Source organism: Notamacropus eugenii, chromosome 2 (assembly GCF_028372415.1).
Source record: "Notamacropus eugenii isolate mMacEug1 chromosome 2, mMacEug1.pri_v2, whole genome shotgun sequence".
Taxonomy (NCBI): domain Eukaryota; kingdom Metazoa; phylum Chordata; class Mammalia; order Diprotodontia; family Macropodidae; genus Notamacropus; species Notamacropus eugenii.
In genome coordinates, this window is record NC_092873.1 from 111,278,558 (window position 1) to 111,511,648 (window position 233,091).

A 233,091-nucleotide genomic window follows, 5' to 3' on the forward strand; every position below is an offset into this window, starting at 1 on the left:
TGGACCATCTATTGCTCAACTCTTAGGTACCGTTGGGGGTCAATTTCTGCATTTTTGTGAATGGATAAAAAAGGAGTTCACCTAATACTAAGCAAGCAACCCTCCCTGTTGGAGGAGGGTCTTGGGAGAAAATATACAAATAAAAGAGGAGGAGATAAAAAGACAGGTCAAAATAAAATTAGAAAAGACAGGAAAGTTGAAATGTAAAAAAGAGAACAATCTATGCTTATCTGTCTAGTCTTCTTAGAGGGTGAGGGTAGGGCCTTTACATACTCTATACAGGCACTGTGTCTAGCAAAATGCCAAGAGTGATAATAAATATCTATGGATAATGATAATCATTAAAATGGGGGTTAAACAGGGAGAAGAATATTCCCTAAACCTAAGAAAAGGCTTCATTATCTGTTCACCAAGTAGAAGTGTCATTAGGAGCACAGAGAAGTCAGCTATAAATAAAACCTCTTGTGGAAGATTTTCTAAGGGGTTGAATGTAGTCAGCCCGAACCACATGAAACATCTTAATGGAAACTGGTCTGTGAGAGAGAGGTCTAGGGGAGAGAATATAGAGATGCAGGATGCACCAAGAGAAACAGTTACCCATACCATTCATCATCATCAACATCTAAAGAGTGATAACATATGAAAACCTACCATATAATGCACAGAGAAGTACCTGGCTAAAGCTCTTAAATAATCAGAATATGAATTTATTTCCAGTGCAATAGATATAATTTAGAAATCAGAAAATTCTAGATCATTGGGACACATTTCAAAGAGAGGTCTCAATGAGTTATCTTAACAATCTTAACAACAATTCTATTTCATTTGACCAATAATTAGTTTTTGCTTGGGCTGAGCTATAACTAGTCATTTCTGTACCTGGGACAAGTTGGAAGGGGGTAGGTTCACTTGGAGTACAGCACCCTGAGTGAAGGGAGTTACAAGATTTGTAAGCTGCTGAAATGGGGGGCAGGTCAAGAAACTACAGCCTTGGGATTGGGGTCATGAAGGGAAGAGGGTAGAAAAAAATGCCAGGGGATGCTGTTATAGGTATCGTCTAAATTTCTCTTCTTGGGTCAAAGCTCCAGTCACCGTGTCTTAGTTATAGCTCTGTGCTTGAGTTTACAAAAGAATAATTAATCTCCCGGTTTCCTTGCCCTTTTCTCTTTGTAGCTAAAACATCAAAACATAAGGATAAGGCTATTGAGGAAACCATATTTCTTCTGTTTTTCTGGTGAATTAGATATTCCAAGTGAAAGGATTTTTACAATGTAAATTTCTTTTCTACCTTTCCAGCTTCTTCATATTTTTTTTTAGGCTTTACCCAGATTGCACCAGCAACTGATTTAGGATAGCTTTACTGGGGCTAACTTTCAGTTTTCATTTTCTGGTCTTTCTGTATTTCCACTGTTTGTAGCATATGACTGGCCCACGGTAGACAATTATCACTGGAATATAAAACTGTCCTTTGTGAGTCAAAAAAAAATAGAGCCACAATTGTGTGTGTGTGTGTGTGTGTGTGTGTGTGTGTGTGTGTGTGTGTGTGTGTTAACCCTTTAGTTCCTGTTATTTTAACAAAACTTGGCATTGGATGCAAACTGGGAATCCTGACAATGTCTATGCAAGATCTGAATTCACATTCAAGCCAGAAAAGAAGCTAGGTTTGGGGCAACATTTGAGATCATTTAAATACTGTACACGTTGGGGATCATTTCAAAGAAGAAACAAGTCAAAAGTAAACAATAAAAAACCAGTTGCAGTCAAAGTCTTTAGGCGATTTAGTGTGACCTCTTCCCTAGTGCAAAAGTCTGTGCCATAAGGCCTTGAGGAAGAGGATGCTTTACAGATGGCTGTTTTACAGGTGTCTCCTATTCTGGAGACTGTCAATGAGCAGTTAAGTCCACTGTTCCCAGAAGTCACGAAAATCTGGTTTTCTGTTTTCAGTTAAGCAAAGAATAAGCACTGGATGAGTTTTCCACAGATGAACTGGTCGTTTCTGGGGTCGACACGTTGTATGTTCCTATAAGACAAAGCAAACACAGCAAGTAGAAGCCGTTCTCAAGGTAGAAAGTTGATGCTTCCTATTTCGCCCACCAGGAGAAGCTCTGCTCTAAAGGAGGGGCAAATTCTAACATGCCTTATAAAATAAGTTGGAGGTTCCTGGTCTTCCAACCATCAGAATCCTCCAGACTAGAGCCAAGTTTATTGCTCTCAAGCATGCATGGCAGTAGAAAAAGCCCCAACTACATTTCATGCCACACTAGCAGCCAAAGAGCAGCCAGACTTCTACAAAGCTCTGAGTGTAGCTAGCTACCCCACAAGCTTGATCCAAAGCCACTACATGCACAGGACAGGAGGGACTGGGCTTCCCATGCTTGCACTAAGTGGTAGGCTTGGTCAGAGCTACCCACCCTTTTCCCCTTTTGGTTTTTGTGACTTGGAGAGATATCAAGGAAAGGGACTAGAGAGTGAAGGGGAAGGAGCGGAAAAAAGAGAAGGGAGGGGAGGGGAAAAGAGACATTCGGATAAAGCTGGGAAAGAAGTAGAAGTGTGAAGGAAGGATTCAGAAGAAGGAGTGCTAGGAGAGAGTGAGAACTGAGTGCAGGGACACAAGTGTATGTGCTTGGCGAAGGGAGTGCCCACCCTACCATCAAAATCATGGACTGCAACAGCCAACAAGGCTTCCATCACTGCATGGGTGGGGCTTTGTGACTGCTGACAACATAAACCAAAGTGATAGTCATTACCGAACACCTAAGAACACCAAAACTCCAGTGGAATAAATGATGGAAGAGAGGTCTATACAGATATCCAGAGGACATCAGGCAGTCACTGGGCATTTGAATTTTCCATTAATTCTATCAGCTTCTTGGCTTGTCTTCTCAACTATGGTCAACATTCATAAATTCAGCTTTCAAATTTAGATTTAATCTGGATAATTCTAATAAAAGCTTGTATAATGTTTTGTTGTTTTCTTTTTAGGCAATCAGGGTTAAAAGACTTGCCTAGGGTCACACAGCTAGTCAGTATCTAAGGCTGGATTTGAACTCAGGTCCTCCTGACTTAGGGCCCATGCTTTATCCATGGTGCCACATAGCTGACCTTCTATATCCTTTCTGGTTTATATTGTCTGGATAATTGCAATTGTGCAGACCTGACTTACGGAGTTCCCTGAATTTCATATTTTCCCTAAATTTCACCTTTAATATCAAGTAGGATAATTTACTCATTTTGTTTTCCTTATTCCCAGTGATTGTACTTATTCATATGAATCACTGTCTTTATGCTGGCAAAGTGTTTTATTGGTAACATCTTCAGAGGGTTTAGTCATTTCTATTTCAACATGTAGGGATGGTTTATTTCCAAAGTAGAAGGTAGGTTGTCCTCTTTATTTTTAAAACAAATAATGCACTGAAAATGTAGAAAACACTGTACCCTCTAGAAATATTTGTCAATAAAAGACTTTTCCATGACTTCTTTTCAAACAAAACAACACAGCATGGACACTACTGGCAATTTTTTAGACTCAGACATGTGTAATATGTAGTCAGATGGGAGGATGCTGGGGGATACTAGTGAGTTCTGAGGATGCCCACTACCCCTGCTGCTGAAGTTTATCTTTTGGTTTTTTGAAGAGGACCTCCTTCAGATTAAAACCACTAAACATTTATCTTGCCAGAACGTGTTCTGAATGCCATTATATTCTGTGCAACTCAGATTACTTCATGTAGCTTGAAAAAGTTGAACGTTCAGATCTGTATATTTGCATCCAAACTGCAAGTCTGGACAGAAATAACAAACTCAGATGGATAAATTTCAGTTTTTGAAAGCTGTAGAATCAGAACCTCTTGAGGCAATCATCTAGGTGAGCTTCAAGTGGATGGCACTGAGGCTTACTAAGGTGACTTTCACATAAATATGTAATATATAATGCAAAAGTGCTGATTGGTTTATAAATAGAATCACTTGGGAAGAAACAGTTTTTGTATCTGTATGTGTATGTGTGTGGGGGGGGACTGTGTCCCTAAAGTCACAGCTTTCTTAAATAATGTCTAGAATCCCAAGACATTATTTTATGCCCCCTAGGCATAGGGGTTGCCATATTATAGATAATTGCCTGTTGAAATTTTCCTTCACATTAACTCTTAGATTTTTTTTTAAAGTAGGCATTTATCTGAATTTTTTTTAAAATGAGCCTCCCCCTCCCCTTCCCCTGGCCAAATAAAGTCATCACTCTTTATATATAGGTCCTAAAAATGTCAAGGAAGTTATCACAGGACAAAGAAGTCATCCGCTTAACTAACTTGAGAATACCTATAAGTCACTGCATACCTGTTTTACCAAACAAATTGTTAAATCTTCTTGATATTGGAGAACTCATGGAAAATACAGGAGTGGATGAAGCCAGAGATGTCGACTAGAAGGCAGAAAAAAGCATCATTTAGAAGCTCAGCAATTTTGTTTAGAGCATGCAACTAGTAAGATCAAGGTCCAGAGCTGAATTCTGATGCATTAGTTTTTGTCTGTTCAGCGACCACGGCCGCATCCTTAGACCCAACCACCAATCAAACAAATGTACACTTAGTCACAAGGGGAATTAGCAGACAAAGTGGGGATAGGTAAACATTTCTGTTTGTTTGTTTGTTTGTTTGTTTGGAAGTATAGTATCAGATACCAGGCATTCGTCATGGGACACTAGAAAAATAATTTGTGTTAATAGTGGCCACTGTGAATTTCTTTATGTATGATAAGCACATTATATTAATGTATAATAAGTTTGTGTTTTTCCAGAAAGAACTATAGCTATTAGGAGCCAAATTATTTCTTTGGGTCTTAGATTCCCCTAGTACATTAACTTCTTAATCTTTATCATATTAATTAATTTTGTTTGAAATTCAATTTAATTTTAATTGAAAATCAAATCATTGCCTTAGGCTATCCACATTCACAGCATCCCAGACGAAGGATCTCCTGACTTCATACTAATTAAAACTGTGTCTGTGCTTACACAGGCCAAAGAAATGGGGGTGAGGGTGGCAGGGGAAGGCTAAAGCAATTTCTTTGCAAATTGATTTTAATGTAAGTTCCTTGAGGGCAGAGAGCATTTCCTTTTTGTCTTTGTACCTCTAGTGCTTAGTATAGCATCTGTAACTTAGTAGGTGCTTAATAAAAGCTTGTTCATTGAAAAGATTGGTTTGAGGGATTCTATTTCCATGGATCAAAGCCATTGCTTAGCTCTCTACTTGGCCACTTATCACATGGGGCTACCTGTGAAAGGCAAAGAAAAATCTCCAGAAAGAAAGAATGTACCTTTGTGTGCTGCGAAGACCATCTGGAAAGGGAGAATTTATGCAGCAGAGCTTCCTGTACCTGTATCGTTTGAAAGAAGTCATCAATGAATGAGTCAAGCAAGACAAAGCCTTTAGTATTTCAGGATATCCTAAATTCCTAAATTCAAGGATTTAATTACTAGAGCACTTACCTTCTTGTCCCAGAGGCATCCAAACAACAAAATGAATAATCCCTAGGGGAAAAAAGAGTTGAAAAATAAGTCTGCTTCTCAATAGCAAGGGGATAGCAGTCATAGTCCCCCTCAATAGAAGGAACTGTGAACTTTCTACCAACTGGTAGGCACCCTGGCATTGTGCAGCTTTTTTCAAAGCCTGGAATCAGAGAAAGAATGTAGTGCATAATGATACAAGATATATATAGAAGGATAGACAGACAGAGAGAAAGAGAGAGAGAGAGAGAGAGAGAGATCAATTGATAGATACACATATCTGTTTATCTGTCTGACTGTCTAACTATCTGCCCATCTGCCTGTCCATCTCTCTCTCTCTATCTATAGATACACAATCTATCTATACACAGAATAGAATAGAATAGAATTCAAATACTGCCTCTAACTCGCACTGATTGTGTGGTTCTGGGCAAGTCACAAAACCTTCAGATGTTCCAGGTAGCTCTCTAGAAAAACTCTCTTGATCCATAATTTACATAGAAGATGCCACCCAGTTCTAAACCAAGGAATTTCCTTATCTGGATGGCTCCCCAAATCAATGAAATCGCAGACCTGGTCTCTATTTCAAGGACTGAAGAATTAGAGCTGGAAGAAACCTCAAGGGCCATAAAAATCCAACCTCTTTATTTTACAGATGAGGAAACTGAAGTCAAGCGTTTAAGTGACTAGATCAAAGTCACACAGGGAGTAAATGGTAGAGGCAGAATTTGAACTTGTATCCTCAGACTCCAAATCCAATGCCTGTTAGAGGGGAAATAATACCATTCATTGATTTTCTAAATCCTTGTGATCACCAACCACACTGTAGGAGGGGTCAAGTAAATGCGCCTCCATAAAGAGGATGACACTGGTAAGTGAGGAGGACATTTTTTTTCAACAAAGATAAATTTAACTAAGTAAGGTTTTCTTCAACCTCCTTCAGCCTGTCACCTCCATGCCAACCCTGTCCCTCTGGTGAACTATGTTCTTGCTGGTTAATCTCTCCAATTCTTTCATCACTCAAATGGTTGGGAAGTGAAGCCTGGGTCTGTCTAAGACACAAAGGTATACCAAAGAATCTTATACCAGAATATGCCATGAACTTTTACGTGTGTGTGTGTGTGTGTGTATGTATGTATGTGTGTATAACTGAATGAAAGACGTTGCTGCTTTGGAGCTTGGTCCTGAAGCTGGGGTGACCATAAGTGATGACAGTTCTAGGGTTTGGTCTTGTGGCAGCTTTTCTAGTGCCTGGTTCTATCTGTTGAGCTTTTGCATTGCCTGGAGCCCTGCGCATCCTCCTGATGAGACCATTCACCTCCAGGTTCCATGGTTCTGTCGCATTCCATGGCTTTTGGGGGTATCCTCACTAAGAAGGGGGATAAATGTGGCTTAATTAGTAGAGTGCTGGACTTGGAATCAGTGAGGCCTGGGTTCAAGTTCTGACTCTGACACTTCCTGTTTATGTGATTATGGATAAATCACTTAGCATTTGAGCTTCCATTTCTTCATCTTTAAATTGGGGATGTAGTAACTTATAATAACAGCTCATAATTATACAGTGTTTAAGTTTGCCAAATGACGTGTGAATGCATAAGTGCATATATACACGTATATGTATCCCATATACACATTTATTACCTCATTTAATCTGTAAAGCTTAAATTCCTTACAGCCCTGTGAGGTAATACCATAGGTATTATTTTCCCCATTGTACAGATGAGGCAACTGAGGCATAGCAAAGTTAAAGGATTTGCTTAATATCGTATAGGTGGTATATGTCAGAGGCAGGCCAAATAATGCAATATGGTATACTGGATAGTATACCGGACTTAAAGTCAGGAAGGCCTGAGTTCAAACCTTGTCTCTTATTTTTTTCACCATGTGACCTTGGACCAACCAATTATTTAAACTTTCTGAATTTGGGCCTGTTTGATAGTGTTGTTTAGAGGCTCAAATGAGATAAGGTATATAAAATGCTTCACAAACATAAAAGTGAGATATACACAAATATGTACATATATGTGTGTGTTTGCGCGTATATATGTACATGTACATATAATATATATATACACATCTGTTTTTATCATAAAATTGACCTAGGTGGTATTTGCAATTACACTGACAAGGTAGGCTCCCAGATAAGGGATAGGATTTTTCTTTTCATAATAGGAAGGAAATTTTCTATTGAGCATGCATCTTCACTCTTAGAAGAATTCTTCTGGGCTTCCTGAGTTTGGGGATTCCTGTAGTTTGGGGTAGACAGCTTTCCTGGACTACATTCCTTCCCAATTTCCATTCTTGCTTTGGTTCTGTCATTAATGCATCACAATGGAATGGAGAAAAGAAGGATCTGTGCTCAAAGTAGGCTTTGGTCATTGACTAGCTATATCACTTGGGAATATAACCTCTCCGAACATCAATTTTCTCATCTGTGAAATGGGAATAATAGTTGCATCTACTCAAAGGGTTGCTGTCAGGGTCAAGTAAGGATGTATATAAAATGCTCTGTAGACTTTAAAACATTACATAAATATCTACCATCATTAATAATCACAATAAGTCTTATAATAAAGCAATAACCTACAACAGTAATAAATGGTTCTGCCTCCTCCCACCTCCCCAGCTCCCTTCACCAAAACACTTACTTGGAAGGCATTTAGTAGTGTAAATACAATATGGAACACAGCATTGCTTCCCTGGAACACAGTGGCTAGTCCAAACCCCCAGGTGAGTCCTAGGAGGGGAGTGAGAACACCAATACTCTTGGTAATCTGAAACAGACTGTTCTTCTCCTGAATGCTTGGCTTGTCCCCAATGGAGGGTCTCAGGATTTTGGTGATGACCACAAATGTTATGCTCACATTTATCACCACAATGATCAGTGCAGGAATTACAAAAGCCAGAAGTGCCTTGGTGTCATCCCAGTTGAGCCAGCAGGCATTTTTCCTCATGTACACATCCTTTGGCTGGGTGACCCCCACTGTGATGATGGAAATGACCAATGGGCAGCCATAGCCCAGGGAGAAGGCAATCGCCTTCTGGATAGATTTGCTTGTGTCATGGAGGATGAAGACCAAGCGGTAGAAAAGCATGAGGCCCAGGGCCAACATCCAGAAGAAGACACTGAGATAAAAGAAGTGGATGAAGAAGGTGGCAGCCACACAAGCTGTTTGACTGAATAGGTAGCGCTGGTCATGAATGGCAGAAGATACGATGAACCAGGAGTCAGCAATCAGCAGGGAGGCTGCGATGTTTACAATACAAACATGACGCATGTAAGAGGTCCGGTTTTTGGTCACCGATTTCCAGACAAAAGCTTCAACAACAAGACAGGCTGCTAGACTCAAGATGGAAAAGCCTAAGCCAATATAAGAAATGATATCTAGCAGTACTTTTAGGAGAGTGTTGGGATCAGGAGAATCAGGGGACATTAGAATGGAAAATGAGGTTAAGTGATTACAGCTGCAGAAGACACTGTCTTCTTTTACTTGTTCAACAAAGCACCCACTGTTGTCCCATCCCCCTGTGTAGTTGGAGAGGTGATAGTTCCAGAAAACACACTGGGGTGCCACTAATGACAGGTCATTTTTCTTAAACTTCATTGAAATCTTGAACTGTTTTGTCACTCCCCGGCTCACAGTAGTTGTCATCACCAAACCATTCACAAAGTTCTTGTCCTGAACATTCTGGGGCAGGATAGCTTTTAGGGTTGGGTATGCCAGTGTGATGATGGATGAATTTGGCTCCAAACTTTCTATCTGATGCTTGTCAATGATTACCTGGCCCCAGAGTTTGGAATCGGGAAAGAGAAAGTGCTGGTCATAGTCGGTTACTTGGTCAGCTGTAGTCAGGAGGCCCCTCATTTGCACATTGGGATGGATAATGAAAGGAACATCACTGACTCCCTCGTGCAGCACTCTGGAGAATCTCTCCACAGAATCCAGCAACCGAGAGCTCTCATTGGCCTGTTGCTGATGCAGAACTTGCCAGGTACTCAGTAAGGGTTTGCCAAGAATGATGTTGACTGTAGAGAGCACATGCTGCAAGACAGATAGCCCAACACAATAGATTGTAAGCTCCTTGAGGTCAGGCATTGTTTAGTTTTTGAATTTGTATCCCCAGTGACCAGTGCAGTGCATAGCATATAATAATAACACATATATATACATATACATATGCTCAACAAATACCTCAATTCAAATGAATACACAGAAAGAGTTAGAACATTACTCCAGAATCAGAATTCATGACTTTTTTGTTTGTCATGGACACTTTTGTCAGCCTAGAGAAGCCTATGGACCCCTTTCAAAATGATGTTTTTAAATGCAAAATAAAATGTATAAGATTACATAGAAAATAAATTATTTTGGAATAAAGATTTTTTTTTTCCATTCTAAGTTCACAGCCACCCTGAAATCTATGCACAGATTTTTGGGGGTCCATGAACACCAGCTTAAGAACCTAGAAATTGTTTGAATCAGTGATGGGGGAGAAGAAGAAAATGAACATAGAAGGAATAACGTAGGATCAGAAGACTGGAGTTAAAAGACCCCACAGTGGGCAGCAGGGCTAGCTAGCAAAATCCCTTGATAACTACTCCTCTCCTCTTCTCTTAGGTCTTTCCCTTAACTATGAGGAGAACAAGAAAACCAGATTGCCCCAGTAATGCCATTTGCTCCCCTGCTCATGACCTCTTCCCTTTTCCTTGTGATATTCAAAGGGAACACTTTGTCTTTGCAAAGCCCTCATCATTCACTAAGTACCTAAGACCTTCCACATCTTTGTACCCACTGTCTTGCCAGAGCAGATTACCTGCTTGTAATGTTAATGTCATGTTAATAAGAGTTAAAGATCTTTCTGATCCATAAATAGGCCTCAGGTGGAGCCCATTAAGGGAAGCTTGATGAGGGGACTCCTTAATTGCTAAAGAGGCACTGGGTCACAAGGGTCCTGATACCCTCTGGCTTATATGCACATACTTATACATATTCTGAAGTGAAGTTTTGCTTTGGGGGTTAACTCTTTGGAAGAAGGTTCATGAGCTAGTTGAGACTCTGGGTAGCTGCTGCGAGCTTCCCCCACCCTTTTTGAAAACCTAGATGTCAGTGTTTCTCTCTCTGGTAACTATTGGATCTGATTGTTGATCTGTGATGTATGTACTGCTTATTGTCAGACAGTTAGAAGCTTTGTTTGTTGGTCCTTATTTCTTTGCTTATATTTTCTCTCTTGGTATATGTGATCAAAGAAGATTGTTGGCCCCTCAAAAGTTGCTTTCCTTTTAGAAAAGTAGATCTAAGAACCTGTGTTAGCAGGCTGTCATGTATGTGTCAGGGTGCTTGCTGCTACACTGCTTGCCTCAACTCTGTATCATAGTAGGTGGCACAGCAGCTAGAGGACTGGACTTGGGAGTCAGAAAAACTTGAGTTCAAATCCTGCCTCAGACAATTACTATCTGTGTGCCTCTGGGCAAGTCACAGGGAGTTGGAACAGAGGATGTTTGATATCCTTTCTAGCTCTCCATTTATGATTCTGCAATTAATTCAGCATTCTTTTTTTTTTTTTCATTTCTGTAACAAATCTTCTCTGGAGATACCACCAAAGGACAGTCCTATGCCAGGGCAGTTTCTTGGTCAGTTGGTCACTGCGAAGGTTATGCTACAGGTGATGTTGGCCAAATCCAGTGCATGGACTACCAATTGTGGCTCTACCGTTCCAAGTCTTTTGTGTCTCAGTTTCTTCATTTGTAAAATGGGGAGAACGATAGCATCTACCTCCTAGGGTTGCTGTGAAGGTCATATGAGATAATCATTTTAAAGCACTTAGCACGATGCTTGCCGCATAGTAAGTGCTACATAAATATTAGTTATTATTGCTATTTTTATTTATTTATTACCTCCAGGGTTGTTGTGAGGATCAAATGAGATGATAATTATGAAGCACTTAGCAGAGTTTGTTGCTTGATCATTCCACTCATGTCTGACTCTTCGTGACCCTATTTGGGGTTTTCCTGACAAAGATACTAGAGTAGTTTGCCATTTCCTTCTCCAGCTCACTTTGCAGATGAGGAAACTGAGGCAAACAGGGTTAAGTGACTTGACTGGGTGACACAGTTAGTGTCTGAGGCCATATGTGAACTCAGGAAAATGAGTCTTTCTAACTTCAGGCCCAGTACTCTGTCTAATTACCCTTAGCACAATGTCTGGCATATGGTTAAGTACTAGACAAATTAGTATATTATTAATTATTATGATTTTTATTATAATTTATTATGATATAATATAACTATATAATATATTATATGATTGCATATTATATAATTATATTATAAACATTGATTATATTATTAATTATAACTAATAAATATTAGTTGTTATCACCATCGTTATTATCTCCCAGGGATGGTATGAGGACCAAGTGAGATAACATCAATAAAGTGCTTTACGGACTTTAACTATGTAAATTCTATTATTATAATTATCTTACAATTCTTAGCTTCTTTCAAGACTCAGCCTTAGTGTGCCCCTCCTATCGAAAACCCACCCTGATTCTTAGACATTTGCATTCTCATTAGTCTCAAATTATCTTTTCTTTTCTTCTCTCTTTCTATGTTTTCTCTAATAGAAAGGGAAGCTTCTTGGGAGGAGAAAATTTTTGTTTGTTTACCTTTGTAGCCATCTACAGTATGTAGCATGGTATCTGGCATATAGTAAATGCTTAACAAATGATTGCTGAATTAAATTGCCTCAGAGAAGCTGGCTCATTCAATATGGCTCATGCTCCTGGGAAGTGGTCATGCTTCTACACTGTCTTCTGATACAGATATGGGCAGGTGCCAAAATCAAACTGAGAAAAGTTACCAGAAGTCCAAAAGACTTGGAACACTAGAGCCACAATTGGTGGTCCATGCATTGGATTTGGCCAGCATCACCTATAGCATAACCTTGGTAGTGACCAACTGACCAAGAAACTGCCCTGGCATAGGACTGTCCTTTGGTGGTATCTCCAGAAATGAAAAAAAAAAAAAAGAATGCTGAGTTAATCGCAGAGTCATAAATGGAGAGCTAGAAAGGATATCAGACATCCTCTATTCCAACTCCCTTCCTTTACAGATGGGGAAATTGAAGCACATGGAATAAAATGACTTTTCCAAGATCTCACTGGTAATAAACAGAAAAGACAGGATTTGAACACAGCAACTCGTACTTCATTTCTCTGTACAATCAATCAATAGGAGGAAGCATGCCAGGTGGATAGGAGATATGAAATCCAAACCAAGCTTTTCAAGCTTATAAGTCTAACTTACTGTCATCATATCTGTGTTCACTTGGGTTGGGACTGTTGACAGCAATTCTAGAATGGTAATGATAGCCATCAGGTTTCCAGGTGATGATTTGATCTCATTTTGCACCTTCCCAGTACTACTGGACAGATCCTGAAGGTATATTGATAGCTTCTCCTCTTGTTCGGGACTCATAACCAAAGCCTGTGTGAGGAAGGTCACCAGTTAGTGAACAAGTCCTATTTCTTCACAAAGCCTCTCAAATTCAACTCTTTATCTAATCTTCCAACTGCTACCAACCCTGGCTCAGATCCTTATTCTATCATGTTTGGATTACTGAACTAGTTTCCTAATCGGCTCACTCTGTTTCCAGTTTTACCCTACATCCCTCCAGTATCTCATGCTGGATTAGTCTTCTAAAAGCACTGCTTGGATCATGCCACTTAATGGCTTCCTATTGTCAAAGCAGAGATTCTTAACTTTTTTTGTGTGTTATGAGCCCCTATTGGTAGTCTGGTGAAATCTATGGACCTCTTCTCAAAATAATGTTTTTAAATACCTAAAATAAAATACATAGGACTACAAATGAAACCAATTATATTGAAATACTGTTATGACAATATTTAAAAGAAATCGATTCATGGACTCCAGGTTAGTGGGTTATAGACCATGTGGTCTACAGACTACGTTCCAAGTCCTTATACTGGCATACCTCTACAATCCCTCCTACTAACTTTTCCAGACACATCTTCAATTGCTCTCTCCACATTAACCAAAATGGTACGCTTGTTGTCTAGAAACATTATGTTATATTTTCAATTCTTATTTTACTCATGCCTTGTCTTTGACTGGAATTTCACTCCCTCTTCCACCCATCCAGAGCCTTCGTCTTTTCAAATTCAGCTCAAATCCTTTCTGCTAATGAAGACTGCCCAGATATCTCTTATACAGTGATATTCCTTTTAAAATGAAATTCAATGATGAACTTCTTTATGAGCTTTTTACATTGTTGTACATATTTATTACTCATCTCTGACGGTGTTGAGTGTTTTATGTTTGTTTAACCTTCTCATATAGTCTAAAACCTTCCTGAGGGCAGGTGGAAATAGCTTTCACTTCTTTCCTTCCCCCATGTTACCTAGTAGACTGCCTTACACATAGTTGGAGTTGGTTGACTGACATCTCGTTGGTTGAAAATAATTTTTTTCTTGATATGAAATAATTACTTTAGTAGTATAGGCAACTTCTGATGAGTAAATTTCTTCTACAATTGCAGAACTCTGCTCTAGAATTTAGAGTCTTAGAAAATTTTCTAGGGTCAGAGAGAGATTAAATGACTTGTCAAAGGTCATATAGTCGGCATGTGACAGAGTTGAGTTTGAACAGAATCCAGCTTGGTCCTCTATATACTATGCCACATTGTCTGTCCAGTAACAGCCATAGTAGTGATCAATCAAGAAGCATTTATTAAACCTCTATTATACTCCAAGGGCTGTACTTGAAATACTATACTGAAAATACATAGGCAATAGTTCAAGGAGCTTAGATCTATGGGAGAGACAATATGCATATTTGTAGGGATATATGTACAAGATATTTTTGATGAGGAGCGAGCTGGTGGCTGGGGAGATCAGGAAAGGCCTCATATAGAAGGGCATGCCTGAGCTGATTCTTGAAGATTTGGGATTGTCTGAGATGGAAATGAAGAGGGAGTGTCTTTTAGGCATGGGAGACAGTGGAGATGGGAAATGGAGTGTCACATGTAAGAACCCAAGAAAAGGCCAGTTTGACTAGACTGTAGAGTGCATGAAGGGGATATAAGCTCCTCTGCCCAAAGGAATTTTAATTCTTTTAAGGGAATATTTAAATTCATTTAAGGGAGTATTTTGCACTCTGTGCAAAAACTTTCATTAAACAAACCATTTTTGCATTCATTACAAACTTTGTTTCAGTAGGTAATGTTATCAGTGGCAATATGTCTACAGAATAATGCAGTACTAGTTTGAAGAGGGTGGAAATCACTTCATATTGTGATCTTGAATTTTATATACAGTATCTCCCACCCAAAGTTATCTTATTTTATGATTTGAAAAAATTTTTAAAGTTCTTCAGAGTTATATCCCCAGTACCTAGTATAGCACTGGCACACAGTAGGTGCTTAATAAATGCTTGCTGATTGACTGTTTGGGTTGTGGTTGTTCAGTCGTTTCAGTTGTATCCTACCCTTTGTGATTCTCTCTGGGATTTTCTTGGCAAAGATACTGGAGTGGTTTGTCATTTCCTCCTCTAGCTCATTTTACAGATGAGGAAACTAAAGTAAACAAGGTTAAATGGCTTGCCTAGGGTCACACAGCTACCAAGTGTCTGAGACTGGATTTAAACTCAGGTCTTCCTGATTCTCGACTTGGCACTATTCCCTCTGCCACCTAGTTGCCCATAATTGTTTGGGTGGTGTGTATTTAAGCTGGAAAAGCAGATTGAGAACAGTTCATCAAGGGCTCTACATCTCAGAGGAGTTTATATTTGATCCCAGAAGTAGTAGAGAGCCATTGGAGTTTATCAGGAAGAAGTCGCATGATCATATCTGTGTTTTGGGAAAATTTACTTTGGCAGCTGTGTGGAAGATGTATTAGAGAGGAGAAAGACTCATGACAGAGAGTCCAGGTAGGAGAAGGTTGCAATAGTCTGAGCGAGAAAAGTCAAGGGCCCAAACTAGGGTAATGAATGTGTACATAGGAGGAAGTAGACAGGTACAGCAGCAGCAACTTGTAAGTAGCAGTGGACCAATGTTGGAGTCAGAAATGAAATTAATCTAATTTTATTAAGTGGGTTTAAATTCTACAGACACATACTGGGTGTGTGATCCTATGCAAGTCAATTAATGTAAGTGAAGCAGTGGGTAGCCAGGACTGGCCTCAGGCACTTACTAACTGTGTGACCCTGGGCAAGTCCCTTAACCTTATTTGCCTCAGTTTCCTCTTTGGTAAAATGAGCTGCAGAAGGACATGGAAAACCACTCCAGTTAGTATCTTGGCCAAGAAAACCCCAAATGGGATCATGAAGAGTCAGACACAACTGAAATTACTCAACAGCAACCCAACCCTAGGATACATGAGAATGCCATAAAGTTGCAGAACAGCTGCTGATCTGCATTATTGGAAGGAGTTTCTTCATCTGGAGTTCCTTTTCCTATGGAATTAATATTGATGAGATTATAGCTCTGTTCAAAATAAGTATAATAGCTAGTGTTCATATAGTGCTTTGAGGTTTGCAAAGCACTTAACATATATGATCTCATTCGATCCTCATAAACAGTCCTGAGAGGTACTACGTATCTTACAATAATCCTTATTTTACAAATGAGGAAACTGAGTCTCAGAGGTATTAAGTTACTTTCTAGCAATCATACAACTAATACATAACAGAGGTCAGAGTCCAGCCAATGGCACTCTGTTTCCAAGTACAGCATTCTTTTCACTGTAAAAATTCCTGGTGACACGTCTGTCTATTAGAGTAGTTTTATTAAAATTGTCTCGATCTGTTCTATATAGATGAATTCTGAGAGGCACTTTTCTTTATTTCTCCCTCAAACTGGAAGAAGTAGTAGGTCTAGAGCACATATGTGATAAGAAGATGTTTCCCTGGTCTAGGACTTGTCTTTGGGGGACACAACAGGAATGAATTTTATTCGATTTGAAAGAAGAAGCATTGAGTTAATCTACGTGAGGGATCTTATCCTATGGGATTTGACCATGATGGAAAAGCCACACAGAGAGCCTGAGAAATAGTTCAAGGTCATACCACAAATGAGTCTCTCCTCTCTCAAGCTAGTCCTCTAATGAGTCACATTTATTTATGCTATTACTTTTTTGCATTTTAAATGTTATCTATTCTGCAGATTTTTTTTAAAGGCAAAGTTTTTGAGCCTCATGAACTAAAAGATAATCCATTCTTCGACTGAATGATGAAGACAGAAAGAAAGGTCTTATATACACCAAAATATTTATAGTAGCATATACTGTAATCATAAAGAACTGGAAACAAAGGAGACATCTATAGTCTGAGGAGTAATTATTCACACTATGGTCTATGAATGTCATGGAAATCACTGTGTCATAATGAATGAGGAATATGGAGACATATGAGAAGGCTTATGTAAAACTAATGCAAAGTGAAGTAAGAAGAACCTTGAATATAATACTTCATGACTACCATAATGGAAGCAGAAAAATTTACAAGAACAAAATGAGGTATGTAATTTTAATGATAAAGATTGATCACAAAAAGAGAGAAAAAAATAGACCTCTCTCCCTTTTTGGCTGGGGTGGAGGACTACACAGAGCACTGCATATACTATCAGAATTGGTGGATATGTTGGTTAGTCTTGCTAAATGGCTTTTTTCCCTCTCCCTCCCTTTTATTTCTTATTCCTTGTTATAGTTTACACCTCTGAGTAGAAGAAGGGGAGGGATATAACTCACACTGTAGGTGATATTGAAACAAAAGTTGTCACTAAAAAATTTTTTAAAAGAAGGATGGATCAGTCAGGTTCTCTTTCCTGCAGGAGACTTTTGCCAAGATTCTCCAGATATAGTCAGAAAGTGACTATTATACACACATACACACACACACACACACACACACACACATATGCATATATACACCCATATATAATGATATAATATACAATGTAGCATATATAATACCATGTGTTGAATACATCATATAATGCTACAATATTTCTAAAATATGGGAATTGTATATACATATATGCAAATATTTTGTATGATATGGACATGTTATATATAACATGGGAATATTATATATGAAATGTGGAATTATTATATAATGATTAATGTATAATTGATTAACATTATATAACATGACATGATTATAAATAATTATACACAATTATGTAATTTATGATTATGTAATAGCAAATTAATTATATAACCATAATATAAAAATTACATAGAATTTATTTATAATAGAGGAACATATATTTATATATATTTGGGAATTACCTTTGTCGAGTCAAGCAGATGATTGATTGGTGCAGAAATGCAGTCATTGCTCCTTACTTTCCACTTGGAGCCTTCGCAGATGTACGTGATGGTTCCACCCATTTGATGGCCTGACTTGTTAGGAATGTTTGAAAACTGGCACAATTTCTGAATCATTTTCCCTGACTTCCCATTGCCTATGATGGGATCTTGGCATGTGATGTTTTCCTCTGTAGTGGAAAGAAAATGAAACCACAGGGAGAAAAGGAGTAAACATCAGGAATGGTCTTTGATATAGTGGTGATATTTGTCAGTTCATTTCAATTCCAATCAATAAGTATTTATTAATCTCCCTTTACATGAAAGACACTGTTCTAGGCCCTGCAAACACTCTCTTCTCATCTGTCCCTCTTAGAGCTTCAATTCATTCCAGTGGTGCCAGCCCTGGAGTCAGGGAGACTCATTTTCCTGAGTTCAAATGCTTACTAACTGTGTGACTCTGAACAAGTCACTTAGTCCTTTTAGTCTCAGTTTCCTCATTGGTAAAATGAGTTGGAGAAGGCAATAGAAAACCACTTGAGTAATTTTGCAGGAAAACCCTGGCAAATGGGAGAGTGGAACATGAAGAGATGGACACAACTGATATAACTGAACAACAACAACCAATGTGTAAGACACTGTAATAGGCACTAGGGTCTCATCATTGGAGATTTTAGTATGACAAGGTAAGGTTTGAATGCTCCTTTGGTCTTCCCTTTGTCACAGAGTGGAAGGAGGACCAAGAGCGCAATGCACTCAGAGCTTGCTATGTCATGCCAAAACACAAGTTCTCCTAGGGCTGGACCACTGTATGGATGGAAGCAGTCCCCAAAGTTCTCATGTGGTCCAACAGAAACAAGAAGGATAGCTGGATGGTGCAGTGAACAGAAGACTCAAGTTCAAATTCAACTTCAGAAACTTACTAGCTCTGTGATCCTGGGCAAGTCACTTAACTTTTGTCTGCCTCAGGTTCTTTGACTATATAATGGGGATCATAATAACATCTATCTCCCAGGATTGTTGTGAGGATCAAATGAGATAATATTTATAAAACATTTTGCAAACCTTAAAGTGCTATATGGATTCTAGCTATTATTAACTCTGAATAGCATTCTCAGTACAAAGATAAAACCAAAACAGATCCTAAATTGGCTCAGGTATAACATCTTATGTGAATCTCTTCCTCACCCCTAGACTTGTTAATGCTCTCTGTGTCCCTCTGTGTCCATGTCTGTCTCTCTTTCCTTCCCTACTTCTCTCTCTGTCTTCTTTTGTGTGTGTGTCTCTGTTTCTGTGTGTGTGTGTCTGTCTCTCTGTCTCTCGTTTCTGTCTCTGTCTCCCTCCTTGCCTCCCCTTCATACATTTCTCTCTCTTTCTTTCTTTTTCTCCCTCTCTCTCACTCTCTCTCTCCTAAAATCATACTGCATTTCCTTGTCTAGGCTTTTGTTGTATTTCCAGAGGGACATAGGCCCCTAGACAGCAAGACTTTTAAATTTTCGTCTTTGTATCCTCAGTGTATCACATATAGAAGATACGTCATAAATGCTAAAACTGAGATGAAATGAATAACAAAATCCTTGTCCTCAAGGAAGTGAAATCTAATGGGAGCTGGGATATGTATGCAAAATCAGCATGAGTAGAATGCAAAAAAAAAAAAAAAAGGAAAAAAGAAAGGGTCTAAACAAAGTGTTATAAAAAATATGAAGAGGAATCATTTTCATGTGAACAGATCAAGAGAAGTTGGAATCAGAGCTGGGTATTGAAAACAAGGAATTAAAGGGGAAAAAATGTAGAGGAAAAATCTTCTTCTCATGGGGATAGTCAAGTGGAGACTAAACCATGGTGCAGGAGAGGGCAAGAGGGTAGTAGAGGATGTGTCATGGGACTGTATGGCTGAACTTTGTTGAAATGAAGGAAACTGGAAAGTACACATCAGAGAGGTAGAGGAGAATGAGGAGAGAGTAGAGTGTTCCAGAAACAAAGGGAGAAAAATCATCAAGACAGAATCTGGGTTTAGTCAGCAGTGTCACCTGAAGCAGAAATGTTAAGGTTTGTGAAAAAGCTGTTGAATCTGACAGTTAGGTAATAGGTCATTGGAAGCAGCTTCAGTAACAGGTTGAGAGTCAGACTACAAGGGGTTGCCCAAGTGGATGGTGAGGAAGTGGAAACAATGACTGCAAACTGTTTTTTCTAGAAAATTAGTTTGGAGGAAGAAAGGAAAAATTATGAATCTCTACATATGTGCACATACAATTAAAAACAATGTACCATAAGTTCATAGTTTCTTATTAAAAGTCTCTTTCATGGTCTTCTTTGTGTCTTGAAATGTTTGCATTTGTTGATAATTGTCAAGTTCATAATAAAAGTCATAAAAAGTCAAGTTCATAATAAAAGAAAGTTTAATTTTAAAAGATTTAGGACTCCAGACTTAGAATTGGAAATGACCCTAAGAAGTCATTCCCTTTGATTGCCTCATTTTTAGAAGAGGAAACTGACATCTAGAAAGAAAGGGTTCACCCAACATCATGAAGGGAGTAACTAGTAAATATAGAATTTAATTGTCTATAGAATTTAATAGTTTATTGTCCTTAAGGCAGGTGCTCCTTCTATTACAGAGTGCTTTTGCCCAGAAAAGGATCAACTGGAAACAAAAGAATGAAGACGGAGAAACAGAAGAAATTATCAAAGAAGCAAAGATATAGAGGAGACTGGAGAGGATGAAAGATTTTAACTTTGTCAAGGAGAAAGGTCACTTCATTTTTTTAAGAAAGGAAAGAGGGTTGAGAGGATGGGAAAAGATATGGAGTTAAAGAAATCTTTGGCTCAGAAAAATTCAATGATTTGTCCAAGGTCCCACAGGGAGTAAACTACAGAGGTGAGATCTGAACTCAGAATCTCTAACTTCAAATCTGACATTCTTTCCACCATACCATGTTTTCTACCCTCTACTCCCATCCCAAAAGACTGGAAAAAAAGAGGATAATCCTAAGAAGACCCTGACTTATTAATAACTTTGTGAATAGAGGGTGGAGGGAATGGTTACTCACTAGCTTCAGTTGGGATGGGATTTGGGGGAAAGGTCCTCTATTACTATTTTCTATAGCCCTTTTCTAGTGTCAAAATAATTGGGAAGGTGGTTAGGTTGATTTGTTCACCAAAAATCTTCCATCTATAGAATGCTTCAGCTCAGCACTAACTACATTCATTTATTCATTCATTTATCCATTCATCCATCCATTATTCAATCATTGTATTAATTGCCTGCCACATACCACATACTATCCTGAGCAACGGGGGAATAAAAACCTAGAAAATCAGCCATTGTGCCCTTTGGAATGAAGCTCCAGCAGCATTATGGAAATGACAAGATGTTGGGTCCAGGTGACCTGGCTGCAGGGTGGGGGAAGAAGGAAATGGGCTCTTACCAGGGACCAGGCGAAGAATCACCGGTGCACTCTGGACTGATTTGTTGACTGAGTTGATGAAGATACAAGATGCCTGAACTGTTTTGGAGCACCAGGAAGTTGTGTTTGCCATTAAATGGTATTCATAGCAGACTCGATTTTCTTGAGCTTCTTTTACTAAAGAAAAAGAAATTTACAGAGATTCACAGTGCAGCCTTGAACAGGATGATGTTTGTTCGTCTTTAACACCATGTCTTCCCCCAACGCTCAGCCCCCACTGCAGTTGGATTGGGATTTGGCCAACCAAGTCTCTAATGCAACACCCTTGCTATATCCAGGTCATTTTCTTCACCATCCCAGAAATATGTTGATTATTGACTCCAAATCTTAACTTCCATTATCTCTCCTACTGCAGTTCTCCCCTCTATCCTTTTAACTTAACTGAATCACTTTTTTTTTTTTAAATTGGGTATGGAGTTTTGGACTGATGGTTTCATTGGTGGTGGGAACTCCTGTTGCAGACACTCCTCCAGAAGTGTATCAGCAGTTTATCAGGTAGAGTGGAAAGGGTACTTGCTCTAAAGTTAAAGGATCTGAGTTTGATTTCTGCTTCTGATGCCCATGTAACCTTGGGCAAGTCACATAATGCTGCTGGGCCTCAGTTTTCCTCATCTGTGAAATGAGAGTGCCATTCCAGCTTTAGAGCTGTTATTTGAGAGTCAGAAAGTTGCCTGGAACACTAAGAGATTCAGACAATTGCTTATAATTAAACAGTTACTATGTTTAAGAGGTAGGTCTTAAACTTAGGTCTTCTTGACTCCAAACCTTGCCTATTATTCATGGCACCATATTTAAAGGACCTGTTAACTCCTAGTTTGAAGTCAACATTTATTTTCTATGTTATAGCGAGCTAGGTGGCAAAATGGAAAGAGTACTGGCCTGGAGAAGGGAAGATCCAAGTTCAGATCCAGTTTCAAACATTTACTAACTGTGTGACCCTGGGCAAGTCAGTTAACCACTCTCTGCCTTTCCTCATCTGGAAAATGGGGACAATAACAATACCTAACTCCCAGGGTTACTATGAGGATAAAATGAGATAATATTTGAATCACTTTATTTTTTTTATTTTAATACCATTAGCATAATTATTTATTATAATTTTACTATCATATAGGTATACATTATAATCAATTATTACAATGTTGATTAATAATAATTAGTTGATAATCCTTTTAGTCACATTATTATTAATATAGTTCTTATTCACTTACAGATTTGCATTTTTCTTAACACCTCTATATATGCATATCTTTTTCCCCAAATGGATTTTAAATTGTGAACCTCAGGCTTCTTTATATCCTCTCTCATCAAATGGGGAGAAATGAAAGCTATTTGAAAGTGAGGATTATTTCATTCTTTGACTTTGCATCCCAAGCATCCAGCATTGTCTGGCATATGGTAGGTGCTAAATCAATGCTTGTTGATCGAATGAGAAAAGCATAGTAATTGTTCTACAGATACTTAGCAAATAACTAAATGACCTTCCTAAAAATCTGAGAGACTTTTCCATTAGGAATTTTTAGAAATATGAGACCAGGGGGGTTATCCAGCCCGGTACTCATCATTTTATAGATGGACACACTGACTCACATAAAAGCAATCCCCTAAAATGACTCTTGGGTTAGGTACTTTGCAGGAGAATTGCTCTATGCCCCACAAGCCTCCAACAAGACAAAGATTTGCCTACAGACAATGAAGTGCACACTCAAGCCTTCATTCTGCCTAAGTATGTAGCAAAATATGGCGGCTGCCAAGGATTACGGAACCTGCTGTTGTTGTTCTTATCGTCTACTTTCCCTGGCATCTGGCCATTATCTTTGATTCTTGCTTATATCCACATGCATGAAGCAGTACAATCAGATGATGGAGTAGTAACTCTTACCAGTGGGAAAGGACAAGCCATCAATTTGGAAAGTAACTTTGTAGTCTCCAGCCTCATTGATGCAGCACTGTAAGCGACAGATGTCCTTACAGGGAATGTCAGCTTCCAAGGGATCGAGCAGGATGTGGTGCTTCAGTGGTAGTGGGTAAACAGTAACATCCTTTGTGGCTATGCTGTAGGAGTTCTTATACCTAAATATGCAGTGATAAACCCCTGGATGGAAGGAAGCAGAGATAGGCTATTAAAAAAATCAGCTCCATCATTCTTACCCTGCTGTCATTTCACAATGTTTGTTACCATTGTTGATCACATCCCACCGGATAAATTTAGGAGTAAAGATACGTGTACAATGTACAGTTATCCCCCCACATCATGACTTTCCCCACTGCAGTTTTGATATATCGTTTGTCAGCATAAAAAATTAAATGGGAATTTGGGGGAGTTTTACAGAAGCCGCAGATAACATATGAAGGTCATTAGATAACACAGAAAAAGTTTAGAAACTCAGAAATGCATAAAATATACATATAGTGTTTTAAATATCAACCCAAGTTTTATAATAATATACTGTAAATGCCCTATCAAAGAAAAAAGGAAAACTTCAGACTTCTCTGATACAATGGAAGGACCAAAAAATTTTATGAGGACTTTCTAGATCACAGGGGCACTGTTCCCTTAACCCCCCCAACAATGTGGAAGGAATAATTGTACTATAATGATCATATGACAGTTGACATTTACTGAACAAGTTAAAGTTTATAAATAACTTTACTTATATATGATGTTCCTTAAAGCTTTCATAACTTAAAATTTTAATTAAAACTTCCATAGCTTAAAACTTCACCAAGTCTTTTGAGACATCATGCACTTCCTCATTTGAACCCTGAAGCAACAGTGTAAAGTAAGTACTTACAGGTCTTATTATTACTATTTTACATATGTGGAAACTGAGGCTCAGAGAGGTTAAATGACTGTCCCATGTCCATATAGCTAGAAAGTCAGAGATGAGATTTGAACTCAGGTATCTCCTGACTCCAAGTTCAGCATTCTGTCTCTAATAATAATAAAAATCATCCTAATTCTGACTCTAATATCATGACAAGCTGGTAAAAAATAATCCTAATTGGAAATATGAATCATCCACAGTTTCTGCTCTAGTTACACAAATGTTGGCTTATGTACTAAAATTAGAAAAATCACATTCAACTGAAAAAATTAATTAAAAAACTAAAGTACAATATTTTAATAAATGGCCCCATCCCAAATACTCACACTTTTCAAACTAAATAGAACATAGAACACACAGACCTTTCAATGCACCTAGACTTGACTAAGAGGAATGAAATTCTGTAGGAACTTGATGAAATACATTCCATCCCTATTGTTCTATATGCAAATAGACTGGGACCAGGGATTTTTTCAGAGGATCTTCAGAGGATGAGTTTACATTCTAATATTTTTTCAACTACAAAAAGCAGTTATCCACCTGTGCAATAGTCTGTTGAACATATATATGAATAATAGCAGGATATTGCTGGACTGTTTTCATCTGAACCTCATTGAGAAAGTTAGGTGTTATAGGGCAGCAAGGTAGCGCAGTGGCTAGAGAGCCAGACCTGAAGTCAGGAAGACTGAGTTCAAATCTGACCTCACATACTTCCTGTGTGACCCTGGGCAAATCTCTTAACCCAGTTTGCCTCATCAGTAAAATGAGCTGGAAAAGCGAATGGGAAACCACTCCAGTATCTTTGCCAAGAAAACCTCAGGAAGATTGGACACAATTGAAATGACTGAACATCACTGGAAAGATGGGCAGAATGAGATAATAAAAATAATTACTGCTCACATTACTATAACGCTTTATGGTTTGTAAAGTGGTTATCTCATAACAACCATGAGAGTTTGCTTATTGCCCCATTTTATAAATAAAGAAACTGAGGCTAAGATTTGTTCAGGGTCACAGCTTAAAGAATCAGCCCTGGAACCCACATCTTCTTTTACCTGAGTACAAAATCCAGTTAATTTTTTACTTTCCTGCACTCTTTTTTAAAGTATCTTTCTATAGTGAGTTCAAAGAATTTGCAGTGTAGACATTATAGCCCAAATAACTTTTACCTAATGATGGCTTGACTGTCTTCCACAATCTACAGGCAGGAGGTATGAAACTCTTCTCTGGAGATTTCCTGTCTTTCCTCCTCCCACCAAAGTACCAGGCATAATTTGCAATGGGGAGCAATACACACCATGTTTTATTTTGGGGTGGGGTGGTAAGCTTCTACTCAACCAAGTACTCCATAGGATGACCCAGCTAGAAGAACTGAGTTCCTTGTTAATTCCTTTAGCTTACAAATGAGGGAACTAGTCAAACAAGCATCACACACCAAGCAGCGGAATCATGGTGAGAGCTCAGGGAACGTGATTGCAAGTTTGCTTCAATTACTTCTTCATGAGCAGTAACTGAATGTAGGTGATAGAGCTCTAAGCATGGAGGCAGGATGACCTGAGTTCAAATCCTGGTCTCTACTGCTTATGAAATTTATGACTTTGAGCAAATCCCTTAATTCCCCTGAGCTTCAGTTCCCTTATCAGTAAAATGAAAATAATTATACTTGCTGTATTAACTTTATAGGTCACTGTGGGCTCAAACAAGTTAATGTATGTTAAGCTTTTTGAACATTTATAAATAGCATATAAATATCAGTTATTATATCGACATGATATATTGAAGTGAAAGGAGGTTTTTGAATGTGTCATTCCTTCTGAATCTTTTTTCCAAAAATCACCTCTTTCTCCCAACTTTAATTTGGAAAGATGATTTTTGGCTATGAATGAGTCTGGGTGAGATCATCCTTTCTAAATCCTATCCTCACTTATACCATTGATCCCGTCACCATTACCAGTGCTACCCAAATGAAAAGTTCATTCTCAGTTCCTGTTCTTGAAGAAGTTATCCAGAGCTGTTCTGTGAGGCCCAGAACGGTTGTGGTAGATTATTTTAGGCAGCCAGAGGGCACTTGACACCTGACAATCAGGACACAGAAGTGGCAGGAAATGGGAGAAGACATCAAAGAAATACCTGGGCAGTAATTTTGTCTAAGCTGACCTTGGAACAATCAGAGGAGAACATATCCTAGGTGTGCTCTTCTCTGGTCCAAATGGATTATTTTCCCTCTCCAAGGGTGTTCTGGGGTTCTGTCTCCCTGAAGGGCCTTGTGTCCATAGGTCTTTCCTATAGGTGTCCACCTACCTTGTTAAAAGTTGATTTGAGAGTGTTTTAGTATTACTTGCCTTTTGCAAGACTGTGATGCTCACCCCAGGCATCAGCATCATCACTTGTGGCTCTGATCCATAGTGTCCTTTTATACTTAAGGACTAAAATATCCCTCGATATGATCTATCTATGGGAGTGAAATGTGGACTAATTACAGCATTCTTGTTTTTGGACTTTATTTTATTTTTAACTAATTTATGTATTTGTAATTTATGTAATAAAATGAACATTTAAATAGCATAGTGTAATAAAAATGTGGTTGTGCATGAAACTGCAAATCTATTACGTACAACTTGCAATTCCTCTTAAATATGTAATAAAGTTATTGCTTCTTATTTCTAGCCCAACAGTTCAGTACAGTCTGAAGGACATGAACCCTTTAACCAATTTCTTTACTACAGAGGAGTTAAAACACCAAATGCTCTATTCACATAAAAAGTTATATGTATATATACATACTCAAATATTTCTACATATTTATATAATATATATTATTTTATGTATTATATTTATATAATATATATTATATATATACACATATAAATATCTCACTGGTATCCTAATAGTAGAAGTACAAAGAATTGTTTGTTATGAATATTAATAACAGTACTTTTTATAGTAACTTAAAAAATAGAAATGAAGTATATTCACCTGAATCGGGGAATGATTAAACAAAATGTGTAGTGCATGAACATAACGTAATATCAGTGCTCCATAAAAATGAAGAGTATGCAGAGGAAAGGGAAGACATAAGAACTGATGCAAAGTAAAGCGGAACCTATAATGCAGTATATACAACTACCGTAACGTAAATGGAAAGAACGAGAAAACTGAAGACTGGGTAATTAGAATGAACAAGCTTGGCCATGAAGAAGAGATATAAGAATGAACCTCCTTCCATTTGTTAAGGAGCTAGGTGGTAAAGTGGACAGAATGTTGCACCCGGAGTAAGGAAGACATCAGTTCAAATCTGGCTTTAGATACTTACTAGTTACGTGACCTTGGGTAAGTCACCTTTGTTTGCCTCAGTTTCCTCAACTGAAAAATGGGGATTGTGACAGCACCTACCTCTGAAGGCTGTGAGAATCAAATAGGATAATATTTGAAAGTCACCTGGAACGTAGTAGGCACTTAGTAAATGCTTGTTCCCTTCTCCTTGATTTGTAGAAATGAGGAACTATGGGTATAAAATATTTCATATAATGTTGGACTTGGTGTTAATAAGTTTTGCTGAATTGTGTTTTTCCTTTATTTTCTATATATTTTTTTCATTATATGGGATAGCTCTCTGTATGGTATAAATAAAAAAGATATCAATAAAAGTAAAACAAATTTTTAAAAAACCTTCCACAAAATGATATAATAAAAATATACTTAACATTCACATAGTACTCACTATGTGCCAGGCTCTTTGTTAAGCACTTTATAATCGCACTCACCATTCCATTCTCTTGTTGCAGTCTCTACAGTAAGTACCGATTCGGCTCTATCAGGATATCTCTTGGTGGCATAAAACTTTGGGTTAATTTTGGTTCCAGCTGATGTATTCCAGAATACTGAGTCATAGCTACTCACATCGCTGATGCATTTTATGGAGAAATTCTGACCTTCAGAAATAGCAATCAGGTCTGGAGTTACTGTCAGATTGGCTGAAAAAAGCAAAACACAAACAATGCCAAAAAGATTAGTCTTTTTTGGTAGTGTCCAGAAGGAGAACCTCTTACGATAACTATGGATACAATGGACCATCCTGTCCTTGGTCTGGACAAGATGGTGTTTTCAGTGTTCCGTTGTTTGATTAGTTTCTAGCCTGTTGCTGATGGTGCTTTGAGCCACACATTTCCGCCACATCCCCTCGGAACTTGTTCACTTCCTCTTGTGGCTTAGAATTATATCCTGATAATCAGTAGCGACAAAAGGCTGAAAATTCTCAGGTGTTGACATCTAACCCAAGCCATGCTGCTAACCCGCTCCTTCCTAGCATCCTAACATGGATATGTTAGAGCAGAGAAGAGGGAGACCAAGTTGATGAGGGAATTCTTAACTCTTAGGTTGAGCTAAAAGAATTGGAGGTGTTTAGATTGGAGAAGAGAAAGTTGGGGGGTGAGGTTAAGTGGTAGAGGAGAGATGATCATGGTATTAAAATATTTAAAGAGCTATCATATGGAAGAGAGGTGACCTGTTTGGTCCCAGAATTAGAGTCAGTGAGTGAGCATTATGATTGGGCAGGGAAAGTATATTTGAAGATTTCAGTTCCATATAAGGCTTAATACCCTAATGATTATAGCTGTTCCCAAGTGAAGTAGGATACTTCATCAAGGATTAAGATTTGCTATGTAATTCTAAGTATCCTCCTTTCAATTTATTCCATATAACAAGAAGCCCTTATGGTTTTGTGAGGAATTAGTTTACTTTTATATTTTTAGCTAGACTGGGTTTTAATTTGTTTTAAAAAAAATTTTTTTTTGCTATTTTTTATTTTTACTTCACCTAGATTTGTTTGGTTGTGTGTGTGTGTGTGTGTGTGTGTGTGTGTGTGTGTGTGTGTGTGTGTATGAGGCAATCAGGGTTAAGTGACTTGTTGAGCATCACATAGGTAGTAAGTATCAAGTGTCTGAGGATGAATTTGAATTCAGATCCTCCTGACTCCAGGGCTGGTGCTCTATCCAACCAAGGCACCTAGCCTCTCCTTTCATCTAGGTTTCTACTCATATTGCAACCTATGCTCCCTCCCAGAGAGTCATTCCTTATAATATAGAAAGAGAAGAAAACTTTGGTGGCAAAGAATTGAAAGCTCAGGGGATCCCCATCAATTGAGGAATGGCTGAACAAGTTATGATATATGGATGTAATGGAATACAATTGTGCTGTAGAAATGATGAAGTGAGTGATTTCAGAAAAACCTCTGATGCAGGGACTCTGAATTTAGGGAGGATCATCCATTCAGGGAAGCCAGGTGACTCAGTGGATGTAGCACCAGGCCTTGAGTCAGGAAGACTCATCTTCCTGAGCTCAAATCCAGTCTCATACATTTATTAGCTGTGTGACCCTGCGTAAGTCACTGACTGCTGTTTGCCTCAGTTTCCTCATCTGTAAAATAATGGAGAGTGAAATGGCAAATCATGCAAGTATCTATACCAATAAAACCTTAAATAGGGTCACAGAGAGCCAGACAAGATTAAAAAATGTCTAAACAACAATACCAATTTAGAGGTGAAAGAGGCTTCAGAAGCCATATAGTCAAACCTCCTCATTTTCTGACACATTTTTATACTATCCTCAAAAGGAAGCCTTTCCTGATCCCCCCTTCCCAGACCCTCCCTCCACCCTGGGCCCGATCTCTTCCTATATTGTCTCCCTTCCCTGCCCAAACCCCCTTCACTCCCCCTCAAGGAAAGCTCTTTTGAGAGCCCTGACTTGCTTCATGACTGTTTGCATTCCCTGCACGAAGCACGGTGCCTGGCGCATAGTAGGCTTTAAGAAATGCTCTTTGAAAATGCTGTGAAATTTTAATGATCTTGCTTCAAAGAAGAAAAAATTACCCTCCCTGTCTTCCAACACATGCATGCCTGCACACACACACACACACCCACACCCACACACACACACACACACACACACACACATTCTGTTCTGTGACTATGGAATACTACATATAATGTCAGAATTGTTTTGATACATTTGTTTGTATTATGGAAATTTTTTCTTTTAAAAAAACATTCTTAAAATATAACTTTCTAAGATGGGGTAAAAGAAGGGATGTAGGGGAAGATGTAGGAATTATAAAAATGGAAGCTATCAACAAAAATTATTTTGTAAAAAGATAGACCTAAAGACTGTGAGAATAAATAGTGCTACTGGGAGAACATATTTGTTGATAGATGATTGCTTGATCAAGGCAATGCAGGTTATATAAAAATAAAAGCTATCAATAAAATTATTTTTTCAGAAGACAGGCCTAGAGGTTATGAGAATAAACAAGTCCCTACTAGGGAAAAATGTTTGTTGAAAGATGTTTAATTAATCAAGGTAATGTAGATAGGCTCTAGGTTCTTTGTCTATTGGCAGCCACACACTCTTACTGTCTTCTTTCATTCCACTCTCCTTGTTTTTATTTTAATCAGATTTTACTTTTATAAAAATATTGGAGGCTTCTCTGTACATAGATAATCTGGTCTTCAAATAAAAGCTTTTTTAGCTCAGCAGATTCTTTCAGAGCCAAGGGAACGCAGCCCACCCTTACCTCCAGTCCTACCAGTTCCATAATAGGATTTTTCCCAATTTACCCTTTTTCCCCTTGGATGGGGCCTTGTCTTAATTAGTTGTAGAAATGCATACTTCATATCTACCTAACAACATACCCTAGTATAGGAACACCCCACAAAATGTTGCTTTGACCAATATTGTTTTGCAAGAATGCCATTAATGTAGGATCATAGATTTACAGCTGGAAGTGAATGTAAAGATCATCTAGTCCAATCCCCTCATTTACAAAAGAGGAAACTAAGGCCCTGGGAAAGGAAGCAACTTGTCCAAGGTTATCTTCTAAAAGTAGTTAGGCAACAGAACTGAATTTCAAACCTGAAGTGAAATGAGTAGTATTAAGAGAACTTTGGATACAGTAACAGCAATTGAGTATTACAAATACTCAAATCAATTACTAATGATCCATGAAGGAAGACACTATCCACCTCCAGAGAAAGAACTGATAAATAGAAGTATGTATAGTATGATTTTACATATATATGTATACACACACGTATCTGTGTCTAAGGGTGGCCTTCTCTAGTGTGGGGTGGAGAAGGAAGGAGAAAAATAATGTACAGCAGAAAATAAAAAGCAGAAGGGAGCACAGAAAGGCAGGGTAGCTTTGAAAATAATGTGCAATATTGATTACACATTTTTTCAAAAAAGATAATTTTAATTAACTAATTTAATTAATTTTAATAATTCAAAAAATAAATTGTGAAATGGAGATTCATGGTTTCATATTGAATCTTTTTTGTGTTGTGCAATATACATGGGAATTTGGGGGGGTTGCATTTAAGTTCAAAATGAATAAAAAATTTAAAAAAAGAAATTCAAATCCAATCTGACACCAAACTGATTGTTCTTTCCACTGTCTATGTCAGAACCAAAGACTGGTTGTAAATTTGTGAACTCCACTGTCACATCATCAGGCTCACCATTCAGGTAGCCCTGACTTTCTCTTCCTGCTCCTGAAGCTGTGACTTGATTTCCTTGTCTTCTTTCTTAGAGAAAAAACTCTCCCCTTGAACATTTTTTACCTGACATTGTGGGATATCTTTTTTTTTTTAATGGAATTAATGACATTAGGAAGGATACACTTGACTATTGGCCCAAACCACAGTCATTACAATTGGCACAGAGAGTCTAACATTGAAATTCCCATTATCCCAAAGCACAAATTCTTACCCACAGATGTAAATGTGACTTTTATTTTCCTGCTGCTATTGGCTCCATAGCCACTGTGGAAATTGCATATGTAAAATACTTCTGTTCCAGCTGATCCACTTAGACACTGAGTTCCATCAGCCTTAATGGTATGTTTACTGCACCTGGAATCTGTGGCGCTGATTCCTGCAAAGAAATAATTGCATGACTTGTTACTAACAATGGCCTCGTTGGTTTAGTTTGAATAGGGGATGGGGACTACTCCTGTCAGTTTCATTGGTATAAGGAACTCCCAGAGGAGGAAATTTCCTCTACCAAGGCTGGTCAGCACCATCTCTGTAACTTATACCCTTAAAGAAATGACTAGAATAGTAAGAGAATAAATGCCAGGCCCTGTGCCAAGTGTTTTTTATTTTTTAACAAATATTACCTCATTTGACCCTCACAATTACTATAGATGTTCAGTCATTTCAATTGTGTCCAACTCTTTGTGACTCCATTTGGGCTTTTCTTGGCAGAGATATGGAGTGGTTTGCCATTTCCTTTTTCAGTTCATTTTACAGATGAGGAAACTGAGGCAAACAGGGTTAAATGACTTGCCCATGGTTACATAGCCACTAAGTGTTGAAGACTAAATTTGAACTCAGGAAGATAAGTCTTCTTGACTCCAGGATTAGAATTCTATTCACTGAACCACCTACCTCCCCCCAATAACCTTAAGAGGTAGATATTATTATTATCCCCTTTTACAGATAAGGAAATTAAGGCAAACAGAGTTTAAATACTCAGCTGCTGAACATTTGATGCTAGATTTAAACTCAAGTCTTCTTGATTCCAGGTCTGGTACTCTATCCACTGTGCTACTTGCCTATAACATATAAGAATTCAGCAGCAGAACAAGAATGTGGAGTCAGGAAACCAGTTTTTGAATTGTGGTTGTCTAAATCATTCAGCCTTTTAATCCTTCAGTTTTCCCATCTGTAAAATGGAGTTAATAGCATTTGAACTTTATACATCCCAGGGTTATTGGGTGGAAACCATGTGCTTTTGTAAACTTTGAAATACTATATGCATCTGAATTGTTTGTAGTCTCCTAGAAGAGCAAGTCAAGTTATTTGACAGTTACCCTGGTCATGTCACGTAAAATAATGAAGTTTACTACTTACCTGGAATGCTGATCAGTCCTTCCTGATTCCATTCAATATTACTCAAATTAAAATCTTTTCCAGTGCAACAACTCAAAGATACGGGATTGTTGTCACACATCACCTTCAGGTCTTCTGTTGCTTCAATTTCTGTGGAAATCACATTGATTTTTTTCCGCCCCTCATAATCAAAAATGTCGTACGTTAGAGTACAAACATATTCGCCTGAAAAAAACCCAAAACATTATCTTATTGGCTATTATTATGTGAATACAAGCCTTTAAAGTAACTGTAGTCATTAGTCAGGTTAGATGAAAACTTAAATATTAAAATAATTCTAAACCTTTGGGTATCTTTAAAAAAGAAAATGAAAGAATCAGTTTGGGGAAAATTTTGGATGGCACAGAAGGAAAATTTGGGTCCTTTGCATGTGTAATAGCAAGTAAAATAGAATCTTTTGCTGTTTTCGTTTTACTGAAAGTGCCTCTGATTGAATCGTTGTTGTCCTTCGCACTCAAAGAGGACCAAAATGACATCACCATGATAAAGTAAAATTTCAGTGTGTCTGGCTGTGGCTGATCAGACCAATACAAGCTTGGAATGCTCTACCACAGGTAGGACACAGATAGTTCGTGTGAATATTTGGGGTGGATATCCCAAATTTGGGCATCCTATGTTTACTTTGTGCTGTCTCAATTCTGCTTTGCTCAAAGAGCACAGTACCCTTTCTGATGTGGGCACACCATGCTCAGTGGTCCTGTGCCAGTGTCTCCCATGTTGCACAGTCAAATCCAAAATTCTTGAGAGAGACCTTGAGAGTGTCCTTGTATCTCTTCTTCTGACCACCATGTGATTGTCTGCCCCATGTGAGTTCTCCATAAAATAGTCTTTTTGGCCAGCATATATTTTGCATTCAAACAACGTGACCAGCCCATCAGAGTTGCCCTCTCTGAAGCATAGTTTGAATGCTTGGCAGCTGAGCTAGAGCAAGGACTTCAGCGTCTGGTACCTTATCCTGTCAGGTGATCTTCAGAATCTTCCTAAGACAGTACAAAGGGAATTCTCTGATTGAATAATGTGAATAAGGAGGATCTTTCCCACACACTGATGGGCCTGCCCATTGAGGGAAGCTTGATTAGGGGAGTTGTTTTGTAGGAGGGTTCCAAGTACCTTTTGGTTTTTCTATTGAGGCACTGGGTCAGAGGGCTATGTCCTCTGGCTCTAAAAAGTGTATAAATACTCTGAGGGTGACGTTTTATTGGAAGTGTTTATTTGGCCAGAGATACTCTAGGAAGCCACTAAGGAGATCCCGACCCCGCCAAAACCCGGAAGGTGATGCTTCCCTCTCTGGTAACTGTGTACGTATATAATGGTCAAACATTTTGGAGGCATGTCTGTGAACTTATGATTTTTCTGCATTTTCTTTGAAATTTTGATATTGATTTTCTCTGATACCTGTTCTTGATTCAAGTGATTGTTAATCCCTTGAAAGCTGTTTTCCTTTTATGAATGCAGATCTAAGAATCTGTGATAGCAGGTCCCCCGTGTATGTTGGGTTGTTTACTGATACAGCATGCCAAAAGTGAAAAGGTAGGGAGATGAGAAGGGGAAGGGAGGCAAATCAAGCAAGCAATAAGGATTAATGTTTAATAAATGGGGCAAAGAGGGCCAAGTTGTAAAGCCCTGGAGAAATAATAAACTTTGGATAGAAAGTCTTACATTTATATGGCAGATTCAAGACCCATGTGTCTAAGCTGTACCTAATTACAAATGAGGAGTTAGACCAGAGAAGTGAAATAAAGATTACCATGAAAGGAATTATACAATTGGGGTCAGGGAAGGGGATTGGGTGGGAAAATATTCCAGTCATTTAATAAGACTGAGGGAGAGTTTATTGACAGCTTGTGTGATCCACTGATAAACCCCTTCCCTTGCCCGCCCCCGTCCCATGTCAGGAGAGTATGAGGAAGGACCCTGATATATCAGGTAGAAATCCTGTGGCAGTTTTACCAGAGGACACAGGCAAAAGGCTACATGATAGAGTGGCACAGAAAGTCAGTCTCAAAGCCAGGAAGCCCTGGATTCCAGTCCCAGCTCTGACACATCCTGGATGTGTCACTTGCCAAAGGGGTCCATGAAACACGAAATTGATTAAGGACCCTACCTTAACTTATAATTCTTGGCTCTGGTCACTATATGGCCACTCAAATACCATTTGGGCTCATTGAATTGCAACATACATCATTTGCTACAAGCTTTTTGTTTTGTATTTTAAATTAAGAAATGAAAGGAATACTTCTGGGAGTTAACTTTATAGCTCTATCAAAAAACAAACAAACCATCAACCAACTAACCAAATCAAAACAACCTAACCCATGAAGACTGTCTATGATCTCCAACTTATTTGCTTGATTTCTACAGATTCCAGTTTAGTTTTTCTTCTTTATCAGTTTTTATCACATACTCCCACCCCAATCAGCTTACTGATCAAGAAGATAATGAACATACCAGCATCAATCAGAGAAATATTATGAATAGTGAGGATTGATACTGAAACTTGATGACTCAGATAATTGTAAATGGAGTATTCACTGCTGTTCTGAATATCTATGGCCCTTTCAAAATGGCGCCAGGTTACATTTGTTGATTGAACTTCATTTTCACATTTTAGCGTCACTCTATCGCCTTCATAGATGATTTCTGGGACAATGGAGAACTTTGTTTCATCTGAAAATTCAAAGGAAAGATGTCATAATCAAAACACAAAGAAAAGCAAGGATAATGGATGGATATCTATTGTATGCATGGGATTTCACTGCTGCCATAACTACCAAAAGATCACTCTAGCAATATTGTGACATTTTGCAAATGTAAAAGATGAGACAAATTTGATATACATTCCTCATTTTATCTGCTGTAATTGAAGCTGCAAATGATAATACATATGGTTAAAATTAGTAGTAAGATATATACATCAAAGTAGTCCTTAGATAAAATAAAAGTCACTAATTGATTCATTTTGTTTTTTCCTCCTAGTTATTGTTCCTCTTTTATACTGCATAATTTTCTTTTCAAAAGAAAATTACATTCTGTTCCTGAATTCTGAATTCAGTGGAAGACAAGAAAAGGGTAGGCATAGACCAGGTGATGGATGTCTTTCTCATCCTGACCAGTACTTTACATTAAACTACTCATCATTCATCATCTTGCAAGGATGAAACTCTAAACAAAGTCATTAAAATTAATTTTAAAAAATAATTGAATGTTAGGATAGACTGTTGAATTATTTTAGGTCAATTTCCTATCCAATGTAGGAATCTCTTCCTATAATACCCTTGGATGGACTTCAACCAAACTCTCCTTAAGTACTTCCAGCAATGAAGAGCTTTCTACTTAACTAGGTAGCCCATTCCATTTTTGGATAATTATAATTGTTACAAGATTGATATGTACACATAGACATAGATATGTTTATATATGTATGTATATGTATATATGTATATATTTGTATATACATAGATATCTTTATGTAAGTATATATGTACATATATTATATACATATATGCATATGTATGTATTTCAACATTTTACCTTTGGAGACATTCAAAAGAAGTCTAATCTCTTTTCCACATAAGTCCTTCAAAGCTTTAAGGACTGTTATCTTCTTAATACCATCCCCCATTTTTACCTGACACATTTGCGGCCATGAGTTCTAACATATCTTAAAACAGCTAGATGACCTGCTTTCTAAATATTATTAAATATTCTTTTATAGAGCACTGAAACATACATTTAAAATTAGGCACTTAGTTACTTAAGCATGAGGCTGTCTTTGAACATTACTCACAGTTATTGTTAGTATCATGTTATAGTCAACAAACGATAGCCATTACCATTCTGATTTTAGCAAAAAGTCATTATCAGAAATAATTGAGAGAATAGGTGCTCTGGATAACTGACTTATCACACATGGATTGTCAATTTTAAGAGAATCAGGATATGATCAATATATGTTTAACATAAAATATTTTTCTGAACATAAATTAATCTCTTTTTTAATGATTCAATATGACATTAAGACTTCATAGTGATAAGAAGAAGGGTCATAATTCTGAATATAAATTCTTATCATGTAATGCTGTTGATATGGAAAGCACAGGAGATTGGAATGAATAGGTCTTCCTTTCAGGGTGTGCTTTTGTGAATAAATTCTTTATATTAGCATTAAAAAAAACATGCACTTGACTTTCTCAGGGCAGTAGAACACAGAATGGAGTTCCAAAGATCTAAGTTTAATGGTGATTTGGATTTCAAATCAATGAAAGTTTTTTGTATGGAGGGTGTTTCTACATGAAATCATATTTAGTTTAAATCATTTTTAAGATCAAAGGATCACAGATCAAGAGCTGGATTTGGAATTCAGAGCTCTGTATAAGGAACTTCTCTAGGCCTAGATTTATACAGTTTTGTATTTGGGGCAGAATCGTATTCTGTTTACAAGAAAATGTAAAGAATTAAAGTTCTTACTATCAAGAGTTGCTTCAAAGGAGGGGGGATCCAGTCTATATGTTGAATTGATCAGTGACTTGATTCTGTCATTTGCTTCAGTCATTTGTGTTGGAGTTGGTGTTGTCGTCTGGACATTGTACTTAACAATAATACTTCCAGGCCTGCACAAGTATCAAAATGACAAAAATAATAATAGCTGACATTGACATCGAATTTCAGAGTTAACAAAGCATTTGATATACATCATCCCACCTGACTTTCATAAGTCTGTGGGTCAGGTCATGGAAATATTATTATACTTGTTTAACAAATGTCAACTTACAGTCTTATAGCCCAAAGTCATATAATAAATGACCACTTGGGTGTAGGCCTCAGCTCTTCTCATGTCAAGTCTGTCTATCTATCTATCTATCTATCTATCTATCTATCTATCTATCTATCTATCTATCTATCTATCTATCTATCATCTATCTATCTATCCACCTACCATCTATCTATTTATGTCTGTCTACCTATCTACCTACCTACCTATCTATCTATCTATCTATCTATCTATCTATCTATCTATCTATCTATCTATCTATCTATCTATCTATCTATGTATCTATTCATCCATCTACCTATCTATTCATCTCTCTATTCATCCATCTATTCATCCATCCATCCATCTATGTATCTATCTATGTATGTATTTATGTATCTATGTATCTATCTATGTATCTATGTATGTATGTATGTATGTATGTATCTATCTATCTATCTATCTATCTATCTATCTATCTATCTATCTATCTATCTATCTATCTATCTATCTATTCATCTGTCTATTCACCCATCCATCTATCTACCTATCTATCTATCTATCTATCTATCTATCTATCTATCTATCTATCTATCTAATCTATTTTTCAAATAAGAAAATGGAGATCCAGATGAGAAAAGTCCTCACCCATGGTTACAGAGCCAGGGAGAAGCTGAGCCAAGATTCAAGCTGCAAGCTTCCTAATAAAAGATACAGTGTGCTCTACATTGTACCATGGTTTTCGATTATTGTCCCCATTTTTCCAGATGAGGTTGAAGTTCAGGGAAGTTAAATGCCTTGTCTAGAAACACACACTTAGTCAATTTTGGAGCTAAGATTCAATCCCAGGTGCACTATTTCTAAGTCTAATGTTCTTCTCATTAACAAGGTAATAAATAATATGCTCACCTGAAGCCTGTGATCACCACTGATTTGAAGCCTGGTAAAATACTGTAACCTTTCTGGAACTGAAAAATAAAAGTAATTGGAAGAGATTTCAGAAGAGAAGTTGGATTGCATTTTTTTTTCAACAATGAGACGCTTATAATATAGCAACTTCAAACTGGAGAAATCACACAAAATTTCAAAGCTTAATGTGAGTAATCTCTGATTTTTCAATGTCAGTAGTAAAGGAATGCCTCCCTTTAGTTAGGGTAGCCCTGTTATGAGATCTATAAAGTCTGGTTTAATAACTTCTAGTCTAGAGTTTCCAGCTACCTGGCATCTCATTAGGAGAAGGTCTGAAATTCTGATGGAGCCTGCAAGGTCTCTGCAATGTTGCACATGGCTCTAGAGAGACTTTCTTTCTCTGAATGCCAGCTCTACCTCCTAGAGAAGCTTTAGAAGGCCTGAGCCCATTCATCAGGCTCTGAAAAAGTCTTTTGTTCTATTAATGGAATAACTCTTCACTTGGTTTAAGTGAATATGCCCAAAGACACTGCTCCTAGACATGGATTAGGATGATGTAGTATTAAGATCAATGATGTATGGAGATGATCTGACCAAAAGATTTTGTGAATCCAATTTGCAGGACATGGGAAGGCTAGAACTGTAATTAGGGTGAGGCAATCACAGCCTTGCCCTAGGGCATCAAAATTTAGAGGGTCCTTACAACACATATGTTCCTTCAGCAGACAGGAACAACTGCTTAGCATTTAGTAGTAGTATCTGTTGCGATAACAAGCTACTAGATGGCAGCTATATCCCCAGGTAAGTGCTTGTCCAACTGTGTTCCATCTTCCATCCTCCTCACTGGCTATCTCTCCAGCACCTCTCCAGTATTTCTCTCTCTCTCTCTCTCTCTCTGTCTCTCTCTCTCTGTCTCTCTCTCTCTGCATGCAGTAGCAGGACAGGAGATGGCTGTGTCATAGGACCTTACTTGCCATGGGACCAGTTCATCTCAAAGGGCAAGCTCTTTTCTGAGGTTTCCATCATATTCTTAAGTAAATTGTCCTAAAAAGGTGAATTTGGGTGCCTTCTGTGGTGCTTGCCTTGGGCATTGGACTTAGAATTGCTGGTTCTGGCTCTACTAATGGATGGCATTAGTCATTGGGGTCAGAGGCTGGTGTTTTGGGACAGTCTGCCATTTTGTACCTGCATGTAGCTTGAATGCAGTAAATTAGGACCACCAACTTTACTGTCTCCATCAGTTTTCCTACCACTTGTAGCTCCACTCTTTTCCTATGGCTCTCCCTATGATGAGGGAGAATTTGTGCCTCCTCCTCCTCTAGGATGGCCTGACAGTTCAATCTTAAATTCCTGTATATTGTATGTTCCTGCTACACAGTCAAAAGGAGCTTGCCTCCTGAGCCTCAGTCTTTAAAAGCAATACCTAAGCCTGATCTCTACCTGAGGAGAATTTGAAAATAACCTTAACACATGGTGAGAGGGCAGCCCCAGCTTAAGGCAAAGTCATTGAATATTTGCTTTATAATGTTCACTCAGACTGGAAATTGAGACCAAGAGAGAGAATTTGCTCCTTTACAGACTCCTCTAAATGGGCACATACCGCTCTTTCCAAATCCGTTTTGTATGACCTATACAGGGCAGAGGAGGAGTTCTTGAGGTCATCTTGAAAGTCCATCTTGAGTTTGACTGACATTCTTAGTGTAATATCTTGTTAAATGGAGAAAAAACAGTAAAATAAAAGTTACATTAAAAATGAATAAAGCAAGGATGGGGGATGTGGTGGGCATTTTTAAATCTAAAGAGAATTGTCTGCAGTACCAGAACAGAGAATACTAAGCAGTCTAGAGAGTTCCTGAGGCTAATGCTAGACATTAACCAAAACAAAGAAATAGCAAAAGCACAAGTGGAGTTGTTGCTTACCTTTCAGAATGACTTGCTGACAATAGGGTCCCTTGGTAGGCATTTCTTTGAGGCAGCTACAGTCTTCTGGGGCTGAGCTGTGAGAGCTTTGACAAGTAAGGTTACTGAGGCACACTTCTGGGAGCCACTTATATCCACTTTCACAAGAGCAAAAAGTCTCATTTCCATGAGGCCTGCATACTAGTATCAGCCAAAAAACAGAGGGTAGAAAGTGGTGGGGTTTTTCTTTCAGTAGGTCAGACATTTCAAGTACAAGTACAAATATGTATATCTTATGAAATGTAAGCTCCCTGAGGGCAGGGACTCAATTCCATCCTTCCTCCCTTCCTTCTTTCCTTTCTTCTTTCATTCCTTCCTTTTCTCCTTTCTTTCCTTCCTTCCTTTCTTCTTCTCTTCTTTCTTTCTTTCTCTCTCTCTTTCTCTTTTCTTTCCTTCCTTCTTTCCTTCCTTCCTTTCCTCCTTTCCTTCCTTTCATCTTTTTCCTTCTTCCTCTTCCTTCCCCCTTTCTCTCTTTTCTTTCACTCCTCCCTTTCCTTCCTTTCTTCTTTTCTTCCTTCTCACTTCCTTTCTTTCTCTCTTCCTCTTTATCCCTTTCTCTTTTCCTTCCTTCCTTCTGTCTTTCTTTCATTTCCTCCTTTCCTTCCTTCTTTCTTCTTTTTTCTTTCTTTCTCTCTCTCTTTCTTCCCTTCTTCCTTCCTTCCTTCCTTTCTTTCTCTCTCTTCCCCTTTCTCCCACTTTCTCTCTTTTATTTCCTTCCTCCCCCTTACCTTCCTTCCTCCCTTTCTTCCTAGCCAGCAGCTGGTAAAGTGCTTGGCATATAGCAGATGCTGACTATATGCTTGTTGATTCATTGATTAATTATATACAATTTTCTAGAGTTGTAGGAAATCTAAATTGGACTTTCTCAGAACTTTTCTAATTTGTCTTAATACTATAATTTCTATAGCCACAAACATCACACGCTGGTACAGCATTATGTGCTGGTCGCTAAAAGATCATGCTGTGACCCCTTCCACCAGCTGCCTGTTCTGATTAATATAATAAATGACTTCCTGGCTGTAAATGTAAATAGGTTTGTGCTGTGCACATTTCAAGTCAACCTTGGCCAGTTCCTCAGAACAGGGTTGCACTGTGCTGAAAGAGTCTTGCAAACAAAAGCTGGTTGAAGTTTTCCCAGGTACCTAGCTGATATATTTCCTCAAGACTTTCTGTGAAATAAGAAAAGCCAGGCTCTGACTAGACACTCATTGTGTGGCAGCCTTTTTCAAGAGCAGAAGATGTGTTCAGGCTTTACACAATCACTGAGTAAGCAAAGTCAGGGAAATCAGCTCTTTGTTCTGGAAAGGAAGTGAACAGGGTTGGCTTTATATGTGGGTTGAATAGGGATGCCTGCCTGAAATAACATGAAGGGCATTTCGAAGGTACCTCTTCTTGTATTCAAAAATGCCTCTCCTCTGCCGTGAAATTCCATCGTTAGAAATTGTTACAAACAGCCAAAATGATAACCATGTAGTTAAGAACTTCAAGTTTGGCTCCAAAGAAAAAAAGAGAAAATTCCACTCCTTTTCTTTTTTGCAGCGATAGGGGGACCCTAAGTTCAGACACTGTATATCCTGTCAGACTTGGTTGACGTGTTTATTAGATGTGATGAATTACAAGGGATGAATCTCTGAGGAAGGGGTCAGTAAAGGAACATGCATGCAAATAAGGTGATAAAAAAGCAAAAGAGATAAATTTTTAAAAATATAATTGGATAAAATTTGTTCAGAAACATAGTGATATCTACTGTATATGCAAAGAATGTAGAACTTTGGCAACATCTTGAAACTATATCTACCATCAGAACCCATCTCTGATGTGGTCCATCCATACTTGGGACTTGCCTGAGGCTTATAGAGGTTAAAGTACTCTGACCCTGTATGCCATCCATTACCCACACTACCTCTTTCTCTCTGTGTAAGTGGAGTAATTCTCAGAATGGTAATCTGAAAGAGAATTCCCCAGATGTCTATGAAAATGCCCTATTCCACATTGTTTGTATCTGCTTTAAGGTAATGAAAAGAATGTGTATATGAATGAACTAACTCAGAACAGTAGAAAGTACCCTGAGTGTTCAGAAGAGGACAGAGAAAAGAAGGGAAAAGTTGATATTACCATGTGAAATTTGATGACCATTTAAAAAAATACTTTATTGTTCAAGTATGTCTGACTCTTCATGACCCCTTTTGGGGTTTTCTTGGCAGAGTGGGTTGCCATTTTTTTCTCCAGCTCATTTTACAGATGAGGAAACTGAGGCAAACAGGGTAAATGACTTGCTCAGGGCCACACAAGTGTCTGAGGCCAGATTTGAACTTAGGAAGAGGAGTCTTTCTGACTGCAAGCCTGGTGCTCTAAGTACCACCACCTAGCTGCAGCTCCTCAAAAATATACATTTCTTTTTGTTTATGGAAATACTCATGTGTGTTGATGACATTCAAATTCATAATTATCACATTTTAAAAGGGAAAAAGTACATTAATTCTGAAGTCAGAGGACCTGGGTTAAAATATTGCTTCTAATGTTTTTTGAGCAAGTCACTTAACCTTCCTGCACCTCAGTTTCTTTATGTGTAAAATTAAAGAGTAGGACTATATGAGTCTTTAAGATTCTTTCCAGTTTTACATCTATGAATGTTATAAATGAAAGAAGAGATACCGAAAAGAAAAAAAACTTTGCCTGCAGTTTCCATTGGATGGAGAAATGAAAACTGTCTAGGTATGCATATTAAGCAGATCTAAAGAAAGAATAATTACAAAATGAGGAAATAGCAGCAAAAGATCCTGGAAAATCCCCGCATTGTCCAATAGAGTGAACTTTATGCCAGGGATGCTTGACAGTGTTTAATGAGGAACAAGGTGTCCTTGTGTCACTGTGGTTGTCACCAGTGCCTCACAGTACAGTGCCCTACCCAGACTTCCCTTCCTAGGACAGACCCCTACCATCCATAATCTTCCTTTCACTCTTCTATCACTCCTTCCCCCGAGTTAAAATAATTATTCCCTTAGGATTTCATCTAGGATCTAAAAATTAACTTAAGAGGTACAATTTGAAGGATATGAAGACTTTCTTGGTCAGCCAGGTGGCACAGTGCATAGAGTGTCAGGCCTGGAATCAGGAAGACTCATCTTCTTGAGTTCAAATCTGGCCTCAGATACTTGTTAGATATGAGAGTCTAGGCAAATCACTTAACCTTGTTTGCCTCAGTTTCATCATCTGTAAAATGAGCTGAAGAAGGTAATGGCAAACCACTCCAGAATCTTTGCCAAGAAAACCCCAAATGAGATCACAAAGAGTCAGACATGACTGAAACAATTAAAAAACAACCACTTTAAACTCACTACTATACTTGGTTAGGGAAGGGGTAGAAATAGGGTTTTGGAATTTTGTAGATCCTGACAGCAGTTATCTTGTGATTTCATTGACAGAGGGAATTCCTAATAAGAAACACTTTCTCCCCATGTGGGTTGACACCTGCTTTGAAACTTGGAGTCTAAGAGAATTTCCTAGAACTGAAATGATTTTCCAGGGTTACACAGCCTCTATATGTGAAGGACAAAACTTGAAATCACATCTTATTGATTTCAAGGTGATCTAGCTATACATTAAGGCACAATACCTCTAGGGATCTTACTTAGCCAGAATATTTAATAAAAGTTTAATTTTATTTTTAACATTTTATTAATTTTTTTAAAAATGTATTTTAAAAAGTTAATAAAAATCAGAAGCTACTTTTCTTTATTGGACTCTGAACCCTGGCTAAGTTTATCTCTAGTCTAACCCTCTTTTTTAGTCTTATTCTGAAGTAGAATCCCAGGAAGCAGTCTCATGGCTTCCTGAATTCTCTGTTCCTAGGGACTGATAGCCCAGGGATGGAGTTTTAGGGTCTTTCCCCACATGGTCCCTTGCATTCCCAAATCTCTCCCCCATAGGTTTTTAAAAGTCGATTTGAGGATATGTTTCATGCTGATTGACCTGAGTCCTGAGTTTGCTTCCCATGTCTCTACTCAGTCCTTGGGGGAAATTGCTTATTAAGTCATTTTTTTTTCCTCATTGAAAAGAGCTCTTGAGAATTAGTCTCCTAATGTACACATTCCCTTGAAGGATTCAACAGTGACTTGGTACTTACCTGTTGTAACTTTCATGCTTAAAATGTCAGTGCTCACATTGCCGTCTATCACTTGCATTGGAAAACTGAGGTTTTTTAAGTAAGCCTTGAAAGGTTCCAGGAGGGATACATTTTCAAAACTTATCTCAATATCAATATCATATTCTTCAGGTTCAGGGCTGCTTGTGGCCACTGGAAAAAATATGAGAAAAAAATATATCAGGAGGGGGAGAAGGAATGATGGATGGAATATTATTTATAGTGGGCAAGGAGGTTAGTGGAGTGAGTTAGTAACTATAAATAAGTATTTTTGTTCTCTTGTTTCAGTCACATCCAACTCTTTGTAACCCCATTTTGGGGAGGCAGAGATACTGGAGTGGTTTGCCATTTCCTTCTCCAGCATATTTTACAGATGAGAAAACTAAGGAAACAAGGTTAACTGACTTGCCCAGGGTCTCACACTTAGTACATGTCTGAGGCAAGATCCGAACTCAGGAAGATGAGTCTTTCTGAGTACTGGATCCACTGTGCCACCTAGATGCCCATCACTTTTCCTTTTTCCACATATTAATCACCAAATCTTGCTTTTTCTGCTTCTGAATTTCTCACATCCAACCCCCTCTCTCCATTTATCCAGCTAGCATCTTAATTCGGGTCTTTATCAACGCTCATCTAGATCATTTCAAATACTTCCTAATTGGTCTCCATGACCCAAAGCCCGCCCCCCACCCCGCCCCACATCAATCCATCAGTCCCTCCAGTTGCCAAAGTGATTTTCCTTAAATCCAGGTCTGAGCATGTTACATCCATAGTCAATAAAATTCAATGCTTCCCTATTGCCTCTAAGATAAAATATAAACTTATCTATGTAGCTTTTAAAACCTTTACAACTTTGCCCCTAACTTTCTAGCACTGTTGTACATCATTTTCTTACCCACACTTTTTCTTTTGGAGTGGAGAAGGCACAACAATTGGGTTTAAATGACTTGCCAAAGGTCATACAGCTAGTAAGTGTCAGGCATCTGAGATCACATTTAAACTCAGGTCCTCCTGACTCCCAGGCCAGTGTTTTATTCATTGCGCCATCTAGCTGCCCCACCACACTTGACAATCTAGACAAAATGGTCTCTGTTCCTCACATGTAACATAAAAGTTTCTATCTCTAGGCAATTATATGGACTGTCCCTTATGTCTTGGATTCACTCTTTCTTGACCATTACTTCCCAGAATCCTTCTCTTTCAGCCAGTTGAAGATTCTTTTGGTTCCTGATTCTGACATTAATCATATTACTATAACTATTCCCTCCAGCTTTCTTGTCACCTATGTGCTTTGATAAGTGTCTATTTGTATATATTTGTATATGTATTATATATATGTGTATATTATATATACATATATATATAAACCATGGTTTATACTCTTTTCTTTTGTGCACTAAAAAAACTTTTATTGGTGCTGTTTTGTTTGGCACATCTATAATAACCCACTAATCCCCACCCCACCCGAATCCCTTCTTTGTAATAAATTACCAGCAAAGCAAATCAACTTCATGGTCATGTCTGAGAAAATATATCCTTTGTGCATTTCTAGCCCATTATTTCTCTGTCAAGAAATAAGAAGTGCGTTGTATTATCAGTCATCTGAAGTCATACCTATCTGGCATCATTAAGAAAAATCCTTCCTAGGTGGTACAGTGGCTAGATCACTGGGTTTGACGTCAGGATGACTGATTTTCATGAGTTCAAATCTGACCTCAGACACTTACTGGTTGTGTGTCCCTGGGCAAGTCACTTTCCCTTGTTTGCTTTAGTTTCCTCATCTGTGAAATGAGTTGGAGAAGGAAACTGCAAACCACTCTAGTATCTTTACCAAGAAAAGTCAGACAGGAAGAGTTGGGCTCTGAAATGACTGAACAACAACCTTCTTAAACACTACTTTTCAAGCTAGGGACATTTGGAAGAAGGACAAGATATGTGGCATATACCATCTGTTTTATAATTTTTCAAGCATTTATATCTGAAAAATAGCACAGTGATTTTTCTTCACAGTGCACCCATGATTCGTTGGAACACAGGATCTGAAGTCAAAGGAAATGGGTTCAACAGCCCTGCTTGTGTGACCTGGGACAAAACATGCCCTCTCTTCATGCCCTTTACCAATCTAATAGGAATAGAGAGAACTCAGTTTTTGGAATTATACTAGTGATCACCGGTAAGCAAGGGAAGAACATTTTCATAAGGGCAGGAGAGCCTAGTGCTAAAATGAAAAGTCTTGGTGATAATAACAACTAACATTTATTTATTGTGCTAAGTAAGCCCTTTACAAACATTATCTCACAGCAACCCTGGAAAGTAGGTGCTATCATTATCCCCATTTAACAGATGAGGAAACTGAGGTAAACAGAAGTTAGGTGATTTGAGCAGGGTTGAAGATTTAGGAAGTGTCTGAGGCAGAATTTGAAATGACCCCCGGCCCAGGGCTCTATCCACTGAGGCGCTTAGCTACCCCATTTGCCTCAATCTTGTTACTACTGATGCCACAAGGAAGAGTGTCCTCTTGATTCTCTACCTTTATTTGACCTGGGTGTTTGAAAAATGTTGGCTAGTGAGTTCTCTGGGGGTTGATCAGCATTTGAGAACTGCCTTTCACTTTTCCATACCTGATTTGTAGTTAGCTCTTGCAAGAACACTTTCAGTTAAGTTAGGAATGATTGGATTTCTGACTGTGCATGGTCATTAATATGTCAATTTTAGACCCTAGGAAGCAAAGCTGCCAATAGTTATTCAGTAAATGTTACCCACTTAACTCTTTTATAAATGCTCTATGATCAAGGACAGCTTTACTGAGTGAAGGTAGCCAAGCCAATGTTGTAAGGTCATAGGATTGAGAACTAGAAGAAACCTTAGAAATCTTTTAGTTCAAGTCTCTCATTTTACAGATGAGGAAACTGAGGCTTACTGACTTGCCCAAGAGAACCAGGGCTAGACTTGGGACCATAGGTCCAGAGCTGAAAGGAGATTCAGAAGCTAGCTAGTCAAACCTCCTCATTTTACAGTGGAGGAAAGCAAGATCCAACCAAGGTGAATGACTTACCCAAGGTCACACAAGGAGAAAGCATCACATCTAAGATCAAATCAGAGATTTGAGTCCAGATTCTCAGACTTCAGAGTCAGAGATCTTCCTCTGTACCATATATGGAACCTTTTAGGTATTGCTGTTCCATGAATTTTTCTGACTTTGATGCCCTCTCTGGAATGTGATCTATTCTAAGTGTCATCAGTGCCAAAGAGGGTGGATCTATCATTAGGTCCAGAAGGCATAAGCAAACAATGAATTCCCTTCTTCTTTCCCATGAATCCCTGCAGTACCCCACTTATCTTGAAGGGACATTTCTGGAAAGTTGGCCCCAAACTGTATTAAGTGGTGTGGCTTCTCTGTTGCAAAGGATTAAGCAAACAAAACTATTTTGCCAGGCAGTCCCGACAAGGACCATTGCTTCCAGTCATATCCAGTAAAAGTAGGCATAAATTAAACTTCCACTCCATAACCTAATGAAACATAAACATGTTGACTTCATCAGTAGATGATGTCCTAGTACTTAGGAGGGTGGGGGAGAGGGACTGAGATAATTCTTTATCAGTGTTAGTTCTTTCTTTTCTTTTCTCTCTTTGGTCCCAAAGCAGGTGATTACCCATCCAAACAGCAATGTTTTCATGTTCCCTTCTGGAAACTATTCTCAGTAGAGTGAAATTCTCAATACTGATCTCTTAATTTGATAGAGCCCAGTCCTATCATTGCCTTCACTGATATGATTAAAGGAAGAGAAACAGTGTTAGTTAATGAATAGAAAGTCAGTCTCAGAGCCAGGAAAACCTAGGTCTAAACCCTATCTCTAGCATAAATTTTTTCAAGTCAACAAATCTTTATAAAGCACCTACTATGTGCTCAAAGCTGTTATTTTAGTACCACACTAAGCACTGGGGAAATAAAGTGGAAAAAAAAAACTTCTTTCTTCAAGGAAGCTCACATTCTCTTTTCATCATTCATTTTTCAAAATGTTGGGTTACAAATTTTTCCTCTTTCCAGCCCCTCTCCCACTTGTTGGGAAGGCAAGCAATATTATATCTATATTTCCATATTAGCTATATTGCAAAAAAAGAGGTCAGGCAAGAAAAGCCAAGTGGGAAAAAAGTGCTTCAATTTTCACTCAGAGCTGTCTCTACTGTACATTGGCTGTGTGACCTTGGGCAGGTAATTTTACCTCTCAGTGCCTCAAGCAAATCTCAAAAACTACAAATTGCAGGGCATTTGCAGGTCTGTATTGGTAGAGGGATTTTCCCCAAAAGAAGTTCTCCATGGCAAAAAAATCATGGGTCCAGTCCCACCCCATGCCATGATCAAAGAAACCGACCCAAAGAAACTGTCTGACTGAGGGAGCTCCTCAGCCACCTGGGTTACCTGTGACATCTGGAGGTAGCATGGTAGAGTAGTCAGGGAGCACTGGATGAGAAGTCAGGAGCCTTACATATTAGTCCCAAATCATCTATAAAGTGTGGTAATTAGGCTAAATAACTTCATAGGACTATTTTGACTCCAATGATCAATGGTTAACTATATGACCTGAGAGAAATGATTTTTCTTTCTTGCATTAATAACTAATTACTGAATAAGGACTAAGGTTTTTCTTTCCTTTTTCTACTTCCTCACCCAGAAACCAACCCTTATGGTAAATCTTGGATAAAAGTTATGGATGTCTGATCATTGTGTTTGCTCAGACAGGTCTGGGAGAAATTGATTCTCCCTGGTGTCAGATAGGTGATAAGGAAACTGATAAGTCTCTTTGACCAAGATTTGGGTGACCCAAGTCAAGACCCTCATTGTAATATAGCCCACCTCTCATTGCGCTATTCATTCTCTCATTAACTGTTAAGTAATTAGTCTATTGCCACCCTTCCCACTAAGGGCATACAAACTCTGAGCCCACTGCCATGAGGGTCTTTGGCATTTAAGAGTGTCACTTATCATTTTATTTATTAATAAATATGCTGGCCTTATTAATGAAATGATTAAATTATCCAGAAATTATGTCTCTCCACATAAATTAACCAGAATATTAACAGAAATATTAAAGAAATGAAAAAATGATTAAATTATCCAGAAATTATGTCTCTCCACATAAATTAACCAGAATATTAACAGAAATATTAAAGAAATGAAAAAATGATTGAATTACCCAGAAATTATGTCTCTCCACATAAATTAACCAGAATATTAACAGAAATATTAAAGAAATGAAAAAATGATTGAATTACCCAGAAATTACGTCTCTTGAATTTTTTAAATGTCACCAACCTCTGGAACATCTCACCTAATATCTTTATCTGTTTTATGCATATTTTGAGCTCCAGTTTTCTCCTCTATAAAATTAGGACAATATTCCCTACCTTTCATATGTCATGTGGGAATGTCCTGAGGAAAGAATACTAGATTTGGAGTTGGAGGACCTGGGATCCTTAGTGGTCATTAATCTAACTCCTCTATTTTACAGAGAAGACCAAGGTCCAGAGAGGTACAAAAAAAGTAAAAGTCTCATAGGTAGTAAGTGGCATAATTGGGATTTGAACCCAGGTTTTTGAATTCCAAATACATTGCTCTTTCTGATGGGGTGCTTGGGTTCCTGTGTTTGGACCCCAATTCTAAAATCTCATTTCTCTCTAAAAATCTCATTTCTCCTTAGCCTCAAAACACCATTCCAGGCAGTTTCTCCCCAGTCCAAGAATAGCCTGCCCCAGCAAAAACAGTTTTATCTCCCTTCCTGCTTCAATAGCCCACTGCACCTGCAGAACTTATTAGTCTGATCCAGCTGTGTACTGGCTGAACTAGCTGTGTACTGGGTCATAACAACATTTACCGCTCACTGACCAATCATATGTATCCTAGACTTAGACATACATATACTCCCTTACATTTATCTTGTCTAACAAGACACTGATGAGAGCAGCCTGGTATTACTTAGTCCTGACCAATAGTGGACTTAGTGACTTCAGGCCTAAAACCATACCTCCGTGTAGATCCTCTTTGGCTATTTCCTGATGAACTCTGGGTAAAATACCTGTATAGTAGATACCAAAAGTACATGTTCCTTTAAGAACTAACCACTCCTCAACCACTCTCTAATCCTGCCCTGAATCACCTAGTAATCACACTTGGTACATGTCTTATTACAAAATATCCTTTATAAACTTTACTTGTACCCCATTCAAATCACAGGTTCCCTAAGAACTCTTACCTGCTGAAAAGTATAATAAATCTTTACCACCTTAACCTCAAAAAAGCTTGAGTCCATTAATTCTTTTCCAGTTGGCCCATGTAGGGAATTCTAGTCTTGGGGTTCCTGTACCTCTATCTCTCCAGCCCTCATTATTTCCAATGTATCAAGCTGCCTTTGGCTCTGAGATTTACTATCTGTATAATCCTGGGGAAGTCATTTAACTATTCTGGTTTTCAGTTTCCTCATCTGTGAAATGGGGGGAGGAAGTGGCCAGTGTTAGATGCTCTCTAAGGTTCCTTCCAGAGTTGGACAAACCTGAGGAAAGCCATTTCGTCCAACTTCTTCATTTTAGGGGTAAAGAAATCGAAGACCAAGGATTTGTCCAAGATTCCACAGGTAGAAAGAGTCTAATATGGGATTTGAACCCAGGATCTATGAAGATGAAAGGGGATAGTGACAAGGTGGGTGATTTCTTCTGAAGCATTATTATAACCACCAGGGGGAATGAAAGCTCTCAGTCTTTTCCACTGATACTCAGGTTCTCTTCTTTGGAAAAATAAAGGAAAAAGTGACCACATTATAGACCTGTTCAAACACAGACTACAGGCCTAGAAACAAGCCTAGGGAACAGCAGGTCTTTGACCCTACCTCCCTCCCAGCCCCTATCACCGCCCACAGCCCCAAAGACAACAGCAAGCACTTTGCTTTATTTTAACAAAGATTGGAGCCATGAGAACACAATGATTCCCTTGGCAGCCTCATGAGCAGATCACGTTTCCTGGAAGAGGGTCAGACAGTGCCAGGAAATCACGGTTGCCAGGTTTGCAGAAAGGACTTGGAATGCAGTTTGTGTGGGCCACTTCAAGCTGGTATCAACCTTGTCCTCGTTTCACTAGGTATTTAACAGTCACTCTGTCTAGCACATTTGGGAAGCCCTGAGCTAGATGGAGAGCTGAAAGGGACCCCAGAACCACCTCCCTCATTTTACAGAGGGGGAAACTGAGGCTTAAGGAGGTTAATTAACTGGGCCAAAGTCCCATTGGTAGTATCAGAGGTGGATTTGAACTCAGATTCTCTGACTTCAGAGCAAGTACTTTCTACTACACTATTCTGCTTTCTCTGTTTTATGCATATTTCTGCTGCCAGGCACCCCTTTTTAAAATAACTATTTATAATAATAAGCACAACTATAAGTTACTATAATAATTAGCTATAATAATAATAATCTACAATAATTATCTTTTATAATACTTATACTAGCTATAATACAATATACTATAATAATTATCTTTTCATAATAATAGCTAACACTTATATAGGACTCCAAGATTTGCAAAAACACCTTACAAATATTATGTCCTTTGATCTTCCCTACAACCCTGAGAGGTTGGTGCTATTATTATCCCCATTTTACAGATGAGGAAATTGAAGCAGAAACAGGTTAAGTGATTTGCTAATGTCTGAGGTAGAACTTGAACTCCTAACTCCAGGTCCAGCGCTCTATCCACTATGCAACCTAAAGAAGGTGTTATTCAAAATAGCCTGGCCTAAATGATTATGAGCCTTTGAATAGGGGATTGAAATTCAGGAAGATCTGTATTAGAGTGCTGTCTCAGACACATGCTAGCTGTGCAACTCTGGGCAATTCAAATCCTCTCTCAATGCCCCATGCTATGCTGTTTTTTAATCTTTTGTGTATGTGTGTGTCACAGACCCCACTGACGTTATAGTGAAGCCTCTAGGCTCCTTCTTCGAATGATATTTTTAAATGCATAAAATAAATAAGATTTCAAAAAAGGCAAATATTTTGAAATTAAGACATGATTTTTTCCCATCCAAGTTCACAGACCCCTGAAGCATATCCCTTTAAGGGTCTATGGATTCCAGGTTAAAAACTCTACCTTTAGGACTCTGACTGTTTCCCAATGCCTAGAACTCTCTCTCTTTCTTCAGTTCTACCTACTGACCTCCCTAGCTTCCTTTAAGGTCCAACTAAAATTCCACCTTTTATAGGAAGTCTTTCCCCGACCTCTCTTAATTTTAGTGCTTTTATTCTGTTCATAATTTTTTATTTATCCTGAATATGCCTTGTTTTATATATTTGTTTGCAGGTTGTCTCTTCTATTAGTTAGATCCTTGAGGGTTGGGATTGTCTTTTGTTTCTTTTTGTATCCTTAGCAGTTAGCATGGTGCCTGGTGCATTTGTCATTCAACTATTCAGTCAATTCTGACTGTGTGTGACCCCATGGATTTTTGGCTATGGGTTTTCTTGGCAAACATACTGGAATGGCTTGCCATTCCCTTCTTTAGTGTGTCCCCATTTTACAGAAGATAAACTGAGGTAAATGGGGATTGACTTGCCCAGGATCACACAGATAGTAAGTATCTGAGTCTGGATTCCAACTCAGACTTCCCTGGCTCCAAGTCCAGTATTCTATTCATTGAATCACCTCTCTGCCCCTATGTATTTGGCACATAGTAGGTGTTTAATAAACAATGATTGATTGATTGAACAGCAGCCAATTTGCTTTAGGAGAGAGGGGCTCTCCTTACTAATACAATCACAAGTCTTCCCCCAACACACACACACATAATGAAAAGTTTGTTGGGAATCTTTGTAAACATATTGAACCCATTTAGATCATCCCCACCAATAAGTAACGTCAACTTTCTACATTCCCCTATTAAATTTTCGCTTATTTTGAGACTAAATTTGGAGTTTATCACCTTCCTAATGAGATGATTATAAAATTCTTTGAAACTCTAAAGTCATATATAAATGTGAATTATTATTTAGAACTAGCATTTAAATATCTCTTTAAGTTCTGCCAGTGTGTTTTACATACAGGTTGGCCCCATATAAGGCAGATACAACCAGCAACATTATTCCCATTTTACAGGTGAGGTATAGAGAGGATAAATGACTTGCTTGAGGTCACACAAGGAGTAGGCTGAGTTTAAACCCAAGTCTTCCCAACACCAAGTCCAGCACTCTATGCTCGGTCTCTTATCTAGAATCACCTGTCAAAGAGACCATGATTTTCTCAGTTACTCAGGCTTGAAACCTTGAGCTCTCTTTTATCTGGTTACTTTCCTTCTTGCCCCATTACCTGTCAGCACTGAATCCTGTCCATTATTCTTCAAGATGTCTCATATCCATCCACCTCTTTATTCTCACAGCTATCACCTTAGTCCCTTATTCCACACTGTACTAACCTCGTCCCTGAATTACTACAACATCCTCTTGGCTGATCTCCCAGACTCCAGGATTTTCTCCCTTCCTCTCATCTCTCATCTTCTTCTCTTAAAATCCCCAGTTTCCTTCACAATTTAGCTCTAGTACCATCTTCTATCTGAAATATTTTTTTGATTCCCTTCCCCAGCTAACCTCCCTCAACCACTTCATAATTATTTTGTAGATTTCTGCTGTTGTTCAGTCATCTCTGAATCTGTGACCCCATGGACCGTGGCACGCCAATAATGCCTGTGAGGTTTTCTTGGCAAATTTGCCACGTCTTTCTCCAGTGGACTAAGGCAAACAGGGGTTAAGTGACTTGCCCAGGGTCACACAGCTAATAAGTGTCTGTGGCAGGATTTTGGATTCAGGTCTTCCTGACTCTAGGCCCTGAACTCTATCCACTGTGTGACCTGGCTGCCTCTGTATTTAGCATATGTATATATTCTGTATTTTATATATATGCATGTGTATATGTATATGTGTATAAACATACATACATACATACATTCCTATATATGTATGTGTTTATATGTATGTAGGTTATATGTATATATACACATATACACATCTCTCTTTTCTCTATATACGTATATATACATATATCTGTATATATGTGCATATATATATATGCGCACATATATATGTAAAACATTAGATGGAAACTTCTTTAGAGAAAGAACCCAACCTTTGTTCTTGTATCCCCATGACTTAGCACAGGGCTTGGCAGTAGTACGTATTTAATGTATGATTCCTGACTGATTGATTGATTGGTGTAGTTCAACCTCTTCATTTTTTTGCAGATGAGAAAACCTAAGCCCAGTGTAATAAGTGGCCTAGTAGGGATCCGTACATTTGGCCTCAGATTTAGGGTGCATCAAAATCTTTTGCAAAATTGTAAACAACACAACAAGTTCAGCACCTTAAATCAACCAGAGAAAATTCTTTTTTTCTGGGACCCTGCTAAGTGGAATACCTCTACAATTTTCTCCCATTTTTTTGAAGGTCCACCTTTGCCCCAGGCCCGATTATTTTTGATGTGTTATATCCTTAAGGGAAACATCTGGCCTTCTTCTAACTCCTGTGATCTGGTGAATATACTAAGGCCCAACAAAGATAATTTGTCTTCCTAGAGCCTGTTGTCACCTGTTTTCCATCTAATCCATCCAAAGCCCCAAAAGTAAAATGGACTATGTATATAGTAAATGGAAATAATATTTTTTCATAATGATTTGTCATGACAATTACTTTTTTTTATAAGAATATTCCGGGAAAACTTTGGGGATGTCAACTCCTTAGCTTAAGGAGCTAGTTCCCTTCCATGGGGAGAACTAACTTCTCTCAATGAGTGTCAGTCAGGGGGGAAAAAGAAAAAGAAAAAAAAAAACACTCTCAACAGGAAACTCAGGAAAACATTACTTTCACAGCTGTAAGGTCACCAACTGCTTCAGAGGAAGTAGGGATCCTGAGCCCAAGAAGGCAGGAACTCATCTTCAAATATTTTGATTTGGAAAGCAAAGATGTTTGAAAATACCAGGTTGGCCCCATCTCTTATCCTTTTCCTGTCATGGGATAACCGGGTCGTGGGATGGAGTTGGGAAGGAGAAATTTTATTTTTAAAGGCAGAAGTCTGGACGACAACCCTTGTTGTTTTGATTTGAACGCCACCAGGAGGAAAGACAAGGAGGGAACAAAATGAGAGCTCACAAGGAGGTGTAACTGCTCTGGCTGAACATAATGCATTTAGGCACATGGAAACATTTGAACAGATTTCTACCGTAGTTTCAGGAGCAGCTAGGTAGCATAGTGGATAGAGCACTGGGCTTGAAAACAGGAAAATTCATCTTCCTGAGTTCAGTTCTAGCCTTAGTGGCTGCATGACCCTGGGCAAGTCACTGAACCTTCTTTGCCTCAGTTCCTTATCTGTAAAATGGACTGGAGGAAGAAATGATAAACCACTCTTAAACCCTTGCCAAGAAAACCTCAAATGAAGTCACGAAGAGTAAGATATGCCTGAAATGACTCAACAACAATTACCGTACTCCCTGGAACTCCATGAACTCATTCCAGTCTCCAGGGTCTATGTAGTCTAACTGTCCTTCATTGTGTTTGTCCTTCACTCCCGAAGATGACCATGACATCAAGATGATGACATGACTTGCAGTTGACTTTTGATTTGAGAGAGGGAGGGCTGTGCAAGGTCACCAACCTCACTTTCTTCTCCTGACCCACCTGGGTCCAGTGGCCTGATATTCATCAGGATGACTGGAGATGGCCCAAGATACATTGTGAGACTCTGGCCCTTTCAGGCTAAAGTCTTATCACATTCTCACTTTGAGTGAGATACACCCATTCAATGAATAGGTTTCTTTAAGTAGTTACTCAAGGGATGGCTCTTTCAATAAAAAAAAAAAAAATCAAAATGGGAGGGGAAGACCCTCAGAGTTCCTGGGTAAAAGATAAACAATTACTATTTAGTAATTACATTCACTCTATGCTAGGTGAGTGAGGACCTGTTGTCCAGTCTACAAGTTCCAGAGTGAACTGGGTTTAAGGCTTGATCTTTGAGCAAGAAATTTAGTCAGTAAATCCAAAAGGAAAAAAGGCAGCTTTTGGCCATGAAGTGTAGCTTTCCTATTTCAAGGTTAACTGATATAACAGAAAATGGAAGACCAAACTCTAAAAGCATTGTCTGCTTTTACAAGCTCTGTTGGCTCTTTTAGGTCACTAGACCTGAAATAGTATTGGGTGTAACAAGCCTGGGCAAGTATGGAATATCCTGCTCAGAGTAAGATCTTCTGTAGAATGAGTGGTGGGATAGAAATTGAGAATGAATAGACCTTTGTTGACCTGAAAGGCAGAGTTGTAACTAGGGTGAGGCAACGGGAACTTAGTTCCATGGTGAAAAAAATGTATCAATCACAGAGGACACTTTAGTTGGGGCTTGTCTTCCTTGGCCTACCATCCCTAACAGAAGCAGTGGGATCCTTGACCAAGTTTCTCCATCCATGTTCTTCCACTGGCCCACCTCTGCTCTCCAGTAGCTCAGAAAGAATGCTGACTTAGGAGTCATAGGACCAGAGTTCAAATCTCTTCTTGCATGCTGACTGCTTCTATGACTCTCATACAAAATAGTAAACTTTTGCAGCTTTGGCAGATTTTTTGTTGTTTAGTCAATTTAGTTGTGTCTGATTCTTAGAAACTCCATTTGGGATTTTCTTGGCAAAGATACTGGAATGGTTTGCCATTTCCTTCTCCAGCTCATTTTTACAGATGAGGAAAGTGAGGCACACAGGGTTAAGTGACTTGCCCAAGGTCCCACAGCTAGGCCAGATTTGAACTCAGGAAGGTGAGTCTTTCTGACTCCAGGCCCAACACTCTATCCACCACATCACCTAGCTGCCGATTGGCAGATAACCACAGACAATATTATTCCCAGATGATTTCCAAGGTCTATGATAGCTTTAGACCCATAGTAGCATATGTGATCCTTTGATCCATTGGTGAAAGCACTTGGAGTAGAATAGAAATCTGGATCTGCTCCCAAGTATACTGTCTCCCCCCAGTAGTCTTCCTCTCTTCATTCTTTCCTCCCTTCTCAGCACTAAATGTAAACTTTTCCCTCACCTCATGACCTGCCCCAGGTGAAAGTTTTAGAGTGTCCCATCCCCTGAGAGGGTTCAGAGAGCTCCCCAAGGCATAGGATGTAGCATGGAATACTATGTATTTCAAAGATACTGTGATCCTGTGAGTCTGGGGATCTCCTTATGTGGGAACAGTAGTTATAGCAATGTTTATGCTAATCCTTTATGAATCAGTATATATTACAGAGGTTAAGTGACTTCACAAAGGTCACACAGCTAGTATAAACATCAGAAGAAAAACCTGAACGCTTAGGCAGCTAAGTAAGACAGTGGATTAGTGAGCCTGACCAGGAGTCAGGAAGATTTGAATTCAAATCCAGCCCTCCAAAATTTGCTAGTTGGGCAAGTCACTTAACCTCTATTTGCCTCAGTTTCGTAACCTGTGAAATGGGGATAATATTAGCACTTACTTCCCAGGATTGATGTGAGGATTAGTTGAAATAATATTTGTAAAGTGCTTTGTAAACCTTAAAGTGCTATATAAAGGCTAACTCTAGCGGTTCTAGACTTCAAGCCCAGTCTTCTACCCACTGTGTCATGCTGCTTCTCCACCTATCATCATGGTTGATGAACAAGTATTCACAAATTCCATAAGCTTTATTAGAATTACAGGGAAGTGTATCTTTGCAAAAGAGTTCACTTACCAGCTCGTTTGTGTCTTAGTGACTCTTCTCTAAAGTTCTCACTTTCTTGTCCATTGCCTTGGTGGATCTGAAAGAATGGAGAATTAATAAAGAACCAGGGTCAGAAATTTCTTTTTTCCCAGTGGCTTTCCACCGCCTACTCAAGTGCCAGAGCTCCTACTGTCTGTATTCCTAGGGCACGTCTGGCACTTGGATGAAATTACTAAATGATTACTAAATGATTGATAGATAAATATGAGTTGTAATTACAAAATAATTTTAACTTATTGTTGTTTAGTCATTTCAGTCTAACTTCATGACTCCATTTCGGGTTTTCTTGGCAGAGAAACTGGAGTGGTTTGCCATTTCCTTCTTCAGCTTATTTTACAGATGAAGAAACTGAGGCAAACAGGGTTAAGTGACTTGCCCAGAGTCACAAAAGTAGTAAGTGTTTGAGGACAGATTTTCCATTCATTCAATCATTGTCTCTTAGCTTCTATAAAGGTTTCCTCTTTGTAATCTCCTCCTGTTTCTCTGATTATCCTTTCTGTGACTCTTCCTTCCCTCTCAAGATTCAGTCATCACAAACTCTTCTTTCTTCTCTTTCACTTGTTCAGAAAGCTAATTTACTCTGAGATTTCAACTATAACCTCTATGTAGATGACTCTCAAACCTACATCTCTAGTTCTTCCTTACCTCTTTCCTGAATTCTAGTTTCCTTTCCCCATATATCATTTAAACATATTATTTTATTTTTTACGGAATAAAGCAAGCCTTTCCATTATAATAAAAAAGACAATTGCTCATGAATCTGCAAGTCTACTACATAACTTACTATTCCTTTTAAATATACAACAAAGTAATCAGATACATTTTTTTTCTTTTTTTCTTCCCTCCCCCAACCCTACCCTAGAGATGACTACCATTGGACACAAATTACACACACATACACACACACACACATATGTAAAATGATTCTATACATACTTCCATTTACCACTTCTTTCTCTGGATGCAGATAGTGTTTTTCTTCATATGTACTTTATTGTTAATTTGGGTATTTATAATACTCAGAATAACTTATTCACTCCAAGTCATTCTTAAAACAATGTTTCTGTTGCTGTATACAGTATTCTCTTGCTTCTGCTTATCTCACTCTTCATTATTTCTCCTTATATCTTTAGGCTAGCTAGAAAACTCAATGGATAGAGCATCGACATGAGAGACAGAGACAGGAGGACTTGAGTTCAAATGGAGACTCAGCTGTGACCCAAGGCAAGTCCTTAAACCTCTTGTTTGTCTCAGATTTCCTCATGTGTAAAATGAGTATGGTTGTGAGGACAACATGAGATAATATTTATAAGTATTTATTTATAAAGCACTTTGCAAAGCATTAAAATACTATATAATTGCTAGTTACATATCTCCATTTGAGTGTCATGTGTCCACTCAACATAAAACCACATCGCTGATCTTTAATTTCTCCTTCTCCAAAGTGTTCTTTCCAACTCTGCTTTTTCTATCAGCAGTACAATCAGTTCCCCAAGGTTGGCATCTCAGAGATTCTTTTCTCCTTTCAGCCTCTATAGTCAATCAGTGACCAAGCTCTCTTGATCCATCCTTCAGAATGTCTCTCTGCTGATGCCCTTTATTTTTCTAGCATCACTGCTACCACACCAATGCTTAATCAATAAATATTTTTTGAATGTCTGCCATGTAGGCAGCACAGCAATGGGTATTGGAAACTAGCCCTTATCTCTTTCATCTCACATACAAGTAGCTTCAACAGCCTCCCACTTTTTTGCCCTCTCTTTTACTGGTAGACATCACCCTGAAATCTGCTACTGAATTCATCTTCCTTAAAAACCCTTTTCTCTATGACACTCAGTTTGGTACAGGCTTTCATCAGGTACCAAACTCTACCATATTGGTACAAGCTCTCCTCACCTCTCATCTGGACTACTGATGGCTGGTGAGCCTGCCTCAAGTCTTTCCCCACTCCAATCCATGTTCCCCCCTTCCATCAGTTGCCAAAATGATTACCTATCTAATAACACCAGTTAATTCCCTATTATCTCCAGGAACAAACATTAAATCCACCTTTTTAAAAAAAAACAAAATCTTTTTCCTTTACCCTGAACTTTTCATATATTCATTTCATAACATAATATTTCTCATTTACAAATTACTGGAATTGTTTCCTTTTTGTTTCATTTTGTTTGGGTCTGGTCCTGAGACAAATTGTAAAACTGGATGAGTTTTTGCTTTGGTCTCTCATCTAGCCCTTTCTCTTCCTTTAAATCCTTTTTCCTTCCCTTTCTCCCAGGGAATAATTCCACCTAACATTGTCTTCTCAGTTAAAGAAAGAACCTGATATCTGTCAATTATACCTCAATGTGATTTTTAGGTTATCTCCTCCCTAGGGCATTTCCATTTTAAGGTTGTTCTCACTAAAAATGTGAGGAAATAAAAGAAGAGGGGAACAGAATTATTTTTCATTAACATTATTATAGGAAGGGTCTTTAGCCTTCTTTAGCAGACTGTCAAAGGAATCCATCACATACATGTACACACACACACATACATACAAACAATTAAGAAACATTCTGCATTAAAATGATGTCAGGTACAGGGTGGAAAAGGAATTTTCATTCTATCAGTATCCCTTTGTTCTTTCTTTCTTGGATCTGACATACCTAGGCACACAGTAGGCATAAATACTTTGTGAGTGAGTATGGATGAATGATGGGGAATGATTGAAATCTGAAAGACATGGGACTACAGATCTTTGGAAATCACTTTAATAGATGAGAAAACTGAAACCAGTGTGATTTGCCTAAGGTCACACAGCTGAAGCAAGCCCAAAAGCCATTCCTACCATCCTGGTCCACTTTCCAGAGTACCACATGATCCTCACAACTCTGCTGCTATTCTCATGTTGGATTTTTATTTTTATTCTTAGGAGCCAAGGAGAGTAAAGAGGCAATGTATACTGCTACTAATTTTCTACTTCCTGTCCTCTTTGGCTCCAATTTCCAAGTAGGACAGAAGAACACAGGGCTGCTTTGAATTCTTTCCTCTGATCCTCCCGGGTAAGCAGTGGGAAAAATACAGGAAATGGGAAGCGTTTCTCTCTCTCTCTCTCTCTCTCTCTCTCTCTCTCTCTCTCTCTCTCTCTCTCTCTCTCTCTCTCTCTCTCTCTCTCTCTCTCTCTTTCTTTCTCCCCCTCTCTCTCTTTCTCCCTCTCTCTTTCTCCCTCTTTTTTCTCTCTCTCCCTCTCCCTCTCTTCCTCCTCCTCTCTGTCTCTGTCTCTCTTTCTCTCTCTCTGTCTCTGTCTATCTCTCTCTCTCACACCCCCCCCACACACACACCCCGACCCCCACCCCCACACCCACACCCATACACACAACCCCCCCACACACCCCCCACACACCCATACACACCCCCCCCACACACCCACCCCCCCACCCCCACACATATACACAGTTTTAGGAATGGAAGCAGGTATAATCATGGTCCTTCAGGGTAGAGAGCAGAGACATGATGAAGGAATGTTGCTTCTTCACAATTAACTTTTGATGCTATCCTCCCCGGCAAGAACAAACTTCCTTTCCCCCTTTTAACTTAGATCACTAAAGCTAAAGATCCATTCAATATGCTTCTCTTAATCATAGGTGAAAGTCTGGAGAAGGGCAGGCTAGCAGTGTGGGGGTACATGTTTAAGAACTGACTCTTCAAATGAACAAATAAATAATGTACCCCTATTGTTGTGTTGTTTCAATAGCATCCCACTCTTTGTGACCCCATGTGAAGTTTGCTTGGCAAAGAGACTTGAGCGGCTTGCCATTTCCTTCTCCAGTTCATTTTACAGATGAGCAGACTAAGGCAAACAGGGTTAAGTGACTTGCCCAGGGTCACAGTTAGTAAGCTTCTGAAGGCAGATTTTAACTCAGGTCTCCCTGACTCCAGGTCTGGTACTGTATCCCCTTATAGCTGCTCTGATGTACATCTGACATACTTTTAACTCAATCTAATTACTAACATTTTCTCCATTACTATCTTCTTCTAGACAATCAAAAGAATAATAAATCAAACCTTAACTTGGAGCATTTGGCTATTTCTGAGGTGCAAATGCTCACCCTGAAAATTTAACAATCAGCTACAATGTGGTTCCAGATGGTTGTACAATATCCCTGGAAGGAACCCAAGTTCTACTCCTCATTCTGCAATTCACTAGCTGTGTTTTTATGGTTAAATTGCTTCATAGGTGCACAGTTCTAGAAATGGGAAAGATCTCAGAGGCTATCTCATCTATCCAACCCATCTCCCCATTTTACAGATGAAGAAACCTGAGGTTTAGGTAGATAAAGTAACATGCTGTACGTCACATATAAGTGTTAAAGATGGAATTTTAACTCAGACCCTCAGCTTCAAAGAGTTAGGGTTCTTTCCACCATAGCATATTGTCTCCCCTTTCTGGGAATGGGTTTCTCTATCTGTAAAAGTGAGGGAGGATTATCAAAATTCTTATCATTAAGGATCCTGCAGTTTAGTTATGGAGATAGTACTGACAGATATAAATGGAACAGTATAAAGGTTCTAGCACTTACTATATGTCTGACCTCTCTTTCCCTCTTAAAGACTCGGTTTCCTCGTGTGTAAAATGAGATGGCAGGACTAAATGATCTCTAGGGTCTTTTCTTACTTTAAATTCCATGATTTGATAAGATAATTCCATGATTGTGTATAAGCAGGTGCTGAGTTAAAATAATAAAAATATATGCAATAGGAATTCAGATAAGGAAAAGACAGGTATAAGCTAGAATGTGAGGTGAGTAAAAGATGAAACCTGAAATGTAGATAAAATTTGGAGAGATACAGAAGAAAAGAAGGGCATCTCAGGAAAAGGAAACAGCTGGAGGAGGTGAGCCACGATCCATCCTTCACATCCTTCACTACCAGATAATCTTCCTAAAATTATTGACTGTGTTGCTGACCTACTCAAGAAACTTCAATACTCCCTATTGCCTCTAAAATAAAATATGGACTCTTCAGTTTAGCATCTAATGTAATTTACAATCTGCCTCTGGTGAAAATTTTTGGGGCCAGAAGCTGCCTATTTAAATTGGGGTTTACTGGCTAGATCTTTCTTTGTTTCTTTGTTTTTCTTCCTTCCTTCCTTCCTTCCTTCCTTCCTTCCTTCCTTCCTTCCTTCCTTCCTTCCTTCCTTCCTTCCTTCCTTCCTTCCTTCCTTCCTTCCTTCCTTCCTTCCTTCTTTCTTTCTTTTTTTCCAACTTTGTTTATATCTCCCTCTCTCTCTCTCTGAAGCCCATAGATTAGACCATCATAGGTCCCTGCCCAATTTCCACTTAATGGCTATTTTTTGGGCCGTCCTGGCTCACAGTGAATATCAGTGGTAACTGTTTCTCTTTGGAAAAGCAACCCTGACGGTCTTGCCCTCCCAACTTGACATTTTTTCTAATTAAAGAGGCCATACCTTGATTACTTCTTAAAGAAGCTTATTCACTGAATGGGCATTACCTCACTCTAAGTGAGTACCTGAAAAGGCCTTAGGCTAAAAAGGTCAGGGTCTCCCTTTGCATCCTGGAGTCATCTCCAGTCATCCTGATGAATATCAGATGGCTCTGGAGGAGAAGTGAGGCTGGTGACCTTGCACAGCCCTCTCTCACTCAAATCAAAGTCAACTGCAAGTCATGTCATCATTTCCCTGATGTCATGGTCCTCTTTGAAAATGGAGGGCAAACACAACAATACAATATATACACACACACACATACACACATACACACATGTATATATGTATATAATATATATACATACATATGTGTGTATGTGTAGATATGTATATATAATTACATTATGTTACATTATATTATATTATATTACATTTATTATATTATATTATATTATAATTTCAATCCTCTTTCATACACTCTACATTTCAGACAAACTGACCTATTTGCTACTCTCCTTACTTTACAATTTACCTCTTGCCCCCAAGTTTTTACACAGGCTACTCTTCACTCCTGTAAAGTCCTCCATTCCTCAGTTCCAGTTTCTGTCTGTCAAGGTTCCGCCTATGTGTCCCCTCCTACAGAAAACTTTCCCAGATCTTCCTGCTTGTTAGCATTTTTTTCCTTCTCAAATGATTATGTAGATATATATATATATATATATATATATATATATATATACACACACACATACAAAGCATATACATATATACACATACACATGCATACATACATACACACATATGTGTGTATATGTGTGTGTGTGTGTGTGTGTATATATATATATATATGTACATACTTACCTCTTTACTTGTATTCCCTATCCCCTACCTCCATAGAATATAAACTCATTGAAGCCAGGTAGTTTTCTTCTTGTCTTTTTATCTCCAGTGCCTACTACTTGGTAGTACACTATTTAAAGGATTATGAGTTGATATGCAGGAACATTGCCTTTACTTAAGAACCAAGAGAAGAGTTAGACAAAGTGGGAACCCATAAGATTTAGAAACAACCCATTCCATTTTGTATAGCTCTAACTTCCTAAACCTTAGAACTATTCAGAAATAGAATGTGGGCTGCCTCGGGAGGTAATGGATTGTTTCCCTTGCCCCTACCTTTGGAGGGATTTAAGCACAGAGGATGGATGACTATTTGTTGTCAGCCTCTCAGGCTGAGATGCAACAAAGTATGGATCAATTTTTTTCCACTTGAGCTCGTTTTGATCTAACAATGAATACTAAGAAAACCGAGGTTCTCCACTAGGCAGCACCACACCATCCATATGTAGAACCATCAGATACAGCAAATGGAGAAATTCTGAACCCTATGGATAAGTTCATTTAACTTGGCAGTATACTTTCGAGAGAAGGACACATAGATGATGAGATTCGATGCATATACTGTCAGAGCTAGTGTTCAGCATTTGGGAGTCTCCAAAGAAAATGTGGGAGAGAAGAAGTATTAGACTGCCTACTAAACTGAAGGTATTGTGCTGACTTCAAGCTGTATGCCTGGGAAACCTGAACAATCTACTAACAGCATGCCAGGAAATTAAATCACTTCCATTTGAATTGTCTTAGAAAGATGCTGAACATCACCTGGCAAGATAAGGTACTGGACACTGAGTTCCTTTCTCAAGCTAAACTGCCAAGCCTTCAAACTCTACTGAAGATAGCACAACTCTTACTGGCTGGTCATGTTGTTTGAATGCCAAAAGTTTGTTTGCCTAAAAAACTATTTTAAGGACAACTCAAACAAGGCAAGCCCTCATGCAGAGGTCAGAAGAAGCACTACAGGGATATTCTCCAGGAATTGATTACACTCTGGCACAGGACCACCCCTAGTGATGTGCCTTCATCAATGGAAGTACTGTGCTCTATGACCAAAGCAGACTTGAAGTCATTCAAAAGATATGTGACATGCACAAATTTAGAGTAATCAGTACTTCAAATGCTCATATGAACTATTTGTACCTGACTTGTGGCAGAGCCTTCTGAGCTCATGTTGGTCTGATCAGTCACGGTTGGACACACTATACCTCAACTCCAACATAGTGATGTTGTTTTGCTCCTCTTTGATCACAAAGGACAGCAATCAACCAACCAACCAATAAAGAGGATCCATTTTGTAAATGAGTTGGACTTAGATTCAAATTCTAAGATTCCATTTTCTATGGAAGCCATAAGATGGTACTTTATGAAGCAAGCTGTCAAGAATGGACAGGATCTCTTTCCTACCAAGTGTTCTCAGCTCTTCCCAGTCTTGATACCACTCTGGGTTCCTATCTGAAACTTTATCCTATGGGTTCCCAGACCTTAAGGATGTGATTAAATTGCATCAATAATTCATAATTATTTGAATGACTCTTGCCCCCAGTCCCATAAGGTTTTAATCTCTTCCCTAACTTAGGACTTCAAAAGGATTACTCATTCACATACAACTCTGCATGTTTACTAAAATAGAATCAAAATTAACAATCTACTATCTCACCCAGTCTGGAAGTGCAATGCTCACTCTTGAACCTGATCCCAGTGGGGATTGGAGTGAAAACTTTAGCCCACTGTCTTTTTAATGTGGGCAGGTTCTTCTTAGACCCCCTGTTCCCAAGAACTCACTATAGTAATGTGAAAATGAGTGCACACACTTATTCAGCTTATCCCTACTGCATCTTAGAACACTGGAGCTCAAGAAATCCAACCTCAGTCTCCTTAGCAGCAGGAGATCATAAATGTGAAACCAACATTTATAACACAAAATACTGTTGACAAAAAGTAAATGCTTTGATTGTACTGGGAACACAGGGAGTCAGATGGAACCTCATGGGCATTTGATAAAAGAAATGGGAGTTGGTATGGGGCTGGTAATTATTCTCAGTACAAATGGTTAAGAATGGCCTGCCATGATGCACTTAGCACTGCTCCTGGTAGCCTTAGAGAACATGGGGTGTCAGTACAGTATTCTGGGAATCGGGATGCTTATTCTTCTGGTGGGGTACAACAAGAACTTGTGCCTGGTGTTTTTGAACAGAATTTACAGGGACACACCATTCCTTGCTGGTGAGCTCATAATACTGTTTGGTGCATGGAGTGCAGCCAATAAAGTAGTGCCTCCAGTCTAGGTTTCCCTTCACATGTCTCATGTAGATCGGACTAGATGAATATCTCAAGTGACAATGTCCAGCTTAGGGGTGGGGATTTCCTGATGGCAGAGTATCAGCTGGAAGAGACAAGGTCTTCAATTCCTGGAAATGTCCCACCTATTGGACATTATGGCTTCTACAAATGGTAGGGGGACAAAAGCAGTGAAAGTATGGAGAAAAGTCCCTTAGTTCCACCCCTGAAATGGAGGGATCAGAACAGTGACATCCTCAAATGTGTGATTTCAGTGGGTTATAGCAACAAACCCTATCTACCCCCCAAATATCCTTCTTCTCTATCCCCCCACCTGCTATGGTAGCACCTGTTCCATCTGATTTGAAATTCATTTTTTATTCATCTATAAACATCTCTGTTGGATAACTGGTTCTAGAAGAACATTCCTAGCTGATTTACAGACAAGAATCATAGGTTCTTAAGAATCAGAAAGGTACTATATAGGTGGTCTATTCCAATCCCTGCCCAAAGCAAAGTAGTACATTGGATAGAGCACTATGGTTGGAATCAGGAAGACATGAGTTCAAATCCAGCCCCAGATATATACTATCTATGTGATCCTAAACAAGTTGAAACTGCTGTCTGTCTCAGTTTCTTCAACTGTAAAATGCGGCTCATAATAGCACCTACATCCTAGAATTTTCTATGAGTATTAAATGATGCAATACGTCTATAAAGGGCAGAGCATAGTGCCTGGCATAGACTTTATAAATGCTTGTTCTCTTCCTCTCTTCCCCCCTCTCCTTTTTACAATGACCTGGATAGCTCCAGTAACAGTGAGCTAACTACTACCTGGGACTAGCCCATTTCATGTTGAGTTATTCTAATTCTGGGAGCCAAAATCTTTGTTAGTTGATCACATTAGTTAATTGCCATGGCAAAAGGTACAGAGAGAGCTGGATCCCCAGAGAAAGAAATACAAAGAGAAATTAAATCAGAATTCAGGGAATAAAATAGTAAGCGGGCCAGGAAAATTTGCTTCAGTTGGTAGGATCAAAGGTTTAGATCTTAAGGGACCTTAAAGCATGTCTAGCTCAATCCTATCATTTTAAGAGTGAGAAAACTAAATCTCAGAAAGGTAAAATGATTTGACCAAGTTCACACAAGTAGTAAATTAGAGAAGCAGAATTTGAACTCACATCCTCCAAGGCTTTTCCCACCAAGTTCTACTGTGTGCCAGAAACTGTGTTAGGAACTGAAGCAATGTCCTCAAGGACCTTATATACTACTAAGAAGGGAAGTTCTTCCTGTGGAGACTTTGGACAGAGAGTAGCATGATGGGTCAGAGAGAAATGATTATAGATGATAGATCACCTTGAGAGCAGGAAAAAGTACATTTGGACGAGAGTGGCATATAGACAGGATGGCAAAAACACCCAAGTAGGAATGTTGGGTATTGAGCAAGAAGGGAAAAAGGTCAAAAACAAACATTTCACCATTTTGCATGGTGCCTACTATGCTAGAGATCTCATGAGGAGGCTTTGATAATCAACAGTTAAGGATAGATATTTCCTTTCAGAGTGCAATGAAAGGCCTTGGGATGGTGCTCCTGCAAAGAAGAAATATTCTAAAAAAGCATAGGCACTAACAGAAATGGATACTAAGTAGGGCTGGTTCCACAAGACAGCCCACTTTTACTTAATTCAAAAACGTAGGTGTTTGTGAGATTCTAAATGTCTCTTTATTTTGCATTTGTACATCACTTACATTTCCAGATATAGTAACTCACATGACACTTTTGCCTTTTTGTTGTTCAGTTTTATCTGACTCTTTATGATCCTAGTTGGGATTTTCTTGGCAAAGATACTGGAATGGTTTGCATTTTTTTTCTCCAGCTGATTTTACAGATGAGGAAACTGAGGCAAACAGGGTTAAATGATTTGCTTAGGGTCATACAGTTAGGAAATGTCTGAGACCAGATTTGAACTCATGAAGATGCCTTCTAGATTCCAAGCCCAGTGCTCTACCCACCAGACCACCTAGCTGCCCTCTTCCCTATGTATTTCAATTCCTTGAGGACAGAAACTATTTTTACCTTACTTTTTATCCCCAATGCTAGTTTATTGATGGGCACATAGTTAATGCTGATAAATTGTTTCTTGCTTGATCACCCACATCTGGAAGCTATAAAAAGATGGAAAATGTGGAAATGAGTAGCCTTAGGGAGTTAGAGTAAATGGAAGGAAAAAGATCATACAAGATTTCCTGGGATAGAGAGACTTTTTAAAAAGATGGTGAAAATGCTTTATATCATTCAACCTAGTAGGACAATCTTCCTAGATCTCAGGGACTTTGTGTCTTGCCCTTCCAGGGGTTCCAACTAGCAGCATGCATTCCGAAGGTGGTCACCCTTGCAGACTGATGATAAAGTAGAAAGTTGACTAGCCCATGAAGGCACTGAGCACGGAACTCAGTGCATATGTTTGAGTTTGGTTTACTCAAGGAACCACTTTGAGATCCCTTAAAGAAAGTCAGAGAAAGATATTGCATCTATGTTCCCTGAGGCACTTGGCTTAGATATCCATCAGGTTGGCAGTTAGGAGTAGAAAGCAGTCCTTATGAGAGCTGAGGGCAGTGGGTTGAATTCTCCTTCCAGTTGGGCTGTGATCTTCAATGAATACTTAGAATTTCTCCTCTACCCCTTCCCAGTGGAAGCAACAGAGCAATGCAGCATGTCCTAGAAGAGAGTGGGGGAATCTTGCAGAACTACACTGCCTTCTTGATACTTTTTAAAAAACAACAGTTTGCTGAGTTCAATTTTGCTTCAGTAAATATACACATCTATACTTATATGAGCAAGTAACTCTTTGGAAGTCATGTAAAGTTCTAAAACAAGATGAAAATCTTCTTGGAATGGGGATCAGAACAATTTGATGAATTATTAATTATTGATGGGAATTAATCATACCCTTTCACTAGATAGGAATCCAGAGTGGAACTGAAAGCGGAAAAGCTGAGGTCCTGACCTCAGGCAGTTAAATGAGTTTATAACCCAGACCATGGAAAGCCCCCCCCCCCCCCCCCCCCCCCCCCCCCCCCCCGGTGGCTTGCACAGATATTGTATTACAAGGTAGCTGGCTGATTGGCTGGTTGTTTACTTAGATAGTGTACTACTAAGTAGCTGCTTAGCCATACCTGCCTTTTGTGAGAACATAAAGACAATGGGAACATTAGTATGGGAATATTGTTCTCTATATAGTGTCTTCCATCCATATTCTAATTTATCCGTACAATAACTCTAAAAATAGTAAGCGTTTTAAAAATCACTTACACATTAAGGTAGCATAATAAGATTTAGAGAGATTGAGGGATTTCAATGAAGTCATATTCTCTGGTTGACAAAATGCCTGGACTTAGAACACAGGTCACAGAAATTCCAAAATCCATGCTGAGTAGGTTCCTGAGCAAGAAAGTACTTGTGTTACTTATTGAGCTTGTCCTTTTTTCCTGGCTTGGGAAAGGAAGTAGTCTTGTGGGGAAAGCACCATTTTGAGATTCAAGAATTCTATTTCTGCCTGTATAGGTAACTGACAAGGTGAGTCACTGAGGCTTTCCATAACTTTGTTTACACATTTAAAAAGTAGATGAAACACTAATGACCTTGTTCAGATCCAGGGTTACTAAAAGGAAGAAAAAAATAATATTTGTAAAGTCATTCGGTTGGTTTTTGTTGTTGCTTAGGGAGAAATGCTTCAAATATTTTAAGTAACTTTTTACTTAAGAATTTGACCTACAGCTTTACCTCAAAGGTAATATTATTGGCCTAAGTTCCAGGATTTAGGCACTGTGTAATGTAGATTTTCATTAAACTATAAATTCTTTGAGTACAGGGTCTGTTTTTCATTTTGTCAAATTGGGCCTAGAATTAAACAGGAGGAAAGCAGGTTGGATTGCCTTTGAGAAACTGCAAAGCTCCTTTAATGCCTCCTGTAAACAAAAGCCCATGTTTTCATACTATTCTTTTACCCATGTTATTGTTTGGTCATGAAAAGTGAAATATTCCAGTCTCTGTGGATTTGAGAATGGCAATGGAGAAGTATATTGTATATAAGAATAGATTGAAGTTTGCAAGGAATAAAGGCCAATTAGGTGGGACAGTAGATAGAGTGCCATGCCTAGAATCAGGAAGACTCATCTTTCTGAGTTCAAATCCGGACTCAGACACTAACTAGTTGTGTGATCCTGAGCAAGGCACTTAACCCTTTTTGCCTCAGTTTCCTCATCTGTAAAATGAACTGGAGAAGGAAGTGGCAACCACTCTAGTATCTTTGCCAAGGAAACTCCAAATGGGGTTACCAAAAGTCAGGCATGATTGAAAAACAACTGAAAAAACAGACCAACAGATAAGGAACTTTGAAGAAACACTTGTGTAAAGAACATACTTAGGGAAAGTGAATGAGTGAAGAAAAAGCAGGCAATGTGTGATGAATGAGGGATAATGTGTGTAGCCAGGGTTTCTCAGCATGCTTGTTTCTTTCATGGGGGTGCCCCTGAGGAGCTTTTTAAGTATGCCCAGTTTAGACATGGAGTACACTGTGTCCTCTATCACCTATGTGGGGGTAGCCGCCATTGATTAGCGTCTTTAAAACTGGCACGACTGAACTGTTCACTCTTCTTTTTGGCCATGCTGTTTTCTATCATCTTTCTGCTGTGCTCAGTGGTCATGGACATGAGTGTCATGAATTTCACCAGCAAGAATAGAAGGAAGTTTCCCCATTCCCTCTAAAAATGGGTTTGGAGGTGTTTGTTTCTGCTCTGGGTTGCTTGTCCTTACTTGCAGGTGCTAGAGATGATTGCCATGGGACCAGGAGTTCAAGCCATGGCAAGATGATACATTTAGGAAGGCCCAGCATAGAAACTCTGAACAGCCAGAGAGCCTGGGACTTGAAATTGAGGGGGTTTTGGACTTGGGACTAGTACTGTGTTCTATGAGAACTGAGCTAAACTATGAACTTAAATCTCTTTCTCCTCCCCAGGGACATAGGAGGTACAGGGAAGAAGAAGGGTTATTCCTCCTATGAGTTAGAGGAGTAAATTTGTATATTTGTGGTTACATCTTTTAAATTAAATATTCCTTTTGTAAATACTTCACTGATAAACAGGTAAATAGCTTGACTGTTTCACTGGTATGCTTGTGATATCAGAAGATATTGAGAAAGACTTTCAGAATGTTGGTTTGAGTCTCTATGACAAATTTAGGGGAGATTATGGACAAGAGTTACACAGAATGGGCATAGATGGATTGAGAGTCCTTGGTATTAACACCCGGGACTAGGTTAAAGAGACCATTCTTTACCTCATTTTTTTTTAACCTAGCCTTAATCACTGAATGCGTGTTGCTTCTATCAAACTGAGACCTGCTAAAGACCTTAATTTTAAAAAGCCAAGGTCTTCCATTGTATCTGAGACATCTCCAGTTGTCCTGATGTGTATCAGGCCACTGGACCCAGGTTGCTCTGCAGGAGAAAGTGAGGCTAGTGACTTTGCACAGTCCTCCCTCACTCAAATCCAAATCACTTGCAAGTCATGGCATGACCTCCCTGATGTCCTGGTCCTCTTTGAGAGCGAAGGACAAACAACAATTGACAATCAAAACCGTGAGTTTTAGGATGTGTTAGGTTGTGTTTCAGTATCTTCTGGATCCAGCATGGTACTTAGCACATAGTAGATACATAATAAATCCTTGTAGCATTATGTAATTATGTAGCATTATTCCTCATTCTATAGCCCTTTGAAAATACATTTCAAAGATTTAACCCAAGTATGGAATGCTAGAAAGTACCCCGAGACTCAGAGTCTAGAAAGTAGGGTTCAAGTCACCACTTTGCCATTTATTTGCTAAATGACCTTGGTCACTGCACCCTTCCCTGCATTTCATTTCCCCTTGTATAATTAGCAAGGGGAAGGGGAGGAGTTGGGACTAGATGACTTTCAAGCAGCTCTAATGGTTTATGACTAAGACATTATTTTTAATTTACAGTCAACATAAGACATCAACTTCTAAGAACTTTGATCGTAAGTACATTAATGATGCTGAATCATAGCACAATCATTGGTTCCACAGATTTTAGGGGAAAAGTAATTCACAATAGGTCTGTATTTCAAATAGGAAACCCTGAAAAAAGACATGATGCTCATTTATAAACTATATATCAAGGTTACCATTGTTTATCCAACTGACCCAAGAAGGCCATGTGAAAATTTTGCAGATGATGCGATCATAAAAACATTATTTTAGCCTGAAAGTTATTCCAGAGCAGAACCCTAACAACCACAATAAATGGATGTCCTGTAACGTGAAAGTCTTAGGCCAGTTTTAAGAGGGACACATTATCTCAGGCTGATGTTAGTTAACATAGTGGTTAAAGTGCTAGACTTTATGTCAGGAACATCTGACTTCAAATCCTGCCTCAGAAACTTGCTAGCTGTGTGACCCTGGGCAAGTCATTTACCTCAAAAGGTGGCTATGGTTATCAAATGAAACAAAGCACTTTCAAATCTTAAATGACAGCTATTATCAGATTGTCTCTCATGACTCACACCCCTATAGATGTCACACTATATCTGATTTTACAATCCATCCCCATATGATGTATCTAGAATGTAAATGCCTTGAAGATACAAGAAGTGGATTCAAATCCCAGTTCTTTCATTTGCTATGTGTGACCTCAGGCAGGTCATTCAACACTTCTGGCCTTAGTTCCTTATTACGTTTTCCAGCCTCTAAGGTTAGCTCTCTAATCACTAACTTGGGCTGCCTCTCAGTCAGCAGCTCTATAAACTAAGGATATAGCTAACATTTCAAGCTCTAAAATTCCATTCCATAATTAAAATAACCAACTTTTTATTCTAGAACAGGGATGGGGAAACTGAGGCCTCAAGTTCTCTACTCCTGTTCTAGAATCATCAAATTTTCTACACAAGTCTAAATCTTATATCTTTTCCTCAAGAGTTTTTGGATATGTGTCTTATAGGCAGATATTTCTATTTAATTTTCCAATGAGTAGGGAAAGCATTGGAAAGAGCATTAGATTAGGAGACAAACAATTTGAGCTCAAGAACTGGCCCTATAACATAGATGTCTCAGTACAGTGACTCCTGGTGGCTTAGGGAGCAGCAACTGAAATAAGTGTGGGGAAAGCAGGTTAGGGGCAGAGGGAAAAGGAGCACTTTTATTTCTATTCAACAGACTATTGTTGTGACACTAATTTACATAAGGCACCAGGCTTGCCACTTTAAGGGTCAAGATGGAAAATGAACACAGTCCCTGCCCTCAAGAAGCTTATTGTCTCCTTGGAAGATGAGAGCCATGCACAGAGAGCTATCAATGAAGTGGTTATGAGATGAGGGCATAGGAGGGTTCTCAGTGAGGGGCATGAGAGATTTACCAAAGGATGGAGAGATCAAAGCTGATTGTTGACATAAGGTGAGACATCACAGAGGAAGTAACAATCAGAACTGTATTAAAGGGGAATGAGTTATCTCAGGAGGTAGTGCTCAGCACAGGGCCTGGCACATAGTAGGTCTTTAATAAATATTGTTTGATTGATTGATAACAGGTTCCTCCTCATTGGATGCCTTCTGGGAGACATCCCTATCCCTGCCCCAGCATAATCTGAACTAAAAGGCCACTTCATACGTTGAATTGTGATTTTGAAACAAGTTTAAATTCAGTTTTATTCAATTTGATTTGATTCCATCCCATTCAATTTAATCTGCATTAAGAAGTGCTGGATGAGTCCAATATCTGACTGACTCAAATTTATCAAATACTAAAAACACGTCTAACAGTATCCCACCATTTATCCAATACTGATTGATTTGAAAGGCCTTATGATGGAGTTGAAGGTGCAAAGAGAACAATAAAAAGCAGTCCTTAGTCTCAAGGAGCTTATATCTAATTGAAAGATTGTAGGTTTTAAAGAGCCAGGACCTTTAGAAGTAAAATAGCTGATTCTGCACTCCATTTTGCAGACAGCTAATATATTGGGATGGATGAACCAATGTTTGTTAAAACTCTGAACAACTGATTGCTAAGTTTCTTTGTAATTCTAACAGGTTATGACTTAGCACCTTCTTTAGAGATGCCAAGATCCCCAGCATGAACTGTACAAATATAGGGTCCTCATGTGAGGTGCTAATAATTGCTTAGAGCTTCAGAAGTACCTCCTGTGTCCACGCCCTTAATAGTACAGAGTAGGCGCCTGTAATAATTTGTCCTTTGATGGGGCACTAAGTTCTGTTTTCTTTTTACTCTTGGTGAGTTAAGTTTATAGTGACCACTTTACCCAGTACATTGAATGTGTTCTATTTTTGGTTATTGTTGATATTAAAACACTCCTAACAATATCCCATCTAATGTGCTTATATCACATTCTCCTTATCTCCCTCCTAAGAGCAACAAACTCTACCCTCCCGATGCCCCCTTGGTACCTTTGAAACTTGTTATTTATAATACATGAAGTTCCCAGAAAAAAAAAAACAGGCAAAAACAAAGGAGGGCAAGGACTAGGGTTAGGTTTACTCACCAAAGAATGGGCAATGGATTCAAGATTCAAGTTCAGCGTAGCTTGAGAAGAGTAGGTCACAATCAGGAACACAAAACAGAAAACTGATTTCCCTGGGGAATTCATGTCTTCAGGTTTGTTGTATGGCCTGAAATAAGAATAACATGATTTGTAGAACAATACATTGATAAACTTGCTACTTATTTATAGCATGGAAAAAATTAATAAATCCTATTTTAAAAGCAACAATGGTGAAGGATTTCTTCAAGTGGAATGGAAAAAAGAGAAACCTCAAATAAAATCATATCTCTGCAGGCTCCTAGACTGGGTAAATTCATCTGGTGAGAGAGAGAAAAGTAGACCATTTGGAATGGAACAGGAAGCAGGGGAAGAGGAGGACAGGACACAGTCATAGGTAGATTTAGAGATGGAAGAGTCCTTAGAGAAAATTTAGCTCAAGCACCTTGTTTGACTCATGAAGAACTGAGGCCCATGGTGAGAAAGTGACTTGCTCAATGCCACACAATGCACTCAATGCACAATGATCAAGCAGCATGGGACTGAAACAGACTCTTTAACCTCAAATCCAGAATTCCTTCCACAATTCCACACTGAAAGTCATTAATATTAGGGCAATTTTGGAAACTGACCAAGTCTTTTTTTTGACAGCCTCATGATTTTTGGAAACTCTTTGCAATGCTTGATGGAGGGAACAGATATTTGTGGCCAGATTAATTTCCATTGCATCTAAAAAATGGCAACATCGTGTTTGCTTCTTTGTTAGAGATCAATTTTCTTTCCCCATGAGTCCTTCAGGATGATGTTGCCTGGGAATGAATCAGGAGGTTAGGGTAATAATTTAATTTTTTTTTAATCCTTCAAGTTGGTATCATGACAAGTCAATCTGCAGAACTGAAATGAGACCCAGCTTGACAGAGTGGTGAACCATCCTAAACTCCTGATTTATCACCAAGGAAAGACTTGAGCACAGGGACAAGCTGACCTCACCCCCAACTTTTCATACCTCCTAATGCTCAGTATTGGGGCAGCTATGTGGCATAGTGGATAGAATGCCAGGCCTGGAGTCAGGAAGACAAATTTAAATCGGGCCTCAGACACTAGCTGTGTGACCCTGGGTAAATCACTTAACCCTGTTTGCCTCAGTTTTCTCTTTTGTAAAATGAACTGGAGAAGGAAATAGCAAACGACTCCAATATCCTTGCCAAGAAAACCCCAGAGGGGTCACGGAGAGTCAGACATGACCGAAAAATAACTAAACAACAACAATAATGCTCAGTATGGATTTCTAAAACTCTCAGAATTCTTTCATTAGGCCAGTCAATCAATCAATCAATCAATAAGCTTCTATTAAACTCTTACTATATATACCAGACACTGTGCCAGGTGCTGGGAATATGAACACAGAAATGAAACAATCTCTTCTGAGTTCTAATGAGCTTTTGTTTTGTCCGGGGAAATAAAATATATGTACATCTAAACATGTACATTGATTACCTTGTGCCTTTGACAGAAATAAGGAAGTCTGGAAGAAGGGTGGGTATTTTGAGGATAGAAAATGAGTACTGTTATGGACATGTTGAGTTTAAGATAGTTTCTAGGTAGCCAGTTTTAAATGTCCAATAGGCAGTTGGTGACATGGAGCTCATGAAAGAGATGAGGACCCAGTAAATAAAATCGCACGTCATCTCTGTAAACATGACAGTTGAACGCTTATGAGGTCATCAAAGGAGAGATTACAGAAAGAGGGGCAAAGAGGGACAACCACAGAGCCTTGTAGTACATCCACAGCTGGAGGGTGGGATACAGATGATAACCTAGCAAAGAAGACTGAAAATGAGATGTCAGTCACTCACTTCATCCTGGGCCATTGCCAGTCATCTTGACCTTTATCTTGCTACTGAACTTTGATGACTCTGGAGGAGAGAGTGAAGCTGATGACCTTGTGCAACTCTGCCTCACTTAAACCCAATCCATGGACAAGTCAAGACATCACCCTCACAATGTCATTGGTCCTCTTCAAGAAAAAAGGATGAACAACCACAAAAACATAATCAAAAAGAAGTAGAGTCAAGAACAGGGGTGGGAAACCTGCATCCTTGAGGCCTCAAGGTCACAGGTTCCTCACCGCTGGTCAAGAAGGCCAGAGGGGAAAAAGAATTCAAGAGCTGAAGGTAGCAACAGCAAACATCAAAGTCAAAGGTAACAATAACAAATGTTACTGTGAGTCTAATCGTGGTGGGGACTGAGAAAAGACCATTACATTTGCCAAAGAAGAGATCACTGCTAACTCTAGAAAGAGCTGTTTCAGTTAAATGAGGAGGTCAAAAGACTAGGATATTATGGGGAGGAGAGAAAAAGTGGAGGGAGGCAAGGAGCAAAAAAGCTTTTTTTTCTAAGGGTTCACACTGTGTAGATAGAGAGATTTCGAAACTGCTTTAATAGGTTACAAGCCCAACGCTCTCATTTTATAGATAAGGAAGCTAAGGCATAGAGCAGTTAAATTAAATGCTGAAGGTAACACAATTAATGAGTGACAGAGTTGAAATGTGAACATAGGTCACTTGATTCTAGACCTAGGATTCTTGCTACTTTACCATGCTGGTTTGGTTATTTAAAGGGAAAAAGATAGAAGATGGCAGTTTAAAAGAATAATGGGATCAAGTGAGCATTTTTTAAAGATTGTGAAAACTTAGATCCATTTGTATGTAGCTAGAAATGAAATGTTAGTGAAGGATTGGAAATTAGAGAAGAGGGAAAATTATGGGGGCAAGCTGCAAGAGGAGAAGGGAGAGGAAGGGACTGAGATGCAAGTAGGGGGATTGGCTTTATTGAGGAAAAAGGCCATAATTTCTTCAAAGACTAGAGCAGGGGTAGAGAACCTAAAGCCTCAAGGACAAGTGTGGCCTTCTAAGTTCTTGGGTACCATATCCTGAGTGAGTCCAAGTTCTGTGAAGTTTGCATTCAGTCAAAGGGCCACACTTGAGACCCTAGAAGGTCACATGTGGCCTTGAGGATGTAGGTTCTCTCCCCTGGACCAGAGCAGAGGAAGGAGAATGGGGATAATATCAAGGGGATTTGGGGATGGAAGAGAGAAAAGGTTAGTGGCTTCTGTTTTCTCAGTAAAGTATAAGGAATGGTTTTCTGAGGGGAGGAGGGATGAGGAAGTGGAGTGAGACTTGAGTTTTTGGTACAACTATAAATGGAAATACTATAGGTAGAGAATCAAATAGACAATAAGAATTCATAAATTTCTCTGAAAATATTAATGTATCAATAAATAAACTTGTTTAATTCCTACTTTGTATAACAAGTGCATGGAATGGCCAGCTACACTGTAGAGACATATGTTTCTCTCAGTCATCTTTTAGACTACTCATTACTGGTCAGTACTCATACCTACTCAGTCTCTGAGTTGACTCTGTAACTTTGCCCTACCTCTCAAGTGGCAAGACTAGGTTCTTAGAGAAGGATCACCACTGAGTGGTTATCAGGATTCTCTGAATAACTCTGTTATGAGGGAATATCACTCTTCCTACTCACCATGTTGTTAGTTCTCAAGCCCCCACCAATGTGCTTCCATTTATACAAACCAGTTATTCACAATGATGACACATTTAACTTTTAAACATTACCATTTACTTAGAAATAAGGCAAAAGAATTAATAATAATATTACAGGTGTGTACAGATCAAACAAATGCAAGAATAATAACTACACTACAATCCACATGGATTTAATAGCCAAAAGATGAATTATAACCTTGGGTTACACTCTGTCACTAATGCAACTCAGTATCTGTTAAAGAGAGTGAGTACACACGTACAGAATTCTTCCAAAGAGGTATATGAGTAGAAAAAAATCTCATGTGTTTAGGATAACTCAAAATTCTGAAACCATAAACTTTCATGTCATCTTTCTCAGGAACTGCCCATAAAAATTCTTGGATAAATATAGCTTCTGTGTTAAGCAAATTCTTCCACATCTATGTTGTGCTTGGCCAATAGGTTTGATGTTTCAGCCAAACTAGTCAGTCCCCAGGGTGACTTCTCTAATTCCTCTCTATCAGCCTGCCATGATAAATGACTTCAGAATTATGAGTCCAGTGTCATTTAAAATCCTCATTCATCAAACAATGATTCCATCATGTTCAGGGTATTATATTTACATAGGCAAGAAAGTGAAAAGATTATTTTAGCTTTTCATTTTTAGCACCAAGAGTTAAAACTAAAAGTATTTCTAATTCAAAAACTGAGAACTAACATTTAGATAGCACTTCATGGGTATGAAGCCCTTTCACACTTATTATCTCCTTTGATCTTCTCCCAACACTAGGTGATATCATTAATGTAAACATTATTATTCCTGCTTCACAGAGGAGCAAACTAAGACCCAAAGAAATCAAGTAGCTTCTTAGTAAGTAGTAGAGTCAGAATTCAAGCCTAGATCTTTTGACCCCAAGGTCAGTACTCTTTCTACTGCATCAATTTCAGTTCACCACAAACTCCCAACTAACTAGTATTTCCTCTTCTTTGAGAATCCTAGCTAATAGAGGCTTTACTTTTCCTATGTCATCAGAGAGGAATAGAATAGGAGAAGAAAGATCACAGGTGAAGTTGTTGGCCAGAGATGTCTCATGGCAGCTTTCCCTCACATCAGGAGTATAACAAGGAAATTATTTAAGTGGGGGGTGGGGGGAGGAGAATTGGAGTCAGGGAAACTATCTGTTGGCTTAAAGAAAGAGTTGTATGGGGAGAGCATGGGACCAGGTGGTAAGTATAGGAGTCAGCACATATTTGGTGATTTTTATAGAATCATAAACTCTTAGAACTGAATGAGACCTCATATTCCATTCAGTCCACTCAATACATGAACAAGAAATCCTTCTAACATGTACTAGAGAAGTAATCATGCAATGCTTGCTTAGAGAGAGGGTGTGCTGGTAATTGGCCAGCTAGGTGGTAAAGTGGATAGAGTGCTTACTGGAGTCAGGAAGACTCATCTTTCAAAATTCAAATCCGCCCTCAGACACTGACTGTCTGTATGATTCTGGGCAAGTAATTTAATGCTGTTTGCCTCATTTTCCTCATCTGTAAAATGAGCTGGAGAAGGAAGTAGCCAATCACTCTAGTATCCCAGCCAAGAAAAGCCCAGATGGGGTCATGAAGAGTTGTATATGACTGAAACAATTGAACAAGAGCTAGCTCAGCTTCACTTGTGTGTGCGTGTAGCCAGCCCCTAGGCCCTGGGAAAAGCTTGTCTTCCTTCATTCACAGTTATGTGGTTGTATCGTTTCAGAGTTTGGGTATTGGTGTTATCTAAAGACAAAGCTAAATAGTAAGGCACAATCTGAATGGAGCCTTAGATTTGGCCTAAGAACTGCCTGATTGACTTCACTGGACTCCCGTAACTGGATTCACTGCCTCATTCATAAGAAAGGTGTATACTCTCTTTAGGAAATGAAATATAACCCTTGGGTCATAGAGTGAAAAAAGTAAAGGAATAAGCATTTATTAAGCATCTATTATATGCCAAGCACTCTTCTAAACATTTTACAAATATTATCTCATTTGATCTTCACAACAATCTTACCAGGTAGGTGGTATTCTCATTTTAAAGTTGAGGTAACTGAAGAAAACAGAGGTCAAATGACTTGCCCAGAGTCACATGGCCAACTGTGTCTGAGGTTGGATTTGTCTTTAGGCCCAACACTCTATTCACCTAGGTGCCTAATGCCTTGGGGCATTGACATCACACTAAGTCTTATTTTTATGAGGGCCCCCTTAGTTCTTAACACAGAGTCTTAAAGCATAATTTCAGAGTTGTAGCTTAATGTAAAGAATAGGATCCTAACAAAGACAGCTCTCCAAGAATGGAATGGGGAGTGAACTTCCCTTGCTGGAGGTCTTCAAACTAAATGACCATTTATTATGAATGTTATTGAGAAGATTCCATTCCAGGTCTATGCTGGACTACACTTTGAGGTCCCTTCTAACTGTTTTAAATTTAGTCTTTTTTTTCTGTCATGTGCAACTCTTCATGACCCTATTTGGGGTTTTCTTGGCAGAGATACTGAAGGGGTTTACCATTTCCTTTTCCAGGTCATTATACTGATGTGGAAACTAAGGCAAACAAGGTGAAGTGACTTGCCCAGGGTCACACAGCTAGTAAGTATCTGAGGTCATATTTGAGCTTAGGAAGATGTCTTCCTAAACCATTGTTGGTGGAGCTGTGAGCTGATCCAAACATTCTGGGGAGCAATTTGGAACTATGCCCAAAGGGCTACAAAAATGTGCATATGCTTTGATCCAGCAATACCGCTTCTAGGACTGTATCCCCAAGAGATCATAAAAATGAGAAAGGATCCCACACGCACAAAAATATTTATAGCAGCTCTCTTTGTGGTGGCCAAAAACTGGAAATCAAGGGGATGCCCATCAACTGGGGAATGGCTGAATTAATTGTGGTATATGAATGTAATGGAATACTATTGGGCTATAAGAAATGATGAAGGGGAAGACTTCAGAGAGGCCTGGAAAGACTTACATGAACTGATGCTGAGTGAAAGGAGCAGAACCAGGAGAACTTTGTACACAGCAACAACCACAGTGTGCAAGGAATTTTTCTGGTAGACTTAATACTTCATTGCAATGCAAGGACTTAAAAAATTCCCAGTGGCCTCTTGAGGCAAAATGCCTTCCACATCCAGAGAAAGAAGTATGGAATTCGATTGCAGAATGAAGAAGACCATTTTCTTTTGTATTATATATTGTTTTGTTTAATGATTTCTCTTGTTCATTTTAATTCTTCTGTGCAACATGACTAAGGTGAAAATGTATTTAATAGGAATGTATGTGTAGAACCTATATAAAATTGTATACTGTCTCAGGGAGGAAGGGGAAAAGGAGGGTGAGAGAGAAGAAAAAAATCTAAGATATATGGAAGTGATTGTAGAACACTGAAAACAAATAAAATAATTTAAAAAAAGGAAGATGTCTTCCTGACTCCAGGTCTGGCACTCTATCCACTGTGCCACCTAGCTGCCCTTTCTAACTGTGACTTTCTCCAACCCCAGATCCATAATCAGCAACTTCAGTACCTGAGGCAAGTAGCACAAAATGATGTCCATGCCTTCAAATCAACTGTAGGAGGAGACCCTAATACTGGCATCATATCATGGGCGAGATTCTGGGGCACCACATTGTGAGGGGAAAGACATGCAACATTGGACCCATTGTGAAGAAAGAACACTGATTTAAGGGTAAGGGAAACTACAAAGCTACTTCTCAGGAGACTTCTGCCCTACTAAATGACAACCAGAGTGAAGGTGGAGGGTCAGAAATATAATATCTGGTATTTCCTATTTTAAGTAATTGCTGATGCTAGCTAGTTTCTATAGTTCTGAAAGTTTCTACAAAATATAAATGTAATATAGTAAACATCACTCACTCTTTAAAATCATTGTTTTAGATTTTTGTGCCCTTCGGATTTTGGCAAAGCCCATCACCCAGTCCTAGTTACTGCTTTTTTTCTGATTCTGAGCATAAAAGGCTCTCAGGACATATCTGTTGAATGAAATGGGGTCAATTATGGTGAAATCACTGTGGTCCCACTACTCTGTTTTTCAGATCAACAGGACACATTGTTATCAAAGGCAAGGATCTTTTCAGAGACAATTATCTTCTGAAATTTTCAGCCCTTAGCCATTTTATAAACAGGAAAATGGTGACCCTGAGCCATAGCAGCCTCAAAGTACCAATGACTCCTCAGACAGAGGAGCGAAATAAGATTTCTCATACTTGGTTCAAGAGCTTGTCTGTCTGTGCCTTTGAGTAATTTCCTTATCTTCTCTGATTTCATTTTCCTGTCTGGGAATTAAGAAGGGAAGGAGAGGAAGGTGGAGAATATATTGACATCACAAGCAAGGAATGAGCAGGAATGCTCACAGTCTCACCACATTTTGATGATAAATATTATTGTTCCTTGAGCCATTCAATAATGATACCCATATTTACCCTGTCACTCAAGGTACAGAAAGTGCTATATTTACTTGGGGATAGGCCTTGAAAAGTCATTCTCAAGCACGGATATGGATGGTGTGTCATCATTGTAGTATGTGGAAAAAGTCTAGGTTCCCAAGTTGGAGGGCCTAGATTCAAATACCACTTCTGCTGATTGAGGTGTGATCTTGGTCAAACCCCTTAACCTCCACGGTTCTCAGTTTCTGCATTTGTCAAATAAGGAAGTTGGATTTGATGCTCTCCCAGATCCCTTCCAGGTTTAGACCTATGAATCTAAGATTCCTGAGAAACAGAGGGGATTGAAGAAGAGATGCATTCACTAAAGTACCTGCTATGTATCAGGCACCCTACTAAGCGCTTTATAAATATTACCTCATTTGATCCTCACAATAACCCTTTGAAGTAGCTGCCTATTGTTACGTTTATTTTACAGATGAAGAAACTGAGGCTAACAGAGATTAAACAACTTGCCCTGAGACATCTAGATAATAAATATTTCTGGAGGGTAATCCTGATTCTATCCACTGTCACCCTAATGCTTTGTATATATAGAAATGGGTATGTATCTGGCAGAGGTATAAAAACAAAGGGCTGATCATTTCCCCAAAATAATAGAATAGAAAATAATAGAAGTCCTGCATCAATATTCATCCATGCTCATTCTTCAAAGCAATTTACATGGGAGACAAGATTTATTCCAGTCATGCTGCAGAAAGTACATCAAGATACAATGGAAAGACCTTTGAATCATGTAGAATAATTACTTTTCAATCACTTCTGCCACTTATTTCCTAACTTCCTTATGGAGGAAATCCCTTTCTTTCCCTGGGACTCGTCCATAAAAAAGAGGGGGTTACAGAGAATCGCTCCTGAGTTCCTATCTAGTACTCAATCTATGAGCCATGGATCAGGGAGAAAAATATATCTGGAGTATTAATTGACTCCTTGTCATTCTCCCAGCTTTCCTCTGGGGCACGATGGCTTTTTAGCCTTCAAGAATTTCTCTTTTAAAATGCAATTATCCCTTGGGAAGGGGTCAGTCAATCAATAGGAACCTATTATGGCACTGTGTACCCAACGTCTGATACAATATCTACTCCTACTTATCAGTTAATGTGTTGGAATAGATTAATGTCAACTGAGAATAAGAGTTGGTTCTAGAGTAGAGGACTTGAAGAGCAATGGTCTGAGAATATGGGTGAGAAGAAGAGAAGATTCCAAGGAGACAAGTGGGCTAGAATTCTCTCATTCTGCACAAAGCCTTTCCCTACTCTGACATGTACTGTCTGTGTAACCCTGGGCAAGTCATTTAACCCTGTTTGCCTCTGTTTCTCAATTTGTACAGTAAGCTGAAGAAGAAAATATCAAAACACTAAAAGGTGGCCATCTCTGAAACGATGCAACAAAATGGAGTTGGAAGGCATAGGAATCAAAGGCTGCTGTTCTACTTAGTAACTGTCAAACTAGGGGCAGGATCTGTGTCCTCTCCGTTTCTCAGTTACCTTATCTGTAAAATGGACATAGTAAAGGTGGTACCTATCTCACAGTGTAGTTATAACCTATTCTAAACCTTAAAGTACTTGTAAATATTTGATATGGCTTGTGGCTGTCATTTTCTTGAATATGGAAAGGTCAACTCTCTCTTTGCTGTTGTTCAGTTGTTTCAGTCCAGTCAGGCTCTTCCTGACCCAGTTTTGAGTTTTTCTTAGCAAAGATACTGGAGTGGTTTACCATTTCCTTCTCCTGCTCATTTTACAGATAAGAAAACTGAGGCAAACAAGGTTAAGTGACTTGTCCAGGATCACAAAGCATGTAAGTGTTTGAGGCTACATTTGAACTCAGGTTTTCCTGACTCCAGGTCCTACATTCTTTCCACTGCACCAGCTAGCTGCCCAACTCCCTGTTCCCATTCCCCAGTTTGAGTAATTTAGTGAATTGCCTAGGACACCAACTTGCCTATGGCAATATAATCAGTATGGGTCAGAGTCAGTACCTAGGTCTTCCTGCTCCAAGGCCAACTTTTTATCTTCTATGCCACAGGATTCTTAGCCTAGTGGAATATGGACAGATTTCAGAGGCTTCTGTCAATTTGATTAGGAAAAAAGGACATCTTTAATTTCACTGCTCGCTAACAGAAATTCAGCAAATCCTTCAGTTATGAATTTGAAGAAAAGATTCTGAGAAAAGGTTCATAGGCTTGACCATGACTGTTGCTTTCAGGCTGTCATTTTTCTCTCTCTGCTGAACCTTAATTCCTCCTTTGGGTCCTTAGACTCTGACACCCTAGCTCTTGCCTTGTCTTGCCTTCATATTACTTCCCAGTGGTCTTCTGACCATGAGTGCCCCTTTCCAACATCCACTGACCTATGGTCCTCTCCCTTTAAAATGGAATCTGCTTCAGAGGAGGGCAAGGCTTGCTTGCTTGAATTTTCATCCCCAGCACTTAACACAGAATCTGACACATAGTGAGTGCATCATCATCGTCACCTCATCATCATTGTAACAATAATATTATGTAGCACTTTAAGATCTTCATAGTGCTTCACAAATACCTCTTTTGATCCTCACAACAACCTTGGGAGGTAGGTTATAATAATATCTTCATTTTATAGGTGAAAGGATGTAGAGAAGTTGAGTGACTTGTCTAGAGTCACATGGCTAGTAAGTGTCTGCAGCTGGATTTGAACACAGGTCTTCCTGACTTCAAGTCCTGCACTCTGTCTCCTATACCACCTAACTTAAATGTTTTATCTAAATATCTATCGATCTATCTATCAATCGATCTATCTATCTATCTATCTATCTATCTATCTATCTATCTATCTATCTATCTGTCTATCTTTCTGTCTTTCTGATGTGGATACAAACAGTGCCCTGAGGGTTAAAACCAATAGTAAGGGTCACTTTCCCAGGTCCCCTGAGGGTATCTGAAGCTCATTCTGTAGCCCATCTTGTAATTTGAGATACTGTAACTTAAGGGTGTCTTAATGTCCTTTCCCCCTTATCCTGGACCATAAAATTCCTTGCTTCTCCATCCTGGGTCATAAAAATTTCCCCTGTCTCCATTATCTTGTGTTTCCTGTTCTGTCATCCATCTTCTTCATCCTGTACCTAATCATCACCCTCCATAAAACTTCTAAAAACTACTTCATCATTCTGAAACTTCCATATAAGCATAACTCCCCCAAACACTGGAGTCTCACTTAGCTTTCTTGCTAGTAGACCCATGCTGCTTTTTCATCAGTAAAGCTCCCAATGGCTACAGAGAAGTTCTAAGTAAATTTTTCACATCCGAACCAGCTCTACCCATTCTAAACCTCATTATTTCCATCTATTTGTCTCTGTCTTTCTTTCTTTCTATCTTTCTATCTTTCTATCTATCTATCTATCTATCTATCTATCTATCTATCTATCTATCTATCTATCTATCTATCTACCTACCTATCTATCATCTATTGCTACCTCTCATAATTTATCTTTAGACAGGCAATGGTGGAAAGAAGCACTTTTCTACTCCCTCTCCTTTTGCTGAACACTGATATCTTGACTGACTTTAGACTTCAAACTCTCTCCCCCCTTTTTAGTTCCAGTGAGCCTGGAAATTAGAGAGTAAGATCAAATACTGACCCTGAGAACTAACAACACCATGGATGACAATAACAGATATGAAACTTTTAGCATCACTGTATATGGACCCACATGGACTACAAAGCCCAGGAATGCTACAGCACAGATAAAGTGAAGTTAAATCAAAACATTTATTAGATACCTACTATACACCAGGTGCTGTGCTAAGTACTTAGCATTTAGATTATTTCCTGTAATATTCTTGGGGATTATAGCTGTGTTCTTTCTGTCTTTTTGTCCACCATATTGCATTTTACAGAATCTTACATGTAAGTGCTCAAAATATGGAAGGGAAAGAAATCAGGAAGACAGGAAGGGAAGAATGATGAAAAGAAGGAAGAAAGGAAGGAAAGAAGAAAGGAAGGAAAGAAAGAAAAATGGAAGTAAAGAAGGAAAGGAAGGAGGTAGGGAGGATGAATTGAAGAGTTTAGGTGATTTGTATTGATGGCTTAGAGCTTATGGTTAAGCTTGAATTCAAATTTGGCCTCCTGATTCCCAGTTTAATTGATCACTTCCGGTACATAGAAAAGACAGGACTAGCCCTGTGATTTCACTGATATAGGACATTCCCAAAGAAGAAAACTCCCCATACCAATGCAGGCTAGTGCTTTTTCTGCTGCTTGTAATCTTACAAAGTTACCTAGAGTACTGAGAGAGTTTAGGCAACTTGTCCAGAGTCACACAGCCCATATGTGTCAGATAGGTCTTGAGTTCAAGTCTTCCTGACCCTGAAACCAGCAAAACTTCACTGTGCAGTGCTGCAAATTGTGTATATGGGGCATTAAATGCTGTGGGAGTTTAGAGAAGGGGGATCTACCTATGTGGACTGGAGTGAGTAGGCAAGGCTGCAAGCAGGAGGAGGCATTGGACATTGAAGTACAGGCAGCGTTGGGATAGGCATGAGATGCTTCAGGCAGTTTTCTCTCATTACAAGAGGCTGTGAGGGCAAAGTCAATTTTAACAGTGGAGAAAGGACCTGAAATCCTACTTGCCCCACCAACCCCCACCTGTTGTACAACCTCCAACATTCTCTGTCAGGGAGCAGGCCATGTTTCAGCCATCCCATATAATGGTTCTGGGGATGGGAATTGTTCTCCATGGTATCCTTTGGGACCAGACTGGAAGGAAAACTTCCTTCATATCCTGAAGCCTTTCCTGAGTGCCACCAAAGAAGTCAGAACTATTTTTACCTTGTCTTGGGAAAGAAAAAAATAAAATGACATATGAGGCAGTCCCTGGTTTATATTTTTAGAAAGAAGAATGGGGAAGGTGGGCTGGGTTTTTTTTTTTTTTTAGTCACTCCATTTTATTTAATCCAACTAGTTCATGGGTTCATTGATTTAGAGGTAGAAGGAAGCTTAGAGGCTATCATGACAGACATCCTCCCTACATACACCACCCCCCATTTTATAGATGAAGAAACTGAGGCATAGAGAGTTGAAGTGACTTACCACTAATAAGTACGTGAGTTGAGAATAGAACCCAGGTCTTTCTAAATGAAGGTCCAGTGCTCTATCTACTTTGCCATGATGCTTCTTCAGTTTTTATTGATCATTTGTCATGTAGGTTTATTTTTAGAGAAATGAAAAATGTCTATGTAAGAATGCGAACAGAATGTGAGAGGTGGAAAGGGATTTGGAGATCACAGAGAACACAGAGCCACAGATCTAGCTCTGAAAGAGAAGTCAGAAGTCATTTAGTACAAGCTCTCATTTTACTTCTGGGAAAATTGATACTTAGAATGGGGAAATGCTTGTTTCAAGGTCACAATGAAAGAAAATTGCAAAGTCAAGTCTTGAACCCAGGCTCTGTGACTGACTACAAATTCACTGTTCTCCCCACTCAACTTTTCTCTCCTCTATTTCTGGTACTGATAAATAGCTAATCTGATAAATTAATTTGTGTTAATAATGAAACCATGTCAAGGTCTGCTATCATCTTTCCAATCAATATAGTAATCCGTTAACAGGAGTCTTCAATCTCTTTCCCTAAGAAATGACTCTAGTGATGTCAACTTGAAACACCATGACAGGTGCAAAGAAGGAGGATGGTTGTCTTGTTTTGTTTTTTGTTTTTTTGAAGTCAGGAGGTTATTCAGTGGCACATCTCAAGGCACGCTATTTGGGTCTACCTATGTAGAACAGTCCTCCTTCCTAAACTATTTTTGGATGGATGACTAGACTTGGGAAAACCAGAACACAGTAGTTTAGAAAGACTACTATGAGTGCCAAGGCACAATATAACTTCTTGTACCATGGAAAAGCTTCAGGGAACCACTAGCCATAAATGGACCTGTATATATAACATAGTCATGTTAAATTTGGGTTTTCCTCTCCCTTTTCCTTTTCCTCTCCTCTGCTTTCTTATTCTCCTCTCCCTTTTCCTTCTCTCCTTTCTTCTCCCCTTCCCTTCCTTCATCTTTTCGCTCATCTTCCCTTTTCTCCTCTCCTCTCTTACCTTTTTCCTCTTTCCCTTTCCTTCTCTCCTTTCCCTTCTCTCCTCTCCCCTTCTTTTTTTCACTTTCCCTCCTCTCCTCTTTTCTCCTTTTCCCTCTTCTCTCTTCTTCTCTTTCCTTTTCTCTCCTCAACTTCTCTGCCCTCTCTTCCCCTCTTCTCTCCTCCCTTTCCCTTCTCCAGTTCTCTCCTAGTCCCTCCCTTCCTAGTCTTTTTGTTGTTTTCTTTTGTATTTCCCTCTTCTGTTTCTATCTCTGTCTCTCTCTCTGTCTCTTTCTCCCTTTCTCCCCCTTACCCCTATTTATCTCTCCCTATGACTAGCAAAAAATTCAAGTATTTTTCTGAAAAGAGGCAGAGAGGCACCAAATAATCAGGGTCTCCACAGAAAGTCAGTGGCCTCAGAGAATCAATTTCCTTCTCTGGAAAATGGGATAAAGGCTAAATGGATAAACATAATAGATAAAATGGCTGTTTTAGCTATCTCACAAGATTGTTCTAAGAATCAAATGAGACTACATATGCAAAGGAACTTTGTAGATAACCCCAGAGCAAGAGTGCTATTAGGGAACAGGTGAGAAAGGGAGGTCTTTTGCCTTTCTTTGTTTCCCTAGCACTAGGCACAGTGCCGGGCAAATAATAGGCATTTAGTAAATTGCTTATTGACTAATTAACTGCCAGACTGACTGCAATACCGTGCAGTTCTACATTTGGAAAGTGATTAGACTCATGTTCTATAAGAGATTAGCTTAGAATTCCTTCCAATAAGAACAATGATCTTGTCATTGGGAAATCTTTAATGAAATAAAAAATGAATTTGAAAATAAGAATAATGTCTCTATTTTCCTCTTATCTTGATAAGATAGAATGTTATGTGAGGTGGAGGTGTCATCATTTATAGCATCAAGTCCTGTCTCCCAAATGTGCACCCTGAAAACTTGCGTTGGTGGAATACATAGAGGGAAGCTTAGCTGTGCTGCTCTCAATTAAACAATCTGTCACTTGCACATGTGGCATAACAAGCTTCATGTTTATTTGAAACAAACAAGAAACACAATGCTAGTTTTACAAATTTTCCTTATCCCCGCCTCCCCCCCCCCCCCCTTTAATTTTCATTTTCCTTGCAATAGCGTTCAGATTCAGTATTGTGTCAGGGTATCCCAGTCTTATCAGATTATGGCAGAACATTTGTTTGTATACAATGGGGTCACATTTTCCAAAGCAGATCCAACATGTGTGTTAGTTTGATAACATTTTATCCTTCTTTCTCCCACTGTAATTCACTGGGGACTTTTAACCTTTGAGCAAGAGATTTCTATCTTCATGAAAACAGAAAGTTCCTAAATCTACTCTTATCAATAAATCTCTGTACTTGAATATACCCTTTAGTGGGTTTTCCCTTAATCTTGCCAAAAATGAGGCATATAAATGGATTTCAAAGTTTTTCTTTTAAAGACAGATATGATGGCTTAGTAGGGGATATCAGAGAAATCGTTATTGGCGATATGCCTACTGTCTTCAGTACTCTACTGAAACAGAACTCTCAAAGGATATAAATGGTGATTGGCAAATACAGTGACCTCTTCTCAGTCCTCATTTTTGACCCTCTCCTAAATGTGCAGGGTGAATGGAACTTTGCTCCAGAAATCTAATTTGGGGAGTAAAGGAGAACTGTTCCTCTAGAGGGCTTTATTTCCTTCCCTGGTGACAGGTTCTCAGCTGGTCTGCCCTGCTGCATAGCATGGTTGTCTATCTTCTGGGATACCACTAGGGTCTTAGTACACTCTCCTGGGGTTCACCTTCACCTTCCTCTCTAATCACTATAGCAGCAAGATGACTCACCCTCCCTCAGTACAATTTTCTCTATGACTGCTGCCAGCAAGCACCGTTAGATCCTATGCCACATTTCCACCCCCAGATGAATTTGCCCCAAGAGTCAGGATTCCCAGATGCTGCTTTCCCCTTTCCTTCATGAACTATTTCCACCCTCTGTAATAGCTTGGTTTTCCTCCACTCTTCTAGGACTATCTTTCTATCTCTTTCCATGGCTTAGTCTTGTCCCCAAACTGTGGTCATCTTGTGTTACTATGCTAATATTCTTTCCCTCAAAAAATTCATTTACTCCCATGGTTTCATCCATAACTTTGATGAGAATTATCCCCATATTTACATCTTCATCCATGACCTCTCTTCTAAGTCATAGGCTTGTATATTCAAGGAGGTATTAGTTGTTTCCCTTTGGATATTCCTCCACTAGCCACAGACTCAACATGTCTAAAACTCAAGTCATCTTTTCTCTCAAACTGGTTTCTTCAGATGTCCAAAATCCTGTCAAAAGCAACATCATTTCCCCAGTTATCTAGTTCCTCAATGTCAAGAATTCCTTTTTATTTCTCCCTTTCCCTTGTTCCCTATATCTAATTAGTTGCCCCGTAATTTCAGTTCCTCTTATCTAATATCCCTCCTTCTTTTCATTCTGACTGCTGCCACCCTAGTTTTGATCTTACTCGCTCTTTGTAACATAAAGAGCAACTTCCTGACTGATCTTCCTATTTCCAGTCTCTTTTCTCCTCAAATCCTTCCTGCATATTGCTCAACAGTTAAACTGTCTAAAACATCATTTTTAAAACCTTTTCTCAAAGACCTTCAATGATTCCCTAGTACGTATTGCATAAAATCTAGATTTGCATTTAAGGTATGCCAGATCTGATCCCAACTCCCTTTTTCAAGTTGATCTCCCATTTCTCCCTTGTATACATCTTCAGCCAAATTCATCTACAATCTGTCCCCATGACATAAGACAAGGTATAGAAGAAAGTCCATACTTGGAGTCAGAAGACCTTGGCTTAAGTCCCTGCTCTGATACTTACTAGCTGTTCACCTTGGGCAAATTACCTTCACAAAGGAATTAATCTGGGAGGGGAAGACCCTCAGAATTTCTAGCCAGAACCAAAACAAACCAGTCCATTAAGTATAGATGGGATAAAAAGAGCTACTGGACAAAGGAACCTCCCTTCAAGGGAACTCACCTGAGCTAAGCCATAATCCCCTTTTGATGTGATTTTATCCACTCAATACTACCCAAGGGACTGTGAGACACCCTCGGCTCTTTGGGTCTCAGTTTCTGCATTTGGAAAAAGAAAGGATTAGACCAGATAATGATGTGTAAATGTTCTTTTAGTTCTGAAGGTTTATGATTCTATGCCTTATGTACTCCTCTGTATGGAGTTTTGCAAATAGTAGGCACTCAGTAAGTGCTTATTAAGTGAATGAACAAATCCCCATCTCCAATATTCTTTGCAAGGCCAGGTCTGTGCAGTAGGATGTCAGGTAATGAGCTGCCATTTAGCTAGAGAATTCAAGCTGTGCAGATATACCACTGGGATAATTTACAGTAAAAAAAAAAATGCTTCCATCAACATATATTACTTCCAGGATTAGAAGGATTTGTGACTTATAGAATCATCAACTTACAGCTGGAAGGTATCTCAGAGATCGTCTAATTCAACCTCTTAATTTTGCAGATAAGAAAACCAAAGGTGATGATTTGCCCAAGGTCACAAAGACAGTTCTTGGCAGAACTGAGATTCAAACTCTGGTCCTCTCACTTCAGATTAAAACTTTTTCTGCTTCACTCCATTGCCTTCTCATAGATTAGAGCTTCCCTTTCCCCAGGAAATGGGAAGTAAAGATGTTAAAGATGACCTTGAACTTAATTTGTTATACGAAAATCATTTGGCACTCTTTGATCATATCCTGTTTACAAAGAACATTTAATCTGATTTGGTGAAATCTGCAAGTAGCAGATCCAAAGTCCCAAGGATGAAGTCAGTGCAGGACAGAGGGCTCTCTTTCCTTTTAAAAAACTACCAACAGTGTTAGTCCTGGGTGGGGCTGAAAAGACTTCTTCCTGCTTAGGCTGTCTTCTGCCAAACAGCCCTTGCCTAAGTTTGCAACTGCTGTTGTGGTGGTCCTTGGTAAAAGTATGGAGCAAGTGATCCAGGGTGTTCCACAATCCATTGGATAGTAGTGAGTGGGTAAAATCATATTTAAAAAAAGGGTTATGGCTTAGCTCAAGTGAGTTCCCTTGCAGGCAAGTCCCTCTGTCCAGTAGCTATTTTAATCCCATCTATATCAAGGACTGGTTTGTTTGGGTTCTGCCAGGAACTCTGAGAGTTTTCCCCTCTCAGATTAACTCTTTTGTGAAGGCAAACTAGTCCATCTTTTACCTCAGTTCTTACCTAACCTTTAATCACTGAATAGGTGTTGCCTTAGACAAACTGAGACCTGGGAAAGACCTTAGCTTCAAAAGGCCCAGGTCTCTCACTGCATCCTGGGCCATCTCCAGTTGTCCTGATCTATATTTTGCCAATGGACCTAGATGGCTCTGGAGGAGACAGCGAGGCTGGTGACTTTGCACAGCTCTGCCTCACTTAAATCCCACTCATTTGCAAGTCAAGACATCACTCTCCTAATTTCATTGGTCCTCTTCAAGAAGAAAGGACAAAGAACAATAAATAATATTATAAAGTAGTAGAAAAGGGGCTGAGGCAAAATGTTGCTGACTTTACAAAAATTTAATATTTTATTTTTCCACAATTACATGTAAAAATAACTTTTAACATTCATTTAAATTTTGAGTTTTGAATTCTCTCCCCTTCCTTCCTCTCTTCCCCCCTCACTGAGAATACAATTAATTTGATAGTTACACAAGAGCAGTCATACAAAACATATTTCCATATTAGTGACTGACTTTTTAAAAATCTTTCTTAGCTCTTTGAGATAAGTTTTAAGTTTGGGCTACTGTAATTCTTCCTACCCCTAAGTCAAATAACAAGAGACTCAATTATCTATTTTCCATCCACTTGCTTTACTGGGCTCTTGATTTTCTTTTCTTTTCAAAATAGCATCCAAAAGGTTCACAGTGGAAGGTGATGGCTACAATGAATACATCCCCTCTGGACCCAGTTGGAGTCTTGTCTGTGTCATTTGTTAGTTTCATGACCACAGACAAGTCATCTCATCTCTCTGAACGTCAGTTTCTTTATATGTAAAATAAGGATGATAATATTTGTAGTATCTATCTCATAAGGCTTTTGTGTAAGAAAATACCTTGTAAACTTTAAACCTCTCTATAAAGATGAGCTATTATTCATAATGATGAGGTGGCAATCAATGCAAAATATCATTATCCATGATGATGACAGTGTCTCTCAGTGCAAGATTAAGAGTTACAACCTTCAAAGAGAATTGGTTCAGTAGAAGGTGAAAGCCACTGATATATATAGTGTTGAGTATATATTATTAGATACAGGTATGTGTAGTATTGGGTGTGCCTGCTTTAATGGATAGTGAACCAAAGTCAAGAAAATCTAGGTCCAAATCTCATACTGGAACAATAAAGCTATAAGCATGAATTGTGTGCCTAATCTCAGGATAGGTTTTGTGGAGGATACAAAAATAGTTTATATAAATGCATATGTACATATACATATATGTATATATTAATTATGTATACAAACTGTTTTCATATGTAGGCACACATATTCATATACACACACACATTTATGAATGAGCCAGGATCCAGTGTTGGAAAACACCCTCAAGATCACGTAGTATGCCCTTCTCATTTTACAGATGAGAATGAGACAGAGATTAAGTAATTAACCCAAGTGGCAGAGACAGGAATTGAACTCATGTCTTCTGACTCCAAGTTCAGCATTCCTTCAAAGGACTTAGTCAAGTCTTACAAAGAGCAAGAAAAGGAGGTCAAAATGATCAATATGGAAGTCAGACTAGTTCCACCAGAGGCAATTGTCACAAGTTTCCAAAAATTCCAAGCCTTTTTCTCACTATGATTTACACGTCTTCTCCATTTAGTCAAAGGTGAATAGCTCCAGCCTGCATTTGACATTTTAGACAAGCCACTTCTCTTGAATAGAACTTTTGTCCCAAGTCTCATGCTTTGTCCCAGGACTGAATCCCAGAACTGACTTTGGGTCCTTCTGTTTCTGCAAATACTTCTTCCTCTAAACCCCAGCCAGCAGAATGGTTGTCATGCCACGGACCTACCGAGAAACCCTCAACAGCAGGGTGATACAATAGAAATAGCCCTCGTTCCAGAATCAGGACAAACTGGTTTTCAAATCCTACTCTTGTTACTTAAAACCTGGGTGATCTTGGTCAACTCATTAATCTCCCTAAACCTCGTTTCCTCATCTGTAAAATGAGAGAGTTGAACTAAATTGACGCCTGAAGTTCTTCCCAGTTCTAGGTCTAAAACACTGTGGTCAAAATCCCTTCATAACCTATTCACTTGTGACTATTTAGTCAGTCTGCAGAAAATCCCAAAAGGATAAATCACCACAAGTATAGCCTTACAGACAGGAAATACAACACACTCCAGACCTATGATTTCATCAGTGTAAGGATTCCCCCATGTTAAAACTGCAGACAAGCAAACTTGTCTATAACTAATAGTCCTAGAGAGTTGTTTAACTTCCCTACTAAATAATTTGCCCATGATCTCATAGCCATTATGGGTCTGAAGTAAGATTTGAACTCAACTCCAGGTAGATCACTTTATCCATGACACTGTGTTGCCTGTTATACAGTATATTACGCTATAGAAGGCTCTCATGCCTTCTATAGAAATCATAACAAAATTAAGAAAAATAAACAAATCAAAGGAGAAATATTTCTAAAAGGAGTGACTGCTCAGTTTTCTGCTGAGCTCTCTGTTAATAAGATGATTATGGGGTAAACATTTCCCTCTATCTGCCTCAGTTTCCTCCTCCATAAAATAAAAGCATGGGATGAAATCATCTCTAATAACCATTCTAGCTCTACATCCTGTAATCCACCAAAACTGTGATCCATCTTAGGTTCTCTTGAGAAAAAAAAAAAGCCAAATTCACTTTACCTGTCCAACACTGCCGCTGGGACAAGCGAGTTTCTTAATCTCCACTGATGTTGGTCAGTCTTATTTTCCACTAAGATGTCATTTGCTTTTCTTTGTCCTCGGAGGAAATCACTGACAACAGGAATATTTTATAGGGCTCATGGCTACAACTTTCAGCAATAAAAAGCTTCTTCAGCAAAAAGACCAGTTTGGAACTGGGTGTCTCCCCCGGCTGTGCAGCCACCCGTCCAGCTTTCACAGTGCCATCGAAGTGAGCTCAGGAGCCGTCTGGAAAACAAGAAGCCATTTCCTGGCCCCCTTCTCCGGATGGCATATGCAATTTCCCTCACGCCTATGGGAAGTCCTTTAATTTCTTATCTGCAGCACCTCTTCCACTGAGTGGTTCGACTTGTTCGGCCGATGCCCATTTCTTTACTTTTGCTGTCTCGAAGTAAAATGTCAGAAGAATGTAACCCAGACCAGCCCCCTCAAAAGAAGGCTGGACTATGGCAGAGAAATTCAGTGGGGGATACTTGAAGTCAAGTGATGCCTCCTGACTTTGACTCGGATTTCCAGGAGGTAGAGAGAGGAAAAAACAATGAGAAAGCAAAGCTGGCTGGCTGCCCTAGGCTCACATATAAACTTGTTCCCTCGTCAGGGTCACAGAGAAGGACTGGATAGCAAGATCCATGAGGAAACACTCAGGGATCATTTAGTCCTGTTCCCTTTCTCTAGATAGAGCGGTTCTTAAGCTGAACCAGAGGAGGAGGGCCTTTTCTTTGAGGTCTCCAGAGAAGAGACTGGAAATCATCCTGAATTCAAAAAGACCAATTAATGCTCATCACTGATATTTAAAGATAAGGAAATAGCATAGTAAAGAGTTGGTAAACTTCCATCAATTTGTATACTTTCTGTTGTTTTTAAGGAAGACGAGTCTAAATCATCCCAACACCCTTAATTTATAGAAGAGGAATCCAAGGCCGGAGTTAGGAGGTTACTTGTTCAAAGTCAAGGCCAGGCTGCTGTCTGGGGCATTAGACAGTTTGTAAGATGAGAGATGATTCCAGAAATGACACTCCTACTAACACGGCAGTGTATATATTTGGAAAGGCAGAGCAGTGCCATCTTTCAGTCACAGAGTTCTAGAATTTTAGAAGGCAAAGAGGTCTTAGTGCTTGTCTGTTCCAACCTCCTCATTTTACAGAGGAGGAAGCTGAGGCCAGAAGAGAGGAAGTGACTTGCCTAAGGTTATATGCATTAAGGCTATTACAGCCAGGAAAAGAGTCAGGGGTGTGCTTATAAAAGTTTAACATCAGACTATCTGGGGTGGAAAAATATACACTAGACACATTTTAAAGATTAATTTGTGTAATTAACATTTTCTCTATTAGTTTCTTAAATCTAGATTTGGTGCGGGGTGGGAGTGCATTTCAGGCTCCCATTGTTTACTACCTGTGTTAGTTACTCCAGCCAAGTTGCTTTACCTCTCTGTATTTCAGTTTACCCATCTGTAAAATGGGGATAGTCATATTTACATTTGCCTACCTTACAGGGTTATTGTGAGGAAAATTTATTATTATTATTCTTAAAACATTAAGCAAGCTAATTATAATTAAGTTGAAATAGCTTTAAACTACATTAAGACTTTTGGAACACCATCTATAAAAGAGAATTATTATTATGTGGATACTTTGAAAACAAAATTGTGAATTGTGGAATTTAGGGAAATCGCTCTACCAGGTCTGTGATTTACAGTAGAGGAGTCCTAGGGAGAAGTTAAATGACCTGCCCAGGGTCACACAGAAACTGAATCTGAATTGAGATCTTCTTGACTTCAGAATCAGTATCTTATAAACTACACAACAGCTTCCTTGATGAATTTATTGATTTATGGTAATTACATAAAGAAAGTAAATCGCTGTATAGGAAATAATGCTCTTTATTACAACAGCTTATTGCAAACATTAACCAATATTGTCAGCCTCTATTAAAATACATTTTAAACAGCTTGAGAACACATTGAGAGGCATTTACTGAGTTGCTTTATGCCCAAACCTATGTTTTTTGCCATTCTTTGTTTTACCAGGGCTGGACACAGTGCCGGGCACATTGTGGTGCTTAATAAATGCTTGCTGACGGTGAAAAGAGAGTCTCCACTGATGCTGATAAAATCAAACTTAAAATTAGGTTTAACCAATCAAGTGCCTCTCTTCCTTAGTCTTAACTATTATCAATCACTGTGCAATCTGCATTAGAATTTATCTTCAGAATATGATATGAGATTCACTGGTTTAATTCTTCTTGAATTGTTATATTTCCAGGTGAAAGTCTTTCAAGGGCGTATTTAAAGTCCTTTGCACTTTGCAGACTTAACCAGGTGTCAATGCTATTGCAAAAGGCTTTCATCAACTACTCTGTGGAGTTTTCTTACTTCTGGGCTTCCCCAGTCAGCTGATGATACTTTGGACTTCTCTTCCCCTTTGCCTGCTATCACCGGACTCTAGGCGTGCTCTCCTTCCACGATGTTTTATTGGGAAAAGGAGAGGGGAACACCTTAGTTCTGTGTCTCTCCTCCCTCATCCATTCTCTGGCTCATACTTGGAGAACCTAACCTACTTGGAATTTTCAAAGAGACAGAAAAACAGTATTAGCAGTATCCTTTTCTTTTTCTGTTATTATGAGATTGCTGGTATTGCTTTTATTATTTTAGTCTGGGCGTGGGGAACCTGCAGCCTTGAGGACACATGTGGCACTGTAGGTTCTCAACTGAACCCAAAGTTCACAGAACAAATCCTTTTATTCAATATGGATTTGTTCTGGGAAGTTTGGATTTAGTCTGCTGATATTAGAGACAAGGAGCACAATGGATAGACTGTTGGACCTGGACTCCAGAAGACCTGTATTCACTTATGCCTCAGCCACTTACTAGCTGTGTGATCCTGGGTAAGTCACTTAACCCTGTTTGCCTCAGTTTCCTCAGCAGTAAAATGAAATGGAGAAGGAAATGTCAAACCACTCCAGTGTCTTTGCCAAGAAATCCCAAAGTAGGGACACAACTGGAACATGACTGAATAATAACAATAACAAATAAGTCTTCGCTTCTTCAGGCAAAACTTCCTTAGTTCCTTCAAGTGATTCTTAGGTGGCATGATTTCAAACCCTTTCAACTAACTCCAATTCCTCTGGAAACTTTTCAGTTTGTGGATGTTCTTTCTAAGATGTGGCTACCAGAAACTAATGCAGGATTTCAAATGTGCGCTGACAAAGAAGAGTAAGATATATATGTTGATATCTGTATCAACATATAGATATTGATATATACGTATATGTGTTTATACATACACATATATATACATACATATGTAATGTGCACATACACAAACATACACACATACCACTTTCTTCATTCTTTGTCAATGCAGTCTAAGTTCATGTTAACTTTTGGGCCTACCACGTCCCACTTTGGACTCCTCTGAATTTTTTGTACAACAGGAAAAAATTAGGGGGAGGGGCAAGTTGATATTTGTGAATAGAGCTTTGTGATCACATGATCGTATATTTTTTTAAGCTGAAAGTTCAGAAGACTTAGACATCATTTAGTCCAAATTCCACATTTTACAGATGAAGAGGATAAAGAACTCGTCTGAGAACACACTGGCACTAAATGGCATTGTTGTCCTTTGTTCTTGAAGAGGACCATGACATCAAGAAAGTGATGTCATGCCTTGAAAGAAAATTAGATTACAGTGAATTAGAGCTGTGCAAAAGTCATTAGCCTCACTCCTCTGGAGCCATCTGGGTCCAGTGATAAGACATAGATCAGGATGATTGGAAATGGCCCTAGATGCAGTGGGAGACCTTGGCCTTTTTAAGCTAAGTTCTTTCCCAGGTCTCAGTTTGTCTGAGGCAACTCCCATACATTGATTAAGGTTAGGTTAAGAAATGAAGCAAAGAATGGCCTCTTTTACGTAGTTAAAAAAAAAAATCAATCTGGGAGGGGAAGACCCTCAGCCTTTCTGGCCAAAGACGACACAGTAGTCTAGTCTCCTTGTACCATATAGCGCACACACAAACACACACAAACACACACACCTGACAGATGTTTGATCTGGCTACTAAAGATCATAACAATTAGAAGAATCAGATCAGGTCATTGACTAAACAAAGGACAGAGGCAATCACAAGAGAATTAAATTAATAAATTAAATTAATAAAATTAAATTCAACTAGAATGATAAGAGAAAATTTTAGTGGGGAAAATACTGGTGTCAAATATCTTTGATAGAGATACTATTCCAATGTGTGTATACATATATATATATATATATATATATATATATATATATATATATATATATCACAAATATATAACCAAAATTCATTCCCCAATTGGACAAAAAAGATTAAAGGGCACCAAAAAAGTTCTAAAAAGAATTGTAAGCTAGTAAAAGGCATGTGAAAATGTTGCAAATCATTAATAGTAAGAGATGAATTCAAAACTATTCTGAGGTTATATCTCAGCAAATTGGCAAAGATGTAAAAAAAGATTAATTTTGGAGGAATTGTGGGAAGATAGGCATACCAATACACCCTTGATGGAGCTGTAAATTAGTGTAAGCATTCTGCAGAGCATTTTGACATTATATTAAGAAAATGTCTAAAATGTCCATATTTTTTGAGCCAATGATTGGCATTGCTCAGTTCTCCTTGCTAGGTATATAAACCCATGGTGGTAGATGATGGGAAAAAAAGGTTCATGTATACAAAAATATTTATTTGTACTAGGTTTTCTTGGGTAGTACTGAGGATAGAAACAAAGTAGCTAACTATCATTTAAATGTCATTAAACAAATTGTGGTACATGAATGTAACATAATACTACTGTTCTGTAAGAAATACAAATTTCACAGAATAATTTCAAAATTGAAAAAGAATTCTGTGAAATTATAATGACCAAGGTTGGCCCCAAAGAAGAAAGATGAAAATGTTCCTCACTCTCTTCCCAGCAGGGTTGTGACGTTATGTGTGGAACATTGCGTATAATATTAAACAACTTGGTTTATATGCTGATTAGTTGTGTTGAACTGATTCTCCTCCCCTTACCCTTCCTCTTTTTTATTCTTTATTTATTTGTTCCTTATTTGGGAGGAAATGATTTGACATTATAAAAGAAATTGGTATCATGGTATTTTACTTCTTTTGGGAGAAGCCCTCCGTATTCACTTGTAAAAGAAGGTTTCATGATTATTTTTATCCTCAAACTAAGTTGAAATTAAGGACAAATAATAAGTTGAATAATAAGGTGAAATAATAATATATAATAATAAATGAACAAATAATAAGTTGAAACAAACTAAGTTGAAATAAAGACAAAAGCAATCAGCCTCTAATTCATCACTAAAGTTGGTCCTTAATAGCAACTTCAAACTGATATCCATTTGTGAGATTTCTGTTTCTGTTCCAAGTTTCATTATTTCTCTATTATATAACTATTCTCAGTAAGCATTATTCCTAGATGTTAAAATATATTAAAATCAACTTTCCCCAGAAGGATTAAAAAACAAATAGTTTATTTATCTTGAAGAGCATGAGTGTGATATAAGAGAGTTCAAACATCTAGTATGATTTTTAGAATGCCTTATAAAAAGGGAATGGGCATAGACATTTATTAAGCACCTACTATGTACCAAGAATCGAGCTAAGTACTTCACTTTAGAAATATTATCTTGTGCTGCAAAATTAAATCTGCCTCGTGCTCACATCACATCAGTACCCTCTGTCCCTCTGTTTGGACCAGCCTTTGATTAGAAGGCAACACCATGGGTTCCTGGACCTTCTAAATAAAAGAGGGGGCTTAGCATAACTTTTCTCCTCATTTCCCACCTGCTACATTTCTTTTAGACTTCTGTGATCTCTCCCAAATGTCTCTCTGCAGGGCATCTTCCCTTCCTCCCCGCCTCCTCCTCTCCCTCCCCTTTCAGCTTCCTTTTGTATTTTGTCTTCCCCCATTCAACTGTAAGCTTCTTGAGGACAGGGATTGTTTTGATTTGTGTCCCTAGTGCTTAGCACGGCACCTGGTACAGGTGTTTAATAAATGTTTATTGACTATTATCTCATCTAATCCATTTGATATTTTGATTTTAGATAATATTTTATGGTTGTAAAATACTAAAAATACTGAAATACCAGAGTTTGGCTGCCCATTTGCTTTTCCAGATTGATTATACAGAATACTCCCTCATGTACCCTACATTCCAACCAAAATGGCTTACATATTATTTCCTGTATGTGGCATTCTGTCTCCTGTCTCCATGACTTGGCAAAGGGATGCCTGAATACTCCCCCTCCCTACCTTCTGCAAGCAGGCTTTCTCAGTCCTTCCTAATACTAGTGCCTCATCTCTATAGATTACCTTCAACTTATCCTATATATCGCTCATGTGCACATAGTTATTGCCATCATCCCCATTAGATTATGAGCTCCTTAAAAGCAAAGACTGCATTTTACCTGCCTTTCTTTGTATCCTCAGCTCTTATACAGTACCTGGCATGTAGTAGGTGCTTAATAAATGCTTAACAAATTACTCAACTTCTTTGAACCCCTGGGTCCCTTTAAGGTCTGGATCAAGTACAACATACTTGACCCTTCCAGACCTTTCCAGATGTTTGAGTGCCCTCTACACATCAGAGTTAGTTCATATTTACTTTTTGCTAATTCACATACATGTTTTTTCTTCCGAAGTTTTTAAGAATTTTGGAATTGATTGTGTGACATGAGAGACATTGGCGCAGGACAGCTCAACATCAGAGAAAGTGCTGTGTTCTATGAGCAAAGCACAATGGAAACAGCTCAAAAGAAACATAGGATGTGCAAATGTAGAGTATCCACCTCAAATATTCACATGGACTATCTGTGCCCAACCTGTGGTAGAGCATTCTGAGCTCATATTGGTCTGATCCTCCATAGTTGGACACACTGAAACTTGACTCTAGCATAGTGATGTCATTTTTGGACCTCTTTGAGAATGAAGGACAACAACTAACATGTCATTTCTATTTAGTGCAATGTAATCTCTTTTAGGAAAGAGGTAGCTTTGCTTTTTTGTCTTTATATTTCCACAGTCTGGTTCAGTATGTGGCACGTAGGAATTTAATAAGCATTCATTGACTTGAATTAAATTCCATAGACTTACAAAATTTCAGCTTTGGAAAGGGCTTTAGCAATTCTCTAATCCAATCACCTCATTTTACCAGTAAGTTCCAAAGCAGGGGAAGTGATGTTCTAAAATCACAGTGTTAGTAAGTTGTAGAAATGGGGCTTGAAGCCAGATCTTTGCTTCTGAACTCCAGTGTTCTTTCAATTACACTTTTCTGCTTTTCTCAATATTCTTACACACACACACACACACACACACACACACACACACACACATTTTTTTCAATTACATTTAAAGGTAGCTTTGAACATTTACTTATATATGATTTTGAATTCCAAAAAAAAAATCCCTTCCTCCCTCCCCTGTCCCTTTCCAAGATGGCAGGCAATCTGGTATAGGCTATACATATACAACAGCATTAAACATATTTCCACATTAGTCATGCTTTAAAAGAAGAGTCAGAACAAAAAGGAAAAGCCACACTTTGTTAATATTCCTAATCTTCTGCAATATCTTTTGAGCATTATATATACATACATGTATAGGTATAGTTACAAAACTAATTGTAAGTCTCCATAGATATGAAAGACAACAATAGCCTATGAGGAATGTCCATGCAGAATGTATAGCTCTTTAAAAAGGCTAGATCTCTAATCCTCCCAAACCTCTGCTTGGCCAGTAAGCCAGCTTGACCTGCCTGAGCACAAGGATGGATGCTGATAACCTTTATGGCCCAAAGACCTTTGGTCAACTTTATTTTGACATTGCCATATTGAAGCCGGAAAGCTCTCATCTGGCACTGACCTGACTTTACATGAGGAAGGAACCAGCAAATAATTCAGCAGTTTTTACAGCATCCAGTCTTGTTCTTATCTTTCATGTGTATATCTTGGCAAAAGCCTCTATTAATGGGAATCAGTCATATTTCTGTGAGGCTTCAACAGCCTAGGTTTGACTTGGACGCACCGTTCCTGGACCAGTGCCATTGACACAGGCTGCACATTGTTCTGAGCATGTACTCAGAGATACTCATGTTTCTCCCATTTCTATATGACTGGACACCACTGATTTAGAGAGCAGGGACCATGACTCATCTAAATATTTTAAATCCCCCAAGACCTAGCATAGTGGGCATTTAACAAATACCTGTTGACTCAAATCCTTCTCATCTGATTATCTCGGTTAAGTGATACAGTAAGAGCCCTGGACTTAGAGTCAGAAAGATGAGTTTCAATTTGCCTCAGACAATACTAGCTATATAATTCTAGGAAAATCATTCAAACTCACTCAACCTCAGTTGTATATCATCAGCTAAATGGGAATAATAATCACAGAAACCTCTTAAGGTTGTGGTTAGGATCAAATGATATTATATGAGTACAGTATAAAACTTAAGGAGCTATATATCTGTAATTATTATTAATTGAAAGGAAACTGCTATTCTCTCCACATAATCAATTATTTTCTAAGTGCTTATTATGTACCAGGCACTACAGTGGGTACTACAAACACAAGATGAAACAATCTTTGGTATAAAGAAATTTTACATTGTATAAGAGGATTCCTCTGTTCTTATGTAAGTATATACAGAATAAATCATTGTTATTCAGTCATATCTGACTCTTTCTGATCCCATAGATCATAGCATACTAATATGGTCCATGCTTTTTATCCTTGATAACACAATGCATAGTTTAATTAAGACCAAAAAAAAGTAGTTAAGGAGGGAAATTACTAGCAATTAACACCTCTCCTCCAGAAAGCTTCACACATTGGCCTATTCATTCTTTCTCTTTCTCCTTCCTATCATTATTCTTGTTATACAAAAAACAGTGCTTTTGCTATTACTGCTGCTGAATAACAGGGGGTGTGCACACAAATGCTGATAGGAAAGGCTAGCATGTATCTGACAGATGCTGTTAGTTGCTAGCCATGACCAATCTTGTTGATAGTGGGCAGGTTGCTAGGGATACTACCCACAGGGTCTGCTACTATGGTCTTCTGACCACTTTTTGTCACTATGGAAATATCACTCAACCGAGTTCCCTAAGTATTATTGTCCTGTCCCAGCTTACTTCAAAATATTAATAAAAGCTGACATTTTATAGGCTTTAAAAGCTTGAAAAACACTTTTCATGTATTGTCCCATTTGATCCTCTCAACAACTTGGAGAGGAAGGTGCTATCCTTATTCCCATTTTGCAGACTGAGAAACTGAGATAGAGAGGTTAAAGTGACTTCCGCAGTATCACAAAGTTAGTAAGTATCTCATGTAGGATTTGAATCCAAGTCTCCAACTTAAAAGTCCAGTAGTCTATTCATTGTGATACCTAGCTGATAAGACCATCTAAATTTAGGATCATGGTGTTTAGACAACTACAAAAGATAGTCATCTGTTCAGGAAGAAAATTTAGCAAGAAAGAATATGAGAAGGGACAGAAGATAGATTTGGAGCTGGAAGGGGCCTTGGAGGCCATTTATTGTAACACACTCATTTTATAGATGAAAAAACAAGAAATTCAATGATTTGATTGATTAGCTAGTTAGTGTTAGAGGCAGTATTTGAACCCAGGTCTATCCTTCCTTCAGGTCAACCATTCCATCTTCACGAAGCTATATTGTCTTTCAAATGGAAGCCCCTCCTTTTACAGATAGGGAAACTGAGAAGTGAATGACTGGTCCAAGGCTACACAGTTTGTTAGTGGCAGACAAAAACTAGAAACCAAGTCTATGACTCCAGGTCCAGTGATCTTACCCTTGCATTCATGGGTGTGCACAACAGTTTTCATTAGGAAGTATGCTCTACACATTTTATTTTGTCATATTTTTTAAAGTAAACTTTTTACAATATAAGGAACTATTTAAATAAATATCACCTTTTTGTCCTTTGGTCTGTTGCAGCAGTTTTATTGTCTTTGTGGAATTAAGACTAAATAACCCTGTAATGGATTTCAATTACAATATTGTCATAGTGATGTTTAGCAAATAAACTAAAATACGAATATAAAAAAACAAAGGTAAACATCTATGAATACTAAAGTCATGAAGGACATTATTCTTACTCTGCAGACTAAAGAAATGAAAATTTAACTACAAAATATTTTTAAAGCTTTGAAAATGCAGGCTTTGCAAGGAACTCCTTTTAATTAAACGCTTCCCCTGCTCATATAATACAGGACAACCTTTAAAGCCTTAGCTAAAAGCTTGGCTTTATTCAGAAATTGCAACTGGACCCAGCTTTCTCAGCTCCATATTTACCATAAAGGGCTAGAAATGGAGATTACAGATTGACAACTAGAGGCACATGCCAACTGGAGCTACTGGGCTATATATCATTGGCTGAGTGAAATAAAGTCAAGACACAAGAGGAGCCAAAGAGGTGAGACAGGGGGAGAACATGGGAGAGTGTAGGTATTTTCTTGTCCTTTTTGCAGCTATTTGTGGGCAAGAGTGTAGGTCTTCTGAAAGCAGTAAAGAGAAGGGCAAATAACCAAATTGCTTTTGACTGAAAATGGGCTCCACTAAGCAAAAGTGCCACCAAACCAGTAACGAATTCAATGCCAAGGAGATATTCCGGAAGAGAGTCATAAAAGAGCTGGGACTAGGGGAGCAGGCTAGGCAAAAAGACCAAGGCTCAGGATGCATCTTCTTCAGTCTCTAGCACCAGAACTATCAGAAGCTATAGAGCAGAAATGGCTAGGAAGCCAAGAAAGGAAGCAACCATTGTCCTCAAGGACAGGAAAAGTCTTCTCCAACCCAATAGGACTCTGGATCCTTGGTAGCCCCAGTACAATGAAAGAGATGCTGTGTGTTAGGGTATTCCTGTGCACACTATTACACAGGCTTACTTCCAAGAGAGTGGCTAGAATAATAGAAGGAATAATTCTAATTTGTGCACTTGATATCCATTAATAATAACAATTACTAGCATTTAAATAATACTTTAAGGTTTACAAAGCCCTTTTCATACATTATCTCATTGGAACTTCACAATAACCCTGTGATGTCAGTGCTAATATTCTTCTCATTTACTGATGAGCAAGTTGAGACTGAGAATGGTTAAGCAACTTGCCGATGGTTACACAATTAGTAAGTGGCCAAGGTGGGATTTCAACTTTGTTATTTTTGTTACTGTTGTTCTGTCATGTCCAACTCTTTATGACCCCAATGGGGGCTTTCTTGGCAACAATGCTGGAGTGATTTGCATTTTCTTCTTCAGCTCATTTTACAGATGAGGAAACTGAGGCAAATAGAGTTAAGTGACTTGCCTAGGATTACACAGCTAGTAGGTGGCTGAGGCCAGATTTGAACTCAGGAAGATGAGTCTTCTTGACTCCAGACCTGGTGCTCTATCCACTATACCATCTAACTGTGCCTTCAACTCTAGTATTCCTAAATCCAAGTTCAGCACTTCCAGTATTATATCACCAAGTAGCCTATTGTATTTGACCTTCATAGCAACCATGTGTGATATATAGCATAACCATTATTATTCCCATTTGATAAACCAGAAGGCTGAGTTGAAAAGACATTTGGTGACTTGTTTGAAGTCACATAGCTACTAAGGTATAGATCCAAGCCTCAAATCCAAATTCTGTGCCTTTATAAAGCTCAGGCCCTTCTAGGTCTTTTTTAAATTGAGAATATCATTCAAATATCTGTCAAGTTTAACCTTGTTGTTTTATGGAGGAAGCAGGGTATAAAGGAAAAAGCTCTGACTTTGAGTCCCACAGGATGCAAGGAAGAACTTGACCTAAAAGATCTTAAACATTAGAGTAGTTCATGAGTCAGGGATGGGGGAGAGGGGAGAAATCTGACATAAGAGCCCTTCATAAGATTTTCTAGAAGTCTTAGAGACTCAAAAGCTAAAAGAGACCTTCTGGATCATCATCTTCATTTGCAGATGAGCCCCATTTCTGAAAATTACTGGGTGCTAGTAGTGGACAGAACCCTTAATGGGTCTTTTCCAGCTTCAAATAGATGAGCCTATCAACCTATGATTTCTAAGACTGTTTCCTCATCTATAAAATAAAGATGAAAATACTCATACAGAATTATTATTGTTGTTTGTTCTTTGTTTTCAAACAGGATTGATGACATCAGAGGGTGATGTTTTGACTCTTGTGAATTGGATTTAAGTGAGGCACAGTTGCACAAAATCATCAGCCTCACCCTCTCTTCCAGAGGCATCTCATCCAGTGGCAAGGCAAAAGTCAGGATGACTAGAGATGGCCCAGAATGCAGTGGATGACTGTGGTGCCTTCAATGTCTGACCAAGCTCGAAGTGCTCCACAGTGCCTGCTTCAGCCACCTTCATGGACACTGGAACAAAGTGTACCGAACTATGTACTCAGTCAAGTGCTATGTGAACACAGCTGAGCAGAGTGTCAGACTAGGAGTTAGCAAGTCCTGGGTTTGAATCTTGCCTCAGACACTTACAAACAAGATCAAAGGCAAGTTGTTTAATCACTCTTAGTCTCACTTTTCCTATCTGTGAAATGGGGATAATAATTACACCTACCTCCAGTGAGCTAATGTACGTGAAGTTCTCTGTTGACTTTATATAAATGTGAGCAATTATTAGCTGAGCTAAGAAAGTCTTTATTGTTGGGCTAATTAATTAATCAACAAGTATCTGGTAAGTGCCTACAGTGTTCCAGGCAGTGTGCTAACCTCTAGAGATGGAAGGAAATACATTTACATGAGTTAATGGACAGCCAGATGGGGCAGCGGATAGAGAACAGGTCCTGGAGTCCAGAGGACCTGAATTCAAATCCAGCCTTATACACTTGACACTTACTAGCTATGTACCCTGGGAAACCTTGATTGTCTCCAAATATTAAAATAATCAAGGATTTTTAGACGTCTGTAGTAGACAAATCTTGGTTGTAAGGAAGCCAGAGGTTCTTTTGGCAAGAGCTCTCTTAAGGACACGGCCCCTCCACCATTGGGGTGAACCTGAATGGAATCCCCAGGTCAGCAGAGCCCCACGATGGGTGGTGGTGGTCTGTAGCTTCCTTTTCAAGAGCCTACACCCATAAACAAACTTTAGTCTGCTCCCTCTCAACAAGTCAACAAACACAAGCATTCCCATCACATGTACATGTTCAAGGAGCAAACTCTCCCTTCCCCCTCCTTCTCCTTCCTCTCCATGTTTCCCTTTGGTGTGGGTTTCCTACTCTCCCAGATGGAGTAGCATCATGTGCTATGATGGGAAAAACCTCAGTTCACCATAAGAACAAACAGAAATGAGGACACAAGGTGATGCTGGAGCAGAAGGATGGAGGGTGGGGCAAAGGGAGAGTAGGAAGGAACTGGGCAGGAGACCAGGATTAAACTTAGTATTCAGGGCTCAGAATTCTGAAGAACTCCTAGATCTGCTCAAGCCCACAGAGATCTTGCTTCATCAAAGCTTTTCTCTGTCTATTTCATCTTCAACCCCCTCCTCACCACAGACTGCTTCTACTAAGATTCCCAATGTAATTTTTAAAAAATATCCCTTTTATTGACACCCCTTCAAACCAATGGCCTTTAGCTATCCTTTCTGCCACCATCAAACTTCTAGAAAGAATAGTCTATGCCTTTTGACTCTACTACTCTTTGACCCTCTTTCCTTTGCCTTCCATAGAACCCCAGGTTTAGATCTGGAAAGACACTGGCAAGTTATGTTATTGTTATCCAGAGGAGGAAACTGAAGACTTCTTCAATGTAACCCAGGCAACAGACAGCAGACTCTGACTTTTAATTTTAGGTCTTATTCTTCATGACCTCATTGGGGGTTTGTCAGAGATACTAGAGTGGTTTGCCATTTCCTTCTCCAGCTTATTTTACATGTAAGGAAACTGAGGCAAACAAGGTTAAGTGATTTGCCCAGGGTCACGCAGCTAGTAAGTATATGAAGATAGGCTTGAACTCAGGAAGGTGAGTCTTCCTTACTTTCAGGCCTGGTGCTCTATCCATAGTGCCACCTAAATTCTTTGGGAGCATAATACAGGGCAGAGAATATTGGCTCTGAATCAAAGGTACTGGGTTCAAATCCTTCCTCTGATAGTCAACTTCTGAGTGACCTGGAGCAAGTTATTTAACCTCCTTAAGCCTTAATTTTCTCATTGAATAATGAGGAGGTAAACTATATGGCTTCTGATATCCCTTTCAGCTTTGCAGAGATGGTCCTATGACTTCAAATCCAATACTCCTTTCACTGTCCCATAAAGTGTTGTCCAAATGATGAGGAGAAAAGGGAAGAAATGAGGTTGTGGGAAACATTGAAAGCAAATTTTTACGGCTTTGCCTTTTTTACCTAGTATGAACCTTGAAAACATATAACAATAAGGCAGCTTATCAATGGAGAGAATCTAATAATATTTCCCAGAATCCTTTGACTAATTTATACTAAATGTTCGGTCAGAAAACATCTTTATTGATCTCCATTTTGTATAGGCTATGAATTACATATAGAATCTTGTATTTTAAAAATGAGGCCATTATTGATAATATATTTGTGGCACAGTGGAGAGCATGCTAGATCTGGAGTCACAGTTAAGAGCTTGGGTTAGAATTCAGGCTCTGCTCTTTATGGGTTTAGTGTAGACCTAGGATTCAGTTTAGGTTTCCTCATTCCTAATGCAGTTTCTATTCTATTGATCTATTAGTGTGGTATCATTATCATCAACACACACACACACACACACACACACACACACACACACAAATTCAAAATGGCAACTGGTACAACATTCAATTCTTCAAAAGTTTTTGGATTAAGTATTTTATTATTTTCTCAAAACAGATATCTGTCTCTATTAAAAGCTACTGAGCTGTTTCCTACTTCTTTCCCTATAGAAGTAAAATGTTAGTAATTTCTTATTGATTTTCATTTATTCTGAAATTCTCCCATCCACCAGCCAGGTTTTCATTCAGAATGATTATCATTTGTAACTGCTGAATACATATATTAACACACACACACACACACACACACAAATACATATCCCTTCATTATGGACTAAAGAATTCTAGAAAAACATGACCTTTTAAGAGTACACAATCCATGGAGACAAGGACAATGTTTGTTTCAGAATTAAATTAGCAACCAACTTGATGATGGCGACATCACTGAGAAGGGACAATGTCTTTGCAAGTCCACTGAGAGATTGAACCAATTCTCAGTAGACTCAAAAAAAGATTTATGAGAACATCATAAGGCATGGAGTGTTTGTGGTGGGGGAAAAATTGCAACAGGAATGAAAATTAACCAAAAATCCTAAAATTCAACTGGGGGGTGGGGAAGGAGCGAAAATGCCTTCAGTAATGTAGAGACACAAAGATTTGTCCTGAGAAAATGCATGAATATATTTGAGCTTTTAAAGAATTTTTGAGAGTTTTAAACAATTCTTTTAAAGAATTCAATATTACTGAAGCAGAACCCCCATACTCCTTCTAGATGAACAGCACTGAATTCTCTACTTCTGGCCAAAATGTGTTTGAAACACTTTCTATTACCCACGGCAAGACATCTTCGTATGCCTCATCTGTAAAATGAGGGAATTGGATCAGAAGGCCTCGAAAGTCCTTTCTAGAGATGTGATCCTAGTATTTAACTCCCAAAGCACTAATTATTCTTTTTAAATTTCCAAAAATAATCATTCATTGCTCCCTTCAGCTGACTTGCCCTTGACTTGTTATCATTTTGCATCCCTAAAACTTAGCACATTGCCTTGGCATATAATATACATTTACTAAATACTTATTGGTTGGCTAATTGGTTTTTCACTGAATAAAAGACTTCCCAAAGCAATTTTGTGCTACTGTACAGACTTCTCATGTATTGCATTATCCAGACTACATCTAGTTTAACATAGTGAGTTCAGTGTCAGAACTGGAGTCAGGGAGACTTGGGTTGAGATCCAATATCCAATACTTACTATTGCTAATCTCCCTCAATTTTAGTTTCCTTATCTGTAAATTGGGAATGGTAATAACTTTAGCAATTACCTTCCAGGGTCATTGTGAAGATTAAAACACTCCCATTCGGCCTGAACCAGGTTAAAATGTAATTGTGAAATATTTAACAAAGTAAATTTAAAAAATATAATTAAATGTAAATAACATTAGATTTCAAATCCAAGTCATTATGGGCCCACTAGAATCCTTATATATAGATTTGTTGTTGTTGAGTTGTTTCAGTCTCTCCATGACCCCATTTGGAGTTTTCTTGGCAAAGATACTAGAGTATTTTGCCATTTCCTTCTCTACCTAATTTTATAGAAGAGGAAATGGAGGCAGACAGGGGTAAATGACTTGTCTAGGGTCACACAGCTAGCAAGTATCTGAAGCCAGATTTGAACTCAACTCTTCTGGACTCCAGGTCTGACAATCTACCCACTGCACCACCTAGCTTCCCCTATATGTGGATAGGTGACCTCCATTTCTGTTTGACACCACTGGTGAAAGGTACTTTATAAGCTTTGAATCATTACAGACATGTCTGGTATTATTACTCTAGATCATTACATTGAAATAACCCATTGATCCCATTGGTCATCCAGATAACCTGAAGATAGTGTTGATAATAGAGGGCATGTACCCAGTGGTCTAAATATTTATCTACCTCTTTTTGCATTTTATCAGTGATAGGAAGAGGAGAGGTAATATTATATTAATAGCTAGCAATTATATGGAGTGTTAAGGTTTACAAAACACTTTACAAATATTATGTTATTATTATCCTGACTATAACCCTCAGAGGCAGGTGATATAATTTGCTTCCATTTCACAGATATGGAAACTGAGGCACAGATGGATTAAGAGCTTGCCCAGAATTATGTAATTCTTAAATGTATGTTAGAAAGACCCAAGTTCAAATTCAATCTTGGATACTTGCTAGATGTGTGACCCTGGAAAAGTCACTTAGCTCTGTTTACCTCAGTTTCCTCATCTATAAAATGTCCTGGAGAAGAAAATGACAAACCACTCCAGTATCTCTGCTAAGAAAACCCCCAAAAGGAGTCATGAAGAGTTGCACACAACTGAAACAATGAAATAATAGTAGGAAGTGTGTGAAGTTGAATTTGAACCCAGAACTCCCTAATACCAAGTCAACACTCTATTTAGTGTGCCCCTTAGCTATTAGTAATAGCTGACTGCTTCTGGGCATCCAACTTAGGGTTTAACGCTGTGGAAATTTGCCAGGCTCCTTTATGGAAGTGGCTTCCATAGTTATCTCAACACAATGAGGTGGCACACATTCCAAAGTTCTGGGCCTTTCCCGCATTGCTGCCTATTCATCTGAGGCTCTCTCCAAGGACTATGGGAGCTATTAATAAAATCGACAGGGAGGTTGAGGTTGAGGTCATAAAATTTCTATTTCTTTCAAGTTCAAGGTCCCCATAATTCCCACTGTTGCTTGTATTATTTTAACACTTTAGGAGGAAACGTCAGTTTTTGTTCTTTCTCTTTTGTTCTTTCTCTGAATTACCTAGATATTTGGTGTCGGCAGCTGTGGCCTTCACATTCTAAAGAAGGATGTACAATAGAAATGGAATGAAATGGGAGAAGCATTTACCAAGGGCTCGCTGTATGCCAAGCTTGCACTGAAGATACAAACAGAAAAGTGAGACAGATTTTTGCATTCGAGGAACTCACACTCTAATTGGAGAAATAACATGTAAAGGTGGGGATATAGTCTATCTCTAGAAAGCCCCCTATCTGGGACTTTTTATCTGAACCTTTAGAAAAAGAAGTTATAGCCACCTCAGTAATTATTTTTTAAGCTGTATTTGTGTTGTTTTTTGACTTGTTTTCTGTTGTGTCCAACTGTCCATGACCCCATTTGGGGTTTTCTTAGCAAAGATGCTGGAGTGGTTTGCCATGTCCTTCTCCAACTCATTTTACAGCTGAAGAAACTGAGGCAAACAAGTTTAAATGACTAGCCCAGGGTAACACAGCTAGTGAGCGTCTGAGGCCATATTTGAACACAGGAAGATGAGTCTTCCTAACTCCAGGCCTGGCACTCTAACCACTGTACCACCCAGTTGCCCCCTGGTGTATAGTAAATACTGAATAAATTTTTGTTCACTGATTGATGACTGATTGAAAGGCAATTAACTGATTAACAGTCTCTGTAGAGTCACAGAAAGTTTTTGGAGCCAAGGAGTGACCAAACTACATCTATGCATAAGGAAGATTAACCCAGAGGTTTTATAAGGGATAGATAGTCTAGGAAACATGGCGACAAGATCCTCTACAATGATGGTAGCAATGGGCGAAGAAAGAAAGTGATGTATTTTAGATGTTGTTGATTGTCTGTGTTAGCTAGTGAGAAGGAACTCCAGACTCGGATATTATCCATATTGTTCAGTCGTGTCAGACTCTCCATAATCCCATTAGGGATTTTATTGGCAAAGAAACTGGTGTGGTTGGTCATTTCATTTTCCAGCTCATGTTACAGATGAAAAAACTGAGTCATCCTGGATTTAGTAACTTGCCCAGGGTCGCATAGCTAGAGTCAGAGGTAAGATCTGATCTCAGGAAAATGAGTCTTCTTACCTCTAGGCCCAGCACTCTATCCACTGTGCCACCTAGCTGCCCAATCATGTCTATGTGGCCCACAACAATCAACTCCAGTAAGATTGGTTCACTTCTTTTTAAAATTTAGAACAAAGTTATTGATGAGGGGAAGGGCAAAGAAAGGGAAAGCAATATCTTTTGTTTTTACATAGCCTACATTTCCCTCTCTAACCTTCTCCTTCTTTCTCCCAGAAAGCTATCACTGATAATAATGAACTTTTTCAACAAAAGAAATGAAAAAAGTCAGTAAAATGAATTAACATATTGAAAAAATCTAATGTTATGTGCAGTGTTCCACAGCTACGGATCCCCATCTGTGCAAAGGAATGAGGAGGTGATGCCTTCTTATATCTCTTCTTTGGGGCCAATGTTTGATTTATTTTAAAATCATCTTTATGATCAGTGATATGGCCCATTCAGTTTATAGAGCTGGCTGAAACTAAATTCCCTACCCTACACTGAAGGGTTATTTAAGATGTTGCCATCATGTTTTCTTGAGGTAAGATACAAGGGAGTTGTCATGGATGCTCCCCTAAAGCTGCACACACACATATATGTTCAGCAGGAGCTCCATTTCCTGTGTATAGTTAGACTGGGTAGGTACACATACAGCAAATTACATGGATCCATTAACAATCTCACCAAAGTGGCAACTTTCTACTTATTATAGCTTTGGATAGAAAAAGAAAGCCCTGAGGAAGGTGAGTGTTTCTTCTAAAGGAAAAGAGAAGAAAATCCATGAAACAGGAGTCAAATTCATTCTATGAAATATGGAAATCATTGACTCAATCCTCATTTTCTTTAAAGAAAGCTAAAGCCTCTCTCCTCCTCCCTCCCCCACTTCCCTATGTGGGCTTTTGTCTTCAGCATCTGGGGATACCTCTTCAACTCCAACAAAGGAAGAACTCGTCAAGGTGAAAAGCAAATTCCTTTGCTTCAGCATATTTCAGAGCCCAGAGTCCTCTGTTCCTTACAATGAGCATGTGGTGTGGTGGGCTGACCCTAGGTCACAAGGGAAACGTGCCTTGACTACACTCCACCTTGAAGGAAGGAAGCAGGAAATGCCTGAACTGGGGGAAGCTGCAGTCTGGGACTGGTTTTTTAACAACACCTGTTGGTCTACGCCTTGGCTAGAGAGTTGTATGATAAGGATCCAAGAATGGGAACAAGGTGTTTTGCAAGTAGAACCCTTTTGTAGAGGGGGTCACATAGGAAATGACTTCCTGTAGAAGTCAGGGGTCTTTCTGTTGGGTCCTCACAGGTTTTTCTTTCAATTAATCTATCAGCAAACAGTTCTTGAGGACTGCGACATGCAAAGCATAGTGCAAGGTACTGTGATATTTAAAAAGTTCAAGAGACATAACTTCTGAGTAAATTTAATCATTTTATTTAAAAAGCTAGCATATTCTTAATAAAAGCAGTCAGTGGTACCCTCAAATGCCAAAGACCATCATGATGGTGGGCTCATAGCTTATATGCCTTTAGAAAGTGGGGTGTTCCTGAGGGTGGGCAGTCAATTCAGATTGGTTAACAGTTAATGAGAGAACGAATATTAGAATGGAAGTTGGATCTATTCTAATGAACTTAAATTACCCCCAACTTTGGGCAATCTAATCAAAAAATTTATGTCCATCCAAACTTGGGTAGAGCACAATGGCTTCCCCATGTGAGTGGGATCTGAACAAAATTGTTAAGAAAGTTATTCCAATCTCATTATCAGCAACATTCTTCAGATGCTGAACTTTGAAAATGAGGACTTTAGAAAAGGGGGAACTCTGGATCTCCCCAAAACAATGGTTATTAATAATAATTTCTCTCAGCAGTGTGGAGAAAAACATTAACTTCTTTTAATTTAATTAGAAAATATTTATTAAACAAGTGCTACAAAGACTTTAAAGTGCTATGGCACAGTGCCTGATATATAGAAAACAGTCTAATTGCCAAAATTAAATCTATGAGTGTTATTACAAAAAATTATGGGGGGGTGGAGTCAAGATGGCAGAGTAACAGCATGGACTTTCTAGAGTGCTCCCCCCAAAGCCCAACCAAATACCTGTAAAAAATGGCTCTAAACAAATTCTGGAGCTGCAGAACCCACAGAATGACAGAGTGAAGCAAATCTCCATTCCAAAACAGCCTGGAAAGTTGCTGAGGAGTGTCTATCACTCCATAGTGGGAGCAGAGCACAGTTCAGTGTTGGCCATGCCGGCACAGACAAGACCCAAGCAGGCCTTGGGGGCACAGAATCTTGGGCAACTGTTGTGGTTTCCAGACATCATTAACCCAAAACGTTGAGGACTAGTGGGAAGGTCAGTGGAAAAATCCTGTGAGACCTGTATGAGAGAGCAGAGTGGTCTGGCCCCAGCCCCAGGGTGGCAGAGGGGGAGGGGTAGAGGAACCCAAGATAGACACAGTAGCAGCAAGGGCAGCTGTAGCCACTGTTTCTGGAGCTCTAGGCCCACAGATTGTGGGGAGATAGAGCAGCTGACACCCCACCCTCACTGGAAGCAGAGAACTACCTTGACAAAGAGCTCAAAAGTCAAGTAAATGCCTAGGGAAATGAGCAAAAACTGGGAAAAGAATCGGACTATAGAATCTTACTTTGGTGACAAGGAAGACCAAAGCATGCAAACAGAAGACAACACAGTCAAAGCTCCTCCATCCAAAGTCTTCAAGAAAAACATGAGTTGGTCTGAGACAATAGAAGAACTCAAAAAAGATTTTAAAAATCAAGTAAGAGAGGTAGAGCAAAAATTGGAAAGAGAAATGAAAGTCATGCAAGAAAATCCTGAAAAATGGGTTAACTGCTTACTGAATGGGACCCAAAAAATGCTGAAGAAAATAACACTTTAAAAACGAGACTAAACCACATGACAAAAGAGATTCAAAAAGCCGATGAAGAGAAGAATGCCCTAAAAAGCAGAATTGGCCAGATGGAAAAGGAGATCCAAAAGCTCACTGAAGAAAATAATTCCTTAATGATTAGAATGGAGCAGATGGAAACTAATGACTTTATGAAAAATCAAGAAATCATAAAACAAAAGCAAAGGAATGAAAAAATAGCATACAATGTGAAATATCTCATTGAAAAAACACAGACCTGGAAAATAGATCCAGGAGAGACAATTTAAAACTTACGGGACTACCTGAAAGCCATGATCAAACAAAGAGCCTAGACATCATCTTTCAAAAAATTATCAAGGAAAACTGCCCCAATAGTTTAGAACCAGAGGGTAAAAAAAATATTAAAAGAATTCACTGATTGCCTCCTGAAGGAAACCCTGAAAGGAAAACTTCTAGAAATATTGTAGCCACATTCCAGAACTCAAGGAGAAAATATTACAAGCAACCTGAAAGAAATAACTAGAGTATTATGGCAATACAATCAGGATAACACAAGATCTAGCAACTTTTACACTAAGGGATCAAAGGACTTGGAATCTGATATTCCCGAGGTCAAAGGAGCTAGAATTAAAATCAAGAATCACCTACCCAGCAAAATGGAGTATAATACTTCAGGGGAAAAAATGGTCATTAAATGAAATAGAGGACTTTCAAGCATTCTTGATGAAAAGTCCAGAGCTGAATAGAAAATTTGACTTTCAAACACAAGAATCAAGAGCAGCATGAAAAGATAAAGAGGAAAGAAAAATCATAAGGGACTTACTAAAGTTGAACTGTTTACATTCCTACATGGAAAGATAATATTTGTAACTCTTGAGATTTTTCTCAGTATTTAGGTAGTTGGAGGGATTATATACAAATAGAGAGCACAGGGTGAATTGAATAGGAAGGGAGAATATCTAAAAAAGTAAAATGAAGGGGTGAGAGAGGAAGGTGATGAGGTTCCCTCAAAGGGTGTATTCACAATCTTGTAGGAGAGTTATACCATGACACAAATAACTATAATAAAAGGTAGAATGGTACAAGAGAGGTTCGAAGTACTCTGGAAGTCAAATAATAAAAGTTTTCATTTACATAACAGTTTAATATTTACACAGGGCTTTAAATGGGTTATTTCATTGGATCTCCACATTTTCCTTGTGAGGTGAAAGCTATTTTTTATTCTTATTTTATAGAAGAGGAAGCTGAGTTCAGAAATTTGAACTCAGCTCCTCTTGACTCCAAGCTAAATATGCTCTCCTGGAGTATGGTATGTTGGAATCAACTCTGGCTTGGGAGAAGCCATTGTTAAATTTCCAGCGTGTGCATGAAGACCTCAGAAATTCAATTGCTACAAATCAGGGCTTGATTTATTGTTTTGTTGATTGTCTAGTCTTAAGAAAGTGTAAATAATGCAAACTAAGCTATAAAGGTGTGTGCACGTGCATTTTTTTCCTGGCAATCTTGTTGTTAATTTTTTTTCAGCACACTTCTCTAAGGTTATACAACACATGACTTGAATTCAGCAGGTGTATGGTACAAGGCTCAGGGAAAGAAGTAAACAGCAGCTTGGTCACTATGCAATACATACTCATAATCATGATCATAATCTCATCATCATCCCAACTATTCATATAACACTTTAAAGTTTGCAAACTTTATGTCTATTAACTGATTTGAGCCTCTTCATATCCCTGATGTTGTTCCTTAAGCAGTGCTACTTCTCTATCAAAGTCAGGAGGGAATCACTTTCTAGTGAATGTGGACATGTGAAAGTTTCATGGAGTAGGTGGCATTTCAAGAATACGGAGTCCAAATACTTGGGAAATCTTCCTTGATTTTGTTGGTCTTATTGGCCATACTTGCAAGCCCTATCTCTACTCCAGCATCTATTAGATCTTTCTTTCAGTGTTAAAGCTGAAATGTCAGATTCTCACCCTATACCATTACTGACTCCCCAAGAGTGGTATGGGAGAAAGGAGACTAGAACCTGGGCATGTATATTTAGCCTACTTTTCATTGTTTGGTTTGACCACTTCAACATAACTGAGTTTGTTTATTGCCCTAATGTGCTCATATCCCTCAATCCACTTCCACTGTAACTAAAATAGAAGTGCCTTGCTACCTCACAAAAGGAACCATAGATCAGCATAGCCTCCACATGTGGTTAAACCTTGAGGTGACTCTGGCACTTAAGAGGCACAGGCAGAATCTTTGGCCTTCTAGTTCTTCCAGCCTTTGAGTGAATGCCAAGTTGGAAGAGACTGCAGAAGACAGCTAACAAGATATGTAAGAGTTCATCAAGTTCATTTCCCTCATTTTACAGATGAGGAAACTGAGATATAGGAAAGTTAAGTGCTTCACCTAAGGTCATTCAATTAATCTCCTAAGAGAGTTGGCAATATGAATATGGGCTACTTGATTCCAGATCTCTAGATTTGACTGTCCAATACATCACACTGTTGGAAGGTAGAGAGGAAAGGGAAGAGGAAGAAGAGAAGAGAGGAGGAGGAGGAGGGAAGGAAGGAGAGAGTGAGTGATAGACAGAGACAGAGAGAGACTGAAAGAGGAGAAGAAGGAGGAGGAGAAGAAAAAGAAGGTAGGGGAGGAGGAAGAGAGGGAGAAGGAGGAGGAAGAGGAGGAGAAGAAGGAGGAAGGGGAGAAGAGAGATAGAGACAAAAAAGACAGAAAGAGACAGAGGAGAGAGACAGAGATAAAGAGAGGGGAGAGAGGAAAAGATCTATGGAAGCCTTCATCCTTGGGTTGTATTTAAAACCATAGTGATTTATAGAGCATTGTTTAGAAACTGATGCAATACATCACTTTATGAGTCAGATGTATTTACACAAATGAGAAATCAACATAAGTAGTTTGTACTATAAATGTATGGGTGGCTAAAATGCACTTTCTTCAGTCCCTGGGAAAACCTAAAGAACAAACTGCGGCGCATTATATCTCAGTCCTTTGCCAGGAGATTGGCAGAGTTCAGTTTGCTCTTTGTTTAGAATTATAGAACAATAATAAAGAACAATATTTATATGGAACTTTAAGGCTTGCAAAAGTACTTTATATAGATTGGCTCATTTTACACTCAAAACAACCCTAGGAAGTGAGCCTTATTGTTAATCCCATTTTGCAGATGATGAAACTAAGGCAGACAGAAGCTTTGACTTGCTCGAGTCACCCAGCTAATGTCTGAGGTAATGTTTGAACTCACATCTCCCTGACTCCAGATCCAGCACTCTTTCTATTGAACCACTTGCAAATATAGACTTAAAGCTGAAGGAAATTTAGATATCATCTAGTCTATCCTTTTCATTTTACAGAAGAAACTGAGGCCCAGATGGATTAAGTTACTTATACAAGGTTACATAAGTAGAAAGTAGCAGCTAGGTGGATAGAGTGCCAGGCCTCAAGTCAGGGAGAATCATCCAACCTCAGACGCTTATTAGTTGTGTGATCCTGGGTAAGTCACTTAACTTTCCTTGCCTCGGTTTCCTCATCTGCAAAATGAACTGGAGAATTACAAACCACTCCAGTATCTTTGCCAAGAAAATCCCAAATCGGTCACGAAGAGTTGGATTTAACTGAAACAACTGAATAACAACAAGCAATAGTGATAGTAGTGGTAGTAGCAGTAGTAATAAGTAGTACTAATAATAAGTAGTAGTGGCAGTAGTAGCAGCATCAGCAGCAGAACAGTAGTAATAGGAGTAGTTCAATCAGGACAGTCTACAGTCTACAACTATAGTTACTGCTACAAGTTCCAGTTATTGCTGGAAGATATTTCTCTCTTAGTGAAACCCAAGATCAATGAAGCTCCTTGGCTGCCACATCACAACTGAAAGAGAGCGAGAGAGACAAAGACAGAGGAGATAGACAGAGACAAAAGAAAGAGAGGGGAGAGAGGGAAAGACCTGTGGAAACCTTCATCCTTTGATTGTGTTTAAAACCATAGTGATTTATAGGGCATTGTTTAGAAACTGATGCAATACATCACTTTATGAGTCAGATGTATTTCTGTCTATCAGTCGACTCGTACTTGTGCAATGTATCAAAACCTTTATCTGCTTGGTTGTTCATTACCCCTAAATTTGCCATCCCCTTAAATTCCCCCAAATCACTTTTCATATGATTTATGTTTATATTCAGATTTTTTTTTACTTTTATATAGGTATTTATTTGTTTGCTTGTTTGTGGATTTACTTTTCTGTGACCATTTTGTTTGCCTGATAAGAAGGTAAGATTCTTGAGAGCAGGGACAGGTTGGTTTTTGGTTTTGCATCCATTTATCACAACAAAGAAGGGGTTCAACAAATGCTTGATGAATTAAAAGGACTTATAAATATTGTATGAAGTTTCTTTAGTTCTTGGGTAGAACCCATCTGCTCATTTGCAGATGGACTAGTTTCTGAATATGGACCTGAATATCCAGAAAAACAACTCTAAACTGAGGGAATTTCATAATATGTTAATTAGGCAGAAATAAAATATCCCTCTTTTTCCTCTAATCGATTGTCATTAAAGTATATCTGAAATACCCCTTCTCTGCCATGCCAAATAAAACACAATGAACAAGTTTCAATCTTGTTTTTGTGAATTAAAGATTATGCTGTGCTATGCTATCACTCTGAATGCCAGTACTTTGTGTAGTTATGTGCTGCAGGAGAAGATGTAGAAGATGGTACTACACTAGAAATTCATGTCAGTGAATTTTAAAATAACTAAATAGCTAAATTTTACATAGGATCATGTTTCCTGAAGATATGTTTTATCTTTCCAAAAACGGTGTTTTACAAAGAATTCCAGGCATCTGAAGATTCTATTTCTTAGGTTTCTGATTAACTGAGGCATGACCACACATTCCTGGGTTGTCTTCTTTTAAAAGACGATGGTCCAGTTTTCCTAGCAGGGTTACATGTATGTAATTTTAGTGTGAAAGATAGAGTCAAGAGACAGATGACAATTAGAAGGGTGATTACTGGACCTTGTAAAGAAGCACAGATATGCTACTAGGTCCATCTTTAATTCCTTTTTATCACTCTAATCTAGCGTTGCTCATGGTATGTGAATTTTTTAGCCCCTCATCTACGAAAAAAGGTTCCAAGCTCTGAGGATGTGTATTAGTCTCAACCAATTCGACCATATGTGCGTAGATGGTACCACAGACCCTGTCTTTCCAGATTCCTGGCCCATTTCAAAAGAGAAATGAGATCTAATATGAATCAAAAATCTCCACTCTAAAGTATCCAAAAGGCACAAGCCCTTGACTGGTCAAGTGTGTGTGCTATGGGTAACGTGATTTCCTGCTTCACAAAAGAGCAATTGTAAGAGCTTAAAAGTGCTGATTAAAGGGCTTTCTAGAATACCATGGAATCTATCAAATCAGAGTTAGACCATTGGAAACCTAAAAATGAATTGAAATAGGAAAATTGAAAACAACTTTGCTAAATTTTCTTAAAATATAGGAGTTGAAACTCTAGAAACATAATTTACCTGCTTAAGACTTCTCAGCATCAACCCTAGAGTCAGAAGGATCTGAGTTCAAATCCAGCCTCAGACACTAGCTGTGTGAACCTGGGCAAGTCATTTAATCCCATTACCTTGCAAGAAACAGAAAAGACTTCTTTTTTCAGAATGTATAATCTATTGCATTCTTAGGTAAACTGACTAACCAACTCCACCCCTCATCCCTAGAACAATAGTCTCCAAAGTGAGGATCACTTTGGTGTTCTGTAATTCTTATGGGTCTCTGGAGGTCAATAATATGACCCTAAGAAGCATTTGATCAATTAACCAGAGGGTGGGAGTATAGATTACATTCCATACTACTCACAATATGAGACTTGTCTCCAATACAAACATGCTTATCCTTCTCCCTGCTCTACTTCTTTTCTTTATAAGCCCCTAGCCTCCCCGCATTTGAGCCAGTAGTCAGTTCTCTTTAGGGCAATTCAAACAGCCATAATGGTATCTGCGTAGGTAACACTAAGGAAATCCCCCTCCCCCTGCATACCTACCTCTTACCTCCAAGATCACCTCATAGTTGCAATAGGTAAGAGCTTACTCTCCCCCCCCCCCACCTGGTTTTGCTTTGAGTTGGACAGAGTACACAATATGAAATGAACAGAAATGAATGAATTGAAATCTGCATAATGGATCTCATTACATTATCTTTTCCCCAAAACCTACCCCTCTTCCAAGTTTTCCTATCACTGTTTAGGGCACCACTCTACTACTAGCCACAAGGGTTTGTACAACCTCAATGTCATCTTAGACTTCTCACTCTCCCTCACTGCATGTCTTGTCCTTCATCCTTCATTTCTGAAAAGGATCAATGACATCAAGATTGACTTGGGAGTGAATTGGATTAAAGTGAGTTGGAGAGGCACAAAGTCATTAGCCCCACTCTCTCTTCCAGAGTCATCAATGTCCAGTGGCAAGACAAAAGTTGGTATGACTAGCGATGGCCTGGGATGCCAAAGATTTGGTGTCTTCAGTGCGTGATCAAGCTCTGGATGATCCACAGTGCCTGCTTCAGCTTCCTTCATGGTCATTGGAACAAACTGTTCTCATCCACCCATGACACCAAGGAAAATCTTCACATGCTTGGAATTGACATCTCCCTAACTTAAGTGACTTGCTCAGGGTCACACAGTTAACAAGGATCTGAGATCAGATTTTTAATTCTGGTTTTCCTAACTTCAGGTCTAGCACTTTATTCACTGGGCCACCTAAATAAAATACAGTATAGTAGTATGGTAATTCTAATATTGTTTACAATAAGTAAATCTACATGTATTAGGAACGTAGTCTCAAAAAAACTTTAATGATACATGGGAACTATCAAACTATATGTGAACTATTTGGAGACTGCTGTTTCAGTGGGTATGTATGAATGAGTGAATGAAAAAACATTTATAAGCATTGCCTATTTGTCAAGCATTGTACTAAAGGCTACATATGCAAATTCAAAAGCAACACAGTCCCTGCCCTCAAGGGGCATATATTTCTCATAGGGGTAAACAGCATATGTAGCAGAGTGGTGGTCAAGGAGAAGAGTCTTAGTTTGTGAAGTCAAAGGTGGAAATCAGACTGTGTATATATTGAGGTAATGACAGAACTTGGTCTAACGTTGGTAAACTGACAAATCATTAATTATCTGATTTTTTGAGATACAATGATGTGTCATAAGTAAAACCTCATAACTTAAAATTCACAGAATGAAACTACCCACTGCTACTGTGATCTACATGAGGTGGACCAGCACTGAACACCATCAAATAATCCAAGTTGAATCCTTTACTTTCTTGACACTTACTGTATATGTGTGTGTGTGTGTGTGTGTGTGTGTGTGTGTGTATGAGAGAGAGAGAGAGACAGACAGAGAGAGAGAGAGAGAGAGAGAGAGAGAGCAAAATCATTTAACTTCTCTGAGCTTATTTCCTTACCTGTAAAATTAGAGAGTTGGACTTAAGGACCTATCTACAAAAGACAGGGTCCAAGGGCTAAGCAAGACCAGATTTGTGTAGTTTATACCCATTAGTGAGATTCAAATAAACTAGAGATAGGCAAAATTGACCCAACTGAATTTTAGACATGCTAATCTAAATACATTATTTAAATTGACCTGGGCAGGTAAGTGGTTCCGTGGATAGAATGTCAGGAGTCAGGAAGACTCATCTTCCTAAATTCAAGTCTAGCCTCAGATACTTCCTAGCTGTGTGACCCTGGTCAGGTTACTTAACCATATTTGCCTCAGTTTCCTCATCTGTAAAATGAGTTGGGGAAGGAAATAGCAAAACACTTTGGTATCTTTGCCAAGAAAACCCCAAATGGGGTCATGAAGGGTCAGACATAACTAAAAATGATCGATTAATAACAATTGGCAATGTCCAGATAAATATTTTCCCTATTACAGCATTTTTTAAAGTGAAAATAGAGTTTTAAGAATTAAAAGAGTTTTTTCTTTAGGGAACCATAATCCACAAGGTCTTTAGACAAAATGAGCTCACAGTATGCAATGATCCTTGGTCTAGCTGGTAAAGTATGTGCAATTGTTTGCTTTCTGATAAATAATAACTGGGAATTATTATGATTTATTGTTGCAACAAACATTAATTAAGCGTCTGCTACATTCATAGCTGCTATCAGGAATACAGTCATTTTTAACATAGGATTCTTGCTTGCAAAGAGTTTATTTCCTAATTAGAGAAACAAGAACCATGTACAGAAGATGTTGTGATATCAAAGCCAACAAGCTGTGAGGCAAAATATGATTAAGTACCAAAGACGAAGCAAGAAATGCCAAAAACTCAACAGAAGTACCATGTGCTGATAACTCAGAGACACGTTGATTGCTAAATATATATGTGCATGTGTGTCTATGTATGTATGTGAAGACATATATAGGTGTGTATGTATGTATATGTGTACCCTGCATATATACACATCTGTGTGTATATATGTTTACAGATACACATACACATACATAATGGTTATGAACTGAACATGCTAATATATTGCATTCCAGCTGCTTAATGGAGTACCCCTGGTGTGTTGAATAAAACAAAAATGAAATCCTAGATAGATATTAGTGAACAGCCTAAATGATTTGGAGAACAATTTTCTGATGATGGAGCAGAATTTTTTAAAAAATATTTTAATGCTGCTTTTAGTCATTTTCTTTTAACACAATAGTCATTTTCCAATCCTCATTCCTATCAGAAATTCCTTGACCAACCACAAAAACAGACAAAACTGACAGTGTATGTAACAGTATGCATGGATAGTCTCTCCGATCCTCACCTCCGCCCACTTGTCCACCTAAAGGAGGGAAGTGTGCTTTGTTTCGTCATGGGTTTTCTGGAACCAAAATTGGTCATTGAATTTTAACTGATTTCTGATTCCTTTTAGATGCCACTCTCCAACTCCATAACTCTAGTGACTTTCTATTACTTCAAAGATCAAATATTAAACTCCTCTGTCTGGTATTTGAGATTCTTCATGGTCTGACCCATTCCTTTCTTTCCAGTCTTCTGATGTTACTCCCCTCTGTGCACTAAGGCTCACTTGCTGCATCCTATCTACCACCTTTATGTCTTTCTGTTGGTTATCCACTAACCCCAGAATGTTTTCTCTTATCGCCTTTGCCTCAGACTCTCTGGCTTCCTTTAAGACTTAGTTCAAATAATATCTTCTGAAGGATGGATTTTCTTGGTCCTCCCATCTGCTGGCGCCTTCCTCTCTAAAATTACTTGTACCTATTTTTATATACCTTGTCCATAATTATATATGTGCATGTCGTTTCACACATTAGAATGTAAGTAAGCTCCTTGAGGACAGGGACAGTTTTGCTTTTCCTTTCTCTTTCCTACGTTTAGAACAGTGCTGGACATATAGTAAGCATGTTAATAAATGCCTGTTGACTGTTTTAATTTAGAGTTTTAGAGTCATTGTGTATATTGTTCACCTCGTTGTACTGCAGGATTTAAGAATGCACTGTTTTAAATAGGGAGAAAGGGGCACTTTCTCAGGCTTTGGTAAGACCAAGACCTTGCTAAAGTAAGTAGGCTTCCCTCTACTCCTACTCCTATCAAAGAGCCACAACACAATAGAAAAGAGAAAAAAGAATAAGAATGGCACAGGTAAAATGCAAATAGAAATCCAAAGGTCAAAACAAATGAACCAATGGATATAAAATAAATTCTTCCATATTTGTCGCCCTTTTGTCTTACTTTCTGAAAACTGGCTATAAAATATCAGAAAACTGAATAACTTTCTCATTCTTTATTTCCCCTCCTTTCCTCTCCCTCCATACCACTTCTCCTTATCCCTTCCTATGATGCCATAATACTAGGGGCTGCCCTATTAGGTGGGCTAGGTATGCCCAGATTACAAGATGATGGAAACAATAAGTGTTGGATGGAAAGGGACCTTAAATCTCATTGAATCCAACCTCATTTTTACAGAAGGGGAAAATGAGGCCTATAAAAAGTAGGTCAGTGTCTAGAGGTCACCCCAGCTGTTTAGTGTCAGGGTCAGGAGAAGAGTCTAGCTCTCTTAAAATCCATTCCCAGAGCTCTTCCCACTGCACAACACTGCTTTTTTCTATAAAACTCAGGAAAGAGCTAGGAAGGACAGGTAGAAGTTTGGCTTTCCTTGCTGAAATTACAGACCAGATTCGGAAGGTGGCGACCCTGTTTATTGCCAGGCACTATACAAAGAAATAAGATGGACATAGGTAAAATGCAAATAGAAATCCAATGTTTAAGACAAGAAAAGATGAAAATGTTCCCTGCCCTTGAGAATTTTATATTCTAAAGGGAGATACAGCATTCCATCCCTTGTGATGAAGAACCCTTGTTCCTATTAATAATTTTTGTATTTAGTAGGGTTTTTTTGTCATTCAAATTTAATTTTTTTTTTTAAATAATGTACCACCCTAGTTTTGTATATGTCCAATTAAGCCTCCTGCTGATAAACTGAAAGACTAGCCAACGATAAAGTAAGGTGACACTTCAGGGCTCTTCCAGCTTATAGGGCTTTGTAGAATTCTTCCCCTCCTTCCAATTCTTGCCGTCATTCTTGTAGTGGGAAAGAAAGAGGAGGTTGGAAGAAGGTGCCTTCTAGAGATGCATGTGATTGCTAGTAGGAAATTTTAGTGGGGAGGCTTAGAGGTTGTTTTTTGTCACAATAGATAGAAATATTTCGTATTCCTATTATAGTAATATATATAATTAAGCATATATGCTATTAATGTAGGAGACAACAAGGTAACTCAGTGGATAGAGTGCTAGGTCTGAAGTCAAGAGGATATGAGTTCAAATACAGCTTTAGATACTTACTGTGTAACCCTGAGTAAGTCATTTAACACTTTTTGCTAGGTGGAGCAGTACATAAAATTCAGAACCTAGATTCAGGAAGACTTGCACTCAATTTCAGCCTCAGGCACTAGCTGTGTGACCCTGTACAAGTCACTTAACTCTCTTTGCTTCAGTTTCCTCATCTGTAAAATGAGCTGGAGAAGGACATGGCAAACCATTCCACTATCTTTGCCACGAAAACCCCAAATGAGATCATGGAGAGTTGGACATGACTGAAAAATGACTCCACATCAACAATTATTAATGTAAAATTTCCTAGAAGCAATGAATGTATATTTTGCTTCTGTGTGTTCAATACAATAAACTTCAGGGTTCTTTTTTGCCTTTAGTAGAATCTCTATGAGATTTATTGAGCCCAATCTGCCAACATAAACTTTTGCAAATTCCAAATGATCTCAGTTTTATAAGACTCTTGTTTTTACAAATTTTCACAAGGAAATTTTGTAAGAGAAGTCATTGTAAAATAGGGAACCAATGTTGGCTTACTTAATGAGGAATAAATGCCAGTGGTCCCTAAATTCCATCAATTCACAAACACTTAACACCACAAAATAAAGATTTTTTCAAATTAAATGCCATAGAAATCTGAACTAGTATAATCACGTAGAACTAAATGCTCATCCTTTAGAAAATAGCAATGTCTGACTAGGAAAGCTGAATGTGAAGAATGTACTTAATCTTCCAGTTCCCAGATGGAAGTTACCAAGATGATGATGATGATAACAGCCAGCATTTACATATCAGTGTAAGGTTTGGTAAGCACTTTACGTATATCATCTCATCCTCCCAACAGACCTGGGAGTTAGATGTTATTGCTATTATCCCTATTTTATAGATGAGGAAACTGAGGCAGGCGGAATTCTAAAACTGATCCAGGGATTCAGATCCACTCTTTTAGTGGTTCATTTGTAAACCCTCCTGAGAGTTCAGCAGATTGATGTAAGCAGCACCACAAGGGCCTAAGCAAGTTCTGTGGGTGGAGCAGTGTACAATTTCTATGACCCTGTTCTCCATGGCGAAGGGGTTTCCTTGGTAAAAAATTAATTCTGTTACACCTAGCAATGACATTTCACAGAAGAAAAAAAGAAAACCTGACTCTGGAGAGATTTGAAAAAATCCCTTCTTAAATATTGTTCCAGGCCCAGTACTCTATCCACTTAGCTGTGTAGACGTTAATCTAAATTAACAAGCACTTTTTAAGCACCTACTATGAACCGGGCACTAGGGATAGAGATAAAAATGAAAATAGTTCCTGTCCTCAGGTAGCTTATGTTCTACTTGGGTGGGAAGCATGCACAAAAAAATGAGTAAATACAAGATATATACAAATTAAAGGCAAAATAATCTGGGGTGAGGAAGGAGAACATGAATATAGGGAATGATCAGAAAAGGCCTCATGTAGAAGATGGACTGAAGTCTGTAGGGAGCTGGGGGGTTCCCCAAAGGGGGAAGTAAAGATGGGATGCCCCCAGATCTGGATGCAAAGACAACAAGAATTTGTAAAATGAGGGACCTTGGGCTAGACTCGGAGGTCCAGTCCAACTCTAAATCTATGACCCTGTGATAAAGTGGGTAATTATAAAGAAGCGACAATCAGCCAATAAAAAGCACCAAAAATATTCCAATTTTTAAAAAATTAGAAATGGATGCATTACTTCAAAGTTATAGTCCCCCAAATGCGTTTATGTGTGTGTAAATATACACATAGATACATATGTACACGTGTGTATATATGCATATATTCATGCATATATACATAGATACATATATGTGTGTTTACATAGATGCATACATACATATATGTGTGAATAGATACATATATAAGCGTGCCTATACATGCATGCATATGCTTGTATATATACATGTGTATGTATGTGTGTATGTGTGTATGTATACATACATGTAACATGTCTGTCCAAGTAGATATAGGTCTATATAGACTCACATAGGGATAAAGATATACATCTATGTCAGTCTATCTGTCAGTTTGTCGGTCTATCAATGTCTTTCAGTCTGTCTGTCAGTCAATCTGTCAACCTGCTTACTACTCTAGCAGTCTGTCAATGTTTGTCTACATGTGGATCTGTCTATCTGTCTGTTGACTATCAGTCTGTCTGTCAATGTTTGTCTTCCTGTCAGTCCATCTGTCAAACTGTCTGTTAGTCTGTCTGTGCTAAACTCTTTACATCTTCCTTACTCACGGAAAATGATTTGTTTTAGCTACAGGACAATAGAAACCAACCCTGCTCTGCCAGTGCCACATTCCTAGAAAGGGTTGAAGCCAGGAATGGTGGTTTATTTTTTTTTTTTTACTAGATCTGTGATTTTATCAGTTTTGGGTAACTCCTGATGAGGAAACCCCCTTCTACCAAGGCCTATCTTCTGCAATTTACAGTATTGGAGTTGTCTGGAGCACTGAAAATTCAGGTGACTCGCCTACGGTCACCCAGGCAGTATGTGTCAGGGGAGGAACTTGAACCCAGACCTTCCTGACTCAGACTGGCTCTCTATTTATTAAACCAGGCTACCTCTCATCATGATTTTTCTTTGTATCTTAATGTGCTTCAGAGTCTTCAAAGTGCATTCCCATGTATCATTTCACAGGACATTCACAACTCCTGAGGGCTGTGAAAGGGAGAACAACATCTCTTCCCTCAATTCTTTAAATATATTAAATCCATTTCTTGAGTTAAGAAATGAATTGTCTTAAGGTAACTGCACTCCCCATCTCCATCATCTTGTACTCTATGGCAGAGTTAGAAACACAAGTCAGACCTGCCCAGACCTAACCATCCTTTGCTACACAAACCATCAGATCCAACCTGCCTTTCTTCTCTGATAATTTTTCATACGCTTTATTGTCTCAATCAATCAATTAATAAGCATTCATTAAGTTCCCACTGCATATCAATCACTGATTATATAAAGACAAAAATGAAATGAACCCTCAAACCTCTTACATTTTATTGGGAAAGAAGACATGATTTGGATATATAAATATACACAACACAAAATATATAGAAGATAAACAAGAAAATTTTTGCAGGTAGGTAGATAGAGTGCCAGGCCTGGAATCAGGAAGACTCACCTTCTTGAGTCCAAATCTGGTCTCAGACACTTCCTAGCTAAGTGACCCTGGGCAAGTCACTTAACTCTACTTGCCTCAGTTTTCTCTTCTATAAAACGAACTGGAGAAAGAAAATGGCAAACCACTCCAGCATCATTGCCAAGAAAACCCCAAAAGGGGTCATGAAGATTCAGAAATGCCTGAATAACAAAACTTTTAGGGAAGTGCTATTAGCAAGCAGGGGATCAGGAGAGGGAGGCCTCATGTAGGAGATGGCACTTGAGTTGAATCTGAAGGAAACTAGGGATTTTGAGATGTTGAGTTGGGAGATGAGAAGTGAGAGATGGCTTGTGTAAAAATATAGATGTGGCAGATGTACTTTTAGGCCAGTTCTGTGAAATTGGAGAATGTGTGGATGGGGAGTAATGTATCATAACCCTGGAAAGGTTTGTGAGGAGCTTTAAATGCCAAGCCCAGGAGCCTCCCTACTTTTTCTCATGGCCCTCCCCTTCTTGCCATGGCCTTTCACCATCTACAACTAGGAATGCTCTGCTGCACACCTATGGCATCCTATCCATCATTTAAAACATATTCACATTCCCCTCTTTTATAAAAGTGTTGAAGCCCAGAATGATATCTCTCTCTCTCTCTTGGCAATCAGGATTAAGTGACTTGCCTAGGATCACACAGCTAGTAAGTGTCAAGTGTCTGAGGCTGAATTTAAACTCAGGTTCTCCCTAACTCCAGGGCTCTATTCACTGCACCCCTAGCTGACCACCTTTTTCACTTTCTTTGATGTCTTTTGCATATACTCCATGGAGTCTACAGGATCACCTAGTTGGCCCACATATCTCTTTTTCAGTAGAGAATGCTTGTACATACTATTCAGGGGACATCTATCTTGCTTTGTTTTTGATGGTCCCTAAGAAGACTGTGAACTCTTAGATGACAGGGAGCTCTTAGTAGGTATATAAGCATCTAATAGAGTGTTTGGCACATAGTGGGATCACAGAATTTAGAGCTAAGATAAATTTTGGAGATAATCATCCAGGAAATCCTCCTAATTTTTCAGATGAGGAATCTAGATCAAGGGAAGGGAAATGATTTGCCCAAAGTCACACAGGTAGTAGAATTAATACAGAAGCGGCTTAGATGGGGGAGTAGATGGAGCACTGGACTTAGAGTCAAGAAGTCCTGAGTTCAAATGTGACATCAGATATTTACTTGCTATGTAGCCCTAATCACTTAACTGCTATCTGCCTCAGTTTCCTCACCTATAAAATGGGGGTAATAATAACACTTACCTCCAAAGGCTATTGTGAGGTTCAAATGAGATCATATTTGTAAAACTTTGCAAAATTTTAAAGCGCTATATAAATACTGTCTATCGTTAAACTTCAAACCCAAGTCTTTCAACTCCTAACTCAGTCCTTTTTTTCTCTTCTTTTTTCTCAAGATGACAATGTCCAACCTTGTTTTCTTTTAACCACTTTAGACAGGAAAATTTTTTTAAAGCAGTAAGTTAATGCTTTATTGAACTTCTTGGAAAAAAAATCCCTGTCACTTCCCAATGAATCTTTCTCCCTCTTGCAATAGTCTCCTTTGCAACGAAGAAATTGAGCTAAACAAAATAAATCAATGGACCAGCCCCTTTTGGTAAATGAGAAAACTGAGACAGAAAGAGGGATAGAGAGATAAGTCGGGTAAATAAATGAGCATTTATTAAGTTCTTGCTATGTTTCTGCCATTATACTAAGCCCTAAGAACAGTCTTTGCCTTCAAGAAGTTTACATTTTAATGGGGAAGGAAGATAACACGTTTTTGTTGTCAGGTCATTTCAGTCCTGTCAGACTCTTCACGACCTCACTTAAGGTTTTCTTGGTAAAGATGCTGGAGCGGTTTGCCATTTCCTTCTCCAGCTCATTTTACAGATGAGGAAACTGAGGCAAAGAGAGCTAAATGACTTGTGCAGGGTCACACAGCTAGTGCCTGAGGCTGAAATTGAACATAGGTCTTCCTGACTCCAGGTCCTCTGCTTTATCCACTACTCTACCTAGTTACCCCCAAGATGACATATAAAGGGATTGTGTTTGTCCTTTGGCTGGGAAGTATCTTGGAGAACTCTTTCTTGGCAAGGTAAGGTCAATGCTCTCCTTTCAGAGCCAAGGACAGAGTCCTGGTTTTTGATATGGGAGAGATGAAGACAGTGGCTAGAGCACTGGCAGGGAAAAGGATGTCTCATTCTGGATCTATAACCTGCTCCCTCTGCTGACAGGAGGAAGGTATGCTTCACTGGCAATTTAGTGAAATTTCTATTGGTCAGTCATTGCAATAATCTGAGTTCTGCAGGCTTTCTCCTTGGTTTCCTTTATATTATTGTGATCACAGTGAAAATTTTTCTTGTGCTTCTCTACTCTCCAGGACTGTTTCCTTTACTCCTCATTGGTTCTTGTATGTTCAATAAACCTTTTAAAATTGTCATGTTGATCTCTTAGTTCTTTAGTCAGCCTCCTTGAGCAGTAAGCCATGTCACAATGAGGGTGGTAGTGGTGTGGAATACATCACATCATCTCACTAATGTCTAGGACTTGGGAGTTACTGGTTTTTAATTGGGATGCAATCTTGAAGAGTGCAGCACAGATGTTCTCTCTAACCCATATGGTATGAGCAAGTTAGTTTCCTGTTCTGGAAAAAGCAGAGACTGTCCTCAAAATGAAATGTGGCACTTGGTACACCCATTCACTGACAGAAATCCCCCTTTAGACTCAGTTGGGAGAGAGCCTTGAAACCTGAGAAACGGAATTTTCTCATTTCAGATGCTACCTAGGACTTGAGGGGTGGCAGTGGCAGTGATGGGAGAAAGGGTTAAGGATCTCTAGTAAAGCTTGGGGCTTGTCCTTTGCCTGGTAACAAAGAGAGGAAGCTCTGCCTCTGTGGAAGGAAATTCCCAGGGCCCGACTTTGGACCTTAGAAAAGTGCCCTGTGAACTCCTGCTGGGTGTTTGATAATAAACACTGGGAAACAAAACAATCAATAATGACTCCCCCTCCCCCTGCACTTAGCCTATGATTTCATTTTCACCAGTTAGTTCTCCTTCATCTGTGAATATGAAAGAGAACTTAACATCCTCTTTCTGCAAAAAGAAATTTTCCTCTTCCTCACTCACCCTGCCCAGACCTTTGGGCTTTCATTAGGTTTAGGAAGGGGCTATGGTCAGGTGGGAAGCATGACACTATTCTGGGAATGACCAGTGTGTTTGTATGACTGATGGTAGAGTTAACAGAACACTGGATTCGGAGACTGTAGTTTATTGATGTTCAGTTGTTTTTCAGTTGTGTCTGACTCTGTGTGACCCCATTTGGGATTTTCTTGGCAAAGGTACTGGAGTGGTTTGCCATTTCCTTCTCCAGCTCATTTTACTGAAGAGGAAACTAAGGCCAACAGGGTGAAGTGACTTGCCCAGGGTCACACAGCTAGTAAGTATCTGAGACTAGATTTGAATTCATGAAGAAGAGTTCATGACTCCAGGCCTATACCACCTAGCTGTCTGGAGACTTAGATTTATATCCTGTCTGACCTGGTCAGTGTCATGGAGTGACTATGCTGAATTTATAGTCAACTGCTAGGATTCAGATCATATGTCTGTGACTTATGGCCCATGTGACTGTGGGGAAGTCATTTAAATACTGTGGACCTCAGATTTCTCATCTGCAAAATATGGGACTAAGTCAGAGGTGGGGAACCCATGGCCTCAAGACCACATGTGGCCTTCTAGGTCCTCAAGCGCAGCCCTCTGACTGAATCCAAACGTCACAGAACAAATCCCCTTCGTAAAAAGGATTTTTCTGTAAAACTTGGACTCAGTCAAAAGGCCACACCCAAGGACCTAGGACCAAGGCCTTGAGGCTGCAGATTCCCCATCCCTGGACTAGAGCATCTCTAAGGTACTTTTTAACACCCAAATCTATGTTCTTGTTACTATATCATTTGGCCTCTCTTGAGTTATTTCCTCACCTGAAAGTAAGCTCTGTCTGCATCTACCTAATATAATGGTTATAGACTCTAATCATTGCTTTTGCAATGACCTGTTTGATCATTCCAGGCAGATCTGAGTACTGTCCTGGGAGGTAATAATATCCATTGGCTTTCTGTGAAGCTATGAGGAAACCTGCCAAGTTAAGAAAACTCAGGTATCAATAGTTCACATTTATATTGCACTTTAAAAAACACAAAGCACTTTCTCACAGGAATCCTGTGAGATAGGTCACTCCGGTACTAGTATTCTCATTTTGTAGATGACCTGCACTGCATTCTTGGTCACAATGCTTACCAGACGAGTGCCCATGGACAAATTGCTTAATTTCTTCAAGTCTCGATTTTCTCATTTACAAAATGAGAATAATTTTGCATACATACACACACACACACACACACACACAGACATATGTAGCAAAAAAAGAATTTTGAACTTAGCTGCACATTAAAGAGCCAGTTACTAAGAAATAATGTTCTAGGAAAGTGAGGGTGGTGGGAGGGAAGAGTGACACCTCTCTCTCTCAAAGACTATCTGTATCATGTAAAAGTGAAGTGGCTTGTTCAAGGTACGAGGCAGACCTTGAACTCAAGTCTTCCTGATTCCAAGGTTGATTCTCTATTTACTGTGCCATGCTCTGTCTTTTATTCTTTTATATATTTTTATTTTTTTTTAATTTATGCAGCAAAACAAGAATTTTCATAACATAAGAAAAAAGATGATTGCATATGAAACTGCAAGTCTATTATGAGCAACTTACTATTCCTGTTAAATATATAATAAAGTTAGCATGTAAATTTCTTTTTTTTCCCTCCCCACGCTAGAGACGGCTACCATTAGAGTCAAACAGGTATATGTGTGTGTGCATATATATATATATAAACACATATGTATATACATATAAATATATACATACACATACACATGTGTGTGCTTGTGTGTATATGTATTGTATATATAATATGGGAAATTATTCTATAGATCAATTGCAGCTCATGCCTCCTGGCATGAACTACTCTTGTGGCTCATATGTCCTAATAGTCGTTTGAGAGAGATGAGAGATAGACTAGTGTAATGCCTGGAGAACCGGTCTTGAAGTCAAGAAGGTCTTGGTTCAAGTCCTGCTTCTGATACATGCTAGCCATTTGACAATGGTCAAATTACTTAGCTGTTCAGTGTCTCTCTCCTTCCAGCTACCTATGAATATCTGGTCACTGGATTCAGATGGCTCCGGAGGAGAAGTGAGGCTGCTGACCTGCACACCCCTCCCTCACTCATAACAAAGTCAAGTGCAAGTCATGTCATCATTTCTCTGATGGCATGGTCTTCTTCGGCAATGAAGGACGAATACATACCTTCCAGCTACCTAAGACTATAGAGTGAGAGAGTCCTTTCTCTAGAAGTTCTATATGCTGATAAAATCATAGGCCTGAATGAAAATGAGAAAGAGTGAGAGAAAGATATGTATAGAGCATTCAATCATTCCTGTATGAGTTGATGTAATTCTTGTTTCATGGTATGAGAGCATTCATTAAGCACTTTCTATATGTAAGACAATATGTATTTTTTAATTTTAATTTTCAATTCCAAATTCTTTACTTCCCTCTACTTCCTCCTTAACCTATTGAGAAGGCAAGAAATATATCTGTTATACATAAGGAGTCATGCAAAACATATTTCTGCATTAGTTGTATCCCCTCCCATCCTCACAAAAAAAAAGAAAAGCATGAAAAAATAAACAAAAAGAAAAAAATGATTCAATCTGCACTAAGACTAAGACTTCAGTTCTCTCTCTGGAGGTAGATAGCATTTTTCATCATGAGTCCTTTCGAATTGCCTTGGATCATTATGTTGATCATTGTTACTATGTTGCTGCTACTGTGTACAATGTTTTCTTGGTTCTGCTTACACACTTTGCATCAGTTCATTTAAATTTTTCTATGTTTTTCTGAAACCATTTCCTTCATCATTTCTTATAGCACAATAATATTCTATTATAATCATACATGACAACTTGTTCAGCCATCCTTACAATTCATTGGCATCCCTTCAAGTTTCCAATTTGTTATGCAAAACAATATAATTTATATTTTTAGCCTCAGAGGCTGAGATAGATGGATCCTTAAAGCTTTTCTAGGCTAATCCTTTAATTTTACAGATGAGGAAATTGAGGCTTGGAGAGATTGACCTAAAATGTCATAGCTAGGGCAGCTAGGTGGTATGGTGGATAGAGTGTGGGCTTGAGTCAGGAAGACTCATCTTCCTGAGTTCAAATCTGGCCTCAAACACTTCCTAGCTATGTGACTCTGGGCAAGTTACTTAACCCTGTTTTCCTCAGTTTCCTTGTCTGTGAAATGAGCTGAGGAAGGAAATGGTAAATCATTCCAGTATCTTTCCTAAGAAAACCTCAAATGAGGTCATGGAGAATCAAACACAACTGAAAAAAAAAGACTGAACAATAACGAAGTCCCACAGGTGACATAACTGGGAAATTAATTCAAGTCTTTTGCCTCCAAATACAGTGCTCTTTTCTCTGCAGGGTGAAACTTATTGTTGTCCAATAGGTCCAAACCCAAGTCTCACTTGGTCATTGTTTAGGTTTCAATAGCCAGAGTAAGGGTAAATAGCAATTGTTTCTGTTTTGGTCAGAAATCCTGAGAATCTTCCCCTCCCAGACTGATTTTTTTCTTTTGACTAAAGAGACCATTTCCTGCGTCATTTCTTACCTAGCCTTAATCACCAAATGGGCACTGCCTCAGACAAACTGAGACCTGGGAAGTATCTTAGCTTAAAAAGGCCAGGGTCTCCCATTGTATCCAGTTGTCTTGATCTAGATCTTGCCTCTGGGCCTAGATGGCTCCAGAGAAGACAAGGAGCTAGTGACTTTGCTCAGCCCTCCCTCACTTGAATCCAATTCACTTGCAAGTCAAAACATCACCTTCCTGATGTCATTTGTCCACTTCAAGAATGAAGGACAAACAATAACAATTTTTTCACTGCAACGTAGTGTTTTTCCTGATGCCTAGGCCAGTATGTGTGTGTGTGTGTGTGTGTGTGTGTGTGTGTGTGTGTGTGAGTGTGTGTGTGTGTGTTTATTTTCCTATTAATGACGCTGAATCTCATGCTTTGGAAACAGGGCTAGACTCTCCATTTGAGAGTCATTTAGGGTGGACCTGTTCCAGGGCTATGCAGGAAGTTGCACATATAGCAAAGGGTGAAGGTCAAATGCTTAACTCTGAAAATAGTCAAGCCTTTATTTCTGAAATGCCTTCAGAATTGGCCTTAAGTATATTTTTAGATAAAATCGGCCCCCATTTGCTGCTGGCCAGGGCCATCCCAGGTCGTCCGCAACTTGACCCCTAGCACCTTGATCCTGTGCACACCAGTATGGTGGCAGGTCCCAGATTTCAAGGTGGGAGGGGTTAATCTGAGATCTTCATGAGTTTCAGTATGTCCTTTGTATTTTAACAATGAGAGGAAACTAGACATTGTTGAAGGAAATTCTCAGGGTTGCAGTTAGGACGTTCGACAGTGGTTTTTAGGTGCTGGTTTGGCTGATGGGTGTCTAAAAATAAACTGGTTTTTATGTTTTCCACCTTGTGTGCCCAGTTAAGTTTCAAGGAAATTTGTAGTTTAAAAAAAATGTGGAGGTAAAACCAAAAGGGGAAAAACCGTTATGGACTCAGAATGTTAGAGATAGAAGATGCCTTAGAGAACATTGGGCCTAAGCCTTTCACTTAAAAGACGAAAAAAAAAAAACTTTGAGTGTCAGAGAGGGGTCTTTGTGCTCCAGGTCACACAGCATTTTTTTCATAGAACCAGAACTAACATCTAGGTCTTCAGACACCCCACTGACATCCTACCATGCTGAAAAGGGATGGCCTCACATGCCATAGTGTAGCACTTTCTGCTCACCTGACATCTGCTCAACCCTCAATTAAAAACCCTAAGAATTCTAACTCCTTTGCACCTGGAATCTCCAAGCACATTTTAAATGAATATAGTTGAGCTGATGGTCCAGCTGCCTCTAGGAAGACTCCCATAACTAGAGGTTTATAGATCCCCTAGAATTCAGCCAGTAACCTCTCAATAACTCTGGGACTTCGAGCACATTGTTTATATATTTTTTTCTCCCGTTAGATTCTGAACTCCTTTAAGCAGGGTCTAATATTTGCTTTTCTTTGTAACCCAGAGCTTAGCACAGTACTTGGCACATATTAGGCACTGAATAAATGCTTGTTGACTTTCCCTAATGTAATTTCTAATTTTACCCTTTAAGGCTACTGGGAAACATTGCCCTTTACACAGAAAGAGGACCTATGAATCACCGCCCTCCACATGCACCTCCTTTAACTCAGCCAAGTTAGCAAGAGGGACCTAGGTACAAGGGATCAGGTACTCAGACGGTGGAGAGGTTATTATTTTAGGGCCTCTGTTCTGCTGAAGGGGAGTAGGGAAATACAAAGTAGAAAAGAAGTATGAGCTTCTTTTCTCTCCAAGATCTCAATAGTACTTAAGTAGCCCCACATTGCAAAGTACTAGCCATCTAAATATTGTCCAACTAATGAATGGGAAAGGGTAGCTATCTGAATTTAGTTGCTGGAGGGATAAGTACAAGGATTCCTGCAGGAATATCCACATTTTGAAGAATAAAACATTAGTAGGGGAGAAATGTATGCCTTTCTCTCCAATTCCAACTGTATCACCTCCTCTCTCCACTAAGTTAGGCAGCAAGGGAAGGGAAAGGAGGGCCTGAAAGTGTCAGAGATGCCAAGAGCTCTAAGCCTCTCTGTTAAATTCCTTGCTTCCAGGGCCCCTAGAATGGTTTCCAAATGAGGAAGTGAGCTTGTGCTGGGCAGCAAATCCAGTGACGAGGAATGTGTTTGGGGCATAAGGGGCAATTAATAATCTAGTTAAAGAGTAACCCTAGTAGAGTGTTTAGACTGACCTTTTTCCCCTATAGTTTTTCTCTTCTTTTCTTTCTGGATACAGTATAGAATTAATGCCCTTCTGAAAGTTATATTTATATGTTTACATTATCTAACAATGAGACACATTTACATATATTTTAATTAATAATAGCTAGCATTTGTAAGGTTGACAACATACTGTAAATATATTATCTTATTTGATCTCAACAACCCTATATGAGGTTGTTGCTATTGTCACCCTCATTTTACAGAACAAAAAACTGAAGCAGATGGAGATTAAGTGGCTTAAGGACAGTCACTGAAGCCTCTGAAGCTGGATCTAACTCAAGTCTGCCTGATTCCAAGTTCTGGGCCCTTATTCACTATGCCATCTAGCTACATACACATATGTGCATATATACATACGTATATATGATAAAAGAGATATTAAGATGTATATATGCATAAAGGTATGTGTTATAATGGATAGAGTGATGAATTTTCACTCAGGAAGATCTGAGTTCAAATTCTGCATCAGACTTTTTTTTGATGTGTGACCTTGGGTGAGTCACTATATTTCTTTATCTGTAAAATGAAGAGACAGAACTCAAGAGCCTTTTGGAAGTTTAAATTTAAGATCACACACACTATCATATCATATATATATGTGTGTATATGTGTGTGTATTTGTGTATATGTTGTATCTTTATGACAGCTGACATCTGCTGGAACCTCAATCAAAAGCCTTGAGAATTATAACTCCTTTGCCCCTGGGATCTTCCAGTACATTTTAAGTGAATGCGGGTTGAGCTGATGGTCCAGTTGCCTCTAGGACGACTCCTGTAACTAGAGATTTACAGAACCCCTAGAATCCATCCAGTAACCTCTCAATCCCTGTATACAGGGATACATACATACATACAGGTTCAACATATATATATGTCATATATATATGTTGAACCTGTATGTATGTATGCGTATATATGTGTGTGTGTATTTTAAATCATGAAAAGGACTGAAACTCTTTCTTTTGTCTCACTAGCTATTTTCTAAAGTCACTTTGAGTCTATCTCCATAGGACCAGATAACGTGCTTTATATACTTTTATCATCATTGGTTCACATTTAATGGAATCCTTTGAGCATTTTACAGAATTTATATACTTCAATGGATTCTTGGTCTTATTAATGTGAGTACAGTTATCCTTTCCATATCACAACTTTCTCCATCACAATTTCAATATATTGTGGGTCAGTATAAGAAGTTAAATGGAAATTTGGGGGGAGTTTTGCAGAAGCCACAGATGATACAGAAAAAGTTTAGGAACTCAGAAAAGCATAAAATATATGTAGAGTGTTATACAATATCAAGCCAAATTTTACAATAAGGTACTATAAACACTCCATAAAAGAGAAAGAAAAAATTCAGACTTCTCCAGTATGAAGGGAGGACCAACACACCTCTAATCCCTGCAATATGGAATGGATCACTATACTCCCTTTACTTATTCAAACTGTAACCCATCTACTCCTTTATATCTTGTTTATGTCATCTCACAAATTGTTCCATACAGGATCTACCAAGTGTATTAGAGGGCTTATTTTAGTTTTTTTGTATTCCATGTGTACCAGAGTTGCCTACGGGCTATCACTATGTTGTTTTTTACTCTTATTCCATGACCAACCGATCTTTGTTTTCTCATATATTTCCTGGACAATATTTTTTGCCTCAATTATGAAAAAAGTCATCATTAGTAATATTTGCCTGCCCACTTAAGTCCATCATACATCTCTTTCCATTACCTTTTGGGTCATCTACTATTCTGACTTTTCAGAAATTGTGATGTTTGAGGATTCACAGCCATGTAGCATTAACAGAAGAAAACTAATGGTAAAATATGCTTTGTGTTTGTGTTTGTGTGTGTATGTGTGTGTGTATGTAAAGGAGTATTTTTAAAGTGTTACCCAATTTTTCACATAAAATTCAACCTGTCCTATCGCATTTATCAAGACCTACTTATTCAAGGTCTACCTTCAATGTCTTCCCAAGATATGAGTATTAGTAGATGAACCCAATGGGCTATTTATCCATTTGGATGTCATAATCTAAGTCAAAGAGGTCCATATATCCTCAAAAGGTATGTGGAGAGATTTCAGGGGATCCATGAATTTAAGAACTATTTTCACAACTTTATTTCAATATAACTAGTTTCCTTTCAAATCTTATATATTTCATTTTATGCATTTAAAAACATTATTATGAGAAGGGCCCATAAACTTCACCAGACTGCCCAAGGGGTCTATGACCAGAAAAAAATGTAAGAAAAGTAAAAACCCTTAAGAACTTCTAGTCTAGACAATGAAGGAATTCTTTGTCCAATTGCTTTTTTCTGTCTCTTTTGAATGGCCTTGGATGTCATTTGGGGGTTTCATAGTGTTTGTGATCTTGGTGCAATCACAATATCATCTGCAAAAATAAACATCTTGAGGATGTTTCTTCTATTACAGGGGTTCTTAATCTGGGATCTATGAAGTTTTTTCTAAGTGTTTCAATGACTATGTTTTAACATATTTGATTTCCTTTGCAATCCTATATATTTTATCTTATGAATTTAAAAATATTAATCTGAGAAGGTCTCCATAGGCTTCACCAGATCGCCAATGGGACCTATGATACACACATACACACACACACACACACACACACACACACACACACACAAATGTTAAGGAACTATTTTCTAGAGGTGTAGTACTGCCCTGTGGATTGTACTTCCTTCAAATGGAAAAAAAAGGGTTAAGATCCCTAATCTACAAGGAATTCCTTCTCCATTTGTCTTCTACCCTGGTTGACCTCTAGAATCTCAGCAACTACCCTTTCCTTACTTGGTACTGATAATTAAAGAATTGGTCAACAAAGTTATCTGTGGTTGAATTTATCAAGTTTTTTTTTTATGATTTGTTCCTGTTCATGGAATATACTTTGTTGGAAGAGTGCTTAAGACCGTATTTTACTGAACTGAGACAAGTGCTTTCTATGGGTCAACATATCATAAAGAGTGACCAACTGTAAAATCATCATCCAATGATCCCTTGAGTCTTGCATTGTTCATAACTTTTGGTCAGTTGTATAATTGTGAAGATATTATCTATTATACAGAATTGTTTTGGAAATTCTACTCATTTCCTTCTTGTATTTTTATTAAAGACACTTTTAATATGTATGTAAATTATTTTTTGGGTGCAGTAGAAGTCCTAGCCTGGAAGCCCAAAGACCTGAGTTGGATTTCTATTACAGTTGTCCTTTACATATCACAGGGGTTAGGGGAGTTATATACCCCACAATCTGGAAAATATGCATAAAATTTTTTGTCCCTTCATATCAGGCAAAAAATCTGAATTTTTTCTTTTTTGCTTTTTTGGGGTATTTACAGTACTTTATTGTAAAATTTGGGTTAAGCATTTCTGAGTTTCTAATTTTTTTCTGTGTCATCCACTGGTCTAAGCATATTATTTGTGGCTTCTGCAAAACTCCCCCAAAATTTCCATTTACAGTAATTTCTCAAGCTGACCTGTGATATAGTGAAACCACAATGGGGAAAGTTGTGATGTAGAAGGGATAACTGTATGTAATGTTATTTAGATCTTCCCCACCAATTAATAGGCCTCAAGTACCTTTTGTTAATTTCTATTGAGTCACTGGGTCAGAGGGTCCTGCCCTCTAACTCTGAAAAGTGTATAAATACTCTAAGGTGAGGTTTTACTTTGGCACTTAATTTTTGGAAAAATGTTTGTTTGCTAGATGAGACTCTGGGAAGCTGCTAAGGAACCTCCTGGCTTTGAAAATTCAGATGTTGGTGCTTCTCTCTCTGTAACTATGCATGCATAGTCAGACAGCTGGATCTGTCTATTCATCTGTGATATATGTGTATATATATATTGCTTACAGTCAGACGGATAGTTGGAAGCCCTTTCTGTTGGTTGATCTTTGTTTCTCTATTTGTATTTTCCCTGAAGTTCAGAGTGCTGACCTTATCCCCTGAACTACATAAATGATATATGTGCTTGGTTAAAGTTGTTGATGGCCCCTCAAAAGTTGCTTTCCTTTTAGAAAAGCTTATCTAAGAACCTATACAGCAGCTCCTTCTGAGTATGTAGGGGTCCTTTCTGATAGACTGTACTACCTCTATCACCTGTGTGTCTTTAGCAAGTTGCAACCTCTATGCTCTTGAATCTCCTTATTTGTAAAATGGTGAGTGATCTTTCTGATACTGACTTCACAGAGAAGTACAAATCAAATAAGTAAACAATTTTTAAAAGAGATAATATAATTTCAAACTATAAGAGACTTCAGAGATCATCATGCCTAGTCTTCTCACTTTTTAGAGGAGGAAACTGATTTGAAATCATTCCTTCTCAGAGAGGAGAAGAAACTTACACAGGTTCAAACAAGTAGTGAGGTAACAAAGCCTGGACTCAAGCCTAGGTTCTCTGACTTGAAATATCTCATTGGCTTTCCAGATCTCATGCTCTTCTCCATTGCTACTATGATAATGCTGCATCTTCAATAGTGCTTTGCAAACTATAAGGGGTTAGGCAGATATAAGATGGTTAAGAAAATTATTGATGTGGGCATCATTTCTGAATTATGTGTCTTTGCACTTTCAGATCAGAACTTATCCAAGCAAGGTCAAAGTCAACACAAAATTAGAAGAAAAGATGAGCAGAAAACATGAAAAGCAGTCACAACAAGTTTTTGGACAGTGTCCTTATTACTGTTGTTTTCTATGATAGATCACAGAGATAATATAGTTCACATGATTTTTGTTAACCCTGAAGGAGTACAGAACATTGTTTTTCAGCAATGTATATAAAATGTATCTTTGCATACATCTTTGCTTGAGAGTCTTCAGCCTCACAGTTTTTCATTTCTCTGAAGATCTGAGTTCATATGGTCCATATGGTAAAGTTCATGGGGAATAATAATAATTTACATTTCTAGAGCATGTTATAATTAATAATAACAACATAAATTTCTATGGCACATTAAAGTTTGCAAAGTGCCTTACCTATGTTATCTCATTATATATACACAATATATATGTATATGTGTATGTATGTGGAAGTAAGAGTAGTAGTAGAATGTTGAAAAGACCAGGGCAAGTCAATTCATTTCTGTGGGCCTTGATTTCCTTATATGCAAAATAAGGGTACGAGACAAGATGCTTACTAAGGTCTTCTAGATATTTAAAGTTTTAGAATTCTAAGTATCTTAACAGAATACGGAAAGGTACATTATTTCCAGTTTGGAAATTTCTATCTCTTCCTTCCTTCCCATCAGAAATCTGGCAATTTTTGGAGAAGAACACAGCTATCCTTCCACTCATTCAATTTTGTGCTACTGGAATCAGTCTCCATTTCTCACTCTTTCTCACTCCTATTATTCAATCAGTTCCTAAATCCTATCACTTCTGTCTACAATATTTCTTACAGTTCTCTCTGTTCATACAGCCCCCACCCTAGATCAGTCCTTTATCACTTCTCTCCTGGACTATCCATCAATGGCTTCCTAATTGACTTCCTCCTTTCCACAAGTTTCTCAAACTCTCCAAGCATCCTTCAAATAGCAACCAAAATGTTTTACCTGAAAAGCAAATCTGACTGTTCCTGTTGTTCAGTCATTTCAGTTGTGTTCCACTCTTGGGGACCCCATTTGGGATTTTTTTTGGCAGATTCTGGAGTGGTTTGTCATTTCCTTCTCAGCTCATTTTCCAGATGAGGAAACTGAGGCAAATATGTTTAAGTGACTTGCCCAGGGTCACACAGCTACCTAGTGTTTGAGGTCAGATCTGAATTCCAGAAAATGAATCTTCCTGACTCTAGGCCAAGCACTCTATCTACTGCACCACCTAGTCTGATCATGCTACTCATTTAATCAATAAACTCCCATAGCTCCCTCTCACCTTAGATCAATTACAAGGTTCTGTTTAATTTTTATAGCTCTTCACAATCTAGCCACGCTTACCTTTCTAACCTGATTGTAAATACCTCATCTTCTTACACTATGTAATCCAGTCAAACTATCTTGTTATTCCTTACGTAACTCTCCATTTCCTATCTTCTCACCTTTAACCTGGTTCTCCCCATGCCTAAAATTTATTATCACATCTCCATCTTTTAGAATCTCTAATTTCTTTCAAAACTCTGTTTGATCAATGTCTACCACATGAAGTCTTTCCTGATGTCCCATCACGCTCAAAAAAAAATGTTTTATATCAATTTAGTATATAGATAGGGTTCCAAGTCTTAGCACAGATTTAAAAGCTTAAAACTGTGTTAAGATTTTTGGAACACATTGTGAATATTTTATATGTTCTTATTTATGTATGTTATACCATCTAATGAAATGTAAGCTTCTTGAAGACAAGTTCTATTTTGGCTCTTTCTTTGTATCACTGGAGCTTAGCACAGCGCCTGGCACATGATAGACATTTAATATTTTTCAGTTGATAGATATTAAGATATAGTATCATAAGATTAAAAGTGGTAAGTGTTGTCCTAATTTTCATAAAAGGGAACATAATAATGTTAAAAATGAGTCTGATTTTACTTCCTGGCAAAATTCTATGATATATGACTAAAAGGTGGTTGATGAATGGCTAGAAAGGAAGAGACAGCCACAAAGTACCAAAATTAATTCATCAAGAAAAAGATATAACATTTCTTTCCTTTCAATCTTTTTTTAAAGGGGGTTACCAGGACCTCTTAGGTATTTGCTATAACTATTAACAAACAGTTTACTTAGATTTTAACAAAGTATTTAATAGTCTCATATCATTATGGTGAAGCAGATGGAGAGATATGAATGATCTGATAAATGCATTCATTAATAGATTGAATGATTAGACACAAAGACATCAGTCAACAAACATTTATTGAGTGCCTACTATATACCATGCACTGTGCCAGGTACTAGAGACACAAAGACACAAATAAAACAGTCCCCATACTAAAAGACCTTATATTTGACGTCATTTTGGACGAAGGCCTCCTCCAAGTGGATTGCTACCCCTGAAATCTATTCTTGATCTAATGTTCCATATTTTTTTATCAATGACTTGGATGAAAGCTTGGTCAGAAAGCTTATCAAATTTTCATTGCCTATAGGTAGGACAACTAATGTATATCATGGTGGTCAAGTTGCAAAACATTCTGCAAAAGTTAGAATGTTTGTCTGAATCTGGTAAGATGAAATTTAATCAGGATGAAGGTAAAGTCATATACTTGAATTAAAAATAATAAATCTCATCAGTACAAAGCAGGGGAGGCATTCCTAGATTTTATCTGAAAAACATCTAGTTAGAGGATTACCACCTCAGTTTGGATCAATGTAATGGCAATTTAAATGGGAAGATCTTTCCTATTCATTGATAGGCCCATATGACTTCCTTGTGTCACATGGAAGCCTGAGTCACATGAGTCTATTGTGAGAGGAGCTTGTTGAATGGGCAGAATAGGAAAGATGGAATAGGAAGAGATGGACCTAGAGTAGAACTGGGAGGAAATTGGTCAGATCAGTCAGAACTGAGGGAGAAAGAAGGCAGGCAGCTGGCTAGTATGAGTGGGAGAGCTTGTTTGTGATTTTGTTTAAGGAAGTTTGTTTGTAATTTGTTTAAGGGAGTTGGTTTGTGGGAGGCTTAACAGAAGGAAGGCTTGGGGATGGTATTGCCCTCTGCATTGTTATTGTGTATAGATTTCTTTGTTACTATGGTGGATTTGGCTTTGTGGTGTTTGAATAAATGTCTTGGTTCTATCTTCCATGTGGAGAGTCTGTTGTATTTCACAATTCAGAATTGTGCTTCCATGTACATAGCCATCCATAGGCACTCTGAATATCACATTGGCTCTACAATCAATGGTGTGATACAGCAGCCAAAAAGACAATTCAATATTAAACTATGTGAAGAATGATAATATCTCGGAAGAAGGACATGATAGTGGCATTGTATTTTGCCCTGGTCCAGTCAGGCCATATCTAGAGGGTTGTGTTTCATTCTGGGTGTCATATTTTGGAAAGAAATTATGACAGTCAAATGGAATAATATTTGTAAAGTGTCTGGCACATAGTAGGTGCTTAATAAATATTTCTTTCTTTCATGGATCCCTTTGGCAGTCTATTTTACAGATAATGTTTTTAAATGCATAAAATAAAACAGGATTACAAAAGAAAATGATTAAATTGAAATATAGTTATCAAAATATCTTTGAAAAACTAAGTTCACAGATTCTAAGTCAAGAATCTCCAACTTAGATACAGATATGATAGTTATTTTTTTTCCTTTTAAATAATATTTTGTTTTCCCAATTAGATATAAAGACAATTTTTAACATTCTTTATTTAAATAAAATTTTTGAGTTCCAAATTTTTTCCCTCCTCCCTAAGATGGTAAGAAATCTGATATAGGTTATATATGTGCAATATGATTGCTATCCTGAATCATTTGAAGGACTGTTGCTTGGGAGATGGAGAACCATACCAATAAAAGAACAAGAGGTAGAAGGTGAAAAAAAAGCAAAATGAGGCTTGATTTAAGGGAAAATTTCCTAATAGAGCTGTAGTAACTGTAATGGGCTGCCTTGGGATTGTTATGGAAAGGACAGAGACATGTGGATAAGATGATTGTGTAATAGGTAGATTTAAACAGGTCATGGCTTCCCCCACATTAGAAATCTTCATACTGTTCAATGAAGAGTTGGTCAGGTATCCTGTAACAAGGAACCTCACTGATATGTACCCTGAACTAGATGACCTCTGAGATCCCTTCCAACTCTGAGTTTTTGTGATACTCTCTGGATATCTTTGCCTTAGATTTTTCATGCAGCACCAGATATAGTACTAAGCAAAATACGTTGTTGTTGTTCAGTCACTTTCAATCATATTCAACTCTCCATGACCTTAGTTGGGGTCTTCTTGGCAGATATACTGGAGTGGTTTGCCATTTCTTTCTTCAGCTCATCTTACAGATGAGAAAACTGAGGCAAACAGGGTTAAGTGACTTGCCCAGGGTCACACAGCTAGTGTATCTGAGACAGGATTTAATTCATGAAGATGAGCCTTACTGTCTCCGGGCCCAGCACTCGATTATTTGCCCCACTTAGCTGTCCATAAATAATGCCCTCAATAATAATATTCCCATTTGATCAATAAAATGGGATTTATGATATGTATTTATCTTATAGATAGATAAGATAGAGCTTGGAAATGAGATAAATAAAGCAAGAAGGCTTTGCGAAATCCAGTAGGCAGCAGAGTATGATAGAAAGAGCACTGACTAGGATTTGAATTTAAATCATGACTAATACTATAGATAGTACCAGTGTGACCTGAGACACATCATCTTGGAGCCTTTGTTTCTTAACCTGTAAAATGAGGATGTTGGGCTGTGTAACATCTAAGGTCCTTTCCGACTCCTGATCTATGAACCTGGCATATAGTGCTAGAGTGCCTAATAAATGCTTATTCACTGACTGATTTCACAGATACAAGGAGCTTTTCTCTTGTTCTTAGTTCAGACTCTCAACCTATCAAGCATAATATGATTTAAAACTGGAGAAATGTTAGTAAAAATTTTTATGAAAAAGGAAACCGAGACCTAGGAAAAAGTGTGCTGGCAAATGCTTAACAACTAGCTCTCAAAAAATAATGTATATACAACAAGCTTTCCAGTTGAATCTGCAATGTTAACATTTTCTCCATGACTTTCTTAAGTCAACACCAATAAAGCAAGGCTCATTTGAAGAGTTTGCATCTCCTAATAGGATTGAGCTAGCTCCTGTACACTGCTGTTTGGAGAGATTAAATGAGTGGCCCAAGGTCTCACAAATAGTAACAAAGCAGAATTTAGACCCAGGTCCTCTGATTCCAAAATCAAAGCCCTTCCCACTATATGACATTGGCTTGATCTGAGTAAAGCCCATGAAGACCTACACATAACAAGCGAAGTACTAGCCTTACAGATTAGAACACAGGACAAATCAATGTAAATCCAATCAGTGTTCTTAGCAGTTTACCTACCACAAAGTATCACTGGCCCCCATTGAGACTATACAGAAGACTAGACATTCAATTGCACTGAGGTTTCAGACAACTTCTGTGTTGTAGAAAAGACTTTAGAAATCTCTGTGATCCTTACCCATAGGACCCTCATGCTATTATACTTTAGTTGTCACTCAGTTAACATTCCTGATTTAAAAAATTTCCTAGGCTGCACTTTCTGAATGAAAATGGCCCTAGCACCTTCTCAGCTAAAAGAAAAGTTTACAGGATCAGTCAAAACAAAACAAAAACTTATAGTATGGCCCTGAGGCAGTTAATCCCCAAATGGAGAAAAAAAAACCCAAACCCTTTCTCATATCCAAATAATCTTATCTTAGTCTGATTTCTAGAAAAATAAGACTCAGATTTACTGCTTCTGATCATGTTGGTTGGCATTCTTTTTCAAAGACAGAGATCCAAAAGCAATCTCCTCCCCACTTTCTTTCCTTATAAAACATTTGTAGAATTCAGTGACATCCAGACACATGGACAGAAAAAGGACAGGTAGAAAACTGAATGAATAGGTGAATTGATAGATAAATAGAGAGACAGACAGATAAATAGATGATAGACAGATACATATATACACATAGAAAGATCTCCATCTCAAGATCCATCTCAAAAGTTATTTCCCACAGAACATAAAATTTTTATCTCAAGCTCATCAACAAATGTGTACAAAAAACCAATTCAGCAACTCTCACCTCTCCCAGCTGCGGTTAAGTTCCTGTGATTCCACTCTCTATGGGCCACTCCTCCAAGGTATAACAAGAACCTCTGGACACAGCTTAACTCCCCAGGCAGTTGTCCTGAATGGGTAGGCGGAGCCTCCCAGGAATTCTCTTTAATCTTTCAATGCTTACAGCAGTGAGTTGGGAGAGGTGACCTACCTTCTTTGTCTTCCCTGCTAGACAGAAAAGCTAAGAGACCAGTGTGAGTGCATGTGTGGTCAGAGGGAAGGTGGGGGTGGCAGGAGGGGGAGGGGAAGTAATATGGGAACAGTAATAAATATGAAATCCTCTCCACATGATTTCCTGTATTTGGTGCATGGAGCCTCTCTCACACCTCCCAAGGGAAAAGGCAGATTTAAATTTTTCCTTTAGCTTTTGGAAAGGACTGAATAAACACCAGGAAATATCCTTGATAGCTACAGTAAGCAAAGAGGATGACAGTTCACAGAATAGGGTCTTAACCTTACCTATGATCAAACTCCGTCCTTCCTGAAGGTTCTTCAAATGTTTGGCCAACCCAGACTCAAGAATGTTCCTTGAAACTGAAGGGGATCCTGGCTCAAATCCCAGGTCTGAAATTTCAAAGGGATAGGTCAGTACAGGACTATTGAAAGTTTTTTCCCAGCCCCTGGGAAAAAAAAAGATTGTCCCTACTTCTGTCTTTGCCAACCTCCTGTTTTGTCAGTTTAGAGAAGTCCCTCAAGGTACCACTCACAGGTAATCTTGGGTCTAGCCCATCATAGTTGTATAACTGAGAAAGTCACTCCATCTTCTCACTCCATTTCAGTTTCTTCATCTGCAAAATAGGAATAGGATCTTGACCTTTGATTTCATTGATATAAGGAACTCACTGATGATGAGGAAGTCCCTCTACCAATGTGAACTGGCAGAGTCTCTGAAATGCATAGACTTCCTTCCAGAGAGAGAGAGAGACTTAAACCCAGAAAGGTAGCACTGTATTGATGGGAACAAAGTTTTGGACCTGGTGCCAAGAAGAGCTTACTTTAAATTCTGCCCAAGATACTAAGAATCACCATAAGTCATAGATTTAGAGTTAGAAGGGAGCCCAGAGGTTATCCAGTCTAATCCTTGCATCTAGATTTTAGAGCTGGAAAAAAAATGAATTTTTATAGATGAAATGATTTGTCCAAACTCACACAGAGTAAGGATTTCACTACCAGATCCCTAACTCCAAATCCAGGACTTTCTGCACTACACAATACTGACTTTAATGGCTTATTGATTGTGTGTACATGATAGAGTCAACCCCATGAGCACGTTTCCTCATTTATAGAATGGGAAGATAGGTTCCCATGGTACAGTGGACGGAAGTCTGGCCTCAGGTTAAGGAAGATATAGAATCACGTACCATTGCTGTGTGGACAAGGTGAGTCAGCTCATCCCTCAAAATTCCAGGCTTTAATAGGAACTTTCTCACCAGGAGGTCCTTATACATAGGAGATCACAAAAGAGATTTTTTTTTTCAAATGTTGATAATAAAACCAATAGTATTTACTATTATATAATGTCACCAGGCTCAGATAATATATATAAAGTGCTATGAAACATAAAACTGAGATATATATGCAATAATAATAGCATTTACATTATGCATTAAGGTCTGCTAAACTCTTTCAAATAATATTTCACTTGATCTTGACAACAACCCTGGGAAGTGGGTGTTATTATCATTCCTATTTTACAGATGAGAAAACTGAGGCACACAGAGGTGAAATGACTGCCTTATGATCACACAGCTAGAATCTGAGGCTGGATCGCCACTCAGTTCTTCCTGACTCAAAGTCCAGCGTTCTATCTATTGCAGTCACCAAAATAAATTATCAAGCCCAGGGCGCTTTCCATTACTCTGTACTTCCTCCTCAACTTTTAAACAAAAGTATTTTTTTTTTAATATAGAGAACTCAGTAGACAGAAGGCCTGTATACTTTTTGTGGTCCCTGTAGGGGATTAGTTCATTATCTTTTTTTTTAAATAGTACTCTCCAAATAAATGGACCTAAAAATAAATGCTAGCTGATGGGCACAGTCTTAAGAGGAGGCACAAATAGCAGACGGTTCAAATGAACAAGTCAGCAAGCATTCATTAAGTGCCTACTATGTTTCAGGCTCCTGAAATGCCCCAGAGATATAAAGAAATGCCAAAACTAAAGCCAGAAATAGACCTTGCTCTCAAGGGAGCTCCCAGTCCAATGCGGGTGACAACATGCAAACAGCTATGTACAAACAGGATTGATTCACACAGGCTAAATCAGAGATGATCTCAGAAGGAAGGCACTAGTATTGATAGGGACTAAGAAAAGTTTCTTGTAAAAGATGGAATTTTGGTTGAGATTTGAAAGAAACCAGGGAAGCCAGGAGGTTGAGATGAGAAGGGAAAGAATTCTAGGCCAGTTAAAATGCCTGGAGACAGGAAATGGGATGTCTCTTTCCAGGAACAACAAGCAGGTTAGTGAAGGAGTTGTTATTATTCAGTCATATCTGACTCTTCAGGGTTTTCTTAGCAGAACTACAGGAGTGGTTTGCCATTTCTTTCTCCAGATCATTTTACAGGTGGAGAAACTGAGGCAAATAGGGTTAAGTGACTTGCCCAGGGTCACACAGCTAGCAAATGCTTGAAGGCAAGATTTGAATTCATGAAGATGAGTCTATCCACTGTACCACCTAGCTACCCAGTGGAAGGGATTGTGGTACAAAATAACTAGAAAAAGTAAGAGAGCGCCAACTTATGAAGGGATTTACATGCCAAAAAGAAAAATTAATGTTTGACCTTGAAGGTGACAGGTGGCTACAGTAGGTCATTGAGTAAGGGGTTAGACCTGTGTTTTGGGTAGATTAATTTTACAGCTGAGTGAAAGTAGAACTGAAGTGGAGAGAGATGACACAGGGAGGCCAACCTCAGGCTGTTGCAATAGTTCTGGTGTGAGGTGATGAGGGCCTGCACCAGAGTGGTGGCAGGGTGGAGTTCTGGAGTGGAGGCAGTTTTCTATTGGATAATCTCCCCATTTCTGCAATCAGAGGGGTAGCATGAACAAGAATACCAACCCATTAAACTGAGATAATCGAACTAAATGATTGCTCTAAGGTTCCTGCCAAGTGTAACCACCATTCTAGGATTCCACAATTCTATGATTCTGATATAGGCATCCCTCTTCCTGAGAACTGAAAACATCTAAAGCACATGATAAGACCTTCGTGTGCTTGCAGTTTAAATGAGGAACTTGTCAATTATCAACAGAGAATAGACTAGTTTCCCTGGCTTAGTATATCGTTGTTATTATAGAATATTGATTGCAACAGCTGCAAGTTGGCAAGGTGGTGTTTACAGTGCACATGAAATATGCTGTCTCTGATCTCACAAAGCTTAGATTCAGAAAAAAACTCAAAGGCCAGGAAGCAAAATGTTTGGTATGCATTTAATTATATTTGGCGTTTGATTTAATAACAAAAACTAATGTTTACATAATACACTAGTCCTCAAGATATAATGATCTACAGCCTCCTGGGAACCCCCTTGAGGTCAAAACTATTTTCATAATTATACTAAGGTGACTAAAATACTCCTGTCATTTCCAACTACGTATCTTCACGAGGACAGATTTTCTTCATGTATGTCACCCAAAACAACATATCACAACAGGTTGAATGCAAAAGCAGATAGAAGCTAGCTGTCTTCAATTAAACTAGACATTAAAGAGGTATAAAAATGGATTAACATTCTTCTCATTATGTTTCTTTTTTGTTTTGGAAAAAGCTATTTTTCATTAAAAAAATTTATTGTTTATATAAACACAAGATAGGTTTATTATTATTTTAAATGAATGAACATTTAAAATTATCAGTTTTAATTTATAATATGGCAAATAGCAGCAAATGTTAACAACATTTCAGTAAATATAAACCACTTAGGATCTTTGGTAATTTTTAAGACTATAAAAGGATTTTGAGGCCAAAAACCTGGAAAACCTGTCAAATAATATTTTAAGGCTTGCAAAGCATTTTACCTATATGCCCCTATTTGGTGCACACAAGAGCTCTATGAGGCTAGTGTTATTATTCCCATTTTATATATGGGAGAAACCAAGACTCAGAGAGAATAAGTGACTTGGTAAAGGGTCACAGAATTGTGAAGTGTCTGAGAGAGAATTCAAAGTTAGAACCTCCTCATTCCTAGGTCAGTTCGCTTGCCATAGCGACACTGCTGCCTTCATAAATGATGGGTAAGGACATAGGAAGTAGTGTGCAGGGGTTGCAGGTACAGAAATATACAGTAAGAATAAATAAGGTAATACAGTGAAAGAGAGGGGATGAGTAAATAGATTAGGAGGGCAGAAAAGAGGAAATAGGAGAGGAAAGGGATGAGAAGCAGCAGAATCTGGGAGGAGCAGGGCAAGGACAGGAAGCCATGGGGCGGAAAGAAGGCAGGAAACCATTCAAGGGCCTGTCAATAGTTTATGTGGTGCCAGATACAGCCTGGACCTCTTGGGCCCATGCATACAACTTTCCTAGGCTAGCTTAAGGACATTGGTTTTAAAAGTTAATATGTACGATTTAATATTAAATATGATATGTGAACATGATATATTCATTTATATTTTATATAACTCAACTCTCATCCCAAAGCTAGGCTGATTTTCTGATGACAGCTCTATGGTATTGCTGCATTGGGGGAATGGGTGGGGAAGAGAAAAATGACTCCTGATTGACTGAGGGGCCTGAGATTGTGATGCTATATGCCTGTACAAATGAAGAGACTTCTTCAGATTCAGAGAGACTGCTGGGAGAAAGGAATTCAAGAAAGACAGGCAAGAGACAAACAAATGGGAGATATACCTGGAGATGCAGACATGTGGCCAACTCCCAACACATCACTACATTTGTAGTGTTTGTAACTCCAGAGACTGCTAATAGCAGGCTCCCCAGGGAGAAGGTTTCTCTCTTTTTTGGTGAATTGATATCTTGCCTGTATTCTCTACTGAAGAGTTCATTTATTCTTGTGGATTCTAATTTACTTTTTATTGATGCTAATGTATACACCTTCTCCAAAAATTTCTGTTTACTGTATATTTTGGTAAAGGCATTTATTAGCTATTTGAGATGGATGTGTGTGTGTGTGTGGGTGTGTTTGTGTAACCAGCTTTTAGTGGGAAGGAGCTAACTGATTAGAGTAAGCTAAGTGTTCCTCTATCCTTAAGAATGACAAAGGGAAATTGGCTTGTATCTTGAAAAGAAAAATAACCCTAGACTTTAAATCTTTGATATTTGGTAGGTAGATATAATTCTCTCCTGATACCCCTGTTGGAGATAGACTGATTCAATTCTAGCCAGATACCCTCTTGGAGATGGGAAAAATGAAGGTAAAATTGGTCACTTAATCATGGTAGTCCTGGATTCTGCCTGCTTTTCCCCTGGTTGTCCGCTGGTAGGTGCCAGATACATTGGTCCTCCTCCGCCTCACTCTCCATAAAGGTAAAAATAATATACTCCCTTGGAGATGGAGTAGATCAAATATCTATACATGTCATAAACACTCTTTTTATGCTAGATGAATCTGCAACTATATTACATATAGTTTGGGGGGAAAAGTATGGAATTTGAATATATGTAATAGTTCTTCAGCTGTAAGATGAGAAGGTTGGAGCAGATGACCTCAAACATCATTACTAGCTCTCAATAATATGATGTCTCAGTTCTTAACACTCTATGCCTCTTGAAATCACCTTTTATTCAATCATTTTTTATTCATTTATTTGTTATTCTAGTCATTGATTCATTTGTTTATTCATTCACGCATTCATTTATTTTTGTTTATTTATTTAAGTGTGTACATGTATTTCTCCAGGAGAAAGTAAACTCTGCTTGGTTTTTGTCTTTTCCATGCTTAACTCAGTAAATTGTGTATAGTAGGCATTTCATGAACATCTGCTAAATTGATGACTGTGTATAGTACTATACTAGGCACCTGGGAAGCTTTAATTCTCCAATGTATCTGTGAGCTCTTGAATGTGGCTATTCCTTCCAGTGATGCAAATCCCAACCCAGGCTTGCCTTCTCATCCTGTGAAGTTTATGTCCATATCTTTTATAAATTCACTCTTTCATCCCTTGTGCTGGGGTCCTTCCTCATGTTCTCTTGATAAATTGAAGATACCATGGAACATACAGGCTTTATACTGGGTTATCCCTTATTGTAACCATGTGACCATCCTTCTCTTGTTTTGATCATATGGTTATTTGATGTCCTTCTTTACATCACTTTTCCTGCATAGCTCTTTATTTATAGTGTGTTGTAGTCTATTCATATCTGCCATGTGCATCTCAATTTCCCTTTGGGTGATCATCAACTGCAATTCTTTGGAGACTGCAGCCATACAAACAGTGAAGATACAAAGACAAACATGAGACAGTTTCTGTCCTCAAGGAATGTACATTTTACCAGGAAAGAAACATGTAAACTGATTAGTCAATGCAAAGTAATTTTAAGACAGAGAGCCTCTAATAAGCTCCAGGGATGAAGTGAAGATTGACAGAGATAGGGACAACTAAAGTGAATTCTTTTTATTGGTTTGTTCATTCATTCAGCCCTGGTGAAAGAAAAGCATTATTGAAATTAGAAAAAAGGGGGAAAGTGAATTCCACAGGAAATGATCTTTGAAATTTTTGGAAAGTTGAAAGTGGAATTCAGACTTTTAGGATCAGCTAATCTTCCAGGGTATGAAAATGTACACTAGAATACATGCATGAGATTGTAACAGCAAGGACCCCAGCATACACAGGAGGGCCTGCTGTACCAGTTCTTAAATCTGCTTTTCTAAAAGGAAGGCAACTTTTGAGGGGTCAACAATCTACTTTAATCAAGCACATGTATCATTCACTTAGTTCAGGGGAAAATTCTGAATTCTCTGAATTTCAGAGAAAATATAAACAGAGAAATAAAGACCAACAGACAGGGCTTCCAACTGTCTGACCATTACATACATACCTAGTAACCAGAAAAAGAAGCACCAACATCTGAGTTTTCAAAGCCAGGGACTCCTGAGCAGCTACCAGAATCTCATCTGGCCAAACAATCACTTCCAATGAGTAACCCTCAAAACAAAACCTCATCTCAGACATATACACTTTTCAGAGTGAGAGGGTATCACAACTCTTGAGAACCAGGGCCTCATTAGAAATTAACAAAATGTATGGGCCTTCCTACAAAATAACTCTCCCCTAATCAAACTTCCCTTAATGGTCAGTCCCATTAATAGGTGAGAAAGATCTTTAATTAACATAATTAACATTACAGAGATCCTGAGATCTGTGAGAATGAAAATATATAAATGAGATCAATGATCAATAATATTTGTAACATAGATTGGAGACTGAGAGTTAGGATGCTTTAAACACCAGACAGAGGAGTTTGTATTTCATTCAAAATACAAAGGAGAACTACTGAAGAGTAGTTCTTCAAGACAGCCTGGGTTCAAGTTGTTACCTTAGTAAATAAAAAATCTTATCTTTCTGAGCCTGTTTTGTCTTTTCTAAAATGAGAAGGAAACAATCATTTATTAAGTGCCTACTATGCGCCAGGCACCATGCTAAGTTCTTTACAAATATTACCTCATTTGATTTTCACAATAACCCTGGGTTTTAGGTGCTTATTATCATTTTACAAATAAAGAAACTGAGGCAGACATTTTAGTGACTTGCCTGAGGTCAAGCAGCTAGTGTCTGAAGCCAGATTTTAACTTAGATCTTCTTAACCTCTAAGCCTAACCTTCTAATCTACTGTGCTACCTATCTGGGGATGGTAATGTTGACTTTATCTTTATGAATTTCCAGTGGGGTAGGGATGCACTTTGCCTAGAGATAACTCTAATACCATTTAGACCTGCATCAAGAGTGGGGAGACTGATACTTTGTTCCAGAGCATCAAAACTTAGAAGTTTCTAACAGTACATCTGCTCTGTAAGTAATGAAAAGAAACCTACTCAGCAAAAATAACTAGTTAAAGCAAGAAACTACCAATGATGAGGGGTGGAAAGGGGTCAATGCGTAGCCCAGTGGATAGGGTACCAGACCTGGAGTCAGGAAGATTCACCTTCCTGAGTTCAAATCTGATTGTGGACACTTCCTAGCTGTGTGACCCTGGGCAGGTCATTTAACCCTGTTTGCCTCAGTTTCTTTTTCTAGAAAATGAACTGGAGAAGGATATGGCAAACCACTGCAGTATTTTTGATAAGAAAACACCAAATGGAGTCACAGAAAGTTGGGCTTGACTGAAAAATGACTCAACAAAATCAATCAAACATAATCTGCTTATGGGTAGGGATACGGGGAGAGAAATATTACTTTAATAGAAATGAAGATGAACTACTCAGCCCAATGCTACCTTGCTTTCTCTCCCAAGCAGCAGCTTCTCTAGCAGTATCCTGCAGTATCCCAGGGTCTTCATGCATGGGGACATGGTTCTAGTGCTGTTTACCTCATGGGATAGTGTCCTTAGAACCTCCATCCACCATAGAATCCAGAGGTCAAAGGTGTTTTCTCCCACCCCAACTGAATTTTTCTTAAAAAAAAAAAAAAAGTTGGCAGATTTGTAGTGTTGACTCCATGCATATTTTATGGTCTTCCACACAAGAGTGTGTGATATTTGCCCTGCTAAAAATACTAGTTACAAACTCTGGAACTCTGGACCCACTTTTGATTTTACTTTAGCTGCCAAAGTCAGTCTATATTGTGTACCATATTTCCCAGTATAATCATCACACCCTGTTTTTTCAGTCCAACAATTGATTTATAACCTTTCATTGTATAATCATCACATGCTATAATTCTATTCCTCAAGCAGCAATGTTTTCACCAGTGGCATACGGATATGCATTTTTGTCTCTCATACGTTGTAAGTCATGAGCCTAGAATTCTTAGGGTGTAAGCAGGATATTTCTGACAGTTAACTTGCAGCTGTTTGTTTAGAGCATTTGCAGTAATAACGGTATTGTCACTCAACCCAATGAAGAGCCATAGACACAAGGGGAGTGGGTGTGCAGGTGAAGTTACCATGAGTAAGTGAGGTGATAAGGTAAGGCTTGCATCTTTCCAATTTTAACATATATTCACAAGTATTCCATGCATCCTGTTCTTGTGCCAACAACAATTCATAGTAAATAATTTTTAAGTAACTCCAGTGGAAAAAAATTTAAAGCTTCACATAATGGCCGCACACCACTTCTTTGCACAAATTTCACATAAAATCTGCAATGATTATGAGTGAAAGTTTCAGGGGCATCTTCTCTATCCCAACTTCTTTACCAAAAATACTTTCAAGCTGCTACCTGAAATTTCATAACTGGAGATTAATTTCCTTGGCTTGGAGCTTTTGATATTCAGCAAATATATCTAGGAGATTTATCTGTCATTTATGCCTTAACATGGATGAGTTGATCAGAGGCTTTCCTAAGAGAATATTTCCTGAGTTTTGCATTTACCTTATTAATATATTAATCCTTCCAGTTACTCAGACTCAAAACCTCAGTCATTTTTTTACTCCTTTCTCAGCCCCCTCCCATGTAAAATCAGTCACTTAATCCTATCAATTATTGCTAATTATTGTCTCTAATCCAGTGCTGGCCCTGACTATCACCCATATGACCTTTTGCAACAAATTGGTGTCCTTGACTTCAGGCTTCCCTCACACCCATCATCTCGCACCAAAATTTTTTAAATGGAGGAAGTTAACCCATATCCTCACTGTTGTTTTGAGTGAGACAATATATTGGATTTTGCTGGAAGAGTATGAATAATATCACCTCATAAAATCAGAGGGAATCAATGGAGAACAAAAGCACTTTAAAGAAAACTTGGTGCCACAATTAAGCAAAATTATGTTGAGGACATTTAAAGAAGAAAATAAAACTAACAAGGGAAAAAATGGAAAAATATGCACATGTGTGCACGCATATATTTTTTTATTGTTCATCCTTCATTCTTGAAGAGAATGAGTGACATCACAAGGGCGTTGTCTTTACTTGCTCTTTAATTGGATTTGAGCGAGTCAGAGCTGTGCCAAGTTCTCAGCCTCACTCTCTCTTCCAGAGTCATCAGAATCCAATGGCAGGATAAAGGTCAAAATGACTGGCCAATGGCCCAGAATTTGACCTTTCTAAATCAAGGTCTTTCCTAGGTCTCATAGTCTGAGGCCACACTCATTCAATGACTAAGGACTAAGTAAGAGTTGAGACAAAAGATGACCCAACTTACCATCCCAAAGATATCAATCTGGAATGGGAAGAAAGTATATATGTGTGTGTGTGTGTGTGTGTGTGTGTGTGTGTGTGTGTGTTTATGTGTGTGTGTTTGTAGCATTCCAAAAGTCTTTGTACAGATTTAAGCCTTAATAGCATGTTTATACATATAGCACATCATTTTCACCATTAAGAATACTAGAGTTATCACAACTTGAATTCTGACATCAGAATCCTAGAAATGTTAAAGAGAAGGGGAAAATGGTCCTAAAAGCATCCCTGGTGGGAAAAACTGATAAAATGGACCAATATATATGGTGGAGATTCATTTCAGAAGCAACCCAATCCCAAGGGCATTATGTCATTGATTCATGAGATATCTCTCACTCAAATCCAATTCACTTGCAAATCATGGCACCACCTTGCCAATGTCATGGTCCTATTCAAGAATGAAGGAAAAACAATGAGATATCTGAAGGAGAGGAAGATACCAAAGGTGTGGAAGAAGTCTCAGAGCCTATTAATACAGAAAAAAAATGGTGACAGGGAACATCGACAGGTACTAGTCTTTATGCCTTTTTTCCCATTTACATATAATGTTTTGAGTGTCATCTACATATATATCAAAGACATTCTCAATACAGGTGGCAGGGAACAGACAGGCATTTGAAAGTGATATTGCATAGTAGACCTAATCTCTGCCATCATATAATTGAATGGAAAATGTGGAGAATACAAAAATTCACTCTGATTATTACGTTTGATTATGACAAAATTTATGTGTGTAGGGGGTCTGGTTCTCATCTTAAGGTCTCTTGATTTCTAAGGAGTTAGGTGATGCAGTAGATAGAGCATTGGACCTGGGTCAGTTAGTACAAGTTCCAATTCAGACTCAGACTCTAGCTATGTGACACTGGGCAAGACATTTAACCTCTACCTTGGTTTCCTCATCTGTAAAGTGGGAATACTAACAAATAGCACAGATGTCCCAGGACTCTTGTGAGGATAAAAATGAGAAAATATTTTTATGTAAAGCACTTAGCAAATTCTAAAGAGCTATAGAATTTATTGATATTTTGACATTTTCATGTCTCCTGGTAGAATGAAGCTCCCTTGAAGGCAGAAATTATTTTCATTTTAGTTTTTGTATACCCTGTGTGTAGCCTGGTGCCAGGCTCATAGTAAGTCTTAATAGATGTTTGCTCAATTAATTTGAATTTATTTCATCGGAGTAGATATTCCCTCTGTTGATACAGATCCAAACTTGTCCATGACTTCTAAACCTGTGTGATTCTTGTTTAAGTTTTTCCATACCCTGCCCCTGCCCCCAGATCTATCCATTGTGTTAGAGACCTTTCTTCTCTTGGAAGCCTTCAATTCAATGATTTTTTGTTAGGCACTTACCTGGAAGGCACTGAGCTAGTCTAGAAGGTTACAAAGACAAATAAATCTAACCATCTTGTATTTGAGAAGCTTACGTTGTACTGAAAATAGTACCACACACAGAGAACACTTAAGTAATAGATGGGGAGGGCAACCAAAATGTTGCATGGGAAGTGGCATTTGAGAGGACCCTCAAGTCAAGCTAGGAATTTGGAGAGGCAGAGATGAGGTACACTGCAGGAATGAAGGACAGCTGGTACAAAGACAGGCTCCATCTTCATTTCCCTTCTCCGTACTCTTGCCTTGGTTGTATCCAGTGCCTAATGCCTGGGATGCTCTCCCTCCTCATCTTCACCTCTAACAACCTCTGATTTCCTTTAAGACCCAGCTCAGATGCTACCTGTTCTAAGAGGCTTTCTCCACTCTACTCCACCCCAAGTGCTAGAATTTTCCTCTCTAAGTTTATTTCTATCTGTTCTATAGGTAACTACTATGAACTTATTTACATATTTTCTCCTCTATCAAAATGCAAACTTTCTAAGGGCAAGAACTGGTTTTTGCCTTTCTTTACCCTGTAGCATGGTCCTTGAATGCTTGTTGAATGACTGACTAGCACAGAGAGGGGAGATGGAATAATGAGTTGCTTTATTCTTTTAGCATCTTGTTGAGCGTTCCATTGAACCATTCCAGCTTCCAGTTTGTTGGCTTGCATTACACAAGCACCCTCACTGTCCTTCACATGATGACAACATACTTCAGATTGATTCTGTTTGTCCTTGAGTTTTTACTATGCTTTGGGTTATTTGTAGTTTAATTTTTGATGGCTCAGAGTGATTGTAAGTAGCAATTGTATATGTTTTGGCCAGAAACCCTGAGGGTCTTCCCCTCCCAAATTGAATTTTTTTTTTTGACTAGGTAAAAGAGGCTATTTTTTGCCTTGTTTCTTACCTAGTCTTAATCATTTAACAGGCAGTTACCTCTGACCAACTGAGACCTGGGAAAAGCTTTAGCTTAAAAAGACCAAGGGCCCCAGTACATCCTGGGCCATCTCCAGTCATCCTGATCTATATCTTGCCACTGGACCCAGATTGCTCCAGAGGAGAAAGTGAGGCTGGTGACTTTGCACAGCCGTTACTCAGTTACATCCAATTCACTTGCAAAACCTGATATCACCTTCCTGATGTTATGGTCCTCTTCGAGAATAAAGGACAAACAAGTTTAATTCTTCCAACATCATGATGTTATGTGATTTGAAGCCATAGCCCATCTCCAGTAGATTTTTTTTTAAAACTAAAACTCTGATTTCATTTGCATCTGGAGGAAATAACTCCCACAGACAACAGGGAGTTGTCTGGGATGTTGAGAAGTCTTTGAGTCTGAATCTCTCTCTACCATATAGGCTGCCTTTCCAGTAAGGAAATACAGGTATTCAAGAGATGAGTTTTTAAAGCAGAAAGGAATTTAGGGTCATTAAAAATATTGCAACTTTCCAAATGCATGCTTAATTCTATTTTCTCCTACTCCTCAAGTCCTGCTTACTGATCTTCTGAGGTATTTGTCCAAGAGATCTACGAGGATGAATTAACTCAACAGGCTACTCTGCTAGCTATTTAAATTAACATAATATTTTTGATTTTCCAAAATGGTCACTGAATTCTTACAAAAACCTTATAAAGTTGGCAGGATAATTATTGTTATCTTCTTGTAGAAGAGGAAACTGAAGCACAGGGCTTTACATCAGCTAACACAGCTAGTTTATGGTAGAACTGAGACTCTGGTGCAAATCTAGAACTACTGGTATCTAGGGTAATGTATACATTCAGCAAATATTAAATAGCAAGTAGTCTGTTATTGGAATCCTGATGATGCAATGTAGATATAAGTAATATAATATCATAATATATATAATAATATAATAAATATAAATAAATGATGATACAACATAAAATTTTTGTGGAGGGAGAAGAGAAGAGGAATTCACTGTATTAAGAAATAATGCTTAGGAAATAGATGAAAAATCAGTTTCTACTTAATTCCTAGTGGACCTGTCTTTGTGGCTTTAACTGAAGTCATTTCCTCTGGTTTGGTGTGTTGACATTTGTACTAATGTCCTAGATAAACCACAACTCATTGTGCTAAAGTATCCTTCTGGTGTCTCTTTTATTATAATAATGAAACTGCGATACATCTTGGCCAGTAATCAGTTCTTCAAATTAAAGAGAACTATTTGTTTTTCATTAAAAAAATCAACAGTTCTTTTTTACAATTAAAAAGTAACATTTTTCACCTCCTAATATATCTTCATAAGCAATCTCAGTTCCCAGTAACTCCCTTGTCTTCTACAGCTATTTAGAGAGAAGTTCTACCAGTAATAGCAAGAATACCATTGCTCTTTAGGGACAATCCTTCCTGTAGTTGAGCAAACCACCCCCAAAAGTCACAGAATTAGCCAACTCCCTTTATTTCCCAGGCCTTCTAGATTAGATGGAATCTAGGCTCAGAGTCATCCTTGACACTCCCGTCTCCATCATTCCACATATTGGGGTGTCTTAGATAGCTGCCAAAAGCCCTTTCAATAATCTCAAATTCAGTGATTCTAAGATATCCGATCAGCTGCCAAGACTTGTTGATTCAACCTTCATGGCATCTTTTGCAGGCCCGCCCTCAACATAGTAACTCACATAATTGAGGCTCTTATCACTTCTTGCCTGGATGTCTCTGCAATAATTCTTGTAGCTTTCCACCCTGATTCCAGTCTCCCTCCTCTCCATTCTAACCTGCACACAACCACCAAAGTGATACCTAAAGCATAGGTCTGGCCATGTCATTCCCTTTCCCTAAATCTTCAATGGGTAAAATACAAAACTATCAGCCTGACATATAAAAACCTCCACAATTTGGTGTTTGTCTTTCCATGCTTATTTCCTGTTAATCCCTTTTAAACATTCTCTGTACTAGTTAAACTAGTTTGCTAGCTATTCCCTGCATAGAGTATTTCTACCCTGCCTTTGCACAAACTTCTCCTGCTCCCCCCATTCCCATGCAGGAATCTTCTCAATAGAGAGTTACAACAAGAATCTGTGAAAGGGCAACACCATTAGAAAGATGTAGGGATGTTCAGGATTCTAAGGATAAAGAGCCCAAGTAGAAACATTGTCATTTGTGCTGCACCCTTCAGGCCAGTCCTTGATCAGCCCAGTTGTAAGTGCTCTCTCCTTGAAGCATTTTGTATGTGTAGTACCTTATTTGGTTCTGCTCCCATAATTTATTCACGATTGAGTTCCCAGAGACTGATTACCAGCTCATGTTCTGAGTCCAGAGAGTGAATTGAATCGGGAGTGAAGGAAACATGTTTGAGTTTCTCATAAAATGGTGGTCAGCAATAGGGAGCCATCAATCAGAGAGTGGATAGTAGGATAGAGATTTCTCTATAGTTGGAAAGTAGTTAGCATGGGGGAGGGGAGGTTCGTTGCTAGTCATCTTATGTCTTGCCACTGCCTTGTGATGACTTTAGAGGAGAGAGTGAGGCTGATGACTTTGGACAGCTCTGCCTTGCTTAAATCCAATTCATTTCCAAGTTAAGGCATCACTCTTCTGATGTCTTTGGTCCTCTTCTAGAAAGAAGGATAAACAGTAATCTGTGAGAAGAAGCAGTTGTCCCAGTTCAATTTGGTCAATGCTGCTACTATTTCTTCCTCTTCCCTTTCTTCTTTCCCTTCTTCTTCTTCTCCTCCTCTTCCTCCTTCTTTTCCTTTTCCTTCTTTTCCTTCTCTTTCTTCTCCTTCTCCTTCTTCTTCTTCTTCTCCTTTTTCTCTTTTTTCTCCTTGTTCTCCTCCTCCTCCTCCTCCTTCTTTTCCTTCTCCTTTTCCTTCTTTTTCTTCTCCTTCTCTTTCTTCTTCTTTTTCTTCTTCTCCTTTTTCTTCACTTTCTTCTCCTTGTTCTTCTTCTTCTTCTCCTTTTTCTCTTTCTTCTCCTTGTTCTTCTCCTCCTCTTCTTCTTCTTCTTTTCCTTCTCCTTCTCTTCCTTCTTCTTCTTCTTCTTCTTCTTCTTCTTCTTCTTCTTCTTCTTCTGCTTTTCCTCCTTCTCTTCCTTCTCTTCCTCCTTCTTCTCCTTTTCCTTCTTTTTCTTCTCATTATACTTATCCTTCTTCTCCTCCTCCTCTTCCTTCTTTTTCTTCCTCCTATGTTTCATCTGGTAGTGCTTTCTTTCTTCTTCCCTCTCTCCCTCCCATTCTTCCTTTCTTTTTCCTTTCTTTCTCTTTTTCTTCCCTCCCTCCTCCTCCTTTTCCTCCCCCTCCTCTTCAATTTCTTCTTCTTCTTTATCTTCTCCTCCTCCTCCTCTTCCTCTTCCTCCTCCTTCTGTCCCTTTGTCCATTTAAGGAGTCATACCCTTACATATGGGTCCAAGGGAGTATAATTTTTGATCATTTATACTTTGCATGATATCTTGGGATTTCAGGGCTAGATTTTTTTCTTCCCTATTTATTTATTCTATCACTGCTTTTTTTCTAAGAATTCTAAAAACAATTAGCCAATACTAGGTCCCAGTCTAGTGCAACGTGCCTTACTTGCACATTTTTTGGGTTTTGATGGCTCAGACTACAGTACAGTTGGAGAAACTGCAGTCTTGGGGTCACATATGGCCTTCTAGGTTCCTGGGTGAAGCCTTTTGATTGAGCCCAATTTTATAGAACAAATCCTTTTATTAAGGAGATTTGTTCTGTGAAGTTTGGATTCAGGCAAAGGGCCATACTTGAGGATCTAGAGGGCCATGTGTGGCCTTAGGGCTTCAGGTTCCCCGCTCCTGACTCAGAGTGAGTGGAAATTAGCAATAGTTTTCTGTCATGGCTGGAAACTCTGAGGGTCTTCCATTTCTGATTGAAGGCAAACTAGGCCATCTTCTTTTTCAATTCTAACCTAGTCTTCAATCACTGAATGGTCATTGCCTCAGACCAACTAAGACCTGGGAAATACCTTAATTTAAAAAGACCAAGGTCTCCCACTGCATGCAGGGACATCACCAGTAGTCCTGAACAATGTCTTGCCATTGGACTCAAATTACCCTAGTAGAGAGGGTAAGACTGGTGACTTTGCACAACTCTGCCTCACTATTAAATACAACTCACTTACATGTCAAAGACATCACCTTTCTGATATCTTGGTCCTCTTCCTGAAGGACAAAAAACAAACAAACAAATGACAAAACAAACAGATCTTAGTTGATTATCTCCTCCAGATTCCGTACTTTATAGGGAAGATACCCTTTTCTATCCTAGGATCTTTTAAGCCTTTTTCTTAGCCCTGAAGCTGATCCCTCTTATATAATAATAATAATAAATATTTTATAGCATATGATACATGCCAGATATCATACTAAGAAATTTATAATTATATTTAACAATACAACAACCTTGGGAGGTAGGTACTATAATTATCCCCACTTTACAGATGAACATACTGAGGCCAAAGCAGTTAAGTGACTTACCCAGTGTCACATAGTTAATAAGTGTCTAAGGCCAGACTTCAACTCAAGTCTTCCTGACTCCAGGCCCCAAGAACTCTATCCACTTCTTGTGAGTAGAGTCTTCTTTTTATGTTTTTCATATTTGGTCTGTAGCCCCAGTGTTTAGTATATAATAAAAATATAATAAATTCTTTCTCACTCTTTCTTTTATTTTTCATTCAGGAACAGAAGAGTAGATTAAGCGGTTCAGAAGTAAATAACCAGGAGATATATCTAATAGTTGAAGGTAGAAAGTAGTTTTTCAAAAGTTCAAAGAAACAGTGAGAAAGCAAGAAATCTGGCAATGAGGAAGTAGGGCTCCTTCAAGGACAATAAACAACCAGACTGCTTATCTCTCATCACCTACTTCACATTAGGGGTTAGATAAATATTTATGGGATTTATATGAACTGAGATTAGCCATAGCAATCAACAATAAGGAAAATACCTGGATACCCTTGGTATTCTTTGTTGTTATTCAATCATTTAGTCGTGTCTGATTCTTCATGACCCCATGGACTATATCATTCCAGTGCTGTCCACTTGGCAAAGATAATGTAATAGTTTGCCATTTCCTTTCTACCTTAGCTTTATTTGTTTCTCCTTTTATTCTGATAAGAACTAAACCCAGTTGACACCAACACCATTCTGGAGGTTTGCAGATGACAACAATTGAAAGTGAATATTGGAGAAATGAACCTAGGAGTAGGCAAGATCTGGACAGAGGTATTTCCTTGATCCAAGGAATGATAACAAGAAAATGTGGGGGCAAGGAGAGAGAAAAAGTCATCTAGATTCTGGAGTAATGGGATATAACCCATTTTGAGTGATTCAGTCTTAGCCATCATGATGCTTGGATGCTATTGCTTAATTAACCTGAAGAACAAGCATCTGTCTCTCCCATCTAACTGTGATGGTTAAATTTATGTTTCCTGGTTCCATGCCCATCATACCTTGTTAGGCAATTCAGAGAACATTCTCATTTCAGTGGTGCAGACTACCTAATTGGTGCATGGATAGTCTCCTATTTATACCATGTTACCTTTTTGTCTAAAAAGTCTGTGAGACTGAGCTCTGAGTGGCTCTGGGCATGGGACTAGAGTGCCAGCATCAGAGTATATATCCTGCTGTACACATGAGCTGCCAACCCTGAGGAGCTAGGAACTACAGTGCTTCACACGTCTATGCTGTTCCCAGTTGATATCTGTTCTTCCAACAGACTGTGTGAGCTTCTTGGGAGCAAGGACTGTCTTTTGCCTTTCTTTCCATCTCTAGTACTTAGAACTGTGCCTGGCATCATCATAAGCACTTAATAAATGCTTATTGATTGACTGACAATAAACTGCCATCCCTTTGTTGCAAGGTCACTCTTTGGGAACAGCTCCCTCCCTTTCTACCCTATACTTGGCAAAAATTGAAAGAAGTGATTCCATACCCATGAAAAAGAGACGCCTGACTGAATAATGAGGAGGAGGAAAGTCAGGAGATTGTTACATTCATGATCTGATGTTGAGGAAGAAAAGAGGTGGCAGGGGAGAGGCTCAGTTGTACCTGTAAGTCATTATGCATGAGTGTGTTGTGGCAGAGAGGTAGAGATGAAGGGCATAGAGAAAGGGAGAGTGGGATAGTGATGTAGTTGGCATTTAAAGTCCTTCAAAGTCTGACTTTAACCCTTCTTTCCAGACTGATTTCATATTACTCCCTTACATGTATTTGATTTTCCTACTGAACAGAGCTACTTGCTGCTCCCTGTACACAACATTCCATTTCCCATCCTTACCCCATTAGGTAGGCTGCTTACCATACCCAGTTCTGGTTCTTTACCCATGCCTCTTAGAATCCCCTGCTTGACTCAAGGATCACTCCAGGTGCCACACGAAACCTTTCTTGATCCTCTGAGTTATTAACAATTCTCTCCTCAAAATGACTTTGTATAAATTTTGTGATAACTTGTCTACATGCATATTGTATTTTTTTTTCCTAGTAGAATGTAAGCTCCTAGAGGAAAAGGACTAATTTTGTTTTTGCTTTTGAATTCCCTAGTGTCAAGCCTGGTGCCTGGCTAGGTGGTGCAGTGGATAGAGTGCTGGACTTGGAGACAGGAAGATGAGTCTTCATGACTTCAAATCCAGCCTTAGAGACTTACTAGCTGTGTGATCATGAGAAAGTCACCTGACCCTGTTTGCCTCAGTTTTTTCATCAGTCAAATGAACTAGAAAAGGAAATAGCAAACCACTCCAGTACCTCTGCCAAGAAAACCCCAAGTGGAGTCACCAAGGGTTGGACATATCTGAAACATCTAAACAACAAAAATAATTGAATAGAATTGAGAAATTTGGGGGAACAAAAGCAGTAACTGCCTTTCCTAAATGTATAATACTGATAAATTAATTTATCATTGATAAATAAACTCAGGGATTTCCTGTATTTTACCAGGCAAGGATGATAAAAATAATATGAGGAAAGGACTGTATATTATATGGGAAAATTTTTGGATTGAATTTCACCTTCTCTAGCCCATGAAAGCTGAAGTTTCTTGTTATTTCTTATAACATTATTTACTGTCAATATAGCCCATTTTACAATGTCAGCCTAATTTGTATTTGAAGCATTTCTATATTCTCTTGTCATTCTTATTTCCCCATCCTCAGTGAGTCCATTCAGGAACTATTCTCTCCAAACAGTTTTTCTTCTCTAGTTAAATTTTATCATAACCTTGGAGAATAATTCCTTTGAAAACAAATATGCCGTTCAGGTCTTCTTCCAGTCAGCCTTTTTCCTGTGTCTAGTAAATATTTTTCTTCTCCTCAACAACCACATACAGAATTCTTGAAGTCAAATGGTATGCCTGTTGTGCCTTGGTTTTATCCTCCCCACCTTGTTTTCCAATATAATTATTATCTTCAATTTCTTTTCTACCCAGACTTTACTGCTTCATCCCTGACCTTTCAAGTCTTCCCTCCATTTCTTTGTGCTTTCTTTGAGGGCTTGTTAACAAGTTAAAAATCTTCTTTAGAATGATAGCTTCTGTTTTTCCTACCTCCCCCTACCCTTTCCTTAATGGACAAAAAAAAAAAAATAATCAAATCCAGTCAAATCAACAAGCATTCGATAAGCACTTACGAGGGTCAGGCAAAGTGCTAAGAACTCGCAACATAAAGAAAAGCTAAAAAGTCCCTACCTTTAAAGAACTCACAATCTAATGGGAGAGAGGATACAATGGGAAAAAGGCAAACTATGTACATATGAGTTATACACAGGGTAAATTGAAGAAAATAGCAAAGGGAAGGCACTAAACTGAGGGAGATCTGATGTCTTGCAGAAAGTGGAATTTAAGCTGAGACTTGATGGAATCCAAGGAAGCCAGGAGGTGAAGAGCAATCTAAATGTGGGGGACACCCAGGGAAAAAGTATGGAGTGGGAAGATGGAGTGGTGTGTGTGTGTGTGTGTGTGTGTGTGTGTGTGTGTGTGTATTTGTAGAAAGCAAGGTGGCCAGTGTTGCTGGATCATATAGTAGGGAGAGGAGCAAAATGTCAGGAGACAGTAAAGGTAGGAACGGGACAGATGGTATAGAAGTCAAATTGAAAAATGAGAACCTTAGTAACAAATATTCATGATCAAGTAAAATAAATTTCTAGTCTGTTCATGTCCAAAAATCTGTCTCATTCTGAATCTTGGATCCATCATCTCTCTGTCAAGAGTTTAACCTTCGATTTATAGAATCAAAGACCCTCAGGGCTGGGCGTTCTTAACCTCTCAGTGCCCCAGGCAGTTTTCTAAAATCACAAATTAGAGAGGAATTACCAACCTTCTTCATCAGGGAGTTTCTACAATGGGAATTTCTTGTACTGATGAAATCATAAATTGGGATGGGGGGGAAAGGAAGGGAGGGAGGGAGGGAGAGAGAGACAGAGAGAGACAGAGAGAGAGAGAGATGTAGAGACAGAGAGACAGAGACAGACAGAGAAAAAGACAGAGAGACAGAGAGAGACAGAGACAGAGAGAGATAGACAAGAGAGATTTATTCCTGCAAGGTAATAGTGGTGCTCTAAGAGCACAAAAAGGGAAACACCTATTACACTTCAGTGAGAGCTTTGTGCAATTCTCACTGGTCTTGAAACTACCAGTGGAAAAATCATGGCTCATCTTTGGGGGATGGGGGGAATAAAAAACAAACAGAGACAGCTGTGGTACTGGATGACAGGGAACACCACAAATTTTGGTTGAAAACCACAACTATTTCCATAAGCAATGAAAGAAGTTCCCTCTAAGCATGTGTGTTACTCATCATTCAACCAGTCTGTCTCTCTGTGCTAGGCACCATGTGAGGTACTAGGGATGCAAAAGCAAAAATTAATCAGCCACTGCCCTCTAGGAACCTAAATTCTATTGAGAGAAAACAAAAATATATAAGTAAAAGAAAATACAAAAGCATTTACAAAAGTAAATATAAAATATATCCATGGTAAAACAAGATAAATTCCAGGGATGGCTGAAGGCTCTAACAACTGAAGGTATCCATACAAGCTTCCTTCATTTGGAATATTCTAAATACTCAGTCTGTGTCTGTCTTGAGGAATGCTTTCTTGTATAGGATTGAAAGGAAAAAGAACAAGGTATAAGCCTGGGAAATGTGGAAGTAGTTGTTTTCCCTAAAGCTAATCTGCCTAGTAGAGCCATAAATATAACATGTCACCCAAGAGTGAGAAGTGTTTCTTCTCTTCCATGAATAATAGGTCCTTGCAAATAAGTGTCTAAACTCTTTTAATGCACTCAGGTCTAACTGATGGGCTCATCCTTGAAAGGAACATGGTTTCACCCCAATGGAGTAAAATCATTGAGCATTACTAAGAGGATTAGTTTTTGAATAGAAGGCAAAAAAACTTGTTGAATTCTACACTTCGTTTCCCTCAGAAGCATGAGGTCAAATAGCTACAGTGCCTATTGAGAAATGAGGCTGGGATTAGTACAAAATCAGTTTATTAAACCTGATTTGATATCATGTGAGAAAGCATTCGTTATAAAACTATTGGGTTCAAAGAATACATCAGAGTTTTGGAAGAATGGGAAATGGGAAACATACTTTGTTTAATAACTTAAAGAAAAACAACCCTGTCCTTGTCCAATCAAGCAACATGGGGACTAATTGCAAAGTGCCATTTCTGACTGAGAGAGACAAGGGTGTGTGCTTCCCTCTCCTTATGTAATTTACATGTGACTCAACACAAACTGGTAGTATAACACCAAATATTTACAGAGAAAACAGTGAAACACACCTGGTAAGAGTTAGAGAGCAAAGTGAAGACCTCCTAACTTTGATCTGTATCACTATCTCCTCTTGTCATTTGGGAAGAAACAGAGGAGGTGGAAAGGAGTCCAAAGACCCAAGGGCAAGCCCCAGTTCTGTCATTAGTCACTCCTGTGACTTCAGGAAGATCATATCATCTTTCAGAGACCCAGTTTACTCTTCTATTAAATGAAGGGTTGGGCTGATATTAACAAAATTATACATGCAGAGCATTTCACAAGCCTCAAAGCATTTGTTAATAGTTGAAATTAATTACATCAATTATTTTATAAAAATTAGTATAAATATAAAATTAATAATGCCTAATTATTATTTCAAAGTGCAGAAAGGATACAGAATTTGAAATCAGAGAGCAAAGTAGAAAATTCTGTTATTCCCTTTGTGACCCTGAACAAATCAATTCACCTCCTTGAGGCACCGCAGTTTCTTTACCTGTAAAGTGAAGAGTCAAATAGTCTTTAAGATCCCTTTCAGATATAACCAGCCTCTCTTCTTTGTGTCTTTTCTTCTTCTTCTTTCTTTGGAAACATCCATTTTATCACTTTTTAATTCTCTTTTCTCCCTTAGCAAAACATCTTCTTAGGAAAAGACCTGATATTCTGTGTGTGTGTATACATATATATATGTGTGTATATATATGTGTGTATAATATATACATACACATATATACAAGTATGCATATGTGTACATACATATTTATACATATATGTATATATGGTATATATACTGTATGTATATATATATATATATATATACATATATATATATATATATATATATATATATATATACCCTGTGTGTGTATGTATATAGTTCCTATTCTGCTTCTGTTTCTAAGTTTGCACTCATCAAACTTTCCTCAAGATTATTTGTTTTTTCAATTCAATAAACATTTATTAAGTGCATACTTTATGCTAGGCAAAGTGCCAATCTCTGGGAATATAAATAAGGAAAAGAAAATTTCTGCCTTCAAGAAACTTACAATCTAATGCAGGAAGACAATATACAAAAGCCAGCTGGAAAGGGGTTGGGGAAGACACTAGGGGTATGTGGAGTTGAAACCAAGTTGAAACCAACTATGGAAAGAGGAGAATGAGCACCACAATTGGTATTTAAAGCCCTCTAGGAACAGACCATTTTCAGCCCAACCAGTTTTCTTTTGATCCACTCAGAGAGTGAATGCTTGTACTGTCCCTGGCCACCAGGAGCTCACTTTCCAGTAGAGAAGATAACATGCACCTAACTATGTACAAATAAGATATAAACAAGCCACGTCAGAGATCATCTGAGTCAAAGGACCATCTTGAAGGTGAATTTGGAAAGGCTTCTTGCAGAGGATTAAATTTTTACTGAGACGTAAAGGAATCTAGGAAAGCCATGAGGCAGAGATGAGGAGGGAGAGGATCCAAGCATGGAAGATATTCAGTGAAAATGTCTGCACTTGAGAGATGTAGTGTCTTGTTCCAGAAATGCCAAGGAAGCACTGTCACTGGATTGTAGAGTATATGAAAGGGAATAAGGTATAAGAAGACAGCAAGGCTCAGAAAGGGGGCAAATTCTGAGAGACTTTAAAAGCCAAACAGATGATTTTACATTTGTTCCAAATAAGAGCTTTTCCTGAGAGCAGGTACTGTACCATACCTATTTTTTTCTGGCTAATTTAATCATTTTATTAATAAGACCATCCAGTTATTAATAAAACGATGAGTATTTTGACATTTCTATTAGACCAATCACCCATACACATTTTTATATCCCCAAATGCCTAACAAAGTAACTTGCATATAGTAGAAATAGAGAGATGGATTTCAAGCTGGAAATTTCAGTTCCACTCTCTTCATTTTGCATTAACCTATAGCAGTTAAGAAACTTATTTAAGGTCACACAGGTAGTAAATAATTGAGCCCAATTTGAGTCAAAGTCCTGTGATTCAAAATCCAGGTCACTTTCCACTGTGGTGTATTAACACCTTTAAATGCATAATAAACTTTTGTTGAATGAATTGGCTTAAATATCATTGTAATGTGGATATACAGAAAAGCTGGATTAGCTGAGGATTCCAACAGATAAAGTGCTTTTAAAATCAGATTTCACTCTATATGTAAAAAGTCTGGGAAGAAATGCACATGGAAATAAATCTATGAAACTATGATTGTATGAGAATAGGGATCCAGGGACCTCAAAGCCATCCTCATCCAGGTGAGATATAGGCCCAATAAGTATCAGGGAGTGGAGCATGTCTAAGTGAGGCAACTATGGTTAGAGAAATATAACTTTGAGTTCAAGATCCTGGAAGTAAAAACAGTTCTGTGTAATCTCAAGGTTCAAGGGGTTGATAGTAAGTTGAAAAAATGTGAAGGTGAAAATCAGAGGAGTTGAAGACCATCTAGAAATGTTGAGGTCAAGATATCAGAAAGTTTCCTACTAAAGACAGCTCAAGTTAAACAAAACAAGGTCTGACACTCAAAGGATATACAGATATCCTGGCTATCTGGGAAATTTCCTTACCTGGAATATGTCATTCCTTGATCATGTTGCAATAATGACAATGAGGTTATAACACTGACAAGGCACTCTATAAATTCTTATTGATTGACTGGTGGCATTTCAAAGTTTCAGGCAAAAGTACCTTCTGGCCAAAGCTTTCTGGTCAGGTATCATAGATATATACGAAGTTAGGCAAAACTGAGGTTGGAGGGATATAAATCTCTTGAAATCTTTCACTGGAAAGTTAAAAGAGGTCTAAGACCTTTCTTTTTTCCTTACAAAATGACCAAAACTTGTATTAAAAAATGGCAAGACTGTCCTAGCATTTTCAGATTTATTGTTAGTTTCAGTCATATCAGACTCTTTGTGACCTCATTTTGGGTTGTTTTTTTTTTAGCAAGGATACTGGAGTGGCTTGCCATTTCTTTCTGTGACTCATTTTACAGTTGAAGAAACTGAGACAAATAGGGTTAAGCAACTTATCCAGGGTCACACAGCTAGGAAGTATTTGAGGTCACATTTGAATTTAGATCTTCTTGACTCTAGGGTTGGTGCTCTATCCATTGCACCACCTAGCTGCTCTGAATTTTCAGATGTCATATGGCTAATGGTTATAAGTGCTACCTAGAAACTTGGAAAAAGAGTCCTGACAACTCAGCTGTCTTGGACAATAGGGATTCTAAAGCAGTCAGAGCGAGGTAAACATGTTAGAACAGGTAGGGTCAGAAGTCAGACAGCAGTTAGTATGTAGCTAATAGAGTAGCAATCAATTAGATAGGACTATTTAATTTAACAGACATTTATTAAGGGCAGGTTATACATAAGGTATGCTGATAGGGTCTAGTGGATAGAGCTGCCTTCAAAGTCAAGAAGACTTGGGTTTAAGTCCCACTTGTGATGTATACTGGATATATGACCTTGGTCAAATCATTTAGCCTGACCCAGGCAATTCTTGAAGGCTGTAAGTTACAGAGCACCTTCTGACATGCATGGGTGGAGAGCATTTCCTCCTTGGGAGTTCTCTACATTGACGAAATCATGGAGTCAAACCAGCAACAAAAAAAGAGAAAAAAGAAAGAGAAGGAAGGAAGAAAGGGAGGGAGGAAAGGAGGGAGGGAGGAAGGGAGGAAGGAAAGAAGGAAGGAAGAAAGGGAGGGAGGGAGGAAGGAAGGGAGGGAGGAAGGAAGGAAGGAAGGAAGGAAGGAAGGAAGGAAGGAAGGAAGGAAGGAAGGAAGGGAGAGAAACAGAGAGACAGAGAAAAAGAGAGAGAGAGAGAGAGAGAGAGAGAGAGAGAGAGAGAGAGAGAGAATCAAGGCCCTCTGTTAGGTTCTATATGTACAAAGATAAAAATCAACACAACTCCTGCCCTCATGAGGTTTGCTATTAACTGAGAGGAGCAATGATGTACACAAATGAGTTTTAATGTACAGTTGAGAAAAATTGAATAAGAGTTATGAAGTGAGAAGGATCACTTTCAGTTGGAGGGATTCAAGAGAGCTTCATGGAGGGAGAAGCAACAGAACTTTAAAGGGAGAGAAAAACAAATAGGGGGATGTGTGTGTATGTGTGTGCACACGTGTGCGTGCGAGCATTTCTGTCTGTCGGTCTCTGTCTGTGTGTTATGGGTGTATATATGTAGATAGAGGAAGAACATTCCAGGAATGGGAGATGACTTAGGTCAAAGCATGGAAGTGGAAAAAGGCAAATTGAGCTAGAATTCATCACGATATTCCAGGCGAGGCACCGTGATGGCCTGAATGAGGGTGGTGGTAGGGTGAGTGGAAAGAAAGGGAAGGGTCATGAGACAATATTATGGAGGCTGACTTTGTAATACATGATGACCAAACAGATATTGGGGAGCAGATAAGGGAGGAAGGAGTAAAAACTAAATATGACTGAAATTTTGAGCCTGGGTAATTGGGAAGATGGTGATGCTATCAAGAGACACAGGGAGGAGAAAATTTAGGGGTAGAAACAGCAAGTTCATAATCTGCTGAGTTTGGGATGCAGGTTGGATATATGGGTGGAAATATCCTATGAACAAATGGAAATTTGGAACTGGAGTTTGGAGGAGAGATTGGGGCAGAGATAGATTTGCAAGTTATCTGCTTAGAGAGGACAATTAAATCACAGATATGGATGAGACTGAGAAAAGATAAAGTATAAAGAGAAGAGAAAAGAGGGCCAAGGACAATCATGGGGAGTATCCATTCTTAGGGAGCTGGAGGAGGAAGAAGAATTAGAAAAGGAAACTGAAGATGAAATGTTAGACATATAGAGGGAAGAGTCAGAAGCAAGCAAAGTCATTGCACACAGAAACCAAAGGAGGAAAGTATCAAGAAACAGAGGGCAATCAACTTTAGAAAAAAACATGGCAGAAATGCTAAGAATGAAGAATGAGAGAAATTCTCATTATATATAACACTGTATATAACATTCAAGAAAGCTTCAGTGACCTGGGAAAGGATATTTTCAAAAGCATAGTGGAGACATTTAGACTGTGCTTTAAGGTTTGTAAAGTGCCCAGAGCTAATCACAGTGCCTGACACATAGTAGGTGCCTAGTTCATTGATTGACTAATTGAATTTCTCTATATTACCTTATTTGGCATGGAGGCATGTCATGCATTCAACAAACTTTGATTAGGTGCTGACTGTGTACCCAGGAGAAATGGAGGAAGATTGAACAAAATCAAAGGCCAGCTAGTTGTCTATTCATGTTGCAATAGACAGAGAAGGGGAATAATGTGAAATAAGTCTGAAAAAGTAGGTTGGAGGAAATGAGAAAGAGGTAGGAGACAGGAAGAGATTGCAGAGCGATTACATGTGGGAAATGACTAAAGGAACAAGGTCAGTCAGAGTCTAGTGTACTTCTAGTCAATTATTTCAATTCATTTCAATCAAAGAGTATTTATTAAGCAACTCTTTTGTGCCAGATACTGTGCTAGGTGCTGAGGATACACCAGAAATATAAAGAATAAACTCTGCCTACACCCAAAGGACCTATATTCTCAAAGGGAGGCAAAAACATGTATACATTTATACAAAATAAATACAAAAATTTAAAAAAAAAAGTAGTTTTTTAAGGTAGTTTGGGAGGAAAGGCACTAATAGTTGAGGATATCAGGAAAGGTTTTGTATAGAAGCTGGTGTATTTTGAAGGAAGAGAAGTATTTGATGAAGCGGAAACAAGGAAGGAGCCCATGTGAATGGGGACACAGTCAGTGCAAAGGTACAGATATGGGAGATGGATTCAAATCCATCCAATCCAAACCAACTTAATCCAATTTATTCCAATCTGATCCAATTTAACAAAAATATATGAAGGACTTTCTATATCCAGGAGCTGTGTGAGGTGGTAGGGATACAAGGCAATAAACAAAGCAACCCCTGCTCTCAAGACATGGGAATATTTAGGCAGTTGGGCCTGGGGATAGTAAAAACCTCAAGAAGGTCCCAAATAGAGGTAGTCACTCCACCACAGACAGGCCTGTTTAAGTGAGGAGGCCCTTTATTCTTTGGCTATCTATCTATCTATCTATCTATCTATCTATCTATCTATCTATCTATCTATCTATCATCTATCTGTCTGTCTCTCTGTCTATCTACATATATATGGAGAGAGAGAGAGAGAGAGAATAAAGAATAAACTATCCTTACACCCCAAGATCTTGTGGGGAGATATAAACATATATACATTTATACAAATTAAATGCAAAGATTAAAAAAAGACCAAGGTAGTATTTTTTAAGGTAGTTTGGGAGGAAGGGCACTAGTAGTTGAGTTTGATCCTTTGATTCCTGAGCAATTTTGCTGTTGTCTCCATCCCCTTCAGGGTAAGACTGTCTGGATATAAAAGATCCCTGAATGGTTAATGCCATCTCTGATTCTGGAAATCAGGCATGTTACCTGGCCAGATTTCAGTCTCACCAAGAAGAAACCCCATTCTCAGACAAGCTGATCAGGTTCAATGCCTTTGTAGATGGTCCAAGTAACTGAAGTCCTGACCTCCTCTCCCTCAAATCTGAGATTGGTTCCTGATCATTTCTCTCCTTAATTTTATCTCAACCAGGCTGTATTAAAAGAAACTTATTAACAAACCAAAGATACTGTAAGGTTAAGATGGTAACTGACCTGTATGACTTTGGCATGTCATGTAACTTCCCTGGGCCCCAGTTTCCTCAGCTGTAAAATGAAGGGGTTGGATTAGATATCTACTGAGGTTCCTCTGCTCTTCAAATCTGTGATTCTATGGTTCTGTTATGCAAACAGGAAAATCACAGCAGTTCGTAGTCTCGTGATGAGCAAGTTCTAATGTCAACTGCAATTCTGGGGGGATGGTTCAAACTATGCATCCCTCAACCTCCAGGCTGATGAAGCTACTATAGAGACTCGCATGTGGGTAAGTCACTTCCACGCTCTGGACCTCAGTTTCCTCATCTGTAAAATGAGGGGATTGGGTTGGACGACCTCCAGTTCTCGGTCTATCCTATGTGCGACCTTGGGCAAGTAGCCTAAACTCTGAACCTCAGTTTCTTCAACTGCAAAATGTAGGCGTTAGATTAGGTTCCTCCCAGTTCTAAAATTCTGGTATTATAACTCAGGAATCCTGCCTCTTGCTAAGTGCAGCCTTGACCAATGATCCAGAGATTTCTGAGGCATTGCTTATTGCTGCTTTTACATCTGAAGTCCTGAGTCTCTCCACTCATCCCTGCCTGGTTCAAACTTTCATCCTTTTCATTGGAAGTCCTGATATCTGATCTGACGAAGTCTGAGGACTGTCCCGAGTCCTGTGTTGTCCTCTGTTGTTGCCCACAGCTTTCCACAGACAATTATGGGCCTCCACATGAACCTGCTTACTAGATTCCTAGCTAGGTGGCTCAGGAGTGCTGGACCTAGAGTCAGGAAGACCTGAGTTCAAATGTTACTTCAAACACTTACTAGATGTGCTATCTAGGACAAGTCACATGTCTGCCTCAGTTTCCTCAACTGTAAAATGAGGATAGTAATGGGACTTACCTCAAAGGGTTTCTATGAAGATCAATAAACTAATATTTGTAAAGGGCTTAGTACAGCACCTGCTGTTCACCCTTCATTTCTCAGAGGACCAATGACATCACGAGATGTTTTCACGTGCTCATGAATTGAATTTAAGTGAGGCAAAATTGTCCAGAGTCATCAGCCTCACTCTCTATTCCAGAGTCATTAAAGTCATAGCAAGACAAAAGGTCAAGATGCTACTGGCAATGGCCCAGGGTACAGTGGATGACCTTGGTGTCATTGACGTCTGACCAACCTTTAAGCAGTCCGCAGTTCCTGCTTCAGACACCTTCAAGGACTTTGAAACAAATTGTTCTCATCTTCCTATCCCACAGAGATGTCTTCACATGCTTGATTATTTATTTAAAATTTTATTTTCCTCCCAATTATATATAAAAACAATTTTTTAATTTTTTTTTAAAAATTTTGAATTTCACATTCTCTCTCTTCCTTCCCTCCCTCATTGGGAAGGGAAACAATTGGATGCAGCTTATATATACATGTGCAGTAGGACTCATATTTGTCTATTTTTTCAAGCAGTTTATATAATACTGGAATTCATTATTCTTTAAATGTTTGGTAGAATTTTCTTGTAAATTCATCTTGGACTGGGGATTTTTTCTTAGGGAGCTCATTTAAAGTTTATTGAATTTATTTTTCTAAAAAAACATAAAAAACTGTAGCATACAAAGTGGCCACACCCCAGTGATACCATTTTGGAAGATGAGCTAAACCAGGTTGAGGGTATTCAACAGGCCTCGAACCTGTCTGTGAGCTGGTATATAGTAAGTGTTATATAAATGTTTATTTTCTTCTTTTTCCTAACCTAGTTAGAGGTTTATTCTTGGGGTCAGCTGTTCCCCTCTTCCCCACTTTTCAGCTGTATCATCTCTAGATACATGGACCAGAAAATAGAACAGGAATAGAATCCTTGGCTTCCCATATACACTGGCAAAATCCACTCCTCTGGGGCATCCTTTCCTACATTAAGTCTTATCAAGTGCCTTTTACTGACTATGTCCTCAGGAAGGGTGACCAAAGATTCACCCCAGACTTGGTGTCCTTCCAACATCCCTAGAATAGGGTTGGATGTCCTTTTCCCAAGGGACAGTACGCCAGCTATTCAGGAGCTGGTGAATCACCCCAGCTGTTCCCCATTCTACACTCACTAGGCATGAGAACCCCATAGACAAGCTACTTGATGTTACAATGCTGAGCTCAGAGGGCCACCCCTCCCCCACCTTTGACACCGACTTCTTCCCTTTTCCCCACTTTCCCAATGCAGGATCAGTCCCCACACATTTCTAATGACATATCCCACGGTATATGTCAGGGTTCAGAACATTTCCTCCCATTAAAAGAAGTTATTATTCTAATCCAAAAGGCTGTTTGCTGTTTAATCCATTAAATATTGTAGCAAAAAGAAACAGCCCTGGAGCTACTCTCCCCGGTTTTCTGTGAGGGCAGGAGGAAGTTATAAATCAAACCAGTAAACAAGCATATATCGAGCCAACAAGAGAGGGTACAGAGAATCTGTTGTTTTTTCAGTCCTGTCTGACTCTTCATGACCCCTTTTGAGGTTTTCTTGGAAAAGGTACTGGAACAGTTTGCCATTTTCTTCTCCAGGTCATTTTACAGATGAGGAAACTGAGGCCAACAGAGTTAGGTGACTTCTAGGTTCACACAGATCTGAGGCCAGATCTGAATTCAGGTCTTCCTGACTCTAGGTCCTGTGCCCTATCCACTGCACCACCTACCTGCCCTACAGAGAATTGAGAATAGAGGTTTTCTGCACTTAACAGAGCTTATAATCTAAAAAAGGGGGAAAAAAATTATTTAGCAATTCTTGTGTGAAATACAGGGGCATCTAGGTGACACAGTAGATGAAACACCTGACCTAGAGTCAGGAAGACTTGAATCTAAATCTGGCTTCAGATACTTCCTAGCTGTATGATCCTAGGCAAGTCACTTGAACCTATTTGCCTCATTTTCCTCATCTGTAAAAATGAGTTGCTGAAAGAAATGGCAAACCACTTCAGTATCTTTGTCAAAAAAAAAAGAAAAAGAAAAGAAAAGAAAAACAACCAAGTAGAGTCACTGAAACAACTGAACAAGAACCATAATAATCCTTAATAAAAGAGTATGTTCTCTAAGACTTGGACTAAGCCAAAGGGCCGCACGTGAAGACCTAGAGGGCCACAAGTGGCCTTGACGCCTCAAGTTCCCCACCCCTGATCTAGAGGGAAGGGGTGTTTGGACTTGTGGAGCATTGTAAATTGGAGGTGGACAGATGCAAAAGTGGCTGGTGGTCTAGGAAGTCATCAGGGAGGAGATGAATCTTGAGCTGGAGTTTGGGGAAGACAGACATGACTTTAGAGAGAATTAGACATGGCAGCAGGAGGTGTGGTGTGGTGCTACATGTAAGATGCTTCTAAACTGGAGGAAAAAAGAAGGGAACATTCTGGAACAATTTCTGGATGTTTCACATTTATCTGTATGTATGGAGAGGAGATAGCTGTGGTTTTGGAAATAGGCAGTAGTTTTCATTTTACTTTCTATGCATGCCCTCTTAAAATCTGGGGATTCTAAAACCAGAATAGATTTTCCAACTTGTTCTTTTTGCAGATAAGGAAATAAGGCCCAGAGCAATGACATGATTTGCCCAAGGTCATGTAGATAGTTATTGACAGAGCTACAATTAGAACCCAGATCTTCTACTCTCAGTCCAACATTCTGTCCATTCTTCCATGATGCCTTCAAATAGATGAGGTTCCTCATATTCAACAAGATCCTTGGATATTGGTCTACTCCCCAGAGCTCCCCAGCACATTGCCCCACCGTCATGATAGCTACATCACTGTTGCTGTAGTATCAGCCTTCTTGAAGCTCTGGAACTTTCCTTAATTCCAGTGCCTTCCCTCTGCTGATTATTTCCTTTTTTATCCTGCATATAGCTTGCTTTGTATATTTGTTTGTACATATTTGTGTGTGTATACATATTTACCTACACATAGACTCATGCACACAGATACACACACACACACACACACACACACACACACACACACACACATTACATGTTTTCTCCCCAATTGGATTGTAAGCAGTTTGAGGGTAGGGATTGTCTTTTGCTATTTTTTTGGTGTTACCAGTGCTTAGTACAATGCCTGGTCTGTAGTATGTGCTTAATAAACGTCTATTGATTCATTAATTCCTACTATATCTGTTAGTGTGATGTCTGCGCATCTTGACAGCAGCACCACTAGAATTTATGGTCAAAACAAGCAAGAAAAGGAAACAGGTGGTTTAGGATCCCTTTCAATGGGAAGAACAAAGAAATGCAAGTGTTTTTACAGTTTACTATTAAATTAATCAAAAGAGGTATGATCCCACTGATTGAAAAGAAAATGGGAAAACATCCTGAGATGCCTCCCCCTCCCATCTTCTCCTCTCATTCAACCCTGGCCTAATTCAAGCATTGATTAGAACACCTGCTTTGCAACCAAGAGGAAGAAGTCCATTCATACAATACAACAAAACGCCAGATTTTTAAAATTCATTGCAAAGATTGAGTCCACTAGTGTTTCATTGAAAGTAATTGGTGAACCTTCTCTTCTGCCCCCCAACCTTAACAGAAACAGGCTGATACTTACTGTGTCTTGTATTAGAGTCATGATTAGAAAGAAGGCCATGCCACTTTGAGAGTGAATTTGGTTCATTTGAACTGCTTCAAAGCACCCAGAACTAGGTCTCCCAGGAGTAAGTAGTTATAGGAAAAGTGTTTTTAAATGAGACATAACAAAAGACTTCCACAGTTCATCAGTCAAATGTTCTACACAATTAGAAAATTTAAAGAGTGTTGATGTTTCAAAGTCCTGGATCTTTTCTAAAGGAGATTTGGGATGACAGGAACTTTTAAAGAAAAGGAGATCTGTATTTCAGAGTAGTCAAATGCAGGTAATGTTGTTTTAGTCTTTAGCGTAGAACTTAAAGCTAGTTAGTTAAAAGAACTGTCAGTAAATTACTGGGCATCTGTGAAGGCTGGGTCACTGGAGAGATAAAACATTCATAAGAAAAACAAACAAAAACAAACAAACAAAAAAATGGAAATAGAAAACAAAGAGAAATGGACATCGGTAATAAAAGTAACATTACAGAGAACAGATGAGAACAGTTGAGGGGAGGGTATGAGAGATGTGAAGAGGTGAAGTCTTTGTGGGAAGTAATCTTATAGACCTAATAACTTTGTGTTGAGAATCATGTTCTCAGCTAGAAGTTTAGTACGGCTAGAGCCTTAACTAGTAATTTTGGTGCCTGGGGCAAGCTTCACAAAATGTATCCTTAACGGGGAGAGCAATATCTTAACCATTACCCTCATACAAGTTAGGTTGTTTTTTCCTTAAAAACAAAACAAAACACAACACAACACAACACAGCACACAACAAAAAACTTCAACATCTGATTGACTCAGGGACCTAAAGCTCAAGTTGTTGACATCTCTTTCAAGTCACCTGAATACTAAATATCCACAAGGACCTCAAATAGCACTCTGTTATTTGTCTGGTGGAAAATGATGGATAACTCAGGAAAAAAGACTTAAATGAATTTGGGGTATCCTCAGTGCCAATCCTTGTTGAATATCCTTCTCTTGCAATGGCTAAGTAAATCTCCTTTTGTTAATTGTGTCTTATTCCCTTGAGTATCTTATTTCATTCTGAACATAAACTACCAGAGGACAGGCCTGATACAGGCCCAAACCAGAACAATCCTCAAAGCAATTTTTAAGACAAATTCAGTTTAGCAGGGATGGGAGATTCCCAGGACATGAGACTCCAAGGCAAAACAGGAGATTTACCATCTGATAGATGGCCATTTTAAGTAATGATTTGTTGTTGTTCTGTCAATTTTGTTTTATCTGACTCATCGTGAGTCCCTTTGGGGTTTTCTTAGCAAAGAAACTAGAGTGGTTTGCCATTTCCTTCTCCAGTCCATTTTTACAGATGAGGAAACTGAGGCAAACAGGGTTAAGTGACTTTCCCAGGGTCACACAGCCAGTAAGGATCTGAGACCAGATTTGACCTCAGGAAGATGTCTTCCTTACTTGAAGCACAGCACTCTATCCACTGTGCTATCTAGCTGCCCATGTACTGTTTATTTCTCATGAAATAATAAGCTCAGTTGTTTTTAGCTTCTGCCTTCTCAATTTTCTCAACTGTGAAATGGGGATAATAGCACCTTCCTCACAGGGTTGTTGTGAGGATCAAATGAGATAGTAATTGTATGCTTAGATAAATAATGGACACTTAATCAATCAATAAATATTTATTAAGCTCCTACTATGTGCCAATCAGAGTACTAGGTGCCCAGGTTACAAAAAGATGCAAAATATAGTTCCTGCTCTCAAGGAGCTTACTTAATACTTAAGAAATGCTTTGTTTCCCTTGCCTTCTAAATTTTGGTAACTTTGAGGCAAAGTCCTGGCTGCTGTACCCCAGTTATAGCTTGTTTAATGGTAAACCAAAGTCTCCTAAACACTTAACTCATCCAAATTATTTATGAAAAAATATATAATATTGAAAGACAATCAATGAAGAATATATATTTATTGATCATCTACTATATGCTTGGGACTGTGCTGTCAAGTCTGATGGGTAGACAAGTAAGAGATACTGACTGATCTTTAGAAACTTGGAGGAATAGGTCTCTAAGAGAGGAAATAATTTGGAAACACCACAACCTCTTACAAACAGGAGGCAAACTACATGATCCAGAAAGAACTGTGCCTGAATGCAACACAGTAACCAAGACAGAGGTTACTTATCTAGTCTCTTCTAGCCCAAATAAATAAAATTTTTTGTCGTGGCAGATAGGCGGCCTGTCGTCTAGAAGAGCATATTCAGAACTCCCTCTTATTCACTAAAATGAGAACTCTGGTTCAGTGTTTACTTTAAGACAGTTGTTTCCCATCAGGAGTGGGCATCTTATAAAATGTACATTGATTTTTCATGACAGCCAGCATGTTACCTAGCCCTTTCTCAAATGAAAGCAGAAGGAGAACAAAGGCCAGAATGAGGAGTTGGTAAAAAGAAAACAGACCTTTAAGGTAGAAACTCACAACCCAGTTAGGGAGACACACAGACTCAGAGATTAAGGGAGGTCATTCTTTCTGATAAATTTGGAACATGATGCCCTGATCTTTTCGCATTTACTACACAGGACTAGTATCTTCCTAAACCAATGGTTCTGAACCTTTTCAGATATGAAGAGTTGTATTTACAAATTTTTAATCTCATTTCATTGATATCTTTTGCTTGATAAAGACTGAAAAGCAGCAAGAAGAAAAGCTATTCAACAAAACCAGCCGAAACCAGTCTGACAGTATATGTGATATTCCACGTTCATAGTCTCTTCAGAGAGGGGAGGGATGTGCATCCTCTTAACTCTTCTTCAGGATCAAGCTTAGGAAGATTTTTAACATCAAAAAATTGCACAATCAATCAGTCAACAAGCATTTATTAAGCACCTACCTTGTGTCAAACACTGTGCTAGGCTTGGGGATTCAAAGACAAGAAAAAAAATGACATGGGCTATCTATCAATAAGCTGGAATTCTGCTGGAGGAGACAATACCAACACACACACATATATAGACACGTACGAGTGTCTATATATAAATGCATACATATCTATCTATATCTATACACACATACTATATATATATTATATATACATTATTATATATAATATATAATATAATATAATATATATCAGGATAAATACAAGATAGTTAAATACAAAGTGGTTAAGAAACTCTTGAATTATAGTAGCTGTACTGTTGTTTAGTCATTTCAGCCATGTCTGACTCTCTGTGACACCCATTTAGGGTTCTCTTGGCAAAGATGCTGAAACGATTTGCCATTTTCTTCTCCAACTCACTTTATGGATGAGGAAACTGAGGCAAACATGGTCAAGTGACTTGCCCAAGGTCACACAGCTAGGAAGTATCTGACACTGAATTTGAATTCAGGAAGATGAGTCTTCCTGAGTCCAGGCTCAGCACTCTTTTAACTATGTCACTTAGATGCCCTCATCCCCTACCAGTGGGGAATGATTTAAATCCCTATTTGGGCAGGTTTACAGAAATTTATAGTTGGAAGGGATTTTAGAAATCTTCTAAGCTTCCTAATTTTATAGATGAAGAGTCTGACATCAAGAGAAAAGAAGTGACTACAGATCTTCTAGTTCTTGCCTGACTCTTTCTGGGGCTGTGGACACTGCTTTCCGTGAGGTTTTCTGGGCAAAGATATTGAAGTCATTTACCATTTCCTTCTTCAGCTTATTTTACTGATGAGGAAACTAAGACAAACAAGGTTAAGTGATTTGCCCAGGGTCAAATAGCCAGTAAGTGTCTGAGGTTGGATTTGAACTCAGGTCCTCTCACTCCAGACTTGACACTCTATCCACTGTACCAAGGTAAAACAAGTAGTGAGCATCAGAGATGGGACTTGAACCTAGTCCTCTGTTTATGTGTGACATATGTCACACATAAACAAAAAACAAACCTCAAGAAAAATAGAGAAATTTAAAAAAAAGGCATGCTTCAAATCTGTATTCAGACACCATCAGCTCTTTCTCTGGGATGGATAGCACTTTTCATCATAACTCCTTCAGAGTTGTCTTGGACTGTTCTATTGCTGAGAATAGCTGTCATTCACAGCTGATCATCTTACAATACTGCTGTTACTTTGCACACAATACATTTCACCTTGTATCAGCCCATGCAAGATTTTCCATGTTTTTCTGAGAGCATCCTGCTCATCATTTCTTGTAGTATAATAGTAGTCTATCATAATCATATACAACTTGCTTAGTCATTCCCCAACTGATGGGCATCTCCTCACTTTCTAAGCCATAAATATTTTTGTATATATAGGTCCTTTGTTTTTTTATATCTTTTGGGATACAGACCTAGTAGTGGTATTATTAGGTCAAAGGGTATGCATGGTTTTACAGCCTTTTGGGCATAGTTCCAAATTGCCCTACAGAATGGTTAAATCAGTTCACAACTCCACCAACAGCTCATTAATGTCTCATTTTTTCCCATACCCCCTCCAACATTTGTTATTTACCTTTTCTATCCTATTAGGAAATCTAATAGGCATGAAGTAGTATCCCAGAATTGTTTTAATTTGCATTTCTTCAGTCAGTAGTGAGTTAGAGTATGTTTTCATGTGGCTATAGCTAGTTTTGATTACTTCATCTGAAAACTGATCATATCTTTTGATCATTTATCAATTGTGGAATGTCTTTTTTTTTTAAATATATGACTTAGTTCTCTATATGTTTGAGAAATGAAACCTTTATCATAAAAACCTGCTTCAAAATTTTTTTACAGTTACTATTGCTGACTGTATCTCCCTTCATCTGATTCCCCATTTATCTTATTCTCTCTCTCCTTTCACCCTCCTCAAAAGTGTTTTGCTTCTGACTACACCCCCTCCCAATGTGCCCTCCCTTCTATCACCAAATCCCTTCTCTTATCCCCTTCCCCTCCTACTTTCTTGTAGGGTGAGATAAATTTCTATACCCAACTGAATGTGTATGCTATTCCCTCTTTGAGCCAATTCTGATGAGAATTCACCTCATCACCCTCACCTCCACCCTGTTCCTCTCCATTGTAAAAGCTTTTTCTTACCTCTTTTATGTGAGGTAATTTACCCCAATCTACCTTTCCTTTACTCTTTCTCCCAATATATTCCTCTCTCACCCCTTAGTTTTATTTTTTAGATATCATCCCTTCATATTCAACTCACATCTATGCTCTCGGTCTATGCATACTCTTTCTAACTACCCTAAAAAGAAAAGTCTTATGAGTTACAAATATCATCTTCCCATGTAAGAATGTATAAACAGAGGTCGGGGGGCGGAGCCAAGATGGCGGAGTGAAAGCAACGACTCACCTAAGCTCCTGGACAAACTCCTCTGGATATCTCTGAAAGGAGAATCTGACCAGACTTTGGAGGTGTAGAATCCAGTGGGTGACAGACTTTGACAGATTCAGAGCCCAGGTTGGACTGGAAGGTCCACGGGAAGGATCTGTTCCGCAGGGGTAAGCCCCCAGCGCACAGCGCAGCCCGGTCAGCGCAGCAGGGTGGAAGGGACCTGAGAAGCCCGAGAGTGGCGGGCGAAACCAGCGGAGCAGGAGACAAGCCAAACCGAGCCGGTGAGAGCCACTGAGAGCCAGATATCAGCGCAGCAGCCCTTGAAACCTTCAGCCTGAAGACTAAACTTCGGTAAGTCACCTACTTGAACTTCCGGGAGCCAGGATGGCGGAGTGATCAGTAAATGCTCTCTCCTCCCCACTGATGACCGTGAAAGAACCATAAAATACTTCCCCAGATAAATCCTGGATCAGCAGGAACAGCAGAAGGGGGCAAATAGTCTCATAACACCAGAGGCTAGAAAAATAGCAAAGGGGGATTCTTCCTACTGTGGCGGAGGCGATCTGGAAGGACAGACAACCCAGGGCAGAGAAAATTCACACTGAGACCCAGGCAACCCTCAGCGCCGGGAGACGAGCCCCAGGAGGGGCGGGAACACGCATTAGCTTCTAGGTGTGCCCCAGCCCTCCAGGGGAAAAGGGAAGACAATAGGGAAGCTGGGATCACTATCCCCTGACCTTGCCTTTGCCTCAGGTCAGCTGAGGAGATCTCCTGAGACCAGACCACCCCTCCCACACACCTAACAAGCTAACCCCAGGGTTGATCTGGGAAACAAAAAACAAAAGCCTGCTTTTAGCCTAGACACACATCAGCTCAACTTAAAGATCTGTACTTTCTGACTGAAAGAACCAGAAGCTACAACACTCAGCCAACATCATGAATCAGAAAAAGCAGACGAAAAGTGAAAAAACCATAGAATCTTTCTATGGGGATAAGGACCAAAACACAAACACCAAAGAGGTCAGAGCTGAGACTGTACTTCCATCTGAAACCTCAGAAGGGACTATGAATTTCTCGCAAGCACAACTAGATTACCTGGAAGATCTGAAGAAGGAAATAAAAGAAAAACTGGCCAATGATTTTAAAATTATAAAAAAAGAATTCACTGATGAGAACATCACTCTGAAAAGGAAAATTGAACAAATGGAAAAGGAAGTTCAAAAATTAACTGGAGAGAATAATTCCCTAAAAGGAAGAGTTAATCAAATGGAAAAGGAAACCCAAAACCTAATTGGGAAAATTGATCAGATGGAAAAGGAAACACAAAACCTAACTGGGAAAATTGGTCAAATGGAAAAAGAAGTACAAAAATTAAATGGAGAAAATAGCTCCTTAAAGGGAAAAATTGGTCAGATGGAAAAGAAGATGCAAAAGCTAACTGAAGAAAACAATACGATGAAAATTAGAATTGGGCAAGTAGAAACTAATGACTCAATGAGGCAACAAGAATCAGTCAAACAAAATCTAAAGAATGAAAAGATAGAAGAAAATGTAAAATATTTAATTGGAAAAACAACTGACCTGGAAAATAGATCCAGGAGAGAAAATTTAAGAATTATTGGCCTGCCAGAAACCCATGATGAAGAAAAGAGTCTGGACAATATCTTCCAGGAAATCTTCAAGGAAAACTGCCCAGAAGTACTAGACTCAGAGGGCAAAATAGTCATCGAAAGAATCCACCGTTCCCCTCCCGAAAGGGATCCCAAACTCAAAACCCCAAGAAATATCGTTGCCCAATTCCAGAACTATCAAGTGAAGGAGAAAATACTACAAGCAGCCAGAAAGAAACAATTCAAATATCAAGGACACACAGTCAGGATCACACAGGACCTTGCAGCTTCTACATTAAAAGATCGAAAGAATTGGAACCCAATATTCCGTAAGGCAAAGGAGTTGGGACTTCAACCAAGGATCAACTACCCAGCAAAGTTCAGCATAACATTTCAGGCAAGGAGAAAGTCATTCAACGAAATAAGGGATTTCCAGAGCTTCCTGACCAAAACACCAGAACTCAATAGACAATTTGATCTTCAAATGCAGGTCTCCAGAGAATCATAAAAAGGTAAACAGAGGGGAAAAAACAAAAACAAAAACTTGCTACTCAATTAGGGCAAACTGTTTACCTCCCTATAAGGGAAGAGGATACCTGTTAATCTTGAGAACTGTGCAGCTATTATGATAAAAGGGATATATGTAGAGGGAACGGGCATAAAATAAATGATGTCATGTCAAAAATATGATTTAAGTATGAGAAGGGATTGTAATAGGAGGTGTGAAAAGGGGGAAGCAGAAAATGGCAAATTATATCACAGGAAGAAGTACAAAACTATAGTAGAGGGAAGGAGGGGAGGGAGATGAGCATTGTTTGAGAGGTACTCTCATCTGATTTGTTCAAAGGAGGGAACAATAATCTTAAGTAGATAATCCTAACTAGCTCTATAGGTAGTAGGAGGGGAAGGGGGAAGAAAGGGGAGGGTGGCTAAAAGGGAGGAAAGAAGAAATAAGAGTAAAGGGGAGTAAAAGGGAGGGGGGCTAAAAGAAGGAGGGAAAGGCTGCAGGAGGAGGGGGAGAAAAGTGAATGCTATTGAGGAGGGGAAGGGAGACGGGAGAGCTAAAAGCACAAATGGTGGGAAAGAGGTTGGAGGGAAATACACAGATTGTAATCATAACTGTGAATGTGAATGGAATGAACTCTCCCATAAAACGGAGACGGATAGCAGAATGGATTAAAAGCCATAATCCAACAATATGCTGCTTACAAGAAACACATTTGAAATGGGGGGATACACATAGGATAAAGGTCAAAGGATGGAGCAGAACATATTGTGCTTCAGCCCATGTAAGAAAGGCAGGAGTAGCAATCCTAATCTCAGACAAAGCAAAAGCAGAAATAGATCTAATCAAAAGGGATAAGGATGGAAACTATATCCTGCTAAAAGGCACCATAGACAATGAAGCAATATCATTACTAAACATGTATGCTCCAAGTGGTATAGCATCCAGATACTTAGAGGAGAGGTTGGGGGAGTTGAAGGAAGAAATTGATAGCAAAACTATACTAGTGGGGGACCTCAACCTCCCCCTCTCTGAACTCGATAAATCCAACCTCAAATTAAACAAGAAAGAGGTTAAGGAGGTAAATAAAACTCTGGATAAGGTATATATGATAGATCTTTGGAGAAAATTAAATGGGAATAGAAAGGAATATACCTTTTTCTCAGCAGTACATGGAACATGGAACATTTACAAAAATTGACCATGTACTAGGACATAAAAATCTCACAATCCAGTGCAGAAAGGTAGAGATAATCAATGCATCCTTTTCAGATCATAATGCATTAAAAATTATATGTAATAAAAGGCCATGGAAAGAGAAACCAAAAATCAATTGGAAACTAAATAATCTAATTCTAAAGAAGGGTTGGGTTAAAGAAGAAATCATAGAAATAATCAACAATTTCATTCAAGAGAATGACAATAGTGAGACAACATACCAAAACTTATGGGATACTGCAAACGCAGTTATTAGGGGAAGTTTTATATCTTTGAATGCTTACATAAATAAAATAGAGAAAGAGGAGATCAATGACTTAGGCTTGCAGTTGAAAAAGCTAGAAAAAGAACAAATTGAAAATCCCCAAGTAAATACCAAATTAGAAATACTGAAAACCAAAGGAGAGATTAATAAAATTGAAATTAAGAAAACTATTGAATTAATAAAACCAATAGTTGGTTTTATGAAAAAACTAATAAAATTGATAAACCTTTGGTCAATCTGATTAAAAAAAAGAAAGAAGAAAACCAAATTACTAATCTTAAAAATGAAAGGGGTGAAATCACCTCCAATGAGGAGGAAATTAAAACAGTAATTAGAAACTACTTTGCCCAACTTTATGCCCACAAATTCGATCATCTAAACGAGATGGATGAATATTTTAAAAAATACAAATTGCCCAGATTAACAGAAGAGGAAGTTGAATACTTAAACAACCCCATCTCAGAAAAAGAAATTGAACAAGCCATCAATGAACTCCCTAGGAAAAAATCTCCAGGGCCAGATGGATTCACAAGTGAATTCTATCAAACATTTAAAGAACAGTTAATTCCAATACTACAGAGACTATTTTTGAAAATTGGGGAAGAAGGAGTCCTCCCAAATTCTTTCTATGATACAAATATGGTTTTGATACCCAAACCAGGAAGAGACAAAACAGAGAAAGAAAATTATAGACCAATTTCCCTAATGAATATAGATGCAAAAATTTTAAATAAGATTTTAGCAAAACGAATACAGCATCTTATCACGAGATTAATACATTATGATCAGGTAGGATTCATACCAGGACTACAGGGCTGGTTCAATATTAGAAAAACTATTAGCATTATCGATCACATCAACAACAAAGCTAACAAAACCACATGATTATCTCAATAGATGCAGAAAAAGCTTTTGACAAAATACAACACCCATTCCTACTAAAAACACTGGAGAACGTAGGAATAAAGGGAACTTTCCATAAAATAATAAGCAGTATCTATCTAAAACCTTCAGCAAGCATTATATGCAATGGGGATAAGCTAGATGCATTCCCAATAAGATCAGGGGTGAAACAAGGTTGTCCATTATCACCACTATTATTCAATATGGTACTAGAAATGTTAGCTGTAGCAATTAGACAAGATAAAGATATTCAAGGAATAAGAATAGCCAAAGAAGAAACTAAGTTATCACTCTTTGCAGATGATATGATGATTTACCTAGAGAATCCCAGAGATTCAAGTAAAAAATTACTTGAATTAATAAACAACTTTGGCAAAGTTGCAGGTTACAAAATAAACCCACACAAATCTTCTGCGTTCCTATAGATTAGCAACAAAGTCCAACAGCAAGAGATAGAAAGAGAAATCCCATTTAAAGCTAGGGTAGACAGTATAAAATACTTAGGAGTCTACCTGCCAAAACAAACCCAGGGATTATATGAACACAATTACAAGACACTTTTTGCACAAATAAAGTCAGATTTAAGTAAGTGGAAAAACATTAGTTGCTCATGGGTTGGCCGTGCTAGTATAATAAAAATGACAATTCTACCTAAATTAATATACTTATTTAGTGCCATACCAATTAAACTATCAGACAATTACTTTCTAGAGCTGGATAAAATAATATCAAAATTCATTTGGAAAAACAAAAGGTCCAGAATATCAAAGGGACTAATGAAAAGAAATGCTTGGGAAGGTGGCCTAGCACTACCAGACCTCAAACTGTACTATAAAGCAGCAATTATCAAAACTACTTGGTATTGGCTAAGAAACAGAGAGGTAGACAAGTGGAATAGACTTGGCACTCAAGATGCAGTAGGCAAGGAATATAGCAACCTTCTGTTTGATAAACCCAAGGACCCCAGCTTCTGGGATAAGAACTCATTGTTTGACAAAAATTGTTGGGAAAACTGGATAACAGTGTGGCGGAAATTAGGCATAGACCCATACCTGACACCGTACACAAGAATAAAGTCCAAATGGGTACATGATTTAGGTTTAAAGATTGATACCATGAATAAACTGGAGAAGCAAGGAATAGTGTATTTATCAGATCTATGGAGAAGGGAAGAATTCTTTACTAAAGGAGAGATAGAAAGCATTATGAAATGCAAAATGGATAACTTTGATTACATTAAACTGAGAAGTTTTTGCACAACCAAACCCAATGCAACCAAAATCCGGAGGGATGTAGTAAATTGGGAAAGAATTTTTACAGCTAAGCTCGGGGATAAAGGCCTCATTTCTAGAATATATAGAGAACTGACTCAAATGTATAATCATGCAAGTCATTCCCCAATTGATAAATGGTCAAAGGATATGAACAGGCAATTTTCAGAGGAAGAAATTAAAGCTATCTATAATCATATGAAAAAATGCTCTAAATCACTATTGATTAGAGAGATGCAAATCAAAACAACTCTGAGGTACCACATCACACCTATAAGATTGGCAAACATGACAGAACAAGAAAATGATAAATGCTGGAGAAGATGTGGGAGAGTTGGAACACTAATTCATTGTTGGTGGAGCTATGAGCGCAGCCAACCATTCTGGAGAGCAATTTGGAACTATGCCCAAAGGGCTACAAAAACGTGCATACCCTTTGACCCAGCAATATCGCTACTAGGACTATATCCCCAAGAGATCATAAAAATGGGAAAGGGTCCCACATGTACAAAAATATTTATAGCAGCACTCTATGTAGTTGCCAAAAACTGGAAGTCAAGGGGATGTCCATCAATTGGGGAATGGCTGAATAAATTATGGTATATGAATGTAATGGAGTACTATTGTGCCATAAGAAATGATGAACAAGAAGACTTCAGAGAGGCCTGGAAGGACTTATATGACCTGATGCTGAGTGAAAGGAGCAGAACCAGGAGAACTTTGTGCACAGCAACAACCACAGTGTGTGAGAGTTTTTTCTGGTAGACTTGGAATTTTGTAATAACGCAAAAACTTCTTATAAAAAAAAAAAATCCCAAAGGTGGTTCTCAAGGCAAAATGCCTTCCACACTCAGAGAAAGAAATATGGAAGTCACTCACAAAATGTAGCAGATCATGTTTGTGTATGTGTATGTGTTTGTGTATCATGTTCTGATTTGTTATACGATTTCTTTCATTTATTTTAGTCTGACTACATAGCATGACTATAGTGAAAATATACTCAATAGGAAAGTGTATGTAGAATCTATACAAAATTGTATGCAGTCGTGGGGAGGGAGGGGGGTAGTGGGGGGTAGGTGTCGGGGGGATAAAATCTCAATTGTATGGCAGTGATTATTAAACATTAAAAAATAATAAAAAAAAAAATCCCCCCCCCAAAAAAAGAATGTATAAACAGTTTAACTTTGTTAAGTCTCTTATGCTTTCCCTTTCCTGTTTAACTTTTTATACTTCTCTTGAGTCTCATATTTGAAAGCCAAATTTTCTATTCAGCTCTGGTCTTTTCATCAAGAATGCTTGAAAGTTTTCTATCTCATTGAATACACATTTTTCCTGCAGAAGGATTATACTCCTCTTTGCTGGGTAGGTGATTCTTGACTGTAATCCTAGCTCCTTTGCCCTATGGAATATTGTATTCCAAGCCATCTAGTCCTTTAAAGTAAAAGCTGCTAAATCTAGTGTTATGCTGACTCTTGCTCCACCACTTGAATTATTTTTTTCTTGCTGCTTGAAATATCTTCTCCTTGACCTAGGAACTCTGGAATTTGATTATAATTTTATTTGGAGGAAGTGACTGGTGGATTCTTTCAATTTCTGTTTTACTCTCTGGTTCTAGAATATCAGGCAGTTTTTCTTAATAATTTCTTGGAAGATGGTGTCTAGGCTTTTTTTTTTATCATGGCTTTCAGGTAGTCTAATAATTTTAAAATTATCTCAGTTGTTTTTCCAATAAGTTAGTTTATATTGTCTTCTATTTTTCATTCTTTTCATTTTATTTTATGATTTCTTGATTTCTCATAAAGTCATTAGCTTCCATTTTCTCTATTCTAATTTTTTAAAGAATTATTTTCTTCAGTTAGCTTTTGGATCTCCTTTTCCATTTGACCAATTCTGCTTTTTAATGTATTCTTTTCCTCATTGGCTTTTTGGGCGGCTTTTGTCATTTGGCTTAGTCCATTTTTTAGGTTGTTATTTTCTTCAGTATTTTTTGTGTCTCCTTCACCAAGCTGTTGACTTGTTTTTCATGATTTTCTTGCATCACTCTTATTTCTCTTCCCAATTTTTCCTCCACCTCTCTTACTTGATTTTCAAAATCCATTTTGAGCCCTTCCATGGCCTGAGATCGTTCATATTTTTCTTGGAGGCTTTGGATGTGGAAGCTTTGACTTTGTTGTCTTCTTCTTAATATGTATTTTGATCTTCCTTGTCACCATAGTAATTTTCTATGGTCAGAGTTTTTTTCCCATTGCTGACTCATTTTTCCAGACTATTACTTCACTTTAAGTCTTTATTAAAGTAGCACTCTGCTTCCAGGCTTGAGGGCACTTTGTCCCAACTTTTAAGGGTTTTTGTGCAGTTGTTTTTAGAAATAATTTTAGGGACCTTTACAAAGTGATATGATCTAAGGAGAGGTGTTTACTACTTTTTCTGGTCTGTGCTCTGCTCTGTGAGAGACCACAAGCTCTCTTTTCTGCCTTGGAACTGTGAAGAGGGTCCTCCCTCCATTGCTGCCACAAGCTTTGCTATGCTAGTGCTCCTCCTTGCGTTGGGACTGTCACCCAGGACTATTACCTGGATCCAAGTATGGGCAAAGCAACAGAATCCTGCCTCAATGCTAGCCAAAATACCCCTGTAATCACCTTCTGACCAGTTGTTCCACCCCCTTGCCATCTGCGGTATGAGCCTTCTGGAAGCAGCCATTGCTGCTGCTGATTCCATCACTCCCAAAGCCAGATGCTGCTGGTTTGCTGTGGCCAGGACTATGCTGGTGCATCCTGACCTGAACTGAGCTCCACTCTTGTTCAGGTGCAACAGACCTTTGCTTCTGACTTTTTAAACTGTCTTTGGCGTCTCTGGGCAGAGAGATCTGGAAATTGATCACTGTTGTCAGTGATCCAGTCATCCCAACCTGCTATGAGTTTGCTGCAGCAGGGTCTGCACTGGAGTGGCTTATGCTGGAGTGTGTTTCTCTCTCATCCTGATACAAAAGACCCTTCTTACCGACCTACCAAGTTTTCTTGGGCTGGAAATTTGTTTCACTCTGTCTTTTTGTGGGTTCTACTGCTCTGGAATTTGTTTAGAGTCATTTTTAAAGGTATTTGGAAGCATTTGGGGGAGAGCTCAGGCAAGTCCCTACCTTTACTTGCCATCTTGGCTCTGCCTCCCTGTCCATAACTTCTCACTTAATCTGTGTCTTTGAAAGTATTTTTCCCCAACATAAAATCCATGACTGATCATCAATATTGTGTTTTGAGTACATATATATTTTTCACATACAGGGAGGCTAATGGAAGACAACAGTGGCTAGTCAGGCAATGCCTAGAAATTAAATATATAGAAGATTTTAATCTCTCTCTGAATATTAGGGAACTGGGGACTTGACAAGCTCTCTTTAGGAGATAATTTTTATTAATAACCCCTATTTGATTGACTCCCTAAAATAATAGGTTTGGCCTTTGATTTAGGAAGATATGAATTCAAGTCTTTTTTTCTAAATACATTATAGCTTTGTGACTCTCAAAGTAACTTAAACTCTCAGTGCCTCAGGCAACTTTGTAAGTCCTGTGGAAGTTTGGAGAGGTTGGGTTTTTATTCTTGGTGGTAGTTATTTTTTAATTAGACTTATAATTTAATCCATATAGGGAACTTGCATGGCAACTAGGTGGTAGAGAACTCAGTCTGGAGTCAGGAAGACCTAAGTTCAAATCCAGCCTTTGAAATTTACTAGCTCTGTGACCCTGGTCAAGTCACTTAACTTTTATTTGCCTTAATCCACTGGAGAAGGAAATGGCAAATCATTCTAGTATCTTTGCCAAGAAAACCCCAAGGACAGTATTGACATGCTATGGTCCACAAGGTCATGAAGAGATAGACATGATTGAATACTAGCAAAGGAACTCCTCTTGGATTTTATTAGTGGAAGGAGTTTTCATGGCTGGAATTCCCTATATGGATTAAATTATTACTCTACTTAAAAAAAAAAAACCAATAACTAACTGGAACCAAAATCCAACCTCTCCAAATCAAAACTTTCCTTGAAAAGAGATTTATCAGTAAGATGAGCTTCTGACGTCTTCTTGAATTCTACCTCCCAGTTTATGTTAGCCTTCTATGTAGAGTTAGAAAAGTTATGAGATAATTCATTTATAGCTCCTTTCATCCACTGGAGAGAGAAGATATGAATCTATGGAGATACCCTCTCTGCTCCTTTTCTTGTTATATCCACAATATTTTTGCTAGTCATTTTTTTTCAATCATATCCAACTCTTTGGGACTCCATATGAGGTTTTCTAGGCAGAGCTGCTGGAGTGGTTTGCTTTTCCTTCTCCATCTCATTTTACATATGAGGAAACTGAAGCAAACAGGGTTAAGTGACTTGCCCAGGATCACACAACTATTAAGTGACTGAGGTCAGATTTGAACTCAGGTCTTCCTGATTCCAGACTCAGCACTCTATCTACTGTGCCATCTATAGTTCCACACAAATAAGACATCTTCCTATATGCTCCAGGAATGCATCCTCCTGAGATCCCTAAAAAATTGTCTCTGACTCTGCCTTGCTTGGTTACTAGATCCAGATCATGAAAAGTCTCTGTTTGGTGGAGATATAGGCATTTACTTTTGACCTGTTATAAGTCAGCATTGGGACAACTAACTTGAAAAAAACATTCTTCATATTTTGTATTCAGAACACACTGGCATGGATGGAAATGTTGATTGTCAGCCAACTACACCAACCAAACAGCAACTCAGAGAGAAAGGCATTTTGTTTTCCCTGTTCCACAAGAGCAATGCAAACAATGGATGGAAAAATACTTGAAATGTACTTAAAAGCATTCATCTGGTGTTAAAGAAGAAAAAAGGGTTCTGGGTAGTGGTATATACCAGAAGGTTTTAAAAGCTACACTAAATACATAGACTTTCCTTTCATCTTCTCACACCTGTCTTTTCTCTAATGCATCCAAGTCTTTCTCTTTTCCCCCCTCCTCGTATTAGATTTTTTCAAAGTCACTAATAAAACCATAAGTTTTAGAGAATGGTAGTAGAATTGGGGGTATCTAGGGAACAAAGCCATAACAAGGGTAGATCACTGGGACTTTTTCCCAGGGTGATGAATTCAGAGGCCCATTCTGAAGAAGAAAAAATTGTTTAGCCATCTTCTAAGTCATAGGGGGCAGCTAGGTGGTGCATTGGATAGAATGCCAGATCTGGAGTCAAGAAGACTTGAGTTCAAATCTGGCCTCAGACACTTGCTAGCTGAGGGACCCTGGGAAAGTCATTTAATCCTATAAATAATCAATATCCTCATCTGTAAAATGGACTGGAGAAGGAAAGGGCAAACCTGTCTAGTATCTTTGCCATGAAAACCCCAATGGGGTCACAAAGAGTTGGAGACAACTCAAACGACTGAACCGTAGGAAACAACTATATTCCACATTAGTGTAACCTCCTCCCCCAGTCTACTCTTGTTTCCTCTCTGCCAGACTTTAGTCTCCAGCCCAGTGGATTTTCCTGGTGTACTCAGAACTCTGTTTCCCATTTATGGTTGGTGGCCCAGCCCAACATTAATGAAACTTTCCTTGGGTGTGTTTTATGACCCTTTCCCCAAGAGACAAGTTCCTAGGTTTGTCAAGTGATAAGCTCTTTGTCCCATGTCCCAGGATAAACTGGGTAAAGCAGGCACATCACTTAGAGTTGTGAACACATAAGAATTTAAGTTCATAGGATTTAGAGCAGGAAGGGACTTCAAAATTTATCGATGGGAAAAATGAGCCAGGAGAGTCTAGCATAGGTCATTTTAAGAATCAAATGAGATAATGCAAAAGTACTTACTTTTTGTGAATTTTAAAGCCTATCCCAAAGAAGTAGAGCAGGAACAATCTTATTTTCTTTCTGGATCTAACACAGTGTTTTGCAGCTAGTATGTGCTAAATAAATGTATGTTGAATTATATAATTTTTCCAAAATCAAAAAGGAGATCTGGGATTAGAAGCTGGGTCTTTTGTCTACAGGTTCAAAGGTGTTTCCACTACACCATGCTACATTCTTTGAATTTCAGTAGAATGTTCATTCTTGGTCCATCAGAGTACAAGTACAATAGATAAATGACTTCTGTGATTTCTCAACCTGAGGAGTTCCCTCAATCAGTGAAGATACAATTCCTATGATTTAATTAAATCTCAGGGAGTTGGTTGAAGCATAGAGTGGGTACATCATTAGTCCAGGAATTGTTAACATCTAGTAATAGTGCAGTGGATTGAATGCTCTGGCTCAAGTCAGAAAGGCTCAATCTGGCTTCAGACACTTACTAACTGTGTGACCCTAGACCCTGTTTGTCTCAGTTCCCGTGTGTAAAATGAGTTGGAGAAGGAAATGGAAAACCACTCTAGAACCTTTGCCAAGGAAACCCCAAATAGGGTCACAAAGAATTGGACACAACTGAGCAACAAAATAAGAGGCAGAAGTGAAATTTTCTTTTTTATTATGAATTTAACAATCATCAGCAGACACAAATATTTCATTCAGCATACAGAGAACCAGAAAGGAGACCAGAAAGGAGAACTGTATAGTTCACTTTACTGATACTGCTACTACTAGTAGTACTGCCATTTCTAATAACAATGGCTTACATTTACATAATACTTACGCCAGATGCTGTATTTTATCATTTGATACCCAAAAAAATCCCAAACCTCTGGGAGTTAGGTACTCTTATTATCCTCATTTTACAGATGAGAAAACTGAGGCAAACACAGTTAAATGACTTGCCCAGGGTCACACAGTTACTTTCTGAGACTGAATTTGAACTCAAGTCTTCCTAACTCCAGGCTCAGCCCTCTATCCACTATCCTGTCTAGCTGCCTTAAGAGTATATATTAAATTTAACAGTTGGTAACAAAATTGCTTTATATTTCCTCCTTAACTTTTTGTTTTCTTCTACATATTTTAAAATGTTTTTCGATTTCTTTCTACTTGGGGGGCTGGGAGGAGGGAAATAAGGAGCATCTCTGCTATTACCCACTAACTTTTCCTTTAACTCTCCTTCCTTCCCTCTATACAACCTAGAAGACTTCCCTTGCAACCTATCACTAAGCACACTCACAAATTAATCCACACGTTGGACATCTGCAAATGTCTGTTTTATTCTGAACCTCTAGCCCAGCCCCTCTACTAGGAAACCTGTTAGCCTGTTTCATTATCTGTCTTCTAAAGCCATGATCAATTACTGTGCTGATTGGTTCTGAAGTTTGTTGTTTTCCTTTCGTTCCTCTGGTCATTCTATCAGTTGTTCTCTTGGTTACGCTCATTTCACTCTGAATCAGATCTTGCAAGTCTTCCCAAGTTTCTCTAAATTTTTCACATTTATCATTTCTCAATGGCACAGTACTAGTTGTTACATTCACATACCACAATTTGCTCAGTCATTCTTTGCTACAAGAAGAAGTACTTTTCTAAGTATTTTTGTACGTATGGGTCCTTTCCTTCTATGTTTGAAGTCTTTAGGGAATATGACTAGAAATGGTATCACTGGGTGGAAGAATACATGCAGGTTGGGAAAAAAACACCCTACTTTTCTGTCTTTTGTTCAAAAGTAAAATTTGAATCCAGGCCTTCTTGACTCCAGGTCCAACATTCTAACTATTCTCTATACAAGTGGTACCAAGCTCAAATGGAGATGGATTTCAGTAGCCACATATTGACTTAAAAAACCACAAGTTACCATTATTCATGTTTATTGTATTTTTATTTATTTTGTTAACTATTTCCCAATTTCATTTTAAAATTCTTTGGGCTGCACTCAGGCTTTAATATAAAAATGTCCGTCCAAAATTCATAGAGGAAGGGGGTAGAAGACATGGCAATTGATAACATTCACCTAACAGGTTTGTAATTGAGGAGTGGGAGGGATGTCCTTGGGCAAGATATTAATAACTACTTTAATTTCTATAGTATAATAAAGCTAATAAAAGGCTTTCCTCACAACACTCATCTGAAATAGGTAGAGGAAATATTATTATTCCCATATTTCCCAAATATTATTATTCCCAAATGGAAAGACTGAGAAGTTCAGGAAAGAGAAATAATTTGCCCAAAGTCTGATATAAGTGTTGGTTAAAACTTAAGCTGAGGTATTCTCAGCAGTACAATGATCCAAGGCAATCCCAAAGGACACATGATGAAAAATGTTATCCGACTTCCAGAGAAAGAAATGAGTCAGAATACAGACTGAAGCATGTTATTTTCTCTTTTTTTCTTTTCTTCCTTTCTTCTTTCTTTCTTTCTCTTCTTCCTTCCTTCCCTTCCCTTTCCTTTCCTTCCCTTTCCTTTCCTTTCCTTTCCTTTCCTTTCCTTTCCTTTCCTTTCCTTTCCTTTCCTTTCCTTTCCTTTCCTTTCCTTTCCTTTCCTTCCCCCCCCCTTTCTCTCTGTCTCTCTCTCTGTCTCCTTGCATAAAATGACCAATATGGACACATTTTACATGATTGCACATATATAATCTACATCTGATTGTTCACATCTCAAGGAGGGGTAAGGGAGTGAGAAATATAATTTGTTTTTACATGTAATGGGGAGAACTGAAATATTATTGGGGGTAAAGTAAAATATAATAGGTAGTTCCTAGCCCATTTCTTCTACCACAAAAAAAAGAACAACAACAAAACAAAAACAAAGCAACAACAACAAATAAAACCTTTCTAGTGCAGCACAACTAAAATATTATTTAAGGGAAAAAATAACTTATGCCTAGGACTGCTTAGAGTTTTTCTCACTACATCAAGGTGCGATGGTCTCATAGTGAGACAATTCGTTGAGAGTCAACTCATTAAGACATGTTTCTCCTACATTCTTAGTCTTCTTTTCCTCCGATATCTTCTGAGCTTTGGGTAGAGCAGAGAGCCTAAGTAGTGGTTTTCTGCCTGTGATTGCAAACTGGGAGGGGAAATGAATTCCTAGAGGTCCTATAATTAAAAAAGTATTGAGCGGGCAGTGATGACAAGAAAACGATCCCAGTTTCTTTCCCCATGTCCCTACGAATTTTTTTTCTTTCTGAAGAAGGGAAGAGGTAGGTTAGACTTTGAGAAACATGATGCATTTGGTTCTAGTATTCATTTCTTTATTAAGAGTGTTATTCATCCACTGAAAAAAACATTTTCAGTGAGCCCCTATTGCCTCTAGGAATTCAAAATCCTCCAACTGACATTTAATATCCTCCATTATGTGGCTACCACTACCTATCCAATCTTATTTCACATTGCTTCCCTTCTAGCCTTCTCATTCCTAGTCAAATAGACCTGCTTGCTGCTTTTGGTACACAAAACTATTATCTCCAGTCTTGGTGAATTGGCATATGCTCCACCCCACATCTAGATTGCACCCCCTCCTCATTGCTTTCTTGTAGAATCCTTGTTCTTGTTCAGTGATGTTTGACACTGGGTGGCCTTATTTGGGGTTTTCTTGGTAAAGATGCTGGAGGGGTTTGCCATTTCCTTCTCCAGCTCATTTTACACATGAGGAAAATGAGACAAATAGGGTTAAATGACTTGCCCAGGGTCACATAGTAAGTGACTTAGTCTGGATTTGAACTTAGAAAGATGAGTCTTCCTGACTCCCAGCCTAGGGTTCTATCCATTTCACCACCTAGCTGCCTCTTAGAATCGTTACCTTCCTTTAAAGCACAGCTCAGGTGCAGTTTATCAGAAGTCCCTACTTGTTAGTGCTTTATTCATTTAGAAATTCTTTTACTTTGTTTTGAAAATGCTTTGAATTTTGTCCCCAGTATACATGTTGTATGTATAGCAAGTAAAATCGCTTCATTGTTGTCTTTGTGTTGCCAGTATGACATATAAAAAGTTTGAGAAATACAGTTTCTGAATAATTGATCATTTTGTTAATCATGTTAGCATATAACTAATAAGAAGGTCCATGGCACTCTCCAATACCAAATGCCCCTCATGGAACCCACTCAATCTTTATATGCCTTTGGAAGATTGAATTTTCCTGAGAGTAGCAATCAATACTAATTAGTTAATGAGTGATGGAAGAATGAATGCTGTAATGAAAGATAGTATTATTCTAATGAGGGTCTGGGTTCATGATTTTGATCATTCAGTCTTAATCAAAGAACCTTATCTATACCCATGTCACCCCATCTAGGATAATCTAGACAAAAGGAGGAATCCATTTTCACCCAGACCTGTCCAACTAAACACAATGGGCCAGAATCCATCAATTCACCTAAACTAGCATTTCTATGCATTTTGAACAGGTCTGAGTTTTCTCTCTTGTTGTCTACCCTTTACTTCAAAGGCTGCCTGAATAACCCACAAAGGCTGATATCTGAAAGAGGAAGCAGAAAAAGGGAAGAACCTTAGTTTCAATCCAGTAAAATTGGTTTTAAATATGACAGAAATAATCATTTCTCTCACCAGAACTTAGCACAGTGTCTGACACATAAGCACTTTTAAATAAATGCTTACTGAATTGAATTGACTTCAAAAGTATATTCTCATGGCATACATAGACCATAAGAGTATAAGGCAGCTAAGTGGTGTAGTGAATGGCATACTGGATTTGGAGTAAGGAAGACCTGAGTTCAAATTTTACCTTGGACACCTAGTAGTTGTGTGACCTTGGGCTAGTCACAGAACCTTTGTCTGCCTCAGCTTCCTCATCTGTAAAATGGGGACTTAACTCTCAGAGGTTGTTGTAAGAATAACAATAGCATTCATAAAGTGCTTTGTAAGTCTTTACATGACTTGGTTGGCATTTGAGACATCTGATATGCAGATAGAAACTGAATAATCCAAATCTCTGGCTGTTTAAAGCATTCTATGTAAGATATCTTGATGATTGACAGTTTTTCAGCTTTCATCCAAATGGTCAGCTTTCATGTTGACACAACCTTAAAAGATTTTGCAAACCCCCTAAACTAAAGCAAATCTATCCACCCTTTTCAATCCTTTTTCCCCATATAGACATCTAAATTCTAGTAATGACAAGAAAGAACGCTAAGTCTGGATCTTGTGCTTTACTTTACCAATCACTGAATCTCCTCTGGGCCTCAAATGATTAATCAGAAAAAGGAATCTAAACACTCATCCAGTTTTGGGAACAACCACTAATTGATCTACCTGTCAAACTTTGTTGAGTACCTACCACAATATATGTTCATCACTAATGGGCATGGTAGGAAGTCAGGTGGCTCAGTGAATAGAGCTCTGGGTCTGGAGTCAGGAAGACCTGAGTTCAAATCCAACCTTACACATTTACTAGCTGTATGATCTTGGGCAAGTCACTTAGCCTTTGTTTGCCTTCCTCCACTAGAGAAGGAAATGGCAAACCACTTCAGTATACTTGCCAAGAAACCCCGTGGATGATGTTGGTCCATCAGGTCATGAAGAGTCGGACATGACTAAACTACTAAACAGCAACAAAAATAGGCATGATGGGAGACACCAAAAGAGCATAACATATGATCCCTCATAAGATTATAGAGTGAGACTTGGGTTTGAATCCTGACTGTAACACTGCTAACTATGTGACCATGGGCAAGTTATTTCACCTCTATGTTGTTACTCAGTTTCCTTCACTGTAAAATGGTTATAATAATGCCTGTAGTGACTATAAGGAAGGGGTTATTGTGAGGAAAGTGCTTTGTTTTGTTATAAATATCTTTGTTAGCAGGTTTTCTAGTAACAAAAAACTGGAATTAAACTGAATACCCATTGTTAGGAAAATAATTGAGTCAATTGTGACCATACACATGTAATGGGATATTATTGCACCATAAGGATAGAAACTGAACCTGTAGTTATTTTGGTATAGGGAGCATCTAGATGAGGGAACTTCTACCAAGGGAGGTGGGCATCTTCCCTATAACTGGTGTTCATAGAGGGTTAATTGAGACACTGAGAGGTCTTACCCAAGTTCATAAAATCAGTACACATCTGAGACAGAACTTGAATTCAGGTAGTGCAAATATTATCATCCTGATTTTGCAAATGATAATTTCCTTCTTTCTCAGGTAGCCCTGACTCGGAGGGCAGCCGTCTCTATCCACTACACCAGAGATGGCAAACTAGAAGAGCTGCAAGGAAGTGGTCCAACTCTCCAGTGTACACCCAATCAGAGGAAAATTTAACTGGGAAAAGTTTAACAATATAAGTAAAAATATAATACAACATAGATAATGCTAATTTGTGGTTTTCTAAGTCAATATACAGCCTTCAGAGAAGTTTAACTGACTTTTCCAAAGGATAGACTTAGGATTAGCACTCAAATCTCCTGAAACCTAAATGAATTTCCTTTCTACTACACTACACTGCTTTTTGGTTTTTTTACCATAATGTCAAAAACTCTCATCAGTACTAGGAAGGTTGGGGTTGGGGAGAGGAATTCATGACTATAATATAGCAGCTCTTTATTCCCATTCCAGACGATCTCACATCCTCAACTTTTGTTCTGAGCTGCTCTTGAAGTTCTGTGGTGAGTGAGGGAAAAGGGAAATACTTTGTGGAATAGCTCAGGCCATTGGTACTTTAACTTAGATATTAGGTTTCCAAGGCTTCAGCCTTTACTGTGAGCTGACACTACCATGCTGTAATCTACCAGTTGGGTGATTGTGTCCTTGGTGGTAAAGTGTCCCTCCCTGAACACATTCACTTCCTCCTTAAATTTATGAGGCATACTGTTTGATTATTCATTCCAAGGTTAGCATGACTACAAATGTTCATAAAGGTCATAAAAATATTCAGCTCTTTAAAAGCTCAGCCAGACCCTCCACTTTGCTGTGCTCTGACAGTAGTGAACTCCTAGGGTTGAGTATGTGAGGTGGAAGGGAGTTGAGTTTCTGGCAAGGCTAAATTTACTGGTTTCATTTCAGCAGACTATGCAGAAGGTAGGACCTGGACCAAGATCTGAGAGACCTCATCAGTTGTCAGGAAGCATGGACTCATGAGCTGAAGAGACGTGCCTGAATTAAGGCAAGGTGGAAATGGGAGGAGATGGTGATTTCATAGCATGAAATTGACCAGCAACCCTATAAAATTCTTTGTACTAAAGCCAAGATTAGTCATGTCTTTTTAACGGGAATAAACATCTTCCTGTCATTCTTTTTAGTTTTTCCCATGTCAACTTTCTCCTCTGAAAATATTGACCAAATAAACCAAAGAATCTTCATAGCAGTACTTTGTGTCCCTTTGGTCCCATGAACTCTTTAGGAAAAGATAGCAGTGACAGCATAGTGTAGTAGAAAGATATTAGATCTGGTGATGGGGACTGGTGTTCAAATCTGAGTTGGTATTGCTACTAATGGATTTATAATCATAGTAAAGTTACTTTACCTGTGTACCTACTTTCCTCAGCTATAAAATGGGGGTAATAATAGAATTGACCTCTTAGGGTTTCTGTGAAAATCAAATAGCATAATATTTTCTACTTCTGGCAAAAAGTGTTTTATAAATTTTGCTATATAAATATTAGTTATTATTAAAATGGGTGGTTGTTGAATTGTTTCAGCTGTGTCTGATTCTTTGTGGCCCCTTTTGGGGTTTTATTGGAAGTGGTTTATACTAGAGTGGTTTGCCATTTCCTTCTTCAGGTCGCTTTATAGATGAGCAACTGAGGCAAACAAGGTAAAGTGACTTGTATAGCCAGTAAGTGTATGAGGTCAGATTTGAACTCAGCAAGCTGAGTCTTCCTGACTTGAGGCATAGCACTCTATCGACTTGCCACCTAACTGCCCTATTAAGATAGGTAAATAACCTGTAGAGGCCTTTTCCACAGAGCTGCCAAAGTGATTTCCCTAAAGTGCAGATATGGCATATCATTCCCCTCAGCACTCTTATGGCTCCCTGTTACTTCTAGGATCAAATATATGCTCATCTACCTTTTGAAGCCTTTCATATCTTGGTCCCAATCTACTTTTCCAAACCTTTTCATTGTTTTCCTTCCCACACTCTCTGATCCAGCCAAACTGGTCTTCATGCTGTTCCCATGCTGCATCCCATCTACATCTCCTAGCCTTTGCACTCATTGTTTGTCCCCCATTCTTGGAATGTACTCTTATCTCATATTTATCTCTTAGCATCCCTTATTTCCTTCAAAACTTGCTCAAGTAACACCTTAAACATGAAACCTTTCCTGATCTCTCAGCAAAGAGTGAGCCTCCCTCATTGATCTTATATTTATTTTGTATACATCTGTTTATATACATGTTGTTTCCCACAGTAGACTATGAGCTCCTTGAGGGCAGGAACTGTTCTATTTTTGGCATGGTATCTACAGAAACTCATACAATGCTTGACACCAAAGCCATTTGATAAAGATTCCCTTGTGGATTGACTGGCATAGTGGATAGAGTTACTAAGATTTGGGTTCCAGTCCACCTTTGATACATTCTGGCTTTCATCTAAAGCCCTCAGTCTCTGTGTCCCATGCCAATACTCTAAGAGAACGAGACAAATGAAAACCCAGAGAGACAGAGTTTCTGGGTAATTAATCAATTTATCACTTAGGCTAGAGAGCAATTAACAAGTAGATGGTCAGTGGGTTCTCTTGGTAACCAAAGATGCCAAGGGAGACCCTGAAATGCCTTAAATCCCTTCTGAAAAGTAATTCTCCTGACAAGTGAAAATCATCCTTGCTTGGTGGACATTTAATGAGGAGGTGGCTAAAAGTTTTCAGTTCTTCCTACTGAGAAAGTGGTTTGATCATGAATCAGAACAGCCTCCAGCAGTCTGAGTAGAGGAAACCATCTCCATCCAGACCTCTCCAGCTGTTTTTCTTCTTCAAAAGCTGGGTCACCCTAAAAGTCAATGGAGGAAATCAAGGACAGGGGTTCCTTTCCCCGGGGTAAGGGCTTGTGCAGACTGGATTCTGTTTACACTCTAAACAGAAAGTAGGTCTCCCAATTGGGTGGGATCTGGCCCAAAACTGACAAGCATGTTCCTTAAGGACTAGGAACAGTCTCATCAATTAGCTATGCCCTTCAGAGACTGTCTGACCTTAATGGGAGTTGGGTCTTTACAAAAAACAGAATGAAAAAGTATGGATCACAAGGAATAATTCATTATTAATATAATAGCATAGTATTAATTTCTCTCAACTATAAATTGCAGGACAGTTGCTGCTCTGTATTTTTAGAGGAAGTTTTCTCACTAGGATTTCCATGTGCCAATGAGATCCCATCTGGTCCTAATAGTAAAAATAGTAATAATAATACCCTGTAAATAGTTAATCTCAGAATTCATACTCTAAATATTCAGAGCAGTTGTTCATGTTCGCATGAATTGACAGTGATATCATCAGTAGTAGTATAGTCTCTTTTCTCATTTTTTCTATCTTTATTTTCTCTATGATCATATAATATTTGATGAGCATCCACTGCACCTGAGACTCTTATCCTTTTCTCGATACTGAAGATAGTCCTAGAGTTTAATCTCACATTTTCCTGGTGGACTTTGGAATTATCTGACTTTTTGTATCTTCTTACTAGAGGAAAAATCAAGAGTGATTTTTTTCCATACCTGAAAATGTTGCCCATTTCCCTGACCATTGTAAGAATTTGACTGGTATGCTTTGTGAATGTCCTGCAACAGTGCCAAGTCTTTACCTATTCAAAAATTTGGGGTGGTTGTAGGTTGGAAAGGGAGGGGGAAATAATAGAGACAGATGAATAAATGAGATCTAAAGAAATTAAGCAGCTTATTGAAGAGCAGAGCAGACACAGCAGTCAGTGGACTCCTCAGTTCTTAACCCTGTATTTCAGCTGCTGGATCAAGTCATTTTTTTTTTTTTTTTGCCATACTTGCCTTTGTGAATAGATGGAGGTGGAGATGGTCTTCTCGGTATTATTTTAGGGGCACCAGAATGAATCCTCCATTCCAAAACTAACTTCTTCTTCACCAACACTGATTCCATCATTAGAGATTGATCCTGTTGGATCTTCAAGGCCTTTGAGTCTTCTAGAACTTTCTGTCAAAATGCAAATATGGCTAAAAGCTAATTCCTAAAAGCAATCTATATTTTAAAATCTTTCAGCATCTATGTCAGAATTAATTTTCCATTTGCTTTTGAATACTGTCTGCTAGCTAAAAACAAGACTTTGTGCAAAGGAGAAAAGGACAAATACCGGGGATGCCAAGAATAGGGATAACAGAGGTACAAAAGACCATTTTCACCAATTTTCCAGATTTGCCTAGCATTATCCCTGCTTCTTACCTCAAATGAAACCTGAGAGTGATAGAATTGCAGAATCTTAAATACGATAAGACTCTGTCCATTTGCCTAATTGTACTCCCTTATTTAAAGATGAATAAGTGACCATAGCTAAAGTATGGAGATCAGTTCTGGATGCCACAGTTTAAGACAGTCATTGATGAACTAAAGATTATCCAAAGGAAGGCAAAGAGATGGTAAAGGTAAAAGATGGGAAAAGTGCATGTTTGGCCTGGAACAAAGAAGACTGAGGGTGAGGGAGGGGAGAGGAAGAACTGACAGAGTGATGGACAAGGATGATAGCTGTCTTCAAGGATTTGAAGAACTGTCATATGGAATAAGAATTTGGACTTATTCTATATGGTCTCAGAGGGCAAAAAAAAAGTTATTGGAAGTTGGAAAGAAGCAAAATTAGGCATGATGTTAGGGGGAAAAACAACAACTTCCTAACAATTAGAGCTGTCCAATAGTGGAATGATAAAAGTGATGAGTTCTCCTACCCAGTCCCAAACCCCATTTGGAGGTCTTCAAGCAGAGGTTGGACAGGAATGGTTTTATTGTATGCGTGTGTGTTTGTATATGTGCGTGTGTTTATGTGTGTGTATGTTCCTTTTGTGTAAAACCTGATCTACATGATCTCCGAGGTGCATCTAGTTCCCAAATTCTGTGATTCTATAAAATTGAGACTGAAAGAGAGGAAGTGACTTGTTCAAAGTCACACAGTTATTCAATAACAGAACATGTCATTTCCTATCTGTAGACCACAAACCATTCACTATTATAAAGTTTTGGTTGGGAAATGTTGCTATTTCCTTCATCTTTGAATAGATGACAAGTAGGACTTATATTTATCCTTCAAATCCCTGTAAACCCACTTAACACACCCCAGTCAAATTAGCTTGATTTTAAGTATTTTAAAAATTATTTTATTGTTATTTCTTAGAAAATAAATTTGTATTAATATCATTTGTTTTTATATTGCCTAAATTTCTCCTTATATACTTCCCCTACCAATTAAAAAAACTATTCCTTATTTTTTTAAAGAATTTTTGAAAGAAAATAAAGAAAAAGAGAAAATAGGAAAATCAACTAATCCATTAAAAATTTGTTAATATGTGCAATGTTCTACAGACTTGCACCTAGCCACCTTTTTTCATGAGTTTGGAGGAGATTTCTTCTTCTATCTCTCTTTGAGAGCCATGCGTGTTATTTATGACTTTGTAACATTTATTTTCTACTTCTTTCTGTTTTTACTTCTTCCTATTTATGTTACTTTCACCTAAATATTTCTGTGCTTCTCTATATTCCTCATATTTTTTGTTCTCCTATCACTTTCATTTCTGAATATATTTCCTCCCCTGCCAAATAAATCATTTCTAATAACAAAGATTTTTTACTGTATAACCTGTCTTTGAGGCAGAGACACTAGGATGAGGAGACTCCAAGTCTCTTTCCCTTTGGAAAGACTTTTGGGAATATGAAACTGAAACCCAAGAAAGCAAGGAGAGAGAACTGAGAGCTTGGCAAGAGCTGATCAAAGTAGCTAATCAGAAGATCTGGACAGGTCCTGTGTTATAGCAGGGGGGCCCTGAGCCAGGAAGGTCAGGATGGTGAAAACAGAACAGATTTGACAGATCTGGACACATACCAATCCAACAAGTCCTTGTCCCTCCTCTCTCTAGTTAGAGGGATATAGAAACATAAATTTCTTATTTGTTGCTTTCAATTTTGATCTCTTGCTCTTTGGTAGTAGAAAACCCAGGATATATCAAAAGTATGAGAGGAAAAGTCAGGATGTGGAAGGGATATCTGTAAAGGAAACTTTAATGGTCACAATCATTCTGTTACTTACCAAACACCAGAAGCAGATGAGGGTTCTTGCTCTGCTTTGATGGAAATAAAACACACACATTGCTGACATTATTGATTTCTCCAATAGCTGTGTACACAGATGGAGAAATATGGGGTTGGGTGTAGAAATATGAGGTCCCTGATGGATTAAATGGATAACTGTGTATCCCTATTCTACAAGGATAACCTTGTACTAGTCAGTCTATTATACTGACCCACCACAAGGAAGACCAGGACCTAGACTGCCATACTGGAAGGAATGTGAGGGGAAAATATGAAAACTTACCTACTAAATGACAGAAAGAAGGGGAGATGATAGAATCATAGAGCTAGAGTTGGAAGAGCCATCTAGTCCAACCCCCTAATTCTACAGATGAGGAAACTGAGGTACCAAGAGGTTCAATGGTTTGCTCAAGGACATATAGTGAGTAAGTAGAAAAGGGAATATTTGAACCAAGATTCTCAGACTCTAAACATTGCCTTCTGTCTGACAACCCAGGACTCGTGTGAAACATGGAATCTATGTTCCTTATTTTTCCCTTTAACATTTCAATAAATTCAACTTCACTCATATGAGGTAAAGTAACATAAAAGTACCTTGAGTTCTTCTCAGTGTTGCTGATGGACTGATGAAGATCCTCTCTGAGGTAAATTACACATAAGAATTAATTGCACATTTGACTACATTGATTACTTTTCTTTCTCTTCATAAGATACTGGAGTTTAGAGCTGGGACAGCTAGTTGGTTCTGGTGTTTGGCAACTACCAGAGTGATTGTGACCATATAAGTTTCCTTTATAGTTCTACCTTTCACATTGCCACTTTCCCCATTGCTGTTTCAATATATCATGGGTCAGCATAAGAAATTAAATGGGAATTTTGGGGGAGCTTTGTGGAATCTTCAGATTACATGTAAAGGCCAGCAGATGACACAGAAAACATTTAGAAACTCAGACATACATACAATATATGTATAGTATTAACATATTTTATCTTTTATATAATATAAAATATAATAATTCAGACCTTCTCTGGTATGAAGGGATGGTCAAAATATGTTATGCAGATTTTCCATATCACAAGAACTCCTGCCCTGCCTCCCTGCCCCCCACCCCATCCCGTGATGTGAAGGGGATAACCGTATTTCAAAAGTTTGAAGTTTCATTTTCTTTTTTTTCCCCCTGCCCTTTGGTAGAGGCTGCTTTTTCTTTCTTTGATTCTATAATACTCTTTTTCAGATATACTTGGCAACTCATGAAGCTCCCTCCCCCTTTAGAGAGCTGAAAGTAGAAGTCAGGCTGATAAAGATCCTTGTTTACATTTCAACAATGCATGTTAAGAATTGCTTGTTTTGGAATGTTTCTTTCATGGACTCTTACTGGCAGTATCTCACCACATATGAACAACTCCCTTGAAAAAGTAAAAACAAAACAGATGAAGTCTAGATATGAGGGCAGGGAGGAAATATCAGTAATGATTAATATACGCCATAAATTTGGGGGCAAGTTCAGAAATCTCCTCAATAATTTATGTAATAATCATTTCTCTTATATTATTGTTCCACAAAAATAGAAGGACCCAAGTAGCAGCAGCACAATATGGTTGTTGTCCTTTGTTCTCGAACAGGACCAAAACGACATCCCCATGACAAAGTCATGTTTCAGTGTGTCTGTGGCTGATCAGACCAATACGAGCTTGGAATGCTCTACCACAGATTGGGCACAAATAGTCCGTGTGAACACTTGGGATGATTACTCCGTATTTGCGCATCCTACATTTCCTTTGTATGTCTCAATTTTGCTGTGCTGGTAGAGCACACCACCTTTTCTGATGTGGGCACACCATGCTGAGTGGTCCTGTGCCAGTGTCTCCTATGTCCCACAATCAATAGGAGAACAGGATAGCAATAGAGCAGCACAATATAGAAAGACACAGAGACACAGAAGAAAAGTGTTACAATGAGAAACCTACTAGAACTGGAGTCAAGAGACCTGAGTTTGAATGCTCGTCCTAAGGCTTACTATCTGAGTGATCACAAACAAGTTGCTTTATCTGTCTAAGCTTCATGTTCTTTTTTAAATTGGTAAAATGGGTAAAATATTATTTATACCTCTTACTCCTCACAGGATCATTGAGAAAGTGCTTTGGTGACCTCAAAGGTTATAGAAAGGGGAAATATTGGTATCAAAGCTAATGATTACAAACAGGACGGATGATTCACAAGCCAGGGGCCAATGGGTAACATGGTGGAATTATCAACCAAAAAAATGCAATGATTCTTGAATCTTTATTCTAGTATGAAAGAGAGGAATTAGTTGCTTGCCTGGCCAACAACTGTAATAACTGTTTCTCAAGCACATAGTAAACATCTTTCCACTTGATTATATAATTATGTAACTCACAACGGGTTCTGGTTTATAAACTTTGAGTTTTATATTCCATCAATGGGATGTTGTCCTAGTTAATCTATCATTTACCCTGGAGAAAACCACATTCTGGTTTAGACATGGCAGTGTCTATTTTAAAATCCCATAGAAATTAACTCGTTTTAAATCTGCCAGTTGCATCATTAACAAAGTTCTGTCACTTATTTGGAAAATAAAGTATACAATTCTACATATGAATGGTACTTGATGCATTGGTTGTTCAGTTGTGTCCAACTCTTGGTGACCCCATTTGGGATTTCTTGGCAAAGATACTGGAGTGATTTCCTTCTCTAGCTCATTTTATAGATAAGTAAAATGAGGCAGAGTTAAGTGACTTGCTGAGGGTAACACAGTTAAGAAGCGTCATTAAGAAGTCAGATGAGAATTTAGTCAGCACTCTAATCATTGAGACAACCAGCTGCCCCCTTCCACATGGACACTTATTCTTATTGTTACATATTATACAATGTATATGAAGTCAGATTATCTGGTGAGAGTAATTTTTTTAAACACATGTATGACAGCTTACACATCCTCATGAATATTATCATATTGTGTCCTTTTAAAGTAGTCACCAATGGAGAACGCACTTATTCCAAGGAAGCTGCCATTGCTGAAGACATTTTAGAAACTTTCTCCTTGGAAATGCCTTCAGATCTGAAGGTCATTTTCCGAATATTATCATTGGCTGCAAAGCTTCATCCGTTGAAGATGGATCTAAACTTTAAAAATAGCAGAAAGTCATTGGAAGCCAACTTTGGTGAAGAAGATAGGTGACCAGGATAAAAATTCTATTTTACTTTGAAAACAAATAACCAATCTAAGAAGCATGAAATAAGTATATGAAATAATGAGACTGAATTTCTTATGTGGTCAGTTGCTGAAAAATTGGATCTAAGCAAGTCAATTCCCAAATAAGAGTTCAAAAAAATGTTTTAAGCCATATCAATTTTGTTGGAATTATCATATGGACTTGAGAGGAGGCAACTTAGAAAGGGATAGCATTCATGTGGATGTAGAAGAAAAGGCTTTTGCTTTAAAAAATAATTCTTATTACTTTATAGCCAATTATCGTTTACTTTATCTATGCTAGACAATTCCATTGGTTCATTTATGTAATCTATTAAATGAATATTCTTGTGTTATTGAATTTGAAATAAAACCAGAATCTTTATAGTTAGGATAAAGAGTACACCCACAAGATAGAGAAAAGACAAAGAGAAGGAGGAGAATTTATTTTTGGCCCTTCCCTTTCCAGTTTACAGTGGGGGAAAAAGGAGAACAAAGATCATATAATGATGCTGTTGTTCAGTCATTTCAGTCATGTCCAACTCTTTATGACTTCATTTGGAATTTTCTTGCAAAAACATTGGAATAATGTGCCTTTTCTTTCTCCAGCTCATTTTACAAATGAGGAAACTGAGGTAAACAATGTTCAGTGACTTGCCCAGGGTCATACAGCTAATATTTGAGGCCAGATGAGTCTTCTCAACTCAAGCCAAGCACTGTAGCCATTTTATCATCTACCTACTCATGTAATGACTAGGATTTATGGATTTAAGCATGTTTCATAAAGCTTGAGGTAAACATTGAAACAGCATGATCTTGCTAAATGGCAAATTTTTATTATGAAAATTATTTTCTTTTCTTACTATACTCACATTTGGGGGCATATCAGGCATATCATGCAGATTGACAGTTCAGAAATTTACAGCCTTAGAGTTGCCTGGGGGTATTGAAAGGTTAAGTGATTTGCCTAAGGTAAGATAGCTAGTAGAGTCAGGCTTGAAGCCAGAAGTTACTGACACTAAGGGTATCCTCCACTGTATCACATTGTGATACAGAGAATTGAATAAATGGACCAATGATATTCTTTTGTCTGTATTATTTCTTCTCTGAAATCTACCTGAGAGAGCTCCAACTCTTTCTCTTACTTGTCAAAGATCACTAATAGTTTCTTTAGGATACTTTAGAAATTTGGTGGCAAAATGAAAAAAAATAAAGATTAAGGAGTGGCCTAACATTTTTCCAGCCCTAATAAAACCATAGAATTATAGAGATGAAGGGAACACGAATGGAATCTTTTAACCCCTCAGGCAGGTGTCTACCATCCAGAACAGATGACTAGGTTTGGCAGCTAACCATCACTCAGTAAGTGGGTTAATTTTCTGAAAGATTAGAGACAATGGGCATGGTGTGTGGCCTCCACCCACCACTCTCTTAAAATCTTTTATAATCATTCTTTGTGCCAGAGCAAACTGTACTTCATAAATAATTTATTCTGCTCCAGATTTTTATATAATTCCAAATATGAAGTCTAGAAATTATCAGTCCCTTAAATTTATAGAATTCTTATCTGATATTATTGCAATTTTTTTGTTTTCTCTGCACAAACTTTCCACAGTTGGCTGAGACAGCAGACAGGAAAGGTCTGCTCCAAATCCCCCAGAGGAAAGCCAAGGTCACATTATCACCTACACCAGACAATCCTTTCATGCAGCCCACAGTTGTCCTTGGCAGTGCCCTGCCAAGTATTACAGAATTCACAGCTGCCTGGGTTTCGCCTTGTTGAGTGAAATGGTTGTGGACAAAGAATGAGTTAACCTTCTGCACTGAACCAATGTGTCACTTGGCAACACTTCAGACGGAGGCAGTCATCCGCTCTGGTTTCAAGCAGCAGGTTGAAATTTCAAAGGGGGTATTGCCATCCAGTTTGTTGTGTGTCATAGGTATTGTTGTTGGCAGAGTTTTTATCCAGGACACCTGCCAAGCAGGATGGCATCTTGGCAAATCTGCATGGTGTGGTTGTTATTCCACTTTACTTTGGAGCCATGTCTCTGGAAGAAGCCTCCATTACCCCCAAAGGAATCAACTCAAGTAAATGAAACCACTCCTTGTGTTATATGTTTTCTCTTCAAATGAAAGGCCCAGGTATATCATAGGTATTTCTCACTCCTCTAGTTCATTGTTTCTCCCCAGATGAAATGAGATTTATCTTTGAGTGTTTGAAATGATATGTCACGTGACAGAAGGATTAGATGTGGCCTGTTTGGCCCCAAATGGAAGAACCAAAAGCCATGAGGGGAAGTTGCAGGAAAATGAGTTTAGGCTTAATATGAGGTAAAATTTCTTTAAAAAATTAAACTTTTCTACAAATAGACTGTGCTTTCTAAGAAAGTAATGGGTTCCCCTTGATTAGAAATCTTTGAGAAGAAATTGGGTGAGTACTCTTGGAGTATGTTTTAGAAAAGATTCTTTTTTTGGGGAGGGGGTTATAAGTTGGAATAGACAGTTAGTTACTAGGGTCTGTAAGTTTGGAACTTTGATACCCTATCCCCCACCAACTGCCATCATTAGCTACCCTTATAAAGATATAGAGTGTCAAGGCTTGACCCCAAAACAACTTTGTTTACAGGTTAATGCAAATAGATAGATTTTGTATATGAGCTCATCAAAGTGATAATATTTTCTGGTGAACAACCTTCTCTCTTCTGCAGGTGCTTTAGAATAACCTACAAGAATACCTTTGTTTTGGCTGATTATGGTTCTGTCAGGAGTGTTTGAGGTTATAGATTTGCTTGCCTTCTGCTCCTCTCAGCTGGCATCTTCACTCACTCCTCTAGGTTGGTGTCTTCCACGGTCCTCATTCCTGAAACTCTCCTTAGCCCGCAGCAGGGGAATACTCGTGCTATTTCTAGCCTCATTTGCCGGCTTCTGTATTTCTGCCTTTTACCTGTCTCCTTCCTGAAGCTTTTAGCAGGATGGTTATTCTGTCTCTGACTACGGACTATCATCTGCCCTTCTTCTGTCTCCAACATATGGGACTTGCTGCCTTCCACCAGACCATGTGGAGAGAACCTACAGGTGTGTTTGTAACTTCAAAATAAATCCTCATTTTGCCTGATTTACACTTTGTGCATTCTCCCAGTAGTTCTAAGCCTGGTATTGATAAATCTTCTGGAGCTCTCTGGTACTCTCTCCTTGCACTCCACAGTTATATCTCTATCTCCAACTTCATGTTCTTAAGTTCATGGTGTCTCTACCATTCGCCTCCTCTTTCTACCCAGAGACAAGGAAGTATGTTTCCCCTTTATGTTAGTTCTTCTCATCGAGATAAAAGTTTGGAGGCAAGACTCTACACTTGTATGGACTTTGGTCTCTGGGATAGCTAGGGCAGGATCTCCTCTGGATGTTTCCCAGTCCCACTGATTTAGTTCTCAAAATGTGGTACCCAGAACCAAACATAATGGTCTAGGAATGTGTTCCTAGACCAAGTGACTTTTCATTCTTCTCTCCCTGATTGTAAATCATTTTAGAATGTTCCTTCCATTTTCAGACAATTCTAATGATTCCAGTAGGCACTGTGATTTCCTTTCTTCTTGTGTTTGTTTTATGTTGAATCTCAGTCACAATGTTGAGGCTTCATGAACACAATATCCAGATTTATTCAGATAATGTGAATGTTTCAATTTCCTTATCTGTAAAACTGGAATAATAATATGTATTTACTTTATTTCAGAGTCGTTTTGTCAAAATGTAAGCTATAATTGTTAATCTTAATTGATTGGGGGGAGGGGAAGGCATGACAATGAGTATCCTTATTCTTGAGACACCCAGTGGGGTGAGACCTCCATTCATTGCCAAAAAGAGAATGGGAAGATAATATAAAGGAGTATCTTTGCTTGAACCTGTGGATTTCTTTCTTGGTGCCATTATCCTAAGCAAGGTTAGACCTGGGCAAAATTGTGGCATGGGAGATGGTTTTTGCTAGGTAGGAAATGCAAATGACAAAGTAGAATTAGTGACCACAAATATGATCTATTCTAGAGAATAACAATGCAGGGTTGCAGAAAGAATAATGTTTCTGAGTCTGGGTTCAAATCCTGATTCTACTACTCTCATTTATATAGTGTTTTTAGGTTTGCAATATACTTTATGCACATTATTTCATTTGTTTTTCTTAACCGTGCTGTAAAGTTGATGCTATACTGATCCTGATTTTACAGATGAGGAACTGAGGTTAAAAGAGCTCAGGGTTACACAACTAGAAAGTATCTGAGGTGAAATTCTAACCCAGATTCTCCAAATTTCTAGTCTATCCTTCAAACTATTATATCACACAACCTCTCAAAAGAGCTTTACGTGATTAATAATAGCTAACATTTACATGGTATTTACCATGTGCCAGGCACTGTGCTAAGTTGTTTTACAAGTGTTATCTCATTTGATCCTCAAGACAACCCAGATAGGAAGATGCTATTGTTCTTCTCACTTTACAAAAGAGGAAACTGAGGCAAATTTGAGGTTAAGTGACTTGCCCGGGGTCGCACAGCTAGTAACTCTCTGAAGACCACTTTGTCCTTGAAGTTCATAATGATGCTCTGAAATACATAATTTGGGTATTATTATCCCATTTTTACAAATGATGAAACTGAGACTCAGAGAGGCTAAATAATTCCCATATATTTACACAATCAGTGTCTAAGGTAGGATATAAAGCGAGGTCTTCCTGAGTCCAGCTCCATTAATCTTAAAACCCAAACTGACATAAAAATCCGTTATTATCATTATGATTCATGGATGCATATTGCTAGGAATGAAGTTAAATGAGGGTAGAGGTGAGAATGGTGATGGTCTGCGCTAAACCAATGCTATCAAAGTCAAAAAGAGAAACAGGATGCATGTAAGAATCCCTGATGACCACATATTGATTTTGAAACCCACATATTATCTATACATTCCATTGAATCTTTCCATTGGATCTATAGTTTATTGAATCCATTCCATCAAATTCGATTGAACCCAGACAGCTAGGTGGTACAGCAGATAGATGTCTGACCTGCAGTCAGGAAGATGAGTCTTCCTGAATTCAAGTCCAGCCTCAGACACCTACTAGTTGTGTGACCTGGGCAAATCACTTAACCTTGTTTGCCTCAGTTTCCTCATCTGTAAAATGAGCTGGAGAAGGAAATACTAAACCATTCCAATATCTACGAAGAAAACCCCAAATGGGGTCATGAAGAGACTGAAACAAATGACAACAAATTGAAATCTTTATTTATTTTGTTAAAGTATTTCCCAGTTACATTTTGATCTGGTTCCTGCACTATTAGGGTGTGGGGGAGGGGGAGGTGGGTTGCTTAACACCTCTGATCCAGACAGAAGCAGCATGCTATGGTGAACTGAGAAAGGCTTGGATTCCAGAAGTTCTCTTTTCAATTCTTGCCTTACCTATGATCTTTCCTTACTTGCTCTCAGTATTGACCTTTACTATACGAGGAATTCTAGAGATGAAAATTTTACATTGGCATATGATTGTGTCAGTCAGTCAATAAGCTTCTAATAACTGCTTACTACAAACCTGACACTGAGGATATAAAGGAAAAAAAAATTTCTGCCCTCAATGAGCTTACATCATAGTAAGGGAGTCAGCATACAGATAACTAGGTACATATAAAATATAGACAGAGTCAATTGAAGGTGATTTCAGAGGGGAAGCAGCTAGGGAGATAGAAAGACCTTAGCTGAGTAACTTTTCTTCTTTGGGACAGTCTATTCATCTATAAAATCAGGGTATGGTGCTAGGTAACTATGAAGGTCTTTTTCAACTTTAAATCCTATGGGCTTACTCATTATTCATCAGTAACATTACTCATATGAAATTTATATAAAATATATAAATACAATATTTTTATAACAAAAACATTTTTATATAATATTTACATAATGATTTTAATACTAAATATATAGCATTTATATATAAAATATAAAAATATAAAATTTTCCTTCTAGTATATTTTCATTTTAAAAGGAAATGGCACAATTCAATTACTAATCTAAAGGTATGGTTCTCTAAGTGACAGCTAGGTGACACAGTGTATTGAGTACTGGCCTTCGAGTCAGAAAGCCATGAGTTCAAATCAGGACTCAGATTCTTAGTAGCTGTGTGAACCCTGGGAAAGTCATTTAGCCTCTGCCTGTCTCAGTTTCCTCAACTGTAAAAATGAGGATATTAATAATGCTTACATTCTAGATGTGAAGATAAAATGAGATAATATTTGGAAAGTACTTTGCAAACCTTAAAGTGATATGTAAATGCTCTAACTCTGTTCAGTTCAGTTGTTTTTCAGTTGTGTCCAACTGTTACTGATTCCATTTGGAGTTTTCTTGGCAAAGATCTTAGAGTGATTGGCCATTTCCTTCTCCAGCTCATTTTACAAATGAAGAAACTAAGGCAAATAGGGTTAAATGACTTGCTCAGGGTCACTCAGGTAGTAAGGTTCTGAGGCTGAATTTGAACTCTGGTCTTCCTGACTCCAGACCTGACATGCTATCCACTGTGACCCCTAGCTTCCCTATAAATGCTAGCTACTATTTTGTTATTATTATCATTATTTATACTGACAAAAGTTCAGATGCCAAGGGTGCTTCCTTGGGGGGATACTTTTTATACATAAAAATCTTCCTAGGTTTTGTCTTCAAGGTCCACATATTCTGACTCCTATGTATAATGGGGATAAGAGTCCAAAATTTAATCCAAGACTCCAGACTGAGCTGATGTGATAAGGCAGGGAATGCCCTTTCCTTGATAAACCCAAGAATGGGAGTCAGGGTCCGTACAGTTCTGTTTTCCCTTCTACCTTTGATTTATTTCAGGACTGGGGACACAGAATAGGGCTGGAGAGGTTGGTTTGTTCTTCCTCAAACGTGCAGTTGCCTGACTCAGATGAAACGTTCCACCCTGGTCACCTTGCCCTTGGCAAAAATCTAGCTATGGGTTCTGAAGGCAGACTATCTTTCAGATCAGTTTTTGGACCAGAGGCTGGAAAAACTGACTTGCCACAATCACATATGATGCCTTTAACCCAGCTCAAAATCAAACAAAATGCTTTTTTTTTCCTGACAGGTGGAAACTCATGACAGTAGAGAGTCTCATTCCTGCTTTGCTTGGAACCTCCAGGGCATTGTTTCCTGGCACACCCTGGCAGCCTCTGACCTGAGCTCAGTAAATCCAGCCTTCTGTTTGCCATCCTGAAAGGGGAGTCATTATGTTCTCTACTCCCTAATCCCTCTCATTATACCGAGTAAAACAGCAACAATTTGGGTTGTTCCTAGTTAGATTAACAGGATTAACAAATCAGTCATTTTTAGTTGCTTAAGAAAAGATTCCAAATCCTCCACAGCAACCCATAGTCTCTTGCACCCAGACTCTAATTTCTTGGGTAGAGTTCTCCCCCTGTAGTGAAAGACGGGTAAGTACAGGATAATTGATTATGTGCTGCTGTGATGGTAAATTGGCTTTCTTCTTTGAGACCTGAGCTGGTGATTCTAGGCACTGATGAACATTTACCTCTATCCCCAGCCCCTCAGAAGCATGATCTTTCACTTCTCTGGGACTGACTGTCATTGAGAAATAGAACACGAAAAAAATTAAAAATCCAAAAAAGGGCCACTCCTGCATCTGGAAAATCTGACTGTCCAGTTTCACTGCATGCCAAGGTAATATACTGCAGAGGGGATCATTCTTAACCTGAACCGCTGTTATTTTAAAATTGGTACCACAAAAAATACAGAATGGCATTAGAAAGACATATTACAGTATGTATTTCTATTTGATGGAAATCAGGATGACAACCATGAAATGAGTTAAGAAAACTCAACTAGACTATCTTTCATTTTGCTCTGAGGGAAAAAATAATCTACTTTTGGTGTCTTCTAAGTTCTTTTCTCACATTTAACACCTCCGAAGTCCCTTTGAGGATTAGAACAGAACCCCTGGGTCAATATCTTCATCTAGAAAGTGAGGGCTTCTCCATCCCCTAAGACCCTTCCAATCCAAAATTCTGTCACTGTGATTTCCTCCTCAGACACAGCACGTGAATAAGAGAAAATGTGTATACTAGAAATCAGGGGACAATTCTGAATTTGGCACTATAAGAATAAGCTATTTGGCTTTCAATAAATTATTTCCTCTTTGACCCACAGTTTTTTAATCTTTATATATAATATTTAATTAATGTTTAATAATTGAATTTATCATTTTAATAATCATACTGTTGGTTAAATATTTAATAATTTAACAATAATTTAGTAATGAATAATTATATATATACATATCTTTATAAGGGACTTGGACTCCATGAACTCTGAAGGTCCTTCTAGTTCTTTCTTACATTTTTATGCATCTCTGGTGCTGTCCCAGGGCAGCTAGGTGGTGCTGCAGTGGAAGAAAAGCTCATCTTCCTGAGTTTGAGTCTGATCTGAGACACTACAGTTCTGTGACCCTGGGCAAGTCACTTAACCCTATTTGCCTCAGTTTCCTCATCTGTAAAATTTGCTGGAGAAGGATATGGCAAACCACTCCAGTATTTTTGCCAAGAAAATCCCAAATGAGGTCATGAAAAGTCAGATATGACTAAAACAACTGAAACAACAATGATGCTATATCACAAAGAGCTAAGAGAATGGGAAACATTTAGCTTTTCTGCATTTAGTTTCATAATTATACAAATCATACTGTCATTTCCTTCTCATTCTAATTTGTATAGCCCTTCAAGTCTTACTCCAATTTTCAAATCCATAAGCACTGCACATGTTGAGGTGCTATCACTTTGTGCAACTTTGTTAATTACTTACTTAGGTTAATGAATAGTATGTAAATTTGTCTGTATCCCAAAGAGATCAATGAAAAAGGAAAAGGATCCATATGTGCAAAAATATGTATAGCAGCTCTTTTTGTGATGGCAAAGAATTGACTATCGAGGAGATGCCTATCACTTGGGAATGACTGAACAAGTTGTGGTATAAGATTGTGATGGAATGCTATTTTGCTATGAGAAATGATAAGGGGAATAGTTTCAGAAAAACCTGGGAAGACATATGAACAGATGCCAAGTGAAGTGAGCAGAACCAGGAGAATATTGCACATAGTAACATCAGTCTGGTAATGATGATCAACTGTGAAAGACTTAGCTACTCTGATCAATGCAACGATCCAAGAAAATCCCAAAGGACCCATGATGAAAAATGCTATTCATCTCCAGAGAGAGAAATGATGAACTCTGAGGGAAGATTGAAGCATATAGCTTTTCACTTCATTTTTCTTCCTTTTTTTTTTTTTTTTTTTTTACAACATAGCTAATCTGGAAATACATTTTGCATGTCTTCCAATGTATAATGGGTATCATATTGTTTTCCTTCTCAAAGGGTTGGGGAGAAACTGGAGGAAGGGAGAGAATTTGGAATTCAAAATAAAAAATGATTGTCAAAAAATAAAAAATGTATATCACCATTTAAAAGTAAAATAAAGATTGAAAATGCAGTATGCAAATTCCAGTTGCATGTAAATTCTCAAGTGCTGGTGCTGTTTTTACTTTTATCAATATATTCAGGGGGCATGGGGATAGGTGATAAGGACTAGACTTTTGATTTCATTGATAGAGGGAACTCTCATATAAAATACTTTCCTCCACCAGTGAAGGTTAGGCACCTTCTTGGCACCTTCTCAACTATTATTGCTCAGAGCACTGAAAGGTTGAGTCCCTTGCTCAGCCACGTCTTAGAACTTGGTCTTCCTGGCTCTGAGGCCAGCTTTCTAACTTCTCATGACTTTAACTTGCACATAGTAGGCACTTTTTGTCAAATTGGATTGAAACGAATCACTAGAAATCCCACTTTGCATCACTGGAAAAAAAGTACAGCCCAAGAGGCTGGACTTTATAAATAAGTTTCCTAACATATATAAATATACTTATTTTATTATATGCTGGGCAGCATGGGGGTACAGTGGGTAGACACTGGGTCTGGGGTCAGGGAGATCTGAATTCAAATTCAGCTTCAGATGTTTCCTAGGTATGTGACCCTGGGCAAGTCATCTAACCCCTATTTGCCTCAGTTCCACATCTGTAAAATGGGTTCACACTGGAGAAGGAAATGGAGAAGCAAACTATTCTAGTATCCTTGCCAAGAAAACCCCATGGGACACTAAATGCTAAACAGTAATTTATATTCTCTATGCCTTAAACTTTTCCATGAAGTATTGCCTCATTTTTGTATTGCCTCATATTATGATTTTGATTTTGTTAATTGAAAAACGTCTCATTTCTAACATACCTGAAGAATATTTACATCAGTAAGAAAAAATATATGCAAAACTGCTGAGGGCCAGGGTGGAGTGCTGTTGACAAGATCAGGATAGACCTTCGGGGAAACTGTTCTTTGAGATTGTGCTTATTATCATCTGGAATGGCTCTCCATGCCCCCAAGATGTTGCTGTCTCCGTGAGACAACAAGGGATATGTAAAATAGATGTCCTCTACGCCAACAGTCTTTAAAGATAGTAAGACTGGCCAAATCACTGGGACAGGAGACGAGCAGAATGTCACGTAGACTTGCAGTTTCTGTCTATAAATACCCGGACCCTCAGATCAATAAAGTGGAGTTGGTCTTTCTTCTCCCGCCTCCCGTGTCTTTCTTCTTCACCACATCACTGAGCCATGTAGGGATGCAGGCCGTCCGCTACACAAAACTGGAAATATATGTATGTTCATCAGTAGTAGTTGATGTACTGAATCTAGAGTCAGGAAGACATGAGTTCAAATTCATCCCCAGGCTATTAGTAGCTGTTACTGGACAAAGTCATTTAACCTTGATTTCCTCAATTGTAAAATGGAAATAATAGCACCTACCTGGAAAGGTTGTTTTGAGGTTAAAATGGGGTCATATTTTTTTTTCAATGTGCGTGGGGTACTCAGGCACACATTAGGCATTATATAAATGCTTTTGCCCTGCCCTTCCCCACCTCATCATATCCTAGATAGGAATGAGTGCTTAGTGTTTGAGGATTCTCATGTTGTACCATAACTTCTCCCTGTTCAATTCACTCCAGTTGAATTCAATAAGTATTGTTAAGCCTTGACGATACAAAAAGAGAACAGTTCTTACTCTGCAGGAGGAGTTTGCATTCTATCAAGATATTCACTGGAATGTAAAAGGAGTTGGAATTAATTTAACTTTTAGTTTCCTGAGTTTTGTAACTCTTCTTGCCATGGACAGATGATAGATAGATAGAGAGACAGATGTGTGTACAGTATGTTTATATATATGTGTATATATATATATATATATATATATATATATATATATATATATATATATATATATATATATATATATATATATATATACACCTTATGTCTATATTTATTTATGTATCCATCTATGAATGAAATGATGTGGCCTCTTAGATTATATTATAAATTAAGGCTGTATAACAACTTACAGTTTATTATGCTATATAGTGTAAGATGTTAGTCTAAATCCACTTTCTGCCAAATTGCTTTCCAGTTTTTCCAGTTATGCTTGTCATATGGGGAGTCCCTTCCCAAGTAGTTTTCATTCTTGGGTTGATCAGACATTGAATTACTGAGTTAAATGACATTTTTTAAATGCTTGTTTAGATAATCTCTTACATTTGTTTCCTTTTCTATTTTTTAATCAGCACCAAAGAGCTTTGATGATTAATATTTTATAATAATCTGAGCTCTGGAAATATTAGTCTTCTTTTTTTTTCATTATTTTTTCTTGAGATTCTAGATTTTTTGTTATTTTTTTTAAATGAACTATTATTTGACTAGTTCTATAAAGTAACCCCTTGGTGGTGTGATTAGTTAAAACAATAAATATGTAAATTAATTTAGGTTTCATCATAATTTTGGTTATATTGGCAAATTCTTATTCTACCCTCCTTCTATTCATTCTTAGGTGTAGTTCTATTTGAGTAAAAACCACATGCCCATAATACTCTACATGACTGTCCTACTGTGATGATGATTTAAATAGACAAGAAATGAGTAGAAACAAAGCCAATGTTAAAAAAAAAAATGAAGTCACATGGAATTCTATCATGAGTTGTCCCCAAATAATTTCAATTGGACAACTTTGGAAAGTTGTCTTTCCCAAATTCCTTTGCCTAGAGCTTCTTAAATAGCCACCTAAAGTAGTTAGGTCCTGGAAAGTGGTATTGTGGTTATGGGTAGGACATTGTTAAGTCAGGTTGTGAGAAATTCAGAGCTGTAAATGAAGTTCTTGAGTTCTTATATAGTGAAAACAGCAGCATTCTAAGACTTAGTACACTCTAAGGACACTAAGACTTAGTAAGATTTTTATACCAAGTATACCAAGTGTCTGATCCATCAACAAAGGTGCAAACAATCTAGTATGACTTTAGGCAAGACCCCAAACCTCTAACAGCCTTAGTTTCCTCATCTTCAAAATGATGGAGTTGGACTAGGTGACCTCAAGAGGACTTTCCAACTCTAAATCTATGATTCTATGACCCAAGAAGGCTAGCCAAAATAATAGGCATGGAGGATCTACTTTATAAGAATAGTCTTAAACAATCAAGACTTATGAAAGGCTGAGATGGGATATTATAAAATTTTATATTATATTATATTAATTATTTTATATTGTATTATAAAATTTTGTATGTATGTACATGTGCATGTGTGCATGTATGTGTATATATTTGTGCACACATACATATATATTATATATTCATATACAATATGTATATGTATAAATAAGCACAATGGTTGTTAACCTTTTTGTGTCATGGACCCCCCCCTTGGGTAATCTAGTGAAGCCTACAGACCCTTTCTTAATAGAAGCTTAGAAAGACTCAGAATATCAAAGTACTCTATAAGGAAAAACAGAACACCCAAGAAGACAAGAAAGCAAGAAGATTCTATCAAGGGGAGATACAAAATAAAAGAATGGATGGACATAGAGCAGTCCATTGAGATCCTGGATAGAGTTTGGTGCCCCAATGGGGCACTAGAGGGAATGGAGCATCCTCTTCCCAAACCAGTAAAGCTCAGGAGATTTTATAGGGTCTTCTCTGGATCTACCAGGAGAAGGCATTAGGGGAAAGGAGTAAGGAGCCTGCTCCTGAGGACTGGTGCAGATTCTTTGTAGCAGGGAAAAGCAAGATTCCTTGTGAATTGGCTTCCACCCATCCCCAGAAGGGGCTTTGGATCATTATTGTTGGACTTATAGGATGACTCAGGGGTTTTGAGCTTCCTTGGGGCTTTGCAATCCACCCTTTCTTAGAATAATATTTTTAATGCATAAAACACATAGAATTACAAAAGAAACCAATGATATTGAAATATATCATCAAAATATTTTTTTAAAAAAGTTCATGGAATCCCAGTTAAGAACATCTAATCTCTCACATCATAGGGAGAATGAATAGAAGGTACATGATTTTATTTACCAATTCCCAATAATCTGAACAATGGGCAGTTTGACATAGCATAGATTCCTAAAACTATAATTTAGGAGGTAGAAGGACCTTAGCAATCACTGCATATATACCTCCTTCTTTTATACATTGTAGAATGGTACAGTGAAAAGGATGCTGGATTGGAGTCAGAGGACCTTGGTTTAGCTTAGAGCCCTGGTTCAAGGCCCAGTTCTTCCATTTTCTTCTGACATTGGGCAGCTAGGTGGTGCAGTGGATAGAGCACCAGTGCAGGAGTCAGGAGGACCTGAGTTCAAATCTCACCATACACTCACTAGTTGTGTGACCTTGGGCAAGTCACTTAACCCCAAGTGCCTCATCCTGGGTCATCTCCAGTCATCCTGATGAATATCTGGTCACTGGATTCAGATGGCCCTGGAGGAGAAATGAGACTGGTGACTTGCACAGCCCTCCCTCACTCAAAACAAAGTCAAGTGCAAGTCATGTCATTATTTCTCTGATGGCATGGTCTTCTTCAGCAATGAAGGACAAACACACACACACACACACACACACACACACACACTTGTGTGACAAGTCACTCAGTTTCTTCATCTGAAAAATTATGGGGTAGGATTAGATGGATGCTAAGGTCTCTTTTCACTTTAGACAATCAAGAGTTGGAAACAAAAAGACTGGATTCTTCACTGCTTATTAGCTTTCTTAGTGGTACTGGCCAAGTCAATTGATTCTTTTGGATCTCAGTTTCTTAATTGCTCAGGGCCTGCCCTGAGCTGTCCCCTACAAGCTTACCTCCAACCGCTTTACTGGTCTTCCAATGGTTCCGGCCCCCCTCCTGTGGGGGAGGGGAATGACCAAACAGTTCACCCAAGAAGGCTGCTTACTGCACTTTATTGCTTACCCCAGTCCTCCCGACCTTCCAGTGTTCCCCCCTATATACCCCGCTGTAGCTTCTCCCATGTTCTGCCCTGGAGTCAAAGCCAGCTCCATAAGGGGCGTTCCCAGCACCCGAAGGCAGGTTCTCACCCCAGGGCGTCTCCGGACTCACCAAGGGGCCACGGTCCAGAGCTCGGCCCTCTACACTTAATTAGACTAGATTTTCTCTAAGGACTTTAGCTCTGTAATTCTACTCATTGAGGGCCACAAAGGTTATTAAATAACTTGCCTAAGGTCATTCAGCTAATTCATTGACTGAGCCAGTAATAGAATCCGAGGACTACTAGGAGAAATGGCAGGAACCACAGAGGTGAGGAGTGCTCAAGTCACGTGCAAAGAGTAAATGTGACACTATTTCAGAGTGAGGGGGTGGTATTTGGCTGTAGTACATGATATATAAAGAGAAAAGAAGATGGTTACCATTGGCATGAGGTGTAAGACTGGCCACAACTCCATGGATTTGAGGTAGTAGGGAGAAGGGAATGATGCAACTATGTGGGTAGTCTTAAGTAGTCTTCACTTTCATTTTTTCATATAATTGTTTCAGCAACATTTATTAAGTGTCTATTGCATACACGGAACTATGTGACAAAGACAAAAATGAGATAGACCCTACTTTCAA

At 38.5% G+C, this 233,091-nt stretch overlaps 1 protein-coding gene across 3 annotated transcripts; it reads right to left on the reverse strand.

Annotated features, from left to right (window-relative positions):
* Nucleotides 1–686: 686 nt before the first annotated feature.
* On the reverse strand, nucleotides 687–152,184 carry ADGRF5 (adhesion G protein-coupled receptor F5). Of its 3 annotated transcripts, XM_072642375.1 has the most exons (22): nucleotides 96,790–97,380; nucleotides 75,773–75,899; nucleotides 58,580–58,646; nucleotides 44,806–44,976; nucleotides 40,641–40,820; nucleotides 40,321–40,427; nucleotides 38,721–38,779; nucleotides 37,529–37,671; nucleotides 35,510–35,728; nucleotides 33,023–33,226; nucleotides 31,878–32,042; nucleotides 27,881–28,090; nucleotides 23,171–23,383; nucleotides 21,250–21,405; nucleotides 17,807–18,015; nucleotides 12,807–12,986; nucleotides 8,149–9,543; nucleotides 5,483–5,524; nucleotides 5,311–5,370; nucleotides 4,333–4,417; nucleotides 2,649–2,715; nucleotides 687–2,020 (listed from the first exon to the last, which is right to left on the reverse strand). In XM_072642375.1, exons 2-21 carry the CDS (start codon nucleotides 75,875–75,877, stop codon nucleotides 2,657–2,659), a joined length of 4,029 nt encoding a protein of 1,342 aa, XP_072498476.1. In that variant the 5' UTR covers nucleotides 75,878–75,899; nucleotides 96,790–97,380; the 3' UTR covers nucleotides 687–2,020; nucleotides 2,649–2,656. The 3 variants fall into 3 exon arrangements, with proteins under 3 accessions (XP_072498476.1, XP_072498475.1, XP_072498474.1); XM_072642374.1 differs by lacking the exons at nucleotides 2,649–2,715; nucleotides 96,790–97,380 and adding an exon at nucleotides 152,070–152,184; XM_072642373.1 differs by lacking the exon at nucleotides 2,649–2,715.
* Nucleotides 152,185–233,091: the final 80,907 nt, after the last annotated feature.

Excerpts from the sequence above, each read along its gene's own strand:
- ADGRF5 (XM_072642374.1), bottom strand. The coding sequence starts at position 75,877 with ATGAATTCCCCAGGGAAATCAGTTTTCTGTTTTGTGTTCCTGATTGTG. Across the intron at positions 23,384-27,880 it reads TGCAACAAGAGAATGGAATG|GGGTTTATCACTGCATATTT; the intron begins GTGAGTGCGATT and ends CCTTCCATCCAG. Across the intron at positions 9,544-12,806 it reads TGAACACAGATATGATGACA|CATGTGCTCTCTACAGTCAA; the intron begins GTAAGTTAGACT and ends TCTGTCTTGCAG.